Here is a 213,570-nt window from a genome sequence, read left to right on the forward strand (position 1 = left end):
CCAGCTTTCTGACAGCACCAAGCTATTTGATTCTGCAATGTCCGGAGTTAACTGTCTGCTCTACGTCCAGCATTTGACTAACATCACTTATGGGACATTTATGATGGCCCAAAAATATAGGACAACTCAAAGCCTTGACATCTATCATTTTGTCGTAATAATGGAAAACCTGTGTTTTCTTGTAATAGTCGCGCTGGCCTTCGTATTTCTCACCAAAGAGGCAAGTAACAACTCTAAGAGAAGAGTTTGAAACGAAACGAATGTTGTATTAAAAAAAGCGACAGTTACAGTTCATGAGAAACTTAAATTTTATGCCTTTATGTCATAGGCGCGTCATATTGGCAAAGTTGACCACAAAGATCGTCCAGACCTGAAACAATATATAAAGCAACGTCGCCTGGATCCTGTTGGGTTCAGTATAGCCGGTTTGCTGGTAACTGGAGAAAGTGTGATTATTGTAAGAGCCGACAGCTTTTGTTTTTATGAGAAAAGAGAAAAAGTGTTGAAATATTCGCACTGTTTTTAAATTTAATTAACCATGCCAGTAATTACTGTGTATTGTAATTCTTATTCCGGCTACGCCTACACTGTAGGCAGCAGGTGCGATTTCAAGCTACATTCTACTGGTTTCGGAACTAGCGGACAACGAAGGTGGTTCAAATTGCGACGAAAAACTTTTCAAGCTCCAACAGGAAATGATGTCCCACAATGCGAAGTGCTGGAACGGCAGCTTTAGCGCATCCAGCTAACGTGGTTATAACATAATGCGGTCGTCTCCGTGTTCATCATGCCGTGACCTTGCATCCGGTTGCCCTGTACCAAAGGGACTCGTCGAACGACGTTGCCACAAGAATAACCCTTTAATTTTTAAGTGGGTGCTAACGTTTCCGTACTACATAGCGTATAAATTCGTTAGGCTGGCATACACAAAACGTTTTTGGACAAATAATCCCAAAAAAGCAGGCGGCTTTTTATGGATTGCCTCTGGTGGTCGCTTGTCAGCCGTGCTATTTCATAGTACAAGTGCTGCATATTTCTATGTCAAAACTAAAAATCGAGTCGTACGAGAAAAATATGGTATCTTTATAAAAACCGTTCAATAAGCCTGTCAAGATTAACCCATAGGCTTCAAGGCTTGTGTTAATGTGGTACATATTCAGCAGAACACTTTTATTAAAGTTCATAATAATTATATTGCATTACTACATAATAGACAATAGTTATTGTAAGTTGTAACCAGTACGTGTACACTTCCTGGCAAAAACCTGAAGAACTTTCCAAACACAAAGTCTCTGTGCATAATAAACTGTATAGTACATACAGTTGAATAATACAAACGACTGCATAATAAACTGTATCGTTGTAGTTGTTAAAAACTGATTGCATACCGAAACAGGCATGGGAAAGTTCAGTAAACAGACATCACTTTTTGATTTGTCTATAGTCAGCAGATTAATCAAAACGCGAGACAAATCTCAGTATCCCATTTACGGTCCGAAGAATTTCCCGCATGTTCCTTCCTTGTCCCCGTCTTTTTTGAAGAAACACTTTTCGTTTCCGGCATGGCAAGGCTTGCTCTTTGAGCATTTGGCGCCAATCTCTCTTTTATCCAGTCTTACGCTCGCAGCATTGCTTAACGCTGCTAACTACAAACATCAAAATCCTGTAAATTATCACGCCCGCGGCTGCAGAGAATGTCTGAGACAACTTCTGTTCAAAATTTCACGCTACCAGTACAATGTCATCCAAATGATGTTACTTTTTAAAAGGCTGTTGCAGCGATGCTCTTGCCTGTAATGCAGTATTCCTATATTGAAAACTGCTTGATATTGATTGCCTCATATGGCTTGATATACTGCTTGGTATGCTGAGAAGCTAGAGCCAAAACACTATCGCATGTTATATGAAAATTAACACTTGCTGTTATTCTGAGTATGAACAACAATATGCGAATACAAGTAAGCTTACCGCAAAAAGAAGCGCACACACGAAGAATCCCGAGAAGGTGAAGAACTTCATGGCGAACCGGCTGCTTGAAATTAGGTTTCTTCAAAACTGCAAACACTTCTTGAATTACAATACTGCAGCAAAATCTTTTATTGGTTTTTATTATTTCAGTTATTCTGTTTTCAGTGTTGTGTTTATACCACAATATAATCTAAGTTTAAGACCAGAAGAAAAAAGCATACCGTATCAATCGAAACAGGCCAATCTGGACGTTTGCTACCACTGTTGGACTGGCAAGTGCGTTGCTGTTGTGGCTTTATTTATTAGTTTGAAACCGGGAATTTCCCAAGCAAAGTCATATTTCAATGAAACGTTGCAAAATACGGCTAAAATGAACCGGTTACGTGTATGTGGCCATAGCATCAACAAGAAGTACGACATAAAAGCACCGTTAAAAACAAACTAATGAAAATGAACAAATATTTTCCAAACGAACGATTTCGTTGCGGCGTGCGTATGACTTCGCGAAGCGCGGTGCTTGACTACACAGCTGCATGTTCTCTGATCAAAGCACAAAACGTCGATTTGATATCATAGAAAATTAATAATTTTAGGGTGTGTTGAACACATGAGTGTGTTTTTGGTTACCAATACTTATATTCTGTGTTGGCATTTGATGAGGTAATACGAGGTACAGTATCAGCGGTAAGAACTGCAATAACGCTCCGCCGTCAAAAACATAAGCTCAGTACTTTGTCATGACAGGAGTTTGGAGTTCGTGAAAGAAGAAAAATATGGGAGCTAATAAATTTGGTATTATTATTGCCTTTTAGCTGTCTTCGGCAATCGCAAAAACAATTATACTCAGGAAAGGACCATTTGCACAGGACTCCATAAATGTTCACATGATAAAAAGTAAAAAGTGGAACAAAGTTCGATGAAAGTACCAAATGGAGTAGTATAATGGTGTCTTGTTCCATAAGGATGTCTTCACTAATAAGGTCCTTTAATCGCACGATCATTGCACAGTGATTATCATAATGTAATATTACACAAACATTGAGAAACGTTGACAAATAAGATCTCCCGCGAAGAACTGGTGTCGTTTGCCTTGGGTAGTCGTTCATTGTCCGCTATTTCCGAGAACAACAGAATATAACCAGTGGAAGCCCCAATCGCCTAATAATGATTAATGAAAAACTTAAGCTTAAAATGCGGTTATAAGTTTTACCGTGCACATTATATATATCGCATTTAAATTAGTGCCACTGTCCCAGTTGAATACTCTGACTATGTTAAACTAACTTTTAAGAAAGGTCACATTTTTAGAAAGAAAGCATTAGGTAATGATATACGGTAAAACTGCGCCATTTTTGCTCACGGTAATAACAGTTTCCCGGGTCACAAGCACGCCCGCCATCTTGAGACCAACAGGATCCAATCGTTGCTTCTTAACGTACTGCTTCAGAGGTTTGAAATCATATCCGAACGCCAGGCGGGTTATAGCTGACGCCTAAGATTTTTTGAAAAATGTTGGTTACATTAAGCTTAAGGTAACTGGTAATAAATTTATTACTAAACAATGCACATACACCTACAAGCTTTTACGTACTTTGTACTTTCATGCACTGCAAATTCATGTTGCTTGAGATGTTCTAGCCTTTACAGGGTACTGAACTACTTACTTTTTCAGTGACGTAAATATGTCCAAATGCGTATATGATGAGCATATATACGCTTTCAACAAGTTGCGGGAAAGGTTCGACATCCAAGATATGATAAGCTTTAAACCACGCTGCCATTAAGTAAGCATCGAACATAACGATGGTCAGCAACTAGATATAAAGCAGTGCACTGACCATCGACATTGCGCAACTGAATGTGCGGACTGTATGAACCAGACCTTGATGCTCTTGTAGAAGTGACGCTATCGTTGTCCTGCTTCTGCTTTGACTCATTTCATGTGCAAGGTTGGCTGTGATTTGATTAAACTGCTTCCCCAGGGTGACAGCAAAGAATACGGTAAAATGCGTGAGCAGCACGGCGGTAACTTTTCCTACTCTGTAAAAGACGCAGTAGAAAGCGTACATGATTCTGTAAGTACTGAACGAAAAATAAAGCTTCACATGAGAATAATCATAATCAATGCTTCCGTCACAGAATGATGGGATATCGACAGTAAAAATGTTCTGTAACGAAATGACCATTCCCATCACCAAAATCAGTCCGCACAGAATATGAAGTTCCAGTATGTCTCTTTTTCTCAATATGGCACCCGATTTTGCTGCCATTGACTTAATGGCCTTTCCCACATCGTTATTAAAATAAAAGGCAATAAAATAATACAGCGGCACTGATATTTCCAACGCAAACAGGAAAAAATGCAGCGTGTTTGCCGTAAATGAAGTGTCCGTAGTGATCGTTTTGGGAAACTCGGCGTAAACACAATAGCCAATAGCCAGCAGTTGAAAAGCGCCTGACAAAATTGTGAGAACGCGGAAAAGAAAACTTCGTTTTACCCCCAGTTCGTCTAAAGGATATACGGAAATACCAAATAACTGCAATGTCACCAGCCAGGCATCCCAGGATCTCTGGATTCCCGATGATCTCCCGATATCGCTGCTTTTCACTACGGTAAAAAAACCGACTTCTGGCATGGCAAATAATGCTGCGGCTCAATCAGATTACCGTTGATTCAGTGAACGCCAGATAAACGCCTTCTTGCAACCTGTTCTCACCAGCAACGTGAATGACCGTGGTTAACAAAGCAGAATGAACAACTTCAAGGTGTTATTCTGCTGACCTTTGCCCATAAGTTCTCTCATGCCAAAAGCGATTCTTCCGGATTAGACATATGCTCTATCTCGTGTTTACGTCAGCAATGAGTAATAAAAGACTTCATCATGACGGCTGTGACAGGCCGTATGCAAAACAAATAATTATATAATATGTATGTTGTTCAACTACAGATACGTATACTTCGTTGACAACGTCAAAGCACGCATGTAAATAGATTAAGTGGAATAACCGCGGATTATCACACACCAGATTTTAAAAAAAACCACAATTGACTCGCATCTAATATTTCGTACCGCTTTCCAGTTATAACCCGCCTTTTTACGTATACGAATTCTGACTTGTTAACTTCTGTTCTGACTTGTCAAGTGACTTCGTCGCCTGCCATAGTGCGAAAAAAGTTGACAGATGACACGGTACTCGCGGTGTATATCTTTTACAGGTCAAATACCGAATAGCAAAAACAGCAGATATATAAAAATGTGTTGTCAAAAACGCCAACTGCAAGTTAGGTCTTTGTCCTGATCCTCGGTTAGTAAACTGCGACTAACGATGCTGCTACAAAAACTATGGACGCTTTGGCTGCTCATTCTGCAGCTTTTTGGATTTTTTCTGTATCCATTTTGTAATATTCATGCAGTCACATACAGGTCCTGCCAAATCCTAACTGCCGCCTTTGACATGCTACAGGTTCTGGCTATATGTTATTGCTGTTACAACGAAATTCATCAGTCAATAGGATTTTTTAAATCATTTTCTGCGCTAGTGTTATACATTGGTAGCTGGTTGTTGGATATAGGCACCGCAGTGTATTCTTCCTGCATTTTCTTTCGATCAAGCAACGTTATTCAGCAGTGGGTCGAAACCGTTATAGCAGGTGCCGATAACTCCTTATCTATTCGCGCCAAGCTGGAAGTCCTGACTTTTGTGTGTGTTGACGTCTGTCTGATCATTCTTCTGCTGGTGCATAAGATCATTAACGTCGACATTAATGCATTTGATGTATCTGTACACGAAGACTTTAAGTTGGTGCCAGTATATTCCTTCTCTTTCGCTATCTACAGAAAGCTATACGTTGGTTACTGTACGTTTTTTCGCATTGCCTATTTTAATAAGTTATTACTGCGAAGTTTTATCATCAGCTGTGCTATTCTTTTGGGGAAGCGTTTTTGTGTTTGGAATGAACAAATTACCAAAATTTTGGCAAATCCAAAGCATTCAAAGCCGGTATCGCTGCTGCTGGAAGAGCATCAGCATCTCGCTAATCTAACAAAATCGTTCGATTCCGTTATGTCCGGCATTAATGGTTTGTTGTACTTCCAGTCTTTGGGAAACATGACGTACTCGATCTTTATAGTGGCTGGCCAATATAAGACATCCCAGACGCTGGATGTTTACTACTTTACCTCACTTGTCGAAAGTTTAAGCTGTCTTCTGGTAACGGCTTTTGCGTTCGTGTATCTGTCCCAAAAGGCAAGTTATGTCCAATATGTACCCTTACATCAACACTAAAACTTTCTCTTTCAAATTTTGATTTAGGCTTCTTGCACTGTAAAAGTCGACCACAAAGGTGACGCTGAGGTAAAACAGTATTCAGACCAACGAAGGACCGATCCTGTTGGATTCAGCATTTCAGGATTGTTAGTAACCCGGGACACCGTGACTGTTGTAAGCAAAATTATTACATAGTTGCAGACTAATATAGCAAAACTGAGTTATAGTTAGCGATTCGCTTTTGCGAAATTCCTACGCTTTTCTGGCAGAAAACAGCAAATAGCCTTTTGTTTTACTAACTTTTGGGGATTAGAAATTTATTACATTGCGCAATATTCTAAATAAATCAAATTGAACGGCAACTAATGCAACCTGACGCTGTTTAATGTCTAGTGTAGAGTAGCTATATTTCTGTATTATTTGCAGGCAGCGGGTGCGATCTTGAGCTACATTCTGCTCTTTTCGGAGCTGGCCGAAAACGAAAGCAGTTTAACCTGCAACGCAAACGCGTCACTGCCGCAACAAGAGCTGACTTTATGTAACATTTCTCTGCTCTGTAACATCAGCACAAGCACGAATTTCTACTAGCGAGTACAGTACGAGAACGGTTGTAGCGGAATGACAGCAATCGTTTTCATTCAGCATATAGTAGTGCAGTTTTGCACTGACGGTTCGCTGCTCTTTAAGTCGATCTCCGAAACGTGATATTACTGGTAATTCCTGCATTGGACATCCCGCCGATCCCGGCGGTCATTCACTTTTTTACGTCCGATCGTTCGCGATGTGATACCTGTCACCTATACAAATAGTATCGTTGAACAAGGGCTGTGCAAACAGCTACGCATTTCTGAAACAGTTTTAAAACTGTTATCGACAAAGCTAGAAAGCATTAAACAGTAGCATTAACGTGGCTGCTGTTGTTTCCGCCTTTATTCAGACATAATTTGTATCTTGATCAGAATGCAGAGGGCATGTTAAAGGTCACTGTCACATACAACTTTCCAGTCGCTGTTGTACATATCGAGTGTTCAGAAGGGTTTTACGTTACGGATGTTTCCACCATACATTTTTAAGGAAATCGGCAATTCGATATTCCGTCACTTGCGCAAATTAAACATTGAGGAAAAGAAATAGCGTTTTTCCGGTTTTGTTGATCGTGTGACGCAAAATGGCACACTCGACATCGATATGGCACTTGCCGTGGGAAATGTGGTCGATAAGGACACAGATTAAGTTGGAACTTCGAATGAGTTACTAACAAAATTCTGTTGAATCTAGTCTTGTATTATTTTGTAAACACTGCCTTTTTTTCTTCAAAACGTCTGGGGAAGTATTCGTTTAAACGTTACATGACGAAGCTTTTCTAAAATGCAGATTACGATAAACGGATTTTGGAGCGCATGGCTTGTATCCTTACAACTATTTGGATTTTTCGTTTATCCCTCTAGCAGCAAAATATCAATAAAACAAATGGTCTTTAAATTTTTCACCATTATCAATAGTTTGCTACAAGTTGTAGCCTTGAGTTACTGCTGCTACAATGAATTTTCAAAATCCGTCAGAGCGTACGATAAATCGTTTATTGCCGTAATGCTGTTCCTGACCACTTGGGTGTTGGATGTCATTGCGACTGCCTACTGTTTTTTTGCCATCTTCCAGTCGAGTGAAGTTATAACTGCTTGCGTTCAAAAAGTTACCGCTCACGCTGATTGCTTTTTAGACAACAAAGCAAAATTAAAGATCTGTGTTTTCATTGGATTTAACCTCTTGACAATCACTGCCACCTCGACATATAGAGCGATTTATTCGGATGCCGCTCCGTTTACCGCTAATATGCATGCAGATTATGCACTTATAAAAGCGTTGATTCCATTTCCCCAGTATAAAATTTTATATGTAGTGTACGCTATTCTGTACCGGATTGGGTGCGTCGGAGAATTAATCTTGACTAGTTTTACGGGGTGTTTTGCTGTCGTGATTGGAAAGCGCTTCACAGCAATCGCCGACATGCTTGAAAACGTAAAACAGCAGAAAAGTAAATGCTCTACCGAGGCTGTTCTGCAGGATCATAAAAATCTTGCAGAACAGACCAAAGTATTCGATTCTGCAATGTCCACGGTTAATATTCTGCTGTATATTCGATCCTTGGCTGACGTTACGTACGCCATTTACAACATTGCCTTGGAGTATAAATTAACTCGCGACTTAAGCCTGGATGACTGCATATCACTGGTGGAGGATTTATACTTTTTAATGCTTTATGCTTGTACATTTGTATATTTAACCGAACAGGTAAGACCAGACTCTTACTGGTAATGCCGATTTGTATAAAGTCTTAATTGTGTTTGTGTAGGCATCTCAAATTACGAAATTCGCGGACAAAGCTTGTGCTAAGGTCAATCAATACATCGACAAGTATCGCCTGGATCCAGCAGGATTTAGTATGGCCGGCCTGCTGGTTACGAGGCATACTGTTATCATCGTAAGTCCGATAATATAAGGAAAATGCCTTATGGGTCAAAGCTGAACTTACTAAACGCAATGTTAAGTTATTTGCACATGCGGAGCCAGTCTTATGCAAAAGCTGGGAGCTTTAGAAAGCGTAGTATGTACTATATAAGCGCAGCTGCGCAGGCGCTTTGCAGTGCTGTTTGCATAATATGGCGTTAATGTGTTGTACTTGTGACACTGTGCAAAATAAGCGAAGTTGTTTTATTTAGGGAGCCGGGGCTATTTCCAGCTACATCTTATTATTTTCGGAATTAGCGGATAACAACACGTTATCATCAAATTGCGAAAATGTTGTCACGTGGAAGCAACTGCAAGAATTATTAACTAATATGTCTGTACGACATCCATGCAACGTTACCACCAACGAGTAAATAAGTCGACATGTAAAAGGCTTATTATGAAGTTCATATCTACCGGCGCCTTGTTCAAAATTATTCGTATTTACAGCAAGAAATGACTTACCGAAATGCATGTTCATGCAGTATTTGGTGTTTAGGTCACCCTAGGTAAAGGATATTAATTTGGCAACGCACCGTCGCACTATGCCACCGTTCGCGTGCTGTTTAGTTGTAAGCCACGGCATGCGAATAAAACATCATCAGTTTACCACTAATAAATTTATCATCATCCCGCTCTACATCACATTAATGTTAATTACACCAAACCGATATCACAGGACTCGCATTAGTTTCAATGTACTGCTTGCTACTGCTATTCCAATAGGTTTATAATGCCCGGATTCTAGGACGGTATATCACTCCAGCAGGCAGTAGATTTCGAGGTTTCCTTTGCCCTGTTGGAACAAAAACGTATTATGTGTTTTAGCCATCTACATACATTTCCTGCGCCCATGTGGCTTATACGTATTATAGCAAAACTATCATTATTAAGATTTATTACTGTATTAAAAGCACTGCTGAAGAGAAGCATGCGGTATGTCAATGCTTACCATATTAGCAGTAGTACGCGTATACCTAAGTACAGTACTACAGTGTATACGAACGCAAGCGTAAGTTCAGAAAGGTCACCTTAAAAAACACTTGACCCCGGTATTCAGTTGGCAGCGCCGTCTGCCCAATTAAATCTTTTGTCGCCTGGGTGATTTGGATGGTCCAGTCAGTATTGTTTGCGGCCACTCGTGAAGCCGTATTAATCGTGTCGCCAAATCTGGTAATTAGAAGACAGACCTATTTAACCAATAACCGAAGCCAAAAAACCGTCTTAACGCACAAGCAGTATCGTGGTCGTGTTGTACCGACAATTCCGGCGACGCATGGCCCTACGACCAGTTACGCGATTATTTTCGAGGTTGGCGTTTTGTTGTGCCAGTAATTACATTTACCGGTATTGATCCCTATTTTTACGTTCAAACTATGCGACATGCGTCTGGCAATTTCTGGAAATGCCTTTCGGAATCCCTGAGCGCAGAAGCAAATTTCTTGGGCATGACGTGTTTCGTTGCGCTCTGGTACACCGCTGGCAACCTAAAATGGTTTTGAAAGAAAATAATGCTACTGTTATTCCCTCTTTTCTTGTACGTTACATTAGAAAATCCGCGTTTGTACATCAATCTGCTTCTACGGTATACTGTAAACCGGTATACTTTGTTGAGCGACGAAAATACGCGTTTGACTCACCATATAACTGTCATTGATAGTCTCCACCTTGTACGCGTCATAGCGACCCACGATGTTGTCGAACGAAAGAAACATTTCATCCAGGAATTTGATTATAAGCAAAGGATAATCTGTATTGTCGATAACAAATTCAGCGAAACCAACAGTGTAAGAGAACATCAAGGAGATGCACTCGAAATGTTCGGGTGGGATTGTTTTCTCAGTTTTCAGCCGTATAACAATCTGTCTGAAAGCATCATCTGCGTGAACGGCTACTACTACTGTACGGCTGGAGATTGTCAGTGTATGTCGCCTCTACCTTGGAAGCAGTTCACTCAGCAGGGTCTGATTGGCGTCGATTTCTTTAACCAGTTCATGGGTTCGCTCCGTAACTGCATCTTCCAGCTGAAACGCGTGTCTTTGCAGTCGTTGAAGAATGTTATCGGTGAGGTTTCTTTTGCCGGTATCAAACATTTTGGAAAAAACTCTTCGAATGACATTTATCGTTGGTCGTTGACCGGGGTCATTTTCCCGGCATTTGGCTACGAGTGATTGAAATCCAGCAGCAACTGCTGGAGAAATATTACTGTGTTCTTCTAAAAAATACAAAAAAGCCATTACAGCGTTTTGCTCTTATTAGGCCAAAAATATTAGTCCTCACGTGTTGGTGCGGTAAAATTAATAAATCCGGTTATAGCACCTGGGTCGGTGTACTCGGGTAGCAGTTGCTTGATTATACAGGAAAATACAAAGATATCCGACGCTGACGTTGTTGACCGGCTCCACAAATCCATGCTTTGCACTCGCAGTTCGGGGGCGACGTAGTCCATATCCTTTTCCTGGGTGACGTCTTTCAAAATGTCTATGTATGCCAACCCGGAGATTTGCAAAACGAAGCGCTTATTAACCAGACATCTCTTTAGATGGAGACGCCCATGTCGTTTCAGTGAAGAATGATGGATGGCATACAGTCCCTATCCAAACATATTAATATAACTTATTTCTTGATTGCGAGGAGGGTTAATTTGGGTGTTTTACCATATTGCATGTATATACATCATACATATACACATGATCATGATACATCCGTTAATTTGTAAATTTTTTGTTTATCAAAAAGTAAACTGTTAGTGTTAGTAATACAGACTGATGAAATTCCGTGAAATATCTATACTCCATTTACTTGTTTTATGTACCTCAATAAAATCACCCGCTAAACTGATTCTCAGATCCGGGTCTTGCATCTCTGCAGTTTTCAAAATATCGGCTAAGCTTCCCTTTTCGGCAAAGTCGTTTACCATCAGTAATCTGCCATCAACTGCTATGATACCGTATAACAGTCCGACATTGGGATGCGAGAACTCCCGTAGCTGCAAACGTTAAAGCAATGATTTCCGATTTTCATAGATCTTTTTTAACAAATGTACCTTCCGTAGCGCACAAAGCGATTTCCGGTCGGGGAACGGCGCGTTCGGAGGAACTGCAGAGTTGTGCACCCATACAATTTGCTCTTCGGGTACCATTAAGCACTTGCCGGTGAAAGAATTTTCATTTTGATTTCGTTGGTTTAGCGATTTTAATTCCGGTAATGCCTTTGCAAACAAACAAAATCGGTATAGTTAGCTAAATCACCTTTAATTGTGCAGCATTAGGCAATATTAAACTGCAGTGCATAATTCAAAAAAGCTGCTTACATGTAAAAAGTAAAACACTGAAGATTTACCTGAATATCTGCAAGTCTTTCAACCGGCATTTTCCACCAAAAATCGTGCATTCTTTGGATTCGATGCTTGCTAAATAAATTGTAATTCTTCAAATGCTTTGTTTTATTATCGTTCGATAATAGTTATAAGTACAAAAATATTATGTTGATGATGATTTGATCCGAACCAAGATGAACGTAATACTTTATCTATTAGAGTAGCTATAGGCAATTTAGTATCTAAAAATCGATGGCGATTTTTAGTATAACTTCTAGCCTCCGTACATATAAAATCCCATTGCCACTAGCATCATGAGGACTGGCAGACAAACTCCCAGAACGGTCGCGACAGTAGAATCTGTTGATCCAAAACTGCTTTACATACGAGTACATGTTGTTGCACGGGCTGTTGTTGGCAGAAATATATCGTGTTCATTTCTTTACAAACCTGGCTTTCGGCACCGTTCAGCATCACCGGTAAAGCCGCACCACGGTTGACTCGGTGGAGGAAGACCTGTTTTGGTTGCCCACGTAATATTCGTTCCCGGTATTGACTTGACTTTGGAGTTTGTTGAATCACAGATCATCTTCCTCTGTTTCGATGCGAATCAAATGGACCGCGCGCAACCGAAACCATTTAGAGATTTTCTTACCTCAAACTCGCCCGTTAGTGTACTGAAAGCATTGACGCAGACTTTGTTTTGTCGCTCTCCGTACTGATCAATACGGAATGCTCCAATAACCGGAACGAGAAACTGTCGGTTTTGTAGACGTTTGGTAAGTAATCGAGCATTTGTTGTGTCTTCTCCGGCCGCAATACTTTCGTTGATGGCCTGAGTAAGGGTCGAATTACAATACTCAAATAAAGCGACCATGCGCAAATTTAAGTAAACAGCAAGGTTTATGTGTTATTGTATTATACAAGCTATAGGAGAAATATAAAGTCCCTGCAACACTAATTTGTTTTTCGTTTAATACGGTACCTGAGCTAAAGTATGGACGAGGGCGTATGCTGTTACGCTGAACTCATTGGGCTGCAAAACACTGATATATTTTTTTTATGTTTATCGTGCGTCAGGAAGTCGCTAAGCAAAGTCGGATATTTATGTTTAAGATTTCCATAATAATATCGTTACTCAAAATAATCTTAGGGCATTTGTAACTTGGAAAACAAGGGCTTACACCGCTTTTAAGGGGGTAGGTAGAATTATAATCCAGAGCCGTTCGTCGTCTCCATTCTGCCCGTAAACGGTCTATACCGGTGTCATAATCCCAGCAATTGATTATCTGTAATAAGCCGCGATAGGCAACTTTGGCAATCTGCAAGACGAGAAAATCGACCACATGTTAGGTGTGTCACGTTGTACACTACGAGCACAGTCAATACATTGGTAGCTCGCGTCATACCTCTTGGCTAAATGTCAGCTGTTTAACTACTGTACTTAGGAAAACCTTGTCTCTCTTATTTATTACGTAGTTTGATCACATATGGCTTAAGTCAGTAAACATAAGATCAATAATTATGATGGAAATACTCTGTAATAGCAGACCGAGAATTACAGCGAAGCAGTTTAAAAAACAACGCGACAATGCGGCCAGAACTCAGGGGAATTTCGGGTGCAGTCGTAACCTTGATGACCTTTAATTTTTCGAAGTTTATTATTCTCCTTTATTGGCAGCCTTATTTTCAAAAGAAATTATTTGTTTTATTTTCTTTACCTCATCATCAACTTCGAATCGCTGCCACGTCGGTGGTCCGAGTGAATGTTCGGCTAAATTCACCGCAAACCAAACCTACAGCCAAGCATTTCGATCACTTAAAGAGTACGAGTGATATTAAATATGTATTGGAGCAAAGAACATCAATAACATCCGTTTAGGCACGTAAAATCCATACATATTCTTCATTTGTTTGGTTCCGTATATAAGCGCGAATCTGTAAAATAATAAATAATTCTGGTGTGCAAGTCGGTAGATTTTCCACAGCACACAGTAAATTACGGCCATGTCTGGCAGTATTACCATGATTTCTCTCGTTACCCAAGGAGGCACGGCTAAGAAAACAACTGCAAAAAAACCCAACTGCAGTCGTTTCTGTTTGGTTGGAATTAAGTTTAATATAAGGCTCCGTGCTCTAACCAGTAAGTTGTACACTAAATTAAATATGTTAATTTTGTAATACAAAAATTGCCAAGGTGGAAACATGCAAAGTTGCGAAATTGAACCTGATGTTGTATTTGTTATTGCTGACATACCGCGACATCGCTCTCCAATGCGGGTCAATAGGGACTCAAAATTCCACTCTTTGTAACGATATGGATCCTGCACTGCAGGAAGGATTGGATTTCTACCCCCGGTGAGTAAATTTTGACGAAACGAACAAGACGCTGGTAAGTCCAGGCATTAAAAGGCATGAGACCGGAAATATCATATATGTATCCGATGGTCGTCCAGTTGTAACGCGCGCACAAATCCGCGATCACCGTCGCATACAGATCATATTGGACCGGACCGACTTCTAGCGTCGTGGGAAAAAGCTCCCGATCCCGGAATTTTGAAAAAATAGTTCCACTGGAAAGAATTTCAATAATATTATCGGCAGAAAATCTTTAAAATGCTTTAGCAGCAAGCAAAAAATTTTAGGAGTTTTTTTTATCGTACAGTACAGATATATATGTCGACTACACAACCACAACGTATTCTGGAACCGGTCAAATTACAGTAGATACTACAGCATGTTAAGAAGACTTAGACTTGGATAATGTACGTCAATACTATCCAAAAAGTTGCCCGCAAACATACCATGACGCTATTAAAATGTTCCATTCTGCAAAAAAAGGCTGCAAATATATCCCGATATTCGGATTTCCAAAAATTTACTTACGATTTCGGAACGTTTTGCTATATACCAGTACAATACCTTTGCCTAAATGAGCGAACGTTGGCGAATCGTCACAACCTGCAAAACAGTCAATATATTTCTGCTTAATTTCTGAATTGTGAATGCCTGCTTGGCTTAATTAATTTAAATCCTCGCACCCGCGTAAATAAAAATTAAAACATCTTTCTTTCGATTGGCAGTAGAGCGATTAGCACGTCGGTAATAGTAGTCCACCACATCCGTAAAATAAGCACCATTATCAACACAGTCCTTAACGTTCGCACTGGACACATAAATTTGTGACAAATCGAATGAACTGCCGAATGTCTGCTGTACTTCGGTAACAGCCAAGTCAAATCCGGGACCCATAAATGGTAAACACTGCACCAAATAAGGGGGCCAGTTTCCATACAACATTAATGTGACATTCAGCGCTTTCACGTTAAGGATATTTCTGCATAGCACTAAAACAAGTACTCGTACGGATGTCCTGGATACCTTTGTGATCATGCTTCGGATTTCAGGATAAAATCCAGTAAATGATGGGTTTTCTCTCATATGGCCAAAACTAAATGCAGGCTAATGCGGCTAGATGACTTAAGCGCAACTGTAGCGATGGTATTCATTTTATGGATTCAGTAGGCTGAAGTGGAAAGTTCACATCCTGTGATCGCGGCTTTCGTTACGGAAAGAGGATGCCGGCTTATACCGGAAGCCGATTTGACAGGTAAAGACGATGCCGCAGATGAGCCAGTAGGATACCAATAAAGAAATTCGACCGACAAACGCAGTTAACTGGCAGATATGTCGTTTCTGTTTATGCAAGCCAAACCGGCTGGGGAACGCCAGCAGAAGACAGGATGATACGGCTTCTCATCTCCTTTCTTTTAAAACAAAAATAACCGCACCGGAATGTTCCAGCTTCGTAAGTAAAACGCGAAAACGATTCCATTTCCCGAAACTTTAACGGCTGGAAATAAAATATGTAGTCTTTAAAGATTTATTGAATCTCCAATACTCCATCACATGCAGTACTAGTAGTACGTATACCGTATTCTTATTGCACGTGTTACTGCTGTAAATTTAAAAAGCAGACTACAGTACTTCGAAAGTACACAAGACTTAAAAAGTACATTAACTGTATTACGGTAGCATCCTGCACCTCTTCAATATAATGCTTAAAGTAAGCACCAATCTACATTTCCACTGATACCCTCTTGTTTGCACTGTAACCTGCTGATATTGGAGTTTCCACTGTCTACCAGTATCTGTAACTGTGAATTTATCTTAAACATTGCAATAATATTGCTACACATGCCTTCATCCTTCGGACCAAACGGAAATCTCATGGGAGTTTTTAGAGTGGTGCTTTGGCATAAGGTTGGATGTTTAGGTAAGTAAAACAGAATTTCATCGAAACAGCGGTAAATAAACGTGAGATCTTGTTTCCAGTTTTTGCAAATCTGAGGCCGAATATATATATATATATATTTTGTCTGTTGCAGTTTTCCTGGCTTAGTTGGATAAATTTCTTTTTCTACAAATGAGCGCAATACAGAGCATGTTGGTCTTAGGTTCCGTCTGCCATCGTCAGAAAGGTCAGTCGCTCTTAGTTTCGATCAAAAATGTAGCTGTTATGGCTAACCTGACCACTTACAACGTCAACAAAACAAACAGTTTCCTCAATCAGAATCTCGAGACAATCAATAGTGCATTGTGACAGCTATGGGATTCAGTGCTATCAGGTTTTCATTAAGTATTAACACACTGCTCATCTGAAATGTGTATTACCTGATTGGTATGCCTGAAACAAGGAAGACGTTGATAGATGGTTGTTTCCTCGCTCGTATCGTACAAGGGCGTTTGTATTTACTTTATAAAATATCACCATATGGTGCCGAACGCCCCGCGTCGTTAAGCGCCGCGTTGCTTTTCACAACGACATTGGAAATGTTTATGAAAACGAGTCTTACGGAACGAAAGAGAGAACCAGACGATTCTGTAGACGATTTAACTGAAGGTTGAGCTGGATGTACGATGCGATACTTGCGGCGCCGTCACCAATAGACTTCTGAATGTTTTGCAAGTCGCAACGAAGCAGTTCTGCTTTACTCTAGTTTTTTGGGGTCTAGGTATGGGAACGTCCGTTATGTGTTCAAATAATCATGGAATATCCTGGAACTTGCGCTGTATACTGCCGTTAGATTATTCACTTCCAGAAAAAGACAGTGTGAAATGCTGCCGGCGCAGTGTGCTGCAAGACAAGCGCTTATTGACATGCTACGTGGCTAAAGGAATTAAAATCATATACATTACCGTTGTTATTTTGTATTTGCTGTGTGCATCGTACTATCTTCTTTCAACAAGTCACATCCGTTGTGGCCTTTCTGGAGTCAGCGAAATACCTCGTTAAACAAGCCTTATCCGTCTCCATACTGTTGATATTTATAGGCAAGCGAGCTACCTTTCATAAAATTTGTTACGCGAAGAAAAGTTTCATCAAAGCTAATGATGGTCTTGGAACAAGCGATTTACATATACGAAAACTGGAGTTAGGCCTTTTCATATTGTATGTTTTTGTGGGGATCTTAAATTATGCACTGGTCGCTTTGGATTACACGGTCGGAATGAACGCGACATCCCGTATTGTGCAGCCATTTCAACCATTCTCGAATTACACTTTCGACTTCTTCAGTATCGAAGCTTTGACGCTTCCGTTCATGGACTTTCCGGTGTACTTTTCACAAGTAGTAATCACGATATTCTGCGCGCATGCGTATTTTGGCAAAAGATCTGTGGGAAAGATGGTGGATATCTTTCTTGCGGACAAAGAAATGCTGACAACCAAAGACGTGGACAAGATGATGTTGTACAGATCCGCGCTAAGAAGCTATTTCAAAGCTGTTGAACAATCTTTTTCGCTGATAAATTTATTGCAGATTATTTCACACGGATTCCCCATACTCAGTTATCTGCATAGCTTTACCAAAGTGTGCGATGTGGAAGTGTCTCGAGCACTGGTCTTATTTCTCCCCTCTATGATTATGCTGCTAAATATTTTCGTATTGGCTGTACAGGTCGGTTTTATGATCACATTTCAGGAACAGGTAACAAAAAAATTCCCAGATATACAAGCTTGGCATTTCCGTTTTTTAAGCGAGAATTAATTAAGTGGTGCTTTAAAACTAGGTGGATCGTTTGATTGGAAAACTGTTCCAATTAACGGATAAAGTTTCCACCGAAGCAACACTCGAAGAATTTGCCACAATTAATCATTTTCGGATGACCTTGCTGGATTTCAGGCAGACACCACTGAGATTTACAGCTGCAAAATTCTTCGTCATAGATCTGACGTGTGGGAGTAGGATCACACGCCGGAGTGACGTGTGGGAGTAGGATCACACGCCGGAGTATGTACGGATGCTGACTGTCCGCCTTCCACCTGCAACGTAAAGGATAATCTAGTCAATCTCTTCTGTGATTTGCTGTTCTCTTTTACTAGCGGTGTATATGATGTCATAACGCGAAGTCTATATAAGTTCATGTCGCCACTAATATCGGCAATCAGTAGTCTGAGATTTACTTCTGAGACTGCTTCTAATTACGATTTCCTAGCGTTGTGAACTGTGATGTGAATTGGATAAAGAGACAGCAATACTTGTTCCTTCTGATGTACATGATCGATCCCGGATTATTGCATAGAATACAGGTTTGCTCGTGACACAATCGTCCTAGCTCTTGCCGATCCTCACAGGACTTACGACCGGAGGTTGTAGTTGGACTCTTCGTTAGGGATTCCTGAGTTCCCGTGTTCCTGAATCGTTCGTCTTATTTCCACCATAGTTCTTCTGTTACAGTTTGAGAGTACGAGGGCCTACCGACTGACATTTACAGGCGTGGAAGAGTAAAGATTGTTCATGGAGCCTCAAACGGCGTGAACGCTTATACACGACAGATCGAGGATTTATTGCTGCGGTATGTACTTTGTTGTTCATCCCGTCAGCGCAATGTTTATTATGGCTCGCATTTGTTTATTTGCTTTAGATGACGGGATGTTTCATGACTTACGCAGTTGTGGTTAAAGAAATCCTTAAAGAAGCAACAGTTGCCGCTCATGTACAGTAGCTTCGTATCGACTGTAGTGTGGTTTTGTATTCGAATAATGCTACGAATTTGGAATAATGCTAAGCATTATACCATTTCAGCCAATTTGTATGTGCTTAGCATTATTCAAGATGAGATAATTTGTATATTTGCTAAGCATTATCCAAATTGCTAGAATTTGAATATTGCTGAGCTTTATACTAAATAGCGTTTTCGGAATAATGCTAAAAACGATACAAAATTAAAAGTATAAAATTTTTAATGTGCTTGAATTTATTTAAATGTGCTTATTAGAATTTGCACATTGCTATTTAAAGTTTGCACATTTGCACTTAGTTTGGACACAATGTGCGACCAAAATAAACCGCATTGTAGCTTATTTCGGTCGCACATTATGTCCATACGACTCCACAGGCACGGTGCAGTATGTACTACATACTGCGGCTCCGTTTTTCGGGTTTTCCGATTAAATTTAAGTACATTAAAAATTTTGGAAATTGCGATTCTATATGCCTCTTAGCATTATTCCAAAATCGCTAATTGGTATAATGCTTAGCATTATTCTTAACCTCCTGCATTTGTATAATGCTTAGCAATATTCGTAATTTACGAATTTGTATAATGCTCAGCATTATACTAATTCAGTGGGTTACGAATAATGCTAAGCATTATACAAATATAAATACGAATCAATTCTGCTTAGCAAAAGCCACACTACCAATAACCAGCCTGCAGGTACGAGCAGACGTTCGTGTTTTCGGCTAAAGTACGCCTGTTATCATACCACGGTAATGATGCTCCTGTCAATGTTGAAGAGTCCACCGGCGACGAACCTCAACGGTGCTTGCTGCATGGACAAAAACGACATGCGACAATTTACGCTGGTGACACCGGCTTTGGCAGGTGCAACCTGATCCATGGACTGGGTCGCGCTTAGCACATCGGCGAGAAACCCTTCAAACTGAAAACCAAGCAGCCGTAAAAACCGCATCGAGTTGTAGTCAATTCGTTTAGCTTACTTCGTCCTGGAAGCGTGACACAACGATGATGGGCGCAGTAAATACAATGATGTGCAGCACGACTGACCACAGTAGCATGGCCGTTGACCAAAGTGTAACTGTGGCACTGAAATCCGGTAGATGCAGAAGAGTTTGCACAGAAGTTACCAGCATCCATCCACGCGATACGATGTGGAGAAAATTCACCCAAGCAAAAGTGTTTTCTATGGCCATGTGAAAGTGACGCAGTGCCAGCAAGACCTGGTGGATGTTGATAGTAGCCCCGACACTTAAACTCCCCGTATAATCCAGTGCGGTGCTGCTTGGCAAATATTTTGCTCGGAGATTTCGCAGATACTGTTCTTCACAATAAACATACAAACAAAAAATGATAATGACGAATTCACTAAAAAATGAGGCAATGATACCGAACGGGATGACGACAGCCTCCAGTACTGCAGATATTACAGCGCAACCAGGAACGCCGGCAAAGATGGCGCACATTGCTTCTGCGGTTTTCCGATCAGGATCTCTTAACGTGCCAAGAAAAACAAAAGTTGGCAAGTTCAAGGCGCAACAGAAAATAATCAAGATCGTGTCCAGTTTCTCATTATAGAAAACAGCGGGCGTTCCGAAACACCTGACGAGTTTATTCAGGTTTTTGTGATTGGGCGAGATGTTGCAGAAAACGCGTTTTTTGACAACAAATACACCGAGAACGCAGACCGACATAAACGCTTTAACAAAGAACGCTGGCATGTCCAGTAACATCATCATGGACTGGAATTAATTTTCTGATTGTGATAAAACAATGAAATCGGAACCCGTTTTCCCCACTCCTACTAGTACTAATTGTAAGAGAATGTGGCTTCGATAATAATTCAAGTGACCATCTGTATTTGAGCTGCTTTGCTACGCCCTCAAGGTTTCACCGATAAACTCGTTCCCTTTGTTTCGTTAATTTTTTATCAGATTGCAACATCGCGACGGGGGTGTGTGATATACTATGGCAACCTGCATGCACTCATTGCACTGTACTTGTATATATGTCACCAGATTATGGTGTTACGGGATGCGCTCCAAAGTGCAATTTCTGCATCGCCGACCGTCAGCAAAGGAGCCGCCCCACATATGAGGATTCGAACGACATTTGCCAGAATCAGAACATGAGAATATTACGAGGGGAAAGAACTCTTGCAGTGTGTACTGTGTACTGATGAACTTTATTCGTGACTTCCTCTACTCGAAACTCTCAACAAAACAGCAGCTCCAAAACCCGCGATGTAATCGCGCTTCTACAGTATTGGCGGCAATGCTAAACATCAAAGGCTTTACAAAAAAATAGCAAAACATAAACAATAGGTTAGCCTGAGAAGAAAGCCTGAGCCTGAGAAGAGCACGCCTACAGGCGTGAAGGAATTCCCGATGACACCATAAAAAGAACAGACATCATAATTTCAGGAATTCCAGAATATATTTGAGCTGATGCAGCCGTATGCCAATGTCTTCTTTGTCCAGTAATTTGAAATTTTAAATGCAGTCTGTATCACACTGCTTGCAGGTAATTAATAAGTTTCCTATCGTGTGTCGACATTCGGCAATCAGAGATGGCGCCTTGTATTGTATGTAAGAACGTTATAACAGGCAGTACACTTCCCATTCACCCTTTCCCTGAAAAAGAAATTACTGATGTTAGGTATTTGAAAAATGTGCTAAGATATTTGAAAGATATTCAACTAACTTACCTTCAAAAATATTTTTCCGCGATGCTCTGCCAAAATATTGGTTTCCCTTATTAACAGCCACGTTGTAGCGGTTATTTGAATTGTCCAGTCTGTGTTGTTTGAAGCAACACGAGAGGCGGTATTTATGGTGTCACCAAATCTGCAATAGTCATCTCATAAATTCGTTAATTTTCAGGTAGTATTTGAATGTCAGACAGTTTGTTCGTACAAGCAGTATCGCGGTCGTTTCTTTCCAACAATTCCGGCGACACAAGGACCTGAAACTTACTACGTGTTATTTGAGGCATGATGCAAATCCCATTGCACAGTGCAAGCGGATGTCTTTTGACCATATTCGAGTTCGAAAGGGCAAATATACTGTAATTATTTTTCGAAGAGCGTACCTGTGTTGATACCTATTTTGATTGCCAAATCGTGCGACTTTCCAATATCTAAAAACTTTTTACGAAAGCCCAAAGCGCAATGACAGATCTCTTTTGCGTGGCGATCTTCGTTGCGCTCTGGTAATCCACTCGCAACCTAAAACAAAATTGACACTAACGGCTTTACAAACCGAGCGGCGGTACAGTAGCTTATGACCGCGGAAAAAAATAACCAAATATGCAAAGGTCACAAGTACATGCAAAGGTCACAAGTAAGAATGCATTACCATACAGCTGTCGTTAATGGTTTCCACTTTGTACACATCGTACAAGCTGACAATGTCATCGAATGATACAAACATGTGATCCAGAAACCGCACCACATTCAACGGAACATCAGAATTCTTGGCGACAAATTCATTGAATCCAGTGGTATATGAAAACAGCAAGGAAACACACTCAAAGCTTTCCGGCGCGATTGCTGTGTCCTTTTTTAACCGTTGTACGATTTGTCTAAAAACCATTACGTGTAATACAGTACAATGCTAAACTCGTATCTAATCGTAAAGAGAACGAATTACAAACTTGGGGAGCAGTTCGCGCAGTAGGGCTTCGTTGGCTTCGGTCTCTTTAATGAACTCTTGAGTTCGTTCTGCAACGGTATCTTCTAGCTGTGAAGCATACCTTTCCAATCTCAGGAGAATTTTTTGAGCAAAATTCTGGTTATTTATGCCAAAGCTACTCTGGCATATCTTTCGAATTCTATCGATTGTAGGGCGTTGTGAGGGGTCATCGTCGTGGCATTTATGCAAAAGTGTTTGGAAATCATTGAATACTACTGCATTTCGTGCAGCAGTTCCTGTCACAAATGCATACACAGTACGCAAATTTTATAGACTTGGTTAAAATCGTAGTACCAAACCTTTTTTGAGCGTGTGATCGGGAATCTGTTCTGTTTCGGCGCTCTTAAAAACATGCTCTGGAAGAAGAGCGTGTGCGATATCAGCAAAGACATAAACAACGCTAGAAGATGTTGCACTGATTCCCCTCTCACAACTGATCCGACTGCGTAATTCAGGTGGAATGGATTGCAAATATAGGGTTTGTTTTCTAAGCAGTGCTCCCTGTTCTTCAAAATATCCTTAAATCCTAGTCCAGCTAATTTCAACATAAAGCGCTTGTTGATCAAACATTTATTGAGCGATAAGTTCCCATGGCGTATCAGCGACGAGTGATGAATGGCAGTTAACCCCTTAAAGGAATACAAAGGTCAAGCTTAAATTCTTCTAATTGTCAACCTTCGTCGGGTGATCTCACCTCTATCAGATCAAACAACAAACTGCTTCTGAGCTCCCAGTCTTCCATACTGCTGATTTTTAAGGCACTGTCCAGATCGCCCTTATCGGCGTATTCGCTGACAAACAGCAGGCGCAAATCGGTTTGAATAATGCCGAATAACTGTACAATGTTTGGATGCAGAAATCTCCGTAGCTGTAACTCAATAGAAAATCTTTAGAAAGGGCACTAAAATAGGCATAGCGAGATCAGTCACCTTTCTCAAAATCAGGATCGCGTCTTTATCAGGAAAAGATCCATTCGGCATCCGTGAAAAGGTCTGAACCCAAATACTGCGTTCCTGAGCTACTATAACGCCCTTAAGTCCGTACGTCGAATCCATGGGATTTTCTTGGTTAACAACGGCTTTCGAAGAAACCTTTAAGAAGCAAAGGATGACAAATTGGCGTGCGAACGTAGATGTGGTTCTGCCTGCTCCGCACCTGGAGAGATATTTGGTCAAGTGACATTTTCCACCACAAGTCGTTGGACGTTCGGGCTTTCCGGTTGCTAAATGGAGAAATAACGTACGTATATTAATTAGTTATTCAAATATTATTACAAAATATAAAGTAATTCATTTCACGCAACGCACATGTATACAATTGCCATCAGCGAAAGTAAAACAACAACCGCGATGCCAACCAGCACCCCGGCAATCGTAGTTGTGTTGCCTGTTAACAGAAAAACAAATTTGTATCAGAAACTTCCTACGTCCAGAGTATATTGTACAATACTATGTTGGGTATGATGTGAATAGCACAGCGAAAATCGGTAATACATACAGATAGATCATTAATTTTGAGCGGAAATACTGCCGGCAACTGTACAACGTATGCCTACGTACCTAAATTACGACAACGTTCTGCATCCCCAGTGTAGCCGCACCATGGCTCACTGAGTGGAGGCTCGCCGGTGGGAGTGTACCAGGCCATCGTTGTGTCACGGAATGATATGAGTTTCCCGTTCGTGACATCGCAGACTAATCGTCTCTGTACAGTACATATAAGCAATACTAGTATCGGCATCCTCCTTTCGTGGAGTTGTTCAATATTTTGGTCGATTTGTATATTGACAAATTTGTTCTTCAGCGTGCGTCTACGTTCTGTGTTACAAGTTACAACTTACAAAACACAAGCAAAGACAGTTACGCTTTACCTCAAACTGGCCAGTACCGGTATCAAAAGCGTTTACACAGACTTTATTTTGCCGTTCTCCGCTCTCATCAATCCGTTCTCTCTCTCTTTATTTTGCCGTTCTCCGCTCCGACCACCGGCACCGAAAACTGCCGACCTTGCAGCCGTTTGGTTAGTGTTCGGGCGTCAGCTTCAGCAGCACTGTTAAAGATACTGTCATTGATCGCCTAAAAAATGTAGTTGAAAAGGACAGAGATCAGTTTGGATGGTCAGATTCAACAAATATGACTTGTTGCAGTCCGACGTACTTGAGCCAGAACGTGGACCGTACTGTACGCAGTTATCGTAAACTCATTCGGCTGAACACAAAACAGCGTATCGTTAACTACAAGTTTGTAACTTGCAAATTTTGCAATAATCGGTCTGGTCTTTGATTTTTTCGTTCGCTTACGCCATTTTTCCCGGGATAAGTCGAATTATAGTCGATTCTAGTGCGTTCTTTCCATTCTTTCCTCATGTCGCTAATTTCGATATCGTAATCCCAGCAATTGATAACTTGAAACATTCCAGCGAATGCTGCTTTAGCAACCTTTAATCAATGTTACAAATTACAATTATTTCCAAAGTTTTGGCGCAGTAATGAAATACACAGGATAGCTCGTAATTCTTACCTCGTCATCGCTTTCGTTGCTTTGCCAAGTCGTCAATCCCGAAGAATGTTCATTAAGATCCACAGTGAACCAAACCTGCATTGTAATGCAGAATCATCGCGGATTTGTATGTACTGCTACTACAACTACTACTTACCATTACGGCACTACCACCCTACGTACTACATAATGCAACCACAGCGGAATAATTTTTTTACATAGTAAATAGTACATATTATCCGTACACTAGACCATAAACATTAACACAAAGTTCTCAAAGCTCCAAAGCCAAAAAACTATTCCGGCACTAGCTAAAACATGTAGCGATTTCGGAAATAAACTTACATATTCTCCAGTAGTCTGTTTCCGTAAATAGGCTCGCATCTGGCAAAAGGCGGCTTGGTAGTGGTAAGTCGATAACGGTGCTGCCTTTCGATTGCTTACCATGATTTCTCTTGTCATCCAAGGAGTCGCGGAAACGAAAACAACTGCAAAAAAACACATACAGAGTACATAAATTTTCTTATACAAAGAGGTAGCAATAACTATAACTGACTGATGTGCGATAACAATAACTGATGTGCGTTTACGTTAACAGCAGCATATATGCGTAACCAACCTCGTGAGCTAGCCGCAATACGGTCAAAGAGGAGATCATAGTTGAATTCTTTATAATTTGCGGAATCCAGCACAGAAAAGGGATTGATCCTGATATTGGGTGCGTAGACGCGCAAAAATCGAATTGTGCGTTGATAAGCGCGTATATGGAAGGGATTCAACAGGGATGTGTCGTAGAGATACGCGATAGTGGTCCAGTTGTAGCGGATACACAAATCCATTATTACCGATGCATGCAGATCATACTGCACTGGGCCGGCCGCAATGGTCGTAGGAAAACGCTCCCGGTCGCGTAGCGTGGAAAAAGTTGTGCCACTGCGGTAAACGACATTAACTTTAGTAACTTTAATTGTATCATATGTCCTTTTATCAGCAACAGTACAGATATTTGCATAATTGCATATGACTGCCAAAAATGCATATTATTATTATTCTAGAAAGTACTGTGGTAGGAAAAACTGAACTTCAGGGAGAATGACAGCACAGAAGATAATAGCTGTCTTACTCTACGTTAAAACTACGAAAATTCTCCCCTGAGGCTAACCAGGATAAGACCATGAGATTCCATTCTGCAAAAGGCGCACACTGTAACGGGTTACGATATCTTACTACTTGCAAGATTTGTTATTAATTCTCTATACCTCTTCCTAGCTCGCCGAACATGGGAGAGTCATCGCAACCTGTAAATAGAAATGATTGCGGGATTTGGTTTTCATTAAAGCAAGACAATCTGCAACTGCAGCAATGTGCTGAGGCAAGCGATGTACAGTACCGGCATAAATAAGGATCAATGTGTCGTGTGTGGAGAATCTGGAGGAACTATTTTCGAGCTGTTTTTCATGCTGTCGAGCATGTCGATAATAATAGTCAACCACGTCGGTGAAGTAGGCTCCGCTGTCCACACAGTCCTTTACATTTCTGCTAGATACATAAATGTGGGATATGTTGAGCGTTGAATGGTACATCTCCCGGACTTGACCAACGGCCAAATCGAAGCCCGGTCCTATAAACGGTAAAGACTGCACTAGGTATGCCGGCCACACCCCGTAAATCATTAGAGTAATGTTAACCCGACCACGAGCCACAACGGACAAGCTGCTCAAAATTAAGCACCGCATAAGCAAATCGTTTGCGATCGCCATTAATTTATGTTTTGACTGAAACGGTCTCACACTGAATCTAGAACCTCTGTGTGGTTCCAAAGAAGCTTCAATACAGTTTACAGGTGCATAGGATTGGCGTGAAATATTGTTGACTGCCTAACTTCAAATACCATATTAGCCAGGAAAATATGCGTGACAGGTGTAGCAACTGCCACTCAAGACGAGATTATACGTTTGGATTAGATCGGAAAGCGAAAACCAATATTCGATATTACGCAATATATGCTGGGCAGAATCCTTTTTTATAGACTTCCCGTTAATCGTTATTCGCTACCTTGCGCAGCTTTCCAACTTCCCACAGAGTGTATCTGTAATGGTACAACGCACTGTGCATGCTTAAAGCAGCTACAAAGTATATTATGTATTCTGACTCTCTGTTTTTGTGCATATTGGGTATACGATGCATGTAAAGCGTTATGGCTGCAATGAATTCTGCAGTTGTACACTTTTTTTCCTGGATATTACATAGCTTCCAGCAAGCTTTGAAAAGCGATATATTTTGTAACCAATATTTATTCAGTCCTATCTGTAGTATGTATATCTAATTAAAGTGCATTAATCAAGACGCCAAATTGCTTCTGTATTCTTGATTGCTTCGAAAAGTCACAAAATATTTATTTTATCTAAATAATCTTCTTTGAGCCTCCATCTGAAATGTTGTCTGGGAATTTCATAAGAGGCAGTGCACATCATATTCACCCTTTCCTGCAATGAAATTTGACTCTTTTATAATTTTATTGGGAATTTAGCATTTTGCTGGGATAAACGCTAGTTTATGTACATTTTGTACCTTCAAAAATATTTTACCGCGGTATTCAGTCCTGATATTGGTACTGAAGATTAAAAGCATGGTCGCAGCCGTTGTTTGAATTATCCAGTCCGTATTATGCGAAGCAACACGGGAAGCCGTGTTGATCGTGTCACCAAATCTACATGTAGTCATGTACAGTAGCGAAATATTCAATCACGTGAACAAGACTTGTAATTTGTTACACTCTAGTACTGTTACATAATGTGTACTATAGGAAATCGAACTAAATACGTACAGACAGTACCGTGGCCGTTTCTTCCCAACAATTCCGGCAACACAAGCACCTAATAAAGCCGATAACGCATGACCCCGTTGTAATTGTCATCATTAATTAAATCTACAACTGATTTTCTAATCATTTAACCAAGGTAATTTTACTTTGTTCACTTTTTTTTATTTTACGAGTACCTGAGTGGATACCAATTTTGATGGCCATTTTGTGAGATTTTCCGATATCCAGAAATATTTGACGGAAGCCCAAAGCACAATAGCATACCTCTTTCGCATGCCGGTCACCGTTACACTCTGGTAATCCACTTGCCACCTAATCGCAGTTACCGAAAAGGTTAGCGTCTGATACTCCAATAACACGGTATATCTGTACTGGTTTTCGTCTGCGATAACAAGTTCCTCATGTGCAAGACCAATGCACTTTTACCATGCAGCTGTCGTTAATGGTTTCCACTTTGTACACGTTGTACAAGCTGACCACACCATCAAACGAATGAAACATTTGGTCCAAAAGTGTACCACGTTCAGCGGTGCATCGGAATTCTTAGCGACAAACTCGGTGAATCCAGTCGTGTATGAAAACAACAAGGAAATGCTTTCAAAAGCCTCCGGCTCGATTGTCACTTCCCTTCTTAACCGGTGTACGATCTGCCTAGAATGGATTAAATTTTTCTGGTAGATAAGGTTCTAGCATCTTAATATTATACAAATTCCCAGCCGATCACATACACTGGTAGCAGTTCTTGTAATAATGCCTCATTGGCCTCGGTTTCTCGAATAAACTCTTGTGTTCGCTCGGCTACAGAGTCTTCCAGTTGTGACGCATACCGTTCCAACCGCAAAAGAATCTTCTCGGCAAAATTCCGGTTATTAATGCCAAAACTGCTTTGACATAGCCTCCGTATGATGTCGATTGTAGGTCGTTGTGAGGGATCGATATCGTGGCATTTAATTAAAAGGTTTTGAAACTCGTTGAAAATGGACGCTTTTCTGGTAGAAAAACCTGCAAAAATACGCATATAAGTTATACACATTCCCCAATATGTAATTATTTTAACGTAAAATTTCTACTGACCTTTTTTGAATTCGTAACCAGAAACGTCTTCGGCTTGAACGCCCTTAAATACGTGTTCAGGAAGAAGGATATGCACCATATCAGCAAAAACGTAAATGTCACTGGCGGATGCTGCCGCTGCACTTTGTTCGTGTTGAGACTTATTGCGTAATTCTGGCGGAATAGATAACAAATTCTTGAGTTGGATCTTCTGCTCAGTCGAGATATTCCGTAATATATCCATGTAGCCTAATGCACCAATCTTCAGAATGAACCTTTTATCAATTAAGCATTTTCTGGCTGATAAGCTCCCGTGACGCCGCAAGCCAGAGTGGTGAATAGCGAATAATCCCTGAAGCACAGTAAGCCGTTATCATAATTAGACGCACGCGTTTTAATCTTTAGCTGGTTGGTTCTTGCCTCAACTAAATCGAACGACAAGCTACTTCTCAGCTCCCAGTCGTGAAGACTATTGGTTTTCAGGGCGTCTTCCAGGCTGCCTTTATCCGTATACTCGCTAATAAACAGTAAGTTGCGATCGGTTTCGATGATGCCAAATAAATTCACAATATTTGGATGGGAGAATGTGCGGAGCTGAAACCAGAAAACCGTAAAAGTTTTACGGTAAAACAGATTTTCTTATTGCAAACAAGCTATACTTTTCTCATGGTTTGAACTGCATGTTTATCTGGAAAAGGGGCATTCGTTGTCCGTTTAAAATTGCGAATCCAGATGAAGCGTTCCTGTGCAATGATCATGCCCTTTCCTTGTGAGGCCGTTTTATCTTCCCCGTTGATTGTCGTTTTGGAAGGCGTCTACAGTATGATGATGGAACAACGTAAACAGTTTATTACAATTAACTGAGCACCTAGTCTGACCTGGAGCGTTATTTGGTCAAGTGACATTTTCCACCAAACATCACGAGCTTTTTGACTTTTCCGGTTTCTGCGGCAGTCAAAAATATTCATTCCATTTTAACGATCACTGAATTGTATTGAATGCATCATTGCATCAACAACATATTACGCACACGTGGAAAATGGCGATGAGAAGGAGAACCAAGACCGTCAGGGTAGCTCCCAGGGCGCTTGCGATCGTAGTTGCATTTCCTGCCTCAAACTTTCGTTAACAACTTTCAGTAAGCACTAAGTAGCCACAATATTAATTTATTGTGGTTCACACCTGAATTTCGGCAGCGCACTGCATCCCCTGTGTAACCACACCATGGTTCGCTGAGTGGAGGGTCACCGGTGGGAGTATGCCAAACTATTGTCATATTGCGAACGGACTTGAGTTTGGAATTGGTAAAATCACAGAAGAGCTTCCTCTAGACAATATTTCGGGGTTTAGATAAATAAATAACTCCACAGTTGAATAATCTCCTTAGAGAAGATTATTCAGCGGTGGTGCAGTTTAAAACCATAGGTGCAGTTTTCAGCACAGTACCTCAAACTGACCGGTAGCGCTGTCAAAAGCGTTGACACAGACTGTGTTTTGCCGCTCTCCGAACTGATCAATGCGGAACGCTCCAACAACCGGTACAGTGAACTGTCGATCTTGTAAACGTTTGGTCAGATCTCGAGCATCGGTTGGGTCCGCACCGACAGCGACGCTTTCGTTAACCGCCTAAGAAGACAGGTTTCGAACACAGTTTCCAAAATTGGCTACAATCGTTACATCGAATTACCTGGGCTAAGACATGGACAATACCGTATGCGGTTATTGTAAATTCATTTGGCTAAAAAAACGAAAGCACAAATTCAGGTGATGTTTTAATTCTCAGTGGAACTTTGTCCGTACACCGTTTCTGCCTGGATAAGTTGCATTGTAGTCGGTTTTTGTGTGTTCTTTCCAGTTTTTTCGCAAATTGTCGATCTCAGATCCATAATTCCAACAATTTATTACTTGAAACATTCCGGCAAATGCAGCTCTTGCAACCTGTCCCATCAAATTTGCAAAATTACTATGGTTTTGTGTAGCATATATTATGGGTGATTACGATTTCGTGGTGATTATTTAGGCGCACCTCGTCATCAGTTTCGTTTCGCTGCCAAGTCACCGGCCCAAGAGAGTGCTCATTGAGGTCCACTGTAAACCACACCTTCAAAATGTCACGGAATTACAAAATGCGGTATACAGTCGTCACAGTCCAAAGCCTAATTTTCTCTCACGTATTCTCCGGTTGTCTGGTTCCGCAAATATGCTCTTATCTGAAACAACAATAAGTGTTTTCTGTTAATTTTGTTACTGTTACTCTTCAAAACATTTTTTTAAAGATCTTATGAACTGTATGCGTGTGCTTTCCGGTACACTAGAGTGGCGTTCGGTACAACAGTAGAACTTATGCCGTTGCAAAAGTAAAGATACAAACTATAGAAAGATTTACCATAACTTCTCTGGTCATCCAAGGTGGTGCAGAAATGAATATGACTGCAAGACGATTGGGTAATTACCGTTGTGTTAAAGCGATTGAGAACACCTTACACCCACCTCGTGAAGTTTGTGCAACACGGTTCAGCAGAAGCTCGTAATTAAGCTCCTTATAACGGTAGGGATCTTGTACCGCGAAGGGATTGATCTGAATGTGCGGTGCGTAGATGCGTAGAAATCGACTAACGCGTTGGTAGGAGCGTAAATTAAACGGATTTAGCTGGGATGTGTCGTAGAGATAACCGATCGTGGTCCAGTTGTACCGGTTACACAGATCCAGTATGGCCGATGCATGCAGATCGTACTGTACCGGTCCGGCCGCGATGGTCGTGGGAAACCGATCCCGATTGCGCAAATTGGAGAATGTTGTACCACTACATGGTGAATCAATGTTAGCTGCGCTAATTAGAACGTTGGGATACCGGATGCCGTGATATTGTAGTATGTCGTTATTACTTGCTAAGCGCATTAAGCACGTTTCAAGAAACCTGGCTTTACGCAAATGATGGTACGCTTATTAGCTGGATTCCTGTGCATTCACACGCTGCCGCCCGTGCTTTGTTTTGATATCGATTCAGAAAATGCGTAAAATGGCACCAAAACATGCCAACCTTCTTAATAACGCACCATAAAAAAATTACCTGGCTACGGTAAAACATATATCCATATAATTTAATCATACTCTGTAGGTAACTTACCACGATACAACCATAATGTTCCATTCTACAAAAAGACGATTTGAGACCACAACGATTGTGAAGCTTATATAACAAACGAAATACGGTAAATTAGGTCTTCTTAATGATAAGAAGTATTATAAACATATGGTGTTATGGATTAGTTGGCAGTACGTATTCTACAGTTCGTTGGACTTAATTCTTACCTCTTCCCAGTTCGGCAAACATTGGAGAGTCATCGCAACCTGTCGTTCATGGATGCATCAATTTCAAAACACATGACAAACGGACAATGCAACCATTAAAAATACGAATTCGAAGGCGAATGCGTACATAACCATTAGTGAACTAACAAGAGAAGCAGCTTGGCTGAAATTCTGAAGTTAATCTACGGAGTGCTTGTGTTTTACCATTCGCACCTGAATAAATAAGTACCAGTATATTTTGTTCGTGGGACTCCGAGGTATGATTTTCGTGCCGATAGTAGTAGTCGGCGACATCCGTAAAATAAGCGCCGCTGTCCACACAGTCCTTTACATTTTTACTCGACACATAAATACGGGACATATTGAGCGTCGAGGCAAAAGCGTCTTGTACTTGGGCAACGGCCAAATCAAAGCCCGGTCCCATAAACGGCAGCGACTGCACCAAGAATGCTGGCCATGTTCCGTAGATCATCAGCGTCACATTGGCCAAACCAACCGTTTCCGTAAGAATGCCGTTCAGGATTAAGCAGTGAAGAAGTAGATCATTAGAATAACTCCTACCCAACATATTGCGGAATTCTACTCGATATCCTGCTGACTTTTGTACGTATCCAGTGTATATTCGTAGGGTAGTAACTGTTGTACCGTCGTAGATCTAAACATGCGGTACTGCTAGTTCTACTCCGGAGACATTACGTTTGCAACTGTCGGCATCAGGAAATGCTCACAAAGGAGGGTAAGGTTAATGCAATATGACTGATTAATTCTTGTCTGACAGGCTGTAAAAATACACTCACAATGCGCACACTGCCCGAAGTTTACATGTCTAGATACGTATATGAATGCGCAACACGGAATCGCGAATTACAGATTTGACAACAAGTCAGCCGCGTGGGGGTGTGTCTTAATCACTAATGGATGTATTTTCTCCAATCCTATCTTTACGAGATATTCAAGGTATGAAGAAACGTGTAAAATCGTTCCTTATTTGCTTCCGGTCGATTTTTTTAATACATACATTTTCGGAGAAACCAATGTAGACAGCTTCTTGCGTTTATGTTGCGCACTTTATCTAAACAGTTTTCCGACTCTGATCGTGCAATCAATTTTAAATTTAAATTCATATTTTCATATCAAACAAATTTAATTCATATCAAACAAATTTAATTTCATATCAAACAAATTTAAATTCATATTTTCCAGATTATGTGCAGTATAAACAACAGTCACGGGAGCATTAAATTTTGGTAAAAACAAATAATATTGGTGAAGTACTTATTTACACGATCGCATATTCAGTTTTTATTTGATCCTTGCACAGTTAATGTTGAATTTCAGCAGATTGTAAACTGCACAGCAAGTTGTAAGTGTGCTAACACTCAACAGCATGGAAATGCTTAATGTGCGTGACCGTTATTTTATACGGCATGTCATTTTCATAAGTGCAATGCAAACATGATTGTATCGAAGAAGTCAACAACCACTCTACAAGTACGAGTATTTGTGCGAAAGGATCCAACGATAACATCGTATCAATCGATCAACCAGTAGGTGAGAATCTCTCCCTTACCCTAATAAACGGAACTGGGTCAACATTCAGTGACATAGACCTGGATTACAATGAAAGCAACGAATGAAAAAATGCACACTGAAATGAAATTATTCGAACAATAAAATTTACCAGCAAACAGAAATGAGCAAGCAGTTTACAGTTTGAAACAAGGATGGGACAAATACCTCGTAATATGTTTACCTTAATCGCCATTCTCCCACGTGTTTCAAACTTGTGTCCGAACGTTTTTGCAATGGGTACTGTATTTGGACTAACATGGATCTTCCCCGGAAGACCGTTGCTTTCCATTCGAGATGCGGTATTTACCGTATCTCCAAACCTGTGAACGATCAAGACAGTTTTCGGTAAATCGAGAGTAGCCAATCAGTTTACATTTTGAGAATATGGTTTATGGCACGTACAAACAATAACGCGGCTTCTTCATCCCAACCACACCCACAGCGACCGGCCCACTGTGTATTCCAATCAACAAGCCCAACCGTGGATCCTCGATAATCCGGTGAAATTCCGTTTGTAGCAAATTTGCCAACCGGCAGATTTCGTTGGCATGGCGTTTACCTATCCTTTCGACAAGTCCGCTGACTGCCTAAACAATAACAAATAAGGTCAGGGTCAATAACAACTGAGATAACAATAAGCGTAATACATACCACATAGCTGCTCCCGATGGTTTCTAGTTTATACACCGACACTTTGGCGATGGCTCGATCAAAATAGACGTAAGTATTATGGAGAAAATGCAGTGCTACATCGGGTGGACAACCCGCGATAAAATCGGTAAAACCGGCAATATCACTGAACAGAACGCTAACTTCATCCACGTATTCGGGGTCAACTTTTATACCGGCTCGTAGTTTCCGTACAACGTCGCTACAATGAAGCAAAAAGACAAATGCTTTAGTTGTGTTTGCATTAATGAATTTATCCTCTTACACCTTACACAGGAAGCATCTCCCGCAATAAGGCGTCAGCACGCTGCTGCTCTGACTGCAGCTGAGCGGTCTTCTCCGAGACCTGCATTTCGAGTGTTTCGTTATATTTGGCTAATCGTCTGATAATCCGCTCGATCAGGCTGCCTCTCAGGCCTTCATAAACGGTGGCTTCTGAGAAACAATTATGTATGTCCAGCATTTGTGGTCTTGCTGCGGGGTCTTCTAACCAGCACCGCTTTGTTACTTCGAGGAAGTGGCCAAGAGCTCCTTTCTCAAGTTCTTCGGAAAACTTCAGCTGTCGCAGCCCATCTCCACCCACTACACATGCAAAAAAGGATAGCATCACCAGTTTGAAATATCAGTGTATGTAATGCGCAAATTATCTACCCAGTGCGTGAGTGTTAAAGGACTCGTAGCCCATGAGAATCTGCTGAACAATTGTTCCCATTGCGTATATATCGCTTGCCGGAAAGGCACGCCCATGGCAATATACTTCCGGTGCCATCCACGGGTGCGGCGGGAAAAACGGACGACCATGATTGGAGTGTCCAGTGGACCCAGATAACAAACGACTAATGGTCTCGTGGCCGTAATCGGAAATCTTCATGCTCAAGTGGCTGTCGAGCAGACATTTTGTTGGACGGAGGTTCCCGTGCATTTTTACTCCAGTTGTGTGAATGTAATGCAGACCCTTAAATAAAAGATTTAACTATAAGCTAAATTCCAGTATAAGTGGTGGAAAATTTATTTACGTGAATGAGATCGTGTAATAAAGAGAGCTTTAATGTCCAGTCCGGTTCTCGCAACAGCAACAAATCCTCCAGTGAACCCCGTTTGCACCATTGGTGAAAGAGAACGGGTGGTCGATGGGCTATGTCCAGTCCTATTAGCTTGTTAATGTGATGTGAATCCATTTTGCGAATCTAAGAAATAAATCAAGAAAACTGTTCACTTATAAGCCAATTTCAAAATACCGAGCGCCCGCATCACCTATCCATTTTACCCCTATTACCCAGTATTACCTATACAGGCAAACGCACGAGAGCACAACCGTGAGCCAGTGCAAAATGTGCACTTTGCTGCTATCGGTAATGCCTAGAAAGAGCACTCGCGTTCTGCCGGCAAAGCACACCAGGAATCAGGATTGACTGATTGAATGACTGTAGGATTATGCTAACAATACCTTTTTTATTAATTTTGGAAATCACTATAGCCACCCACTACAACCACTTACAGGGGTAAGTGGTTATTGGGCTACAGGGTTCCGTAGGTTCGTTGTAAATGTAAGTGGTTTCTTCTTCTCTTTTCAAGATACTGTAACAGTACATTGTGAGCTCGAAAACACTAAGTTATGACTCTTTTGAGATTTATTCGTGCTCTTGTGCACAACTTTAACGTACGGCACAGTAGAGTATTGCAGCATACTTGACGAAGTATTCATACAATTTATTGGTGCTGTAGTACGTATATCACTTATGTGAACGCATAGCGACCTGGTATAATACACCTGTTTTGTGGAGAAAAAAGGACAATTCAATCTTTTACTATTAAGTTAACGAAAAAAGGGCTTGTTTTGCAACTGGATCGAGCGCGTCTGCCGCGTCATCAGAATACTACTCTAGTTCACAGTCCAGCAAACAACTGTGGTTTTCAGTTTTCATTATCAAAATTAACTGGAGAAGCATAAGCTACCCAGTACCCTAGTGTTGCAGCTGCAGTCTGCTGGCAGCCTGGCACACATCTGACGCAAACAGCTTAATCCATAGAGCAGTATTTACGCTGTCGGTATTATAATTAAGTACGCCACGATCGCCACCTATGCCAGGAGCGCCAAAATATGATCCTTGCTTCGGGTTAAGACCGATGGAAATAGCGTCACTGCCGCGAGCTACCGGTGTTAGCGACACATGCGACCTTTTCGGTATGGCTCATGGCGGCGTCATCATTTTTAATGCGGCAAGCTGGGGCTGTTGCCTTGTTACCACAACATCATCGCCCGACACGTTCCACGTGCTGCTACAAAACCTTCTACGCATTCTAAACGTTAGAGAGTAGCCTTTCTCGGTATTATAGACCACCCCGTACGGTAACGGTAATTTAATTTGGTAATACCGCGGATAATCTTTGACAAGGCGGGTACTTCCGAATTGAGCAAGTACCGTGGCTAAAATGACGTTTCGAGTTGCAAGTTACAGGATATGCCTCTAATAACACAAGCGTCCACCAACTGTTGGCGTATCGATAATTAAGAAAATCGTGTACAGTAATTCACGCTAATCCAATCGGTCCTAAGTTCATCCTTGTACAATTATTTGGCAGAAATCTTAAATCATTGCTCGTAATTCTACCGAGTGCCGACTTACATAATTCAGGAAGCTAATATAGCCCTTGGTAACTGTTGGATGTTTGCCTGAAGTCCAGATTAACGGCGTCTTGATAGCTCGAATACCGCGCACAACGGCAATCTTCCGCTGAAAATTCTGCGCGTGCGTAGTGAGTGAAAAATAGGATCGTTCCGTGGCGGTGCGAAATGTACTGCGGGAATGCTCAACATCGGTTGAATGGACAATCCACCATGTACGTTTAATATTGGCTTTGCGCTCATTATTCCTGGGATAAAGCAAAATACAGTACATTGTTCCAATTCGTTATTTATTTCGCATAATCACAAAATTACCAAATAATTCCTCCAATTAATACTGCGACGACCAACATCACAGCAGCTGTGACAACTCCCACGACCAAACCGACATTGACTACTTTTGTACATTTCTCTCCAAATAGACCGCAGAGTGGACGATCAGGCGGTACGTGCCCGATACGCCATTTCATTGGTCGATTTGAATCCACCAATGGGTAGGTGTCGGTCTTGTAGTCATAGTGCAACACCGTCTACAAACGAATAAATTAAGAAAATTGCGAAAAAACATTTTAGCACAGCGTCTTACCACGCTCTCATTTCGGGCGTAATCAAACTGTTGCACCCAAATGATAGGCTCCTTGATAGCTTTTGACGTGACTAGGACATTTTCAAACATCAGCTCGTGTGTCCGGTTAACGATTCGCCCAATCATACTGGCTGCCGAGATTTTCTGCTGAAGTTCATCGGTGGAACTGATTTGCATATCCGTTAATGTTTCGTTGATTGCCTAGAACAACCCAACTTTTTCAACCGAAGTTGTGCACTGCTATTGGGTAGAGATAGTTTGGTTACCAAAGATGCCATTTCCACGGCCTCGTGACATTGGAAGATGAAGTCATTGTACTGAACACATACATTTTAAAAGGTCAAAGTTGAGGTAACGGGAAACCCAGTTGAACATTAATCCGAAAATTTATTTATATAAATGTACCATGAGTTCCTGCTGGAAAGGTGTTCCAAACTTTTCTTCTCGTCTTTCGTTAACTGCACGAGACGTATTAAGAAACATGTCCCAATTGGATTTTGGCGTGCGGAACAAGAGTACATTATCCAATGCCGAATGAACTCGCTACCAAAAATGGTTTTCGCATGAGACTTGATTTAAATAACGCAACCCGACTAAATATTGTACTTTACTTCGTCATTCTCGTCGCCCAAGTACCACTGATCAATCGGCGGCTCGAAAGGAATTTGGCTTTCATACAGCATCATGAAAACCTATGAAATTACGGTACCACATTAAACTAATCGAAATGGCTACGCGCGAGAGTATCGCGCGCGTAGAGATTTGACTACGCGCGAGAAACTCTCGCGCAAAGTCATAAGACTACGCGCGCGAGTTAGCGAAATTATATTAGAAAAAATATAAATATAATCGATTTGTGAATTAGCAGCAATGTGGCAGGCATAAACCAATAACAACAACAACCAACAACCAAGGTCAAATATTCTGTTATTGCTCCAATAATTTCGAGGACGTAAAATTATGTATTTTTCCGGTACTGTGTACTAGCCGGCACAATTAAGCTACCTACCGGTATTCGTAACGGTTATAGTTTTAAAATTGTATTGTTTACTCCTCTAAAATGGACTCTACCCTGCTTAACACCGGATACCGCTTTATGTCCTACGAAGCAGCTGTAAAAGCTGTCCAGGACTGGGGAAAGGTGACCAACCAAGTCTTTGTAAACCCAGGAGGAAACGCACGGACATCGAAAACACATCCGCACCATGCAAGTTTCCATACAGCTCCGCCCGACTAATCTGCAAGAAGGGAGGCGAATATCGGCCTCACCGGAAGGACGAGCAGATAACCCACAAGTCCATCACAACGACGCTGAAGAGCGGTTGCAAAGCATATGTTCACCTCAAGCTTCTCAACGGCATGATGGAAATTGTACATCTGCCAGCCGCGGAGGATCATAACCATGAGCTCACAAGCATCGTAGCCCAGCACATCCCGGAAAACTGAGCTGATTCTCTACAGTTTTTACTACCGGCGAGAGCTTTCGCGCGTAGTCAAACTACTACGCGCAGGAGCTCTCGCGCGTAGACAAAGTACTACGCGCGTGAGGGCTCTCGCGCGTAGACCTGACCTAAACTAATCTAAGGACCTCACGTTTGCTAGCGAATTAAGAACTTGGCAAGCAAACCCATTAAGTGCAAAAATAACTGTCCATGTACAAACCGTATAAAATTGTAAAATTTTAGTACTTACATAGTCGCCATTTGTCATTCCCAAATCGTAGGCCTCCGCCTGTGGCGTAAAAGTATTTTATTGTAAAACGAATCAGAAATAAGGCTATGCGTAGTGAAAACATACAACCTTACCAGCAATCTCCTCATCGATGCATAAAGAGTACAGCACATGATAACTGCAAAAAATGATCAGAGTCATATGTTAACCAACTTAAGCTGAGGATTTTAAGCGTTTACAGCTGCCATACTTCGACTATGCTGTGCGGCTTGGTTCAGAGAAGCACTAAAGGTAAATCCCGGCTTGGTAGAGTCAACTTCAATTACGATATACTGAATAGCTTTATCTCGCTTCCGCAGATCGATAAATAGACCATCACATTCGGATAGACTCCGTCCGGCTTCCTGAATATCCTTCAAAAGGTCATTGATCACCACCAGGTACTTCCAGTGGTACTTGTCCATCACCTTCCCGATGGCCGCTCCAAAAATTAGATAAGAGGCCGCGGCCATGGCGACAGCGTTGGGTGATCGATGTTGATTAATGGCTACACCGGCAGCACTGCAAATAGCATTGTTATTGGCTAGAATAAAGTAATATCGCGTTATCGCTCGGCCTTGCACAAGGTATGCCGCTACGTACCAAGGGACGATGAGGAGATCCAACTCTGAAATTATCAAGTAAAAGCTCACCTCACAGTAACAAGAGTTATCGTCAGCAGATGTTACTGTATGTTAATAAGCACAACTCTGAAACACTACATGTACGCTGATGAATGAAACTTTAGAGTCCACGATAACTGATAGGTGCTGAACATAAAAGCGAAAATGTCATACGAATATGAAATTTCTTTCTGTTAAATTTAGCTCCTTCTCGTTCATATCAAAACGATTGGTTCGAAGTTTACTTACAGTTACGGATGCAAAATAACTATAAAAAGACATTCTGTGCCTGGTTGACGGTTCATTTGTAAGTATTTTCGCGCAAGGTTTTCAGCCAAAACTTTTACGTTACGCTTATACTTTATCCGCGCATATTACAGTAGTAACTGCAAAATATTGAAATGCATCATTGTACGAGTTAAGCATTCGACATACCTCGTGCAAAGTCAAAAATCGTTGGCAATGCCCAGTTGCAAACTGAAAAACAGCAGCATTATAAAATGAAAGGATCACTGCAGGAAGCAAGACGTACGAGCAACATTGCTCGTATTTGCATGCTATGAGGGAGACTCCGTCAGGATAGTCAGGCTATGGACGCCTTCGTACTATCGGGAGTGTACGCGTGAGCCAGCACTATATCGTCAGGCAGTACTATCGTTTAGAGCCATTTTCACTGTTATACGGCATTGCGAGCCATAGCACGGCAGCGTATGTGCTTGTACGAGTTTACTCGTGCAGTGCACTACGTACAACTCGTACATCAGCCACTCTCACTTCAGGCATAGTACTTTGCAGGTAGCCAGCACAGACTTCACAGTCTGCACAGTCATTACGATATTCGGTGATTTCCATGCTTGGCATTCCCACCGGTGTCATAGGATTTTATGTTGATGTTGTGATTTATATTTTTATGAGCCATAAATATTGATATTTACGTTCCCAGTGCGTTTCCCGTATCTCCGGTAGAGTCGTAGGCTCTAGGCCCCTTACGTCGTGTACGGCCTAGATCGCATGGTAGCAGATAGCGTGTCGGTTCTCGGAAGAACAGCGTGTGGAGTCCTCCCTCTGGATTCTGCGCGTTTTCGTCCCAGTCGACATTAACACCGAAGCGAGGAGCAGCACCTGGTGCGCGAAAGACTGCTAAAACCAGTCACCAGGTCCCTCAAGGAGCAGCCCAACCTCGGATTGAAGTAAGAATCCTCTAACAGCCAAACCAACTCATTTTTCTTTTCATTTCTATCACTAACCTAATTACAGCACTTTCTTTTAATTTAATTCTTCACATTATCAGGACAATAGCGGCTATCCAGAACAACTCATATTTAGTTTGTATAAGCCAGATCGCACATCAAAACTACTTGTTGATAATTGTATAAGCCAGATCACACATCAAAACCACTTGTTGATATTAGGTCTTCAGCCAGCTCTACATTTCAGTCCTACAGTTTACATATTTATTTATTCGTCAGACCTTCATTTCATTCAGCCAGTACAATATTTTCCACTAATTTCAGTACGAATAGTGCTGTGAATTTGTGGAAAAATTAGCCATTCAACCTAGTGAGTTTCTTCGGAAATTCACTGCACATCAGCCAGCCAGACACGATTTGTTTCGTGTGCAAAAACACGTGTTCTTGCAGCCAGTAAAATCAGCGTTATTTCAGTCCAAAATTCAGCGTTTTTCAGCCAGCGCAAATCTCTGGGTTTTTTCGAAAGGTTACAATCTTTCGGAAATTTCCGGGTATTGCGCACCGTTCATCGCTCTTGCAGGCAGGTAAATTCATGTTCAGCATTGGAAAGATTCCAATCGCTGATAACCAAGCCGCCTTTGTATTCGGCTCGCTCGAATACAATAGCCGCTTAAAGCCATCGCACTCAGAGACACAGGAGAGAGAGGAAATTTTCAGAAGTCATTTCTGAAAAACATCCTCTTGCATCACACAGCCAGACATCCAGGCAGTACAAAGTGGCATTTTTGAGCGCTGTTGATTTCGATTGATAGCGTTCGAAATTGCAGCCATTCCAAAGGCACCTTCAAATTTAAAATTAATTCAGCCAGATCTCACACAATTTAATCCTGATTATTACAGCATCATTTTCATAACGCCAGTAAAAATGTTCAGACGGCTGAGAGACACACTCTCACCGTTTGTGCGAGCAAGCCAGACGCCAGAAACAACCGACAACGAACCGTTGTCAAGTGAGGCAGAAATACCGGCTCAGGAACGTGTTTCACGTTCCAAAGCACAAAAACTGAAGGCAGGAGGACACGATGTCCCATACCACACGTTGGAAAGCATTAATCAGCAGCAAGCATTCGCCAGAAGCAGTAAGGTGGCACGTTCTCCGGAACGGAAGTCCACTGGACCTGCACAGCCAGAAACCACTCAGGCAGAAATCCACGCTCAGCCAGATGATGCTGACTCCATTATTGGAGGTCAAAATGATCTGCCAGAGCTTAGCGATATGTCTCAGTCAGAAGAAGAACATCAGAAGCCAGAACAAACCCCGCCAGTTCAAAACGAAAATGCACATCAGTCACCATCGTCAAATGATCCAGCAGCATATCACACACCACAGGAACAGGACCCAGACCCACAGCAGGAGGTAAACCGACTGCGTGAGTTATGGGCCAAGGCAAAAATCGAATTATTTCGTGAAAAAGGGCAGTCAAATTCGCAGGCAGCTAAAATTCAGGAACTAACTGACTTTATCAAACGCCAGGACGAAATGATTAATTTTCAGAAAACGTACATCGAAAAGAGGGATCAGCGTTTGCAGCAGCGCGACGCTGATAAAGCCAGCACAATTCAGAACAATGCCGAAATTGAGAAGGCACTCCAGGAATCGTACCTGGAAAGGCAGAAATTACAGGAGAGGGCAGAGTATGCTCATCACCAGTTGCAGAAGGAGGCACAAAAACGTATTCAGGCAGAATCACAGAAGGCAGAAACTCTTCAGGACGAACTCAGACACTACAGAGAGCGGTACACTCATTACAAGGAGAGGTGTGGTGAACTTGAGGCCTGTTTGATCGAGGAGCCTTCTCCCGGTCAGCCAGCCCCTCCCCCACCAACCTCCCGAAATCAGAGACACCAGTCACGTCGAGACGAATCACCGGAAGTAATGGAAATCCCTCAGGATAACACCACTCACCGGCGTCCATCTCGACGCCGTAAGGCAGAACATCGAGAACATGTCCAGTTCAGAACTACAGAGCCAGATGATGAGATCACCATCATCCCACAACCACGCCCAACTGTGGTAACCCCACAATTGGACATCGGCAGTATAATTGGCAAAGCACTGGAAGCACAGTCCAGTGGTTTTGCTCAGTTATTACCACAAGTAGCCAGCAAAAAGACCAAGAACTGCTTCGTACCGAAGTATAAAGGCACAAAAGACACCGTCGAAGGCTTCCTCACACTATTTGAGTTGGCCAAAAAGGCAGGCGAATGGGAAGAAGAGGAAACTCTCAACCGTTTCGCCGGTGCACTTCAGGATGAGGCAGCTACATGGTTCAGTGGTATTATGGCATCTTCAACGCCAGTTACCACTTACGCAGAAGCTAGGAAGAAACTGTTGGAGCGCTTCGGCGATCCAGACAAGGCCTTCCATGCCACACAGACACTCATGACACGCCAGTTCAACCCAGCCAAAGAAACAATCGAGCAGTACTTTCAGGCAATGTCATCATTGTCTGATCGTAGTGGTCAAACTCAGCCAGCTTTCCTCGTCTCCTGCATGCTGAAGGGACTGGAAACAGCCCCTAAGCTGCACGAGAATGTTGCACTCATGATGCCAAAAACACCAGTGGAACTTCTCCAGAGAGCCAGATATCTGGAGTCGTTGCACTTAAGCGGCAGTAGTAGCAAACCAGCCAACCCTACAAAAGCCAGCTCATCCAAAGTATCGTACGCACAGGCAATTAACCCCGAATGTCAGCCAGATAACCCCGGCGTTCGCAACGCTGGTGGTCAGCAGACCGCCGGCGGCATTGCGAATCGTCCACCTCGGAGCAGATCACAACAAAGTAACCCACAAGTCAGCGATAAACCGCGAGAAGGTGTCGATTACTGCAAGTGGTGCTGCATCGAAGGGCATACCTCCGATGTGTGCACACATGCAGGAAAGGCAAAGGCAGATAACCCCGTCTATCAGAAATATCACTGGCCAGATGGCACACGACGCTCACTGAAGGAATGGCAGGACAACAAAGCTCGTCGTGAAGCCAGAAAACAAAGCCAGAGCCCAGAAAACCGTGCTAATAACGAACGCAGAGCTAACACAACAGATCAGAGCGACAGAAGGCAGAATAACACAGGTAATGAGCGCCGTGGTGGCAGTGGTCGGCCATCAGCCCGCCCCGCGCCATCACCGCGTCCCCGTCAGTCCAACCGTTTCAGCGAGTTATCGGATACACTATCAGACAGTGACGGTGAAGACTCCGATACAGAATCAGCCAGAAATACAGATGCTGAAATCAGTGACAATGAGGCAGATTTAAACGATTAAGGGCAGCAGCAACCGGCTCTGCTGTCCCGCGTCCCAAAAAACCGCCGGATAAGCCAGTAATACAACAAGTGTCAGCAAATAAGCCAGTACAACGGAAAGCAGCAGCAAGTAAGCCAGCCACAAAACCAGCGACAAGTAACCCAACTTGTTACTCGGTTACAGTGGTACCACAGCAAGTTACAGCTAAGCCAATCCAAAAACAAATCAAAACACCTAAGCCAGTAAATCAAACCAATTTAAGCCAGTTTATCTCTCAAGCTACACTTGAGATTATCCCAGAGCTAACCACAAATAAATCAGAGCAACCAGAGCAGAAAGCCAGTGTAACATTCAACGGTTTCACCGTTGAGAGTGATTGTGAATGTACCGTTGATTCAAACCCAGCAGTACATCATTGTCACATCGGTAATTGTGATGAGCCAGGAAAATCGCCGACGTTAACTCACCCAGTTACGATCGGTACAGCCAGAGTAAACGCCATGATCGATACAGGAGCGGAAACGTCCCTCATATCTGATCAGTTATGTAGGCAGTACAATCTCATTCAAAAGCCATTATCAAAACACATGCATATCAGGGGAATAGGAGGAGTTTGTAACTTCTCCGTGACGCATTACGCCAGTGTTCCCATAAAAATCAACGGCAACGTAGTGCTTCACAGCATGTACGTTAAACCGTTATGTGCAGATAGTGTGCATCTCCTTATAGGCCAGGACTTCTTAGCAAATGTGGTCATGGTGGCAGACTGTGGTAAAGTTTCCCACCTCCGACCAAAACAAAAACGCGATCGCCCATATCTTGTAAATCAGTCTAACCCAGCAAAGCCAGCTGCGTTAGAAGTATATCAGTCCAGTGCTGCTGTATCAGCCCCACTGGAAGTAAATCAGTCCAGACCGGCATTATATGCCACCCTGGAAGCAGATCTCGCTAAGAAACCCGGAGTGTCGTCTTACCCCATACCAGTGGCAACTGCGTTGCCACTGGATGCAGCTCAAAAAGGGGATAAGCGGCAAAATCCTTTGCACACTGCAGCACAACCTCTAGCCAGAAAACAAAAATCAGTTAAGCCAGTTCAAAATAAAACTAAGCCAGAAATTAAACCAGTAAAAAAGCCAAAAACCACGAAGTTGCCAGATCTATCAGCTCCTAAGCCAGATGAAAATACGATTAATCAGATAAATGCGTGGTTAGCATATCAAGTCTACATTAGGCAGATACAAAAGGCAGCATTCTACAGGCATCGAATTTTTAAATATTATCAGACACAGATAAAAGCCAGAAAAACAATTAAAACTGGAGGCTTTAATCCCACTTCAGTCAAATGGATACTTACAAAGCAGTTAGAAGGCATTAAAAAAGAGATCTTGTACGAGTACAAACTACTCGAACAAGATCGTCGGCAGATCAACGTTAAATTCAGTTCATATCAGATGCAGAAGCCAGAATTCCTTGAGATTACGACATCAGAAATCTATAAATGGCCTTATCGTGTGTGGAAATCACTCGATCCCGTCATTTATGGTTCATTTACATATCAGCCCTACAATCAGGCCAATGCCAGTAGACCACCGATGATTATCAAAAAGCGCGTAAAATTCAGCGATGATTTGCTGCATATTCGCCTTTTTGATAAAAATAAGCCAGTTAAATCAAAGCCAATCAAAAATATCAAACCTACAAAAGGCATATTACCGCTTAAGAAGCTGTATCAAACCCCAAAGCCAGATCAACTTCCGCAAACTCAGCCAGTTACATACAGTCAGGTTCTCGAAACATTCGTACATCAGCCACAGGAGACAATAGTGTATAAGCCCATGGCGGATTATCCCGCTTTCCACTATTGTCCCTTTCAGCCAGAAAAATCTCCAGAGCAGTTTCCTGAATCATCCTCAACTCAACAGCCAGTTAATATTAAGCCAGATATTACGGAAAAAAGTCAGAACAAATCAGAACAAATCCCGTTAGGCACTGTGAATTTGAAAGAAATGTTGGAAGAATGGAAGAAGCCATACAAACTACGTTTACAGTACTTTCACGATAATTCTTCAGTAAAAAAGCCAGAAATTCTACCACAACCGGCAGTTGCTCCACAACAACCGGTCGAAGTAGAATTACAGCACAAGCCAGTCCAAATCAACTTAATTGATGAGCCAATTATCGCTACATGTGACCAGCCATGCTTACAGCCAGAAATTATCGCGCAAAAGGAAAGATCGCATAGATCGCATAGTAGTTTGTGCGATACAGCCAGTAATACAGAGCCAGAACTACACAGTACGGAAGTGCTTAACAGCACTGATCAGCCACAACCAGATACAACCTCCAGTATTCAGCCAGAAAATCCAATGCTTAATATCGTCGTCGACGATGTTGAACAGCCAGAAACATTCAGAAGCAGAGCCATCAAAGTCTTTGCTTGTGATAATTTCACTTTACAGCCAGGTCTAAATTGGGTATCAGTTAAAACACGTGCAGATAAACCAACAACTATCGGTGATCTCTATATGTTTTCACCGAATCCGGCATTATACTCCTCAGGCAAACTAATCCCAGTTGCGGGATTAGTACAACCACAGGCAGAAATAATGGATTTTTTCGTAATCAACTCCTCCAGGCAACGCCGTGTGCTGAAGCGAGGCACATGGGTGGGTGTTTTGGAAGATTACGAAGAAATGGAAACAATCAGTGTAGGCAGTGTAAAACTCAGTGAACGTACGCCAGAAGAACAAGCAGAAATTCGTGAACAAATTAGCCAGATGAATATGAATCCAGACCTAACGCCAGAAGAAAAGAAACAGTTCACCGACTTATGCGAGGAATTTGCGGATATTTTCCCAACTTCTAAGCAGTTGTATGGTGTAAAGCCAGAAACAGCCTCACATATCATTGAGACCGGTGATGCAAAGCCAGTTAAAAGCCAACCCCACAGAACTTCATGGAGAGGCAGACAAATAATCGCAGAACACATTAAGGACATGGAGAAAAAAGGCATTATCAGACCCAGTAAAAGCAACTGGTCCTTCCCAGTTGTTTTAGCCATTAAGAAAAACCCTGACGGCAGTATTGGTACCAGGTTTTGCGTCAACTATATCAAGTTGAACAACCTGACCAAGAAAAATAATTATCCTTTACCAAACGCAGACGAACTGTTGGACGCTGTATCAGAAAACAAATTCTACTTCACGTTTGACTGTTCGTCTGGGTTTTGGCAGATCCCCATGCATCCCGATTCAGTTGAAAAAACGGCATTTATAACTCAGGATGGTTTGTACGAGTTCGTGCGAATGCCTTTCGGCGTTTGCAACGGACCCGCTACTTTCCAAGCAGCCATGGATAAAACCTTAGCCAGAGTACGTCATTTAGGTATTTTCGCATACCTAGACGACATTATTGTCGCAGCCAAAACATTCGCAGAGGCACTGATGAAAGTCAGACTACTCTTTGAGTGTCTCCGGGAAACTGGATTCACTTTGAAGCCATCAAAATGTCATATTGCAAAGCCAGAACTCCACTTTTTGGGTCACATTGTGAGTGACAAAGGCATAACTACTGATCCAGCCAAAATCACAGCCATTCAAAACTATCCTCAGCCCACAAATGAGAAAGAGATGCGCTCTTTTCTCGGGCTAGCCAATTACTACAGGAAGTTTGTTAAGGGATACGCTTCCCTTACACAAAACCTGTACAGTCTTTTGTCGAAAGACAAGGACGTAGCCAGAGACTGGAAGCCAGAACATACAGCAGAGTTTGAGACGATTAAAAAGGCACTCACAACCACTCCAGTTTTAGCCAGATTTGATCCAGCCAAACAGGCAGTTATCGAATGTGATGCATCCACGATAGGCATTGGAGCAGTCCTTCAACAGGATGGACATCCTGTTGCATACGCCAGTCGCTTACTTACAGATGCAGAGACCAGGTACGCCATTACCGAACTTGAATGTTTGGCAGTGGTGTACGCGATCTCAAAATTCAGGCATTTCATCGAATTCAGTGAATTTACAGTCAGAACAGATCACCAGGCATTAGCAAACCTCATTCGTTCAGCCAGTAACCGACAAGGCATGAATCCACGCCTGACTCGTTGGGCATTGCAGTTAGGCAGTCACCACATTAACATCGAATATAAGCTAGGGCGTTTTTGCCATAACGCAGATGCACTCAGTCGACATCCTGTTGATCCTGCAGTACCAGAGGAAGAGTGGGATGACCACTTCAGCACTCCTTTTGTACGCATGGTCTCAGTCAGTGATACCAGTGACTTTCAGGAAACCACTTCTGTCGGGATAGTACGTGTTACAAACCCCCAGAACGCCACTGATAGGAGGCAGAAAAACACGAGTAACACTGGTATGAATAATACTAGTGCTACTGAAATAGGCAGCGAAACAGACATTGAAATCAGTACAACTACAGTATCAGAAGCCAGTCAAACCCAAAATACTCAGCCCAACAAAATCGCACAGCCAGTAGCTGATGAGGACGAAGAAGGAAACTTCAACTTCCTCCGCAGCGAACAATTAAATGATCCAGCTCTAGAGAAAATCATTCTCTATCTGGAAGATAAGCCAGAAAGCCAAGACCTTCAGACCAACTATCGCCTTTTCGAACTTCATCATGGTGTCTTATACCGTCGCCGTGAGAAAGACGATCGTCTTAACCGGCGATTCGTAGTTCCCAGGCACTGGAGAGTGGACATCATGCGCGCTTTGCATGATTCTCCAGCAGGCGGTCATTTAGGCACTCAAAAAACTAGCCATGTAATATCAGCCAGATACTATTGGGACAATATGACCAGTGATATCCATCAGTACATAAAACAGTGTCAGAAGTGCCAGTTTCGAAAAGTTCCGCGTAAAGCATTGCCAGGAAAACTTCAGCAGGTACAAACCGGAGAGCCATTCTTCCGCATTCAGGTGGATCTTAAAGGTCCACTGAAAGTCAGTAAAAAAGGCAACAACACCATTGCAGTTGCAATTGATCAGCTCACTAAGTTTGTAATCGCCAAAGCCATACCCGACCAAAAGGCAGAATCAGTAGCAGATTTTCTGCTGCATGACGTGATACTGCCGTATGGCGCACCTTTTATCATCAACACCGATAGAGGCAGTCATTTTCTGAATGATCTCATCAGCGCTATTACCAAACAGCTGAAAATAAAACACCATTTTGGTACGGCATACCACCCCCAAGGCAGAGGACTTGTCGAAAGACAGATGCAGTGGATAGGCGACGGTCTATCCATGCTTGTAGGCAGAGCTAACGAAAAACGGTGGGATGAATTTCTTCCGTTTATTGTAGCGGCATACAACCGTACAGTTCAGAAAACCATCAGGCATTCACCATTCTACATGTTGTATGCCAGGGAACAGTCACTTCCAGGTGACACCATCACTCAGACCAACCTCCCAGACGATTATGACAGCATTGACGATTATTTGGAGAAATTCAAATATCGTTTGAATGCTGCTCATGATGCAGCCAGAGCATACATCGACGAAGACTTTCTGCGAAAGGCAGAAACCTATAATCAGCACAAAAGCAAGCCAGATTTTACGATAGGCAGTCTAGTAAATCTCAGGCAGCAACAAAAGAAAGGCGAAAGTAAGGACCTTCGTTTTAAATACGATGGCCCTTTCGAAGTCGTAAAATTCCCATCAGAAAACGAAGTTGCCATTATTCGCAGAGACTATCCGTATGACTCAGACGTCGTCGCGATCGATCGTTTGAAATCATACACGCCAGAAGACCCTGATTTCAGTAAGCCAATCAAAACCAGAATAATCCTCAGCGATATCGATAACGCGAAAATATTAGGCAAAACAAAACGGGATAAAAATACGCAGCCAATCTCACCAGCTAAGCCATCAACTGGACTGTTAAAAGTCAAGTTGAAAGTACCTCAGAAAAAATCAGATGAAATTATCAGTCCAACCAGTACAGCTGCAGATACTTCTGCAGATCAGCCAGTCAGTGATACTAGTACTGATTCGGGAATTAACGCCCAAACCAGTACAAGTCCAGAAGCCACATCAACCGGTGGAGACTCGTCTCCACAACCGCCAGTTAAAATCAGAAAAAACTCAAAACGACAAGCCAAACCAAAATCAGCCAGTTCTGATACATCAGAGTCGTCATCCAGTGACTCTGATGGATCATGGACAATTACAGCCAACAGCAAAGGCAAAGTGAAAATCAAACGGCATCGTCAGACGCCGAATGATTTATTAAGCCAGCCACTCGATTCTGAAACTGACGCAGAGGACGCAGACCTAGTTGAAAAACTAACTCGTCCAAAGCGCCGAAAGCCACGTTTCCCACCAGCTAGTTAAAATACGAAAAGATCGCATGACAGCAGGCAATATACTCTTTAAGCCAGTTAAAAATGTACAGATCGCATGGCAGCAAATAACATCAGACCGCATGGAAGCAGTATTTAAATCAGTGCAAAAACGAAAAAACTGCAGGCATATCATATGGCAGTAAAACGAGATTAAGGATCGTGACCGCACCCGCGTCATGACAGTAAAAAGATCGTATGGTAGCAGTAATATCAATTTATTAGCCAGTGAAAAAAGATCGCAGGTAGCAATCTGCAAATTAGCATGTCAGCCAGTAAAACAAATCAGCCCAATTATCAGAAATTAAAACAGCCAGTTAAATTCATTTTACATGCATTTTGAAAAATACTTGCATGTAAATTAGCCAGTTGTACACAATGTAACGGACAGCACTCCATACTCAGTCAGTTAAAACAGACAGACCCCCATAATTAGGCAGTTAAAAAAGGCATTTTATTACAAAATTACTAACCGCATGCAATACCACCTTATAGCAGGCATACCATCATTAGTAATTCATCTCAAACATCATTCTCCATTTTACAGTAATGGATCCTAACCGAGGCGGCAGTCGTCGCCGCGGTTATCCCAGAAAACAGGCAGATCCACAAAATACTAGCCAGTCACAACAAGAGCCAGATTCTTCTGAAACGTCAGAGGAAGAACACGTCATGATTATCGGCGAAGTGGAAAGGCCAGCAACAAGCCATTCCACTTATTCAGAATCAGAACAACTCGCTAATGTAGGACTTCAGCCAGTTCCAAAAGTTGAGTCAGCAGAACCATTGTCTATTTCTACACAAGGAAGTACGATGATGGCTGGCTTAACACAGGCAGATTTCACCCGTTTAATGCAGGAAAATCAGCAGTTGCAACAACAACTGTTGCAGATGCAAGGCAGTCAACCACCAGAACAACAGGCAGATGAACCAGACAGTAGTTCATCGCCCAGGCCAGTCAAAACTGAACAACACCTTGAGCCAGAAAACACAGGAAATGCCAGTTCAACACTACAGCCAGTGTCTAATATTCCTCTTACAGCACCTCAGTTATATCAGGCATATCTATCCAGCTCAAAGCCAGAATTTACTCCACGAGCTCCGACATCGGATTTTCATCCGATTAACAGACCAAAGCCAGTGAAAACGGAACAGACACCGTTTGTCAGACAGCCAGATCTATCACGAGTTGTACGAGCCAGAGTTCCTAATGCAGATCAACTCAGAGCCAGTTCAAGCAGAGCCAATACTGGTCCCAGCAGAAACACCAGATCTCAGGACAGGCAGCACGACAGAATTTCCACCATTTCAGAACCACACAGCACAGGCGTAGTCCCGCCACCACCGGGATTTTCACCGCCTTTGCCAGCCAGTATGACTCAGCACATTTCAAACAGTGTACATCAGTACAGGTTCCGTAATCCAAGGAGCACAGAGCCAGATCTACCTTGCAGGCGAGGATATAGTTGGGTTACAGCCACAAAATCAGGCGACCCAGCTAGAGCAACAGGCAGAGCAGTACCTACAGGCCGACCTCCAGCTCCAGTACGACAGCCAGTCCCACCATTTCCAGGTTTTGCAACCCTGGATATGACTAGGCAGAGAGCACCTATTTATTCACCGCCAACACTACAGCGGCGCTCAGACGAAGATTCACCAGAGTATACACAGCCACAACTATTGGGATATAAAACTCCCGAGGCATCTCCCATAAAGCCAGTACAAACATGTGTACCAGGTCAGCCAGGCAGATCTAGCGAATCAAAACGACCCAGATCAGATGAAGACAGACGAGTCAGAATCACCGCATTAATCCCGAAAATTTTGGAAGCCATCAGATACGCCAAGGAAACTCAGAAGACACGCCCAACACTATCCGTGCTCGAGGGTATTTACCGCACTCGACTCGGTGGTTTACAGGCTAGTCTTGCTGAATTCAGAGAAGCAGTCGACTTAGCAGTTAATACAGGCAGAATTGTACGCACCTTCAGCAGTGGAAATAATCAGTGGAATACAGAGGCAACTTACACAACTCCGCAAGTCAGACGCAACCAGCATCAGGACAACCCACTTATTTTACCGCGAAAGTTTCGGTACGCAGTAGAGGCAGCGATAAACGAGATTCATGACCCAAATGGATCAACAAATCTGGAGATCATCCAGTACATACAGGCAGTTTTCCCACAGCCAGATATGACTCCAGCGGAAGCTATCAGAACTATACAGGCAGCACTACGTGAATTGGTCCAGCGACGGGTAGTTGAAGAATTACCCAACCCTGGCGCCGTTCAACCGCCATTTCACCGCTATGCACTGACAAGCACTCATGCACAGAGAGTCAGCGCATTAACAGGAGAGCCAATTGAAGACATACCGGCAGTCCCACATCAGAATCCCATGCCACATCCCAATGACATTTTACGTGTTATTGGTCAGTTACAGGCACAACTACGACGACCTACACCAGATGCAATTTGGCAGTCCTTGTTTGAGGAACGGCCAGATTACACTGTTGTGGCAGTCTCATACGTATTAAGGCAGATGACAATTTCACGCCATATCATACGCCAGTTTCACGGTACAAATCAGCCAGTTTACATTACGCCAGCTAACACAGAGTCACGCTTATCAGAACTACGGCAGAATAATCCAGATCCCTGGAGAGCGCTCATTACGCGAGCTATCCATGAGATCGCGGATCCCAGCGGTACAACAGTCAGTGAGGCAGTACTCTATATCAGAGCAATTTTGCCAGATATGCCATCTATGCCAGCACCACAAACGACAATGTACGAAAGGCAGCTCATGGACGATGAGGATTTCGTCTATGACATTGACGTTCATCGCGGAGTGTGTTTCCGACTGACACACCCACTCTCATCACCACCACAGGCATCTCAACCTCCAGCAAAACGGAAGTAGATCTAACAGTCTACTTCCCAGCCAAAACAACAATCAGATCAACGAATAACACAATAAGATCGCATGGTAGTCTCACAACTACTATGTAATCATAGCCATTTTCATTTCTAATTATGACAGATCGCATGGTAGATGCAAATCTACTTTGTGATTATAGCCAGTCCTATTTCACAGTCTAGATCGCATGGTAGCTCTAAATCTACTATGTGATTTTAGCCAGTTAAAATCCTTATACAGTTACAACCGCAGATCGCATGGTAGGCGTTACAATCTACTTTGCGATTTTTGCCAGTTAAACCATTACAGAATTACCAGATCGCATGGTAATTAAGGCAGATAAACGGTAATTTAAAAGATCGCATGGTAATTAAGGCAGATAAAAACAACAAACTGGATCATACAGATCGCATGATAGTAATATCATGTAAACTCAGTTTGTAGGCAGTGTAATATTATTCCTTTTCAGAAAAATTTCAGTTACTACAGCCAGTATAAAACTAACTAAATTAGTCATTAATTTAGTTCATTGTAAGCCAAATCTACGTAGTGGAAACACCACTGCGATATACGCTTGAATTAAGGCATTTCCACTTTCAGAATGGCGTTCGCCAGACTCTACGATAAAGACTGTAAGGCATGCCACTACAACACAGAGAGACGTCCTTGTATGGATCATCTCTTCATGGATACGCCAGATCTACCCAGCCAGGTCGAAGCTCTTGTCACGGAAGTCGTAAATGGCAGCCGCGATGCTTACGACCGTGTACGCCAGTCCAAATATTGGCCCCATGTTGAAGCCAATTACAGCTTTCATCGGAAAGTTTTCAGCGCAGTTAGCCAGCACATCAAATTCACCGGCGGATGGCGAGATGCACCAGTGCCGCCCGAGCCGAAAATTCCTGACGCTCAATCCACCACTCCTTTGGGCGTTGCAGGATGTAGCCAGCCAACCCCCAGCCCAACAATGATGCATCGCGCACCACGGGACTCACATCCTCAGCCGCGCTATGCAGATGCAGCCAAAAAGCCAGCAATTCCACAGTCAGACCGACAGCAGAGTGGCGCACGAGGCAGTTACAACCCTCGTAGTGGCCCTGTTTTTGATCAGCCAACACCCACATCTTCGGTAGGTTGTAATAGCGGCAGAACAAGTGTAATGTCAGATTTGACGATCAGTTGAACTTTCCACAGGGAAAAGGCAGAAAACCGAAGATCGAGAAGCCAAAAATTATCCCACGCCCACAATCAGAAGAAGTGCAGGTCAACAAAATCATGAAGCACTTCAACCTATTTGGTCAGCCCAAGGCATATCAGTACAAAAGAGCCATTCGAACAGTCGTTACTGAATTTAACGACTTTGCCAGTGAAATCGATCTTTATGGGCAGTTGGAACAACGCGATTACAGTGTGGAAGGTCCTCATGGAGAGGAATTGGAGTATCAGTACGCAAACGGCAGGCAAAACAACCTGAAAACCTTCCTCGACTTGGATGAATTGGATAAGCCAATTTCAACCGTCGATTATGAGGCACTCTCACAACTGCAGTACCACGGAAAAATCCATTGGGAGGATTATCTCTTCCAGTGGGTCAGCGCTGAATCCAACCCAGCGTTATTCCTGGTCGCATGTAAGGCAGCCATCCATTGTTTCCAGACACTCCAGTACGCCAAGACTCTTGAGGAAGTTCGTTGGAACATCCCGAAATCACGCCAGTACAACTGCAGATTGTTTGCACGTATGTTGGCAGCCCTACTTGGTCATTACAACAGCCATTCCTACTTGTATGACCGTAAATCGGAAGGACGCCTTCAGAACAACTGCAAAGCTATCGGAAGACCACACTTGCCAGAACAACAGAAGGAGATTTACGAACGAGCCTTAGCCAGACCTCCTCCTAAAGAAAAGCCAAAAATCCTCACCTACGTCCAGGATCCCGTCGATATGGTTACTGACCATATCGATCGCCTGAATACCCGTAGTGAGAAGAAGCGCAAGGCAGCTGAACTAACCTCCAGTCAGAACTCCAATGAACGCAGCGTTGCAGCATCACCAACTACGCCAGCACAACCAGCACTCAAGAAGCCAACAGGCGAAAATGAATCAGCCCCATCAGAGGAGATGAAAACTCCACAGCAGGCAGACCTCAGTGATGCTTTGAACGCATTGAAAGGAGCATCCTTGAACGACGACAAGGATGTGGATACTGAAATGCCAGACAAAAACACGGAGAAATTGGAGAAACAGCCAGAACAACCAGCTGATGAATCAGCTAAACCAGCAGATAACGCACTTGACGGCAGAACTATCGAATTACATGCCAATCAGGATGTGGATGACATTCCTGGTGCAAATTGAGGGGTTTGCGTCGGAATACGCCATGTTCTAAGCCAGATCTACATCAGCCACACCTACTTATCATTCTTACACTCCATGAACAGATACGGTTCATGTGAGTTTGGATTTTGGAATAACTCCTTGGGCAGATACGGTCCTTGTGAGTTTGTAGTTGGAATAACCCGTTGGATCGGACGGATTGTAACCCGCCAGCGGAATTCCGGTATTTTTTTTTGTTTTTCTCTAACAGACCAAATTCCTGTTTTTGTGATAACATTAAATTGCATCTCGATGGATTTTTATTTTGGTAATTTTAATAATAAGGCAATAAGCCAAATTTTTATCGCCCTTAAGGCCATGTTGTATTTTTGTGTTCTTATTGTAAGGCACAGGAAAGGCATTCAATTCTCATAAACTAACCATACAAAATCATTTGTGTAAGGCAATCGTACTTCAATCAGTCCTATCGTTTAACCAGTCTTTACCGTTTCGCCATGGTAAATTCAGAGCCAAAAACTACTCCTAAACAGGCAAACCAGAGGCAAGATACGCGCTCAATACTCAAGTGGTTGGTGAACGGTCGAGAAGTGGTTGAGCTTGAGAATCAACGTGAACTCGGTAACACTGGTTTGCGAGTTGCGAGTGTTGCGAGGAAACGTGAGCGACTTCTGGTGTCAGACAGTCCTACAGGCAGTGTGTTGATTTCGTTATGGCACAAACTGCACTGAGCAGCGCTATGGCGGAATAGCATACAATCAACTTTCAGACCTACTCAGGACACCACGGGGAAGCAACATCGGTATCTCGTACTCTTGCGTTTCTCGTATTACCAGTGCAATGCCGGGAGATCTGCGGGCCTCGCGAGACCTCGGCACCCCACCCAGTGGCATGAGGGAGACTCCGTCAGGATAGTCAGGCTATGGACGCCTTCGTACTATCGGGAGTGTACGCGTGAGCCAGCACTATATCGTCAGGCAGTACTATCGTTTAGAGCCATTTTCACTGTTATACGGCATTGCGAGCCATAGCACGGCAGCGTATGTGCTTGTACGAGTTTACTCGTGCAGTGCACTACGTACAACTCGTACATCAGCCACTCTCACTTCAGGCATAGTACTTTGCAGGTAGCCAGCACAGACTTCACAGTCTGCACAGTCATTACGATATTCGGTGATTTCCATGCTTGGCATTCCCACCGGTGTCATAGGATTTTATGTTGATGTTGTGATTTATATTTTTATGAGCCATAAATATTGATATTTACGTTCCCAGTGCGTTTCCCGTATTTCCGGTAGAGTCGTAGGCTCTAGGCCCCTTACGTCGTGTACGGCCTAGATCGCAGCTAGTACAGGTATTTCTCCAGTTTCTTTTCAGTTAATTTTTTGTTTTGAATTCTGAGAAAAAAGGAGAAGTACCAAGCAGTATCAGATTAGAGTATACAGAGTAGTAAAGTCTTGATAATACACATAAAATATTTCACCCGACACTGCCATTTCCCAGATCAGAAGCCGACAACACGCACGATCCATACATCATTTACAATGTTTATTGATTATCTCATACTTTAATTGAGACACCCTTCATTTAAAAGGAGGCAAAAAACCTGATTTGTTCGAATAACACTTGAATAATTTATCAAGATCAGAATAATTTCTGGCAGATATGCCGTAAGCGGTGTGATAGGCGTGCAGCGGTCATAGTCAAACGAATGGCACACGCACTGTGACGCTCACACTTGTCGGGAGTACAGAATCTTCCATCGCACCGATTTAAATTACTGGAAGATGATCTACGAACTGCGCCGGGTATTTAATCATTTAGCACAATTGTGTGTAATCACGTAGACACGTAATACTGCAGTAATACGCTGTACACATGCCACAACTATAGCTACGATATGGCTTCCCATGGGAATCGCGAATGCTCTCACTATAGCTTTGTAATGATATGACTTTGTAATTTCTTTATAATCCCAATTAATTATATGAACCTTAATTAATAGAATTGAATTTTGAAATGCTGTCAGTTTATCGGTACGATTGGAAATGGTACTGCAAACATAGTTTCGTACAGCCACTTATGGTACGTAGCGATTACATAATTGCTTCAAGGCTATAACATTTAACACAAGCCGCACGCTTAAAATTATTTTAGATGCATAATTAAGCTTATTTATTTTAGCATCTGGTAGTGAAAAAAAATGATAAAATATACGATGATTTGATATACCGGAATAGCCACGACATCTTTAACAAGTGATAGATTACAACGTTCTGCGGTAGTTCAAATTAAATTTACTTACTTATGTACTGTACTGTATAAGAATGTATCTCTAATAATATCACCTGTAAGTACTAACTAAGTACCAAAAAACAGAAATTCATAAGAAAAACACTTGTTCAATCATATTAGTCCAGAGTACAATAAAATGTTGTACGTCATACGTATATCACGGGGTATGTACAATATGTACGGCCCAAGTTGGCGTGATCAGTTCTGCAAACAATCTGCGTTATGGGCATACGGCATACGCATAATACAATCAAATAATTCCTTGGAACAACCACTGGTACACATCACACTAACCATAAGCACACTTTACGTTTGTCTATTGCTCTGTAAATTATTCTGACGAACCTGATGTCGCGATGATGGTAATGCCATTGTCGTCGTCGCTGAACTTCTTGGCTCCGTACCATTCGGCCATCTTAACGGGCACCAGCCAGTCTCCTTCGACTCTGCATATGTTCGGACCATTTATATCCCACATCAATTCGGTTGTCGTGTAGTTCGCATACAGCACCGGATACTTCTGGGCCATGTGTTCGGCCGCGATTTCAAATGTCGAAACCATCTGCTGCGCACCCGATCCCGAGTTTTTTGTCGCCGTCAGTGTAACTAGGTTAATACGCGCCGAAATCCGATGAATTAATAACAAAACGCCCAAAAGAACACCGACGGACATTTTGCTTAACAGACTGCCGTTGTGGACAACAAGACTTTGAGCGACTGTAACACGCAACTGAACAGCTGACAGCAAGGGTTGTAAGCACATTTCAATTAACCCCCTCGATATTGCGTCATATTCAGGCGACGCGATATGACGAAATTCAAGAATGGCTCACAACGCCGCAGTGTTCATTGTCAATCAGGTAATTAAATCTCGATAGTGCTAAGAGCCGCAAGCGCCACACCGATAGATTATACATCATGAATAAAGACAATTGTCCATCACGATTCCGTAGAGGATACGTAGAGCGTAGGCTGTAACAGTAGATGATTGTCGAAAGGTGTTTTCCCCGCCACAATACCTCTCTCAAACATCTAAGCAAAGTACTTAGGTTTGTGGTATACCACTGAATTGAGTATTCTGTTCAGTGTGCTGGTCCTGTGTGCATCCTCCTAACGCAGGTAAACTCAACACAAGTGCACGTCATATCGACAGCTCTCAGGATGAAAGCGATCCACTTCTCCGTTACAGTACAGCCATTTTTTCACCTTGTGTACATTAACGTTGACTTCCCGTGCTTTATCATAGTGCCTGTTTGCCGTGCACGATGTTCTTGTCATGCACGTATCTATGCGATTGAAAACAGGTTTTTCATCGCTTTACTTTGTACAGGTCCGGTTTGTCACCGGATTTTAAAAAACCGCAGTTGGTGCGACAAGTTGACAACCTCTCAAAAATGTAGGATTTTCGTGGTATTCTTTTTCCTAATCTGTTAAAACAGGATTATGTATGTGCCCTCTGTGTAAATTGATATACAAGCTTTGCGGACGCAGTTGTAAACCTGGGCTTGTTCGTAATTTTGTACCGCTTGGATGAATAAAGAGGAGTATAAATACCGCCAAATACTACCGAATGCCTAAATTCTGTCAATGCCGCACGGCATTGTACGATCTATCTGTGCATTTAAAGTACGAGTACTAGCTATAGCACTTTAAATCGTGCACCTGCACTACAATTCACATAGCGCCGTAGCGCTAGGTAGGGTAGAGATTTATGACATAAATTCCTTTAGCGGTGGTGTTTAAAAGTATTAACAAAACGTTATCGAAACGGGGCTCGGCAGTGGAAAGTTCAACTGGAAACTTAAAAAAACTAGAAGTAGATGTTCATGCCTTCGTGACGTTCATTTAACCGCTCAGCCTTGTTGTAGAAGTATGCTTATAGTTTACAACCGGAACGTTTTGTTCTTCCTGTGGACACAGGAGTCGTCTGTTCAGAGCTTTTAGACAAACACGTAGCTTGTAGACACACTTGCTAGGCTTGATCGCCTTGATCTATTAGACACAATAAGACGGCAGTCACTGATTTGAGACCCTGCCGGGGTCTGTGGACACCATTAGAATCTTTCGCTCCCGTAGACACCGTATACATCTGTAGATACACCGAAGGCCGAAAGCCAGTACAGTGACACAGGCACTGTAGACGCTTACAAATTAATTTTATTTCCGACCAGCAGCTCTACAGACAGCTGTAGACATCTGTAGACACGCGGTAGTCACTGCGTGACACCCTGTTGACACTGTTTGCACACGGTCTCCATCATGTCTACCGCCACCATGACACAACAGTTTATCGCGCAGATGATGACCAGTAGTTCTAAAGTATTCGCTTTTATTGTTTCGGTGCAACAAAAACTCGCTTAAATAATCTTACCGGCTATATAGGTCGTTTTTGAATACTTCCTGCCAGATATCAAAGGCAACAGAACGGGCCAGAAGATAACGAATAATAACGCGCTCCGTGTCGAAATACGTAAATGGCCAAACCGTAGCTGCCGCGTCTAGGAAAAAGGTTCGTTAATACGGCAGTCTATTCAGAAGGGTGCTTCTTCGTTGACCATATTTCATCGAACTGTTACGTGAGAAGGTAAGTACTTACCGGTAAGTACCGTATTCGGAACATTTTTAACCGCCATGTGGTCATCACGGAGACGCGCATAAACTTCACAATCAGTTGTGTCCAGGTTCGCACGTTCATAGCGCACTGATGGCGGCACGCTGTCTACAGGCGTCTGCCGGTGTAATGTATACAGGCAGAGCACTAACCAATAACCAGTACTCCCAGCCAAGTAAAGAATGCCTGTATGCAGCTGCACTAGACACCATTGTAGAGTTAGACAACCTGTATACAATCTAGTAAAAAATCTAAGAAACCGTAGTGACTTCGACATACGCTGCAAGAATGTCAACAATTGATTACCGGTGTATCAAGGCAAAGCGCCCAACAACATCCAGAGAAACCTGCCAGTGTGCAGCGGCAAACACATGTAGACAGCCAGTAGACAACAATTTCGATAGCCTGTATACATTTTAAAAAGCTAAGAAATCTAAGAAACCGAAGAAACCAAAGTATCTACAACAAAAGAACAGAAGGGCCATTCGGCAAATTTGATTGGCATGACGCTGGCCAATTCGCCCTAAGAAGCCGCTCACAGTCTGCAGCCCTCCACAGGTTTAAAAGCTATCTGTTTTTTTCCAATTTCAGTGTTTACATACCACATAGTGGCCCCGATCTCTTCAAACTTATACACAGACACTCGTGCGGCGACTTATATCGAAATGTTTGTATAAGTTGTCAAGGAAGTGACACGTCTCATCCGATGGGCAACTTGCAACAAAATCAGTGAACCCTGTTACCTTGTATCACTGATTATTACGCTTACTCATCGGCATACTCTGGTTGCACTGCCATGCCGGAGCGAATTTAAGAATTTTATGCACAATTTGCCTGAAGAAATCCAGTAGTTTACAGGAACAAGCCAAGAATGCTACGAAGGAAAAACCATTTTCTTATACTGGAAGCGTTGCTCGTAAAAGGTCATCAGTTAGTCCAGTGTCAGATGTGCCGCTTTCGGTGCAAAGTTTTTGCAGTTCCAGTATTTCGTGGATCTTCTGAGATGGTGGAATCCATCAGGATGTCATACATATGCGAGCCAACGTAACAGCATTTGTTAGCGTGACTGTGCTCGAGTTCGATGGAAAATTGCGCTTTTTCCGAAGATTGATCTCATGGAGTAGCCATTTCTACATAGTTAACTTTAGCGCGCAGTACATTAATTTTTAATTTTTGTCCTCGAACAATGCACTGTTAATGTAATATAGCATCTTCTTCCTCTGTTACCACCGGTATTTCCAAGTGATTCCAACCAAAAGTAACTTACCGCGGTAGATAACAAACCCTTATTTGTACTGCAGATGCCGGTTGCAGGCAGAACTTACCGTTAGCACTCTTGTCGTAAGAACCATACCGAACCTTACAAACTAATACCGAACCATACCGAACCGAACCATATTTGTATCTATGGACCGAAAGTGCACACGCTGAAGGACCGATAACCCAAAAATACGTGTTGGACAATTTATCGCCATTAATTGCGTGGAGGTGTCGCTGGCCGGGAGGACCTTTTCTCCATGCAGCAGCTCCGGTGCCATCCAGGCATGTGATGGATAGATACGAAGGGAGTCACTGGTATGACTGAGTATTGCGCATAACAAGCGGCTAATGATCATTTATTGGGCGAAGGCCATCACTATAACAAAACTTGCATTCTCGAAATACTGCTTAAAATGGTTCAAATTTTCACGTTGAAAAAACAATCAAAATCGTTATTGCCGTTATCCATAGGCCCAAAAGAGCAGCAGCATTTCATTTCACTACAGCTAGGCTAGACTTAATCTCTGTTTCAAAAACACAGTAGAACGGGATTCTCCTGTCACTTCGTGAATCTTTCTGCCAGCGAAACGAATTTTAGCTCCGCAAAGACCGAACCAAATGTACCAAATGTTTCGATTCCACAAAGGCATATTCACGACGTTTGCTGTCTTCGGCCAAATGTGCAACACTGCCTGATGCACTTGCGGCTATTGTCTGATGGCAAAAGTCAGATATTTTAACACTGTGTGCGACTGTCGCGAATTGTTTCCAGTGAACTGAGTTTGTACCGTTCATAATACAATATTGGTGGAATTTCAGAATGTCCAAACCAAGAAGCTTGTTAACTTGTGGAGCGTTCATTTTGTGAATCCGGAAGAAACAACTCAATATTTATCCAATTAAGGGGATTAAATTCAGTTATGGAACTCTGAGTACCTCGTACGTTAATGGTAAATTTAAAGTAAATCGAAATAACACGGCTAACACTACAGTAGGCGCTTCGCTGGAGTTCTAAATCAGCGGCGTTTTAATAGCCAGAACACCGTGGACCGTCACAACGCAGTTGAAAACTGTCTGTTCACTGTTAACTGTCTATTCACGGGATGCAGCCATGTCGGATTCCAGGGACTTCGCTGCATAAGTTTTCTCGGCACTGACCACCTGTTACACTTCATGAGGCTGGATCATGGACCCGTTTTCTTGAGCGACTGGCCACCTCGGCAGCGCTTAAGAGCATTAGCTGTTTCGTCGACATTACACATAACCGTTGTATTCACAACAGGATTAGAAAGATAAGACCCCCACTTAAAATACAATTACCATCTAAATTCAATATATCGAGTTACGAAAAGAGCAGCCTATCAATCAGGGTTTGTGCCGAATGTCTTTTTCACGTAATTAGGTGGATAACAAACAGCATCACGATCAGACTGGTAATAAGTTTCAGCAGTTTGGATACCACAAATATCCGCTGTACTTTCCACGTCTCCATAACAATTTCCATTGAAGTAAGCAGTTAAAGAATTTGGAATTAGACGAGCGTCGCGAGTTTTACACTATTACATTTTTAAAAACTGAATAAACTGGCGCCCCCAATTATAGCATTCCATTGGTCTACTGCGCGGGCTGCACATCATCGTTTTCGCCTAAGAGAATAAAAGCTGATACCGGTAGACCTTTTAATCAACTTCAAGCGAAATCAAATATCCGGTAAGGCCCAACTGGAAAGTATAACATTTTTACCCCATTTTAACGGAAAAGAAAATACTGAATTACTGGAAAAGGGGGAAACGGAAAAGACACATAAGCTAAATATAAATAGTGAAATGTAATTATTAAAAATGTCGACCAGCAAAATAGCGACAGCGCATTATGCGAGTACGATCAAATTTCATGTAGGGCGTAATCAGAAGGCAAGCGGCTTATGTCTTATGATGATGTTAGCGGGAGTTGATTATTTGTCACATCTTGCAGTATGTCTGAGAAAATTCATAAGCGTAATATTCGACCGGAGCGTAGCGAAGGTCCTCTATATTCAAGACCAATGCATTGGTTGATTTCTGTCCGTTACGGAAACCCGTTACGGAAGTTTGTTACGGAAGTTCGTTACGGAAGTGCGTTACGGAATTTTGTTACGGAAGTAAGTTTGATGTTCACTCAGCTGACCGCTATGACGTCATCACAGCCAGTGTCAAACTGCCTGTAACGTCATGCAGACCGCCGTGACACAGCGGGTCTGTGTAGCGGTACTGCAGCTCTTGATTTCTTCCCGTTACGGAAGTAATGCTATGGTATCACCTCAATTTAACCACTATGACGCTACTGCTAAATGCTGATTTGTAGCGACACATAAAAAAGTGCCACAGTTTTGATTTCTGTCTTTTACGTAAATAATACATGACGTTCGGTACATATACGCGCATACATCTCCGTAACGTGATGCACATGAGGGATGGGATCAGCAATAATTATCCACCACCTTAAATTTCCCTCTGGGATACTTTTCTGGTCCTCTTTCCCACAGTCACTAGAATAATAACCCTTTGATCGTAAAGGTGCCCTTGGCGGCACTAATCACCGACACGGGTTTTTAATACCCGGTTTTTAAAATAAATTTTTTAATTTTCATAAACCGCTACGGGGGTTACGAAAGGGCGTACGTTTCGAAGCTCAAAAACTTGTGGTGGGAAAACGGCGGCAAGTTTACATGGAGACAATATTGCCGAGACGGAGGCAATTCTGCAGGTTATGCACGCCAAAGCACTGGCGTTAAGAATTCTCTCTGACATCGATATGTGGTCGGAAATACAACCCATATCCGGCCATTATTGCCCGTCACTCATGTGCATTATGCAAATGCATGGGTTGTATTTGCACCTTGAACGGTCTGCGTTACTTACGTACTTCAGTAACGGACAAAAATCAAAATGCTATAATTGTTGTCGAGGCCCGCAATAAAATTGCAAAAAGTGGGGACATTTTCTCTGATAAATTTGATAATGTCATAGCGACATAGATTTGATAATGTCATAGCGATAATTCTGTAACCGACAGAATGAAATCAAGAGCTGCAACTGCAATACCGTTGAATTGGGCCACTATACAGTACTAAGGTCGCCCGGTACGGCCTGCGATTAACCTTGCGAATGTGAAGTCCCATAACTGAACTTGTGTCCCGTTAATTACTACAGCCTCATTGAAATTTTTTGAAACTTTATAATCTTTTAGAAACGTTAAAGGTCGCATATCGGTTTTATACATCGTTCCGTAAATTCGCGGCTTTTCCAACCAATTAGCTAAAACGCATGAACACTAGCTCGTTCACTCCCCTATCTCCACAATTGCCTGATACAAGTGAATAACCCATGGAACTTTACTTAATACTGTAAATTATGTTCTTCTTGACTACTCCTTTCAAGCCAAACTTGTTAATTAAATGCAGTTTCCAACAAATTTAGAAGGTAGCGTTGCGAGAAAAAGGTAGCCTTGCAGCACGTTTTTCACTATTCTCGTACATAGTTTTGTATAATATGCGCTTTTCGTTATTCCACAATGTACTACATCCTGTGCGAACCAATACCGCCAAAGTAGCGGAAATTTTGCAAGTCTCGCTCCGGTCTGCCAATGCACGCCAAGGTGCATTTTTCTTGTATTTTAGTTCCTATGGACAATCATGTCTTGCTGGTTTCTTGCGGTAATGCGGAAGACAGAACCGGAAAGGACATTGAACAAATCAAAAACAGTGTTGCCATCTCTGGTCACATTTGCAGTGATTATGGCGGTATCGATTAATGCCAGCGCATTACTACGTAAAAACGTTGTAAAACGAGTGGGTCGGTTATTTTGTTTACGCTCGTCAGCGATTGATATATTGTGAATTTTTGCGCAAGTGCTCATATCATTAAGAGTTTTTGCATTGTGCTAGATCTTTCGAAAAAAATATTGGTTTTCGGATCGAAATAACTATCTTTGTCTTGGGCATCTGGAAATGGCTGGATTGCTGTCGGTCGGTAATGCCGATAATAACCTTCTTATTGATTACCCTTATGCACCTCTAAGGTTGCAAGGAAGGTGTTTCTGTAAACCGAGCCATGTTATTTACAGTGTAGAGTCAGTATGGCGGTGTATAAGTTTTCCGATATATTAAACAAAATAATAATTATATTTTTGTTGACTATAGTGTATTTGTCTTATTAATCGAAGCTTTGTTAAATCAGCTGGCCTGACTGACCGCTGTAACTTTTTAAACAATTCGAGAAAAAAACACCTTTCAACGCTCCGTACCTCGTATGCCATGGATCGGCTGGTACTTGCCCAGTTTCTACTCTGTATGCTGTCACATTGTACTTGCGGTGCAGGTTTATATCTCTCCACCACATGCTTTCTTCTGTGCCGGAAGTAAAAAGGTCAAGGTTGCATATTGCACACACACTTGGAAAATAATTAATATAAATTTGATACGAGTACAAACTCCGTAGACTGGATCGCGGGGTTCTATTTTCCTGGTGGGTGTAAAAAAACTCACACTCGTTATTATACTTTTGTTATTTTTTTGACTGTTTACATTTGTGCAGGATGTCTGTGTGCACTCTGTAGGTACAGTAGTCTCATGGTACGTAGGTGATAACCATATTTAAGATATTATTATATCGATGCATTAGCACATCTGATTTGCAATTGGCAGTATTCGTGTATTAATAACATTCATGTTCAGAGGGGCAAATTAAATACGAAATTTCGATTCAAATTTCGATTTTGTTTAAAGTCTAGCTAAAAAATAAATATCTATATGTGTTACAAATGGTTCATTATAACGAAAAACTGCTTAGCCAGCTTAACGTAACACATCGTATTATTGTCTCTGAAATCTGTTGCCAAAATACAATTTCAGGCCGAGGCGGCAAGAACTGTATATGTTGCACCCATCCTAAATATATCACGCGTGACTCTAATCGAATGAATACGCGGTAAACCCAACTCCGGAGGAAGTAATACCCTACACGTACCGTCTAAATATTAATTTCGACCGCGTTACATAAGATTGTATGTGACCTTCACCCATCCACAATTCTCTGTAAAATGCATCAAGAGGCGCGAAATATAATACCTTTAAGGAGAGCAAAAAAAGTGCAAATCTTTTGAAAACAGCGCGTCAACCGCAGGTAGCACTGCTTCCCTCCATCGCGCCTGCGATTCATGCTGGCAGGTAATCTAGATTTCTTTATACCTCGAGAGACGGAATGATTGTATTAATCCACCCACTTATAGTTAATCAACATTTATGCATTTGTGCGTTGTACTGTGTACATACTTTACATGTAGAAAAATATTGCATTTATAGAGGAAGCGTCGTAATAATACATACATATGTATCGCTTACGACTAACACCGCCTACACGGGAAGCGTATTGCATACGTATATGGCGCACATCCTTTGTGCTGTGCGCCGGTCGTGCCTACCGAAGGCTGTTTATGGACCATCGTTTATCAATGCGCTTATTTATCATATACGTGCATATATAGAGGAAAGCACGATTAGAGCAAACTTAAATCACAGTGATTTTTGAAGATTTCATTTTCCAGCGTTCAGAAAAGTATTCATTTTATTAACTATGAGTATGCACTACTGCCGCACATAATGGGGAAGCCTTATTTTATTCGATTACTTTTCGCATTGGCATGTCTGACTTATTTTTGTTCCGGGATTCAGCTAAATATTGTTACCATCTCGGCATCTTCGAATGCCGGTTCCGGTGTGGAGCCGATGCAGAGCGCTTTTGCTGTAGCCATGGAGGATATGATCATAAAGTATCCGCGATTATATCAGAATCACACCAGAACTAATCTCACTCTTAAGGAAAACGTCTGCAAAGATTATGAATGGACATTTCCTTCGAATGTTTCCTCGTGGTATGGGAAGGGTTATTTTGATAGACCTGGACTTACCATTATACTGACATCAAGTAAGAGTTACTGAAATCATAATTAGCTCGATCTCAAGATGATTTGCTAGCAGATTTTCGAGCACCCAGCGGATCGCTTGGCGAATAAAACTGTTTGATTCAAATGGTTATAATCTTTATTATGCACGACACTTAGGTATCAAAAATCTTCCCAATGTTTCTTCATCTTTTGACGCTTTGGTTGACAGATCTCATGAATCAGATCCTGTTATAACAAAAGATTTCATCCAGAACCAGATCCTGTTAAAACAGGATCTAGTTCTGGATGAAGTCTGCGAACCAGTGCGTCAAAAGATGAGGAAAATTGTGGGAAGATTTTTGATACCAAAGAAGTTGTCGTGCATAATGGCAGAATAAAGTTATAGCCATTTGGAATCAAACAGTTTCGTGTATTCGCCGAGCGATCCGCTGGATGCTCGAAATCTGTATCCGTTTGTGCTCGCTGGGCGAGCGTACGAAATCATGCCTTCGGATCGGGTAGGACTGCGGAAATGGATGTGGCCGGAATTAAAACGTCTTTCTCGATCTAAAAACTTTAACCAGCCGTTGGGCGTCATCAAACCAAAATGTATTCAGCTGTGTGATGTACAGGTAGCCGACGGCTACGCAGTAATTTTTCGCAATTATTCGCAAGTAATTGTATTACTGTATATTCCGATGGCTACATACATGCCGCGAAATGCACGCAATATTTTTCCGATTAGTTTGAAATTATCGGCACGTACAGAGCTCGAGTAGTTACCAAATCGTTCAAACTTCAACACGAGCAGTACGGTTTACTAAATCGAAACCGAAGCATGGAAAACACCGGAACAAACGCTAAAGTGGAGGTTGCCAACAGAAATGCGCATGTCAAGATTAGTTTTTACTGCAAAAAATAATGTTAATGGCATCTACTGGAAGAGAAATTATTTGCAAAATTATGTATACTGAATAAAAACTATAAGGTAATACAACTGTTGCAAATGCATTCACAGTTGGCATACCGTAACCAGAATTACTACCATACAACTATATAAATAACGTAACTATACGTTAAAAAATCTGTGGCATACTTATTTCAAACTTTAACGGTGGTACTGCTGCAGATGTAATTAGGTATGCAGTCTGTAGTTTTCTGTACCAATACTAATTTTTGTTTATGCAATACCTTTCAGTATGCAATCTTGTGGCATCATACATTGGTGATTTTGCTCGAGGTGAGAAAAGCCTATCATTTCCTGGGTTAGTACACATATGTACACATTCTTTGTTTTTGATACGAATACTTAAGTATGTATAATCACTCCATTGATTATCCCGTGATTACACAGTGCTGTCTCTTCAATTTTTTTATATTTTCCCCTGTAGAAATGGCTATTCCAACAATGGCATGGTAAGCTCTGACAATCAACTTTATCGAATAAATTGTCAATTAACAGTACAATGACCAGATACGTGAACGTACAGTACACATCGTATACGCCGATATGCTGTACAGTCTGTATATGACGTTGCGCTGTCATAGTGCCACCGGCTTTCCTGATAATCCCCGCTACAGCACCGTGATATCGTTGAGCCCGGGGTCCATCCAGAATTATGCACAAGCACTGGTGACGCTGATGAAGATGAACAACTGGACATACATCAGTCTGATCCACGACAATCTCACCGGTGTAGTGGAAGCGGGGAGACCCGTGGCCATTACGACCATGTTCCGGCAGGTTTTTAATGCCAATCTCAAGATTGTTAACTGCAAATATTTCACCACAGATTCCGTAACCTCTTCCGTGGACGATCTGCGCTATGTAATGACACAAGCCAGTCAACATTCACGCTGTAAGTTAAGCCATTCAATCAGTCTACTGCAATATAATCACAAAGGTCATCCTTATAAAGAAACTGTCGTTACTTTTAGTGATCATAATTAGCACCTTGACGATTCCAATGCGGAAGCTTCTGGTACGGTAAAAACACGTCTTCTGCTTTTAGCTGAATCAACTGACATAATTCCAAGCGCTTTTAGGCTGCGGCTTACGATTTGAATATGACGAATGGCGATTATGTAAGTTTTTCATCTCAGTAGCGCCTCGATACTCCAGTGCGCAGATAAATGCTGCAATCAGACTGCTTGGTAGAGTATGTACCGAGTGAATTCTTAACAAATTTATTACATTAAAATTATAACTGTGCAGGTTTTCTTTTGCATTTACACGTGGCAAGTTCCCGGCGAGGCGCCGTTGACTTGGAATAAAAATGATAGTCTGGATGCGGTAAACATTAAAAAACCACAATTTTTCTTCTAAGTCACGGCCTATAATTACCGATCTTTCCCGTATTTCTCAGAAAGTACTTGCGGTAATGAAGAGTGTCATTATTCTCACTTCACCTCTGACCAATTGGCCGCGATGGAACGAAACGGGAGTTAGAGTCAACCGATTTCGAGAGAGAACTTTCAACACATCTTACGATGAAGAGAAAATTGTACGTAGGCTGATACTAGTATCTGTATGTACCGTATGTACGTGCCTGAAGTTAAAAAAAAAACCTGCTTTCAGTATAACGACTTCGCCATTACTTGCTACGGTGCAGCAGAACTCATCTCTCAGGTGATAAATCATTTTTTTTAAAGTAGAGACACAATTATTTTTTGTACGAGTTCTAGTTAATAGGTTCTGGATGAGATTTTGACGGAAGACCATATCCCCGAAGATGGCAAAGCCTTTACGTATGACGCCAACTTTAGCCCACAGCAACTTATCCAAAGAGTATCACATCGCACCAATCAGCTGACTTTCGAGAATATCACTTTCGTTCCGGGTTCTGGATGGCGGGTTCCCGACATCATTCTGCAACAGTTCAATACGACCACCAATAGTTTTGATGTCCGTTACTTCTCCCATTTCAAATATTATTCTCAATATTACACAGTGGCATTTCTGACCGGATATTATTATAGTGTTTGATATCGTTTTGTAGGATGTGTATTGGTATGATACGCAGCGGTCAAAGTTTTTGCCTGCCCCCGGCAAAAACCGCCCATTAATTTGGCCGTCCGGTGTACCGCCTCGTGATCGACCACTCTGTGGACTGACTGGAGAGAAATGCGTCCAGGTCTCCAGCAGTGTGTTGGTGATAGCAGTCGTTGTTGCGGTGTTGTTAATATTATCAGCACTTGCCGTGACCGTTGGATGCATATGGTAAACAACGCTAGTTGCTAGCAATATACAATATAAGTAACCGTTTTATTGGAAATTTTCTTCACATAATTCAGTAGGACCTTGTTAGTATGCTGTACTTAACTGCAGAAGCAATAATTCACCGTGCTGACGTAATCGAAAATAATTATGAACTCTAAAAACAGGTATCAGAAAAACAAAAACGATGACGATCAGGCATGGTGGCTTATTGAAGATCCCCATAAGGCAGGCGACAGTATGGCTAAAGACTTGGATAACCTCAATTATTCCAAAAAAACTTCTCGATCGCCTCAGCAGATCTTGCTGAGGGATGGGCGTTTGGCGTTTGAGCAGCCACTGGAGTGGAATCTCAGGTGGAAACTGGTCATATCCAGAAAGCTGATCAAATACTTAAGCCAAGTAAGTCCTGCAATGCAAAGCTACAGTAATTGGGCAAAGCTAATTAGTCACATCCATAGACGTACTCGTGCTACTAGTGTTTGTGCTAGTATTTGTTAGAGCGCCTAAGAGCGGAGCATCGTTTGTATTGTGTGTTGAACATGATGCTTATTACTTACTGTGTGCGTATATCTCAAATTTTGGATTTATTTACCGCTTTTATCGATATCGATGTTCACAGGTGCACAAAGTTCATCATCCAAATGTTGCTTGCATGTTCGGCTTGGGATTTGTAATGAAATTTCCGTACGTTTACTACGAATGGTGTTCCAAGGGATCGATCGAGAAGCTGCTGAAAACGTTTAATGTCGACCACATATTAAAATTTGGCTTGTTAGAAGGGTTCAGTCAGGTAAATTCTGACGATAAAACAGCTTCATTTCACTGCTAGCATTATTTGGCTTCGGTCACATAGGGCTTGACCTTTATTCACCAATCCCCAATTCATTGCCACGGGAATCTCAAAATGTCGAAATGTGTTGTGGACGCTCGTTTCATGCTGAAAATAACAGACTATGGTCATGAGAAATTGTGTAGCTTACTACTCGGAAAAGAGATCGAATATCCAGCGAAAACCTCATTCTTCCCAAGTCATCCATGGATGGCACCGGAAGTGCGGAATGGGCAGATGCCAACACAGGACAGTGATGTGTTCGCATTCGCTATCATCATTCACCAGATTCTAATGGAATGCGAGCCATTCGGCGCGGATCTGCCGGAAAAAATTGCCGACAAACGAACCGGTATATACAGTATAAGTAAATTTTTATGTACGGTATATGTACCGGTATTCGTGTGATATTTGCCATATTTCCAGCGGCGCTTTTACTTTGTTTAATGAATAATTTTGATAAAGCAAAACGACTTAAATAATTCTACAGAAAACTTGCCGGAACTTTTTCTTTCGACGATAACACCGCTGATTCGTGAAGCGTGGAACTTCAATCCAAAAGGCCGGCCAAAATTGCGTAAATTTGACCGAGCCATCCGATTGGCCAGCACGGCTGAAGGCATCCACGGGTCCCTGGTAGAACGCATCTTCATACAGTTGGCGAGATATTCCATTAAGCTGGAACATGATGTTGCCGACCGGACGTCACAGTTGAAATCGGAAAGGGAAAAAGCCGATCAACTACTGCGGGAAATGTTGCCCCAGTAACTGCTTTCATTTTCAGTATAGGTACTTTCCATTACTGGTATTTTACATCACGATTTGGGATTTTATTTCAGAGAAATCGTGAAAAAGCTGCGGAACGGACTTCCCGTAGTACCTGAGTACCTGGAATCAGTCAGCGTGTATTTCAATGACATGTGTGGATTCGCTGAGTTCGTGACAACCGTCGCGCCGCCGGATGTCGTGAACTTTTTGCACAGTGTATATTCCGCCTTTGACAAGTCGGTTGCCGGTTTTTCTGTTTACAAGATGGAAACAATTGGAAGCAGTTATATGGTAAGGCAAAGCACTGATGTATGTTATGTATATAAATATGCAAACCGAGAAGGATGGCATAATTGCAACTGAATGCTAAGAATGCTCTGCTCTGGGCTCGAAATAAGAGCAAACACGTAAGATGAACACGCGGCAATGACCTTTGCGTAGTAATTAATTTGAGTTGGGTTTGTTTAGGCAACGAGTGGAGTAGTAGAACGCATAGGCGACAAGCACGCCCAGCAAATATGCATGGCTGCTCTGGAAATTCAAAACGCCTTCGACCGCTTGTCCAACCACAAACACATGGCACTTATCAGTGGAATTCACAGTGGTCCAGTCGCTGTGGGCGTGGTGGGACTGAAACGCCCCCGTTATTGTCTGTAAGGTCATCCATACGATGGAAGAACTCGGACACAGACCAATGAGCATTTGTCTCATTGATAGATTTGGTGACACGGTCAACACTGCGTCGCGCATGGAAAGCCATGGAGCAGCAAATATGGTCCACGTTAGCTCGGATACGGTACATTTGGCATCGGCAACTGGTTTGTTGTTCAAGAACCGGGGAGATACTAACATCAAGGTAAGACAATGAATACCAGCTGCTAGCCAGTATAGACATAAGTACCTATGAAACCGTTTTATTGTTTCTTGCATATGTAACACATGTTTCTGCCAGGGAAAGGGCATTATGACGACTTACTGGTTGCTGTCACCCGAAGGCTGACGATTAAACATACAAGAATGGCACAGCCGTGACACTGGACACCTGCTGAACGGAACTCATTTAATCTTTTCTCTATTTCATTCACTTCATGTAGCCAATGGAAAGAAACGGTGGAATAAAATATCTCTTAATCTCAACAATAATAACATTATAGTTAAACTCTTATACCTTCTCTATGGTTTTTCGTCTTTGTTAATTATTAAAGTCCTTGAAAAATGTTTAACTGTATTTTTAATTATATTTATTGGAGCAAAGTGTTTTTGTGCCGCAAAAGCTATACGAATTCAATTTTTGGTATTTATAATTAAAGGTAATAATTAAAGTTTTAGCCTGTAGGTTCTTTCGCATGGAACAACCCAATATCGTGCAGCTCATGAAATATGCAATCTTTGTTAGCATTCGTATTGTACTTGTACTTTGTATGCAATTCTTGCATTGTACTCATGGTCAGTTTTCAGCAGTATATTATATGTACAGTACAGTATCAGGTTGTTAACGGACACTGGAATGTACGTAGTTTTTGTTTTTAGTGTAGTAATATTTCCGATAAACAGACAGTTCCGTGTGGTTGAAAGGCTGCAGGAAAACCTGTGCAGCTGATTTTTTACGCATTGAGGACAGGCTTCATTTTTGTGCATCGTACACAAAACAGTGTCATAAAATACTCTGCAGGCAACGATCGAGGCTTAGGTATGTCCATAGTGTCCGAGAACTAAAAATCCCCACGTGCGACCGAGTACACCGCCACTATGGAACATGTGCATGCAGCTGATGCGTATGCAAACTGCAAAGCACCCAACGCTGCAAATAATCGCTATCGACAGCTACTGTGCTTATTGGATATCAATCCATCGGCGATCTCATACACACCGTAGGTAAGAAGTGCCCAATGATACCGTGTAAGGTACATCGTACTAAAGGATCAGGACCATCTTCCACCTGGAACTGAAGGCATGTTCGATATTTCTTTGAAACTAAGTAGCACAAGTGGTCGATGAGCGGGAAAATTTACATCGCAGCCAATTACAGAAAAGCGGAGGGCACAGATGCTAAAGCGTATTCGATCAGCTGATTAATCAGTCGCTTTCCAGAATTGAACGATTTACGAGTATTGATGAAGTGGAGTTCCTCGAACAGGACTTATTTTTTTACATGCCCAAGCGCAGTCTACCAACATTCATGAAACATGCATTTGCGCACCTGTTTACACCTTTCGGTGTAATCAATGGGAGTACGTTGCTGTTGAATGGTTGTAACCTAAACTGGACAGAGTTTTAAGCCTTTGTGAAATCTGCACAAAAAGTTTTAGAGAGTAACGGGGTCATTACTAATTTAATTTACTAATTTTTCGTTTTTTACGCGTGTTTTGAGCCTACCAAGCGTGCTCGGGTTTGTGGATAAAGTAATGCTAGCAAAACGCACCATTTTCTTGTGCCATTACGTCGCAACATTTTCTCTGCTGTACGGATGCTCATGTATCCAAGTCAACCTAGTCACCATCTCAGCGTCCAACACCACCGGTCCGGGTGTGGAGCCGATGCAGAGCGCCTTTGCCATCGCTGTGGAGGATATGGTGAAGAAGTATCCTCACGTGTACCGCAACTATACGAAAACCGACTTAACCAATAGCTACGATGTGTGTAAGGATTATGAGTGGATGTTTCCGCCCGAGCTGGCAGCGTGGTATGGGAAAGGCTATTTTGACCGCTCTGGACTGACCATTGTACTGACATCAGGTACAACGCATTGTATAACTAAGATAACCAATGCTTGGTTAACGATTTAATCATCCAAATCTTTGTGATTACGTCATCATGTCATGGACTATATATAGCTAAGTTTTATATAGCATTGTTGGTTAATACTGATACTACCTAAAGTACGCTAATGTCACTTACTGAACTGCTATTGCAGTCTGCAATAACGTTGCCTCGTACATTGGAGATTTCGTACGAGGTAAGCAAAACTTAAGTGAGGATAGCGTCTGTCTTGAGTACCACTACAGTACCTGCATTAACGTTGTTAATTTACTAAATACTTTTTATGTGTTTAGAAATGGGTTTGATTACCGTCGCATGGTAAGTTAGTAAGGCAATAGATGGCGCAATTGGGCTATAACGGTTTTACGGGGACCTTCGATTTACATGCCGGGAAACGGAATCGATTGATGTTTTACGGTTATTTCCACACCTACAGTGCTACTGGTTTTCCCGTTGATAAACGTTATCCCACTGTCATTTCACTGACAGCTGGCGCTCCGCCAAATTTCGCACAAGCCCTGGTGACCTTGATGAAAACGTATAACTGGACCTACGTTAGTCTCATTCACGACAATCTGGGCGGTGCGGTGGAAGCGGCTCGTGCCGTGTCAACGACAAAGGCCACCCAGTTCATCTTCGAGCGCAGCAAGAGTATTGTTAACTGCAAATACTTCACGACGGATTCCGCTGTGGCCTCAAAAGCGGAGTTATACGACGTTCTGGTACAAGCCAGCCGGCATTCGCGTTGTAATATTTCCTGATTTAACACCACAATGTCGCGCACATCTGTCTGCAGAATCTTTTTTGCAGTGATTATGATAAGCACGTTGGTGGTGCCAATGCGGAAATTCCTGGTATAGTACCATTCCTTCTTACTGTACTTAATCAATAATTGTGACCGTCCAGGAAACATTGATTTATTGTTATAGGCAGCTGCGTACGATCTAAATATGACAAATGGTGATTATGTACGTCATTCATGCATCCCATAAAGAAGCCTGCATTGATAATGTAAAGAAGCCTGTATATGTACATTTTGCAGGTGTTCCTGTACATTTACACATGGCAGGTCCCCGAGGAACCACCACTGTTCTGGCAAGAAAACGATGAATTAGATCCAGTAAGTATTGCTTCTACTCTGTAAAGACGCATAACCTTGATCTAATTCAGTTGCACAGAAAGTGTTAAAAGCAATGGAGCGGGTGCTGCTTTTTGCGTCTCCTTTGTCCGACTGGCCGAGATGGGAAGATACCGGCAACAGAATTAATCAAATACGCGAGAAGATGTTCAAAACACCCATCGATTATGAGAATATAGTAAGCATTAAGGAACAGATGGACATCATGTCCGTATATCGAATATGAGCACACGATACTTAACGGTTAATTAGATAAAAGGTAATTTGTCGCTCAGTGTATATATCCATATTGTATTGTATGTATTGTACATGTTCTTTTCTATTGTAGCACAACGATTTTGCAATAACATGCTACGGAGCAGTGGAAACCATTTCCCAGGTATTTGAAGGTTATTCTTTAGTTCACTTCCGACCGGAATGAACGCATTCAAATCAGAAAAAGCAGATGTACTTAATAAACTACAGTGCGCCGTCACCGCTGATCAAATTAACATTTAGTAAGTATGTCGCGACAATTTAAGTATTTTTGCTTTCATATGCGCGCAGGTTTTGGATGAAATTTTGGCGGAGGACCATATTCCCGACAGTGCGACGTCGTTCACGACTGACAACTTTAACGCGCAAAGAGCAATCCAAAAAGTTTCTCACAGAGTCAATCAACTGACATTTGAAAATGTTACCTTTATGCCCGGCACTGGATGGCGCCTTCCGGCTGTTCTTGTTCAACAATTCAACACAACGACTAAAAGCTTTGATGTTAGAATATTAAAAAAATTGGACTCTTTTCAGTATTGAATTCAAAAGTGGTGTTCTAGGACATATACTGGTACGATGCTCCACGTGGCCAGTTGGTATTTGCTCCCGGTAATCACCGTAACCTTTACTGGCCAGCCGGTTCACCGCCGCCCGATCGCCCTATCTGTGGATTTGAAGGAGAGAAATGTGCGCGTGCACCGCGGATTCTGATCATTGCCGTATGTGTGGCCAGCATACTGATGGTGCTACTTATCAGTATGACGATTGGATGCTTGTGGTAAACACTTTTTTGAACTATATATGCAAGGAAAATTTGATTAATGACACTGGAATGCCTTAACATGCTCTAAACACGGGCCAAAAATCGGGAAGAACTTAACTACTGTACTGCTCTGCGATGTGCATTTTGCTGCAGCTATCAAAAACGAAAAGCAGAGAAAGATTGGACGTGGTGGGCAGTCGAAGACGCCAAGAAAGTTGACGAAGAGGGGGATATCCAAGGAAATCCTGCCAACCTTAATTCATCAAAAGTTAAGCCTTCCCCCCATCAAGTCGTCCTTAGAGATGGCCGTTTTGCGTTTGAACAGCCGTTGGAGTGGAATTTGCGATGGAAAGTTGTTGTATCAAAAAAACTTATCAGATACCTGGCCCAGGTAAGATACGAGTACCTCGTACTTGCTGTCTCTTTCCCATCTGCACATGCACAGACGTTTTACGTCGTATTACCTACTTTGCTCGCTTGGTTTCGATTAGGTGCATAAATTTCATCATGCCAACGTTAATGCTATGATCGGCCTGGGATTTCAGTCAAACTTCCCGTACATTTACTACGAATGGTGCCCTAAAGGATCTGTTGAAAAGCTAATAAAAATGCATAATGTGGATCGAATCCTTAAATTGGCTTTACTGGAAGGATTCTGCCAGGTAACGCGGTATTGTTTTAGCATTTATATACACGTGTGCCCAAGCCTTTCTTAGCAATTAAATAATTTTAGCGGTGCATCATATTCGAATTTATCAGCAATAATGTTCAAACGTATATACACCTTTACAGGGCTTGACTTTTCTGCATTCGTCTCCGCTTCACTGCCACGGGAATTTGAAAATATCCAAATGTGTCGTCGATGCACGCTTCACTTTAAAAATAACCGACTACGGCCATGAACGCCTATGTAGCTTTTTGATGAATAAAAAACTGAATTACCCAGCAAAGAATTCATTTTTTCCCAGCCATTCATGGATGGCACCGGAAATCCGTGATGGTCAGCGTCCATCGATAGAAAGCGATGTATATGCCTTTGCCGTCATCACGCATCAGATCGTAATGGAGTGTGAGCCCTTTGGTAGTGATCTGCCCGAAAAACCAGATGCCAAGCGCACCGGTACCTACAGCTGTTACTAATCGTTACAGTTACTATAGTTATAAATGTTTTATAATTTGCACATATATATAGATATAATTGTTTTGAACGTTGGCTTTGATCAACCAGGAAATCTGCCAGAGCAATTTGTTGCGTCGATAACCACATTTGCTCGCCAAGCATGGGACGTCGATCCCAAACATCGCCCCAAACTCCGTGAGCTCAGCAAAATTATTCACGATACCAGCGCTGCGGAGGGTTTGCGAGGATCGGTTGTTGAACGGATTGTTAAGCAACTGGAACGTTATTCCGTTAAGCTGGAAGGCGACGTATCTGATCGCACATGGCAGTTAAAATCGGAACGGGAAAAAGCCGACCAGCTCCTGCGAGAAATGCTTCCAGAGTAATATTGTATTGTAAATTATGGATTGACCTTTACGTTCTCCATGTAATCCTGCGTTATTACAGAGAAATTGTAAGAAAACTGCGCAACGGAATTCCTGTGGTGCCGGAATACGTTAACTCCGTCAGCATGTACTTCAACGATATGGTTGGATTTGCCGAATACGTGAAAACGGTTACGCCGCATGATGTTGTTAATTTTCTACATCGAGCATATTCCACGTTTGACAAAGCCATTTCGAATTTGTCCGTTTACAAATTGGAAACTATCGGAAGCAGCTATGTGGTAAGATGTTGTACGCATAAACTTTGCAAAGCTAAGCATGGAAAAAAAATTAATAATACCGATATTTATTAATATGTACTTGAACGGAACATACCTACTATTTACTACTATACTACACATAATGTACCTACGTACTACAGTAGTCATTACTTTATACAAATATATGCAGGCAACAAGCGGTTTAGTGGAGCGGATAGGCGACAGTCACGCACAGCAGATTTGTATGACCGCTCTTGCAATCCAGAACGCATTTCTCCAGCTACAAAATCGTGGGGACATGGCACTGATTAGCGGTATTCACAGCGGACCTGTGGCGGTGGGAGTGGTTGGCTTGAAACGCCCTCGTTATTGCGTGTAAGACTGCGCGAGCACATTTGCTGTTCTTTGCCTTGACCTTTTGCAATCCCGCTTACATCGTTGGTCATTGTTAGTACATAACTCACTCACATCATTATCATAGCAATTATATGCCCTATAATACACAGGTTTGGCGACACGATTAATACAGCGTCCCGAATGGAAAGCAACAGTATTCCTAACATGATTCATGTTAGTCCTGACACGATGCAGCTGGCTTCACCGTTCGGGTTTACATTCAAAAGCAGAGGAGGGATTCAGATTAAGGTACGCACTTTAGTAAGATCTTCGAAGTTACGCGCTTCAGTAAAGCAATCAGTTTACTAGAATAAGTCTATTTCGGTACTTGGATGTGCAGGGAAAAGGCCTTATGGAAACCTATTGGTTAGTTACGGATGAAAGCAAGACGATGGAGGACATTAAGGCCGACGAGGGGGGACATCAGCATTAGGACAATAGTCTTCATAACACATTATTGTTCATTGTTCGTAACAAGCACCGTTACTGAGCACGTCGGCTGCCGTTAATTTGTGTTATCGAATTTAACGCACACATAGTTATAGTATTATTGTATATACGTAGCTAAAGAGTTGTAGAGTTATTAGAGTTGCTTCTTAAGCTTCAAGCTAGCTTTTACCAATTTATTCAGAATTGTTTGTACTTGTAATGTATATTGTACAACTTCGTTGCTGACAGGGCATATCTACAGTATATGCGCGATATGAAGTGCTGCAACAAACTACGTTTATAACTGAAACGCTGCGACATCTGCACATGTACATACAAGTGCCTGACGTGGATTAAAAACTGATTTTTGCTGGAAACTGAAACCGTATAATCTTTCTCTTTACTATGCCGCTACGCACTTTTCTTCGCGATGTACATGTATCTTCACTAAAAAACTGCACGTAAAATTAAATTGCTTACAGATTAGTAGTTCTATCATTTCTCTGCGACTAGCGATACGAGTGCAATATTAAAGTATGATTATTTAATCGTAAGGATCATTATGCCCTTAATAAAAAAGTACAAAGTACTTACTTACTTACTTATATCGTACAAAGTACTTACGATTATATCTTATCGATAGTTGTTAACGTTAATAAAGGACATGCACTGATTTGTGCCGCAGCTCAGTGTTCTGGGCAGCGGCCACACAGTGCACGCACCGTGGAGCAGGCTTGCCCGCCTGCTCAGTGCTCATTATAATAGGAACATTTTGTCCCAAACTGCTCGCGATAGAAGTTATGAAAAAAGCGACTAAAAACAGTTATGGGATTTCGTCTTCGTTCTTCCAAAGTTCTGAACTTCGATAACTGCGTCTGCAGCTTTACTTGTCTCATTCTGGCGAACAGTTGAGAATCTAGAGCTCAATGATTTTGATTTTTCTAGTAAAATTTTTGCTGCATATTCTCGTGCTGTTAAAAGGTTACAAGTGAGCAGGAAAACTGGAAAAGTAAGAATGTGTCGAATTCTTACAAAGCGTCGTCTGGAGTATTACGCCAATCCCCTTTACGACAAAGTTCCCTTGTTCAAAGAAGGTGCGTCAGTGGTTGGTCTTTTTTGTTGGTAGCATTTGCATAGTGCATACGTAGTGGACAATTGGACATCCCGCAGAACCTGAGCGTTATCTGCAAAATAGCAGCAATTTGGGCTGTGTGGCTTTTTGCATTCAGTTCACCAGTGCTATGATAGTGATTGACTGATTGTGGTTGTACCTGGACGGTGGGTTTGATCACTTTGGAGTCTCATGTGGCGTTTAGCACGGAGAAGGTCTGCAGTTTGCTATTGTTCTCTGTAATCTGCATGCTCTCCGAAGAATGACGATGCCTGTATCCGTGAACACTATTCGTTCTTATCCCTGAGTTCATTCCTGGTTCGCTAATCACACTGCATTTGCTTTCGTAATCGTTTACTGTTTGCGTTGTGACGTTGTCTGTCGTTTGGTTTATCTGCATGAGTAACAATAGTTTCCCTCAGTGATCGTTGCAACACGCTCATATCATGGTGTGCGTTTTAGTAATTCCGCGGTTGCTTGCTTTGCAGGAGATATAGTCTGGGTTTATGAAAAGCCACCCCGTACCTCGGTATGGATGGTGTATGAAGCTAAGGTGCATACAAAATTTCGTCAAAATTTGCGTACATTGATTGTGCTGCTTTGATGTGGTGTTTTACGTGCTGTTGTGCAGATCAAAGCCCGACTGGCGCAGCTAATGCCGCAGTATGACAACTATCTGCGAATGGGAGCGGACATTCCTGTCTACGATGTGGAATTTCAGTGGACAGTGGTGTAAGCGCATTATATGCATTGTCATATAGGTAACCTGGTGTATGGAGTTGCTCGATTGGCGACATACAATTTATCAGTTAACACTTGATTTAATATTTAATTACATTAGTATTATTATCAGCGTTTGGCAGTTAGTTTATCCCATAAAATTCCTCGCAAATACGAAGGATTGTTCGTTTGTACAGGGAAGAGGAGCAACCGGACGATGACGATGTACAAGTGGTGGAACAGCGATTTGTCAACCGATTCTTTGAGCAGCACATCTACGACCCGAAACGACTGACCGCCGAAGAAATGTTCTGCCACGTGGGCATGAACAATCAGAACGTTCTGTACGTGGAGTAGCAGATCGAGGAAAAATGCAATATTCTTTTGCATTTATTTGGCTATCAGCTTTGTTTCTTTCCAATTTAAGGTACAATCTTACGGACGCCCAAAAAGAAGTTATTCCGAAAGAAGGTCTTGTTTTTATCGGCAACACACAATATGCAGAGCTGCTGGCATATCTCGAAAGGTAATTTTAAGAGCTACTCGTATCGAAATCAATATACAGTCGCACATATTTAACAAATGTCTGCTGTACAAGCTTGTCCGGTAATTTCCTACGTAAAGGTACAGCTAGCGCGAAGTTTGCGCTTATAACGATGGCCACTTCACTACGTTTATCAATTTACCTAAATACGCTTCGCAGGCAGATTGTCGCTTACCGCACCGACCATTTTCTAGCCACCTTCCGCCAGGCAGTTACTATTATCCTCATACAATTATATGGCGTGCAACAAGCCAACAGCCAGCCAAATGCATGTTACGTGTTTAAACAGTGTGGCGCCGTAGTGTGAAGTTTGGCGTAACACGCAAATTTGTGTAATTCGCTGTACAGATTCGTCAGAAATTACCGAACAAGCTTGTATGGTAATGCTGGTGTCTTTCATAGATCAGGAAAAATGATCGACCACAGTAGCTGCGATACCGATTTGGAAATAAGCGATGAAGAAGCAGTGTAAGCGTTAGCTGTTTTAAAGTAGTGCACGTGGAGAGTGTAGCTGTGTAGGTGTGATTTGTAGCCAAGAATCCGATGCGGATGAGGAATACCGCGGAAGGAACAAAGGAAATTCGAATGTTTGGAAGAAACGCCGAACTAAGGCGCATAGGTGCGGATTAATTTTAATCCTTATTTATGCATTTGTACTAGAATAAAATTGCGCCAAGTGGCATTTAAGTACTTACTGGTATTTGGATGAATAACTTTCGGCGGTATGTTACGGTCCTCCGCCGTGAGAGCAATGTGCGCGTATATATATACGTCTAACTGCAATGCTGTTCTAGACGAAGACGATCGAAGTCATCTCCGAAAAAGCCATCCCCGCTGAAGCGTAAGTCATGTCCTGCTCAACGTGCAACACTGAAGCAAGAGCCGCAGCTCACTTGGTATTTACTCCTTTTCTTCGTGTTGTGATGGCTTTTTCGGTTGAATTGTTCGTTTTTATTTAAAGGCCGGCAAAACCCGTATGTCCCAAATCCGCCGGAATATTTCCACGCAAGTATGCAACTGTTGTACTCTGTAATGGGTCTTTTTTTAAAATTAACTTTGCCGATGCGAAGCATTGCTTGACCTGACAGTAGTTATGATCGTGTTATATGGAAACTTTTGCAGGAGTATTTTAAAGCCGAGTGCCAGCGATTTCAGTTTGTCCTCTTCGACGTCCGGTGAAACTGATGATGTGGATGTCGTGGAGGAGAGAAGGTAAAATTGGCCTGTAAATGCTGGCGTTCTACCTCGCTTGCGAACGTTGAATTACTTAACATGCGTTAATCTGTACGGTGCAACTGGGAAAAAATTCAGAACCCAGAATCCAGCGTTCATGATAAAATACTGTGTGAATTGTACAGAATATTGCTAAAAAATAAATAACGAAGGCTCACCTGTAGCTATGATTTTCCATATATTACTGCGGTAGGTATTTCGATGGGTTTCAAACTTTTCAGACCAATGCATCAGATCTGTCATAAAAGTTTCGGAGGCGTGAAACCGCACACGTACGTAATGGAGAATTGGAGGTGTCATTCTAGATTTAGATTGGTTGCGCCAATATTTGTATGGTTATGTTGTTCTACTTGCAGGCAAGACGAATTAATCGGCCGGCACGAAAGCGAGAACGATGATGATACTGGAAGCGTAGACACAAACGGAAATGAGTATCCTAAACCGGCAAATCAGGCAAGTGGGGTTGCGTTATTGAAAGAAATTGCGTTATTGGTTATTTTGGCTTGAAACTGCGTTATTGGTTGTTTTGCGAGTCAGACAGGCTGAAAGACTAGCAGAGTTTTGTTGTTTTGTTAGTTAACGGAATGGTACAGTATAAATAGTGTAATCATTTCAGTGTTGATCACAGCAGCTCCTTTGATTTTTATGCATTCTGTCTACCAGGCGATTATGGAACCGGATGTTGCGTCGGAGGGAGCGTCGTCGAATATGGGGCATATGGTTATTCACGGGATCAACGCTGGAGGGAAATCCAGTTCGTCCGGGGGAAGCCGGCGTGGAGGCACCCAGGGTGGTAGGGGAGCGCGCCGGGCCCGTGGACGAGGTGGTCGGAGTACGGCAGCGCTGCCGCGTCGAGCAGCAACCAGCAAGAAAGCCTGCTGTTAATCCGCACTCTCATCAGCATTATACGGGAGATGATCCTTCTTATCTGCGGTGTTGCGATGACAGGCTGATTTTAATGCATGCACGAGTATGCTGTGTGCGTTGCAGTGTCTGGAAATTTTGAATGCTTTTAGAATGAATGCTTGCTTGCTTTTTTGAATGCTTTTGATCTTTCATATGCATCTCGATGTTTACTACTCCCAAATATTTTCGGTATTATTTTTTGAAATTTTTTCAATCATTTATACGTCATGTTTTATGTTTAGCCTGTTTCTCGATGGTGGTCGCATTTTAGTGTAAACTGACGGCATGAACTTTCGTTTTATGGTGTGTCTCAAAAATAAAATTTTTGTGAATGGTTCTCATCTCAATGCAGTTGTCATTCATCCAAAATAGTCCAACCTATACAGTTTAGTAGGTTTCCACACGATAGGAAATCCACCCTTTCCACGACAAAACAAATCCAGATTCCAGTCAAATTTGAACTGAGATTGATATACAAGGACCGCGACATTCTCACCGTAACACCGCGACAAACTCCCCACTGCCAGAAAAAAAATTTTAAATCATCGACCTATGGCAAAGGCCACTTCAGACGTGTCGCTGGATGGCGGCTTCCAGCATCCTTGCGTTAGATCCTTGGAACCGATCGATAGCCACTCCATTCTTGATAAAGACAAAGGTGGGCTGCGTATATACAACAAAGGTCACTAACACGGAAAGTGACTGGAATGCGACTGGAGCAATACGCAAGGCGTGATAAAAAGCTAAACTGACGCTTAATCTGTTAATGAATAACTTATTAAGCTTAATCTGTTTGAACTTCGAACTAACTGCGGCCATTTCATGCATTTAAACCTATAGATTGTGTTCTTCGTGTTAATAATAATTCGGAATTCATGTTCCATTCTTGGTCACAGAACTTTAGTCCAAACAGAACAAATTGTACTTACGTTTTATATAAACTGTACACAAACCATCGACCTAAAACGTACACTCACAGTGGAAGTCACGCCATACTCCGGATGGATATCGCCCGTCTTATCCAGGTCCACCTTGACGAACTGGGCGTTGTTGCCGTACTTCTGAGCCATCTCCTCGTAGGCAGGGGCGATCTTCGTGCAGTTGCCGCACCAGTTGACGTAGAATTCAGCAATGATGAGATCATTCCCCGCTGTGCTTAGAAGACGCTCCATGCTACCCCTCGACGGGATATCCTGCGGGCTAGGCATCAATTTGTAAAGGGCGCGTGAACATACGGGAGTAATAAAAAACGGTATTCAAGCCCGATCGAAACGGCAAAAGTCTGAAAAGTCAAAGGTATAAAAAAAAAAGTGATGAATTGTGGCGCACACCGAGTACTTGCTATTATTTACATATTGCGAACTTCTATTAATTTTACTGTATTAAGTAGTGCAGTGTTAATTATTGACCTCATAAGAACTAGAAACGTACGCCGTGACGTCACCGCTTTCGCATACGTGAAACCGCATTGCGACTGCCTATGGTAACATTACTGATTGTACTGTACAGTACACATGTGCCATTAGCATTCACACAGGCGTATACCATTTTTTCAATTTTTTAGACAAGTTAGACAAGTTTTTAGACAAGCCCTTATCTGGCTGTACATCCCGATTCTTTCCTATTTATAACATCTTTCGCTCATAATACCCAGCTAAAATAATAACTATCACAAAAACTTATTGACATCAAATTCGTCGGCAGATACAAAAAACATCATCAGTTACAAATACAAAAATTAAGGAAAATAACATATTAAGATCTTCCATTCATGTCCGCGTCCGAACGCGTGCGTTTCAACGACGAAGTGGACGGCGAAGGAACCGACGACGAAGGAGAGTCAAATGGTTTCCGCTTTTTCAAACCAGCCATAAACTTGAACGTCGTCTGACACGTCGAGCACATCGGACTGAAGGCACAGAAAACTACAAAGTACAGAAAAATTAGCAAAACAACGTATATATTCACAGTATCACCACAGAAGTAAATGATTCTAACATGGATCACATTCATTAAATTCAAACTATCCTTGCAATAACTTCAACCTACCGGAAAGACAAACGGAACACACCCAACCAACTTCAATAAGCTTCTGATGACAGAAACACGCGGCACGATAATCCACTTGGACTTTCTCGGGGATCATCATCTTACTCCGTTCGCTGGCATCAATCACGAATAAACTCTGCGGGCAACAATTTCTGATGTGGCAAGGTGAATACAGTTTAAATATAGATAGATGCTGGTTAAATGTTTAACTCTAAAATCACATTAAGCATAAGATTACAATAGTTTTATGTACAACAGACAGCAACTGGAGATCAATATTATGCCAACATATCGCGCTTTTGTATTGGCTTTCACCCTAACAAGATTAGTATCCGTTTGAAAAATAACTAAATAAACAAGGACAAAAAGTTATGCCTGCAAAGCAGTAATGCAATGTCGTATTATGTCGTACATTGAGAAGCTGCACCAAACCGCCAGGATGTTCCACTTTGAGATAAATTCCTCCGGTGAGATCCACAGCTTGTTGCAAAAGTATCGAATCATCGCCAAGTATGCAGGCATCAATCTTTACGTTCTATACGCGCACAAAACATCATTAATACACATCTCGAAACAAAGGGATCACAAAATTATACAAAGATTATTCGCAAATTCGCAATGCACCACAGTACCATTTTCTGTGCGGTGAATACTGAATTTATGAAATGCATATAATGGGATGAGCTATCCAGGCCGGTTTCAATAACCTACCAGAAAACCACATATATTGAGCTTCTGCCAAGACATAAATACAAAATGCGATAATAAGGGTAAAAAACCGCGATCGCTTACCACTATTCGCGCTTGAACAGACCGGCCTTTTGGTGCTTCTCGCTGAGCGCGATGAATGTCTGTAGGGAAAAGCACCCATTCTTATAAAAACTCCCTTCGAATTTCTATTCCATAGATTTATGTAATTTAATTACTTAAATATATATAATAGAAAGTAGAAGAGCTGCACGAGTATAACAATTCATCACTGCAGAAGATATGCAAGTTTGATGAAATAATGCAGAAACGCTCTAGGAAACTATTAAAGAAAAAGCGCTTCAACAGTTAAACCGCTGCATTTTAAATTGTTTCAGAGCAAAACAAATCAAACAGCGTCAATTTGCAACATCTTACAGCAAAGAGATCGCGATAAGGCGCCGACGAAGACACTCTCCCGCGTGCTCTCTTTAGCCGCATCCGGATCATTCAGAGATTCCGTCATGATGCGGCGAATCTCCTGAACGATGCTGTGATCGACCACGCGAAACAATTCTGCTCGGCTGTCGTTGACCAGCGGCTCCGGAGACACCACACCCGATGGGTACAGGAAATAACTACAAAGTAAAAATCATGAGAAAACAAAATCAGCCCGAAGACCGAGTCACTGAGCAAACGGTACCTTACTACTGTATGTTGTAAATTTGCAAGGTCAAAGTTCATTTTTTTCATCAAATTCAACAAGTAATCGCAGCTAACATGCACAGCAGCTTTTCACTTAAACAGGAGCATATGACATTTAAATTCCAACGTAAAAAAGCAGATCAGATAAGCAAAACAGAATGAGTCGGGAGTACTCTGCAAAAGTGCAAATTATTTCTAACCAAGTTGACAAAATCCAAAGTTACGTTAATAAGTCGATGTGCCATTTGCGTTCAAGATTAAAAACATAAAAAAGAATACGATAAACACTTAGACAGCACAAATTTCTTCACAAAGCGGAAAAGGCGGACACAATGCCTAAAACCATAATCTAACAAAACAGGCGAAAGCGCAATCATACCTCTGCGATCTCAAACAACCCAGCACAACAACACGGTTGTTGGGATGAATGAGCATGTAGGAATTAAGGTACACCAGGATGTGATCGAGCGCCGATGCGAGGGGAAACTGCAGAGCAATGACATTTCATTTTGCAAGAAATTTGCGTTTTGGAAGCTGTAAGGTAAAAAGATTTACAAAGGTCTGCGAGTCATGGACGCCATTGGGAACTTTCTGCTGATCATCGCCGCCATCCAACTGTTCACTCCACCACGACGCATTCAGATCCAGAATCACCACCAATAAATTGGACAGTGTGTCTGCAAGGTTACTTGATTAAAAGACATCACAGCAAGGATTCTGGTGTAAAGCAGTGCGTCGAAAACGGTACCCGATGTGCTGACGTTCTGTGGTGCAGAACCCAAAACAGACAGTCCGCTCATAGCCATTTTAGCAGATACGATCCATACGATGATACAAGAGATCAATCCAAACCTATCAGACAAACTCACAAACACTACGAATTAAGTCTTCGGTAAATAGTCTGCCCCAAATTTCGACTACAAAATGCATGACTCACTCAGATGACTGTTTTACAAAGAACGCCCGAAAACTAAAAAGCCATCCGAAATAAAAGTTGAAAGAGGCGCAGGCTAAAAAAGCCGTTTTCGACGCTTGCGGAAACACAGCCAGCTGAGACAGTGTGCATTTCCGGTTTGGCTGCTCGTGCTCACTGCACAACCGCCCTCATGACGAAGTTAGATATGTGCCGATCAATGCAGCATGTGGCCTCAACTGGATGCGGCAATCGATGCGGTTACAAAAAATTTAATCAGAAAAATTGTGTATGAAAAAATTTCGCAGTTGAATAAAGACTTATAATTTATAAAGTGAATAAACTTATTTGCTGTTTCCGAGTTTTGTACTTAAATATAGTTAACTTTATAGTGAAATTATAAAGTAACTCGTTCGTGCTAGACTGGCCATAGTCATATCTGGATCTGCTATTCATCCAGTTCTTGATAATCGCTGATCATGGGTCGGAAATCCAAAGCCAATGCAGCGAAATCGGCCAAGAAGGAGGGCTTCAAGACAGGCAGTCACAGCCTCAATCCCGACCGTCCGCAGAGCCATGCGGGACAGCGGGATCGCGGGACCATCAAGCGGCTGCTGATGTACAAGAACTCCAAGCCGCAGCGGGACGCCAAGGGAAAGATCCTCAAACCCGCTCCCTTTCAGTCCAAAGTGCCCAGTGGCACGCAGAGTCGTGTGGAACCCAATCGCAAATGGTTCGGCAATACGCGGGTGGTGGGCCAGAGTGCGCTGCAGACGTTCCAGGAGGAATTAGGTAAGATGGTTGAGTGAATTGTTTTGGGAGGATGGCACGGCATCGGGGATGGTTATGTAGGTAAAGCCGTGAAGAACCCTTACCAAGTTGTCATGCGACCGACTAAACTCCCCGTGACGCTGCTGAATGAGCGCGCTAAACACCAGCGGGCACATCTGCTGGATGTGGAAAAGTACGAGACCACGTTCGGGCCGAAAGCGCAGCGGAAGAAACCCAATGTCAAATTTGAAAGCCTAAACGTGAGTTAAATAAATTTATCGCATTTTACAAACTGCTTTTAGATTTTTCGATTTTTTTGGAATTAAATCTGAAATACCTTTGGTGAAATACGATTACGATTTACCATTTTTGTGGTGTTTTAATGAGTGGTCTTAGGTGGTATGTGCTAAAATCTGCAGTAACAGCGTAATTATGAAAGCCAGTAAATGTGAATTAAATTTAGTCTCTTAACTGTTTGCAGTCTTTTGCAGTTGTGAAATTTTCTTGGTTAAATGCATTAAACGCTTTGCATTAAATTTTCTTGCAGGAGATGCTGTCACAGGCTGAAACATCGGGTGGAGAGTACAGTATTGTCAACGATCGGGACTTAATCGTCGATGACGATGGTACGCGGGATGAAGCCAAGGAATGGGTGATGTATGCGGGACAGTCCAAACGGATATGGAATGAATTGTATAAGGTAAAGCTTCTACCATTGTTTCTCTACCATAATGCTTAACTCCCGTAAGTGCAAATTTCTGAATACTTATGTTGTCATATGCATATTCATAGTCGTTGTGAAGATTGGTGTTAATGCGGATTGCAGCACACTCTGGTATTTTTTGGGGCAGTTTTGCAATATACCATTAAGTTAACTTATTGACGATTGGAAAGAGTTCTTCTGGTTTATGTTTGGGATTGGGTGCAGCTTTTGATTAACCTGTCCTGAAGTTTAAATAATTCGAACTTATTTCCAGTAATTAAGTATTTATTTTTTTAGTTAAGTGGTTTATTTAACGTGACAGTTGTGTTCAAATCATAAACTGCATTGCCGATTTAATTTGCAGGTGGTCGATTCGTCCGATGTCCTGCTGCAAGTCTTAGACGCCCGCGATCCCATGGGAACGCGTTGTCCCGCCATCGAGAAATTCCTGAAAGACGAGAAGCCGTTTAAACACTTGGTCTTCGTGCTGAACAAGTGTGACTTAGTCCCGACATGGGTAATCAAAAAATGGGTGGCGATTCTCAGCCACGAGTATCCGACATTGGCCTTCCATGCCTCCATCACAAATTCTTTTGGAAAAGGACCACTGATTAATCTCCTCCGTCAGTTTGGCAAGCTGCACGTGGATAAGAAGCAGATTTCTGTGGGATTAATTGGTTATCCCAACGTCGGCAAGAGCTCCATTATTAACACTCTCAAAGCTAAGAAGGTGGTTAAAGTGGCGCCCATACCTGGTGAAACAAAGGTGCGTAGCGTACAGCGCTGGGATAAGGTGTGAAAAGACTGTAGTGCGTTGACGTTGAAGTATTTGTCCATCTTCACTACCTTTCAGCAAGCTTTTACACGTCGCTACTAGTAGCTGAGAAGTTAGGTTCGAAGTGAGTTTATGCATTTTTTCTTACTGATAAATTAACAAATAAACGAGAAAATTGGTGTAAAAAATAACATAACTAAATGTTTGTTATAAATCTTAAAATGAATTTTGTTAGAAAGCGTCGTTTTCGTTATAATTTACCGCGTTCGCTTTAACTCTGTTAGCTGAAGTAGCATGGTTTTTGTGGATAATAGATTTTTCGATAGTACAACCACTTCCGGTCGCAAAACACCGAAATGATGCATATTATGTTTGTTCGCTTGCTTGTTACGGCATTTTTACGTTTTCTGTAGTGTTGCTGTTATTTTTGTCGTGCGATTTATAGAAGAGACAACAGTGTTACTTTTCCCATGGTTTGTCAGCTATAAAAATCCGTTTGTTCTCTTTAGGTGTGGCAGTATGTGACGTTAATGAACCGCATCTACTTGATCGATTGCCCCGGTGTTGTTTATCCAACCGGAAACTCGGAGACCGATACAGTTTTGAAAGGTATCGTGCGCGTGGAGAATCTGAAATCCCCCATGGATTTTGTCCCCGCTGTATTGGAACGCGTGAAACCCGAATACATCAAGAAAACCTATTCCCTGGACAGCTTTTCCACATCGGAAGATCTGCTGGAACAGATCGCAAAACGCACCGGTAGACTGTTTAAGAAGGCCGAACCGGACGTGCAGACAGTGGCCCGCATGATCCTCAACGATTTTCAGCGCGGCAAACTGCCTTATTTCGTTAAACCACCGGAAGCGGCGCTTCCTGACGCCCAGGCAGATAATGCCATACAAGTGAAACAGAGTCTGCGCGATCATCCGGAGAATGATGTGTTCGATGAAGAAGACGCGCGGAAGGATGAAGTTATTGAGGAGAATGATGTCGATGATACGGCGGAGACGTTGTTGGAAGAAGTGGTGGAAGAGACACAAGAGGAAGCGGTGGGTGAGTCTGAAACACCGGTGGATGGCGTTACGGAAGAGATTGTCGCGGACGACGCGGAACTTCCCATGGACCCGGACGTGGATGATTTAGCGACCGCTAAACAGAGGAAATTTGAAGAGGAAGACAAGGCAATGGGGAAAGATTTAACTGGAAAACAGAAACGGAAGAAAGAACGAATGGAGCGCCAAAAGAAGGTTGGGGTACATTTTTATGAGAATGTCGATGTTAAAAATAGAAAGAAAGGAAAGAGTGTTGCGCCTAAGCCAGTTTCGAAGCGACATCAGAAACGCGTGTGAGAATATTGCTATACGAAGAGGTAAAATACAGTAGTTATATTTTATCTGTTAAATGTTTTAAGAACTTGTGGTGTGCGAGCAGTTTATGGAACCAGTGGACATATTAAAGCGCTCTGGAACAATGAGTCTGAAGGCGAAGAATCTTTTGCAAATAGGGATTGCGTAGCCCTTACCATCGTTGGTGTGATTGAAAGTTTAAACTACAAATTTAAAATTAGTTATCATGACCGTAAACTTGAAAATTCACAGTGTAATAGCATCAAATCGATACAAAACATCACAAAGATTTTTAAATTGATAAAAATTCCAATCCTACAGTACCCATGTGTTTATGTTATTTACGTGCATCTGGCAGTCTTTCTTAAACTCTTTTCACTCACTACCATACTGTAACCGGAAAATACAGAAAACAATCGCTTAATTTATTACGCAGTTCATTACAGTCATAATTAACGTCATTGCACGGTACATTTCCACGTGTACACTGGAGAACCAAAAAGAATCCGATCTTTCACCTTACTTCTGTATTTTGTATGTACTACAGCTACATAGTACCAGTTTACAGAAGGTACATGTGTAAACAACTAGCTGGAAAACAAAATCGAAACGCAACGGAACACTACGCATATTCAAAAAGAGAGACAACCGAACCCCGTCCAATCAATACACCCCCGCACTAAGTACGTCCGTAACACCCGTACCATTATCCGCATTCTCCCCAGGAATCGCAGGTCCGGTGCTGGGCCGAGGTTCCGCCTTATTCCCACTTGAAGCACCGTCGTCCCCGGGCGGATTCTCCACATTCCCCATCTCCACATGGCTGTGCTTGGAGTCATCCGTGGCCATCTTCTCCGGACCGGGCTCATCGGCCTCCACCAGATCGTAGCCCTCCACCTCCTTGTCATCCAGGATCTCATCCACATCGTAGTCATCCAGGGGCTCTTCCCGGATAGTGCGCTTCGTCTCCTGGATGTGCTCTTCCAACGTTACATCCTGGCCGCGCTTCTGGGAGGCTTTTTCAATCTTCCCATCCAGCCGATTCAACTGCTCCTGCATCATATCGCGCCGTTTCTCAATCTCCGCCTGGAGCGCGGCGCGATGTTTGGCCAGCTTCTCTTCCTGTGCAGGGTTTAAGATTTTCGGCTGATAATAAATCGGACAGGTACTCTCCGTCCTTAGGAATTTCATCAAGGGTTTCTGACTGGTCTCCCAGTCTGTGAAACGCTTCATAATGTCCACCTTAGTCTCGAGGAATTTTACCACTGCTTGCGAGCGTTTGCGCTCCCAGAACAGTTCTCGGCGCTCGCGCTGGGATTCGCGTTTCTCCGCGGCCTCTTTCTCCTCTAATTTCTGCCGGATTTCCTTCTGCTGTTCGTCCGTCTTCTTGCGGTTCTCCTGCTCAATCTGGAATTTCTCCAGGGTCTTTTTTAACGACCCGAACATACGACGATTTCTGGCCGCGTCTTTATCGCCCCCGTGGATATTGGCTTCGCTCATGCGTTCTTCGCGGGTTTTCCGCGGCGTTGTATCGAAGAATACCGTCGACTGGATCTTCCGCCGGCGATACTCGTCGGAATCATCATCCCAACCCCCTGTTACACGGCGCCGTTCGGGCTGGCTCCCCGGAACCGTGTTATCGGGGGCGACGATGGGGCGAAAGGATGTGACGGCGCGGGGGCGCTTCGTGGGGGGTTCATCGGTCGGGCGGGCGAAATTGGGATTCGCCGCAATAAATGACGGGGTGCGGACGGTGATAGGGGGTCGTAAGGATGCGGGGGGCACGGCTGCGTCTGGACGACGCGCGACGAGATGCGGGTCGACAACATCACGGCCTGTAACGCGTTTAATGCTCTCTTCGGTTTCGCGGAGCTTATCCTTCGCTTCTTGTAGCTGCTCAGTTAGCGAGGAGACAGACGATATGACTTCGGCAGTCATTGCCAAAAAGAAAGATCACGGAACACCGCGTCAAGCGTAATTTGCAGGATAAAAAATCAAGATAATAATTACAGACAAGCGATTCAGTGCAACTATTTTCAGAAATTTTTGATCGTGAAATCAAGTTTTACGGCTCTGCTTACGCCTTACAGGTTACTACAAGCTTGCGCCGCCGTTGACCACAGACATCTCGGCCAGATGCGCCGATATTCTCCACTCTAATAAGGAAGGCTTAGGAAGCAGTTGCTAACAGGGAATGATGAACGCCGCAGAGTTTTCGCGTTTAAAATTTCAATTAAATCAAAGTGAATCTTATTTAAGATAAATAAGATTAAATAAGATTCACTTTGATTAAATAGTAGTACGCAGTACGATCCAACACGAGTATTGTAGTAAGTACTTGCAAGAGTTAAAAATCTACTCCAGGGATTCTGGCCATTTATAAATAACAAAAATAAATATTACACAACTAATTTTTTTCCGGATTGTATCACCTTGGGCATACCGTGCGTACATGTGTGTCATTTCCGTGATATGTTTCTGGAATTCAACTTTCGTTGGGTTAGGCAGATGGCATTTAAATAGTTGTCCTTATCGGAGAGTACAGCAATAAACATTAAATATTTATCATTTATGTTTATTTTGCCATGAAGTGGCGATACTCGGGTACTGTACTATACATCCTGCGGAAACGCTTTGTTTTGACTTATGACTACAGTACATGAGCTAGTTGGTTAAGTTGTAATCAGCTATTGCGTTAGTAAATTAACAATGGATAAAAAATGAAAAATTTAATGAAGTTGACCAATCCATACACAACCTTTCAACCTTTTGCATTACCTTTCGTTCCGTGAACAACATTTTTGAGCTACCTTTTATTCGGTATACTATCTTTTTGAGCACCACCTTTGACTCCGTGCAATGCGTGCATGATCATTCGGCACTACCTTTATCTGCGTGCACTACCTTTAATGTCTTTAATATAATGTTTTCACTATTCACAGCAAAGTTATTTCTGGAACTGCCGTTTTTTCGTTAACAGCTGTTATTACTGCAAAGCATCAGCGACAGTTATAAAATCGAATTCCCGTGAGTAAATAATTATAAATAATCGCAAAATGAGGGTTTGAATCCACACTACATATTACAATCACAATCTTGCCGTGCTTGACATAGTGCAAAAGTTTTAGAGAAATTACTCCAGATAACCATATTAAATACACACAACAGTTATCAAAGAGCTTAACACCATCAGTAGCTCGTTCGTTCCATGCACAGCCCAAGGACTTATTGCAGTAAACGTTTTAATAAGACTTTTGCTTAACCATGTCCGGAAACTGTGCCACAAACATGTTATAAAAAGGTATACCTATTTCGAAACCGTCTCGCTCAAATGCCGGTGCCTCTGTTAGGTCAAAGTAACCTTTAAAATGATCAAAATACAAGTTGCAGAGAGAAGGATTGTTCAGATGTCCAGTAAAAGTTTAACCGGACACCTGAATAATGCTGCCCACCGTTACAAACATTATCAATTTCGTGGTTAATTGAATTATTAAGCGGACGGAATCAGTGATCTGCAAAGTCCGTATGTAACTTTAGTCTGCGGTATGAGATAACATCAAGCTTTTTACAGATTAAGGGCAGCACTACAAATTGTCGCCGTACATGGGGACAAGAATATAAGTATTGTACAATGATTACCACCAGATTACTACACATTCATAAAATGGCGCAGAAATGTACGTATTCGAAAAATAACCCATAGACGTCACCGAAGCAATCATAACTAAATAATTATTAACAATAAACACATATTGTGGTCATCGATCCTAATCTTTTCTTAAATGGAAATGGTCCAGTACATCGAACTGCAAGCGAAATTACAAACAGTGTCCCTTCATTTCTCGAAAAGCAAATGGATGGCTTGTTGTGCTAGCTTCTTTAACCGTGAAACGTCCACTGTTCTCAAATCCGCATCTTCCCACATTTCGTTCTTTTCCGGAGAGTCGAAGCCATCGTACCTACTCGTACACCAACAGAATGTGTTAAACTGGAAAATCATAAAATGCTACGACCAAGTTTAGCCAATCTGCTCTGTGGTCAGAGCTTTAAAGTATCTGCGCATGATTAATTTTCATTGTACGAATACGCATTTTTCATTATGCGCAGCGAAATATTCGTCGCATAATGAAACCAAGCGAAAGTAAGGTACAATTAATTAACTGTAATTATAAGTAATTACTGTAATTGTAATTATAAGTATACTAATTATAATTCGTAGCCATAATTTGAGTATCCTATGTTGTAACCTTCAAACATGTTTCTCGCGTGTTTGCTTTGGACGGCCTAGCTAGACTCACGGGTACCGGACTGAAACGCTACGCTCGGAACACAAAAAAGTGTTCGGAGCGGAGCGTTCTCCACAGATTGTGACAGATACTTTAGTTGGTGTATAATCTTGCTCTAAAAATTTGTTCGGCACGTTTCCTGTTAAAACCACACGATACACAGGCACGTGGATTGATTAGAAATAAATACGGGAAAAAAACTTCAAGAGTTTGTTTTTTACTGCATTCTGGGTACCGCTAACTTTTGCCATATAAATGTTGTTATTGCACTGTCCAGCTTTGCGACACTGCGAAACTCTTTACTACGCAAAGGCAAGAAGTCATGCTTATCGGCTGCATAATATTCATTGCCATCGCTTCTAAAACCCATAGAAAGATGACTGGAGGAATGATTGGTAACCCGTTGATATGTTTTCTTAACGAAAGAGAAAATATGATTTGCTCTAAATGTCTTGAACTGCGTGGGGTCACTTTCGAAATGCACAGCAAACCGGCAACATGACCATAACTTGCAATTCTATGGTCAAACCTTAAAATTAACTATCAAATCGAAATATTTCTGGCGCATCTGTTATCTTAATAAAAGAGGACTGATTCATGTTGACACTTACAAACTCAGGACACTGCGAATCCCGGCCCATTGATCGGGATAAGCGAGAGTCTGCACCCAGCGTGCGTAGGTAGCGCTAATTTTCGTGTAGGTTTCGTGGGTAAGCGGAGGGCAGAGCTCTTCTGCAACTGACAAAAACCGGTGCAGTATTTGTTGCCGGTTTTCCGTTGCTTGAAAAATTAGATGCGGAATGCAGATGGGGAAACAATCTGCGCTGGGAGTAACTCTCGGAAAACCTAGTTCGTGCATTTGGCGCCCGTAACGGACCCATAGTATATGCGACGCCGCGCCCAAAACACACCGAACCGTGAAGTTTGACAGTATCACTTGGTTTGCAACCGCGAGGAACTGCGATACAGTGCTGCACTCGAATTCCGCGTATTCCATTCCCCATGGAAACACATTCCAATGCGGCTTACCGAGGTTGTTTACGGGTATTGGTATCCTTGGCGGATCGATGTGCATACTTTCAATTTCATCAAAGCTGATGCAGTTTTTAAGTACGACCAGCTGCAATCTGATATTCTTTACCGTTAGGAGCTTCGTGATAATTGCGATTGCTCGTCGACGATCATGTGTGCGAATCCTGTGTATGTGGGCGTCGGCGCAATTTATGATGCTGAGCGTTTTCGTGTCTTCAGTGACTGCTTGGTCCACCAAAAGAGACAACGCATGTACCCAGGTTACGAAACCGCATTTTACGAAAAAAACGGGAAATGGCTGCACACGGCACGACGGCGGGACTTGGTTGCTGACATCGATCGTGACATGAACTTGCGGGGAACAAAGACTTATAAGAGCATTCCAAATCACGCAAACCCTGCAATAAGTTCAAAATTACAAAAGAAAGGTTCGTTACAAAGTAGATGTGCTTTATCCCATCATTAAAGTGAACGAAATCTACGAACTGAATTTTTCGCTGCTGGTTTCTCCACACATTTTTAACTAAGCGTTATATTTGGGATAAGCGCTGAAAACATGCAGCGGCAGGACAACGAACTGGTTGAGTAGCCAGCTGCACCTTGCGCAGTTGGCGCGGAACGAAGTGCCGGCTTGCATGCCCTTATCCATTTTCAAAGTTGTGTTTTCTGTATGAAATACAGGTTTTCTGTAGTCTATACAGCAGCATTGTACAGAAAACTTTCGTTTCGTACGAATTTCGCCTCTTTCAATTCGCATACGAAGTATGATAATTCCGTGAGAAATTGTTTCACGAACGCTTGTTCAACATACAAATATTATGCTTTATCTCAGATTCTTACTATGTTTGTTTTTATATCTATATCTATGGCTCAAATTTGTGCCAAATTATAAGCGACGACGATTATTACTTTCTGTCAAAAGATAAGCTGCTGCATTGGGAATTAGGAATACAAAACAACACGACCTAATTAGGAAGTACAAAGCTATACATACGTGATACGTGATACGTAATTTACGACAATAATTATTATACAATATTATGCCATACATATAATATATATAATATATATTATATAATATATATATTATATATTATACTCCATATAATATATATTATACTATATATTATATAATATTATTATAATATATATTATATAATATATATTATATTATATAATATATATTATACTCCATACCTTCGAAGGGCGATTTGGTTGCGGAAGTCTAAAATTTCCAGGGTAAATGCCATGACTGGATGAATAAGGCTGTGGATTTGCATATCCCCTGCAATGCAGAGTTACACTTTTGGACGAGTACTCTGCGGTTTTATCATTGGTTACTGTATTGCTAATATTGTACTCTAGTGCAGGTACTTTGCTTCAAACCTGATGGCACAGCGCATGCAGTGATATTTTCTAACAGGCCGTATCTGGACTCTGAAGAGCCAAAATGTTTTGTTGTGGATACACAGTACGAGTCTTATTGAACATAACCAATTTCTTTCAAAGAATTACAGTAAAGTTATTAAAGTTATTACAGTAAAGTTTAAAGTCGAAGACCCATGAGGAAAATTAGTACGACTCTTGTACGAGTACTTCTGGTCTATAAATAATAACTTCTCATAAACTCGTGCCATGCGGAAAGTGTCTAGGCTCATGTACTATTCAAACGCACACTAGTCTAGCTTATTGTAAACTAATATGATAACGTTATTGTATCTGTATTGTACTTATATTTTTTTACTGTATCCGCCATCATAGGCATCTGCTTATGCAGACTTACCTGTTTCTGTGGCAATTCGGCCACTGTCCAAGATAATATGTCCAATACTGAAAACTTTTATGGGCAACTGTAGATCAGAACTACCGCTCCCACTCCCAGTTGCATGTAATTCATCAGAGTAGTAAGTTTCACATGACCTGCGTAAGCAATCTGCACTGTACAGTGTAGCACTTGCACTAATATGGCGCATTTCAACGCAAACAAAAATTAGCACATCCGTCCCGGTCCGAACAAAGAAACGGCATCCCATCTGCGACGTATCAAATGGCAAAGTCGTGCACATTTCCCGCGTTTCATACATCGGCTCGACGTAGGATGGAACAGCATCCGTAACGCACCGCACCATAGTGTGTACTGATTTGATGAGTTGAGCATTTTTGAGCGGAACAACGTATTTGGTATAAACCATAATAGATGGTGACCTCCAGTCTGTCCCGACAACTTGTTTGAAACATGGAGGTTCGTTGTTGGAAGGTAATTTTGCTACAACTTGCCACTGGTGAACCACTCTGCACTCATTAAACGTACGATTTGCACACTGTTCCCCAGGAGCACCAAAACCAACGTAGTACAATCCTCGATCAGGATATATAAGCAAATTTCCCGGGCGGAATACATATGGTCCGGTTTCCTCATTTCGCAGCGCTACCTGGACCGATACACTTCCATGCAGTTGCATATCCACCTCATTAAATTTATCTGTTTCGGCGTAATGATGCGGCCAGACGTACTGAGAGTGAATCCAGCGAGATGAAACCGTGGTGCAATCAAAATTAATGAAGAAATTGTTGCCATCAATGTCCTGGACATATCCCAACCACCAAACACCTTTCCGGGGCTGTACCAGCACCGTGTTTCCGTAGTTCAACTCCCGCGCATCAGATTTAAGTGGCCGGAATGGAGGAATTACTGTAGGTTTCATCGCTGCGCTTTCATGTTGGGTAAACAACTATATAAAAGCGTTTATGCATCTGCACAGATGCATAGATCTAGCGACTTCAGTATCCAAGTTCAGACAATTATATAGCACTGGTCATTTCATCAAATTATGCGGACACTCATAATTGTCTACCTGTAATAACGCTGATGGTTTTCAGCATGCACTAGTTATGCGCACAACTGTTTATTGAACGAATAAAATAGAAAGATCTATGGTACAAATCAAAATTGCACTTCTGCGATTTTTTGATATGATCAGACTGTTAGAGAGCTGGCTCGTTCGAGTCACCTTTGCGTGCAAGGTGGTGCAGTGGCCAGCTATTACAGATCTGTATATGGACTACTACAAACCCAGACGGGCATTAATCCCACTACTGTCGGACAATCAAGGCAAGCGAAATTGAGAAGGAGTATGTCTTCCATGTGGCCTGCTCTGTTGTATGCAAAAGACTTTCCTCTTGACCCAGACACCGTCAGACAATGCGTGGCGTCAACTTGTAACAAAAGATGGCTAGCTAAACTACCCTACTCCGTAGTGTCTGCACCGGACTGTGATTTTGTATAATACATATTGCATATTATTGTGTAACCGGTCGGAACGCTTGCTAAAGTAGAGGATTACTCGATTTTGAAATTCTAAGGTAATGCTAACAAAGGTCACAGGCAACATGCAAATAAATCTTGCCGCCTACAAATTCGTTGCTTTCTTTCTTCAAATATTCAAGCAGTTCGAATATTCATTAACCACATCTTACGTAAACAAGCAGGTAATCACTATCAGCTACTCTGTATTGTACATGTTGACAAGAGTTTCAGACTTTTTATCAAAGACGTCGCAAGACTTTGATGTCTAGTGTTACGTTGTAATCTGTACAATGTGCTTTATTTTATCGCTTTATTTCATGTGCGCCTCCTCTACACAGAATATCGAGTTCAAAAACACATTGATCAATCGAACTAATACATATTGTTTACGAAATAACATGTACATGTACATACATACTTTTTATATGAAGACATGCTGTTTACGAAAACAAATTTGAAGCTTTTGGTAGCACAAATCAGCAAATTTGGCGCATTATGATTTAATTTACTCTGATTTTTATTTGTATGAGCTCGTTTGCTAACCAAAACTAATTTCATAGCGGTACTGCAAATGATCTTTGGCTTTGATGGGCGGGTACACTTTTGGTCGTTCTCCCAATGCTTCCACCACGGTCTCACTATCCGGATGAACAAATAAAACCAAACTTTGGCGGGTTAATGTTGATGTGTTGCATAAAACCCGGTGAGGCTGCAAAAATGTAAGCACGGTGAATTACATTTATCCGCATGCGGCTTATTGTTTTGAAAGATACAGTGTACTGTGTATGTACTGAACTTGAAAGATATAGTGGTTATCAAAGAAAAATTATGCGTGTTTTACCCAATTGGTATCAGCTTAAATTCAGCAATATGTACTAATACTATGTATCTGTACTAATAAATAATAAAGCTGTTAGAGTAACTTTATTAGGCCATATGCTAAACTGCTAACACTTGCACTACAGCTTACCGTTGCTTTGAGCTCATCGGAAGTCCAGCGCTGTAACAAATCGCCTATATTCACCACAATCGTGTCGGGAATGGGTGTGGCCGGGATGAAATCACCGCCGGCCGTTTGTACTTCCAGACCACCAACTTGGTCCTGTCCAACCAAAGTAACGGTACCATAGTCGGTGTGTGTACCGCATCTGACCACATTCGGATCATTGGCGTATTCGCGCTGAAATGAAGGGTAGTACAGTGTACGGAATAGGCTTCCGGATGGGACATGTGTGTCATCCAGGTTGCGGTGAACAGTGAGAAAGTATTCTGGATCTTCTAAACCCAGACCGATTCCGATGCAGTGGAGGATTTTTTTGGCTAGGAAGCGGTAGGATTGGCTCAAACTGACGAGCGCCGGCATGAAGTCGGGATACTCAGGCACATCCTGATCATGACGAAGCATTTTGTCTCTGACCACGAGTTAAACAGTTATAGCGTTACGCAATCGATTATGAACATAAATTGTGTGAAATATTATTCAGGAAGGAATGCTAGTCATTTCTGACGACTCCATTAAAGGTAATCTATGCATGACCTTTTCTGTTTAGTAGCTTTTGTTCAACAGATGCTAACTCCATTTGTTTGTTGCACGGTACATTTTACAGTACGGTTTAGTAATTCAGATGCAACATTGTCATTTCGTTGTTGTACTCGATCGTATTGTCTTACAACTGTGTTGTGTGGAATCAAATCAAATGCTTCTCGGATCTCTTTCTTGGCTGACGGGTTTAGGCTGCAAAAAAGTAAAATTTACACCAATTTGTTTTGCTTAAAATTTAAGATAATTACAAAACTGCAAAACTTTTTCAGTATGTTGCGTTATTTGTGTATCAGTGTGTTCTATCTCTATCTTGCTAGAAACATAACATACATATAAAAATAAACAAATACACGCTTTGGCACAACTGGAGAGGTCCGAGTAAATTGGCGTACAGATTTACTGTTAAAACAGTAATGAATACTATAGGGCCAGGGATTTTTGTCATAATTTCCATAAAGGTTTGTGTGTGATGTAATAAATAATAACAACGCTACGTACGCATTCTTTGATAGCAGATCGCTTACCGTTCGGAATCGATGGGATTATATGTGGTTATATTGGTCTGCCGTTTTGATCGTGTTGCGAAGTCCATTTTCCGCTCCTCCGTTAGCTCAAAAAAGGCTTTAGAAGTGGTAAACGCATTTCGAATCTGCGAAGAATTATGGAAACGTCGTAGAAAAAAATTTAAAATTTAATATACAAGTGTCGGCACATGCTGATGCTGCGCACGATAAACAGAACAATATTATTTCTGACATAAGTTAATCGGCGATAATTTCACTGTAGTCCGGTCAAAATTTAAATGGTGTAAAATACTCGTACTAAATAGGAGTACAAGTAGTAGCGATTAAATGCCGGCTTTTACTTTTTGCTGATAAGCAGTATAAATTTGACATATACTACACAATTACCAGATAAAAACACCTGAACTAATCAGCACTTACAGTATAATGACATCTTCGTATAAATGAGCATATTGAAATTCTAGTCAAATTAAATTTAGCAGTTTACTGAAAACCTCTATGTTTTCAACAGTTTACCTTTTGATCGAGCACGCCATGGTTCTTCAAATATAGAAATCCCACTGTACGTAACGCCTGGCAGATTTCGCTGGACACGGTTTCGCGTTGACCTGGTATATCGTACTGGGCGAAATCTATCACCGGAATTATAGTTTCTTGATCTTTGGTCATGTTTATAGAGCTATAAGGTACTGTATCAAAATCCAGAAAACAGCAGAACAAAAGCAAGTAAAAGCAGAAAAACTTCTCCAATGTGATCCAAACCAATTCGGGTTTATGGGACAATACAGCTGCAGTATCAGAGGCAAGCTGGGGTGTAGATGACAAGATAAATTGTGGTCTGCCAGCTTTTAATATTGTTACTTTCTGCACTTTGATCGAACAGAGGATATACAATCTGATCAACAACAAATAGCAATCTAAACTTTCTGGCAGCTATTTGTAACAAACTATTACAGCAACAGATAGACTTTGATAGGCTTGTAGTGATAAACCGATAATACGTCTCACGATGACCTTTAGAACTGTAACGCCGCGGACTGCTAAAATACGCTTGCTGATACACGCATTTGTTGTGTCGTGTCTTTTAATTTTTAGAGAATAAATATCAAAGCAGACGGTGGCATCGGTTTGCATTACTCACAAACATTAATTTTTTATCGTGACCTTTATTCGTTGAAAAGTAAGTTCCGTTCCAAGACATTTCAATTTTACTATAGTGCAAACGGCATTGTCAACCATAAATATTGTAGAGCATACGCATAAATCGATAGCTATTATCGTGCAAGTATGTTCGTCCGACCGGCACATGGCCGGTAAAAACTTGACAAATGATTATTTTGTACATATTTGCTACAAGTGCATCCTAAATTAGCCTGACTAAAGCGTCTGACAAAGCCGGAGCTATTTCTACTTTCAAGTAGAATATGGCTAATAATGCTTAAATTAATCGCTGATCCATCATGTTTTGTCTTTAGCTTTAAAACTGTATAGTACAGTCACTGCAAATACTGCACTTGCAAAGCTGGCAGCTGGTAGACGACGCGCGCGTGTTGCACGACGTTTGTTGTTCGTTGTTGAGGATGATAATTATAATAGCTGGCAACAACAGCTAATCAGCCTGTCCGTTGATACAGTGGCTAAAACATCTACTTCTATATTATACATACTTGATGTTGGGAGAAATCTGATCCGATTGCAGCGTCGCATCACGTCTGTCCAGCTAAGCTGTACACCATGCCATATATCGCGTATTATACCGGCATCGGTATCCAATATATCACACTTTTGCGCCGGGGCTATCGAGTGTATGCCGATGATGCAATCAACTTGTAAAATATTTATTTGTGCTGACAATCGGTGATATGTCGTCGATGGAGAGCGGCAGGCGAGATGATTCATTGTTAACCTCCCGTATGTTCACCCGCTAAATCCACGTTGTTGACAGAATGTCTTTGCCTGATTATTGGTGTGTGTACCTTGATTTTTCCATCTCCCCACTGTGTGGTGTATAGTATTATACGCGTGTGTTATGATTCGAATTATGGACGTGGACGTCGTGCGTGGCTCCGCCTTTTGGCGTTTATTAATAATCATATGCAAATGCCGGCGCGATATCCGCTGGACGTATATAAATCCACCGGCACATGGACAGTTATTCGGTAGCATTCGTGTTCAGCGATTTCTTTTGTTCCGTATACGTATTTCCCACGTGTGCACAAGAGAGCGTGTGTAGTGTGTGAGTGTGTGTATACGCTAGACTGATTTGATTGTTTGTTAATCTATACCGTGTATACGGATTACAAAAGGAATACCGGTCGTGTGCAGTTAGAGAGCTGATCGAGATCGCGTTTCACCATGAAGATCCCGGTTTGTTCCGTTGTCCTCCTGACCGTCAACTGGGTCGTAGCACACAATCTGGTAAATATGCATAAATCTCAAATCGACTTTAAGAAATAATTAACACGAAGTGGGAAACTTTTAATATTATGGTTTTTTAAGTTTTGTTCGGTTGCCGGCAAAAAATGTGTACGCTAAACCGCGGATGCATAATACTCGAAAATCTTTTCTTCCTCTTTGTAAAAATGTAAACTTTTATCTTTCATATTTCACCACCGATTAAGTTTATTATACGAGATACTGAACGCGATATATTACTATACTGGTTCGTTCGTTTGCAAAACTTACCTGAAAGTCATAACTGATATTGTTTAACCAGACACAAGGCAAATTTTTTGAACCGATTAATGCTTCTCCATTCGTAGTGCCGTGTGCGTACTGCCTTTTATATGCGATATGCGACTGTTTTCAGGATAAACGCCAAGCTCTGAACCCCCAAAACCCCGGCGTCTGGCAGGCCCTGGATCAGCTGCGCGGCAGCTCCGCCCCCTCCGCCGCCGACATCCAGCGGATAATGGCCAACGCCGTGCCCGGTCGGGATTATCCCATGTTAGCCTACATTCCCCAGACGACGTTCAGCTGCTCCAATGTCCGCCAGCCGGGCTTCTACGCCGATCCGGAGGTGGTTGACTTGTTTATGTATTCAAACTCTGAAAGGGTTTAGCGGTTCGATGTAGGATAGTGTATATATATAATCCGATTAGTAAGTGTCGGACATGTACTGTCGTCCATCATCCGCGGGTGCTTTTTCCGTTTCTGTAGACACGCTGTCAAGTCTTCCGGCGCTGTGAGGCCAATAACTATATGTTCTCCTATATTTGTCCCAACACCACCATCTTCAACCAGATCACACTGGTCTGTGATTACTGGTACAATGTCAACTGTCCCAAGTAAGTACATACGGCGGCCAGACACCGTAAAACTAAAAACGACAAAATTAATACCGGTATCGTATCTATATTTGCCGGATTAAATACCTGGTTTCGGTTGCTGCATGTACACAAACCAAAGAAAAAAAATTTTTTGATACATTCGTAAAAAAGGATCTGCTACTTGTGATACGGTAATTATTGTTTTAATTCATTCGAGGAAATACTTTTTGACTGCCGCAAAAATCGCTGAAATGGTGTTGTAATTTTATGTTACAAATTACTAACTAATTTCTGTGAATTCTATCTGTAAAATCATTTATCTTCATATTCGACGCTCTTTTGCAGTTCACAGTCTTTCGTGGATTATTCCAATCCCAGAATTTACATCCAAAATGGTAACAAAATTTCTGACTGTTTCACAGAATTTTTGCGTTAGAACTAAATACTTTTATGCGAGAATAGCGCGCTTATTGGACGATGTGAATTACGGCGGCGGCTCCGGCAGCGGTGGCTCCATCGGACCCGGCGGTCCCATCATTACCGGCGGTGGAGGTTCCGGCTCCGGTTTGGCGGGTGCCGCATACACCGGCGGACAAATCTCGGGTGGTGGCGGCAGTGGTGGCTCCATCTACAACCAAAACAGTGGACTGACCGGCAGCGGTGCCGGCGCCTACACCGGCTCCTTCTCAGGCTCCCTCACCCAACCGCCGTCTCAAACCAACCTCCCGTACGGCACCATGCCGCTCCAGCAAACCACCTACCCGTCGGCGATCCAGTATACTCAGTATAACAGCGGTGGCGGTGCTCCTCAACAGCCCATTGCCGGTTACAATTCCCAACCTGGTCCCAACTACCAGAACAGCGCCCCGGTGCAACCGTCGTACCGCAGTCTGTCCAACCGTCTGCTCAAACTGCAGGCCGATGCTTCTGACCGGATACACGATGTAGTGGCCGCTCACTCGCAAACGCCGTTGTCGTCGCCGCAGCAGACACCGGCAACACCCACTGTCGGCTCCACAACAACGGAGAAATAAGCGACCGCGCTGACCTTTATTGACTACAGTGATAAAAATGATAATACTTGTTCGTAATGCTGCAGTATTTGTTATGCGACGTATATTATATTTATGAAATCGTGAAAATGTTATTATGTTAGGAGATTGAATTCAAATAAACCGCGACTAATTATATTGTAGGTAGCTTCCGATGCAGCCATCATACTTAGCTTTCGAGGACATTCAAATACGACCAAACAGCGATCGCTACGATGATCGAAAACTATCTTTTATCACGTACCACATTTAAAGCAATTATCTGATTTTTTAATCGCACGAATATTTTTTACTTTGTGTGAAAATGGTCCGTTAATACACTGAACAGGTAAAGTTTGAGTGGTACCAGAATGGTCTTTTCGCAACTGTCAGGCTGTGGACATTGAGCAACCTGGGAATAAATAACCACTCTACGAGTTTTGGCAGTTTATCCAATTGGCGCTATAATAACATTTTTAGTACATGGACTTGTTCCAAAAGCAAAAATAATTTTTTCGGAATGTTCATTATAATCACATAAACGGCAGCTAATAAGCGTGTTTGAATAACTTAGAGATACACAGGGGAACTTGCCTACCCTATTCAAATCCAACGTTTGCCTTTTGGCCGCAAAAATGTCCGTTAATATACCAGTTCAAGGTGTCGCGCTGCCTTTAGGGTTCGGAAAAATGTCATTTTACTATGTAATCAGGTGTTGTTTACAACAAGACTTCTTTTCGCTCGGTCTGCTCAAGCAGTGTTCTCGTGGTACATAATTGTCATTGTGTATTTTATTGTGATGTTCAAATATCAGAAACGAAGCAAATCAGCACCAAAATGATTAAAAATTTTACTGAATCTGTTGCGAATGGCGTTCTTTTGCAGCTAAAGACAACCGAGCAAGACTCAAATCTTGCCGCTAATAATGAAACCTCTAATCCAGTTACATCTGGGATAGCGGTGTCGGCGACCCCATTATACAGCGACGAACAAGTCCAGCTGGTGCAATTAGCTTGCAATATACTGTTCTTCGGCCTGCTTGTATTTTCCACAATCGGCAATGTATTTAATTTCTGCGTCTTGACGTGTACACGCTACAAAGCGCGTTCTTCAGTGCGGTACTACATGCTGGCCACCAGCGTTGCGGATCTCCTGACTCTGTAAGATAATGTACAGTAACATAATTTTGTAGAAGTCTGATCTGCTGATTTCAAAAAAATATACTCCTAGTCAATATTAACAATGCATTTAAAACAGTATACCACAATTACGCCCGGCATTGGCGGCTTTTGCGCCGTATCTTTAAACAAAAACTTACAATGACGGAAAGTCTACTTTCGATCAACCAAAACGATTCTTTTAATAAGTCTTCCCGGGGCGTTAGCTCAGCCCAGGATAGGTTGTTTATTGAATGCCCGGTTTCGTGTTGTGTTTTTGCAAAGAACAATATAATTTGATTGCAGACTGCATGTTAGAACGCATTAATTGTACCACTGGTCACAACAAAATGAGTAAACAGCAGTTTTAAGCATAATAGCACGTTGCGTTTCTGACGCCTTTGGCCATTCTTGTAATAACACCCGACGATCCCGATTCCCGAACTCTTTTGCTGTTGCTGCAACTGCAGTTTTGTTATTATATTCAGTATTAAAATTTGGATTTATATTGGTAGGGTCTATCAGTGCCACCCAAGACTTTTGGATGATCACGCTACAAATAAAGCGGCACAGAAAAAGACGATCAAGATCCCGATTTGTTTTCGGCTGATAAAACTTAACAAAATAGACCATTTTATTATTCGATAGTTTAGAAATACTTTACAGTTTATTTTACACGACTGCCCGAACTTGGCGCAGCAGGGTGGTAGAACCGGCTTAATTTTGAAAGAATGATAATGAAAACACAAACTCTCAATTTCGAATACACGGAGCTTAATTATAGTATACGTAGTATTTTTAATGTTCTTGTATTATTTCAGATGGCTCGGTGTTCCTCGAAGCATATTTAACATAAGCCTCTTAATGAAAACAGGATTGGCGGCATGGATAACACGACATCAGGATCCCATCGAAGCTACATACTGCTTGCTTGAAGGAGGCCAGTTGACCTTTATGAGCTTGTCTGACTGGTAAACACATAACTGCCGCTCATGTTCTTGCTACTGGAGAAAAGCTGCCATGTTATAACGGTATGCTATGTGCAAAGGCATTAGTGAATTTTGTTGTTACAGGATACTTGTGGCATTTTCCTTCGAACGATTGCTGATTCTTGTTAGCCCTTTCCGGTTCGGATTCCTTCAACGGCCTACTGCAGCACGGATTATTATTGCCGTTCTAACTGTCGTGTCTCTGGTGTTTAGTCTGTTTCAGTATATGAAAGGCTACGTGGCGTTTACTGCAGCGACAGTTCCTGAATGGCTCGTTAGCTGGTCCAACATTCAACGCGTAGCAGACGTATGTAATTCGTAAGACGCTGCATTTGTTCATTATGTTGTTAGCGTAAATGTGGCATATTTTACACTTATGGCCGTGTCCGCACATTAACATCCGCGTACCCTTTCTTGCACTAATCCCCTTACATGTATTTTTTTGTCTGTATGCACCCTTACTTTAGTGTTTTTTGTACTGATTTTTGTTAAACTTGTTACACCACTCACTTTATGTTTGATACAGATGATTGGAGTCCCGCTAACCTTCTTTCTAATCCTCCTTCCAAGCGTTGCCCTAATCATTTTCCTTACAAAACAGCGTAAGTCCGACGTCTGTCAGCTACGAATGCAGAACTCAAATACCAGCAGTACATTGGCTGCGACCCACCGGAAGCTTGCAGCGGCCAGCTCGGGAAACAGTAAATTGAATGCTCGCTCGCAAATGGGAACCAATCTACTCTTACTCGGCAGCGCAGCCTTCTATACCGTCACTCGGCTTCCTTTTGTAATCTATCTGTTTCTGGACCCGGCAGTATACACAGACTTGTCACCTTTCATGCTCGCCAAACCCCTCATGAACTTAACCATTCTCTTGGGATATACGTTCAACTTCTTCGTTTATATCGCGAGTGACGTCCAGTTTCGAGAGCATTTCGTCAAACTAATTTTGCAGCCAATAGCAGCTCACTGCAATCGCTTCCGCCGACAGTCGACTGCAAATTTCAGTTTTTGGTCTTCCGGAAATCAGCATCGGCAAAAACCGTTTTCCACACCGACATCAAGCAAAGCTCTACTGACAGCCACTTCTTCGGTTTGACCATTTCAGTTTCTTCCTTCATAATCATATGACACTTTGTACATAGTTTCTTCACCCACTAGTTTGATATTTAATTTTTTTGCGTACCGAAAATCATGCCAGTGACCATGCATGGTTTGCAAACACATGTTGTACCCTGCGTCTGCCGTGTGACATTTTGAGATGGCATATTAGTAGTCAGTACTAGCTACTGGTAGGTGCAACGCGTATCGGCGACGGTGGGGCATTTTTATTCTGCTGCAAATCTGCTGTCTTTGTGGTGCAAAAATTTTGCGACTTCTCATTTCGGTTATTTAACATGCAACCATACAACTGCTAATTGAAGGTGTGACTTTTAACGGCGTACTAGTTGCACATTTCTTAATCTGAGCGACGAATAATGGCTCATACCAAGTACAACTGTTCGGCTGTCTGCAATGGAATTCGTAGGAACATACTTATGTACTGCCTCACAGTACTCACCTTAATTTACGAATAACGATCTACAAGAGCGCTTAGTAGTCCGTACCTCGCTAACACAAGAAATGCCCTGACCACCAGTAAAAAATGATTCGCTAGGGATTTCTTATGTTTAGCGGGCGGATCTGTGTTGTACAGCATACAACATATCTACGAGTATATATTCAACTAGCACTACCACATTTTGCGATGTGCAGTGTGCATTACGGGTAAAACATTTACTTAATCTACCAGTAAAGTCAGCTCGGTATTACATCATTAATGGTAGTATTCCGCAGAGCTTTACATGTTGGTTACTAAAGCAGGCTGCTCTGCATGCTCCTTAACAGCCCATTGCCGGCTACACTTCCCACTGGGGCCCCACATTCCCGCTAAACGCCCAGTTTCAGTTCCCCGGTACTATTGCAATTGCCACAGCACCGTTGAAAACAATATTACTAGCAGGTTGCGCTGGTGGGATTTAGGGTACCATTGTTCACTACACAGTATTTCAGGGGTACCACTGACGCTGTTACAAATATATGGCAGTGCTACAAGCAAGCAATTGTATTTCGTTTTTATTACGCTACTCTTGACCTTTTTTCAGTACGAGGAGGGGGTAAATGAGCTCGATGCACCCGAGCAAGGGGTAACAGAGCTCGTTATCTGTGACCGTGCCTGTGCAACACGGCCAGCCACCAAGAGACGGCAGCCCGTGCTATCACGCAGAACACCTGAAGCAGTCACTGGGCCCGACAGATTTTTGTTTCCATAGACTTGTATACTAAACTGAATCACTTCTATTTTGCACATTCGGGAACGAAACCAAGCAAATAACATTCCAAAAGAATCAGAAAAAATTCACGAGATTTTTTATACTAAACAAGTTATGATTCATGGTGCAGGACACAAGTTATTTATGTTTCTCGTAGACACAGCATAGAGTTTGTGCGTGGAACCCAACCGTTGATTCGAATTCTATGCTATGTCTACGAGAAACGCAAATGGCTATAACTTGTGTCCTGCACCATGGATCATTACTAGTTTAGTATCAAAAATCTTGTGAATTTTTTCTGATTCTTTTGGAATGTTATTTGCTTGGTTTGGTTCCCGAATGTGCAAAACAGAAGTGATTCAGTTTAGCATACAAGTCTATGGAAACAAAAATCTATCGGCGCCCTATCATTTTGGCCACCGTTCATTTTGGCCACCATTCATTTTGGCCACCATTCATTTCGCCCACCACTGATTTTGTTACCGCTTTCGATTTTTAGCTAATACTCGTACATGCACTCGCTACTCACTTTGTAAGACTATGATCAAACAATTTTTTTTGAAAACGAAACATAAAAAAAGCAAAAATATGAACCTAAGAAACCTAAGAAGTGAACCTAAGAATAAAACACAAGAAACAAATATTTCTTGACTCACAGACTCACTTTGTCATAACGAGTACATATACTTAAAACCTAAGAAAACCTAAGAACACATATAAATACGAGTACATATACTATAGGTTGTTATATGAATACTAAACATCTCTTGCAGACCTTCGGACTCTCTTGATTGTAACGCGTGATCTCCGCTTCTACTCAATCGATTTTTCTGCTTTAAATTGCACACGAATCCTCCCAGTTTGGGGAGTGTTCTTAGACTCTTGACCTTTCGCCATCGCGATCGCGGGAGGCCCAGTGGTCACTGAAAAGCTTGTTACCATGGATGCCATAGGGCTAAGATGGGCAGCTCTGTTGCCACAGGCATGATAAATTTGAACAAGAAAAAGTTTTGGCTTCGCCTCTGCGTTTCTTGTGCTCCCCTGGCTGAGGAACACTTAACAAATCACTTCGCCCACTGATAAGCCACTACCGTAGCTTTTTAGATTCAGTAGAATTTAGTAGAAAAAGCAGAAGCTTAGCAGCTGTGCCATGAATCAAAAAACTTTAGGGGCAAAAGGTCAATACTCCACGATTCTCACCGCAGGCAACCATCCTGAATAAGTAGCTGTCTGGCTTTGCCATTCTGATTTTGCAACACAATCCAACACATGAAGATACGACGTAATTTTAAATAGTCGTAAGCCAATATTCATCCATGCTCATCTTGTACATATACATGTACAACCTAAGAAAAAACAACCTACGAATACCGTAAGAATAACCTAAGAAAATCGAACGTGGTAACCAAATCAGTGGTGGCCGAAATGAATGGTGGCCAAAATGAACGGTGGCCAAAATGAATGGTGGCCAAAATGAATGGACACGAATCTATCGGGCTCAGTGACTGTTTCAGGTGTTCTGCGTGATAGCACGGGCTGCCGTCTCTTGGTGGCTGGCCGTGTTGCACAGGCACGGTCACAGATAACGAGCTCTGTTACCCCTTGCTCGGGTGCATCGAGCTCATTTACCCCCTCCTCGTATTGTATTACACTGCTTCTTGCTATTTGCACTATATGGTAAGTAGGAAAATGCGCATGTTAAGCTGGTAGCCGCCAGTTGCTTTCAAGTGAAGCCAACAACAGCATACTAAAGATGCTCACTAGTTGCTTCAGAAGAATGCCGACAAAAGTTGCAGGCTGCAACGGAAATGTTGTTGACGTAGCAGACGCTTAATGTTGCCTGGGTATGCTGATGGGATAATAAACATCATCATACCGATTTCTTTTGGAAGATATGCCGGATCCAATAAACCGGGATGGTGAGTGCACGTACACTAGCTCTAGATCAAATTCCCCTGTAATGTTTGCGTCAAGAGATCAGCTGTAACCGTAAGTAGATAGATCCCTGACACTTCGAAGGATGGTTTGAAGGCATGATAAGAGATGTCTGCGACGAATCCTGACGCGCAGTTACTAGTTGTGATGTCAAGCTGGCGAATCCTTTGCGTCCAAATATGGCTTAAGTGGGCTACCAGCATAATGGTATGCACTAACGCCATATTTCGATATAACAATTCCCCGAGGTTTCGAAATCTTATAATCTGATGTTCATTGTTTAAGTGCAGCTGGCACAGTAATTTTGTGCTAACATAACTTGAAAGTAAAGTAAACCGCATGGATCAAATTCATTTAATTGCGTAATGTAGTGTAATTAGCGAATTGTGGATCTGTAGCACAATTTACTGACAAAATGTGCAGAGTGTACATGTAATAGAACTATAACTACGGAGCGATTTGAAGGGAAGGCGAGCACTGAGCAGTGCCATCAGTCGTTGTTCCTAGACTCCTACTTTAGTGGATTGCCATTGACATTTTGTAGTGGTGAAATATAGTCGATAACAGTTTTCACTAAAACAAATATAGCAGTCGGTACCGGAAGTGCAACTCTGTTTCGGCGCCTTGCCGGCAAGCTCTAAGTGTCTTGCACTGCGCTCTCAAAATAATAATTATTCAAATAAAGTACAGCTGGCATGTACTACAGTACCACGGAACATACCATGTACACCCGAACAGCATGAATATTTTGCGCAACACTTGTCAACACCGCAGTGTAACTGCAACAGATGTAGGGGTGCTCCAGCACAGAAATGATCATTATAACCATGTGAAGGCAGTTAATGACCATTTTAATAGATCATCAGGTAACTACTGCTTTCCCCATGCTTGCCTTTTGGCCGTAGAATTAAGCCCTGTTAACGTTAATACCAGTTCAAGGTGTCGCGCGGCCCTTAGGGTGCGGAAAAGCGTCTTTTCACCATGTTTGGTATTGTTCACAAATAACAAGAGTTTTGTGTTCTCGGATTAAGTAACCTAAGGAACGACCGTCCAAGGAAAATGGAATTCCACGGATGGAATCCAATTTCCAAATCCGCGCTCCTCGCGGGCGGCTCGGATTTGGAAATTGGAATTTAGGAAATCCGTGGAATTCCAATTTTTGCTTGGAATTCCAGATTCCCTGTATTTGGAATTCCAAGCGCATAGAAATGTCAGGGAAAAAAAATGAAAACAAAACATTTTTCGTGTTGTTTTTCGACAGGCGGCTGCAAATTTTTACATTACCTCGTCTTCCGGTCTCAAACGATTTATTTTGAAAATAGCGTAATCACCAGTATAGTAGCCGCGAACGTTACTGTTTCTATTTTATTTCTTTTGTATTCTCAATAGATCAGGAAGTCTGCTTGATCTATCCGAGAGAAAACAATGTTCTTCTTCAAAAATTTGCATATTTCGGTCACCTGGTGTTCAGATTTCCTGGCAAAACAAATATACTAGAAAAACTTAGCTCATATAATATTTCGAAGCATGAACTTAAAAAAATCCATAAAAGAGCAAACAGAGAACAGAAATTCGACCGGCTGCAACGTAAAGGAACCGCTCTTCAACATTTGCAGAATTCAGAAATTTCGAGTTCAATCATTTTTAATTTTTCTATCAAAGTAAGTCAAAATATGGAACCGTATACTTAAATTGACCAAAACAAGAGAAAAATCAAAGTCATCTTCTTGGAAAGGATGATACGGAGATATCTAACGGCAGCGCTCAGTAGCTAACAATCTACAATCTGCCGACTTTTGATGTTGTTTTTCGCTTTCTTCAACTTGCGTATGCATGGCCGACAGGATTCGTAAATCGTACCGGTACTATACTATACACTGTATAGTATACAGTCTATACTACAGCAGCATATTACTGCCAGTCTGCCTTGGTTTATGATAGGCAGTTAGTAAACGTTTAGGTTTCTTTAATCTGTTTAGAGTTCAAATGAAGTTTTTAATGACGAATGCGCAGTAATTAAGCAGCTGAAGTTAATCAAAATGATTTTTTGTTCATAGTTATGTAAATAGATAGTTAAATAACGGTATTCCAACGAAAACTAAGAAATCCTTGGAATTACGGAAATCCGTTTGGATTTCCGTAAATCCACGGATTCCATGGAATTCCATGGCAATTTCCTTTCCAAATCCTTTCCACGGGCTCGCGCCCGTGGATTTGTCCTCCTTAAAGTAACCGTATCGCCGTTGTTCGCAGTGTTTGTTGACTGATGTTCTGGTTTTGTGGTAACAGCAAGATAACATCCAAGGATCAAGGCTGAAATGGATACAAATTTTGCAGAATTCATTCCGAATAATGTTACCATCGTGCTGCAGCAAGCCGGGCAAGAGACAAATTTTACCGGCACTGCTGTTACTGGAACACCACATTTGGTTGCGTCCGATTCTGATCACGATTCGCAAATGGTGATCCCTTTATATACGGACCAACAAATTCAGCAAATGAGACTGGCCTATGCCGTATTATACATGTGTTTTACGGGATTGTGCACTGTCGGCAGTACGTTTAACTTGTGTATTTTGACGTGTACACACTACAAACGGCATACATCGCTGCGATGCTACATGCTTACCACCAGCATTGCGGACCTCATGGCACTGTAAGTGTACGAAGATAACAGCACAAAAGATCATAAAAGCGATAAAAACGATGTTATGTTTACAGCTTGCTGATTTAGTAAGTATACCACTGAAGTAGTCATAGAACTAGCTTACGTACGGTTAGCGCAAGTTGGTGAATTTGCAAGCAGAAAAATGGAGTGTACTAGACATGTTTCAAAACATTTCCGCAGTAATGTATTGACATGCTATACGGAAGTCGCACCGACTACCGTACTCGATGACCAACCATACACAGTCGGTATAGTGGGAATACGCTCTGGACTCCGATGAGTGGTCGTACACAACAAACTCTACTTCCGCTAGGTACAGCGGATGTGCCTAACGAAAGTTACCGAAACCGAAACACTCAGGAACTTCCCAAATGTTTAATAACAGATCAGAACGCACTTCTACGTAGAAGTTCTGGTATACCAGAAGGTCACACCAACATTCTAGTAAAGCTAACTTCACAGTCTTCTTCATCAAGACTCAACACACTGCACTTGCAAACCGAATCGCTAATGTAATTAGTGATCAAATGCGTTAGATAAGAACAGCAATCGTATGTAACCAAACAGACAACACGTACGTCACAGCACGTACGTACGTAATACCCGCTTTCTACGCATAGCGTGTTACCCCCACTGCAGGGAATTCACGTCCGCGTTAATCAACAGCAAAACAAACAGAACAGAACCAGTGAAACAAAAAATCAAAATCCAGGAAAAAGTACCGTCATCCTGGAGATCCAGAGCATCATTATCCGTGTGTGGAATCCGGGGTGTAACGGGGGTTCGAAGAGCGGTCCAAGTTAGCGATCCGTCCAAGTCCTCCGGAGTTCCTGGTTCCACACGCGTACATCATCATCCATCCAACGCTGATTTTTCCGTCCGTTCCATCCATGAAGTTTTCATCCATCCTCTCCCTCCATAGAGCTCAAGGATCCACAGTCAAACAAGCCAAACACATCAGAAATAGCAGAATTTCTGATAACACTGGCAAAGGCAATCAATCAACTGCACACATCAAAACGGATAAATAAAATCCGTTTTACAACATCTTCACAGTGCACCACAAAGCGGATACTTATTTTCCACTTTTTCTTGGCACTCACCCCCACTGCAAGTTTGCACTTGCAGTCAAACGATCAAACAAAATCAGTATCCAACCGATCAGAAGAACCAACATCAGCGTATGGTTCTTGCAACGATCAAGCAAACCTGGCCATTACAGCCATCACCATCCAAATAAATTCAAGGATTCTGATTAGAACTGGATTGAACACATCCAGTTCTCAAACGAACAAACCGTAAACTGTACAGTTTACAACTGCAAAAGTTCAAAATGATTTATTAATATCATTTTCGAAAACTGCGAACGCTGCACCGACGCATAGCGCTTTATTTTCACGTAACCGCTACACCAGCGGCTACGACAGAAAACATAAAGAACTTTCATGGCAAGCACTTAATTTCAATTTCATAAACAGTCATAATCCATAACCGTTCACTATCTATCATAATCACAATCAGCATCCCCTTTTTGCTGATTAATACTGCAGTTGCAAGTAAACGCACGTTTTCTGCCAACACACCTGTGACAGAAACGGCGGACTGACGACGTTGCAATCTCAACTTTAACAATGCGCGCGACAGTGCGCACATTCTGACATTTTCCATAGATCAGAATTTATCCCAGGCCAGTAATAAGTCCGCAAAATATGCTTACGGACTGACCAACAATCATGCAATCCACCTGCATGACAATTATCATGGCAGTCTTGTAACAAGTCCTGACGGCTTACCTCCGGTACGACAACACGGTGTCTACCATACCTACCGCCCTTGCTACGGTACACAGTGCCACGATAAATGTGAAACAATTTCACATTTACTTTCTCATCCCGTTTCATTTCCGCTTCGGAATTTTTAATTAGGAACTTTAAGCGCTTTACATAAGCACTTCCTGACTGCTTCTGACGCCAACCTTCATGAGCTTGAGCACTCCCACTGCGAAGCGAGTGACCCTTTGAACGGCCTGCCGAGCCGAACTGACTTTGGGCGGCTCCGCCCCTACTGCAAGTTTCGTTTCGTGCAGCAACTTCCTGTGCACACTTCACCTGCACATCGAAAGAATTAACTTCCGGCTTACGCATTAAACACAATCCCAAATTGTTACTTTCGGGATTTTTCCTGTGGACTTTCTCATCATGTAAGCTTTAATTACATGATCAGGCGGTTCAACTGTCACCGGCTTCCGTGGTTCCGTGCTGGTACACTTCTTCCCCACATGCGCACCATGACACTTGAAACAAATAGGCTGCCCGTCTGGGAAATACCACTTTGCGTAATTAATGGTAACCTGCTTACCATTATCACTTGCAGTTCCATCCGACTTCTTCGACTCATTAACAACGGTCTTATCTGTACTGCTGTTAGCATCACTTGGCTTCTTGCCACTGAACTGCTTCACATCCGAGTATACCGAACCCGGATTACTATTTCGCAGTTTAAACTGCAGTTTCAGCTCTGACAATTGACAAAAACTCTTCCACATCTGTCACTCTTTTTTCCTCCATGTACTTGAACCAGCTGAATCGGTTCTTTTTCAAACCTTGCTTCAAATAGTAGACACGTTCAGATTCGTTCAAGTCTAACTTTTTGAACGATGTCGTAAACCAGTCAACATAGGAGTTCGGAGTATCGTCATTATTGAAATGACGATCAGCAACCTTATCGCGAACGGCCATCAAATCCTTTTCATCCGAGAAATGTTCTCGGATCATCTTCTTCCAATCGGACCATTTTAACTTTTTACTTGAATCATACTTATCCAAGTACCAAGTAAGCGCCGTACCAGTAAGGCAGCGCGACAGGCACTTACTGATGACGTCACTGTCAGACCAACTGTTGTGGTTCTTACAGTTATCCACACCTTGGATAAACTGTTCGACCTTATTAGTGTCCGTTTTCCCGTCGAACTTTTCAGGATACATCGTATCCATCCTGAACGCACCCTTCATCGCACTCGTGAACTTCTCCATATCGAATGGAGCAGAAACAGTACTACCGCCCTTGGTCTCCTGTTGCTTTAATCGACGATCAAGTTCAGCTACCTTTGCTTCCATCTTGGCCAGAGCAATTGTACTGACTTCAGATATCGTTGGTGAGGGACTACGCGACTCACCCAAACATTCCTGCATATTATGAGCACGTTCACGCAAATCCAGAAACTCCTCCAGCTTGTGGTTATCCTTGACCACATAAACAGGCTTCTGAATTGCACTATACAGCTTTCGTATAGGATCAACCGCATCCTGTACTACTTCGCTGCGACGACTTGCCTCAACATGCGGAACATAGATGACGTCATCAGTCACTGAATGGCGTCTATTATCCCTATCAACTTTCAACTTATTCACAGAATCTTTAAAAGCTTTCTGTTCAGCCAAAAACTTTTCATACTTTTTATTCAGGGCAGCTGTGCCCTCTTGAAAGCTTTTCTGTGCTTGTTGCTTCTCTAACTGGAATTTCTGCTTTTCCAGTTGCAATTTCTCGCTTTCTTTGTTAACATGCTCAAACGCGTCCTGCATCAACTTTGCATCTCGCGTACGCATTATGCCAAGCAGTTTCACCTGATCAGCCAAATCATTATGGCGATCAACAGCGTCGTCATATCTTTCGATTAAATCGTTATACTTTCCAGTTAATTCATCATGCTTCGAAATGAGTGCATGAAATTGGGCCTTTTCTGCATCCAATTCATTACGTAACTGATCAACCACGGCAGCGGTTGATGACTCATCTCCTTCTTTGCCAATTTTCTGACTGTATTGAACATCAGCGTCTTTACACGCTGATTACCCACAGCAGCCAGTTCTAAATCAACATCGTTATCATCTTGAGAAACTACAACAGAATAATCTGGAGCATTATTGATCTGCTCCAATACCTTATTCATCTCAGTCAGGTCCAGATGCTGAGTTACCGCGGTATCCTTCGCAGTACCACCCACGCCACTGGCTGACAGTACATCGCCCTCACTGACTGCAGCTTGCACACCACCGCTTTGCTTCGCTTCCGACCCTGGACGAGCTGCTTTGCTGCTACCTGCTGCAGACATATCCGGCTTCTTACGGGCAAGATACTGCATCCATTTTTCATGCAGTTCAGTGCCGTACTGCTGATCATAATCATGCAAGGTCAAGTGGATCGTTCTACGGGCGGGAATTTTCCTTCCTGCCTGGATCCACTGATCGTAGCCTCCTGGTTTTTTACCACCATTTAGGTCATATTCGACCCACTCCTGGCTTAACTCACCAGTTCGAGGAAGAACAATTTCCCACTTCTTACAAAATTCACCAACCTGTTCATCTTCAGGAAGAAACCATTGCACTGTAGGCGGGCTTAAGTAATCCGCCTTTTCCAGCATGGCTTCAAACTCGTCAACTTTAATCATCCCTTTTCGTCTGGATGCTTTGCTTTGACCAGTTGATGGCTCTTCTCTGCCATTCTCCTGTCCAGCAGTTAATGCTGATGGTTCAGACAGTACACCATCCATTTCACCTGCTTGACAAAGCACAGACAAGACACGAGATCCAGGTCAATGTACCCGGATGTAAGTAAGTCTGTCCAATTAACAGGGCTTACGCCACGACTTCTCAGTACACACCGTACCTATTCACAGTACAAGAACAGATTATGGACTCCCGTCCTGCACCTGGCTCGCACTTAGGAACCGTGCCTCGCGTGACCTTCTGAAGTCACTGCGGCAACAAACTTCGGTCTAGCACGTGGCTCTCATTTAGGAACCGTGCCTCACGGGACTCTCTGAGGATCCACGTGGCCAACCAACACAACCAGAACCAACCAAAGAAACCACTCACTCACCAGACAATCCAGATTCCCTAGGGTTGTTAAAATCCGGTGGGCGCCATGACATGCTATACGGAAGTCGCACCGACTACCGTACTCGATGACCAACCATACACAGTCGGTATAGTGGGAATACGCTCTGGACTCCGATGAGTGGTCGTACACAACAAACTCTACTTCCGCTAGGTACAGCGGATGTGCCTAACGAAAGTTACCGAAACCGAAACACTCAGGAACTTCCCAAATGTTTAATAACAGATCAGAACGCACTTCTACGTAGAAGTTCTGGTATACCAGAAGGTCACACCAACATTCTAGTAAAAGCTAACTTCACAGTCTTCTTCATCAAGACTCAACACACTGCACTTGCAAACCGAATCGCTAATGTAATTAGTGATCAAATGCGTTAGATAAGAACAGCAATCGTATGTAACCAAACAGACAACACGTACGTCACAGCACGTACGTACGTAATACACGCTTTCTACGCATAGCGTGTTACCCCCACTGCAGGGAATTCACGTCCGCGTTAATCAACAGCAAAACAAACAGAACAGAACCAGTGAAACAAAAACTCAAAATCCAGGAAAAAAGTACCGTCATCCTGGATATCCAGGGCATCATTATCCGTGTGTGGAATCCGGGGTGTAACGGGGGTTCGAGGAGCGGTCCAAATTGGCAATCCGTCCAAGTCCTCCAGAGTTCTTGGTTCCACACGCGTCCATCATCATCGTCCAAACGTTAGTTTTTCCGTCCGTTCCATCCATGAAGTTTTTCATCCATCCTCTCTCTCCACAGAGCTCGAGGATCCACAGTCAAACAAGCCAAACACATCAGAAATAGCAGAATTTCTGATAACACTGGCAAAATCAATCAACAGCACGAATCAAAATGGATAAATAAAATCCGTTTTACAACATCTTCACAGTGCACCACAAAGCGGATACTTATTTTCCACTTTTTCTTGGCACTCACCCCCACTGCAAGTTTGCACTTGCAGTCAAACGATCAAACAAAATCAGTATCCAACCGATCAGAAGAACCAACATCAGCGTATGGTTCTTGCAACGATCAAGCAAACCTGGCCATTACAGCCATCACCATCCAAATAAATTCAAGGATTCTGATTAGAACTGGATTGAACACATCCAGTTCTCAAACGAACAAACCGTAAACTGTACAGTTTACAACTGCAAAAGTTCAAAATGATTTATTAATATCATTTTCGAAAACTGCGAACGCTGCACCGACGCATAGCGCTTTATTTTCACGTAACCGCTACACCAGCGGCTACGACAGAAAACATAAAGAACTTTCATGGCAAGCACTTAATTTCAATTTCATAAACAGTCATAATCCATAACCGTTCACTATCTATCATAATCACAATCAGCATCCCCTTTTTGCTGATTAATACTGCAGTTGCAAGTAAACGCACGTTTTCTGCCAACACACCTGTGACAGAAACGGCGGACTGACGACGTTGCAATCTCAACTTTAACAATGCGCGCGACAGTGCGCACATTCTGACATTTTCCATAGATCAGAATTTATCCCAGGCCAGTAATAAGTCCGCAAAATATGCTTACGGACTGACCAACAATCATGCAATCCACCTGCATGACAATTATCATGGCAGTCTTGTAACAAGTCCTGACGGCTTACCTCCGGTACGACAACACGGTGTCTACCATACCTACCGCCCTTGCTACGGTACACAGTGCCACGATAAATGTGAAACAATTTCACATTTACTTTCTCATCCCGTTTCATTTCCGCTTCGGAATTTTTAATTAGGAACTTTAAGCGCTTTACATAAGCACTTCCTGACTGCTTCTGACGCCAACCTTCATGAGCTTGAGCACTCCCACTGCGAAGCGAGTGACCCTTTGAACGGCCTGCCGAGCCGAACTGACTTTGGGCGGCTCCGCCCCTACTGCAAGTTTCGTTTCGTGCAGCAACTTCCTGTGCACACTTCACCTGCACATCGAAAGAATTAACTTCCGGCTTACGCATTAAACACAATCCCAAATTGTTACTTTCGGGATTTTTTCCTGTGGACTTTCTCATCATGTAAGCTTTAATTACATGATCAGGCGGTTCAACTGTCACCGGCTTCCGTGGTTCCGTGCTGGTACACTTCTTCCCCACATGCGCACCATGACACTTGAAACAAATAGGCTGCCCGTCTGGGAAATACCACTTTGCGTAATTAATGGTAACCTGCTTACCATTATCACTTGCAGTTCCATCCGACTTCTTCGACTCATTAACAACGGTCTTATCTGTACTGCTGTTAGCATCACTTGGCTTCTTGCCACTGAACTGCTTCACATCCGAGTATACCGAACCCGGATTACTATTTCGCAGTTTAAACTGCAGTTTCAGCTCTGACAATTGACAAAAACTCTTCCACATCTGTCACTCTTTTTTTCCTCCATGTACTTGAACCAGCTGAATCGGTTCTTTTCAAACCTTGCTTCAAATAGTAGACACGTTCAGATTCGTTCAAGTCTAACTTTTTGAACGATGTCGTAAACCAGTCAACATAGGAGTTCGGAGTATCGTCATTATTGAAATGACGATCAGCAACCTTATCGCGAACGGCCATCAAATCCTTTTCATCCGAGAAATGTTCTCGGATCATCTTCTCCAATCGGACCATTTTAACTTTTTACTTGAATCATACTTATCCAAGTACCAAGTAAGCGCCGTACCAGTAAGGCAGCGCGACAGGCACTTACTGATGACGTCACTGTCAGACCAACTGTTGTGGTTCTTACAGTTATCCACACCTTGGATAAACTGTTCGACCTTATTAGTGTCCGTTTTCCCGTCGAACTTTTCAGGATACATCGTATCCATCCTGAACGCACCCTTCATCGCACTCGTGAACTTCTCCATATCGAATGGAGCAGAAACAGTACTACCGCCCTTGGTCTCCTGTTGCTTTAATCGACGATCAAGTTCAGCTACCTTTGCTTCCATCTTGGCCAGAGCAATTGTACTGACTTCAGATATCGTTGGTGAGGGACTACGCGACTCACCCAAACATTCCTGCATATTATGAGCACGTTCACGCAAATCCAGAAACTCCTCCAGCTTGTGGTTATCCTTGACCACATAAACAGGCTTCTGAATTGCACTATACAGCTTTCGTATAGGATCAACCGCATCCTGTACTACTTCGCTGCGACGACTTGCCTCAACATGCGGAACATAGATGACGTCATCAGTCACTGAATGGCGTCTATTATCCCTATCAACTTTCAACTTATTCACAGAATCTTTAAAAGCTTTCTGTTCAGCCAAAACTTTTCATACTTTTTATTCAGGGCAGCTGTGCCCTCTTGAAAGCTTTTCTGTGCTTGTTGCTTCTCTAACTGGAATTTCTGCTTTTCCAGTTGCAATTTCTCGCTTTCTTTGTTAACATGCTCAAACGCGTCCTGCATCAACTTTGCATCTCGCGTACGCATTATGCCAAGCAGTTTCACCTGATCAGCCAAATCATTATGGCGATCAACAGCGTCGTCATATCTTTCGATTAAATCGTTATACTTTCCAGTTAATTCATCATGCTTCGAAATGAGTGCATGAAATTGGGCCTTTTCTGCATCCAATTCATTACGTAACTGATCAACCACGGCAGCGGTTGATGACTCATCTCCTTCTTTGCCAATTTTCTGACTGTATTGAACATCAGCGTCTTTACACGCTGATTACCCACAGCAGCCAGTTCTAAATCAACATCGTTATCATCTTGAGAAACTACAACAGAATAATCTGGAGCATTATTGATCTGCTCCAATACCTTATTCATCTCAGTCAGGTCCAGATGCTGAGTTACCGCGGTATCCTTCGCAGTACCACCCACGCCACTGGCTGACAGTACATTGCCCTCACTGACTGCAGCTTGCACACCACCGCTTTGCTTCGCATCCGACCCTGGACGAGCTGCTTTGCTGCTGTCTGCTGCAGTATCTGGCTTCTTACGGGCAAGATACTGCATCCACTTTTCATGCAGTTCAGTGCCGTACTGCTGATCGTAATCATGCAAGGTCAAATGGATCGTTCTACGGGCGGGAATCTTCCTCCCTGCCTGGATCCACTGATCGTAGCCTCCTGGTTTTTTACCACCATTTAGGTCATATTCAACCCACTCCTGGCTTAACTCACCAGTACGAGGAAGAACAATTTCCCACTTCTTACAAAATTCACCAACCTGTTCATCTTCAGGAAGAAACCATTGCACTGTAGGCGGGCTTAAGTAATCCGCCTTTTCCAGCATGGCTTCAAACTCGTCAACTTTAATCATCCCTTTTCGTCTGGATGCTTTGCTTTGACCAGTTGATGGCTCTTCTCTGCCATTCTCCTGTCCAGCAGTTAATGCTGATGGTTCAGACAGTACACCATCCATTTCACCTGCTTGACAAAGCACAGACAAGACACGAGATCCAGGTCAATGTACCCGGATGTAAGTAAGTCTGTCCAATTAACAGGGCTTACGCCACGACTTCTCAGTACACACCGTACCTATTCACAGTACAAGAACAGATTATGGACTCCCGTCCTGCACCTGGCTCGCACTTAGGAACCGTGCCTCGCGTGACCTTCTGAAGTCACTGCGGCAACAAACTTCGGTCTAGCACGTGGCTCTCATTTAGGAACCGTGCCTCACGGGACTCTCTGAGGATCCACGTGGCCAACCAACACAACCAGAACCAACCAAAGAAACCACTCACTCACCAGACAATCCAGATTCCCTAGGGTTGTTAAAATCCGGTGGGCGCCATGACATGCTATACGGAAGTCGCACCGACTACCGTACTCGATGACCAACCATACACAGTCGGTATAGTGGGAATACGCTCTGGACTCCGATGAGTGGTCGTACACAACAAACTCTACTTCCGCTAGGTACAGCGGATGTGCCTAACGAAAGTTACCGAAACCGAAACACTCAGGAACTTCCCAAATGTTTAATAACAGATCAGAACGCACTTCTACCAGAAGGTCACACCAACATTCTAGTAAAAGCTAACTTCACAGTCTTCTTCATCAAGACTCAACACACTGCACTTGCAAACCGAATCGCTAATGTAATTAGTGATCAAATGCGTTAGATAAGAACAGCAATCGTATGTAACCAAACAGAGAACACGTACGTCACAGCACGTACGTACGTAATACACGCTTTCTACGCATAGCGTGTTAGTATATACATAACAAGAAAGCGGGTTTGACTAGCAAATCATGGCTTGTTATTTGCCGTACTAAAGGGTAAAAACAGAGTTACCTCAGGTACGTATGCCCTTTTGTCAGCTAGCTTCCGGCTACTTACCTATATGCACCTTTCTGCGCTCTCTAGAAATATCATTTTAGGGGCACTTTTTTGCATTTGTGTTTCAGATGGCTAGGCGCTCCTCGTCAGATATTCCGCCTCAGTTCCATATTCAAAACAGAACTAGGCGCATGGGTAGAACTGAATCAAGACGGCATCCAAGCTGCGAATTGTCTGCTACAAGGAGGGCAGTTGACCTTTATGTATTTATCTGACTGGTAGGCTGTAGTTATCCGTAATAAATTGTGTATCCGCCGATTATAATTCTGCTTCTTACGAGTACAGCGCGTCGCTTCGCCTACATCAGCTATAACTCTGCCACATTGCAGCTAATTTATCATCTAAAATGTTTGTTACGCAATCTAAAATATTACATTAATAGATGCGTGTAACAGAAGCGTTACTGTTATTCATTTTTTGCAGGATACTTGTGGTGTTTGCAATGGAACGACTGTTAATTCTTGTCAGCCCTTTCCGATTCGGATTCCTCCAACGGCCTACTGCAGCACGAACAATTGTTGCCATTCTCACTGTCGTGTCCCTGTTGTATTCTCTGTTTCTTTACGTCCAAGGTTTCGTGGCGTTTACAGTGTCGGATTGGCCCAAATGGATACTAACCTGGTCAAACATACAGCGCGTGGCAGACGTAAGATAGACGCGCGCTTTTACGCTTTTGGTGTAACGATTAATCAGTGTGGTACAATTTCACTCAACGCACATAGTAATGGATTTAATAACTAAAGTGCAATAGGTATATTCATCGACTGTTGCTGCTGTTTGATCCAGATTGTTTCGGTTCCGGTGACGTTTTTCCTTATCCTTCTTCCAAGCGCTGCGCTGATTATATTCCTCGCACATCAGAGAAAATCCGAGATCAGCCATTTACGCGTGCATGGGAGCAGTACCTCAAATGGAAGCAGTAAAACGTCAACAGCATATTCCAGTCCTGCAAATACAAAGCGTAACACCCGTTCACAGACCGGGACAAATCTGATCTTACTTGGCAGCGCGACCTTTTATACCCTAACCCGGTTTCCGTTTGTCGTCTTCCTGTTCCTAGATCCCGCCGATTACGTGGACCAGTCACCTTTTATGTTTTCTCTGCCACTCTTCAACCTGGCCATATATTCAGCCTACACTTTCACGTTTTTCGTTTACGTCGTAAGTGATGAACAGTTTCGACAGCATTTTGTCAAACTGATCGTGCAGCCAATATTAGCCCACTGCACTCGCTGCCGGCAGCGCCGTACTGGAGACTCCAATGGTCGTTCTTCTTCTGGAAATAAGCGCTATCACAAAGTGCCACCAATGTCACCTTTAACAAGCAAAGCGCTTTTGACTCCAGTTTCCTCTGTCTGAGAGTTCACAAACAGAGTTTCTGATTGCATCTTTTTAACAAAGAAAGGTCAAACCGTTGGTATGTAAATTGTCCACTGTTGATTGGTGGAAAGTAGTCTGTATGTCATAAAATCGATCATTGATTACCTTTCGGTTGCATTGGTTCTCGATATAGTATTTGTATATAACATACGGTATCTGCAGTGATTCTGCACTTAAAAATTTCCATAGTAATATCGCGTGTTTTACGATATGGTGTGGTTCTCAAAATGTGTGGCTCTCTGTGCAGCACACATAGATACGTTGCGTATCTCTTTTTAAAATAAAGATTAAGTGCTGTAATACCTATTACTCGTATTGTAATCTTAACGTAAAATCAAACTACTCAACCACCGCTGCGAAATTTTACACTGTGAAACGCCTATGTTTAAGAAAACGCTGGTGAGATCTTTATCATCTAAAGAAATGAGATGTTCAACAAAGGTCACTGTGAAAACCTACCGGTAATACTGTGTGTTCACGAATCGCCAAACGAATACAGCTAGCGCACATTACACATAACCACAAATTAGCTAGCATTTTCCCGCGCAACAGGACTCCTTTTCAATTTAAGTCATCCTCAAGGCGGCCTAAAGGCGACTTCACCGCTTCCCCAAAAAACAAGACGCTTTCCGGCAACCAGTCAACCAATCCTATGAGGTGGATGTGACAAAAGGATAAATCGACATCACAGCAGCAGCCGGTGTCTTCCTCAAGTTATGACAGCGATATAAACGCAAACGTTAACGTTACGTCTTCGTTGAAACTATTTCTGTAAAGTGAAGACTCTGGGAATGATTGACAGGCAAAACATGTTTTCTGCTAGCTATCTTAGGTGCATTTGTGGCGCTGCTTCGAGCACGAAGTTATGACAAAACCAAACGCCAGGGGACACTTACAGCAATCGATGGTTGATTAATTTTACATAGCTGGTACTTATATATATGGAACTAGTTCTATGGAAAAATTTGTTCACAACTTCATGTTTTCCCTAATAGTTAATTGGTTTGCATATTATATTGGAGCGCTGTAGTTATAATGCATGCATTAACCACGAAGTATACCATTTTCTTGACGTTTATTTAAATACCTATTTAAACCAATGAATGGCTTCATAAAACGCTAGCATATGTGATACGATCTAAGCGCTGGATTGTGCTTAATTTAATAATGATTTAGAGCTATTAAATCTACAATTTATTTGCCCATTAAGCCATTCAGCCAAAAAATTAATTCGCCGCGGTTTATTACACTCAATCATGTCGCATAAGTCGCCATTGGATGCCAGCATGATAAATCAATCATTCGGACATCTCAATACGTCTAGCGATCACGATGATTTATCTGACTGGAACACATGGAACGCCGACGATGAGCGGGAAGATCCAGTGTTTGTGCGGGATCAGTTTGACTTAGAGGAAATTGTCCGCGCTTACATATTTTACAACGTTGTCTATTTATTTCTGTTGGTGGTGTGCACCGTGGGTAATGCTTTAAATCTGATGGTAATATTACGCACACGGTATAAATGGCAGTCTTCCGCGCGGTGCTACATGTTGGTGACAAGCGTTGCCGATCTTGCCGCTCTGTAAGTACCACCCAGTTTCTTGTGCAACACGTTTATCAGTACGAAAAGACCTTTACGGGATGTAGTGGTTCATGATACAACTCTCGAACAATCACCAACGGCAGTTTGAACAATAATATCAAGAATTTCCTGTGATTGATATTCAGAAAGTGAGCGGCAACTACAGCCTGCGGCATTAGAAACAGCTTCTGATTCTGCAGTTTGTATTATACCTTTGCTAACCAACTGCTCCTAACTTCAAATCTTCCCTTGAAGTACGATTACGTATTTACAGCTGACAGTAATAACAGTACTTCGATGCTTGACAGTACCTGATCGAGTTTAATATACGTGGATGTCCAGTGCAGAAATTTCCAGTTAAACGTTTCTTTAAGGTCATGATTTTTAACGCCTTCGAACACCGCAGGCGGCCAAAACAAGAAAATGACTGGAGAGTTAGGATGCAAACTAACGATAAGCAAAGATTTTTTTAGAGGCATCTGTTCTTCAGTTCAGACAGTACTCTGCAATTTGTAATAATTAACATCAGCCAAACTCGAACACCGATGCTTAAGCTTGGATGCTTGTTACAGATGGCTTGGTTTCCCGTCGCGATTGTTTGACCTGAGCGACATCTTCCAGTGGCCACTGTATACATGGCAAATGAAGAACCAAGCTGGTATTAAGCTCTCGTATGGAATAACTGCATGGAGTCAGTTTTCCCTTATGCGATTAGCTGACTGGTAAGGTCGCTGATTTTAAACAATACCGTTTGCGAACAATAATTAAAACATGCGCGAATTATGCATGCTTGAAATTCATCAGGATACTCGTGGCATTTTCCTGGGAACGATTGCTGATCATTTTAAGTCCGTTTCGGCTTGATTTTCTGCAAAGGAATTCCACCGCGCAAATTATCAGTTGCATCTTGTTGGTGTTGGCTTTGCTCGATTCGATGTTGACCTTTGTGGATGGATATTTCAAATTTAACTTCTTGCAAACACGCGTGGAAATTCCGGCGTGGGTCGCGCGTTGGAGATTTCAGAACGACATTGCAGAGGTATGAGCAGTTTTACGTAGGTTTTATAATTATATGGTTTTTATCTTGGATTAATTTTATTTGATGCAACACATTGCTTTAATTATACGCGGATATTAACTAGTACGACGACATTAGCGGGTTGCATGTATACAAATTTATTGAGTGATTCCCTGTTTGCTAGGTCGTTGTCACCCTGTTGACCTTTCTTCTCATTTTGATCCCAAGTGCTTTTTTGATTGGCTTCCTCGCTCGATACCGCCGATCAACGATCAGCCAGAAAGGAATCTTAAACCGAGCACGTAGTAAATCGGCACAAACTGACATCGGCAATCAAACTAGTTCCCCCACATCACGCAACGCAAAATCATTTTACAGTAGCAACATTCTCCTACTTAGCAGCGCTGGTTTGTATCTTCTCACCAGAATCCCCATCATAATATTATCGGGCATTCTTACCGCGCAGAAGAACGGATATATCCGTTTGGACCAATCATCGCTGAAGTTCGCTACGCCGTTCGTGAATGCGGCAATGTACATGGGTTATTCGTTTACTTTCTTTGTTTATCTGATTTCTGAACGGCACTTTCGTGAGTGCTTTGTGAAGGTGATCACTGCGCCTATATTTCCACGATGGCGGACTGGGAAGAATTCAACTATTCGATCGGGCTTCGCTTATACTTATACTAGTGGGCAATCCACTGCTTCTACGGGGATAAGCTATACGCAGGCGACCAAACCCCTGATGGCTTCCGGTTGATTTTAATACCGGGTTAACAATTAAAATAATACCACCTAAATTCACTAGTGTCTCGATCATCCTGGATATTTCGAGGTTTTTCAAAAATCTGTCACTTTTAATACAATATCTCTAGGCGTTATACAGTTTACTTGTACTTGTCTACAGTTGCTTGCAGTCGATCTTCGCCTTTTTTAAACTACAGCAATCAAATTTATATTTTGTCTAAAACTGCAAGTGGATTCCATATTAATTTGGTTGAGATTTCGATGCAAAGCGCCGGAAATTTAGTTTTACGTGAGCTCAATAATTAAGCGCTAAGAAACCCGACATTTTTCTAAAAGAAAATTTCTGTGTCTTTTCAGTGAAGAGTCTATTAGGTAAATCCTTCCGCAATATTTAGTAATTACACAGTAATCCTTTTTTTAATATAAAGAAATGCACTCGTATGCACAGATATTTATATATCTCGTATTTACTCTATACTCTTATAATATCTATATTTATACTATTAATAAACCTCGTCCGATGCCTAAACAATCTTATGGTTAGGAATAAAATGATCAGCAGTAAGCACTAAACTCTTATCACGAACTGCGATAGATTTATATGACGTGATAACGGATAAAGTACGTAATACTGCAATGCAATGTTCACATCTCCGCATCAAATTTTGATGATGAGCTTCAGAAGTGATCTTGAATCCAGAACAGACAAACCGTTAGCGTATTTGATGGTCCGGTAACTTTGGCACTGCTCGTTGCTCGGCAGTGTCAGTACGTTTGTCTTATAGAAAGCGTCGTCACAGACAACATTATCCAATATATAAACATCGTCCACACGCGGCTGACACACACGGTACAAGTCAGATCGGAACAATTAACAAAGGTCAAGACGGTAGGGTCAGATTGAAACAACAGCCGGTGCACGCGTGTTGGGGTCAAGGGGAGACTGTTATGTTGACAACAGGAACCCGGTACGAACGTCATCATCCTAATTACTCACACCAATTATCAGAGAGAAACAGAGAGAAATGCGCACAGCACAGCGTTGTTGTGAAACAATTACCATGTACGTATATCGATGACTGCACCGGCCGCACAGACTACTATCCTCGCTCGTCTCTTGCCCAATCGCTGCACATATCGTGCAGTGGCTAGCAGCTTGAGGAACCGGAAGTGCACTCAAGTGCCATTGCAGTCAAGAACCGGCAAATTGATACTGCGCTGCACAGCTGCCGTGCTACCGGCTACCTCAAGTTGCCGTGTGCTGCACCGTATTGTAGCGGAGTGATCCTCGCGCGGTGAGCCGGGTTCCGATGAGAAAAATGATCTTAATGTGTTACGCGACGGGGTCTGCTGATATGGGCTCATTGACAGTGATTATGCAAATTTTCCAAGGTGCTCATGTAATGCGGCGTAACGAAAAAGTGGACCGGTCGGCCAGACGACGCCGGTTCTGGTTGGGTCCGACCCAAATAGAACCGGCTCAGATTTTTAATAAATTGTTTTTTTTTTAAATTAAGGCTTTTCAAGCCTGCGGCCGCATTTTGTTGCAACTTGAACTTGCATAATATTATAAAAGCCTTCGAAATAAGCTTTACTTATAACACCTGTTGATTCAAATCTGAAATTCATTTAGCCAAAACTCGGCGCAAAAAAATACATTTTTTCCAAAAATTACCGAATGTTGTGTACTATCACAAAATTATGTACAATTTATAAAACAAACATTATTTGGCATACAGTGCGTTCAACGGTAACAGCGACAAAAGCAAGATGGCCCAAGTTGACGCCATCGTTCTACGATGCTCATCGTTCGTGTATTATAATTATGCCGAAGACGGAATATGGCAAAGTGCGGCTGCCAACCATTGGTATAAATTCATCTGACTTGTGACTTGTGACTTTGGATTAATGGTTTAAGTAGAACTAAATCTTGCGAAATTCATTTAATAAATACACAAGCACTGAGAAAATCCCTTCAGCATGTTTGACATGCGAAAACAAAATTAATTTAAAAAAAAATATTTAATAATGATTATGTATCAGACAACACGTGAAGTCAGTGCAGTCGGGTTTCAGTTTGATAGTCGGTTTCTTCGGCGAAAACTCAGCCGCTACATCGGCCTACCGCATAACTGGATGCTAAGCACAAGATCATTATGCAAAAAAACTTGAAGTTGTATTATGATCGGCGACTATGAGAGAGATCCATGAGATGGTCAGGTCCAATTCCAAACTACCATATTTCCCACTCAATATTAATGATTCCGCGTGCGAATCGACCCCGGCGTCACTTGAGGGGCGTACGCGCGCGTACGTCGCCGGTTGGCCAGTGGTCATTGGCTGCCTATATATTACATTACCCGCGTCTCCACAACATATGCATAATGCAACATCTTGCGCGAGTCTGATCATATATATGCAAAATAACCGACACTTGCTACTGCACCACGCAATCACGCCGGCTTCTCTGATTACCGCGCATCTGTCATCCATCTGCACGTTGACGTATAAAAGCATACAGCACTTGGTTACAGTTCACATCTCGACCGGCGGACGTGACTGCTGTTTTTATACAAGCTACCGTTATTTTGTGTGTTTTTGTATGTTTGGAGAATTCAGCCCGAATTACGTTGTCGATGCGGTAGTGATTTACGGAAGTTTATGATACTGCGAATTGTCCATTTGGGATTGAACTGGGAGCTATAAGGATTCGCCTCCTTCGTCTATTAAGTCTTAGAAGATGAGGTTGTTGTTGGTCGCCGCGGTCTTGTGTGCCGCTTATCATAACCTTCAGGTAAGTATTTTTACGACGTAGTTATGTGTTAACTATACGAAGTAGGAAAATGTGACATAACCTTCTGCTTAAATTGATCTTATAATTAATAATATATGCCATTTGTTATTTTAACATAAAACAGAAATAATGTACGTACACGTGTATGTAGACGCGCGGGTCGGATTTCTAATTTTGCAATTGCGTCTTTTTCCTACGGGCATCCTACTGTATGTAATTTGTTCCATCATTTCCATCCATCTGATGTTTTCCGTTGCCATTATTCAAAATTTACGAGTAATTTGACTTGCAGAATGCGAATTAGGTACGATTGTCAAAATTAATACCAAGTACGATCCCGGTATGCATTTTCAACTTCTTTATATCGTGGTAAAGCAAGATAAAAATATAGATATGGTATTACTCGTAGTAAGCGCAAGTACATTTGCCGACATATGTAATATCGTACAGTCATTTATGAGGAAATTTCAAATACTGGTGCAAAATTTCTTTAGTTTCTGGAATTTAGCCGAATTGCTAAGGACCATTGTTTTTTCAAAGAGGCGTTACGATTTTGTAATTCTTGTACATTTACAAGCTAAATGACGTAATGCATCTACTGTATGTATATTAATTTTATAGTACTCAAGTAAAGTCAACGATTAGTGTACTGTAATATTACTGCTGCTGCTATACTGTAAGTACGTTTTCTATACTCGTATATTTTAAATAAGATGATGGCATACAGTATACACCTGCGTTGACCATACTAGGAAAGCGCACCGCTGTCGGCTTGCACTAGAAGACCGAAGCGAAGCGGGAAACCAAGATTAAAATGTTTAATAAACTGTTTAAAAATACATTTTTTATATTTGAAAAGTATTTTTGTTTTATATTTATCATTTTTGGTGTGCTCTTCCATATTTTATTTAAAATTGTTAATGCGTGACCGACGTGACCGACGTGACCGACAAAATTCCTGATTTCTTGAACAGAGAGGACCTTCGCTTCGCTTCGGTCGATCACGGGAACACAAGTGCTGTAAAATTCGTATATTGTGCTGTAGTTTGTTAGCAACTGTTTAGCAGCGTTTTTAAAAACGCTCTTCGATATGCAAAAAAGGAAATTGTAATTTTCATTAAATTAACACGGCGCTGTTTCGCTGTTCTAGGCCAGTAGCCATAAAAAATCGTCAAGTCGGGGCAAAGCGAAGAGCGAGCGCAAGCGTAACATCGACTACACCGGCCCGGTCTCCAACACCGGCTATAATTCCCCGCTGGCCCAGGAGCAGGCCGTTTACGCGGCCGCCCCACCACCCCGATCGTACGGTCCGGCCCCACCCCCTCAGAACCCGCTAGTTTTCGATGCCCTGGATATTCTGCGCGGCCGACCCCCGCTGACCGCCAAGGAAGCCGGTGATGTGGTGGCCTATTCTTCCGGCGGCAAAGACTTCCCGGCCTATCTGGAGATTCCCAAGACCTACTTCTCGTGTGAACACATGAAGCCGGGATTGTACGCGGATCTGGATCACTACTGCCAGGTGTACCATCGGTGTGATGTCGGCGGTAAACAGTCGACGTATCTCTGCCCGCCCAAGACACTGTTCAATCAGATTACCCTGGTGTGCGACTGGTTTTATAATGTCAACTGTCCCAAGTAAGCGAGAAGATTTTTCAGCCGGCAATAGCGTTGTAATTATTTATGGTCCTGGTTTTTTATTTTTAATGTGTTACAGCTCTGGTACGAACCACTGGGCTGGCTTTTTAATAATGATAGAATAGCTATTCAGTTTTAGCGCTCTTGAAAACTTTGTAAGTGACACATGCTCAGTTTTTGTAAATTCCATACTCGGCTGGCTCTGTTTTGAACTGCAGTGGGCTGCAGCTGCAGTTCATTTAACATCGCATCGCGCACTTTATAATACTCGACAAAGTAACTTAGTACAAAAAAATTTTTAGTGCAAAGCGTTTTAGAACAGAGCTTTATAACGGAATAATAACTTACTGCAAACCTTTCAGAAACAAAATTGTGCAAGATAAAAATATTTTTGATGTGTTATACAATGTACTTTTGTGCAGATGCGTATCTTCTCTACGAGTAGAGGTCAAAGGATATGTTTAATGTTAATTTGAACCGGAGCGGAAAGATGCCACCGTACTACAACTGCTTCACAGTTTATTTGCATATTGACTCCTGCAGTGCACGTGTGCAGGCCTGTATGAGCGCGCGCTTAGGATAGTGAATAAATCATATTAATATTTCCCTGGCAGCTGATCGCCTACAAAAATTCAATGAAATATAACTTGTGACATCTAAAAGTAACTTGAATTACGTGCTTCTTTAGCTTTACTTCGTCTGTTACTATGGATCGAAAATTCGAAAGCAATTTCGAATTCGAATTTCGTGTGCGGACGTTAATCCATTAAACTTAACTTAACTTAACTAAATTAGTAATGTTCCTGTTGCAGCTCACGGCAATTTATTGAATACTCCAACTCCCGTCTGTACTATCCCCAGTGGCACGTTCTGGACACCCAACTTGACTATGTCCAACCCTACGTCCAACCACCGCCCCCCGCGCACGTCCAACCCTACTCGCCCCCGGCCGCCGCACCCCAACCCCCGCCGGTCCTGTATCCCGGCGTGAAATCCGCCCAGCAACCACTGTACAGCAGCAACATCAACGGCCACGAGAATCCCGAATACCAGATGTCGGTGGTGATTCGCAACCCCCAGCTGATACCCGACTACAGTCTGGGAGCGGAGAGTAATCTCATGCCCAGTAAAGAGCAACTGGATCAGCCGTCCGTCATGCTATCGACCCCCGTCCCACCCCCGCCCTCGATGGTCAATATTAATATGGGCAACGGAGCCGGCGCGGGCGGCAGTGAGACGGTCGTGGTGGATGCGCCGCCCCGGGCCAACGGGGGCAGCGTCAATGTGACGATTAATTTAAGCGGTGAACAGAATAATCAAGGACCGACCGGTATTATGGTACCCGGTCCCCAGCAGGCCATTAAGGATGGGAAAGGTCAACCGGTTAATCAACGGTTTAACGGGACGTAATTTGTATGTGTAATTTATATGTTTTTATTATAATTTTGTATTGCTACAGTAGTTAAATCGAATCTGTTTTTGTATTCGAGTTAACCTTAATACGCTCAATAAAGATTCTTGAAGCATAGTAGATCAGTTTCACGAAATTCAACGTTTTTATGGCATGACAGCGGCATTCGTTGACCGCTGGTCAACCGAGTGTACCATCGGGTGAATCGGGTGCCATGCAGTGACGGGCATGCACTGATCGTTTCAGCGCTACGAGTAGCCTGCAGTAAAACGTAATGCACTATGTCGTAAATGCGATAATACTGTTACGTATTTATAAGGCTGCCGAGATTTCAAAGGTGAAGGGATAATTAATCATCGTTGTACAGTGTACAGATACGACTACAGAGTACATACTCAGGTCACGGCAATGATATTAATCGTATTTATATAATAGTACTTTATTCAAAATACACAGACTTATCATCATAATCAAGTTCAGCCTTAAGAATACAACCGACAAAAGCTGCACACAGTTTAGAATAATTTTATAAGTACGAATACTGAAAAGCGAAACAACGATGCCGCTGGTTCAGTCAACCCAGATATAACGACAAAACAAAGTTCTGGAATTTTATTTTGTAAACGGACTTGTAATTCTAAGTACGCAATAAACGAATGCATAGTACCAGTTGGGATACTTTGTTAAATTCAACAGTTCTTATCGGAATAATTCACGGGTCAGCGACTCAGCGTTCACAGAAAATGTAAAGCAAATCTATTAAGGCTATCACGCAGATATCACTAGTCAAAATGGTATGTGTGGTAAGATGTTGTAGCGCTAAATAAATCGGGCGAATCTATCCTTCCGCGAAGCCACCTGGAAAAGAAAACAGCATCCTGCAAATCACTGTACCAATCACGCAAGTTGACTGCACACCGAAATGTAGAAAGCTATTACGAGCACGATGCCGAAATAAAACTTAACAGGGGTAACAGACTTTTTTCAGCTTTTCCACAATTCGGGATTTTTTGTTCTTAGCCATTAAACTGCAATACTAAACGATTAAACTACTAAACAGTAAACAGCAATACAGTCAACCGTTTAAAACGTTTAAGTGTAATTTCAAATGGTTATAAAACATAAATCTGTGCAGTTACGTTAACAAGATTTCCTTGAACCCAAACGTAATTAGAACCTCTTCGTACACTTGGTCCGACCGGTTTCTGGGATAGTCCCGCTGTGAAAGGGGCCTGCGTCACTGGCACAGTAACAGTAGGGACCATCGACGGCAACGCACCAGGCGGTGCAAACTCAGTGCTTGCAGTGGAGAGATCACAACAACTGATCCAATCCGGTTTCGCCATTTCCGCGCGATTGTTCTTGAATCACAGATGTACCCGCTTTACCCTTCACGCTGCTTCCCTTTCCGCTTTTTTTCGACTTTTCCCTTCCCTGCTCCTCTTTTCCCTTCCCCTTCATTAATCAATCAATTCCGCAATACGCTGGAGCTCCGCGTAATGAAGGATGAGCTTCCGTTGATACAACGACTCCATCATCGCAATTTGATCAGGCCGAAAATGCTTCCGCGTTAGTTTTTCGGCGGTTTCGAAGTTCTCCAACTTGAGTTGTTGTTGTGCAGCACCGGCCATTTTGATTGATTGATTGATTGATTTAATTTCGAGTAGCCAAGCCCGTAAACGGGCACTCTCACATATCCTTATCCGTTGAAGAACATCAAATATGCTAAGGCTAGTCAAGTCACCACAACTCGTTAAACACCAGTAATACGAACGCTAGAGAAGCAACACGTCACAGAATTGCTGTAGGCTAATACGGGCACAAAGCTACGTTTTCGAAACAACTAGCCGCATAAAGCAATCGCAAAGTACCGGCTGTGTTTTTGCACAAGGCACAAAGCCACAGAACAACAAGATCAGTATCACTCTATATCGCATCCGTATCAAAGTTGAGTCGAAGTTGAGGCCCCTTCGTACGTCCACGTACGGCAGCGAAGTGGTGAGTTGATCCACGTAGAATCCGTATTGACCACAGGCGTCGAGGAAACGTACACGCCACTCCGTACGGTCAGCGCTGATGCCGACTAACCACTTCGCACACAGCCTTGCGGGCCATGCACTCGCAGCCTGAACTCAGAGTGGTCACCCATCCAAATCCAAACCGCGCTCGATGTAGGCTATCTTTCAAAATCCGAAGATCCATCCATTTAGCTACACAGAGTGTGGCTTTTCAGTTACGTTTTCGTTTTACGCTTGCTGAGATACACATATTTGCCCCGTGCACCACATCATCATTGCGCAATAAAACTGTTGAGGTTTTTCTTCTCCTCGGTTTTTTCAAAACCCAAACGGGCATTGTCTCTTCTCAAGGGAGCGATTCTGATTGGCTTTGGCATAAGCTGTGATGGTAATGCCGTATTGTTCAGCTTCCGGCGCTTTCCACTGCTGCAAAGCAAGGATATATTAGCTGCCTGTATAAGCAAATGTTTCTTAATTTTACATTTGAACAAAATCCGATTCAAGAAAATGCTCTCCACAAATACGGTGGTGCTTGGTAAATCCCGTCTTATCCAAATCTTGACGAGCGCACAAGGAAAAAAACTGCAAATATCGCTCTTCGTTTGCTGTTCTGTCCGGCAGACGGAAAAATCCCACGTTAGCATGACTTCCAGTGTAATTATTGCAACTGGCAACAACACAGACTTGTCCAGCCGGCCCCGGCTTCCCTGCCTTGCAATAATGGTAAGGATTAATGCAAACGGCACTCGTATCCACCGTGCAGTTATGTGAAGAAACAACTTTGCTCGCTGCCACACGATTCCAACGGAATATCCGTGCGGTCAGAACATGACTCAAAACCTCGTTTTCGTTCACCTAAACGCATAACAAAATTAATAATCCAACAGAAAATAAGAACTTAAAATATTCTAAAATGCAAAAAAAAAATAAAACTAGATTATAAACTGAACTGTAAAACTGTAGACAAACAAAGCTGTAGATTTATCAATTTCTAAACTATACGCAGGCACCTTGAGAAATTTATGCGGGAACGGCACGCATGCGGTTTCTGCAGAATCTTCTTCCTGCACTGCACGGAGTAGTTTTTCCAAGTCGTCCACACTGTGGGCATTGCGAACGACAGCTCTGATAGCCATTTTGGCAAAGGCAGTAGGGTTTTGTGGGTTGCGCAGTCCCAAGAGCTCCGCTTCTAGCCGAGCGCGGTCTGGATGTTTCAAAGATTTCCTTTTATCCATGCCGACTGCTAGACATCTCTCCAAACGACATTTGCTGCACGACTTGAGACGAACATTTTCCACCGCACACTGACCGCTTCCTTTACATGTCAAAGTCTACGGCAACAGAAAGACGGTGATGAATGATGAAAAATTCCAAAATATCAATTCGCATGCCCTCATACTGAACAAACCGTTTTATTCCAGTTGGCCATAAAAAAGCTCTTGCAAGGAATACACGTCAGCACTCCGCAACACAAACCGGATGCAACTTCCAGGCATACAGCGCAACGGTCCTGCTGCATGCTGTCTTCTGAAACACAGGACACAGACTGAATCCATGTGCAAACACAACAATACGCTTGAAACTGTTTTAAATCAGCTATCCAGACAGAGCAGTCGGTTCTGCAATGACTATCGAGATTTCCGCGTTGCGAGAACGGAACGATATTTGAAATGAATGATTTAACAATCATGAAATTTACAGCAAAAAAAACATTGTTCGATTAGTCACTGCCTACCGTGAGCGCCCGTATCGCTGAGCAGATTCGTCTGATCGACGCCTTCCATGGCCTCGCTGAGATGCTGCTGATGGGCCAGAAGAGGCGCTTGGCTGTCTGTGTTTGGGATCGGCGCTGCACGGGCGAGATCGTGAACGGTGCAGCTTACGCTGGTCGACGAGGGGCTCTCGGCCTCTCGCTGATCCTTTACGGGCTTCAGGAAAGCCCGCTTTAGCCTTTAGCCAGGCAAATATGATCAACCAACATCGGCGCGAGTCTCAGACAGTCCAAACGCCTCTTTATGGTCGTAACTGTTAGAATACGATCGAAGTACTATGTCTACAATCTGATAAACCTACAATAATCGACACGACACTAGGAAACCATAAAAATAAGAAAATTCATAAACGGTAAAGCCGTAAAGATCAGCACTTTGATTTATCACTACGAGTATCAGCATTCAGCGCTGCACTGCGGGCTCTCCCTCTCCTGTAACTTACCATTAGAAATTTCAAATTACTGTGTTTCTTGACGTTCTTGCCCGCTTCGGGTGGCATCTACGTGCAAACCAGTCCATGCCGTCTGTCTGAAGCAGGAGCAGTGCGCGGTTTGTGATTTTCATTTCTCCTCGAGTTTGAATTTTTACATCGTGCATTCCAGTGTCGATTTTGTTTTTCTGGTTACCATTTATGAAATTGTTGTACTAACTTTTGACAGGCGCCGGGATTCCCAACAAGCAGATGTGAAAATGTCCTTGATCAGTAAGGTTGGCAACCTGATGCGGGCGATCAAGCAGAACGGAGGCATCGTGAATTCCGCGTACACACTGCTGGTGACGGATGATTTGAAATGGGGAACACACGTTGGCACGGATAAATACGGGAACAAGTATTACGAAAACAATTACTATTTCGTCGGTAAGCCCATTCTAAACCATTTGTTGTTCTTATTCTGTCCACGATGCATCGTAAATGGTTGACATTACGAGTTGCAGCGTAAGAACTGCACAGGCAGTATACATAAAGTGGTGTGCACACTGCACATTCAAATGACGATTCACGGGAAATTTGTCATTATTTGTGTGTAAATTTTCAGGGAGGAATCGCTGGGTGATCTACAATAAGGCCTTCTTTGTGGATTACGATGGATCGCAGATTCCAGCGGAATGGTAAGTGTATGTTTACAGTACATAAATTATTTAAATAGTTGTAAATTGCGATAAACTAATTTGTTGTTTGCTGTTATAAAGTGTTATTTATTTATGGTTTTCTAATTAACGTGGATTTGCTGATAATTTTATGATTACTCATACTGTATTTGTTTGTTATTTACGCATTGCTCTGTAAAATTTCTAAATCTTTTACAGCGAAACAAATTCGGCGGTGTTTGTGGTGGGTTTTCTGTTGCACGTGTTGGTAATAATTATAAATTATTCATTTTCTAAAGGGTTTATCATGGGGAGCTGACTTACTGCGAAGTGCGAATACCCCATCAGTGCCATCACTAATAATTATCTTGCCGCGTGAATTTACTGAACTTTTTTCCTGGAATGGGAATTATAGGACTATCACCTGAAACATTGGTTTTGGCATTTGTCGGCTGTCACCCGCGCTTAAATTTTCTGGTGTTTTTCGTTTTGTGCAGTTTTAATAAATTTAGAAAGCATTTATTGTGGAAATGGCAGCTTAAAATGAATGCCGATTGTTTTAAAGTGAGCAGTAGTTTGAAAATTGAATGGTAAAAGTTTTGCCATATCAAAAAAATTACTACGGAAGAAGTACTAGTACAATGCAAGTACATGTTGACCTTTTGAACTGTAGATCTACTGGAATTAACTGGATGATTATGGCACATAATTATATTGAAAGTTTTTCTGTTTAGAGTCTTTAGACAAAACTACAGCTTTCATAATACGCTACCTTTTTGTGAACAGAATGTTGAGGACACTACATAAATTCGAATTTTCTTTTGCCCAGGCATGCCTGGATGCATTACACCACCGACTTGCCACCGACAGTGAAGCCCCCGGTGAACTACAAGTGGATGGTGCCGCATCAGGAGAACAAGACCGGCACCAGCGAGGCTTACTTCCCCTACAGCACCACGCGCACCAAGGTGCAGTCCTGGATGCCGCAGCATCTGCGCGGGGCCGACTACGATGAGACCACCAGCCAGCTTGCATCCGGTCCGAGCAGCGACTCCCACAGACAGAATGCTTAAAATGGTTTCTTCGTTTTACCAGCGTCATAACTGCCATTGGATCCACGCTTTTATTCGATATTCTGAGTATAATGCGCAGAGGAAGACTGCATAGAAATTTATCCACAATTTTTACATCGTAGTGTATTTTAACGCTGTGTTGTGCTAAATCAGAGTGTTTATAAACACTGTAATTAATTACATAAATGATATTGGGCTTGAAATTGATTATGGAGTTGTCTTGGACAGAAATCGGGCCACCAGGGCGTCGATCCCAGGCTCCGTTGTAAAGCCGAATTGATTATAAAAGCGGACGAACGGCTCCGGGCTGTCGACGTGGATTTTGTAGCAGCCAAGGGATTTGGCGAGACTCACTAAGACGTTAGTTAATATGCTGGCCAGGTTGCCGTCTTGGTAACGGTAATCTTGGATTTCTTCCTCGCGGTCAACCATCAGGTCTTCGATGCGGCCTTGTAGCGAGACTGAGTGGATGAATTTGTACTGAATTTCCAATGAGCCTGTTAAAATCCACTATTTTTTTATCAATACCTAATTTATCTTTTCGTATTTAATAATTATTAATGTTGAGGAGCTCCAATCTTCAACTTATTCACTCGTCAAAAAACAGTACTTGGCGTTGAATAATTCGAGTCGAAAAAGCGTTTCTGATTGAATAATGAGGAAAACATTATTTCGTTTTGTATTAATACAAATTTTTGTTAAAAAAATGCACCTGTTGCCACGATTTTATTGGTCGCCAAGTCCTCGATGACCACAACGTAAAACGTTCCATTTAGCGCTTGCATCCGACGAAATTGCCGGAGAAATACTTCTTCCGGTATAGGCGTAACATTACTGCACTGCGCCAGTAACTGCATGTATCCCTTCTTGTAATCGTCCTGCTGAAGCGGCCGGATGACCATATTCCGCGAACCTCGCAGTTGGGATGACAGCGCTTCGAAGCGTCCTTCTTCCTGCTTTTCCAGTGCGTTTCGGATTTCTTCCGCAGGAAACAGGTTTGCATCGCTTTTGGCTGACATTGGCGGGTATACTCGTATAGATATACTTGTACACGTGAATCTGCGCAGTTTATCCACAAATCGTAAACAAGTGACACTATTAATTCTCAGATTTTTATTCGAATAATCAGTTGTTAATGCAGTTATTGCGGTATACAAATCTTGATTGCTGCACTGGAGAAGAACATGCTTTATAATAAGTTTTTCCGTGCTGTCTGCGCAGATACATAGGTACGGCACTTCCGACTGATGGTAAATTAATGGAACACAAGGAATCTCCCCGTTAAAGTTTTGTACTTTAGTATGTAGCATTGAATACAATACTGCGTTTCAGCGCTGGTTTATAGGCTATTTTTAGATGGACAGCATTAAAGCAAAACCAGCGGTAGCTCGATGCTGACTGCTGGTTTTTATCGTACGGTAGTGCATCGTTTTTATCCGATGCGAGCTCGTACTGATCGTGAGTAGTACCGGTACTTCCTCCAGCTGTCAACTTCCGGTAGTCAGTATGCAGCGCGACTGCACGAGCACTTCTCGCAGAAGTTGGGAATGCTTTCCACTATAACTTATTAGCATACAATAACATATTTCACATATATTTGAAAACTGATTATGCATCGTAATATTTTTATTTTGTTCAGTTGTAGATGGACAGGCTTTTTTGGAGCACGTTGCTAATTTTTGTGGGTGCCCTTCCGGTGAAATGTTACACACTACACAGTACTGCAGACCTCGTGACGCCACTCACTGAGCATTGCTGCATGAATCACTAGACCAGAACGAAATGTTGTGGTTTTGAAAAATTTCCTTTGCATTTCAGGTGACTAACTAACACGGACTGTCATCGGTTGATTTTTGAGTTCTTTGGCGATATAATATTGTTGGTTTTGGAGGATCACATAATTTGTGACTGAACTCTATCATTTTTTTGAAGTTATATATTTTTTCCCCAGGCAGTGAGTACTGTGGACAGCGTTCTTTGATCTTGAAGGCATCCTGACTCAATTATCCCTTCCCACATCGATGGCAGCTGATGTCGTTCTGCCATTCGTTCGCCTCTAATCTGTTCGTTTTTACCCTGTATCCCTCTCTGCTTTATCGTTTATTCAGTTGCCCGTGTGGCGTCCCCTCCCTATGGTAAGATACGCTTGGCTGCGGATAGCCTGGACGATTCTTGACGCGTGATGACATGTTCATGGTCTCGTTTCTCCACCAGGATGCGCAGAACGGCGCGGGGAGTGGCAGTGCGGCGCGTGCCGCCCCCCGTCCCGTGACGACGGTGTCGGGCGGATCTGGTGATGGACGGCAGGAGAGCGGTCAGCTGAAGGTGGGCGTCAAGTTCTACGCGGACGATCCCAGTAAACTGCCGCAGATGGTCAAACTGGATTTCACGCGGCCCCTCAGCGCCCTCGTGGAGGACCTGTGCGCCCCCTGGGGGATCCCCAATCACCAGGATTTCGCCCTGCAGCTGCAGGATCCGCAGAATCCCTCCCAGATGATCTACGTTACGGCTAAGAATCGCGATGAAATTAAAAATGGCAGTGTTCTTGGTAAGAGTAGCGACAAAGAAAAACGGATTAAAAATCGTCATAAAATAGACGACATAACTAGTTGAAAATTTAACCATTTACTTGACTGTCAGTTGTAAAAAATCGATTTCTTGGTAAGTTCTATCCAGGAATAGCAGTAACGTGATTTGTGATGCGAGGCATCACAAAAATTCTGTCTGCTAACATCGAAAAAAAGTTTTCGTAAAAGAGGTAGTAAATTAAATAATTCGAGATAATAATAATTCCGTTATTAGTTAATTTTTGACAATGTGTATCAAAATTTTTGGTAACGTTTTAAAATGAGTCGGTTTTAACAACACAGTTATAACGAGTTACTAGATTATCTCTTTTGAATTGCATGTACCGTGAAAAGCATAAGTATTGGATAAGCACAATACCGTTTCATCGCAATATTTTCCCTGGTTTTTATTGAATTGTGCGCTTTCCTTTTGTTGGTGTGAATAGTGTTGTCTCCCTCGGCATCGGAGCAAGTCAAGAGCATCCTGGAGAGTCTGCGCATGGGAGACGCCACGAAGAAGCGCGCCGCCGTCACCCAGCTGGCGGCCTTAGCGCCGGACGTCACCTTTGCCGAGGAGTTCATCACGCAGGACGGCATGGAGTTGCTGGTGACCATTATCGAGAAAACGGGCTGGGATAAATCCCTCTCCACCGTCCCCTTCATGATGCCCGAACTGATCGGGACGCTGCTGGGCGCCTACCATGATCTGATTGAACTGCACGGGATCGTCAGCTGGGATACGGTGGACCAGAATGTCATCGCCAAGGTATGGAACCGGTGTCGATTTTTTTCTCTTGTTACAGTACTTTTACGACGAGCGACGTTTAAAGGGACACCGTTATAAGATATCGTGCTTCCGAATAAAATTAGATAGCATTTACATTTAAATTGAATCGGTTTGTGATTATTAAGCAACGATTAGAAAAGTCTTTCCTTGGCCGTTTTGTGATTTTCGCTTAGACGAGGAAATATATAGGTTGTCGGTTCTGATTTTCTTAAATGTAATAGTGGATTTTCTGAAGTTTTCTTTGGTTTTTCAAGGTGGCATCCTATGTTAACAAGAGTAGTTTCGACCCGGCCACGGTGCAAATTTCCCTGACGATTCTGGAATCGCTTCTTCTGAACAGTTCCAAGCAGGCGTCGGTGGCGCGGGAAATCTCCTTGCCCCACGTAATGGAGCATCTCAAACAGCCGTCACTCCAGCAGAGTATTTTATCCCTCATCAACGCTATCTTCGCGCGGGGCATGAACGATGCGGCGCGGCAGAGTTTGGCACAGGTCATCCTGTCGTCCGGCACGAGAGAGATTGTCCTCAATGAAGTCATTCCCCTTAATCAGACACCCAAGCCGGAGATTGCCAAGCAGCTGTTTATTCTCCAGATGCATCTAATGAAAGTCATCAACTTTAGGTAAAACTTTAAACTTTTGTACTTACCTACGCGGTTTTAGAGTTATTAAATATATTTTATTTATTCGTGAATGATAGGTTACTTTGCAGTGTTTGTATAGTACCGTTGATGTATGGCATAAAAAATCTGCACGCAGTTTTCACTGTTGAACGAAAGCTTTCCATTTGAAAACAGTTTAGTGCAAGCTGAAGTTATCAGTTTGAAATGTACCCAATGATTTAAACAACTGAATTTACTGTCACGACTCACAAATCAATGTTATTCTTAATTACGATGGTTTATGATTCTATTTGAACGCTTTCCATAACGATATAAGCTTACCTTATTTTTCTGTAATTGATTGACGTCGTCTTTCTAGAGTAATGAACCATACATGGGAAACAGAGACGGCCGAGAAGCATTTGCAAGATTTGAGAAAATCCACAGCCGCCGTTCTGGCCGAAGTGCCCAGTTATCCCAGCCTCACCCGCAAGAATAGCGAACCGACAGAAGAACTCTCCCGGTTAGGCTTCAAACACACCCGTTCCCCGTTGGACGACCTGATGCCGCTGCCGGAAGGCGCTCTCGTCCTGGACTGTATGCAGTATTTCGCCATGAAACATCCCGCCGTCTTCCGGCAATGGATCCTGGAGAGCTGCTCCCGTAGTGCCTCCGACTGCCCGTTCCTCTTGGCCAGTCTGCACGTGGTGCGCGTGCTGTTAGAAACCTTCCGGGTGGTGGAATTGCCGTCGGGGGAGTTCCCGGTGGGCGAATATGACCGGGTGGTGTTCACCTCGGAGTATCCCTTCGAGGAGGCCTATGTGCTGGGCATGCAGACGCTGTGCCGGACGTGGAAGGAGATGAAGGCGTCGGCGCAGGATTTCATGAAGGTCATCGGGGTGCTGAAGGAGAAGGTGGATTTGTCGTTGCGGGATCCGCCGGCGCCCGGCTCGGTGGAGGCCTGGCGGGAGCGGGTCAAAGAGTATACGTACGGGAAGATTAACGAGATCAGGGAGGCCAGGAAGAACGCCAAGGAACAGCTGGAGTCCAAGGCGGAACCGATTGTCCAGTTGAGGGAGATGCTGCGCTCCGAGGTGAGAATGTTGAAAACTATAAAATAATTTGACAAGTTCAACACTTCTTTGATTATTGCACTCGTACCGAATTGCAGAAGCTGTATGATTACACAGATGGTATTTATTTTATATTTATACCTACATGCTATACTTCACAAAATTACCTGCCCTTACTTTGTGTTTTAATAATATTTTGTAAATTTTGGTGAAATTAACTACGATGTTTTACGCGATATAATTTATAGCGTAGGTACTTACACAAAAGCGTGAGCAATAAAAGATAGCGTAGTTAAATCGTTGAAGTATGTAATGGAAAATCGTATGCTCGTGAATAACAATCATTTTCTAGCTTGATTGATTTTTTAGTCTGATACAATAAAGATTGCGTGTTATATTGTGCTTACACACGGATAATTGAATGTTAGTACAAAGTCATGATATTGTATTGTAGAGTGAAATGTATATATCAAAATTACTAATATTACTAAACGATACGGAAAAATATCTGCATCCGACTGCCGTAAAAGACTGTTATACAGGTTGTCATTTTTTAGGTTTTGGGGCTCATTACGGAGAATCGCATACGGCACATGCAGGAAGGCACACTCTTCTCGCACTACGAACGCCGCATGTTCGCCGGGAAGAGCAAAACCTGGAAGTGCAAACTCTCCATTAACAAGAAACTGCTGCACTACGGTGACGCCGACGAGAGCTCATCAGGCCAGCTGGCCAAAGTTATCGGCATCAGCGAGATCAAAGCGCTGCTGACCGGGAAGGAGTGTCCGCATGTCAAGAACAAAAAGAATTACCACAACGTCGCTTTCTCTCTGGCGCTGATCGGCGAGAACAAGGCAGGAGAAAATAAAACCCTGGATTTTATTGCGCCCAGTGAGTTTGAATTCAATATGTGGACGGATGGACTGCGGGTGTTGTTGGGGGAGGAAATGAGCAGTCCGCTGGCGGCATCCGACATGGAGGAGCTGCTGACGTGGGAGATTAAGATGCGCTTGTTGGGCACGGAGGGCATCGCGATTCCCGAGAAAATCCCGGAGATGCCGCCGCTGCCGGACAATTTTAATTTTGCTATTGCATTGTGAGAGGCTTGTTTTGTTTGGCTGGTTTTGAATGTTTTTATTTTTTATCGTTTGTAAACTTTAAATTTTTTAATGTTTTTAGCGTTGATATGTTGTACGACCCGGATCCGCATTCCGCTGTAATTGTTGTAATGTTTACGGTTTCTTTCACGTTTAAAAATCTCCAGTTATTGGTTTTGCCGTTAATGCCGCAAATGCGTTTAATCTGCTTTGTAAACATCGAAAGCCGAAACAACTGCCATCAAGACTTTTACCAAAAACCGCATGAAATATAGACAACATCTAATCGAAAGAAATATACCTACACACCGTTTTCCAGAACAAAAAGTTCCCAACAATGTCCAGTTTATCCTCCCACTCAACAATAACACAAACATCACCGAACTAACCGAATTTCAACAAACGAAAGTAATTTCTAACTAGATCGCATCACAAACTGTACCGTAATCGCGATAGAGAACACTAAAAATAATCAAAATTTAAACATACTGTAATTACCGTCCTTGTGCACCTTACCATCCAGTCGCTACCAACAGTCAGCAGCTCAGGTTACTAAACGACCATAATTTAACAAGCTGCGCTTTGCCTAGAAGTGGTCATAATGGTGGCCTGTATCGTGCGCTTTCTTTTCATGGCGATACATGCCCGACAAATGGCTATAAATCTTCCCGCAGCCATCCACTCTGCACGGATACCTGGGCTTGCCGTGGCACGTATGCCCGCGCAGCTCCGCTTGGTCGGCAAACTCCACCAGACACACTTTGCAGGTGTTGGCCGTCAAGAGCGTTTCCGCTCGCTTCCGCTTACCCGGAGCAGGAACAGCGATCCCGGCTCCCTGGTCGGACACCGAAGAGAAGGCGACGGTCTTCGTGGGTGCGCTGATCTCCGGGGAGGTCAAATGCGCTGCTTCGGCCTGCGTGTCGGTAGGCGGGGAGGGGAGATGCACCCGCAAAGCGGATTTGGGGAGAGTCACGAGAATCTGTTTGTGGGCCAGTGGTGCGGTGGCGACGGACTCCGTGGCGTGCATAATGGACAGCGCTGATGGCATGCCTACGCCCGCTCCCACACTCTTGGCCATCGTGTGCGCTGTGACGTCAGAAACCGGCGGCGGCGGGAAAAAGACGGCCGGCAGGTCCATGTCGACGTGTTCGGCGACCGTCACGACCGGGAGGTTCGGTGCGGATGGCGGCGGAGTTTGGTCGCGCGGGGCAGGCACGGAGTCAGCTGGTCCATCGGCAACCGCAACGGAAGCCCTGAAAAGAACACATTGACCATTTATCTATTCAGGAGACTACCGCACTTGACGAGCCAGTCCAAAACCATTCAGCGTAAAGTAAAAAATCCAAAACATTTCCTATACTAATGTAGTCTGCTGAGCTGCTCAGATTTCAATACTGCCGTAGCTCACAGTAATACCAAATAAGAAAAATAAAAACCAAGAACAGTAAATACAATGCGTTCTTACTGTTCAGTAGCGGCAACACCAGGAATCGGGATACCAACAGGAGTACCGGCGCTCGCTTTCGAATCCTACAAACCAAAATCTTGTTTAATCGCTAAATATATAATCTGTTAACACAAGGTAACGCAAACGGGCAGCATCCCTCACCACTACTCGCTCCACAACAGCGCGGTGCCGGGCGAACACTCCGTGGAAGGCCGCGGTTGTCTGCGCCAGCTCGGCGTTGTACGCCAGCAACTCCTCAATGCGGCGTTTCTCCTCCACCAAGCGCGCCTCCAAATCCTCCACACGACCTTGCGCCGCCTCCTTCTGCAGCTGACTGTCTAGCACCCGCGCTTCACTCTCCTTCAAGCGGGCCCCTTGCTCCACGATTTTGCCCCGGAGACGGTCCGTCATGGTGTTCTGCTCTTTGATATGTCGCTCGAGCTTAGTTATTGTCACTGCAAGTACGAGTACGTACAGATGCACAGTTAAGATAATTTTGTGAACATACGGAAAGTACACCATCCTTACATTGCTGTTTTTGCACCTTCTCTGCCCACAAAGCCTTCAGATGTCCGAAGTCGTTCTGTATAGCCTCAGTCAACTGTATGTGCAAACAAAACCAACACTTCAACCAACTGGCGGTCAATCCTGCACTGCATTGCCGAGCCTCACCTCCTCCAACGCCTTATCGGACGAACCGTCTTCCCGGTCTGGCATGTCTAGACAAAAGCCATCAGAAATTTGAGATTTAGCTTGAAAAACTTAAGATTAAGATACAGTCTACAATACGCTGATAATATGGTAGAAATCATCGCAAAACATGGACATCAGCGTGCAGAATACAGTGTAATCGCGAAAGATCCGCATAATGCTCACTGTTCACCACTGCAGCGTGTATCGGATACTGCAGTTCGTACTTAATTACCCATTCGATAAATCCAACCATACCTGGTTCAGCTGGATCGAGAATGTCCGACTCATCAAGACCTTCAAGACCACTGGTCAGGGAAGACGCATTCGCCATTGTGGAGATCACGAGGGAAAAGTTGTACCTGCAACTGTAAGTCGTAATATGCACCAGCCTGCATAGACCACGACCAAACTGACCACATTCACTCCGCAGAAAAGGAACTCGGAAAAATGCGAGTGGTGATCACTGATGTGAGGGTTTATGGCCAAACTTACACAGCCAAATCAGGATAGATTTTGCTTGACGTGAGGTGGCTAGCAACTCGGTCCTTTTGCGAACATCAACACCAACACACAAGAATCCCCAACAGATATATCCGCTGGGATACACTAATCCTATCCCTAAACGCAGGTCAATCAGCAAAAACAATCAAAATGACATACAATCACATAAAAAGAAGTGAAACATAGGTAGTAGGCGTAGCATTAAAAAGTCAATCAAAGATCACATTGCGACTGTCTGAGATAAACGACGACGAAGTGCAGCTTCCGGGATCGGATGCTCGTATTGACAACAGATGAACCACAACAAACTGCCCACTCAAGGTGGTGGACAATTCGCCAAGCAGGTGTACGCCGTGCAATTGGGTTTATGTACAGGTACGTATCATTTACCTTATTTTACTTTACCTTTACCTTATCACCGTAATACTAAGTAATCCTTTCCTAATTTCCTAAAGGAGAAATTCTTAGTTCTTAGCGCTCGGTGCAAATTAAATAATCCTTTCCTAATTTCCTAAAGGAGAAAGTTCTTAGTTCTTTTAATAATCAGTAAAAATAAGTATATACTATTTATTGCGATCAGCACACAAAAGCGTTTTATTAAGAAGCTCGCCAGATGAAACTGGAGTGTAAATAAACCAGCCGTCCAGAGGCGGAGCACAATCGCGGTCCAAGGTTATGTTTTATTGTCTCAAAATTTCGCAATGCTGTTGTCGCGGTAAGCACTTGCTATTCACACAGGTACCATCTTTATTTGAAATTTACAAACATCGAAATTTCTGAAAACACTCTACCGAAAAGCTTCCTAACACCACAAACACAGTCGAATTGCGAAATATATAAATCAAATCAAAAATGTACCTGAGAGAGTGCCATAAAAACAGAATAACCTAACAATTTCCAGCCATCATGCCCAGGAAAGAAAGCAAACCTGTCATCACCAAAACCCAGCATCCAGCAAACAGAAAAATTATACATATGTTAGTAAACAGGAACTCCATCAAATCACGTAAGGCAATCGGTACAAATGATAAAAATACAAAATTTTTGAAAAAATGCAAAGATCATTACTGTCCTCGTAAAACGAACCACAACGCTATCCCTCATCAAGAACCCGGAGAAGAGGAATTATTTATCGGCCCTGATTTGGCTGCGCGCAATTTCGGCTTATCAACGTGCGCCGCGTTCTCATGCCGGCGCTTGCTGGATGCGCTCCCGAAGGTCTTCTGGCAGCCGTCTGTTCCGCACTGGTAGATACGCTGCAACGGGCACACATGCCCGCGCAGTGCCGCCTCATCCACGAAATCCACCAGACACACGCGGCACGTGTAGGACGTCACCAGGGATTCCGCCCGTTTCCGCTTCCCTGGCACGACGCCCACCTGATCGAGCAGCGGCGAGAAGCTGACGGTCTTCTTGGGCCGGTCGGTGATCTCGGGGGAGGCCGGGTTCTCTGAGTCAATGGGCGGGCGCGAGCGGAGCGCCGGTTTGATGGGGAGGACCACTATAATGGGTTTATGGGCCGCGGCGGGCTCCTTAGACTGTTCGTTAACGGAAAGGGCGGGAGGCATGTCCACGTCCGCTCCCACACTCTCGCTACCGGTCGGCGGTGTGTCGTCAGCAACGGGCAATGGCGGCGGGACAACCACCGGCTCCGTGTCGACTTCTACGTGCTCGGCGACCGGCTCGATCGGGGGTTCCGGTGCGGAGGGCGGCGGAGTGGGATCGCGCGGTGCAGACGCCGATTCCGATGGGCCATCGACAGCCGCCACGGGAGTCCTGAAATACACATTAACAATTTGTCCGTTCAACATACAAACTGACAGATCAAATCCCATTCGGCGCAACATAAAAAATCTAAAAAAAGATTTCCAGGCGACACATGTCTGCATGTTCGTACTGTTTCACTGCAGAAGCTTAGAGTAAATTATTTCAGCGCAGCGTGGGTAGGCAAAAAATCCAAAAACAAAGCTCAAAACAATCCACTCTTACTTTTCAGCAAGGGATTCCGATGCACCATCGACAACTGCTGCCTGAATCCTGAAATGAAACACAGTAAGCACTTGTCTATTCAGCACAATACTGCACTTGACAAAATCAATCCAAAACCATTCAGCAAAAAATAAATTGAAGAACTAATTCAATATTGCGTGTACAACAAAGCTGTCATGTCATATGTTGGGATACTACCGTCGCTAAAGTGAACAAAACACCAGCAAAGCTGAACTGCGATACGTTCATACTGCATGCAGTAGCGCAAAATAACAAAGCAACTTAAAAACAATAACCGAAAAATAAATTCTAACTGCAAACCATTCTTACTGTTCAGCAGCGACAACCGGAATCGGAACAACAGTAGGGCTTTCACCGTCGACTTTGGGGACATCAACAACAGCTTCGACGCCCACTTTCAAATCCTGAAAACAAATACTGCGTGTAATCGTTCAAGAATCAGAAAACGCAGCACAAGATGTACTTGGGGAGCATTAACAGGAGATCCGACGCCACCAGGCGAACCCTACAACGACACTGAATCTTTAACTGTGTCTCATTAGAGCACGAACAACAATCTCCCTCACCAATAGTAGCTGCACAACATCGCGGTGACTAGCGAAAGCCCCGTGGATGGCCGAGGTTATCGTCATCAACTGGGCATTGCGTGCCGCCAACTCCTCGCGCGCGCGTTTCTCCTCGGCCAAGCACGCTTCCAGCTCCTGCAAGCGGCTCTGCTGCTCCTCCATCTTCTGTCGCTGACCGTCCAGCACCCGCGCTTCAATCTCCTTCAAGCGGATACCTTGCTCTTCGATGATGCGATTCTTGGTGGAGACGACACTCTGCAGATTCGTCATCATCGTTCGCTGCTGTTCTATGACGCGGTCGCGGTCCGCCACTTGTTGCTGCAGCGTGCTGACTGCCACTACAAACGCAGACATCAAATTGCGTGTTATACTGTGATAAAGATACGCAGTATACGATTACTTTTTATTTTCCTTATTACATGGGTATCGGTATAGTTACTTTTTTATTTTATTAATTTTATTACATAGTACCCGGTGGTTGCTAATTTATTTTTATTTCATTAAGTACTCAATATTCGGTGAATCGGTACTTACTACCCAGTACGACTTACGTCGAGCACTTTGCTTGTCCTCTGTCCATTTAGCCTTCAAGCTCCTGTATTCCTAAGGACAACACTCACAACAGTCATAAAACGATAGAAATTTTTCCAGCGATACAGTCCTGCATGACGGAGTTTTACCTTATCCATTCCCTTGAATGCTTCGTCCTCTTCGCTTTCTGAAGATCTGCCTAGACAATACACATCAAAATGATGACATAATCAATATCATACAGTCTACAGTACGATGCTTTATGTACAGTAACACAGTATACGTAAACAGTAAATACTCATGCAACCAGGAGGAAGGGACAAAAGTTGAACATCTTTACTCCTCATTCCCTGTCGAATGTGTCGCTGCACACTGAACAGGAATATTGGTAAGAGCGCCTAGCTAAAAGATCCGGGTATGGGGCTTCCACATGGCACATGCACACTGCATATCACTGCACGGACTGCAGTCGATGCAGTGTATTTCACGTTGGCAACGAAGTACCTACTACCTAAGTACCTACACAAAGTAGCTATGCAGTACCTTGCTTAAGACGGTGCATTATGGATCCATTGAGATTCACGCTAGTTATGGAGTTTTTGTTCGCCATTGTGGATCCCGAGAGTGCAGTCTGCATCCAGGGAAACTGTGATGAGAGAGAACAGAGCATTTGCAAGTTGTCAGCCCAGTCAAGGTGCACACAATTTACACAGTCAGCACAGAAGGGTTTCCGCTGATACCTGCTATGCAAACTCCAAACCGCGGCGATTCAGACAGTAATTGGTCAATTCAGATAAGCTCAAGCGAAAACTCGCAAAAAATACGGAGAAAACTTTCGGTCACGGACTCACAAGAAAAGTCTGAGGTGTCAAAGAGTGTTGACAGATTTCAGCACGGCCACGCTGCAGGTTGCACGCGTGGGCATTCGAAAAAAACTCAAAAAGACTGAGAACAGTTCAGATTCAGAACACGGATACGCGGCCTACGTTCCAGTTATCTAACTGCTTTCACAAGGGCGGTAGACAATACCAGCTATAGCCGTCCAAGATATTACCGCCTTCAAAATTATCAAAACGAAAATTTTTTGTTTTCTGATTATTTACGTTTTCTAAATCTAAGGAGATGTTTTAAGTTGTAACACGGTACGTTAAATAAGATTAAGCGGCTTCGGTGTTTTACGGTATAGAAACAGTCAAACAGTGTTTTTGCAAAACTTGGAACTGGATTGGTTCGTTTTCGAGTTTACGTCGGCGAGTTGTCGCGGTTTCCAGCGCGGCCGATGCAGGTGGATAAACAAAAAATGCTTTTCCATCAGAAATCTAATATCCTTTCAATATTTACCCTGAAGTGTGATGGTTTCTCGTTTCAAACATTTCAATCAATCGGATTAACAAAAGCTAACGTTGTGAATAGGCTGCCAGTCAGTAAATTTGCGCAGGAAAAAATTTAAAATAAATTTAAAGAATCCTGGATCAAAAAAGAAAAGCCGTCGGACGCTAATGCTGCAGTTGGAACGAACGGAAGCCAAACGAAACCGCTGAAAGATCAGAGAAGTTTCATTTTACCTCGAAACATGCTAAATATCGCTTAAACTTTCAAGGAGAAAAATTAACAACATAAAGGCTTAACAAGTAACATTGATAACAACAAAATTCTGTTACAAAAAAATAACCTCGCAAGCAAATCAGGACGGTCGTTTTAACTAACAGTACAAAAACGAATGTTGATCGGGACCGGAATAAACTGACAGGGAAAGCAGTACAAAAAGGCCAAAAAATAGGCATTCACCAGCGGAAAAGCCGCGGTAACCGGAGTATGCCTAATTCCACCGTTTTTTACAAGCTCTGTCGCATCTCCGCTTGTATCTCATCCACCCGCTTGCCTTTCGTCTCCGGCACTTTGAGGTACGTGTACACCACAAAGCCCACCAGGAATCCCGTGAAGATGAGGAACGTGTACTCCTTGGCCACGTTGACAATCATGGGAAAGGTCAGGGTGATGAAAAGGGCACTGGACCAGTTGACCCCGGCCACCACGCTCATAGCCGGCGCACGCGGACCTTGCGTGAACAGTTCGCTGGCGATAAACCACGGGATGGGTCCGGGACCGATGGCGAACAGGATAATGTACAGCATCACCGAGATCACCGCTAGATACGAGGCCCATTCGTACCCCGAATCCATCAGCCGCATGAAGACAACGAGGAGGATCGTCATGACCAGCATTCCACCCAAGCCAATCAGCAGAAGGATCTTGCGACCGGCTTTTTCCACGACCACCATGGAGACACCGGTGGCGACCACGAAGATGGCGCCCATGCCGATGGTGGCGTACAGGGCGTAGATGCCGTGCATGCCGCAGCTGGAGAAGATGCTGGTTGAATAGAACATCACCGCGTTGATACCTAACGAAGAAACAAACAAATTAATCAACTTTCAAACATCAACAATGATCCAGCACATACCGTACATCTGGTTATGCAAATGGCTGTACTTTTCCGAAATTCAATTCTCTCGTTACCAAACATTCAATCAAAATTACAATTCGTTACCAAAGGCGAAAATTCAACAACGACATAAAAAATTACAAATTTCTTACCGAAATTAAAACAATCATTACCAAAATTTAGACTGTCACAATTATATAGTACATTCAGTTACAGTATTCCCAGTGGTCTACTGTTGTTTTTACCGGAGAACTGTTGGCTCAGCATGACCATGATGCAGATGATGATGATCTTCCGCAGAAATCGATCGCGGAACAACTCGGGAATGGTGACAGTGGGCATATCCTTGGAGGCCAGATGCTCCTCTTCCATTTGCTCTAATTCGTACGCCACATCCGCTGATCCCTGGAAAAACTCGAGAGCTTTCTTGGCCTGGTCCGGCTCATGGCGGTTCAGATAGAGGTGGCGCGGAGACTCCGGACAGAAGAAGAGAGTGACCACCTGCAGAGCGGCAGGGACCACGCTGAACGCCAGCAGGTACGGCCAACGGTAGGCGTCGCCCAGCAGCTGTGGCAGGCCCAGAATGTTAGAAATGAACACGCCGACGACGATGACCAACTGATGGACGGTGCCCAGTGCGCCGCGCAGATCCGACGGGGCGATTTCGGTTAAGTACATCGGCGGGACGCCGGAGTTGAAACCTAAACAACACACAGAGCTTTGTTCACATCATCGTGTTTAAACTTCGCAGTAATATTTATATGCTCAGTCAGTCTCCCATTAAAGAAAGAAATCCTTTATGGGAGCACTGTAGTAACAGTTCGCTCACTTCTGATTCTCCGAAGGACGATGTATAGAAACACAAAGAAGTATAATGAAATTTTGAGCAGCGGTACGCAAATATACAGCTACCATAAATATAGATATGATGCTATCGTGTTATGCACATCATGAAGAAGAAATAACAACCAGTTTTCACTTTTGAACTGAGCCGCTTCTTCCGTTTTCTGAGGAACGAAATGTACTGTATGTACCGAGACAGTTTGTTTAGGTTTACGAAATATTTATGTAAAAGAGCATATATGAATGGATCATTTCTTCAGCTTTTCAAATATAATCACGCGTTTATGTATACGAGAGAGACGAGAGACGAGAGAATTCGTCCTTCTACACATATTAGGATGTTATTTCAAATTAATTCGAAGAATCTGAGATATGTAAAACAGTGTAAAGCATTACGTACGTACGGTATATCTGTTAATCTGTAGTATGTTGTAGAACCCGTTCGAGACCAGGACAAGAATGCAACACAACAAAATTCCATCACTAACCACTGATCCGCGATAAATGAAAGAAAACGAACTTTGTACAAACGAACTATCGAGGTTAAAACATCGCTGTCATAACGGGCAATCTTTATCATGATCTTTACGAAATACTATCGAAAAGCTCCAGTAACCTTTATTATACTTCATTATTAGACTGTCTTTGTGCATTTGAATATGATTTGATAAACTCCAACAGCTAAATCGGTAACCGATAAGCCAGGTCGCGCAACAAAAACTGAAAACAATGAAATTATAAAACCCTGGGAACTTACAGATTCTTGAAAAAGCACTTTTTAGCATACTCCTAATTTTAGCAACAATTATTCTGTCGCAAAATTCAAACCGGAAAACAAACTGACAGCAAAAATTCAAAATCTAAATTAGCAAATTTTATAAACGTTGCAAAAAAGCTACTGCACGGTACTAAACTAAAAACTCTCACAAAAACATTCCCGTACAATTTCTTCTTACCAGCATTCATTCCAATGATAAATCGTCCCACAATCAGCAACTCATACGATCCCACGTAATACGGCACCAGCATGCACACCGATCCAACCAGCGCCGTGACGTTATTCAACAGCATCGTCCCTTTCCGCCCGAATCGCGCCACAAAAAAGTTGGCCGCCAGCGCTCCGATCAACGCCCCCAGGCAGAAGATGGACGACACCAGGGACCAGATGGTGCTGAGTTCCGAGTTGTGTTTCGTCAGGTCGGCGAAGGTGGCGTTGTCGGGATAGGCCCGACACCACTCGTCCTCCTGCGTGGCATTGCCATGATCCAGACGACTGCAGCGGATACTGCGGATCCACTGGGCCACCACCACCTGTGGGGCATTGATGACGCCCACGTTGTAGCCGAAGAGGAAGGAGGAGAGTGCAGCGGAGAGGACAGCAAAGACCAGGCTTCCTGTTAGAGCCATGGTGGGAGGCACTGGCAGGCGTTTTGGGAGCGATGTGCGCGGGGTCGACGGCCGGAACTGACGGAGATGTGATTAATATACTAATAGGAACTTTGCGCAGTAATATCGAGACGAAAAATAGATCAAAGTTCTTTAATGGCAAAAAAATACGACAACGTCATACAGACTTCGCATTACAGTTTACTCATTAATCGAAAGCTGCTGGGCTTGTCACCACTTGTGCAATCAGGAAATGCTGAAAAGTGCAAACATTGCGAAACGCCGGAAAACGTGCCAGCGCACGGCCACACACGCAGACTATTGGTTCCAGTGCAAAGTGGAATTCCAAATTCTTTTTAGTGGATGGGCTGAACTGGTGATATGAAGCCCGCAATGAAGGCACCAATACTCAACACTCAGGGCGTGGTTGGCAATTGGCACTGGTTCCGTCTGGCGCCGTGGGCGGTCTAACCAAAGTTCCATTCCATTTTCGCTGCTTTCCATTGCACGTGGAAATGTACTGTATTACTGTATATGTCACATCGCTACCAGTTTTTTGTCTTCGACAAGTTGACAACCATAGAATTCGCGTTTCGAATTTTCGAGGTTGGGTGAATGGATGTTTTGGTTTTTTTGCCTTTCCGGATTAAACGAGCACTGCTGGTAAAATTGCTGTGATTTTCAGAAATATCTAATCATTGTGTAGCTTCGAATATTTCGCGGATAAATTAGTTATTGTATAGTATTACTAGTACACTGCACAGCGTGCCTGTTTCACGGTGTGATAGTGTTACTGTGTGAGAAGCGTCGCAAGTCTTGTGAGTCCTTTGGGAAACATGCCAGCTCGATACAGTCGCCCCAAACGTGCGCACCCTCGGCAGCGAGCGGGTAACGTGCCCGGAACGGATCACTACAACGTCAAGACCATCCATGACTACAAATTTATGCGAAATCTGGGCAATGAGGATAGTAGGCCGCTGAGTCTGTACTTCCTGGTCGAATGGGACGGATATTCGATGGATCATGCGACCTGGGAGCCAGCCGATAATCTCATGGATTCCTGGAATCTGGTGGTGGATTACATGAAAGAACAGGGGAAGCGTGTCGTTTTCGAGACGAAGGAAGTCACGGATTTGTGAACAGGGACGGCCAGGCGTGTGAGTTGCGCAGGATCGCATGTCTGGTTCGTGTTTCTACATTGTACAGTTTGGATCGCACTTGCAGGATCATGGCCTCGCTTTTACAGTGTATTTCTCTGATAGCCTTCTTTACCTTCGTATAATTAACGTATAGTATTAATTATTATGATTTGGATCTCTGTGAATTCCGCTTTTTTACGGATGAGAGTTTGTCTTTAATTGGGAGACTTTTTACGGAACGGCATGCAGCTTTGATTTCAGTACTTTGAACTTTCAGTGCTGTACTTGTGGAATACTGTGTTTGTTACATAAGCATCATTACGTAAGTGGCAATTTGTATCCCCGAAATACGCAATTTTTTTACAGTTTGTTACTGATTTTGTATTATGTAAGGAGCTGTTACGGTCAGAAAAAATTACCTCATGATTTGCATTGGCGCGATGCTAAAATAATAAGTTCTGGAAGCTGAAAGTGTGAATTGTGTATAGCTGTCTCCTAGAAAATCGGTACTGTACGACTAGTGCAACAAGACAACTTCAATTATTTTATTTGCCATAATATCATAACTGAAATACGCACAGAGCCACAGACTCAGAGTTGTTCAAAAAAGAATCAAGAAATAGTATTTCTGCAGTATTTCTGAAATACTGCAACAAAATCTTTTTATTATTTAGTTTTTAATCTTGTTTAATTATCTGAATTATTCGGTTTTCCGCAGCAAGGCATAAACAGTGTGGACATCAAAATCAGAGCGCAGCAGTTATTAAAAGGATACTCTGTCACTCTTTAATCACCAGGGTAGTACTATTTTCAAGAATTAACCGGCACTGCATATCAATGGAAGTGGAAACACAGGCAGTGATAGTTTTTGGACAATAAATTTAAATCTGATGTAACGAAACTATAGTTTAAAATCCTAAAAGCAGTGACGTTAAATTTTCGGTCGGACTGGGTCGGTCAATCCGGAAAAGCTTTTCCGCGACGCTGAAGTATCCCCAGTATTCCACTTCGTCGGGTGTCGTATCTGCAAAAAGTACGAGTTCAGATTTAACATGGAAAATCTAATCTAGCGAATCCCAAGAAAAACACGATAGTCAACTAAATCAGGACATACCGTAATGATAGTGACCACCGTGGTTCGACGAACAATGTCCACTTTCATCGAGGAGAGCATGGCCGTGCGTATGTTCCAAGCGTAAATCATAACCCTGTCGAAACAAAATGACTGGTATTTTTTCTTTGCAATTTGCAGTGCTTGCTACAGCCACTTTTTCATTGCTGTCAGTTGCTGCGAAGGGAGCGAAAGACAGAAAACAAAAGAAATCATGAAGACACTTGTAAAAAAAAACATTTACCGGGTCTTCAGACACGAATACCGAATAAAACACCATTGGAGCAGGAAAATCGAAAAATTTCAACCAATTGTTGACATCGGTCTCGTTTTTCAATGGAGTGTCAGCAAAATCCGGCTGAAAAATGTAATCACACCGTCAAGTTACAGCACCCGTATTAGCACTATCGCAACTTAAACAAAATATTTTGTGTCTGTACATGTACACCGTGTACGGGACAATACCGCATATAAAACTGCTACAGTTTAATCTACCAAATACGAAGGCAGTGGATTTAATGCAGTAATTTCCGAAATTAAATATTAAAAAAAATAAGAAAAGTTTTTGCGCAAGCAGCGTATTATTCTCAATTTAACGAAAGGTTTACTATCAAAAGGTTTGGTAATTAATCGTAATTACGAAATAGAACTGTTTACCATAATATGTATTTTAAGTTTTCCGCTGGGAACAACAAACACTCCACCGATGCCAACAGGTTGCCCACCGAAACGCGCAGCAAGAGCTTTTCGCATGCACGTAATAAAATTCTCCTCTCCGGTTCGTCTTTTGACTTTCACTTCGAGCACCGGTCCCGTTAAACCCTGGCTGGCGAAAAAATTCCCCAGAATGGCAAACTTGGACGAAATCAAAAGATCCACATTGTAGTTCAGCGGCTAAAAACATGTGAACTTCACTGTCATAACTTTCCCGGCTAGCGGCTACTTGAAAATAAATCGTATCAAATTCAGTGTATGCGAAAATAAGGGCAGGGGCGTCAAAGGGGGGGTGTCAACCGGCAAATTTTTGGAGTTTGACTCCCCCTGTTTTTCGAAACCGGTTGCCCCCCGTCAATTTTTTAGAGGTTCTGGAAGCCAGTTGCCCCCCTGTCAAAATTTGACACCCCCATTTTGCCAGACCTGTGACGCCCCTGAATAAGGGTATACTGTAATCCGCAAGATTTCAATGTTCGAATATTTGTACAAACCGGTAAGATTTTTGCCGTTTGAGAGACACTCTTGATTTCTCCATCCACGTTTTTATGCACATTGGCCATCAGCTGCAGGCAAGGAGAAAATCATTTTTACAGTTAGATCAGCATAACACAAGCACTGTCTCTCAAGCATTCGACAAAAGACCAGTACAACTGTACTCGTATACTTCGCAATTACATCCAGTCTCCGGAAATGGGCCGGCGCCGGCTCCAATGATAGAATACTCTCCTTTGTACCCCATTATGTTGCCCACGTCCACCAAATCATATTTCTGGAAGGTACCAGCGACATTCAGTACTTTGGAGTGCGCAGAAAAGACGACATACGAAAACACTTTTCGAAATGAAGTTTGAAAGGAAGAAACACAAGAAAATTAAAGAGAAGCTTTTTACAAAGTACCGGATAATACAGACTGTACAGGAATTTTACTGGGTAGCGGTACAACGTACACGACTGCGTTGCGGAATAGGCTGCATGTATTTCACTCCGCCAACGTCGGCGATGCCGGGACATCCTCCCAGTCCTGCAAGACATTGCATACGAATATGATCATTGGTTACAACATTTTTTAACTGCCATGCGTATCCGTGAAGTCTTTAATATGAAATGCAAGTTTTAATGAAATTTTAACGAGATATTTTGATCAAGAAAATTTTAAGTTAACTATTAACTAACTTAACAGTCAACGTACAATTTTATTAACAAAATACTGCCCTCGTTAAAATTTCAATCAAATTACACGGAGAGCATTAACTTCGGAAAGCGTATGATTGGGTAACAGCGTCAAGGAACAGTCATGTTGCAGCTGCAATAAAAAGATAAAATTTGGTTGCTGGTCGAAAAACTGTTAAATACCTTTGACAGGCATCCGGAATGGCTCTTTTCTCAAGTCTGGACATTCCACCACCTTCACCTCAACTTCGTGAAAATTCTGTTGCAAGGCTTCCTTAAATACTAAAACACCGGATAGATTGTACCACTGTCCCACTGTTAGGTATTCTGGTAGCGCGCAACAGGTGTAAAATGTTTTGAAGCATTCAAAGATGATGTTGAAACATCTGTCAAGTTATCCACAGAACAGTAGCAATCGCTCACCCTTCTGAATTTCCGCCAGTTCGGGCACAGTCAAAATCAATTCCTCCGCTTCCATTTTATCACAATTTTGACACGGTGGCAATGAAACACATACCGTCCAAAACCAAACGTGGCAGGAGATATCGCGGTGGAATAAAATGATATTAAAAACCGAACAGCAAAAGAAACTGCAGCTTTCAGCCTTTATGGCTTTATAGCTTGAATCCTGCGGACTTGCCGAGTGATGCGTCAATCGTAATGCGTAAACGGTGCTAAAGGCAGTTAAAAATATCTTCCAAAATCATATCTTATTGCTTTTTCATAACTTTTTATGATCCAAACGGACCACACCGCAGGTAAAAATTTCTGCACAACGGTAAAATTGTAACACGATTTTTATGCTCTTGCAAAATCTGATAACAACATTCCACTTAATCCAGATAACGATAAACACGACAAACGATAAGGAAGCGTGGCGAGCTGAGCGTATCAAGTGGGGTTGAGGCTTCCAACCCTTTGACGCCACCAACGGAAAAGTGAGTCCGCGTTTTTCAGTTCTCATTTTCACTCTTCATTTTGAACTTTTCGTTTAGGTTTTCAAGTTTTGCACAAGGCTCTCCCTTTGATTGATAAGTGATTAATTTTAAATTTCTGACAATTTGAAAATGGAAGAATCTGTGAAATTGCAAGATTCGGTGGCAATGGCCGGCTCCAAACGAGAGGATGCTGTTAAATTGGACGATGCCGTCGATGCGGTTGATAAACCCGATGCCGTTCAAACGTCGTCCAAAGGCACCCCCGAAAAGAAAAAAGTAGTTTTGGATCTGGCCAAGATTCCCCCGGAATTTCGCGCCAATGGCCTGAGCGCCGTCAGTATGCAGCTGGTGCAGAAGATGGCCGATGTGGAAGATCCTCCAGCCCAGCAGCGCTTCAGTCCGCTCTTCGTCTATCAGTTTTTCGATGAGCCCTACGATCGGGAAGAGCTGGAGAAGATGGAGAAGAAGGCCGAGAGTAATGGGGAAACGAATGGAAAGGCTCAGGAGGATATGGATGCGGAGGAGGATTCCGAGGAGGATGGTTCAACCAGTACGTTGGTACTCGTGATAATTTACTCGTAGAAATTACTAATGATCAATAAATTATCGTACTTACGTTATTCTTATTATTTTAGCTGGGTACTGTGCGTTTAAGTCTACGTTTGTGATTGTTTTTTTACTCGTATAAATAATGAATATTTATCGTGCATATTATGAATTCAGCTTGGTGTTGCGGTCTGTTTGCAGAGTAAAAAAAGTGACTGTTTATATTTTTTTGTAATTTTTGTTTAATAAATTTATTTATATAGTAGCCATGTTCTAAGTATTTTTGTTATTTATCTGTTTTTAAATTTTTTGCTTGCAGTTCTGACGATATTTCTATGAGGAAAGTATAAATATGTTAAGGTTATCCGAACCCTGCCCTGTTAAGTGTTGACTAAATATTTTTAATAGAATTTTATTTATTGTACTGGATATAATTTAGCTTTGTAAAATCTAATTTTTTTGGCAGATGGCGACGACAGTCAGAACGGGACGGAGGGTGCCGTCAGCAACGAGGATGTGGATGAAGGGCTGATTGTGGGCTACAAGGATCTGTCGGTGCAGTTGTTCTTCACGCCGGCCACACTGGAACCATTCCTCCGCGTGCATTACACTGCGGCACTACCTCCGTCTGAACGCAGTACTCCGGATCTGTTGGCGGCTGTGGAAGAGATCTACGGGCATAAAATTATCACGACACCTGATGCTTTTCAGGTAAGGAGCAATTACGTCTAACGTATAATTTTCATGCGCTGTATTCATGTAGTTTCGCCGACTTGTTTCTGCTTGATTATTTGGCGCGGTATTTACTGGAATTTTCGTCAATATTGTTGTTAGACAGATTTTCTTCGCATGTGTTTATTTTCTTTGATTACTTTCTTTTCACTGCACTTTGTGGAAATTATTTTTAAAGAGATTGTTTCTAATTCAATATTTGCTTTGGTTCAGTTCTTGAACTGCCACTTCTTGAAACAGACAAATTTTCTTCGAAATCAGTAATTTTCTTTGATCTAGTTTTACTGCAGGGAATTTTGTTTTTTTGCGATTATTTAGTTTGAATAACCAGTAAGTGTTTTTCTGGTTTCTGAGATTGCTTTGAGACAAATTTTTTGCTGATGGATAAGTTTCTTTATTTTCATAGTAGACGCATTTTATCATAATTACTTTTGTAGATCGCTCTAACCAAAGACCACCAGTTCAAACCCATCGGCACGAAGCTGCGCACCTTCACGCTCTCCACGAAAGCCGGTGCTGCTCATAATTTAGAGCTGTACGAAGTCGGCGACACCGCCAGGGAATTCGGCTATCCGAGCCGGTTCGGCGACATTCTGGCCAATATCCAGCCATTTCTGGCCTGGTTCATCTACGGCGCCAGCATCCTGAGCACGGATGATACCCGCTGGCTGCACTACCTGCTGTATGAAGTGAACGGGGATGGTGTTTACAGTTTGGTCGGGTATAGCTCCGTGTACCGTTACTGGATGCTGCCAAAGAAAAACGGCGAGACCAGCGGTGCATGGAAGGGCGAATTCTCGACACGCTGCCGGATTGCACAGTTCATCGTCGTTCCGCCGTACCAGAAGAAGGGTTTCGGGGCCCGATTGCTGAAGGGAGTGATTGAACGTCTGCAGGAGGATCCAAAAACGTTTGATATCTCCGGTAAGAAAATATTTCGCTTTTATTAAATTATACAAAGATGCCCTCGTTATTTTTTATCACGCTTGTAGTTGTTTCGAAAATTGTTTTCGTTTTGGCACAATGTAGCTTATTTTCTACAAATTTTATCTCTGTGCATCATCTGGTTAGTTCCCAGTTTGCGATCGTGTGACGCTTGTTTCTTCGTGGCGCTAATTTCGCTTCATTTTTTCCCAACAACATTTAGCTCTGTATTAGTTAACAGTGGACGGACAAAAACGCTCGTTTAATTTTTACTAAAGATCGAATTTATTTTTTAATAACTGATCGAGTGATAATTTTGATGCATGGTGTTTTGTTTGTTGCAGTTGAAGACCCGGATGAAGCCTTCGTTCGCCTGTACAATGCCGTCGTATCGCGCTTGGTGAAGGATTACATCCAGCGTAAAGGCATCAACCTTGATCTGGCCAGCGGCGTGGATGCCAGCACCGTGCACTCGCTGTCGGTTGGCACGAAATTTCCCAAGAAAACGCTTATGTTAGTGTTGGATGTTCTGGCCTGCAGCCAGGCACGCACGGTGGGTCAGGAGGCCACTAAGAAATTCTACGATATCATCTCCAAACGCACCCGCGAGAAAGTGAAGGTGAGAGCATTACGTTTTGATTGTGATCACTCTTATTCGTACAATTGCACTACGATTGGTATTTAAGTAAGTACTCGTTTTCCAATAAATGTTGTTTATTATGTTTATTGTGTTTTAGTTCTGTTTATTATTTAAATATAACGGTTTTTTGCACGATCAAAAAACCATCGTAATTATAGTCAGATGATTTGCAGTATTTTGCATTTTCAATCGGATTGTAGATTAGTATTGATCTGTGATTTGCGGTCAGTGTCTTTGTTACTTGTAGAAAGAAGATTTATTTTGCAAATATCGACCGTCAAGTATTTTATATAGCAGCCAGGCCAACACATACATTTTTGCAAAATTATTGATTGTTCATCGGAGTGTCGTTTACCCTACTGTGAATAAGAATATGGTCTGTTTTTAATGCTATAGAAGGGTATAATTTACGTGGATCCGTTTCGTTTTAAATACGGCAAATACACACGTGCATATTGATTATTTTTCTAGGGCCAACAGCGTGATTTAACTCGTAAAATGAATCGTGTGGCCAAAGGTTACTACACGTTTAGCGAAGACGAGCAGGACGCCGAGCGCCAAATGTCCACAGCCGGCTGGACATACAATCTCAATAAGGAAATGGATTCCGTCAACAATGATCTCAAACCGGATAAAATCAAGGAGCGCCTGCACGAGACGACCAAGATGGTCACACACGCCGCCAAACGTATGGATGAACTGGATTTTTAATTAATTTTATTTTCGTTCGAGCCTGTTCGCAGATGGTAGCTGCTTTTGCCATTTTCAAGGGTGTTTTATTGTATTTATGGAATCTTTTTATGGAGGTATTTTTGGTCGTTTCAGTTCGTTAATTTTTAAAACAATTCCATGTACTGGTTTGCGAATTGAATTTTAACAAAATATTTTTTGGGGCTGCCAGGCAACGTTCTGCAGAAAGACCACTTTGCGATGTTGCAGAGACTTCCTGTAACTGTGAAAAAATAGTGTTTTCTTTCGTCGGGTTTGAAAAGTAACTGCAAAGTTTTGATTTTTTTTAGTGCTTGATTTGAATTCTTTTCGTTTAGTCGCTCGAAGTGGGTCCGTTCTGGCATTGTTTTGAACCGCAAAAATTGTCAGTGTTGCTTGGGTACTGCCCGCGATCCATGGGAAGAACTCGTAATGTTTGTGTGCTGAGTTTACAGTACCATGAAACCAGTGAAGCATTTGGTCATGATATTACTGCACTGAAATTTATCTACTTTCCCACGGCTTTTTGTTTTACCGTTGGAATCATGCTTTTCAAACTAGTAGTTACGATGCAAACAAGTTGGCTGTAGTATTCCACAAAAATGCTACTTTTGATTGGTGAAATGCATTGTGGAACTCGGTGTTACGACGTATGATTCTCTACTGGATTACTTCATGTGGCATCTGTTTGGGTTTGTGAAGATCCTTAGTGATTATGCCAGACCACAAAAAAGATGGTCATTCCCATAAATCCCATCATCCCAGCACATCGCACCATCCGAGTCACCATGATGTCAAAGGTCATCCCTCTGCAGGTATGCACGTCAGTGATTAATGACTTTTAGCAATCATGACGCTTTCTATTTTATTACTGCAATTTGTCTTGCTTTTGTGCAAGAGAAAAAGAACTTCGTCGCAGAAAAAATGGTAACTGTAAAATATAAACTACGAAGTACTCAATCAAATCATTACTAGCTTTATACATACGTTGCAACATGTGCATGAAGCTAGTAATGATTTGACGTGTACCCGTAAGAGTAGTACTAGTGTACGCAATTTTACACACTTGTAACACGTTCTCCTTTATTACATGTATGTGCTGGATTATTAATTTATTATGTCAGCAGCTGTTTTTCAAATTTATTTTGCTGCTACAGTAAGTACCTGTACAGTGTACAACTACAATAGTATAGATACAGAAGTACAATGGACAAACTACAAACCTCGATTGTGTGGCTTACTGGTTAGCTGGATTGAGACTTATCGTTGATTATGAAAGCATATGTGGTTACAGATTCCGGTGGTACCTCGCATTTTAATTAGAGACATTTGGTGCTCTATTTATATGACAGAGCGCTAATAAGGCTATTCTCAATATTTGTTACGTAATCGTATCTAATTATTATGCATTACATCATCCAGCTGAATAATTCTTCACGCTTCATGCTCACTACAGCTTTGATGGCCTTTCATAATTACTCGCATCGGATCAGCAACACACTTCAGTTAACTGAGAAGTACTTACTATAATCTTTCATTAGATTACCGAGCGCAATTGGAAATCTCTTGCATTACATTAATTTTATATTATGAGATGGTTTGCGGAAAGATAATTATTTATATCATGAGTATCGTGCCATCATTCTTACCAGCACCGTTCTTTCTCTGTAGAAGTGCTCCTAGAGCACGGTGCTTCTCTAACACGATTGTTTCAACTATGTACAGCATTACCGCAAAAGTGTCGAGATATTTCGTTAAATATAATTTTGGAGTAAGCTGCATGCATCTAATCATGTAAGAGAGAAAGGCTGCTGGCTACATAATTACTTGCATTTGAATTTAGGTCCATGACGTCCGTCTACTACTAGTAGTCTAAATTAATTAGTGCAAAATCTGATCGATACGTCATTTCCTTAGCGTTTTTAGGTTTTGCATGCAGTAAGTACTATTTTTGTGGGCAACCCGCTATTAAAAATCAATTTAAGATACTCGGGAAATTAGGTATATTTATATAATATAGTTGCAATTATGCGCTGAAAATTACCATGTTGTCATAATTATATGCATGATGATTAGGCCAACTTCATGAAAGATATTATTACTAGATTTTCTACAACTGCAGTAAGAGATATACAAGTAAGGCAATAAGATAATTAAAAAATCGACTATCTACGACTGCAGTATTTACAGTACTACCATTATTGCATTTTGACATTACCGTTATTATCAGTTGATGTAATACCTTTATAGATGTACGGCATACATATGCGCATTCACCCTTTTTTCTGTTTTTCTGTCATGTGGCATTCAAATGTTGCCGTAGATTCATAATTGTACGAGTAATATCCATGTCGACTATCTATGCCTGTAAGAAAAAGCCACGACCGCACTCTACTGTAGCTTAGGGATGCAGAAGTAATGTTTATTCATTTCTTCTGTACTACTGTAGTTCTTAGAACGCGATCCTGGTAACAGTTTCAAAACTTTTTTTCACATACGCTTTGGTGAGGCTATGCTGCAAAATTCTTGTCCTTTTCAGCAGCTGCCATCAAACCAATCGATTACCGGCGTCACACCAACCATTCCAGCATTGAATTCGAGCTTCCGCTACATATTGACGACCCTCACGGACATCATCCCTCCAAGCACTCTCCGTCAAAGGACCACCTCGAACACAGCGCCAGCGGCATAACATGCGGCTGCAAAGCCACACTGCATCCCGGCAAACCGGGTCATACGCGCTCTAAACACCACGACGACGATCACCCTAAACACGGCCACCACGATCCTCACCATGCACCCTCCAAGCATGATCATCATGGCAAACCGTCTGTTCACGAGGCCCATCCCAAAGGCCACCCCGGGCATGGCGCGCACAGAGGCTCACACAGTAAGGATCACCACGACGCTAAAGGTCATCACGGGCATGATGATAAAGGCCATCACGGACACACCGATAAAGGTCATCATGGACATGCCGACAAAGGTCATCACGGGCATGTCGATAAGGGCCATCATGGACATGATGATAAAAGTCATCATGGCCATGCCGACAAAGGTCACCATGGACCCCACGGCCATAAGAGCCATCACGATGATCACCACTCTAAAGGCCACGAGGACGATCACCACGGCGGTCACGATGAGCATGATCCGAGTAAGCCGAAGAAACACTGCAAGGCCTGTAAATTGAAACATGATAAAGCCGCGCATCCCTCGAAGAGCCATATTGACCCGCATGACCACCCGCCCCACGAGTCGCGGTCACATTCGACATCGCACCATACAGCCAGTGATGGCCATCGGGGATCCGTACACGATCATGGTGCCCATGGTCACCGGGCTTCCGGTCACCATGACCATCCGCACGAATCGCGATCGCGGTCCACTTCCTACCACGCTCCGGGTGACCATCGGCCATCCGCCCATGACCCGCATCACGGGCGCGATCGGACCACATCCTACCATGCCGAAGACCACGGGCGTCCGGAACACCGGCATTCGGCTCACGGGCATAAGACATCGCTCCACGAACACCGGCATTCTGCGCCGGAACCCCACCGGAAGTCTACGCATCATAATCTTGGACATGGACCGGAAGGTCACGGGCACGATGACCATCTACACTCCGCACACGATCCACACCGAGCGTCACACCATGGAGCAGCCGGGCACGATGGTCACCGGACGTCCAGTCATGGACATGATGACCATCGGAAGGCGTCGCACGGGCCTTCGCACGAAGACCACCGGCATTCGGTACATCCGCCGGGGGAGCACCGCCACTCGGCTCATCCTCACGAGGAAGCGCACCACTCGGCGCACGATGAACACCGGAAGTCTTTCCATGGCCATCCGCACCCTGATCATCGGCATTCGGCACATCCCCACGATGACCACCGACCGTCGGTGCATCCATCCACCGAACACCGGCATTCTGCTCATCCACCTGGTCCTCATCGTCCGTCCACGCATGCCCACGATCCCCATCGACACTCGGCGCATCCGCCCGATGGACACCGACCTTCCACGCACCCCCACGATGGACTGCCCCATTCAACGCATCCTCATGACGATCATCGACAGTCTGTGCATCCTCACGATGACCACCACGACTCCGTCCATCCCCATGAAGCAGCCCGGCATTCCGTGCATCCGCCGGATGACCACCGCCCTTCCGCCCATCTCCATGATGACCACCGTCATTCGGTCCACCCTCGTGATAGTCACCGCCATTCAGTACCGAAAACAGGCGACCATGGCCATCCAGGTCATCCGCACGACAATCATCGGCATTCTGTCCATGGCCACGATGACCATCGACATTCTGTCCATCCGCCGGACCACGCACTCCAACACCGACATTCTGTCCCACACGACGCCCACCGGAAGTCAGACCCCCACCGGTCGTCGCTTCCGGTTCATCCCGACGCAGCCCGGCATTCGGTCGGCGGACACCGTGCATCGCAACCCTTCCACCACGGATCACTGTCGTCCTCGCCGGGAGCAGATGCAGCCGCGGAATCTCCTTATATTCGCCCGTGGACACCGAAACACGGATTCGCCGGGAAGAGCCTAAGTTCCCCGGGAGGAGCACCAGTAAGTAAGCATGGCCATTCGCGAGCAACACCGATGGGCTGCGTATAAACTTCTTAGCTCCTAGGTGACCCTTCCGCCACCTGTCCGGGCTGCCAGGTCACCGCCGAGTGCCCGGGCTGTGCCGTTGCCGCGCCGGGTGGACCGCACGACGCAGACAATGTCCAGGAGACGCTGGAGATGGAACAGAGCCGGCGGCGGTACTGCGAGCGGATGATCGCCACGATACAGTGTACGCTGCTAGCGGCCAATGAGGAGGTGGCCGCGTTAATGGAACAGGCGCATCGGCGGGAGCAGTTACTGGCCGAGCGGGAAGATAAGCTCCGAACGATGCAAATGGAGCATTGCAATACGGAGACCTTTTTGCGAAATAGCCTGCAGGATAGTCAAAGCCAGTGCCGGTGTGCTAATACTGATCTCGAACAGGAGAGAGGCCGCTGGACCGAGCAAGAGCACGAGTATCAGGATAAAATTAAAGGTCAGCTTAATTTACCGGCATTTTATTTGGCTTCGGTAGTGCACACCATAATTCCAATGACTCAGATGTTAAAGGTTAACCGTTTTCTCTAACGAAATTGACGCGAATTAATAGCTTTATTATTTATGCTGTTATGGATATATTTGGTGATTCTGGACAGTTGCTAGCTGAATGTGTAAAGATCAACGTTCTGTGTGATAGATCGCAGACGCAAGTAGCGAACATTATTTGAAAAATAAGTCTGAATGCATATATATTTTGTAGATTTGGAGAGCCGCCTAAAAGGAATGCGCGATGACCTCCGGAAATCACAAGCCCAGATTACCAGCTTCGAATCGGAGCGGCATAAGCTCATGTGCTCGATGCAGGACGCCGAAGCCGACCTGTGTCGGAACCGTTCCGCCGGTGACGCGGAACGGCGTCAATTAGAAGGCTGTAACATCCAGCAGAAGATGAAGATAGATGAACTGACCAATGAACTGGACTGCCTGAAGAAGTACGGTGAATACCAAGACCGGAAGTGTAAAGAGCTGGAGGATAAGCTCTTCCGGCTGGAATGCCAACTGGACAATGCGCTACGGTGTAAAGAGTTAATGGAGAAGGATTACAGGAGCCGGGAGAATAATCACGAACAGCAGGTGGCCAAGATGTGCGATAAGATGCGCCAGTATGAGGTCAAATTGGAGGGGATTGTGCGGGAGAGCGAGGCGGAGTCCTGGTCGAAAGGGGCCTCGGGGTGGAGTGCACGGGGGGATGGGGCTCGGTCTAGTGGAACATGTAAGCCGAATTTAAATATTTCTTGTTTTTATTAGCTAATTATACGTGTTACTAGCTTTATTGGGTAATTAGGTTAACTAAATGCTCATTATTTCGTTTACTAATTCGCACGCCTGTAACCAGGCACTACTGCTTCGAAATTAGATTAAGAAGATCGTTAACCGCATTAATATATTTGGTTCTCGAATAGCTGTCTGGGATTTATATATAGGGTGACACTATAGGCACCCCAAAAACCCCCGTTTACTATAGGCACCCCTTTTCCGCACCCCGTTTATTAAAGACACCCTTGTCTTATTACTTGATTCTTTCGTGCACCCTGTTTTTTATAGGCACCCCTATGAAACTTTAGCATATTATACTGTAATTGTAGTGTTAGAACCTAGATACGGTAATGTTGAAAACTACTGCTTGTACGCTGTTTTTGTGCAAGATCGCCACGGGAAAGGTCGACCAGCTGCACTTTGTTTTATGTCATACGAAAGGAACCACTATATCGACGCGTGTTTCACCGCCTTTAAAAACTGCCACAAAGACTGGGGGTAAGGAAAAACTTTGGTGTCCGAAAAGAACCCAAGGAGGCCACCCGGTGTCCGAAAAGAACCGACAGAAAACCGGCATCCGAAAGTACAATTGCGAAACGAAACATCAAAATTACCGCCGACGATACCATCCTCATTAGATCTAACAAGTAAGTTAGCAGATCAGCCTCACCGCCCGATCATCAGATGGAAAGCCTGATTCTGTCTGTAAGCGAGTATCTGTATGAGACTGACGCACGTACAGTACATGAAATCATTTTCGAATTCTGTATCCGAAATATGCTATTAAAGGGTGCCTATAAAATACACTGACAGGGTGTTTCTATTTAATAAACAGAAAAGGGTGTCTATAAATTACGGGGTGCGAGAAGGGGTGCCTATAATAAACGAGGGTGTAAGGGGGTGCCTATAGTGATTTCCTTATATATATGTACTAGCCAGGTATATCTATATATTTATGAAAGTTATGCTTTACCTTATCTTAATTGTTGGCGGTGTACAAACTGTTCTGTACGTACAAGTTGTGGAATTGTAAAGGTTATTACGATTTCTACTTTTGCAGACGGTGACGGAGGAGGTTGTGCGTATGGTGGGATGGATGGCAACGACAGTGATGCCGGTTCGCGGGGTTCACGTCGTTTTGTTATACAGGGCACGTACACGCCCAGCTCGTCGATGGAACGCAATGGCAGTCTCTCGCCGGATTCCGGACGACGGTCTTGTGGGCAAGGAAAAGGTTACTGGAGTTGATGTGTTGTTTGTACTTGGGTCTTGTTGTTAGATTGACGATATTGATGGTTGTGCAGCGCTACTCTAGTCGACACTAGTAATTGACAGTTGACACCACATGATTTTTCCGTTGTTGAATAAAGAAAAAAGTTCAGTTAGAGTCGGCTGGACCAATTTACGTACTCCAGTAAGTACAAAAATTCCCTTTTCGTTAGACTTTTATCTGCACATACAGAGTAGATATGTGATATGCGGGCAGTCGAGTGCAGCTGGATGAAAAAGCAACTTATACAACAGCTACTTACCGTTTTTGTATTTTGTGAATAGTAGTAACAGTAAAATTCAAGTGAGTTGAAAATTCTGGGTGATTGGTTTAATTGATCACAGCCAGTACATTACTTACTTACGCTTTCGATAAAACCGAATTAACGAATGAATGATTCAAACTATGTTAACTACAAAGTACAAAGTACAATTGTACAAGGTACTTACTGTAATTCTTAATTTTATTATTTAATGACTAGTAGACCCCGCGCAAACTGCGCGGAATAAATCGGCGATAAATTGTTATTTATGGAAAGCTACAAAGCACAAACCCATGACTGCAAATTTAGTTTTATTGAGCGGAGCGTATAAGAATATTTTAGTTAGTGCGTCCCGACAAAACAATCCAGTGATGCGACCGTACGACCACCGATGTCAACCTTTAGACCACTTAGAATAAAAATACTTTCCAGTTTCCTCCAACTGTTTACACACAATTTAAACCTGATGAAGACTTCAAAATTTCGTTGTGTTCTTTGGTGAACTTTTTATTGATTAACGTCGACAACTTAAGCACAGTGTCTTGCTTGCGACCCCCGCTGCAGATAGGCGCCGCCTATGATTCCGCTTTCTGTTACGTGCTTATAAAATTTGTTTCAAGTTTGGCAAAAATCTATGCATTTGTATAGTACATCCCCAACGCGTTGTCGCCTCCCCAATCCCAACCCCAACCCATCCCAAACCCAACCCATTTAACGCCAACAACATCCCCAACCCATTAAACGCATTGTCGCTTCACGCTTACGTCCTCACAGATGGTTCATTAATGTAGCTTGTCGCACCCAGGCGCACCGGAGAGGGTATTCCCCTAGTTTTTTTGTTCTGACCTTTGATGGGAGCTGATCTGACGGAATGCTTTATAGCTGGCGGAAAGATAGATTAGAATGCGGATAAGCTTCGCTTTTTAAATTTTCTGTTTATGTTAAATTGTTGAATGCTAAAAATGCGGTTTTGTTTTCATAAAACCGTTTTGTCTACGTTCCTTAGCGGAAAAATATCCCTTCTGAAAAATATTTTTACCTTCTCTACCTTCCCCTGCTGGAGGCTCGCGCGCTCCTCATTTAGGTCGCCGTGAAAAGATTTGCCTTGGGCCGCTTTCTCCCCCCGGGCGGCGGTTAGACTCGAATCCTAGTGCGTACGCCCGGTGGGACTGGGACTCGCTGTTTTGCTCGAGTAGTCCACATCATTTCCAGTCGAACACCAAAATTCTCAAAATCGACTTTCAGTCTCTCACAAAATGATGTTTATTTGAGATTTGAAAAAAAGGATAAAATATTCCACTTTATTGGCACGGCAGCAAAAGCCAACCGCCCTTTGGAAGCAGTTTTAAATTTTAATTAATACATCTAATCAACCCGTTGCGAAAGGCAACTACTTTATCTTTGGAATTTGGGTCCCTCCCACTTTCCAGGAGATTCTGCATGTTCAGTCTTTAAGAAACATCACTTTCCGAGCCTACATATTTTAAAAACTAACTCTTAATAAAAATCTTATGAACTAAAGGCAGTCCGATAACTAACGGACACCAAAGTTCCATCAAGTGTAGATGTCTTTTCCTGTGCTGTTCGTGCCAGTGGTGGCTTGGGTGGGTTTGCAGTGGTGGGTTCTGCCCTTTTCCCGTAGACTTTGTATGTTAAGTTCTTTTAAGATTTTCTCTAAAACTTCACATACTTTCAAAAAACTAACTGGTTTCTGCAAATCTGCAAACTCGCGGCTATTGAATGACATATAGACATCAAAGTTTGGTTCAGTGGATCGCTCAAAAAAGGGTGACAGAAATGGAATTCGCTAAGGCTTATTTTATTAATATATAGGATATAGGATATAGGATATAGGATGTTTCTATATCGACCGCCTGGAATGGCATTTTGATGTGTTCCAGTGCTGTGTGCTCACTGTCAGCTGTCACTTTTCAAGCTCTCAAGTCTAAAGCCATCAGAAACAGAATTCAAAAAATCGTGAAAGCATACCGAAATTTTATATTCTGTTTTATTTATCTTCATCCTTATTATTTCTGTTAGAACGATGAGTTAATAAAAAATTGATATCATTTCATCATTGTTGGTGGCACAGACGTACAGTGGCTGTATATACGTTTTGCAGCGTTCACCCTGTTAGTTGTTACCCTTGCCATCGTGGCTTAGCGTGCTGTTTTGAAAAGGAAAAGGCCCGAAAAGCTTTCGAGTCTTGCGCTTGAATCTGCAGTGGATCACTGGATTGCTCGAATTGAGCGAAGTCGCTAATCTCATTCATTTGACTTCGTTGACATGAACGATAACGATTTACTGATGAGCGAGACGTCCGAAGTGGAGGACGACGACGCTCCCGAGGATGTGGGCTTCGCGGCCTCGCGTGTCACAGCACAACAGCAGCGACAGCAGGAACTGCAGGCCTCTAAACTGCACAAACAGGAACGCCACGCCAAGAATGCCAAACAGCAGGCCTGGTTCCACGATCAAAAGGTATTTTTTTCTCTTCCGCACATACATGTGATCACCTACGCCGTTATGCGTAGCGGATCGGAGAACGTTTGCAGGATAAATGGCACGAAAATTCTCATACTTACTAAAAGTCTAAAATTAGAAAAATTTCATAGTGTGTGTGCTGTTAAAATGTGATTATTCTTTATTTTTAAGCGTAAATAGCTGAATATTATCCAGGTATTGTTATTTATTATTTTTTACTGGAAAATTTTTAGGGCTAATTTTCTTAAATTTTTTTGCAGTTGAAAAACAAGTTAACTAGATTTTGCCGCTTGTTAATGTACTGTTGGGCCTATATCTGTAATGTTGGTGTTGTCAGGTTAAAGCGCTGCTAAAACCAAAGAAATCCTCTAAAAATTCATCAAAATCAGCACCACAGCCAGACCATCCTCCGCGTGATGCGGAAATTGAGTTTCCGGCAAATGAAGATACCGATATGGTTATCGAGGAGAAACCTGATGTAAAGAAGCCCCGCCGAAAGAAACCGATGCCTTTGTCTGAAGACGGTATAATTTTTTTCGCTATTTCGGCTGTGAAATATTTCGTGCATTTACTGCATTTATTGCCAATGTTTAACTTCGACGAAAGGTTGTGTTTTGCTAATAGCAATGCTCTTACAGATGAGCCGTTTCCGGATTTTATTCCCTTGGATAAAAAGTACGTAGAAATGTCGTTCGAAAGTAAAAATGTAACAAGGCGGTGTGATATACCTGTTTAAATTTTTCATCCCCGGGCTTTATGATGAGTATTTGAAACGTTGGCTTTGTTTTTGTGTTTCGTATTTTTTTTCAGCTTTCTTTGTACGGAACTTGTTCTGTATACTTAACTACGTGTATTTTATGCGTATTGTTTGGTTTACAGCAGTGACGAAAAATCAGCGTCTTCCAGGTCGAATGTGCGGATAAAAAGTATTAAAAATGCTGCATCGTTACAACGACCGGAAGTGCTGGCCTTCGCCCGATCACGCTTTACAGCCCGAAATGTCCGACGTATTCCCGGTAAGAAAAATTTGCAGCTATCCAGGTGGCTTATAGCCATGGTTTCGCTGTTTTGGCTACAAACGTTGCGAGTCTGACGATGCCCAATTGCCCAATTCTGTACCAGTGCTCCACGTAACCACGTTGATTCGAGTAGATTTTTGATGCAGTACAGTACTATGATTCTACAGTTTATTTGCATTATGCCCGTATTATATGGATGGGGCTCTGTTTCAAAATATGGATGTTGATTAGTGTCCAGCGCGCAGGCACTTGTATGTGTGGGTGGGTATTGCCAAATAAAAACTAAAACATGGATGTTTTGTTGCAGCGTCCACGATCGCCAGTATTGCTGCGAAACGGCTGGCCACCCAACGTCGGTTATGAATTTTGCCTTTCTTGTTTTTCACTTGTTAGGGAGTGGTTCCTGTTGTGTATGCCAGTGTGCGGCTGTGAAATACAGCCAGAAATAAAACGTGCGATAAAATATATCATTAAAACAACAAAAAGTGGAGAAGCCTGGTTGATCCAGATATATGTAATTTTAGATCAACCACTCAGAATTACATAAAATCTCACGTTCAGTCCTAAAAATGAGAAACTATGGATGCGTATTTACTGTAAGCATCTTTTTCCCATCATTACTGTGAAGTGCACAGAAATGAGCCATTTGTAGAAGCTTGTTAATGAGTTAAAGCAAACTCGCAATGTCAGAGCAATTAATTTTAGAAATTTGTAGCAGCAAGAATGTATGGAATTAAAAGTCCATCATCATTCAAATTATACATAAAAAACACGAAATATTAAAAATCTTTAACCAGCCACCGAGTGGAGTATTCACGTTAAGCGATCCAACGAAAACCTGCATTAATCTCCGCCGATATTATAAGCAACTCGTATCACAATTCTTCTGACATTTATTCCCGCAATTCTTCCCACACGCCCGACAAATCCCCGTGCCATGCCGGCACCCAACCGCCGCCTCATCCGGCGCCGGTCGCTTATCTCGACTGGTCAGCGGTGTCATAATAAAATAACCCAACACCGTGCCGGCCGTCATAGCCACAAACAGCCACACATTGAACGTCATGGCGATCAGCATGAGGAAGTACGACAACACCATTTCCTCTCCGTGCAGCAGCGTCTCCAGCAGATGGTACCGGCGAAACACCAAGCGCAGCCAGATGCCCGCGGATAACTGCGGATGGGCTTTGAGGAGATCCGCCACCCGCTGCCCATCCCAGCGGCTGATTAATTCGCGGAATTTCTTGGAGGATTCTAGCACCAGCGCCATGCCCAGCACGACAAACACCGACCAGATCAGCTCCGTGTCCCGCCGCGGTGCCCACAGATAAAAGAGAATGTATCCAGGAATCTGAAAGTTGAAATACATCGGCATCGACATGCTGGGCTGCATTGATACGGACGTGCTCTGATTAACGTAATCCACAGAGTGGACAACGGGCAGCGGCAATTCCATGGTGCGGGGATAATTCGCGCTTTCGTAATGATGATGGGATGACATAATTGACAATATCAGGGAATTGAACCTCGAATTCTCGAAGTAAAATATTTTGCGCAGAAGCGCAGATCGAATGTTGTCTGGTTGGGTGTAATGTGCTCGATCAGTGTAAATGTTTATCGTGGCGTTATCAGGTTTCAGACTGATAAAAACCGGATCGGTTGTCGATGTGTTCGTGGTACAACGGAGAAAGATTTCCCCAGTCAGTTCAGATTTCGCTGTCAGTGCGGTTAACAGCCATTCATCACGCGTTCACCGTGCGATCAAGCGCGACGGACAAGTAGGTAACTATCTGCTGTTGTACAGGTATATACCAGGTAAGCAATGACAAGTCAAAATCAACAACGAAATAAATATTTTTAAAAATCTCGGTACAGACGTAGCGCGTATGAAAGAGACGCGTATACTTGAGAGTTTGCAGTCTCTTCATACGCACACACGATTCAACTTTCACTTGACGAAGTTCAGACAGTAAAATCAGCGATAATGGGAGCGATAATTTCAAACTGACTGTAATTATGTCATCAATTTAGTTAATATGTCTCTTGTCTGAGTGTTACATATTCCCTCCAGCCAAATATTCCACTCTCTGCAAAAAAAAAACATTTTCCTTAAGCAAAATAACATAAGAATACGCAGTTGCGTCAGTACATTTTATCCGACTTGGAGAGAAAACAAAAAACAATCCGTACCTCCAAGGGTTTTTCGAAAGACAGCCAGTCAGACGGTTGCGTCGGCAGCAGTCCCATGGAGTTGCATTTATACACAGCCAATCCCAGTGCCACGATATTCCCCAAGACGTACACGAGTTTCTGAAGGAACGAGTTCCGCCCCTCGATTTGCTTGAATGCTATAAAAAATGGAGTCAATGATATCGATTATCAAGTAATTTCTGGTCAAACTGTAACTGCATATTGCAACACGAAATGTTATTAATTCAAATTACACTATTCAAACTATCTATCTGTGAGTATGTAATAGAATTTCGGGTAAAAAGGAGGATACTTTCACCGAGTCTAGCCATAACGCACATACACATAGCCTACACAGGTGCACAAAAAGTTAATACAGTTTACAATACATATAACAGAAAGTGAAAGTTACGCACAGTCGCACATTTAAATAAGCAAAACTACGCAAAATTGTTGCTACCAAATAACGACTTGGACTGTACAGACGTCATTCAAGTTAGTATAAACTTCAAAATCACAAAAATTCGTATCATGCGTAGTGAGCACACGTACTTTGATGCAAAAGCAAAAAACAAAGCAAAAAATTTGAATGCAAAAAACATCTGGTGATGAGGAATGACACGACCAGCATTTGGAATGGTATACAAAGTAAAGTGATTTTACGAGTTAAGTAATGTACACTGTACTTAAACGTAAACGGAAATAAGTTATCCACAGACCACAGTTGACAAAAGTCACAAAATAATTAAAAACAAATTTATGAAAGACATCCAGTAATTCAAGTGGTCGACCTCACCATGAGTTATGTAAAAACAGCCATCAAATACAAACTTACTCGACTGCGCAGAAATAATCGCTTTCACCGGTTTGAAGAACATCATCACCACCATCATAATGGGAAAGATGGAGATGGCATTGCCTGACATCCACATGATGAACAGATTCATCGGCACTTGTTTGATGGGCGCCAACGCGATATCCCAGGATCGCTGTAGGAATACACAAACTGTGACAAACATATTACGTCATCACCCAAAATTTAAAATACACCGTAAAGCGCTGGCTCGCATTTAATTAAGAAAATAATACATAATTACATAAAAAACAAAACAAGTAATTCATTGATGTATCTGGGCACCAGGAAGGTTGGAATTATTGAATTATCCTTCGCCAAAATAATAACTGAATTCTAGAAAATTATAATTCAGAGTTAAAACTACAAAACCGCTAAAAGAATAGAAGTATACGTAACAAGAACGATCATTAAAACAGAGCCCAAGAACCGAAAAGCATATTATACCACAGACGTGCCGCGTACCTTGACAATTAATTCCGGATCGATACCTTTGGACTGAGATTCGGATGAGGAGGAGAAATTGGGATTGTATCCCACAGGATTAGGCAGGTCGGGACGGTTTAAGGGGGGCAGATACGCCACTTGGAACAGTTTCTCCGGCTTGACGGCGCTATAACATTCGCGAATTTAGTATGGAAATATAGGGAATAGATAAACTGTGAATCTGGGAGATAGTAGGAGAGAGTTAGCTGTTAGTTCCTGCTCTTACACCGTGGTGATGGGATTGACTGAACCGCCAGCAGCTGGCTTCTTCGGTTTCCCTGCGGAATATTTGGCTGTAGTTGCCACTGGCATTCTGGGAGCTGTTCAGTAATGAGATCCACGGATCAAGCAACTCACAATCAGATGGTTAAAGAGAGACTTCAAGAGAATTCGACAAAATCAGCCAACTTTATTAGGGAATTACCTAAACGTCACAAAAGCAAAACTGGAGAATTTTAATTTGCCGTAAAATTTAAAGAAGGCTGCAGTCACTTGTGTAAAATGTGACAAGTGAACTGAAGTGTGAGTTCCAGTTTTCTTGTTTCCGGTACATAATGGAACCATTCGCACTGGAAGTTGTTAATGGAACTATTTGCAGTCACCGGCAGTGGAAGTCGTTTATTCTGGTCGCAGGGAAATACAAAAAATTCAGTTTTATTATTTTTACAATTTATTTTGACTTTTCGCTAACTGTAACGGAGTAACCGTATCTTCATGCTTTTTCGATTTTTGGTGAAAGAAACTTTTTTTTGGTTAATAACGGTTATACAAATTCTGTTTCCGATATTCGCTGTTTTAGTTGTGCTTTCATAGACTGTTTTATCACTTGCGGCGCCATGACAGAACGACTGCGAGTGCTCGTCCGACCCCGACATGGCCATCTGAGAGCCAGGATCAACAAAAAGATCGAGGATGACATTGTCTACATCGATCAAACAGGGGCCGACCGTACGACCCAGCTGCGGAAGCTGGTAACGGGACTGTTCCGGTATGAGCGCGTGGAGACCCATCCGCATGTGGCCCTCGAGATGCAGGGCTACGCGGAGCGGCTGGTGCAAGAGGCGCTCAAGTACGGACCCAACCACAAGCCCACCATGGAGCTCATGGACTTTTGGATGAACGAGAAGGATCTCATCCATAAGGTCTTCAAAGTCTTTGTTCCCAGGTAAACACCTACCTCGGCAACCGATGTTCGGCGCCTGTGGATCTGAACACGCGTAATTTTTTGTATTTTTAGATTTTTTTTATTTTTAGGTTGCAGAATTGCAGCAAATTGAGTTTTGAATAAATGATGAAGCACTGAAGTTTGTTCCAGCTTTAAACGTCTTATTCTTTTTTGTGTAAACTTTGTATCTGCTGTTTCGCAAAAATAAAAAAAAATTAAAATTATGAAAATGGTTACTGGGAACTGGAATGGTCTATGATTCTATAGTCTAACTTTAAATTGGTAATTATTTTAATTATCTCTGGAGTCAAGAAACTCTGGTAATGTACTTACTGTACTTACAAATATGATAATACGTTTCTTAAAAATTTAAATGAGTTGTTCTTATCGTTAAAATTTATTTATAGCGTTCCAGTAATCTAGTTCGTTTTATGTTTATTTTCGTTCTTTGTCTTCTTATTTCCCTATGGTTTTGTTTCTAGATACCAGAAATTCGACGCTCCATACACCAAACTGCATAAGATTCCCATGATGAATAAACAGAAACAACCGATGATACGCGGCGTATTGGAGATGAAAGGGAATCCGTATCCACCGGTTGAGCCGCATCCGCTGCAGAACCGAAACTCCCTGGCCAACATCCTCATCGCCGAAGCCAAAAAAGAGTATTATCTGCGGAAGCTGAAAACCCCGGAGGAAGTGAATAAAATGCCGCCGGCAGAAAATCCCACCGCGACGGAATCTACTCCGTCTTCCGCATAGCGGGCTTGTTTGTTATGTATGTATAGTAAAAAAGAATCTAGTGGTATGACATTCTGTGTTTGTTTTTTAATTCAGAAATTTGGTGTGGAATTGTCAGGCTGCGTTTATGATTCGTCGGTTTGTTGGATGCAAAATAAGCACTGAAAACCCGTTCCTTTTGAAACTCTACGCAGTACGAGTACTTGATATGTTCACAGACTTGAATCCTTGATTCACCAAATATCCAAACCTGCGTACAACGCATGATCCGCGCATTGACCGTTAGCGGAATTTATTTGCTACAAATTTCATTCAGACAACAAAACCAAAAGCATTGCCGTTCTTAATTCCGCTCGAGATGAAGAGAACGCATAGCAGTATATAATTACATTACAATTGTTACATTTAGCGAAAGGAAAAGAAAACTGTTTTAAGACAAATGAATGCCGAATACAAATTACCACTGGAATCCAGGAATATTCTCAACTTTCCAAGTGGGAATTCCGTAAAAAATACCCGCGCTGATCTCCACGCCACGCGAATCCCATAAATCCAGGGAAAATAACATGAACAACAAATGAAGATCCTTCAGTGCGAATGTGAATTACATCGGGGGCCCGCCGCCACCCCGTCCCTCGCCGCGACCCCGACCGCCCCGCGGCGGGAACATCCCGCGGGGTCCCCGCGCCCGTCCCCGGCCGCGCGCCGCCTGCGCACGCAGGATGGCTGACTTGCCCAGGCCGGCGCCCTTGGTGCGGTCCGGCTTCTTCAACATCGGGGCATTCTTCAGCATGTCGGGCAGGATCATGAAGCGCACCATGGAGCCGCGAATGAAGACGTTCTCCAGCTGCGACACGCGGCCGTCGCGGTGCGTCACGCTGACCTGCGTCATCTGGCAGTTCATGTTGTCCTCGGCTTCGATCAGTTTGCCGCGGTACACTTCGCCCTCGTTGGTCTCGATGGTGATGATGTGGCCCTCCGCTTCGTGGAGGATTTTAATAGGGACGCCGATCGACATGATAGGGAACTGAAGCGAGTGATGCGCAACGGCGCTGAAGAAAAATGGGATAATCACAACGCCAGATGCCACTCAAGAACAAACAGAAACCGTAAGATTACGGTTTCTAATACGCGCAGTTTTTTCCTCCGATCAGTCACGCTTTATAAAAAAAAACGTTGCAGAAAAAACGGATCCTAGAAACTATACGGTAACTTTGATTTCGCCGTTCTTGTCACTTGTGCGTTGTGCCAAGCAAGTGGCGTACGTGCAAAACTAAAAAGCTAATGCGTTGATACAACGAACGCTCTGCTACAGGGTCCTGGTCGGACGCGATTCCATGCCAAATAGCACTTCCGGTGAACCATCGAAACGTTTTAAACAACCTAACAACTTATTTTTTAAATTTTTCTAAATTTTTTGACTCGCAAATGTACTAGTCAATTTTTCTGTGAACAATAATGTACCGTAACAAGATGACAACGCCGAAATAGAGGCTTGACTCATGTTTCGTAAAACATCGTTAAATCCAACCGTGCGACAGCTTCCCCGTACGGCTGCGATGACATCAGTAAGTAGTTTTGGTTTTGTAGTTGTGCATTTTCTTGTTTGAGCGGCCAGACCAAATCACAAACAGAATGGCATTCTTTGCTTGAGCGCAGTTTCTTTTCAAGATCTTCCAGGACGCCCGTAATGATTTCCCTCTATTACAATGGGTGTTCTAGGATTATGGCAGCTGCTGCAGTCCACGGGCCGTCTCGTGCCACTGGAATCACTGGAGAACAAGACGCTGGCCGTGGATGTCAGCATGTGGATGCACCAGGCTGTGCGGGGTGTACGGGATCGTCGCGGCATCGCCGTCACCGACGCCCATCTTCTGGTGCTCTTCAATCGCATCTGCAAACTCCTGCATTACCGCATTAAACCCGTCTTTGTCTTCGATGGGCCGGCGCCGGTGGTCAAGCAGCGCCTGCTGGAACGGCGACGAAATGCACGGGCCAGCGCGCAGTCTCGCGCGGAGAAACTGTCGCGGAAATGGCTGGAGAATGTCGTACAGCAGCAGGCGGTTAATGAGGCGCTGCGAACAAACGGGAAATCACCGGTGAAAGTGCGGAAGCCTAGTCCCAGTAAACCGCCTGGGAAGTCGCCACGACGGGGGCGGAAAAATGACGAAGAGGCGAACGAACTGATAGAGGTGAATGGAATTCTGCATTTTTTTCCTCGTTCTTTTTCTGTTAGGATAATAACGTTTAGTATTAAGTACAGTTCAGCTTCGTGATTAAGTTTTTTGTTCGGTATGTTATAAGGAAATTGTGTACTATGGAAGCAAATTCGATCCGTGCAGGATTAAGTAAATTTGTCATAATTTTACCATTGAAATAATTATAAGAAGTAATTAGTAATCCGAAGAATTATGGATGTGTTAGTATTAGTAGTCAATTTGTTGTTGTTAATGACCCCCTCAAACCTAAATTAATTGCAGTTATAAAATAGTAATTAGGTGAATTTCCCAACGCATTTTATGGCAGTATTATACAGCCTGCAGGTCTACTTTTGATGATTTTGATTTGGAAAATGTAGCCAGTGTATTTTTATAGAATTTACTGGAAGCCGAGCAGGATCCGTCAAGTGATATGTACGCTTTACCTCCGATGCCCGATGAGGAGCCTTCTTCGGCTGACTTCGATACTAGCACGGACGAAGACAGCTCCAGTGATGAAGCCGATAATCTCCCCTCGACCGGTATCAATCCTGAGCGGTTTGACATCGAATCGGAGGATTTCAAGGCACTGCCGCCGGAGATCCGCTACGAAATTCTCGTTGATCTGCAGGCGTCGCGTCGGCGTCCCTCCTGGAAGAATGCCAAGCAGCTGCCAGCGGAATCGGATAAATTCTCCAAGTTCCAAATTAATCGTTTGTTAACTCGCTGCCAGGTAAATTAAAGGAAATCATTACTCTAGTAATTGAGTGGCGATGGATTATTGTATGGGATTACGCGTACAGTGCTTCTAAAGATGGCTTTTCCTGCCAGCAACGAAGTAAATCAGTCACACGTACATAGGTATTGGATAGTATGTATGTATACGATAATACGAACATTTTGATCTTTGAACGTTCGGACTTCTGTTGAATTATAGCGACATATTTTTTTGAACTCTGTTTATGTCCTTTTTTAGACAGCCTGTATTTATTATAATCTTTACTTACTTTATAGGTACAAGTTGAACTGGATAAGACTTCTCGTGAGTTAAACTCCCATCGTACCGGCCAGATCTGTGATAAAATTGGAGACGGCTTGTCGGATGGAACTGCATGCAAAGTGATCGCACAGCGCATCGTGTCGGAGGATTCTGCGCATTATCTTCTGGTGAAACGACAGCCTTCCGCGACGATACAACGCTCTATCTCATCTGGATCGCAGAATTCTTCCGAAAGCTTTACTGTGGTGGATGAGAAAATGACCGAGGAGAGCAATAACGACATTTCGCTTCTTCCGGAAAGTGTGAGGAAAATTCTGGAGAAGAGCATTGTTCCGAAGGAAGCGCCCACGCTGCCTGATCTGTTTCTCGAAGAGATGGATGGGGATGAAGACGTTCAGATTACGGGGCAGTTTGGGTGGGTTTGAAATGTTTGTGAGAATCAGGGCAGTTATTACTTATTTTATTAAGGGTCATTGCTATTACTGTGAGTGGAAAGTGGAAAACACAATCATTTGCAGTATCTATGCAGTCCAGCCGTTTGGCGGTATTATGAACTTAAATTCATCCAGAAGTACGGTGATTATAATTAAATTTTATAAATTCTTGATTTTTTCCAGGCCGACAGAGAATACCGTCCGCGTGCATACCTTCGCCAACGAAAGAACCGTAAACAAGAAGTCCAGATCGGTGGTTGTGTCTAAAATTGTTGCGCCTACGGAGATCACTGACGGTAAACAACCAATGGAAGTGATTGATATTGAAGCGGACTCAGCGGATGACATTGTTGTTATTGAGAGCGCTGACGATATTCCCAAGAAGAACATGCAGTCGGCAAAACCCATTTTACTGGACGACGATAAGCCGAAACTCTCTCCTCCGGTTACTGCCGAAATAAAGAAGAGCGAAAGTGAAAAACAGCGTTCTGATGCGCTCATTGCCAGCATAGCTTCCGATAATTCAGATTCTGATGGAGATTTCGTTGAAATTTCGCCTGTAAAGGAAACAGATCTGGGAAAATCCAGGTATATAATTCTTTAATTTTTCCAGTGTAATTTATTGCAGCAGTTTTTGAAACATTTTCTGTCGTGAAACTGACGCATCAAATATTTAGATGGATCGTTTGTTTAGTGAAATGGGCAGTGATTACATATAATGTAAAATGTTTTGGAATGTAACAAATATTACAATTTTTGCGTTTCCTGAATTAGGGAAATGGAGCCGAATCAGCCGATGACGGATGATCTCGTGCAGTATTACTCGCAAGCGGACTTCAGCGATTTTTTCGACTCTATCCCGCGTACACCGAGTCCACAACCGTCCACATCGCAGGCTATTCCCATATCTCCGGTTAACATCCCCAGTCCCAGTCAACTTGTGAAACAACCGCCGATCTTCCACAAAGAAGACGAGGATGCGGAAGCCGTCCATGCCTTCCTCTCGGTGCCGGAATTTGATCTGCGAAAACCAGCAAAGTCAGTGGAAGTGGTGGATCTCGAGGATGATGCGCAATTTGACATGGCGGAGTTGTCGGTGGAAGAACTGCAGGGTTTACAGGAGCATTTAGCTAGCGAGGGAAACAGTTGCGTATGGAGCAGAAGAAAGAGGAACGGGTGGCGGCCAGTGTCACGGAGCAGCTGCGGCATGAATGCCAGGTAAATCCTAAATCTCCGTATGGGTGTGACATTTTGAATTGTGGTTATTGCCGGTTTGGTTCTGAATGTTTATTGGTTTGTGTTGGTATGCATATCGTTTTTTAGGAGTTACTGCGATTGTTTGGAATTCCTTATATTGTCAGTCCCGGAGAAGCTGAAGCGCAGTGTGCCTTTTTGGATACGACCAAACAGACGCACGGAACCATTACCGACGACAGCGATGTGTTCTTGTTCGGCGGGCAGAAAGTGTACCGCAATATGTTCCATAAGCAGAAAAACGTGGAATATTATAATGCCGAGGATATTGAAAAACAGCTGGGTATGAATATTAAAGCGATATTCGGGTGCAACTGTAAGGAAAGAAGTAGAGCAAATGGAATTTAATAACTCATAGAAGTATAGAAGTAGTGCTGATAATATACCTACTTCAGTAATTGAGAATGTAAGGTAATGCGCGTACATTTGCATGAACTGAGTTTCCTTCTGCTCATCTTGCGAGGTGATAAATTAGAACATGAAATTTGCAGGCTTGGAACGTGAGAAGATTATTGCTTTGGCGTTACTGACCGGAAGTGATTACACGGAAGGTATCGAGGGCGTGGGAGCGGTGCGGGCGTTGGAGATTCTGGCTGAGTTTGGCGGCAAAGGATTGCAGAGTTTGAAGAGCTTCTCCAAGTGGGTCAAAGCGACCGCAGAACGGCGCAGCAATGGTGACATCCGTCCAGAAAATCGTCTGCGTGCGGCATTATGTCAACTACCGGTGCCCGAAAACTTCCCTGATAAGCTGGTGGTGGACGCGTATTTGCAGCCGGGTGTGGATGAATCCAAGGAGAAACTAAGCTGGAGCGCACCGGCGCTAGATTTACTGCGCGATTACACGCGACGGAAATTCGGATGGGGCAAACAGAAGGCAGACGACGTGCTGTTGCCGATTATTAAACGATTGAACACGCGGACGACACAGACGCATCTGGAGAGTTATTTCAAGGTAAATCTCAGTTCCATCAACTTTCCGTATATCAAAAAACCTTTGCGTACCACTTTGTGTATACGAGTATACTGTAAAAGAATCCAAATTTTCAGATTTTTTTGCAACCAAAATTTTTATGTTCATAATGAACAGTTAATTTAAATTTGTCTTCACATTTTTTTGGTAAAAATCCAGTATTCCGTGTTAAGATGTTAACGTTTTCTTTATTAAGCAGGTGCAACTGCGCAAGCCAGCCGAAAATCCAGTCAGTAAACGCGTCGGGAACGCTTTGAAAAAAATGAAGAGTTCGGAAGAGCTGAACATCGAAGTGACGCAGAAGAACACTAAACCAAAGAAGGGAGAATCAGAATACTTTCCTGTATCCACCACTGAAAAGCGTCGAGGAAGGCCGAAGAAAACCGGAACCAAGGGAAAACGTCAAAGCGATGCTGGCGCGGAAAGCGACACGAATGAAGCATCCACCTCAACGACAACCAAAGCCTCCACAAATGTTAAACGACGGAAAACTAGCGCGAGTGCGTCCCGATCGAAAAAAGCCTGAGTTTGGTTAGCCTGAATGCGTTTTTATTAACTTGTAAGAATAATTTATATGTTCTTGATTAATTTATTTAAATCTCTTTTTTCGTAGCGTTGAATGATGGTTTTACTGCAGTATGCGCTTGCATGCCTTTTATAATAATTTTATACACAAAACGAATGAGAATTCATATACAGAAACAGTAACTTAGGTGAGATCTTTGGTCCCACGATAATATCATCCCAAAAAAAAGGAAAAAATCCATCTCAATCTGAGCGATGAATATCACATACACCGAACGGAAAAAGCAACAAACGACGTGCAGGTAATCTCACGAAATCCATCACAACGGCAAAATCATGCTAATCTTCTAGGTCAAACAGAATAAACGAGATCGTAATGAGCAGGATATGGAATGGTGCGAAAACCGAATTTAACAGTAATACTTGCGAATTTCGAGGTACAGGGAATTCCAGGGTCGCGCAGTCCGACCCCTTTCCGTGATTAATTCTCGTCATTCTCATCCTCAATATCCAGAATCTCCATGGAATGATTCTTCTCATCGATGACGATGCGCTTGTTCTGCTTCTGCAGGAACTCTTTGACCAGGTGCCAGGAATCGAAGAGGCTCTCCGGATCCTCCCAGGTGGATTCCGCGACGGTGTAGCCTTCCCATTCCACCAGGAAGTACACAATGTACTTGCTGGGATCCTCCAGGGACATGCAGAATCGGTAGTCCAGAATGCCCTTCACATCGTAATGATCCGTGCCGTGAACGTTGCCCTTCTTCGGCAGGGGGAAGGGGCGGTGGGTTTGACGGGGTCGCTTGGCAGGTTCGCTGGCCGTGGCGGACCTGCTGCGTTTCTTTGGCTGTTTCGCGCCATGGGCGACTGCGGCGGGAGAGCTCACGGTGTCCATGTTAGCGGGAGTACAAACGAAAAGTTAATGGCAAGAAAAGTAGTAACAGACAAGCAGTAAGAATCGGGTAAGAACAGTAGCAACAAAATGTTTAGTAAAATCGTGAGCTGATTTAAGTAAACAAGTTTTTTTAAGTTAAAAAACGCGCAGCTGGGCCTGCAAGAACGAAAGCCGTTCAGTTCCAAAACAAGCCGGATGTGCTTCACAATGCCATTGGAACGGCTTGTGTTGGAAATGGATGAAAGAAGGGCTGGCAGCTAATTTATCGTCAGTTTACAATTTACATTTATTTTCCCGTTTTTACTAGTATCGAAGAATATTTCGTTTTTAAGAAATTCAGTACTGTACTACAATAAAATCCAAAACTACGAAAAACGAAGTACGAATTTACGAAACCGGAAACAAATTGATGAGCTGTGATACGAATACAAAATACTACAGTATATCCCGATGCAACAAACCCGGATCCCATGCATACGAGTACTGCGCATTAGGACTGCATCAGCACTCGACGTGCCAAGCAGACAACGTGATAGCAAAACGTCATGCACACTTAATTATAGCAATTAAAAATGTGTGCTGAACCGCGCGGTGGACAGTGGCACTGGAGAACAATGGATCCGGATGTGAAACTGTGAAATACTCGGTTCCGTCATAAAATACACTGTACTCGTATTTCACATCATGATCAGTTCTTGGTAGTGCAGTTTAATTAAGCTAAAGTGTGATAATCTTAAGCAAAACGGTCTTATGTAAAATTAATACTATTTTGTGCTGCTGTACGAATCTTTAATGGCGGTATCCGCAAGTACTTTAGGTAGGTACCTACTTAATGGCAATCGCGCCAAAATTACTTGTCACTTTATTTAAGTACTGCTAGATCGCAAAACTGCTATATGTACAGTACCCGTAATATACGTCGGCACTCTGCGCTTATACAATTAATTTGACCTTTACTAAATTTGTCAGGAGATGTCTGTGGGGACGCTGAACCGTTAAACCTTACCGATGTGAGTTCTTTTGTAACTTGCGATTTTGTTTAGTTTTGTATCGCGATCTTTTAATTATGAATGCAACACTATATAGAGTAGTAAAGACTAATGGTAAGGAGTCTGCATTGCGGCTGTGATACTTATATTATATAGATCTGTAATATCATTACAGAAGCTTATACGTTCTTCGCTTCCCTTACGATGTACAATCGTATCATTAGTCCAGCAAGAGAGCTTGTATCTTCTGCCTCCTAATAAGATTTGCAAGATCCTAAATATTGCAGGACGAATGGGAAGATTTGGAGCACCTGCAAGCCGAATGGCGCGTCTTCTGGCCATGTACGAAGAAATCATGAGGTCAAATGCCGCAAAATTAGCTGCTCGTCAGCTTGCGCGCACTACCCGCAATCCGAAGAAATTTTTGTGCTGCACGATTATGTAAGATGGATCTGAGTGACCTCACCGATAGAGCAGCGAATTGCTACATTTCTTAATTCTTGAGCTTCGTCTCCAACGCCTTGTTTCAAATTTGCTCGGGATATTAATGTTTGCCGTTAATAGATGTACCAAATCTTTAATTATGTAATTTGTCTGTGCTGTTTCTGTCGCTTTTTCCGCAAAACAGTTTGTTAATGCATTGGATCTGTGTTAATAAAATTATCCCTGAACCGCGTAATAATTTGCATCTTCAGAAACTGGAATGCTTGATTGATTGGCGTTTAATACAACCTCAAACCATGATAGTCACATCACCTAACGGTGCCGTATTAAAAATCCACGGCAAAAAGCGGGCCACCTTTGTATACAGTCCCCCGAGGCCGGTGGCACAACCGGTCCCACTAGACACAATCCCCGCTAGATACTGCGTCCCCGTCGTGGCATTATAGCAAAACAACGGGCCCCCACTATCCCCCTGACACGAATCCTCCCCCACCACGCCCCCGGCACACAGGAACTGACTGAGATCCGTCCGCTCCCCGGTGTTCGACTCAAAGTACGAGCAGTTATCATAACTCGGCGGGAGGATGGTCTGGACGACGTACTTCAGCGGGATGTTGACCCGTGGGTTGGTGACGTTCCCGAATTCGGCGTCCACCTCGCTGCCGAAGCCGGAGGTGATGCAGCGCTCCCCCGGCGGCGGCACGTGCCGGTTCAGGCACAGTTTACAGGCGCAAGCCCCGTGCACCCGGAAGTCGATGGGCTCCTCCAGGATCAGCAGGGCCACGTCGTTGTTGAAGGTGTCCAGGGTGAAGTTGGGATGGGGGATGGCCTGAGCCACGCGGTAACTCTGGTGGCAGCCGGCCACGACCTCCGGGAAGGGGTTGTCCCCGTCCACGGTGCTGTGCGTGATCACGCCGATGTCGACGAAAACGATGTTGGCCGAGTTGTTGAAGGCGGCCACGGTGGTGTCGATCAGGCAGTGGCTGGCGATGACGATCGTCCACATGCCCACGATACTGCCGCCGCAGCCGTAGGTGAAGCCGGTCGTCAGGTCGTAGATGGTTACCGCCACCTGTGGTATACAAAATAAAAGAAAAATCTCTGACATACCGTACAAATTGTTTTTCGAGTCACTTATGTACCGGATAGAATTCAAAATACAAAAAAAATATATGAATGGAATACGAATGGCTAAAAAATTACATGGCATTCTACCGTTTGGAAAAGAGTATCAGATTTTTCAAAAAATTTGATATTTACAAAATACCCAGTTTAATTTTTTCCAGTCTAATTCTGATATTTGAATACTATTATTTATTTTACCATTACTGTGTTATTACAGATACAACATTTTAATTAGTGCGTGTTCAATGTTATTTCGCTCATTTTCCCCTTCTGTTAAATGATACGCAATATTCCTGTAGGTTTACGGTTTCCGGGTTTAAAATCTTGCTATCTGTAAACAGAAACCGTAAATTTTCAAGAGGTTGAAACGACTGGTTGTGTCTTTAAATATTAGTTTCGTACCTCATAATCCGAAGAACAGAAACCTTCTGTTAATGGTTTATGATTACGATTACGAGGTACTTACTTCAGTTACTTGTATACATGAAGTATGGAAAAAACCGGTAGAGTAGGGAAGCAAAACTTTTGAGGATCACCACATTACACCTGGTTCTGTCAAAGCTTAACTGGGAAACTAATTTCCGAATGTGATTCTATAAACAAATTTTTATCAAGATCGAGAAAGAATTGTGCGGAACAGGAAGTAAAAAATTTGCTAAACTAAATAATTGACGTGGTTTAACTAGCTAGCTACGATAAAAGTGCAGTCCCTACGTACGAAATGCATCACCGAAATCCATTCGAGAGTTCGCGCACGTTTATATGTACTCGTACCCCGCGCGGCGTTAATGAGGCGCTGATCTCTACGAATGACACATGACCCATGGCTATTTCCTACCTGTATCATTGCGTACAACTATCCCAAAATATATTTTGTAAATATCTTATGTATTTGTATATATTAATATATTTGCTGTTTGCATATTTAATGTATATGTTTATGTATATTTTATCCAAAATTTAGGAGAACGGTATACGTTACTCACTTGCCAACACAAGGATCCGCTCCCGTTTGGCGCATCAAACCCGCCCACAATAGTCTGGGCAATTTGGACCCGGTTGGCGTTAGCGTGGCCTTTACGATGGCGTACCACACCCCGCTCCGCGCCCGGACGCAGTCGTACCCGGCGAAATGTCTGGCGTAGCTTCAGTTGTTCGTAGCTGATGTACACATTGGGATCACCGTTGGGAATACCGCACTGCTGCTCGCGCACCGTAGCACGCTGTGAATTGAGAAATTCCGGCGCGGCAGCCGGTGGAGAAGTGGGTGCGCCCGTTGGGGTGGCCGGTGTATAGGAAGAAACAGGCGACTGCTGTGTGGAATATGCGGACGGGTAGTTGTAATAAGAAGACGTGGTAGCTGACTGTTTGGCTGCTCCGCGCGCTGCTATAATGTTTGGAGTTACATTGCAAAACATTAAAATATTTAAGAGTTCACATTTAAAAGTACTGCAGTGTATCATGTAAATACGGTATATGAAGGCTATTAACTTGTTACTGCTACAGCTAGAGATCATCTCTGATAATATTTTTTTTAATTTTAGTATGAACATAAAAGTCTCTAAGGCAACCGCCCATGGCAACATTACCGTTATCACACAATTATTCGTGTGGTTGATACACGTATTTACACAGTATTTACTACCTCATATCTATAGAACATATCTGTATTGTACACGCGGATAATACTAGCACAGATTAATAATTGTGCCGTAATTTCGCACGATTTCCGAAACGCATTCATAATTTTTACGCCTTTTTCGTCCGATTACATTTGAGAACATTTTAAAATTTATGTAGTGCTGAGCTTACTTACTGGCACCGCTGTCGCTGGAGCAACAGAAACTCCGTTCTTCCCCATCTGAACCGGCACTCGCTGTACAATCGGCTGATGTGGACACCTGTTGATCTGCACAACGGGTATCCAGCTGACTGAGCGGCACGCAGATTCCGGTGATATCGCTGTTCGCGGCATCCGCCGATCGGCATGTCCGTTCGATAACACCTTTCTGCGCAGTGAACGCTACATTAGTCGGTGCCTGATCCGCGGTGGTGAACAATTCCGGGACGGTTTTAACACCCTGTTTGATGGGCATATGACGATGACGTATTACAAAACCGGAAACCAGTGGGGAATATATGTAGGTAATTAGGATAATTATAGATAGTGCAGCCATAACTACGCAAGATAATCTATTTACAGCATTAGACTATGGTAATATTTTTACACTGTACACGGTATTGTATACGATGCAATACTGCATAATTGTAAATTGTTTATTGCGGCGCTGCTCTATCATACTAATGATCTGGCAGTTTTGAAGAAAGGTCAACGATCACACTGTGAAATTGCCGTGAAAATTTCGATGGCGTGAGCTGTCTTTCAGCATTTAATAAAACGGAACAAAATGACAAAAACTGAATATAAGCACGTTATATGCATTTCAACAATTAGGCGTTGTACCGAAAGTCTAATGGATTCCGAACGGACAACCTTGATAAGTGTTTTCAACACGATCGTTTGCAGTATAAATGACAACCTTCCCTGTTTTGTTTCCGCAAGAACTTCTACGTACTGATATACCGTAGTATGGTAAAGCTGCCTTTTTGTTTGCCATTCCGAACGCGGATTAGAAAATCTTTTTCTAGAACATTAGTGTATCTTTTATACCGTATGAACGAAGCACTTGTACATAAACTATGTACGCGCTTAGCATTATTTAAGTACTTGCATATAATACCCAATAGGCAATAGTACACCAACAATTATACGAGCACTACATAGTATCATTCAGTTATTCGACATGCGCATGTTTTGTTGCATTTTTAGGTAAAACAAATTTCGGATAACACTCGCACCGCGCTCCAAAACCTTCACACCGTCCTTTCTTGTACAATTGTCCATCTGGTGCTGTGCAGTTGGTGCAGTACTTGTTGCTCAAAGCATCTCCGGCATTCCAGTCTTTCCCCTTTGCACAGACACTATCGGGGTCTCCGCATTTGTCGGCATCCGCCTGGTCATGGAAAACAGCCAGAACAAGGCATACAACCACCACGCACAATCCACACACTGCCTTCTCGTGCTGATGGCGAAAAATAGGTTGATCTGAAAATGCAAACTGGTTAAAAAATATTATGTGAAGCGTCGACGACCTTTCTTTGCGTGATCCGGAACACTTATATAATCTATGTGTAATTGTGTATGTGTAGTATATCTACATTTATATAAATGGTCAAAGTCTTTGCTGGCGGCCTTGTATAAAATTTTACTCGGCCGATATAACCTGCAGGAGATACTTGAACATACATTTCTGCCATTATTGGCATATTTTATTGGCAAAAACAATCGTTTTCCCGTGAATGAAAACTATTTGAAATTTTTTATAGTTTTTGTAGTGACTTGCATTTCTAGCAGTAAGTGTCTACGAGTATGTGTACGCAAGGCGGTTTGGCCGATGGGCAACATTTTACGAGGTGAAATCTACATTGTTAATTTTGGCCAGTCAGCTTAATGGTCTCAGTCTGATGATGCATTTTTGGTGTTATTCACCCTTATTGGCGCGAAGAAATTATTATTTTAAATTAGTGAAACGTGTCGACACGACCAAGGATCTAGAAGGCTTCATAAAGCGCTTCTGCAAAACTTCCGTTCTGGAAGTTATCATCCAAGTTTCGCGGAAAGCTTTTGATATTGGAGGTATAGATACATCCATAGAGCGGTTTACTAAACAATTCCTGCAATATATACCTACACAGCAACACAACAGCTATTTGTACTTGTACAAGGCACCAAGATACTGGTACTAGTAGTAATCATAAACTTGAACGAAATACTGGTGTCACGATATTTACAGTATATACGTTATTTTTTCAAAGGTAAACTATTTTTTTGTAGGTTATCACTGTTGATGAATTTCCAATCTACACGGTCGATGGACATTTTTTAACCAACATAAATAAAAACAACTGACAATTAAGGTGATTTTACGACATATGCTAATACCAAATAAACTTTGTATGGTATTAATTCTTCAAAGATAGAAATTAAGGCTCATCCTTTAATAAAACTTGTGTGATAGCTTCGGCCAATGTGATCAACATGCCTCTTTAATTCTGCGTCGATCATTCCGCAGTATATACATAGTTTACACGTCCTTCCGCCTTAATTTTACATGTGTAACCCAACGAAATTTCTTTTAAAACGGGCATACGAATACGTCATACAGTATATATGTTGTACACAATACTCGACGTCGACAGCTGTTTCCTGTAATATTTTTTGGAATTATATGCATAGCCGGAAAATTTAATCAAAGTAGTTCACTGGATCGGATTCTTTGGCGTTCTTGATGGAGGACACGCTCACTTTGCCTTTGAGATCCTTATAGATGCGGACATGGATGACCTTAGCGTTTCGGGATACGCCCACACGGATCTGTGTAGGATTAAAAAATCAGAAAAGAACATTGTACGTAACGAAAAGAGATATATGTACGCGCTATCGGAATATAAATTTGGAGTGTTTTCCCCTAAAAATTTCATTGTACAAACAAATAATACCGGTAACTATTGCGTACTGATTATTGCACTGACCTTAACGAAGTAGTTGGTGCCGGCGACCACTTGGGTTTTATACGATACGGCGATCAGCTTGCTGTTAGCACTGATACCGGCCTTGGCAGCGATCTGGCTCGATACCTAAAATAAGATTTTATATCACGCATGGCGTCCTAAATTATTATACAAATTAATAACTTCTGTTAGGCAGTGGTTAAATAGTTTTTACTTACGGAATCAACCAGTTTCTGCACTTGTTCATCAGCATTCTTCACTTCACCCGTGCCGCCAGGTACGCCAGCCACTACAAGGCCAACCGCCAAAATAGCTAACAGGCTGATACTGAAAACGTGTAAAAAAATTAAGCTTAGAACTGCATATATTATGAAATAAAAACGTAAATAATTTTCTTATTTTTACTGTTCGTCAACAGTTTCTGCTGAAAGTGCCGAAAGCATGTTCCATAAGTAATCAACATTTATTATATAACCTTTTAGGTTTACTATAATATTGCATTATCTTCTATAAAACTGTACGCATTATCTTATATACTCTGTATGCGCAATATGTATTAATGGATATGAGAGGGATCGTATGGTTTTGAGAATAATAAGAATGCAATTTTAACAGACTGTTGAGTGTTGACACGAAAAATTAATACGTATATGTTTAATTACAGTATCACAAACGAATAATCAAAATATTTTGTACAATGAGTGTACACCATTTTACCACATGACCTTCCATTCACTGTATTATATAAAGACGAATAATCATGTTCGGTTACATAGTTGAAAATCTCATTGAAGTACTTACATGCGAATCATGGTGAACTGAGCCGTGTAGTAGAGTGCGCGTAAAAATATAATCAACGCTGGTTAAAGGGCACTGTCGCCAAACTAATTTTTTCCACCCACATATTCTGATTTTTATACAGTCGGCATGCATTCCTGAAACTGCACCACCTGCCCCAGGTGAGATACTTGTATATTTGTATGTCTGGATGAACGGTTTTGATCACACACCGGCAGCGTGTTTGACAGCTATTAAAGTGGTATCTCCGTATTAAAAATTTAAAATCGAAGATTTGTAGTGTGATTTACTGTAAGTCCGTGTTCAGATGAACCGGGTTACTCATTATAACACGAACACCATACAGTCCAGTAATTCCAGTTATGTATAGAACGTGTCATGAGCAACAACAACAAGTCAACTTCGATTTCTTATGTAATGCGAAATCTAACTTATTGTCAAGTTCGAAGTGACTAATTATCTTCTGATAATACCTCTATGATGTTGCATGCAGTTACAAGTGCAGCGATAAATGCTATAAATTATATATCTGCTGCGTCAAAATCGCCGACTTTTCATAAATCAGTTTTATTTAATAAAAAAAGTTTCTCCGTTAGTTCCGTGTGCTGGTGTTCCTATGATAGATTGTACTTCCGATTCCGCAGAAAGATTATTCAGGTGGCAAAAGTTACAGCTATTAAATCAGGAATTTTGAACTGCTACAATACCAATATACAGATAGCTTAAAGTTAATACTACAGACTGTGCATGTTTTTGGTTGTTTACCGGCCAGCCTGATGTCAGTATCAAATTCTCATTCTGTAAATAAATAACGCAACAGGTTAAAATCAATGTGTCTATAGTCCATTCAGTTTCTGAGCGAGATAATACCAGCAAATATGTAATTCTGTAATTCACCACCGTAACACTGTTCCAGTAAGAAACTGTACCGCAGCGTTTTTGTACTCGCAAAGTGCTTCTCCTCCTCACATTGAGGAAGTTATTATAAGAATTTTTTATAATTAATTTCCAATCAGTTAATATTAGCTGATGGAATCAAATAGCCTACATTAGGTTCTGGCATTGCTTAATGTATGAAAATAAAGACAAACGCTGTGGGCGATATGACTATAAAGTAAAAACATCTGCTGAAGAATGTCGACTAATTAAAATGTCCTTCTTATCAGACGTGCACCTGCAGAGGAATCAAACAAATGTTCAGCAATATCTTTTCCTTTCTCTTTAATAAAAACGTTCAGATCAAACCATCAAGAAGCTACCAGTAAAATTCACACAATCAAAAGCAATCGGCGAAAACTGTTAAATGCATAAAATCCGCTTCATTGGTTCTGTACAAATCCATTCATAACCGGAGATCAATTGGAAAACAAGCTCGTCTCAGACACATGCTCCCCCCCCCGTTTAACGCAAATAACGCGATTCAGTAGCGAACAAAAAGAGCACCATCAGGTACAACGCATACGCATCCCTCCCGCATAAAGGCATACTTTGGCATAATTTTCAAACAGATTCATGACCAGAATTCATTCCAAGTGGCAAATAGGACTACGGTATTCATGTCGATTCGTCGAATCAAAAATTCCCACGCTGCATCATCACGCCATGCACCCGGAAGCGGTACAGGCATGTGTAATCCCGATTCCCGTGGTTGGAAGTGATGTCCAGTTCAATATAGCCAAACGATTGGGTCGGTTCCAGTTTTGTCTGCAAATCCCAACCAAACTCTTTCCTTTATAAAAACACATCGTGAACAATCCGGTAGATTTTAACGCCACAAAAATTCGGCACAAAAATTGATTTTCTAATCCACACGATGACTTAAACAACATTTACCTAAATAAAAATTTACATTTACTTCCTATCGTTAAAACAAAACACAAACAAGCGCGGCATGCAACATCCAGTCGACATTCAAAAAATGATATTCCAGATACAAATCGTAAATACTGTAACTATGGTAGACGAAGCTTGGAATAGATTACAGCTAAGTCATCCCTTGCTCTACGAAATTTCATCACCAACCTATCACCAACCTGAATCTGAAAATTCTGCAGGGATTCATCATTGTCCAGGTACTCGTATTCTCCCAGGAGAACTGGAGGACCTTGTTCCGACAAGAGACCCTAAATTTGCCAGTTTCTTTATTTTAATCGGAACAAACCGAAGAACAGCAAAGGCTTACCAATACTCGAAAATTCCTCGGTGCACTGTCAATCTTGCCGGTGGGAGACAGATTTCGGGGAAGATGATCAATCGTAAAACTCGTAGGACGGACGAGACCAGCCAGCTTCAGGACAAGAAAGCCGGTATGATTTTTGAAGGCCCAACACTGACCAGGACGGATATCATCCTGTAAAAACACATGATAAAACTTCCATCAATTTCGCTAATCTCATTGACAAGCCAATTAATTCTTCGTAATGGAAAACAATCTCAACGATAAAAAACTAATAACAAACGCAAACTAAATAAAAAAATTTCGGCAGCCCCGATCAACCAGTTGCTGACAAGTCATACAGTGATTATGCATAAGATCATCTACACTTGTGTACTGCCGTAAAGTACTTAATCGCACACCATAGCGGATTGGAAAAAAACTTCAGATTAAGAGAAACGTATCCGTACACAGGAATAAATACAGTCTGGCTGTTACTTGTAAGGTAAACATTATTTTTCACTAAGCAAACCTGAATAGCCAAGCGGGGCGACGTGGTCCATGTCCACAAAGGGATGCCAAATAAACTGAACTGTGCATGTCCCCACTTGTAATCCTCCGTGCAGCGTGTACTAATCACTGTGCCGCCTGGAAAGAAAAAATTTAAATCTTAACCAGCAATCGTCAGAACATCACAATAAATTAAACCAATAAATTCAGAAATAAATCAAACAGGAATTAAGACGACCCCAACTGCGAGAAACATACCAGCTGATTCCAGAGCGTGATCCGGTTCGCCGATCTTATCCTCATCATAGCGCTTGATCATCTGCGCAATCAAAATCCGGACATCGTCCAACGTGAACCGTTCTCGTTCCTGAACCACTTTAGGTACGTATTCCTCTCGAGGCGTCTTCTACATCAGCGAGAAAAATAAAATTGTTTCCGATGTTGAAAAAATAGTTTCCATTTTGACCATGATCATGACAAAATATACCGCGTCTTCCTCCAGTTTGATCACGAATAATCGCAGCTTTTCTAACGACTGCCGCATCCATTCGAGCGACTGGCGATTTCGTACTTCATCGTTCAAGCGATGTGTTTCGCGCTCGCTTGAAGTTTTGCTGAGATCCTAAGCAAAAAACGCGGATGCAATAACAGCGCACAAAATCTTTTCCATAAAGAGAATAATTGTCAAAGGGAGGCAAAGATTATCCATAACGCAGTTTCCAGCACATACATGCATTCTTACATTAATTCTGTCTACCAGCAACTTCGTTTGAGATCGGATGTGTTCGAGATCATCACAGCAGTTTTTAGCCACCTACAAAAGAAAAAATAATACTGTACTGGTCTGCACACAAGTGACAATTTAACAGTCCTTGATAAACAACAGTTGTGAAATGAAGTTCACTGATCAAAACATTCTCCGGTCTTTTGATTGCGTAAAATTTTCATTTTTTATTAGTTATAGATATTTCATAAAATATCTGCAGAATAATATGATAATTCTATTCCAATGGGAAAGAAAGATTTTCCGCACCGCAGCACAAATCATACAACACTCACCGGAAGCTGATTAAATTTCCACTGAATAATTTCTTCCAGTTCCTGCCTTGTGAGATTCTGTCAAGCATACAATCAACATAGTTCAAGCCAGTAAACAAATAAACCATCCACTGCAGTGTGTATAAATAACTGGCAGCGATCCATAACCGCATATGATTACCGTGCCGTTGAAGTGATAATGCACCACCGTGGCGTCGCGGCCCATTCCCCATAAAGCCGGCCATAATCCACCATAAAACCGATCTATCACAGTCGTGTTGCTGCCAGCACCTGTTTCCGCCGAGCGCCAAAATGCCGGCAATAAACCTGAATAAAAATTGAACACAATCAAATTTGTAGAAAACTGGAACAACGGAGAATTCCGTAACTCCAATGCAACAGGTTCTGCAGATGCGTAATTTCAGTCTTTACAGATTTGCAGAAGAAAAATAAAAAATACAGGAAAAACACAGTAGATCTATATTTCAATGGGAAACCGTCTAAAGGCACTTCATCATTCGTTTAAAGAATTATCTATGGAACAAGCGATTTACCTACCTAATAAGAGTGGCAAAAGGAGCAGTGGCAAACACCAACAGCATAGCGCCCAACGAGATCGACGGGGCCGCTTCTCCGTCAGATTACGATGTTCTCCAGTAGTATTGTCATCCGTTTGGTTGAAGATATTGGTCACGCTGTAGCGATGCAGCAAACGTGTAAATTATTACAATTATCACACCGAAACTATTATTTTACACTTACGTTGTGGTGGTCTTTGTCACGACGTCAATAAACCGCTGACGCACCGTATCAAATACAGACTGGGCTGCAAAACGGAAAAAAAAAGAGTCATCAAGACGACCGCATTCTTCAGAAAGCACAAGCACCGCAATAATACTTTGACAAATTTAATTGTAGTTATAAATAATTATTAAAAAAATAATTTTACATAAAAAAGACAACAGCCATTCCAAAAATAAATGCAATAAAGGACAGCGTTCAAGTGAAAATGCTACTTTAACGACGAGAAAATGCACGGTAGCCGTTTACACAGCAGCGAAAAATACCCAGCCGACCCGACGAAAAAGCAACTCACGTACCAGTGGAAGCGGTGCGAGTGGATCTTTCCAGGGGATGCGAGAAACTATGATGGCCGTTGTAATAGACGCCATTGCCAACCGCATCGGGCTTGCGAATGTAACCCTGCTCCCGGCGCATTGAACTGGTAGCTGATAAGGATGTCTGATCACCACGGGACGCCGAGTACGCCCCCGAACGACCGGAACTGTTCTTCAAATCCGAAACTGCCAAAGAATAATTATCTTATTGAATCGTTAATTTACGACCGGCAATATCAGAGATAATAATAATTTAATACGTTGTTTTTGATATAAAAAATATTTATAATTTAACAGGACTTTTAATTAGAAATTACTAAATTACTGAGAGATTACTAAACGGAAAGAGATGACTAAATTCTACAGTCTACACATCAGAATGGCGGTAGACGGTAGTACGCAATCAAAATGTCAGCTACAGCACAAAAGACCGTACATTCTGTTCCAGATCCAGACCGAGATTCGGGAGTGATGCGGCCATTAACAAGTGTTCGGCTGGTGTTGACGTCGCTGTCTTCCTCATCCGTAGCATGGTTCAAGTGGTTAGTCGTGGTAGTGGTGGACGTCACCACGCGTACGCTCCGCTTAATGAAATTGCTAACGGCATGCAAGCCACTCATAAACATCGGAGAGCTTGGTTCTGGTAACAAAACAGGAACAAATTAAGTAAGTTCCACACAAATTCCACACAAAATTCAGCATTCATTCTATACCGCATTCGGTTTCAGTCCTTATCAAGGAACGTTATCGTTCAAGTAAAATATCCGGCCGGCCGCAAAAATCAAGGAAAACAGTATATTCTCAAACTATTTTCGATTATACTCGTAAATGCAGAAGAAAAACAGTGAAAACATCAACGAAAGTCTTCTGTTTTAATCAAATATTTCCTTTTCGAATGACTACAACTGACAGCTTTAAGGAACAGAAAAACGAGCAACGAGAAAGCTCAGTTACATCGGAAAAGCAAAAGAAATTGGTCACAGCATTTTACCTGGTCGCGCGGAAGACTGACGGAAACTTCGTCGCTGTTGAATAAAATTCTCCTCCCCGTCATCATGATCGTAGGCATAGGAGCGATCCGCGGCAGACGAAGTGATTTGGCGCCGCTGTGAGACCACCTGTGAGGAAGACGATGCCGCGGATGTTGATGCAGCGGCAGACGATGATGCTGTTCCTTGTGCGTAATAATCCAAACTGTAACGACACATGTTAGGCATTTCGGGATTGTGGATGCCGTCGCGTCGGTAACCCAGCCTGCAAAGAGATTCTTTGTAAATTTTTAGAATAGACCACAGCCGAGTGAAGAACATGCCAAGGAACACAGGGGGAAAAAAGCCATCTTGACTCGAGAAACAAATTTTTAAATAAATTCTTGAGAAACAAATTTTTAAATAAATTTCGAAAATTACTACTTAACAACAATAACACGGATCAACAAATTAAAAAAATTCCTGAGATTTCACTATCGAAACAGTTTCCAGGTTTTTGAATAAAATGAATAAAAAATGTGCGAAATAATCAGAAACGTAAAAAAGAAATAGGGAAAAACATGCAATACGTTATTGGCGAGTTTACAATAATATTATAAATTTATAATGATTATAAATTATTTTGCCAAAATGCAAAATATAAATAATAAAATAGTTAGCATACTGCTGCTTTCAGTTCCTGAAAATTCTAGAAAGCAACAACGCAATGGAGAAACAAAAAATGTGACCCAGTAAAAAATTGAACAGGAGGAAATCTCCCGAAAGAAAACGGTCCAAGAACCCGGAAACTTCCGAGAAACTCAGCACTTACGGTGACTTACCCCATCGCGTAGGTGTACCCCGTTTTTGGTCGCTCGTCGCTGCAAGAAAACAAACAAACCATTAAAATTCACGCTAACGCTCTGGCTCCGTATGATAAACTTCACAGCTACGAAAATTCCTAACTGTTCTTACATAGCCATGGAGAAGACTTCACAACACACGGCGCAGTTCCACAGAATCAACACTCATAAAACTGAACGCGACTGTTCAAGCCAACGAGAAATCACCGACTCGCAGCTCTCTACTAAGCACTCGGGAGAAATCAAAATCCTCAACGCTTTGACAGGTGCTTTGATAAGATACGAATAGCAAATCGGCTGCAAATGATTGGCGATATTTTTAACTGGTAAATTTCGATTTGTACAGATGCAAATGATGGAGAGTGGCCAACGAACGGTGGAAAGATCCGGGAAACAAACCGTCCGATGATGCTTAACGGCGCCTGCTTTGTCTTTCTTCGGGGGAAAATTTGCGACACTGGCGTTATTTTTGTATGGCGCGTGTAATTTTACGCTTGCAGCCGCACCACGTGACGCTCGGCTCCGTTAAGACGTGCGAAATTGCACGTGGGTGGGTATAATTTTTTTGGCAAGGATTGCAGCCAATTAAAATGCAGAGTACAGCCTACAGCGCTGAGCATGGAATTTAAGAGTAATTATTGATGGAAACAATTCAATCCAATTAAATATTTAAATTAATAAAGACATTGACAGGAAGTTAGGAATAGTTTCATTACAAGTATGAATAGTAAATACACGTCGGATAATTTACAACTTACAACCATGTTTCAAAAAACAAATACACGTCGGATAATTTACAACTTACAACCATGTTTTAAAAAACAGTTCGATCATTTAAATGGTGTAAACTGCACAGTCGTATTTGATATTTGTATTGCGTACACGCTTCAGTTAATTCAGTTAAAAATTACAGTATTTGATGTTTGCGAACGGTTCACAATGAAAAATCTTTACAGGCTACAGCTGTAAGTACTTAAATTGAAAAAGTCCAGTGCCACCATTAAATACTGTATTAAATACAGTGAAATAAGAGTGCTCGTACCTTCAATGTTTTTTTCAAGTGTAATAATTTATTTTAGATTAATATCGTGAGAAATTCCTATACATTCTGAATTTTTTTACTTACCTAGTTTCATTTTGTGCCATTTTCTGTGCAATCTGCATTTACTCGAAAAGCCACCAAAGCAAGTCAGCAAAACACTGGATACAAAATGAAATTACGCAAGTAAAAAATACCAGAACCGCCAGAACGTACCGAAACCTCTCACAGTATTTATAAAATCTAAATTAAGATTATTGCTTAACGAAAACATTACTGTATTATGGCAAACAAAAGAAAACGAAAAAATCATAAGTCATAAGCATATTGCTTAATATCCGCGAGTCACCGAAATAAATTATTCGATAACGAAAACAGAAACGCAAACCATTGCAAATGGAGTATTCACAATTTTACCGAATTATAAAAAAGGTCGCAACAAAAATGTCGTTCCCAACCACATGAATTTCGATCGAGCAATTTCAGTTTTATTTAAAATCCAGCTCTAATCGCATGATTCGCATCCATCTGCATGCAACTCTCGCAAAACAGTCTGCAAGAGCTGAAGCGTGGCGCATTTATGAGCGCCATATCGATTTCGAGTCGACAAGAATGTTTCCGCACGACTCTCCAAGCATCCAACAAAGTTATATAAAACCTTGAATTACAGATGCACAGCTGCTTTTTTCAAAACACCACTCATAACGCTGCTGCGGAGGGAAACAGATTCCGTCGCAGCACAAACAGCGTTTATTATCCATGTGCTTAGTGCCGCGCCACTTGAGCGACCAGATCGGAAAAATGCGTGTCACCTGCCAAGCACGTCAACTTTCAAGACAATCCAAGTTGAAACAAATTTCAAAAGAAACATGTCTGTTCATTAATTACATGGCACTGACATTCTACCTTATTTTTCAATAAATTTTTGACTACTCGTGCATCAAAACAGCCAGAGAATCGTTTAAAAATGCCTTACACAGGAGAAAATTGTTTTAGAAAAAATAACAACTGAGAAGCAGCCCACCGGTTAATAAAAATTATTATTAACTAATCACTAATTCGTAAACTCATCCAGAAAATTACAGTAGAAACAACCCTATCAATTAAGGCAGAAAAACACATCCGAGACAAACTATTTAGAAAATTATCGCCATTAAATGAAAATTTTCCTTCTACGTATAAATAATGCATTATATAGTATAGAGTCTTGTAAAAACCGGCTTTGTATCGCAAAAAAAACGGACGAAAACTCGCATCTTGAGAACCTCTATTTTTTCTTTTTCTCACAAAGAAACCACTTGAAGGCCGCTCTCTGCCAGCTCGCTTCTGTAGCGCTTACGCCCATTTTTTGCGAAATAAATTCACATCAACCTGTGAAAAGGCTGAACAACAAGGAAATATCACCGTCGGTTTCTAGCGGTGTAATTACATAATTATGCGTCTTATGCGATGGAAACCGGTTTTGAAACGTTGCGATGCGTCAAACTTTTGTGCTCTTAACAAATATTTGAGACGTCTGAGAACGGGCTGTTCAGTAATTAAAGAAACAGCCGACTTTGCACTCTCGCGCCAATCCATCATTTTTAAAATTTTAATCAGCGCTCCAGCACACGATCCAAAATATTGACCCATCCGTGACACTGACAGTGATGTATGCAGTTTATCATTAAGAAAATTCAGAACCGTATTGTTATGCAAATCGTGTACAATCAAGGTGATGCAAAATAAAACGATTTTTCAAAATGTAACGACAATTCATCCATATACAGATCTGTATGCATCGAAGTTGCATGGTCGCAGAAGTAAAGCAATCAACACCGGTAACCACCGCACAAAAATCCGCTGACCATAAAATTACTACTACTCACGCAGATTACAGTTGTGCTCTAGAGTGTATAAATTACGTTAATTTCAGGGCTTGAATAAATTTACAGAAAATTAATAATTTTCAGGACATGTAAACAAACACCTTCACAGTGTAGATAAACGCCAAACAGGCGCATCGCCGAAATAAAAATATTTACTGTAACAAAATTTCTCCAGTTATTTCTTAAACCAATATACTGTAGTTATTTAATTTTTATGAATCTATTTACCGCTTTTTTTACCATCGTTTTGCAGATCGAAATCTCCAAGGTAAGTAACATATCGTAAACTAATCGCCGCCGGTGATAAAATCAATCACAATAAAACGCAATTTTATTGCTTATTTGCGCTGCTGCTAGTTTACCTTTGGCGTAAAAATTCCAAAATGCGCTGCACGCTACTGTTGCTCTCGAATCTTTTGCGCGCCTCTTTGACAGTATCCAGCGCCCCCACATAGCCGATGATCGATCCAGCCCGCGACAACGTCTGGTAATAAATCCCATTTTCTGTCTGGCTGGCTGTGTTGCGTAAGCCTTCAATTGTCGCCGCGTCAGACATAACAGATCCTTCGCGCTCGCTCTCCATTGACGATCTAACTACTTCCGCACTCACGGTCCCATCCAGAGATTCTCCAATGTTGTCCAAGCGGAATCTACAACGACCCGTCTCTAAATTATCACACTACTTAGTTTCCAAATGTCTGGCTTCTTTAAAGTTCTTTTGTGCAGTCATAGCGGGCTAACTCGTGCAATATTCATCGATTTTTTTTCCGTCAGAAGTCATTTACGCATTACGCTTAAGTAGAAGTCGACCGGCCAATTATCACTACTACCTGTACAGATACGCTAGATTTAATCAGAAAAACAGAAGTACGCAGGTAGTTACCAATTATTAAAGACTAATTGTTTTAAATAAATAAATGAATCATTTTCAATTTCACGAAATAATTATTAACAAATCAAGTTTACAAAATAATTAACAAACCATTCCCAAAATAATTAAGACAACCACAAAATTAAGGGAAAGTTAATTCCCCGCGGCTGAAACAAACATAAAACCGGTAAACAAAAGTTGCCATCATATAATTTTGTATACCGTTATTATTTCTTATATTTTTTAAATAAAATTAAATTTTGCAATAACTATTGTCAAGTTTTGCCTTTGTGATGCTAAAATCGGTTTGAAAATATAAAGTAAAATTAATTTTATTCCAAAGCACTTAAAGCTCGTTGAGTCTGTTGTAATTGTTTTTTAATTAAATCAACCATATTGCGTATTATACAAGTAACAACGACAAAAGTCCGCGACATCATTCACGTTCAGCTAATTTAAAGGCAAAACTTTAAAGGAGTTTGTGTTACTCTAATTGCAAAATACTTCCTCATTTCTGCGAAGTTTATGGAAGGTAAGTAAAAACACTACTCTAGCGATATAAGCACGATACGCAAATTTTCCAATAACACCTATCTCCACAAATACGATAGACTGATAACAAGTGGCAAATTTGCATACTTGACTCGTTTGACAGCGGTTGTGGTACGCGTGGTTGTCGCTCCTTCGCTCGATGTTGTCTCATGCGATTCCACATGGTGAGTGACATCCGAATAGCCCGGACGGGAAACATGCGATCGTAATGTCCGATCGGACATGATAATGCGAGATTCACGTTGACGAAAGATGAGAAATGAGACAGAACCGAACACGAACACTCAACTTGACTCAAGCTGCAGACAAATTCCCCAAAGAAAATAAATCCACAAATCGGAGCACGACAACAAATATGCAATCTGGTCTGATGTTCACCTATCACTTCCACAAATGAAACCGATAAATGATGCAATCTTTTCTGTATGGTAGATGCAAAACTGAAACATCATCGTGATAAAGATGTTTTTTGTAATGCGTCATTTTCTTACGAATGAATCTTCTGTCAGAATTTCTTCACGACTGATCGTCAGATGCGTAAGAACCTGATGTGGCCGTAGTACCGTGTGTAATGTACGGAACACACTTTCCGGGCCCACACGAAGATCTAACGCCAGGGAATTCCTGAGCCAGTACCATAGTATGTAGCTTAGTCAAGGTAGTTCGCTACGTTGCGCCACATCTGAACGGAAGTGCATAGTCCAACCCCGCTCGACATCAATCAATAAAACTCAGATTGCTCATTGGCTGTTGCGGAATGAATGGATGACTCGTGTAGCGCTTCGTCTGACGGCGGTCACGTTTGTGGTTGGCCGTAAGTACAGTAGCGTCTCAAATCTCGCCACTCGCCAGTACTGCATTTTATTTTTACCGATTTTCAAACCTCATTTCGTAACAAGTAAACTGCATCATTGTATGTATGGGGTTGCATAACTAATTTTAAAAGTTACTAACGTGCCTGAATATTTCTGATCCTATTTCATTTTGTTATTGTCTCTTGAGAAGTTGATTCACACCTGTGCGCTTTATCCAGTACGAGTACTATCCGAGTAGTCTACTTATAGTACTAATAATTATCGTTAATTAAAATTTACCGGAAACCGATGGTGTGTGATTGTCATTTCGGTTTCCGGCTTCAAAATTTTAACCAAACCATTTTCGGAACTTTACAGCTAATTCCAGTGGCGTACTACAAAGTAGCTGTAGGTATCAACATGAAAACTAACCGTAAGCACGGTAGTTTCTTGTACTTACTGTCGTATGATCTTATTGGCTATTGCTTATTGCCAATTTTACGGCCCAAATAGAGCCGCTTAACAATGCTTCAGTGGGTTAATGAGCGCTTTTCAATGAGGCAATAAATAAGCGATGTCGATGACAATATCGATAAACGATAAATCCATCTAGCGACCATCCTTATCGAAATTTTACGAAAAGCATGATTGCCGCTGACTCTCTTCGTATATAGTATATATCTATATATAAGGGCGTTCCGCTTTATGTTTTTAGAATTAACAAAGCCACAACACAAGTAATTCTAGTCGTAAGAAATTCTGCTTTTGAAGCACGGCATAACATATTTTTTTCGGGACGTCTGCTGAACTTAAATTGTACATGTACTTCTATGTACAGATAGTTCTTTAAAATATAGATATCAATGCTAAATTACGACTTCGGCAAAAATTCATTGATAGTTAATACTGACAAGTGAGAGCAATGCCGGGTTAAACTATAGGTTGGAGTACGTGCCAGAAATTAGCTATCAAATAACGTATTTCACATTTCTTTTCCCTGTTGAAAGGTCATTCGGGCAACAGTCTTGGGAAATATTAAA

General features: G+C 42.5%; 41 protein-coding genes and 2 long non-coding RNA genes across 54 annotated transcripts; 18 read left to right on the forward strand and 25 right to left on the reverse strand.

Annotated features, from left to right (window-relative positions):
- Nucleotides 1-1,161: 1,161 nt before the first annotated feature.
- Nucleotides 1,162-2,289, reverse strand: LOC129580932 (uncharacterized). Its single transcript, XR_008689404.1, has 3 exons — nt 2,190-2,289; nt 1,969-2,055; nt 1,162-1,646 (listed from the first exon to the last, which is right to left on the reverse strand). It is a non-coding gene; the product is annotated as an uncharacterized LOC129580932 (long non-coding RNA).
- A 6,909-nt stretch (nt 2,290-9,198) lies between these two features.
- On the reverse strand, nt 9,199-14,483 carry LOC129602858 (atrial natriuretic peptide receptor 1-like). Its single transcript, XM_055502031.1, has 19 exons — nt 14,322-14,483; nt 14,089-14,132; nt 13,964-14,002; nt 13,786-13,860; nt 13,249-13,386; nt 13,050-13,100; nt 12,720-12,899; nt 12,515-12,659; nt 12,352-12,424; nt 12,088-12,157; nt 11,792-11,956; nt 11,561-11,734; nt 11,065-11,338; nt 10,684-10,960; nt 10,386-10,611; nt 10,091-10,232; nt 9,979-10,027; nt 9,777-9,915; nt 9,199-9,541 (listed from the first exon to the last, which is right to left on the reverse strand). Exons 2-19 carry the CDS (start codon nt 14,089-14,091, stop codon nt 9,503-9,505), a joined length of 2,259 nt encoding a protein of 752 aa, XP_055358006.1. The 5' UTR covers nt 14,092-14,132; nt 14,322-14,483; the 3' UTR covers nt 9,199-9,502.
- On the reverse strand, nt 14,346-15,637 carry LOC129594414 (uncharacterized). The gene is made up of 4 exons (XM_055491136.1): nt 15,106-15,637; nt 14,987-15,025; nt 14,869-14,893; nt 14,346-14,637 (listed from the first exon to the last, which is right to left on the reverse strand). The coding sequence occupies exons 1-4, from the start codon at nt 15,503-15,505 to the stop codon at nt 14,346-14,348; spliced, it is 756 nt and encodes a 251-aa protein (XP_055347111.1). The 5' UTR covers nt 15,506-15,637.
- Nucleotides 15,638-21,360: 5,723 nt separating this feature from the next.
- Nucleotides 21,361-22,892, reverse strand: LOC129581638 (soluble guanylate cyclase 89Da-like). The gene is made up of 6 exons (XM_055472838.1): nt 22,742-22,892; nt 22,444-22,669; nt 22,178-22,313; nt 22,003-22,051; nt 21,795-21,933; nt 21,361-21,720 (listed from the first exon to the last, which is right to left on the reverse strand). Exons 2-6 carry the CDS (start codon nt 22,516-22,518, stop codon nt 21,685-21,687), a joined length of 435 nt encoding a protein of 144 aa, XP_055328813.1. The 5' UTR covers nt 22,519-22,669; nt 22,742-22,892; the 3' UTR covers nt 21,361-21,684.
- Nucleotides 22,893-23,508: 616 nt separating this feature from the next.
- LOC129581763 (uncharacterized) lies at nt 23,509-23,980 on the reverse strand. Its single transcript, XR_008689537.1, has 3 exons — nt 23,935-23,980; nt 23,709-23,870; nt 23,509-23,647 (listed from the first exon to the last, which is right to left on the reverse strand). It is a non-coding gene; the product is annotated as an uncharacterized LOC129581763 (long non-coding RNA).
- A 3,823-nt stretch (nt 23,981-27,803) lies between these two features.
- LOC129594503 (retinal guanylyl cyclase 1-like) lies at nt 27,804-28,605 on the reverse strand. Its single transcript, XM_055491240.1, has 4 exons — nt 28,528-28,605; nt 28,278-28,413; nt 28,105-28,153; nt 27,804-27,987 (listed from the first exon to the last, which is right to left on the reverse strand). Exons 1-4 carry the CDS (start codon nt 28,600-28,602, stop codon nt 27,804-27,806), a joined length of 444 nt encoding a protein of 147 aa, XP_055347215.1. The 5' UTR covers nt 28,603-28,605.
- Nucleotides 28,606-29,548: 943 nt separating this feature from the next.
- LOC129594583 (atrial natriuretic peptide receptor 1-like) lies at nt 29,549-33,080 on the reverse strand. Its single transcript, XM_055491358.1, has 15 exons — nt 32,681-33,080; nt 32,468-32,506; nt 32,283-32,307; nt 31,718-31,958; nt 31,326-31,364; nt 31,181-31,255; nt 30,955-31,092; nt 30,842-30,892; nt 30,601-30,780; nt 30,337-30,481; nt 30,185-30,263; nt 30,033-30,099; nt 29,814-29,969; nt 29,601-29,748; nt 29,549-29,559 (listed from the first exon to the last, which is right to left on the reverse strand). The coding sequence occupies exons 1-15, from the start codon at nt 33,033-33,035 to the stop codon at nt 29,549-29,551; spliced, it is 1,749 nt and encodes a 582-aa protein (XP_055347333.1). The 5' UTR covers nt 33,036-33,080.
- Nucleotides 33,081-33,858: 778 nt separating this feature from the next.
- On the reverse strand, nt 33,859-59,185 carry LOC129594669 (atrial natriuretic peptide receptor 1-like). Its single transcript, XM_055491474.1, has 19 exons — nt 59,002-59,185; nt 40,689-40,730; nt 40,234-40,258; nt 39,842-40,152; nt 39,726-39,769; nt 39,613-39,651; nt 38,532-38,612; nt 38,326-38,463; nt 38,187-38,237; nt 37,921-38,121; nt 37,650-37,864; nt 37,336-37,582; nt 35,725-35,895; nt 35,360-35,663; nt 34,981-35,290; nt 34,691-34,910; nt 34,442-34,626; nt 34,221-34,359; nt 33,859-34,038 (listed from the first exon to the last, which is right to left on the reverse strand). Exons 1-19 carry the CDS (start codon nt 59,183-59,185, stop codon nt 34,000-34,002), a joined length of 2,946 nt encoding a protein of 981 aa, XP_055347449.1. The 3' UTR covers nt 33,859-33,999.
- LOC129590268 (uncharacterized) lies at nt 40,891-56,428 on the forward strand. The gene is made up of 3 exons (XM_055485445.1): nt 40,891-41,443; nt 54,628-55,156; nt 55,222-56,428. Exons 2-3 carry the CDS (start codon nt 54,629-54,631, stop codon nt 56,383-56,385), a joined length of 1,692 nt encoding a protein of 563 aa, XP_055341420.1. The 5' UTR covers nt 40,891-41,443; nt 54,628; the 3' UTR covers nt 56,386-56,428.
- Nucleotides 59,186-68,165: 8,980 nt separating the features above from the next.
- On the forward strand, nt 68,166-71,435 carry LOC129594759 (atrial natriuretic peptide receptor 3-like). Its single transcript, XM_055491589.1, has 10 exons — nt 68,166-68,490; nt 69,648-69,689; nt 69,841-69,865; nt 69,998-70,308; nt 70,388-70,431; nt 70,496-70,534; nt 70,665-70,742; nt 70,816-70,953; nt 71,028-71,078; nt 71,142-71,435. The coding sequence occupies exons 1-10, from the start codon at nt 68,166-68,168 to the stop codon at nt 71,433-71,435; spliced, it is 1,347 nt and encodes a 448-aa protein (XP_055347564.1).
- A 39-nt stretch (nt 71,436-71,474) lies between these two features.
- On the forward strand, nt 71,475-74,398 carry LOC129601984 (atrial natriuretic peptide receptor 2-like). Its single transcript, XM_055500947.1, has 9 exons — nt 71,475-71,669; nt 71,834-72,068; nt 72,289-72,459; nt 72,523-72,850; nt 72,989-73,262; nt 73,338-73,557; nt 73,735-73,919; nt 73,984-74,122; nt 74,219-74,398. Exons 2-9 carry the CDS (start codon nt 71,907-71,909, stop codon nt 74,264-74,266), a joined length of 1,527 nt encoding a protein of 508 aa, XP_055356922.1. The 5' UTR covers nt 71,475-71,669; nt 71,834-71,906; the 3' UTR covers nt 74,267-74,398.
- Nucleotides 74,399-75,301: 903 nt separating this feature from the next.
- On the forward strand, nt 75,302-81,119 carry LOC129601887 (atrial natriuretic peptide receptor 1-like). Its single transcript, XM_055500848.1, has 19 exons — nt 75,302-76,002; nt 76,181-76,222; nt 76,320-76,344; nt 76,463-76,773; nt 76,837-76,880; nt 76,956-76,994; nt 77,069-77,146; nt 77,205-77,342; nt 77,493-77,543; nt 77,711-77,920; nt 77,980-78,197; nt 78,336-78,573; nt 78,674-78,844; nt 78,975-79,302; nt 79,411-79,684; nt 79,750-79,969; nt 80,139-80,323; nt 80,455-80,593; nt 80,685-81,119. The coding sequence occupies exons 1-19, from the start codon at nt 75,672-75,674 to the stop codon at nt 80,775-80,777; spliced, it is 3,135 nt and encodes a 1,044-aa protein (XP_055356823.1). The 5' UTR covers nt 75,302-75,671; the 3' UTR covers nt 80,778-81,119.
- A 413-nt stretch (nt 81,120-81,532) lies between these two features.
- LOC129589165 (uncharacterized) lies at nt 81,533-85,611 on the forward strand. 2 transcript variants are annotated; one of them, XM_055483770.1, is made up of 13 exons: nt 81,533-81,867; nt 82,373-82,437; nt 82,516-82,616; nt 82,802-82,948; nt 83,032-83,130; nt 83,551-83,616; nt 83,681-83,767; nt 83,943-84,044; nt 84,110-84,157; nt 84,271-84,360; nt 84,603-84,653; nt 84,738-84,834; nt 85,045-85,611. In XM_055483770.1, exons 1-13 carry the CDS (start codon nt 81,789-81,791, stop codon nt 85,264-85,266), a joined length of 1,254 nt encoding a protein of 417 aa, XP_055339745.1. In that variant the 5' UTR covers nt 81,533-81,788; the 3' UTR covers nt 85,267-85,611. The 2 variants fall into 2 exon arrangements, with proteins under 2 accessions (XP_055339745.1, XP_055339831.1); XM_055483856.1 differs by lacking the exon at nt 84,603-84,653 and having other exon boundaries at nt 81,534-81,867.
- Nucleotides 85,538-86,718, reverse strand: LOC129589280 (thioredoxin-2-like). 2 transcript variants are annotated; one of them, XM_055483989.1, is made up of 2 exons: nt 86,259-86,718; nt 85,538-85,950 (listed from the first exon to the last, which is right to left on the reverse strand). In XM_055483989.1, exons 1-2 carry the CDS (start codon nt 86,493-86,495, stop codon nt 85,855-85,857), a joined length of 333 nt encoding a protein of 110 aa, XP_055339964.1. In that variant the 5' UTR covers nt 86,496-86,718; the 3' UTR covers nt 85,538-85,854. The 2 variants fall into 2 exon arrangements, with proteins under 2 accessions (XP_055339964.1, XP_055340047.1); XM_055484072.1 differs by having other exon boundaries at nt 85,541-85,950; nt 86,265-86,718.
- A 109-nt stretch (nt 86,719-86,827) lies between these two features.
- On the reverse strand, nt 86,828-89,730 carry LOC129600937 (general transcription factor IIH subunit 3-like). The gene is made up of 9 exons (XM_055499657.1): nt 89,477-89,730; nt 89,284-89,405; nt 89,108-89,214; nt 88,462-88,661; nt 88,129-88,187; nt 87,969-88,043; nt 87,749-87,871; nt 87,337-87,472; nt 86,828-87,212 (listed from the first exon to the last, which is right to left on the reverse strand). Exons 1-9 carry the CDS (start codon nt 89,532-89,534, stop codon nt 87,043-87,045), a joined length of 1,050 nt encoding a protein of 349 aa, XP_055355632.1. The 5' UTR covers nt 89,535-89,730; the 3' UTR covers nt 86,828-87,042.
- Nucleotides 89,731-89,906: 176 nt separating this feature from the next.
- LOC129584378 (nucleolar GTP-binding protein 2-like) lies at nt 89,907-93,353 on the forward strand. The gene is made up of 5 exons (XM_055476572.1): nt 89,907-90,433; nt 90,494-90,672; nt 90,960-91,112; nt 91,480-91,881; nt 92,400-93,353. Exons 1-5 carry the CDS (start codon nt 90,121-90,123, stop codon nt 93,237-93,239), a joined length of 1,887 nt encoding a protein of 628 aa, XP_055332547.1. The 5' UTR covers nt 89,907-90,120; the 3' UTR covers nt 93,240-93,353.
- Nucleotides 93,354-93,646: 293 nt separating this feature from the next.
- LOC129588483 (pinin-like) lies at nt 93,647-95,275 on the reverse strand. Its single transcript, XM_055482733.1, has one exon. It carries the CDS (start codon nt 95,172-95,174, stop codon nt 93,900-93,902), a length of 1,275 nt encoding a protein of 424 aa, XP_055338708.1. The 5' UTR covers nt 95,175-95,275; the 3' UTR covers nt 93,647-93,899.
- A 6,889-nt stretch (nt 95,276-102,164) lies between these two features.
- LOC129583948 (uncharacterized) lies at nt 102,165-104,733 on the reverse strand. The gene is made up of 5 exons (XM_055476048.1): nt 104,445-104,733; nt 103,929-104,053; nt 103,533-103,596; nt 102,832-103,248; nt 102,165-102,570 (listed from the first exon to the last, which is right to left on the reverse strand). The coding sequence occupies exons 1-5, from the start codon at nt 104,595-104,597 to the stop codon at nt 102,400-102,402; spliced, it is 930 nt and encodes a 309-aa protein (XP_055332023.1). The 5' UTR covers nt 104,598-104,733; the 3' UTR covers nt 102,165-102,399.
- An 871-nt stretch (nt 104,734-105,604) lies between these two features.
- On the forward strand, nt 105,605-108,371 carry LOC129583875 (uncharacterized). The gene is made up of 5 exons (XM_055475926.1): nt 105,605-106,346; nt 106,738-106,947; nt 107,088-107,215; nt 107,543-107,592; nt 107,660-108,371. The coding sequence occupies exons 1-5, from the start codon at nt 106,284-106,286 to the stop codon at nt 108,229-108,231; spliced, it is 1,023 nt and encodes a 340-aa protein (XP_055331901.1). The 5' UTR covers nt 105,605-106,283; the 3' UTR covers nt 108,232-108,371.
- Nucleotides 108,372-108,996: 625 nt separating this feature from the next.
- On the forward strand, nt 108,997-111,757 carry LOC129602755 (uncharacterized). The gene is made up of 4 exons (XM_055501900.1): nt 108,997-109,388; nt 110,207-110,356; nt 110,459-110,681; nt 110,901-111,757. The coding sequence occupies exons 1-4, from the start codon at nt 109,066-109,068 to the stop codon at nt 111,471-111,473; spliced, it is 1,269 nt and encodes a 422-aa protein (XP_055357875.1). The 5' UTR covers nt 108,997-109,065; the 3' UTR covers nt 111,474-111,757.
- Nucleotides 111,758-117,013: 5,256 nt separating this feature from the next.
- LOC129587640 (uncharacterized) lies at nt 117,014-129,052 on the forward strand. Its single transcript, XM_055481509.1, has 4 exons — nt 117,014-117,277; nt 127,562-127,711; nt 127,917-128,139; nt 128,280-129,052. The coding sequence occupies exons 1-4, from the start codon at nt 117,081-117,083 to the stop codon at nt 128,850-128,852; spliced, it is 1,143 nt and encodes a 380-aa protein (XP_055337484.1). The 5' UTR covers nt 117,014-117,080; the 3' UTR covers nt 128,853-129,052.
- An 802-nt stretch (nt 129,053-129,854) lies between these two features.
- On the forward strand, nt 129,855-132,736 carry LOC129601034 (uncharacterized). The gene is made up of 4 exons (XM_055499769.1): nt 129,855-130,458; nt 131,031-131,180; nt 131,263-131,497; nt 131,661-132,736. The coding sequence occupies exons 1-4, from the start codon at nt 130,130-130,132 to the stop codon at nt 132,234-132,236; spliced, it is 1,290 nt and encodes a 429-aa protein (XP_055355744.1). The 5' UTR covers nt 129,855-130,129; the 3' UTR covers nt 132,237-132,736.
- Nucleotides 132,737-134,624: 1,888 nt separating this feature from the next.
- Nucleotides 134,625-138,192, forward strand: LOC129600177 (uncharacterized). Its single transcript, XM_055498644.1, has 3 exons — nt 134,625-135,017; nt 136,168-136,652; nt 137,465-138,192. Exons 1-3 carry the CDS (start codon nt 134,964-134,966, stop codon nt 138,060-138,062), a joined length of 1,137 nt encoding a protein of 378 aa, XP_055354619.1. The 5' UTR covers nt 134,625-134,963; the 3' UTR covers nt 138,063-138,192.
- Nucleotides 138,193-139,693: 1,501 nt separating this feature from the next.
- On the reverse strand, nt 139,694-142,269 carry LOC129581799 (nuclear hormone receptor family member nhr-10-like). 2 transcript variants are annotated; one of them, XM_055473058.1, is made up of 5 exons: nt 141,817-142,269; nt 141,490-141,605; nt 141,092-141,412; nt 140,563-140,936; nt 139,694-140,507 (listed from the first exon to the last, which is right to left on the reverse strand). In XM_055473058.1, exons 1-5 carry the CDS (start codon nt 141,863-141,865, stop codon nt 140,354-140,356), a joined length of 1,014 nt encoding a protein of 337 aa, XP_055329033.1. In that variant the 5' UTR covers nt 141,866-142,269; the 3' UTR covers nt 139,694-140,353. The 2 variants fall into 2 exon arrangements, with proteins under 2 accessions (XP_055329033.1, XP_055329024.1); XM_055473049.1 differs by having other exon boundaries at nt 141,490-141,608.
- Nucleotides 142,270-142,388: 119 nt separating this feature from the next.
- Nucleotides 142,389-144,624, forward strand: LOC129581822 (probable NADH dehydrogenase [ubiquinone] 1 alpha subcomplex subunit 12). Its single transcript, XM_055473082.1, has 3 exons — nt 142,389-142,712; nt 142,891-142,963; nt 143,772-144,624. Exons 1-3 carry the CDS (start codon nt 142,544-142,546, stop codon nt 144,013-144,015), a joined length of 486 nt encoding a protein of 161 aa, XP_055329057.1. The 5' UTR covers nt 142,389-142,543; the 3' UTR covers nt 144,016-144,624.
- Nucleotides 144,044-145,505, reverse strand: LOC129581811 (glucosamine 6-phosphate N-acetyltransferase-like). Its single transcript, XM_055473070.1, has 2 exons — nt 144,728-145,505; nt 144,044-144,512 (listed from the first exon to the last, which is right to left on the reverse strand). Exons 1-2 carry the CDS (start codon nt 145,323-145,325, stop codon nt 144,223-144,225), a joined length of 888 nt encoding a protein of 295 aa, XP_055329045.1. The 5' UTR covers nt 145,326-145,505; the 3' UTR covers nt 144,044-144,222.
- On the forward strand, nt 145,480-150,313 carry LOC129581774 (engulfment and cell motility protein 1-like). Of its 2 annotated transcripts, XM_055473016.1 has the most exons (7): nt 145,480-145,833; nt 145,967-146,150; nt 146,230-146,563; nt 147,029-147,348; nt 147,624-147,991; nt 148,350-149,064; nt 149,601-150,313. In XM_055473016.1, exons 2-7 carry the CDS (start codon nt 146,148-146,150, stop codon nt 150,141-150,143), a joined length of 2,283 nt encoding a protein of 760 aa, XP_055328991.1. In that variant the 5' UTR covers nt 145,480-145,833; nt 145,967-146,147; the 3' UTR covers nt 150,144-150,313. The 2 variants fall into 2 exon arrangements, with proteins under 2 accessions (XP_055328991.1, XP_055328982.1); XM_055473007.1 differs by lacking the exon at nt 145,480-145,833 and having other exon boundaries at nt 145,841-146,150.
- Nucleotides 150,314-150,323: 10 nt separating this feature from the next.
- LOC129581788 (protein diaphanous homolog 1-like) lies at nt 150,324-152,994 on the reverse strand. Of its 2 annotated transcripts, none has more exons than XM_055473036.1 (7): nt 152,773-152,994; nt 152,536-152,639; nt 152,260-152,306; nt 152,116-152,188; nt 151,750-152,042; nt 151,606-151,670; nt 150,324-151,393 (listed from the first exon to the last, which is right to left on the reverse strand). In XM_055473036.1, the coding sequence occupies exons 2-7, from the start codon at nt 152,609-152,611 to the stop codon at nt 150,727-150,729; spliced, it is 1,221 nt and encodes a 406-aa protein (XP_055329011.1). In that variant the 5' UTR covers nt 152,612-152,639; nt 152,773-152,994; the 3' UTR covers nt 150,324-150,726. The 2 variants fall into 2 exon arrangements, with proteins under 2 accessions (XP_055329011.1, XP_055329002.1); XM_055473027.1 differs by having other exon boundaries at nt 152,536-152,645.
- Nucleotides 152,995-153,510: 516 nt separating this feature from the next.
- LOC129588330 (tropomyosin-1, isoforms 33/34-like) lies at nt 153,511-156,859 on the reverse strand. 2 transcript variants are annotated; one of them, XM_055482542.1, is made up of 9 exons: nt 156,629-156,859; nt 156,432-156,534; nt 156,038-156,087; nt 155,909-155,960; nt 155,358-155,695; nt 155,255-155,296; nt 155,101-155,195; nt 154,771-154,818; nt 153,511-154,557 (listed from the first exon to the last, which is right to left on the reverse strand). In XM_055482542.1, exons 2-9 carry the CDS (start codon nt 156,523-156,525, stop codon nt 153,885-153,887), a joined length of 1,392 nt encoding a protein of 463 aa, XP_055338517.1. In that variant the 5' UTR covers nt 156,526-156,534; nt 156,629-156,859; the 3' UTR covers nt 153,511-153,884. The 2 variants fall into 2 exon arrangements, with proteins under 2 accessions (XP_055338517.1, XP_055338595.1); XM_055482620.1 differs by lacking the exons at nt 156,432-156,534; nt 156,629-156,859 and adding an exon at nt 156,187-156,294.
- Nucleotides 156,860-157,426: 567 nt separating this feature from the next.
- LOC129585068 (solute carrier family 2, facilitated glucose transporter member 1-like) lies at nt 157,427-160,862 on the reverse strand. The gene is made up of 3 exons (XM_055477623.1): nt 160,134-160,862; nt 158,580-159,035; nt 157,427-158,292 (listed from the first exon to the last, which is right to left on the reverse strand). The coding sequence occupies exons 1-3, from the start codon at nt 160,582-160,584 to the stop codon at nt 157,724-157,726; spliced, it is 1,476 nt and encodes a 491-aa protein (XP_055333598.1). The 5' UTR covers nt 160,585-160,862; the 3' UTR covers nt 157,427-157,723.
- Nucleotides 160,863-162,261: 1,399 nt separating this feature from the next.
- Nucleotides 162,262-165,512, reverse strand: LOC129586730 (ester hydrolase C11orf54 homolog). Its single transcript, XM_055480136.1, has 9 exons — nt 165,121-165,512; nt 164,881-164,979; nt 164,475-164,548; nt 164,192-164,296; nt 164,019-164,090; nt 163,471-163,707; nt 163,058-163,171; nt 162,817-162,910; nt 162,262-162,726 (listed from the first exon to the last, which is right to left on the reverse strand). The coding sequence occupies exons 1-9, from the start codon at nt 165,173-165,175 to the stop codon at nt 162,611-162,613; spliced, it is 966 nt and encodes a 321-aa protein (XP_055336111.1). The 5' UTR covers nt 165,176-165,512; the 3' UTR covers nt 162,262-162,610.
- Nucleotides 165,513-165,662: 150 nt separating this feature from the next.
- LOC129586426 (histone acetyltransferase type B catalytic subunit-like) lies at nt 165,663-169,382 on the forward strand. The gene is made up of 5 exons (XM_055479718.1): nt 165,663-166,185; nt 166,648-166,892; nt 167,351-167,837; nt 168,182-168,456; nt 168,949-169,382. Exons 1-5 carry the CDS (start codon nt 165,765-165,767, stop codon nt 169,186-169,188), a joined length of 1,668 nt encoding a protein of 555 aa, XP_055335693.1. The 5' UTR covers nt 165,663-165,764; the 3' UTR covers nt 169,189-169,382.
- Nucleotides 169,383-169,516: 134 nt separating this feature from the next.
- LOC129586265 (sarcoplasmic reticulum histidine-rich calcium-binding protein-like) lies at nt 169,517-176,461 on the forward strand. 3 transcript variants are annotated; one of them, XM_055479593.1, is made up of 5 exons: nt 169,517-170,000; nt 171,725-173,788; nt 173,849-174,259; nt 174,524-175,036; nt 176,141-176,461. In XM_055479593.1, the coding sequence occupies exons 1-5, from the start codon at nt 169,901-169,903 to the stop codon at nt 176,326-176,328; spliced, it is 3,276 nt and encodes a 1,091-aa protein (XP_055335568.1). In that variant the 5' UTR covers nt 169,517-169,900; the 3' UTR covers nt 176,329-176,461. The 3 variants fall into 3 exon arrangements, with proteins under 3 accessions (XP_055335568.1, XP_055335397.1, XP_055335485.1); XM_055479422.1 differs by having other exon boundaries at nt 171,725-173,784; nt 173,842-174,259; XM_055479510.1 differs by having other exon boundaries at nt 171,728-173,784; nt 173,842-174,259.
- A 2,111-nt stretch (nt 176,462-178,572) lies between these two features.
- On the forward strand, nt 178,573-180,687 carry LOC129582073 (uncharacterized). Of its 2 annotated transcripts, none has more exons than XM_055473589.1 (5): nt 178,573-179,093; nt 179,434-179,620; nt 179,735-179,771; nt 179,979-180,112; nt 180,423-180,687. In XM_055473589.1, the coding sequence occupies exons 1-5, from the start codon at nt 178,899-178,901 to the stop codon at nt 180,476-180,478; spliced, it is 609 nt and encodes a 202-aa protein (XP_055329564.1). In that variant the 5' UTR covers nt 178,573-178,898; the 3' UTR covers nt 180,479-180,687. The 2 variants fall into 2 exon arrangements, with proteins under 2 accessions (XP_055329564.1, XP_055329489.1); XM_055473514.1 differs by having other exon boundaries at nt 179,976-180,112; nt 180,423-180,681.
- LOC129581999 (high affinity copper uptake protein 1-like) lies at nt 180,686-181,802 on the reverse strand. The gene has a single exon (XM_055473394.1). It carries the CDS (start codon nt 181,614-181,616, stop codon nt 180,975-180,977), a length of 642 nt encoding a protein of 213 aa, XP_055329369.1. The 5' UTR covers nt 181,617-181,802; the 3' UTR covers nt 180,686-180,974.
- Nucleotides 181,803-181,951: 149 nt separating this feature from the next.
- Nucleotides 181,952-184,144, reverse strand: LOC129582212 (ER membrane protein complex subunit 4-like). Its single transcript, XM_055473705.1, has 5 exons — nt 183,871-184,144; nt 183,624-183,771; nt 183,141-183,294; nt 182,306-182,463; nt 181,952-182,202 (listed from the first exon to the last, which is right to left on the reverse strand). The coding sequence occupies exons 1-5, from the start codon at nt 183,954-183,956 to the stop codon at nt 182,170-182,172; spliced, it is 579 nt and encodes a 192-aa protein (XP_055329680.1). The 5' UTR covers nt 183,957-184,144; the 3' UTR covers nt 181,952-182,169.
- Nucleotides 184,145-184,282: 138 nt separating this feature from the next.
- On the forward strand, nt 184,283-185,738 carry LOC129583292 (39S ribosomal protein L17, mitochondrial-like). The gene is made up of 2 exons (XM_055475088.1): nt 184,283-184,809; nt 185,292-185,738. Exons 1-2 carry the CDS (start codon nt 184,481-184,483, stop codon nt 185,569-185,571), a joined length of 609 nt encoding a protein of 202 aa, XP_055331063.1. The 5' UTR covers nt 184,283-184,480; the 3' UTR covers nt 185,572-185,738.
- Nucleotides 185,739-185,808: 70 nt separating this feature from the next.
- On the reverse strand, nt 185,809-186,813 carry LOC129583479 (small nuclear ribonucleoprotein Sm D3-like). Its single transcript, XM_055475310.1, has one exon. It carries the CDS (start codon nt 186,566-186,568, stop codon nt 186,155-186,157), a length of 414 nt encoding a protein of 137 aa, XP_055331285.1. The 5' UTR covers nt 186,569-186,813; the 3' UTR covers nt 185,809-186,154.
- A 342-nt stretch (nt 186,814-187,155) lies between these two features.
- On the forward strand, nt 187,156-192,138 carry LOC129582384 (DNA excision repair protein ERCC-5 homolog). Its single transcript, XM_055473930.1, is given in 9 exon segments — nt 187,156-187,742; nt 188,146-188,481; nt 188,763-189,163; nt 189,366-189,770; nt 189,957-190,333; nt 190,336-190,400; nt 190,506-190,719; nt 190,928-191,388; nt 191,606-192,138. Coding segments are annotated over 9 exon segments (3,069 nt in total). The 5' UTR covers nt 187,156-187,259; the 3' UTR covers nt 191,933-192,138.
- On the reverse strand, nt 192,027-193,284 carry LOC129583385 (uncharacterized). The gene has a single exon (XM_055475201.1). The coding sequence runs from the start codon at nt 192,824-192,826 to the stop codon at nt 192,413-192,415; it is 414 nt and encodes a 137-aa protein (XP_055331176.1). The 5' UTR covers nt 192,827-193,284; the 3' UTR covers nt 192,027-192,412.
- Nucleotides 193,285-194,539: 1,255 nt separating this feature from the next.
- Nucleotides 194,540-197,755, reverse strand: LOC129582632 (transmembrane protease serine 5-like). 2 transcript variants are annotated; one of them, XM_055474230.1, is made up of 3 exons: nt 197,201-197,755; nt 196,371-196,771; nt 194,540-195,331 (listed from the first exon to the last, which is right to left on the reverse strand). In XM_055474230.1, exons 1-3 carry the CDS (start codon nt 197,559-197,561, stop codon nt 194,549-194,551), a joined length of 1,545 nt encoding a protein of 514 aa, XP_055330205.1. In that variant the 5' UTR covers nt 197,562-197,755; the 3' UTR covers nt 194,540-194,548. The 2 variants fall into 2 exon arrangements, with proteins under 2 accessions (XP_055330205.1, XP_055330285.1); XM_055474310.1 differs by having other exon boundaries at nt 197,197-197,307.
- Nucleotides 197,756-199,452: 1,697 nt separating this feature from the next.
- LOC129583561 (cystatin-A2-like) lies at nt 199,453-200,916 on the reverse strand. The gene is made up of 4 exons (XM_055475435.1): nt 200,758-200,916; nt 200,175-200,283; nt 199,978-200,082; nt 199,453-199,819 (listed from the first exon to the last, which is right to left on the reverse strand). The coding sequence occupies exons 1-4, from the start codon at nt 200,766-200,768 to the stop codon at nt 199,691-199,693; spliced, it is 354 nt and encodes a 117-aa protein (XP_055331410.1). The 5' UTR covers nt 200,769-200,916; the 3' UTR covers nt 199,453-199,690.
- Nucleotides 200,917-201,966: 1,050 nt separating this feature from the next.
- On the reverse strand, nt 201,967-212,263 carry LOC129582489 (uncharacterized). 2 transcript variants are annotated; one of them, XM_055474036.1, is made up of 17 exons: nt 211,824-212,263; nt 210,676-210,963; nt 207,386-207,424; nt 206,567-206,829; nt 206,012-206,215; nt 205,558-205,761; nt 205,220-205,283; nt 205,016-205,152; nt 204,639-204,784; nt 204,479-204,535; nt 204,162-204,233; nt 203,907-204,041; nt 203,678-203,825; nt 203,442-203,557; nt 202,937-203,104; nt 202,788-202,877; nt 201,967-202,458 (listed from the first exon to the last, which is right to left on the reverse strand). In XM_055474036.1, exons 1-17 carry the CDS (start codon nt 211,958-211,960, stop codon nt 202,327-202,329), a joined length of 2,400 nt encoding a protein of 799 aa, XP_055330011.1. In that variant the 5' UTR covers nt 211,961-212,263; the 3' UTR covers nt 201,967-202,326. The 2 variants fall into 2 exon arrangements, with proteins under 2 accessions (XP_055330011.1, XP_055330083.1); XM_055474108.1 differs by lacking the exons at nt 210,676-210,963; nt 211,824-212,263 and adding an exon at nt 207,519-208,523.
- Nucleotides 212,264-213,570: the final 1,307 nt, after the last annotated feature.

The sequence above is a fragment of the Paramacrobiotus metropolitanus genome, unplaced genomic scaffold, assembly GCF_019649055.1.
Source record: "Paramacrobiotus metropolitanus isolate TYO unplaced genomic scaffold, Prichtersi_v1.0 Parri_scaffold0000001, whole genome shotgun sequence".
NCBI classification, from domain to species: domain Eukaryota; kingdom Metazoa; phylum Tardigrada; class Eutardigrada; order Parachela; family Macrobiotidae; genus Paramacrobiotus; species Paramacrobiotus metropolitanus.

Bases quoted from the DNA above. Each gene is read 5' to 3' on its own strand.
- LOC129602858 (XM_055502031.1), bottom strand. The intron at 12,425-12,514 runs GTTTGTAAAGAA...TTGGATCAACAG, and splicing joins TGAACGGTGCCGAAAGCCAG to ATTCTACTGTCGCGACCGTT. The intron at 10,612-10,683 runs GTAGAGGCGACA...TGATGCTTTCAG, and splicing joins CTGAGTGAACTGCTTCCAAG to ACAGATTGTTATACGGCTGA.
- LOC129594414 (XM_055491136.1), bottom strand. From the start codon at position 15,505: ATGAGAGAAAACCCATCATTTACTGGATTTTATCCTGAAATCCGAAGC. The intron at 15,026-15,105 runs GTGCGAGGATTT...ACTGTTTTGCAG, and splicing joins TTTAATTTTTATTTACGCGG to GTTGTGACGATTCGCCAACG. The intron at 14,894-14,986 runs GTATTGTACTGG...CTTTTTTTGCAG, and splicing joins GTTCGCTCATTTAGGCAAAG to AATGGAACATTTTAATAGCG.
- LOC129581638 (XM_055472838.1), bottom strand. From the start codon at position 22,518: ATGTTTGTATCATTCGATGACATTGTCAGCTTGTACGATGTGTACAAA. The intron at 22,314-22,443 runs GTAATGCATTCT...ATTTTGTTTTAG, and splicing joins CCATTAACGACAGCTGTATG to GTTGCGAGTGGATTACCAGA. The intron at 21,934-22,002 runs GTACGAACAAAC...TGACTATTGCAG, and splicing joins AAACGACCGCGATACTGCTT to ATTTGGTGACACCATAAATA.
- LOC129594503 (XM_055491240.1), bottom strand. From the start codon at position 28,602: ATGTTTCATTCGTTTGATGGTGTGGTCAGCTTGTACAACGTGTACAAA. The intron at 28,154-28,277 runs GTACTCGTAAAA...CGGCTTTATTAG, and splicing joins CAAAATTGGTATCCACTCAG to GTGCTTGTGTTGCCGGAATT. The intron at 27,988-28,104 runs GTACGTATTTAG...GACTACATGTAG, and splicing joins AAACGGCCACGGTACTGTCT to ATTTGGTGACACGATCAACA.
- LOC129594583 (XM_055491358.1), bottom strand. From the start codon at position 33,035: ATGTTGGGTAGGAGTTATTCTAATGATCTACTTCTTCACTGCTTAATC. The intron at 31,959-32,282 runs GTAAGTTACCTA...TTCACCATGTAG, and splicing joins AACATTATGGTTGTATCGTG to TGGTACAACATTCTCCAATT. The intron at 30,482-30,600 runs GTACTGTGCTGA...AATATTGTCTAG, and splicing joins GCGCTACCGGTCAGTTTGAG to AGGAAGCTCTTCTGTGATTT.
- LOC129590268 (XM_055485445.1), top strand. From the start codon at position 54,629: ATGGCGTTCGCCAGACTCTACGATAAAGACTGTAAGGCATGCCACTAC. The intron at 55,157-55,221 runs GTAGGTTGTAAT...AACTTTCCACAG, and splicing joins AGCCAACACCCACATCTTCG to GGAAAAGGCAGAAAACCGAA.
- LOC129594669 (XM_055491474.1), bottom strand. From the start codon at position 59,185: ATGGCCCAGAAGTATCCGGTGCTGTATGCGAACTACACGACAACCGAA. The intron at 40,731-59,001 runs GTTCGTCAGAAT...GCTGTTTTTCAG, and splicing joins TACCATCATCGCGACATCAG to TTTGCAACTGGGCATTGCCA. The intron at 37,583-37,649 runs GTAATTTTGTGA...GCTTTATCCCAG, and splicing joins TTAATTGGAGGAATTATTTG to GAATAATGAGCGCAAAGCCA.
- LOC129594759 (XM_055491589.1), top strand. From the start codon at position 68,166: ATGGGGAAGCCTTATTTTATTCGATTACTTTTCGCATTGGCATGTCTG. The intron at 70,432-70,495 runs GTACGGTAAAAA...AAGCGCTTTTAG, and splicing joins TTCCAATGCGGAAGCTTCTG to GCTGCGGCTTACGATTTGAA. The intron at 70,743-70,815 runs GTAAACATTAAA...CGTATTTCTCAG, and splicing joins AAAATGATAGTCTGGATGCG to AAAGTACTTGCGGTAATGAA.
- LOC129601984 (XM_055500947.1), top strand. From the start codon at position 71,907: ATGGCTAAAGACTTGGATAACCTCAATTATTCCAAAAAAACTTCTCGA. The intron at 72,069-72,288 runs GTAAGTCCTGCA...CGATGTTCACAG, and splicing joins TGATCAAATACTTAAGCCAA to GTGCACAAAGTTCATCATCC. The intron at 74,123-74,218 runs GTAAGACAATGA...TGTTTCTGCCAG, and splicing joins GGGGAGATACTAACATCAAG to GGAAAGGGCATTATGACGAC.
- LOC129601887 (XM_055500848.1), top strand. From the start codon at position 75,672: ATGCTAGCAAAACGCACCATTTTCTTGTGCCATTACGTCGCAACATTT. The intron at 76,223-76,319 runs GTAAGCAAAACT...TTATGTGTTTAG, and splicing joins CATTGGAGATTTCGTACGAG to AAATGGGTTTGATTACCGTC. The intron at 77,147-77,204 runs GTAAGTATTGCT...TCAGTTGCACAG, and splicing joins AAAACGATGAATTAGATCCA to AAAGTGTTAAAAGCAATGGA.
- LOC129589165 (XM_055483770.1), top strand. From the start codon at position 81,789: ATGTGTCGAATTCTTACAAAGCGTCGTCTGGAGTATTACGCCAATCCC. The intron at 82,617-82,801 runs GTAAGCGCATTA...TCGTTTGTACAG, and splicing joins GAATTTCAGTGGACAGTGGT to GGAAGAGGAGCAACCGGACG. The intron at 84,654-84,737 runs GTACGTAATGGA...TTCTACTTGCAG, and splicing joins GGAGGCGTGAAACCGCACAC to GCAAGACGAATTAATCGGCC.
- LOC129589280 (XM_055483989.1), bottom strand. From the start codon at position 86,495: ATGCCTAGCCCGCAGGATATCCCGTCGAGGGGTAGCATGGAGCGTCTT. The intron at 85,951-86,258 runs GTACGTTTTAGG...GTATATACGCAG, and splicing joins GCGTGACTTCCACTGTGAGT to CCCACCTTTGTCTTTATCAA.
- LOC129600937 (XM_055499657.1), bottom strand. From the start codon at position 89,534: ATGGCTATGAGCGGACTGTCTGTTTTGGGTTCTGCACCACAGAACGTC. The intron at 89,215-89,283 runs GTAAATCTTTTT...ATTGCTCTGCAG, and splicing joins TCCATGACTCGCAGACCTTT to TTTCCCCTCGCATCGGCGCT. The intron at 87,872-87,968 runs GTACTGTGGTGC...GTGCGCGTATAG, and splicing joins TATTCACCGCACAGAAAATG to AACGTAAAGATTGATGCCTG.
- LOC129584378 (XM_055476572.1), top strand. From the start codon at position 90,121: ATGGGTCGGAAATCCAAAGCCAATGCAGCGAAATCGGCCAAGAAGGAG. The intron at 90,673-90,959 runs GTGAGTTAAATA...ATTTTCTTGCAG, and splicing joins TCAAATTTGAAAGCCTAAAC to GAGATGCTGTCACAGGCTGA. The intron at 91,113-91,479 runs GTAAAGCTTCTA...TTTAATTTGCAG, and splicing joins TATGGAATGAATTGTATAAG to GTGGTCGATTCGTCCGATGT.
- LOC129588483 (XM_055482733.1), bottom strand. From the start codon at position 95,174: ATGACTGCCGAAGTCATATCGTCTGTCTCCTCGCTAACTGAGCAGCTA.
- LOC129583948 (XM_055476048.1), bottom strand. From the start codon at position 104,597: ATGACCAAAGATCAAGAAACTATAATTCCGGTGATAGATTTCGCCCAG. The intron at 103,249-103,532 runs GTAAGACAATAC...CGTCATGATCAG, and splicing joins TGATTCCACACAACACAGTT to GATGTGCCTGAGTATCCCGA. The intron at 102,571-102,831 runs GTAAGCTGTAGT...ACATTTTTGCAG, and splicing joins CCGATGAGCTCAAAGCAACG to CCTCACCGGGTTTTATGCAA.
- LOC129583875 (XM_055475926.1), top strand. From the start codon at position 106,284: ATGAAGATCCCGGTTTGTTCCGTTGTCCTCCTGACCGTCAACTGGGTC. The intron at 106,347-106,737 runs GTAAATATGCAT...GACTGTTTTCAG, and splicing joins GGGTCGTAGCACACAATCTG to GATAAACGCCAAGCTCTGAA. The intron at 107,593-107,659 runs GTAACAAAATTT...ATGCGAGAATAG, and splicing joins CAGAATTTACATCCAAAATG to CGCGCTTATTGGACGATGTG.
- LOC129602755 (XM_055501900.1), top strand. From the start codon at position 109,066: ATGATTAAAAATTTTACTGAATCTGTTGCGAATGGCGTTCTTTTGCAG. The intron at 109,389-110,206 runs GTAAGATAATGT...GTATTATTTCAG, and splicing joins GTTGCGGATCTCCTGACTCT to ATGGCTCGGTGTTCCTCGAA. The intron at 110,357-110,458 runs GTAAACACATAA...TTGTTGTTACAG, and splicing joins TTTATGAGCTTGTCTGACTG to GATACTTGTGGCATTTTCCT.
- LOC129587640 (XM_055481509.1), top strand. From the start codon at position 117,081: ATGGTGATCCCTTTATATACGGACCAACAAATTCAGCAAATGAGACTG. The intron at 127,712-127,916 runs GTAGGCTGTAGT...CATTTTTTGCAG, and splicing joins TTTATGTATTTATCTGACTG to GATACTTGTGGTGTTTGCAA. The intron at 128,140-128,279 runs GTAAGATAGACG...TGTTTGATCCAG, and splicing joins ACATACAGCGCGTGGCAGAC to ATTGTTTCGGTTCCGGTGAC.
- LOC129601034 (XM_055499769.1), top strand. From the start codon at position 130,130: ATGTCGCATAAGTCGCCATTGGATGCCAGCATGATAAATCAATCATTC. The intron at 130,459-131,030 runs GTAAGTACCACC...TGCTTGTTACAG, and splicing joins GTTGCCGATCTTGCCGCTCT to ATGGCTTGGTTTCCCGTCGC. The intron at 131,181-131,262 runs GTAAGGTCGCTG...GAAATTCATCAG, and splicing joins CTTATGCGATTAGCTGACTG to GATACTCGTGGCATTTTCCT.
- LOC129600177 (XM_055498644.1), top strand. From the start codon at position 134,964: ATGAGGTTGTTGTTGGTCGCCGCGGTCTTGTGTGCCGCTTATCATAAC. The intron at 135,018-136,167 runs GTAAGTATTTTT...TCGCTGTTCTAG, and splicing joins CCGCTTATCATAACCTTCAG to GCCAGTAGCCATAAAAAATC. The intron at 136,653-137,464 runs GTAAGCGAGAAG...TTCCTGTTGCAG, and splicing joins TATAATGTCAACTGTCCCAA to CTCACGGCAATTTATTGAAT.
- LOC129581799 (XM_055473049.1), bottom strand. From the start codon at position 141,865: ATGGAAGGCGTCGATCAGACGAATCTGCTCAGCGATACGGGCGCTCAC. The intron at 141,609-141,816 runs GTAGGCAGTGAC...CCTGTGTTTCAG, and splicing joins CAGCGATACGGGCGCTCACG to AAGACAGCATGCAGCAGGAC. The intron at 141,413-141,489 runs GTTTGTTCAGTA...CTGTTGCCGTAG, and splicing joins TGGCCAACTGGAATAAAACG to ACTTTGACATGTAAAGGAAG.
- LOC129581822 (XM_055473082.1), top strand. From the start codon at position 142,544: ATGTCCTTGATCAGTAAGGTTGGCAACCTGATGCGGGCGATCAAGCAG. The intron at 142,713-142,890 runs GTAAGCCCATTC...GTAAATTTTCAG, and splicing joins AAACAATTACTATTTCGTCG to GGAGGAATCGCTGGGTGATC. The intron at 142,964-143,771 runs GTAAGTGTATGT...TCTTTTGCCCAG, and splicing joins TCGCAGATTCCAGCGGAATG to GCATGCCTGGATGCATTACA.
- LOC129581811 (XM_055473070.1), bottom strand. From the start codon at position 145,325: ATGCTACATACTAAAGTACAAAACTTTAACGGGGAGATTCCTTGTGTT. The intron at 144,513-144,727 runs GTGCATTTTTTT...GGATTTTAACAG, and splicing joins CAATAAAATCGTGGCAACAG to GCTCATTGGAAATTCAGTAC.
- LOC129581774 (XM_055473016.1), top strand. The intron at 147,349-147,623 runs GTATGGAACCGG...TGGTTTTTCAAG, and splicing joins ACCAGAATGTCATCGCCAAG to GTGGCATCCTATGTTAACAA. The intron at 147,992-148,349 runs GTAAAACTTTAA...TCGTCTTTCTAG, and splicing joins ATGAAAGTCATCAACTTTAG to AGTAATGAACCATACATGGG.
- LOC129581788 (XM_055473036.1), bottom strand. From the start codon at position 152,611: ATGGCGAATGCGTCTTCCCTGACCAGTGGTCTTGAAGGTCTTGATGAG. The intron at 152,307-152,535 runs GTATGGTTGGAT...GCTTTTGTCTAG, and splicing joins TCTCGATCCAGCTGAACCAG to ACATGCCAGACCGGGAAGAC. The intron at 151,394-151,605 runs GTAAGAACGCAT...TGTTCTTTTCAG, and splicing joins GGTGTTGCCGCTACTGAACA to GGCTTCCGTTGCGGTTGCCG.
- LOC129588330 (XM_055482542.1), bottom strand. From the start codon at position 156,525: ATGCAGACTGCACTCTCGGGATCCACAATGGCGAACAAAAACTCCATA. The intron at 155,696-155,908 runs GTAAGTCGTACT...CTGCGTTTGTAG, and splicing joins GGACAAGCAAAGTGCTCGAC to TGGCAGTCAGCACGCTGCAG. The intron at 154,819-155,100 runs GTAAGAATGGTT...GTTTCATTTCAG, and splicing joins CCGGTTGTCGCTGCTGAACA to GATTCAGGCAGCAGTTGTCG.
- LOC129585068 (XM_055477623.1), bottom strand. From the start codon at position 160,584: ATGGCTCTAACAGGAAGCCTGGTCTTTGCTGTCCTCTCCGCTGCACTC. The intron at 159,036-160,133 runs GTAAGAAGAAAT...TGTGTTGTTTAG, and splicing joins TATCATTGGAATGAATGCTG to GTTTCAACTCCGGCGTCCCG. The intron at 158,293-158,579 runs GTAAAAACAACA...TTTCTTCGTTAG, and splicing joins GCTGAGCCAACAGTTCTCCG to GTATCAACGCGGTGATGTTC.
- LOC129586730 (XM_055480136.1), bottom strand. From the start codon at position 165,175: ATGGAAGCGGAGGAATTGATTTTGACTGTGCCCGAACTGGCGGAAATT. The intron at 164,091-164,191 runs GTATACGAGTAC...CCTTGCCTGCAG, and splicing joins AGACTGGATGTAATTGCGAA to CTGATGGCCAATGTGCATAA. The intron at 163,708-164,018 runs GTTTGTACAAAT...ACATGTTTTTAG, and splicing joins AAACGGCAAAAATCTTACCG to CCGCTGAACTACAATGTGGA.
- LOC129586426 (XM_055479718.1), top strand. From the start codon at position 165,765: ATGGAAGAATCTGTGAAATTGCAAGATTCGGTGGCAATGGCCGGCTCC. The intron at 166,893-167,350 runs GTAAGGAGCAAT...TTACTTTTGTAG, and splicing joins CGACACCTGATGCTTTTCAG to ATCGCTCTAACCAAAGACCA. The intron at 168,457-168,948 runs GTGAGAGCATTA...TTATTTTTCTAG, and splicing joins GCACCCGCGAGAAAGTGAAG to GGCCAACAGCGTGATTTAAC.
- LOC129586265 (XM_055479422.1), top strand. From the start codon at position 169,901: ATGCCAGACCACAAAAAAGATGGTCATTCCCATAAATCCCATCATCCC. The intron at 170,001-171,724 runs GTATGCACGTCA...TGTCCTTTTCAG, and splicing joins CAAAGGTCATCCCTCTGCAG to CAGCTGCCATCAAACCAATC. The intron at 173,785-173,841 runs GTAAGTAAGCAT...TAAACTTCTTAG, and splicing joins GTTCCCCGGGAGGAGCACCA to CTCCTAGGTGACCCTTCCGC.
- LOC129582073 (XM_055473514.1), top strand. From the start codon at position 178,899: ATGAACGATAACGATTTACTGATGAGCGAGACGTCCGAAGTGGAGGAC. The intron at 179,094-179,433 runs GTATTTTTTTCT...TGGTGTTGTCAG, and splicing joins CCTGGTTCCACGATCAAAAG to GTTAAAGCGCTGCTAAAACC. The intron at 180,113-180,422 runs GTAAGAAAAATT...GTTTTGTTGCAG, and splicing joins AAATGTCCGACGTATTCCCG to CGTCCACGATCGCCAGTATT.
- LOC129581999 (XM_055473394.1), bottom strand. From the start codon at position 181,616: ATGTCATCCCATCATCATTACGAAAGCGCGAATTATCCCCGCACCATG.
- LOC129582212 (XM_055473705.1), bottom strand. From the start codon at position 183,956: ATGCCAGTGGCAACTACAGCCAAATATTCCGCAGGGAAACCGAAGAAG. The intron at 183,772-183,870 runs GTAAGAGCAGGA...CGAATGTTATAG, and splicing joins GTCAATCCCATCACCACGGT to CGCCGTCAAGCCGGAGAAAC. The intron at 182,464-183,140 runs GTAAGTTTGTAT...CATTTTTTATAG, and splicing joins GATTATTTCTGCGCAGTCGA to CATTCAAGCAAATCGAGGGG.
- LOC129583292 (XM_055475088.1), top strand. From the start codon at position 184,481: ATGACAGAACGACTGCGAGTGCTCGTCCGACCCCGACATGGCCATCTG. The intron at 184,810-185,291 runs GTAAACACCTAC...TTTTGTTTCTAG, and splicing joins TTCAAAGTCTTTGTTCCCAG to ATACCAGAAATTCGACGCTC.
- LOC129583479 (XM_055475310.1), bottom strand. From the start codon at position 186,568: ATGTCGATCGGCGTCCCTATTAAAATCCTCCACGAAGCGGAGGGCCAC.
- LOC129583385 (XM_055475201.1), bottom strand. From the start codon at position 192,826: ATGGACACCGTGAGCTCTCCCGCCGCAGTCGCCCATGGCGCGAAACAG.
- LOC129582632 (XM_055474230.1), bottom strand. From the start codon at position 197,561: ATGGCTGCACTATCTATAATTATCCTAATTACCTACATATATTCCCCA. The intron at 196,772-197,200 runs GTAAGTAAGCTC...CAAACATTATAG, and splicing joins CTCCAGCGACAGCGGTGCCA to CAGCGCGCGGAGCAGCCAAA. The intron at 195,332-196,370 runs GTGAGTAACGTA...TGTATACCACAG, and splicing joins GCGGATCCTTGTGTTGGCAA to GTGGCGGTAACCATCTACGA.
- LOC129583561 (XM_055475435.1), bottom strand. The intron at 200,083-200,174 runs GTAAGTAAAAAC...ATCTTATTTTAG, and splicing joins TGCAGAAACTGGTTGATTCC to GTATCGAGCCAGATCGCTGC. The intron at 199,820-199,977 runs GTCAGTGCAATA...AATCCTACACAG, and splicing joins GCACCAACTACTTCGTTAAG to ATCCGTGTGGGCGTATCCCG.
- LOC129582489 (XM_055474036.1), bottom strand. From the start codon at position 211,960: ATGTCCGATCGGACATTACGATCGCATGTTTCCCGTCCGGGCTATTCG. The intron at 205,284-205,557 runs GTACGTGAGTTG...TCCGTTTTGCAG, and splicing joins CACTCGCACCGCTTCCACTG to CCCAGTCTGTATTTGATACG. The intron at 204,536-204,638 runs GTAATCATATGC...TATGCTTGACAG, and splicing joins ATTATCACTTCAACGGCACG to AATCTCACAAGGCAGGAACT.